The sequence below is a fragment of the Lynx canadensis genome, chromosome A2 (genome assembly GCF_007474595.2).
Source record: "Lynx canadensis isolate LIC74 chromosome A2, mLynCan4.pri.v2, whole genome shotgun sequence".
Taxonomy (NCBI): domain Eukaryota; kingdom Metazoa; phylum Chordata; class Mammalia; order Carnivora; family Felidae; genus Lynx; species Lynx canadensis.
In genome coordinates this window covers 13,541,946-13,766,234 of record NC_044304.2, presented here as the reverse complement: position 1 = coordinate 13,766,234, position 224,289 = coordinate 13,541,946, and the positions used below count along the sequence as shown (strand labels likewise).

At 55.1% G+C, this 224,289-nt stretch overlaps 11 protein-coding genes, 1 long non-coding RNA gene and 1 pseudogene across 30 annotated transcripts; 5 read left to right on the top strand and 8 right to left on the bottom strand.

Moving 5' to 3' along the window:
* Positions 1-13,114: 13,114 nt before the first annotated feature.
* On the bottom strand, positions 13,115-18,191 carry TMEM59L (transmembrane protein 59 like). Of its 2 annotated transcripts, XM_030304839.1 has the most exons (8): positions 18,000-18,188; positions 16,873-17,029; positions 16,662-16,771; positions 15,364-15,516; positions 14,680-14,782; positions 14,239-14,356; positions 14,020-14,137; positions 13,115-13,769 (listed from the first exon to the last, which is right to left on the bottom strand). In XM_030304839.1, the coding sequence occupies exons 1-8, from the start codon at positions 18,162-18,164 to the stop codon at positions 13,641-13,643; spliced, it is 1,053 nt and encodes a 350-aa protein (XP_030160699.1). In that variant the 5' UTR covers positions 18,165-18,188; the 3' UTR covers positions 13,115-13,640. The 2 variants fall into 2 exon arrangements, with proteins under 2 accessions (XP_030160699.1, XP_030160702.1); XM_030304842.1 differs by lacking the exon at positions 15,364-15,516 and having other exon boundaries at positions 18,000-18,191.
* Positions 18,192-29,001: 10,810 nt separating this feature from the next.
* CRLF1 (cytokine receptor like factor 1) lies at positions 29,002-34,827 on the top strand. The gene is made up of 8 exons (XM_032592484.1): positions 29,002-29,344; positions 29,642-29,771; positions 29,946-30,115; positions 31,147-31,304; positions 31,382-31,550; positions 33,655-33,842; positions 33,956-33,998; positions 34,540-34,827. Exons 1-8 carry the CDS (start codon positions 29,002-29,004, stop codon positions 34,551-34,553), a joined length of 1,215 nt encoding a protein of 404 aa, XP_032448375.1. The 3' UTR covers positions 34,554-34,827.
* Positions 34,828-35,178: 351 nt separating this feature from the next.
* Positions 35,179-37,922, bottom strand: REX1BD (required for excision 1-B domain containing). 6 transcript variants are annotated; one of them, XR_003966505.3, is made up of 6 exons: positions 37,788-37,922; positions 37,611-37,693; positions 37,023-37,251; positions 36,548-36,642; positions 36,031-36,110; positions 35,311-35,400 (listed from the first exon to the last, which is right to left on the bottom strand). XR_003966505.3 is itself a non-coding variant. In XM_030304824.1 (5 exons), the coding sequence occupies exons 1-5, from the start codon at positions 37,887-37,889 to the stop codon at positions 35,328-35,330; spliced, it is 567 nt and encodes a 188-aa protein (XP_030160684.1). In that variant the 5' UTR covers positions 37,890-37,922; the 3' UTR covers positions 35,179-35,327. The 6 variants fall into 6 exon arrangements, 3 of the variants coding, with proteins under 3 accessions (XP_030160684.1, XP_030160688.1, XP_030160695.1); XR_003966506.1 differs by having other exon boundaries at positions 35,341-35,419; XM_030304824.1 differs by lacking the exon at positions 36,548-36,642 and having other exon boundaries at positions 35,179-35,400.
* Positions 37,923-39,407: 1,485 nt separating this feature from the next.
* Positions 39,408-42,866, bottom strand: UBA52 (ubiquitin A-52 residue ribosomal protein fusion product 1). 2 transcript variants are annotated; one of them, XM_030304815.1, is made up of 5 exons: positions 42,761-42,866; positions 41,568-41,681; positions 41,244-41,330; positions 39,701-39,803; positions 39,408-39,604 (listed from the first exon to the last, which is right to left on the bottom strand). In XM_030304815.1, the coding sequence occupies exons 2-5, from the start codon at positions 41,668-41,670 to the stop codon at positions 39,511-39,513; spliced, it is 387 nt and encodes a 128-aa protein (XP_030160675.1). In that variant the 5' UTR covers positions 41,671-41,681; positions 42,761-42,866; the 3' UTR covers positions 39,408-39,510. The 2 variants fall into 2 exon arrangements, with proteins under 2 accessions (XP_030160675.1, XP_030160676.1); XM_030304816.1 differs by having other exon boundaries at positions 41,568-41,678; positions 42,761-42,825.
* Positions 42,867-43,545: 679 nt separating this feature from the next.
* Positions 43,546-51,311, bottom strand: KXD1 (KxDL motif containing 1). The gene is made up of 5 exons (XM_030304805.1): positions 51,220-51,311; positions 48,563-48,684; positions 47,452-47,604; positions 45,824-45,870; positions 43,546-44,888 (listed from the first exon to the last, which is right to left on the bottom strand). The coding sequence occupies exons 2-5, from the start codon at positions 48,661-48,663 to the stop codon at positions 44,659-44,661; spliced, it is 531 nt and encodes a 176-aa protein (XP_030160665.1). The 5' UTR covers positions 48,664-48,684; positions 51,220-51,311; the 3' UTR covers positions 43,546-44,658.
* Positions 51,312-58,050: 6,739 nt separating this feature from the next.
* Positions 58,051-67,251, top strand: FKBP8 (FKBP prolyl isomerase 8). 2 transcript variants are annotated; one of them, XM_030304802.1, is made up of 9 exons: positions 58,051-58,144; positions 59,522-59,847; positions 61,990-62,159; positions 62,347-62,435; positions 62,715-62,932; positions 63,593-63,765; positions 65,585-65,662; positions 66,171-66,302; positions 66,720-67,251. In XM_030304802.1, the coding sequence occupies exons 2-9, from the start codon at positions 59,547-59,549 to the stop codon at positions 66,804-66,806; spliced, it is 1,248 nt and encodes a 415-aa protein (XP_030160662.1). In that variant the 5' UTR covers positions 58,051-58,144; positions 59,522-59,546; the 3' UTR covers positions 66,807-67,251. The 2 variants fall into 2 exon arrangements, with proteins under 2 accessions (XP_030160662.1, XP_030160659.1); XM_030304799.1 differs by having other exon boundaries at positions 62,712-62,932.
* A 10,044-nt stretch (positions 67,252-77,295) lies between these two features.
* On the top strand, positions 77,296-154,473 carry ELL (elongation factor for RNA polymerase II). 2 transcript variants are annotated; one of them, XM_030304682.1, is made up of 12 exons: positions 77,296-77,451; positions 123,997-124,044; positions 130,946-131,067; positions 131,484-131,647; positions 133,757-134,031; positions 137,354-137,478; positions 144,922-145,018; positions 146,165-146,639; positions 149,674-149,740; positions 149,988-150,159; positions 151,457-151,501; positions 152,188-154,473. In XM_030304682.1, exons 1-12 carry the CDS (start codon positions 77,317-77,319, stop codon positions 152,302-152,304), a joined length of 1,842 nt encoding a protein of 613 aa, XP_030160542.1. In that variant the 5' UTR covers positions 77,296-77,316; the 3' UTR covers positions 152,305-154,473. The 2 variants fall into 2 exon arrangements, with proteins under 2 accessions (XP_030160542.1, XP_030160553.1); XM_030304693.1 differs by lacking the exon at positions 77,296-77,451 and adding an exon at positions 123,092-123,121.
* Positions 152,447-160,817, top strand: ISYNA1 (inositol-3-phosphate synthase 1). 3 transcript variants are annotated; one of them, XM_030304712.1, is made up of 12 exons: positions 152,447-152,529; positions 154,924-155,039; positions 157,813-157,941; positions 158,085-158,246; positions 158,524-158,656; positions 158,768-158,961; positions 159,155-159,304; positions 159,390-159,605; positions 159,716-159,880; positions 159,976-160,089; positions 160,164-160,381; positions 160,507-160,817. In XM_030304712.1, the coding sequence occupies exons 2-12, from the start codon at positions 154,953-154,955 to the stop codon at positions 160,706-160,708; spliced, it is 1,770 nt and encodes a 589-aa protein (XP_030160572.1). In that variant the 5' UTR covers positions 152,447-152,529; positions 154,924-154,952; the 3' UTR covers positions 160,709-160,817. The 3 variants fall into 3 exon arrangements, with proteins under 3 accessions (XP_030160572.1, XP_030160564.1, XP_030160583.1); XM_030304704.1 differs by lacking the exon at positions 152,447-152,529 and adding an exon at positions 154,407-154,495; XM_030304723.1 differs by lacking the exons at positions 152,447-152,529; positions 154,924-155,039 and adding an exon at positions 157,651-157,710.
* A 212-nt stretch (positions 160,818-161,029) lies between these two features.
* On the bottom strand, positions 161,030-176,157 carry SSBP4 (single stranded DNA binding protein 4). Of its 8 annotated transcripts, none has more exons than XM_030304753.1 (18): positions 175,777-176,153; positions 169,145-169,217; positions 168,723-168,784; positions 168,539-168,623; positions 164,854-164,943; positions 164,299-164,364; positions 164,009-164,068; positions 163,854-163,923; positions 163,620-163,687; positions 163,468-163,535; positions 163,101-163,146; positions 162,975-163,010; positions 162,799-162,853; positions 162,642-162,712; positions 162,468-162,546; positions 162,058-162,086; positions 161,673-161,896; positions 161,030-161,414 (listed from the first exon to the last, which is right to left on the bottom strand). In XM_030304753.1, exons 1-17 carry the CDS (start codon positions 175,833-175,835, stop codon positions 161,687-161,689), a joined length of 1,227 nt encoding a protein of 408 aa, XP_030160613.1. In that variant the 5' UTR covers positions 175,836-176,153; the 3' UTR covers positions 161,030-161,414; positions 161,673-161,686. The 8 variants fall into 8 exon arrangements, with proteins under 8 accessions (XP_030160613.1, XP_030160635.1, XP_030160643.1 ...); XM_030304775.1 differs by having other exon boundaries at positions 161,789-161,896; positions 175,777-176,151; XM_030304783.1 differs by having other exon boundaries at positions 161,789-161,896; positions 163,468-163,687; positions 168,539-168,597; positions 175,777-176,157.
* On the bottom strand, positions 171,683-175,366 carry LOC115506746 (annotated as a pseudogene).
* Positions 176,158-185,869: 9,712 nt separating the features above from the next.
* Positions 185,870-188,463, bottom strand: LOC115506689. The gene is made up of 3 exons (XR_003966490.1): positions 188,224-188,463; positions 186,757-187,229; positions 185,870-186,387 (listed from the first exon to the last, which is right to left on the bottom strand). It is a non-coding gene; the product is annotated as an uncharacterized LOC115506689 (long non-coding RNA).
* Positions 187,677-192,157, top strand: LRRC25 (leucine rich repeat containing 25). The gene is made up of 3 exons (XM_030304655.1): positions 187,677-187,882; positions 188,459-189,252; positions 191,718-192,157. The coding sequence occupies exons 2-3, from the start codon at positions 188,468-188,470 to the stop codon at positions 191,854-191,856; spliced, it is 924 nt and encodes a 307-aa protein (XP_030160515.1). The 5' UTR covers positions 187,677-187,882; positions 188,459-188,467; the 3' UTR covers positions 191,857-192,157.
* A 3,259-nt stretch (positions 192,158-195,416) lies between these two features.
* Positions 195,417-197,368, bottom strand: GDF15 (growth differentiation factor 15). Its single transcript, XM_030304665.1, has 2 exons — positions 197,095-197,368; positions 195,417-196,321 (listed from the first exon to the last, which is right to left on the bottom strand). Exons 1-2 carry the CDS (start codon positions 197,366-197,368, stop codon positions 195,675-195,677), a joined length of 921 nt encoding a protein of 306 aa, XP_030160525.1. The 3' UTR covers positions 195,417-195,674.
* Positions 197,369-224,289: the final 26,921 nt, after the last annotated feature.

Here is a 224,289-nt window from a genome sequence, read left to right as displayed (position 1 = left end):
GCCAATTCAACACAGGGGAGAGGGGCGGGGCCTGGGTGGGGGCGGAGTCTGTGGGAAGGGGTGGGGCGTGGTCTAGGTGGCGGGGCCTAGGCTGGGAAGGGGCGGGACAAAGGCGAAGAGTGAGGGGTGGGTGGGACCCGGGAGGGGGCTCGGAGAGTAGATGCTGGCCCGAAGGTGAAGTTCGGCTGGTCTGGGGCGGGGTCTGTTCCAAAAAGGGGGAGGGGCGGGGCCGAGATGGGGAGGAGCATGGAGAAACTGGTCCAAGAGCTCTGAGAACTTCCCCTCCCTTTCCAGGGTCACTCACTCCCCAAGACCTCCCTCAAACGTGGGAATTCATCCCCTGCCCCGGCCTGAGACTGCCAACCAGGCTTTGGGTCCTAACTCTCCTCTGACCCTCCCAGAGCCTCCACCCTCAAACCCAAGAACATCCACCTTCAGACTCCAGTCACCGGCCCTCATATCCCCAAACCTGCCTCACCCACATTTCCGGTTTTGACACCCCAAAACCCCTGTCCTCTACTCCAATCCTAACTCCCACTCCCCCAAATCCTTGCCCACAGACCCTTCAAAAGCACACTTATACCCCCAAAGTCCATTCCACCAGACCCAATGCCCTTGGACCCCAAAATTCCAACCCCCCCCCACAAATACCTAATCTTCAGCCAAGGCTTAAAGCTGTGCATCTGTGTCCCTCCTTTTTCTCTTTGTTCTCCTCCTTCCTTTCCTCCCCTCCCTTCTTCCATCAACTCCCACTGTAGACTCCATGGAGCCCAGGGCCAGCAAAGCCTTTGTAAAGCTTCCAGAGCCTTCAAGGACAGCCCCCAAAGTGTAGCCTAGAAAGCCTAGAATCTCCGCCCCTCCAATCCTCCCTTGTGCAGCCCCCAGCAGGGTCCAGGGATCCAAATGAAGTTCAGAGCTTTCCCTGCGATCAGCGCGGGGAGAAGGGGGTACACATGCAAACGGCAAGGAGGAAGCAAGGGGCCTGCTTGAGCAGGCTCCTGCAGATAGAACCACACTCTGATCCACCTGCAGCAGAGGATCGGGTGGGTACACAGTAGATACTCAGTCATTTGTGTTAAATGCTCAGGAGTTGACATTGTGCAAGTTGACAGATATCAGGTGCTGAGAGGTCCCGCTGACTTCTCTAGCACACAATAAGCGCTCAGTAAATGTTAAATATGTGCACGCATGACCAGCTCAAGTTCTGGCAAGCTCTGCACACGCACACACCCTTGCCCGCCTGAGGTCGGCCTGCCACTTGAGCCTTTGTTCCAGATGAACCACATGCAGGCATCAAACCCTGCTCAGCAGAGACCTACAGCTCGCACGCCCGCCACACATACGGCTGCAGTCAATGGCATCCATATGCACTCACACTTCATAAACACCAAGATCCGCCCCACATGTCAGACATACAGACATACAGCTGACGATAAGCGAGAAGAGGTTCACTGGGCCCCTGGCACACTACAGATGCATGGTACGATGGACATACCAGGCATTCCAAGATCGTGTGGCACCGGACAGCCAGTGCAACAGCCCCGAGGCAGGATCATGCTTGGAGTGTTTTCTGGCGAGGGAAAATTGAAGGAGACGGAGAGGGGAGGAGAAGGCGGGGTGGGAAGCAATGAGTGGTGCTTTAGGTCACAGAGAACCTTGTGGACCATATCTTGAATTAGGGACATTATTTAGGAGGCAAGTATTTAGTCCAAGTGATGGGACTCATCCCAGGGAGAGGTGGGAAATGGTCCTAGCTGGGATGTACTTTGCAGGTGGAGCCAACAGAAGATACAGCAGATAGAACGTGAGAGTGAGGCAGAGCGAGGCCAGGGACCTCCCCCAGGGTTCTTGACCTGAGTCTGATTGGCTGCTGTACCGGGGAGGGGACACAGGCAGGTGGAAAACCTGGCAGGTGGGGGAACTGGAGGGCCCGCGAAGGTTACCGCACACCCTCATCCAATAATGCTGACCTGTGGTCTGGCAGAGCTTGGAGGCAGGACACGGCAGACAGCGTCCACAGGCCTGGCCGCCATCTGGCCCACAGCTGGCATTGCTCTCCCAGAGGCGGGGGGCCTCACCACCTGCTCCCCTGCTCCGGACCAGCTGTGGGACTCGCGGCCCCAGGTCAGAGCTCTGAGGCCTCCTTGTAACCCCCAGGTGTTGCAGAGGAGGAACAGGAAGCCTGGAAGCCAGCCTCGTTTTCTTACAGCCTCGGGCTGGGGCCAGCGTCCACCCTGTCTGCCCTTCACCACTGAGTGGTCTCAGGAACAAGCTGCTGATGCTCCCAATGCCTCCTTTTGCTTCTCTGTAAACTAGACAGTCAACATCGAATAAATGTCACTAACCTTTGTTGTTACCCTTAGTTCTGCACCTACTTCTTATAAGCCTCAAGGCCTTGGGCGGGACGCTGCAGCACTTTATCCCTCAGTTCTCCCAAGTTTAAAGCGTCCCTGTGGGACAGAGCAAGGCCAGGATGAAATAAACAACACACAGCACTCAGGGCAGCTCAGGTAGTAGGCTTCAAGCCCAAGGCAGCTCCCAGCATTTTTCCTCCCCTACTCTGGGTGCCCAAGCCCTGCTTGATTTTTTTCCCCCTATTTTAACAAACTCTGTATGGTATTTCAGTTTTCCCCTGTTTAAAATTGAGACAAAGGGGCATCTGGGTGGCTCACTCTTGTGTCTGACTCTTGATTTCAGCTCAGGTCATGATCTCACGGTTCATGAGTTCGAGCCCTGTGTCGGGCTCTGTGCTGATAGTGTGGAACCTGCTTGGGATTCTCTCTCTCTCTGTCTCTCTCTCTCTGCCCCTCCCTTGCTCATTCTCTCTCTCTCTCAAACTAAATAAACTTTTTTTAATTTTTCTTAATGTTCATTTATTTTTGAGAGAGAGAGAGAGTGTGAGTGGGGGAGGGGCAGAGAGAGAGGGAGACACAGAATCCGAAGCAGGCTCCAGGCTCTGGGCTGTCAGCACAGAGCCCGACGCGGGGCTCGAACTCACAAGCTGTGAGATCATGACCTGAGCCGAACTCGGACGCTAACCGACTGGGCCACCCAGACGCCCCTAAATAAACTTTCAAAAAATATATTAAGAAAATAAAATTGAGATGTATTTCCCATACCATAAAGTTCACCATTTTATAGTGTACAACTCAATGGCATTTAGTGCATTCACAATGTCATACAACCATGACATTTGCCTAGTTCCAAAACAGTTCCATTGTCCCGAAAAGGAAACCCCATCCCCGTGAGCGGTCATTCCCCATCCCCTTCTCCCAGCCCCTGGCAACCACCCACCTTCTTTCTGTCTCTACGAATTTGCCTGTTTGGGACGTTTCATATAAATGGATCATACAATAGGTGTCCTTCTAGGTCAGGCTTATTTTACTTAGTATAATGCTTTCAAAGTTCCCCCACTTTGTAGCGAATATCAGTGCTTCATTCCTTTTAATGACTGAGTAATATTCTGTAGTGTGGATGGATTACATTGCATTTATTCATTCATCCATTGATGGACATTTGGGTTGTTCCCTTTTTGTGACTGTGACTAGCGCTACTGTGAACATGTGTATACAGATATCCTGTTTTCACTTCTCTTGGGCACATCTCTAGGCGTGGAATTGCTGGGCCAGAGGGTAGCTCTATGAGGAACTTTCTGGGAAATTGTCATCTATTTCCATCCTCCCCCTAGAATGCTGACTCCCCAAGGGGCAAAGACTCTCTTCTCTTCCTAGCTATGGTAGTTGCATAACATTGTGAATGCCACTGAATTGTCCACTTTATTTTTTTAGGTTTATTTATTTTTGAGAAAGAGAGAGAGAGAGACAGCAGGCAAGGGAGGGGCAGAGAGGGAGTGGGGGGCACAGAGGATCCGAAGCAGGCTCCGCGCTGACAGCAGCAAGCCCGAGGCGGGGCTCGAACTCACAAACCGTAAGCTCACGACCTGATCTGAAGTCGGACGCTCAACCGACTGAGCCACCCAGGTGCCCCTGAATTGTTCGCTTTAAAATGGTGGGATTTACATCACCTTTTACCCTTGGTCTCGTGATGACCTTGCAAAACAGGGAAGGTGGGGCCCAGACAGTGGAAGCAGCCTGCCAAGGCTCAGGATCAGGAAATGGGAACCCCGCTCTCCAATCTGAGTCTCAAGCCCTTTCCAGGGACCCATGCTGACTCCCTTTCTCCTTTCTTTTATTCAGGCATTCAGCGAGTACCTATTGACGGTCTGCTGTGCACCAAAGGCCATGGTGGGCATGGGACACACGCGCCAGACAAAACTAAGACAGCCCTGCCCCTGGGTGAACAGTCTCGCTGAAAAGGCATTGAACAAACTCTCAGGACGCTGGTTGAATGGTGTCCTCCCCAAAAGACATACCTAACCTGGAACCTCAAAATGACCTTCCTTTGGAATAAGAGTCTTGGCAGAAACAATTAAAGTGAGGATCTCACGCTGAGATCATCCTGGAGTAGGGTGGGCCCGAAATCCACTAAGTGGTGTCCTCATAAAGAGAGGAAAACTCTTGGGGTGCCTGGATGGCTCAGTCGGTTAAGCGTCCGACTCTCGATCTTGGCTCAGGTCACGATCTCACGGTCCATGAGTTCGAGCCCCGCGTCGGGCTCTGTGCTGACAGCTCCGAGCCTGGAGCCTGTTTTGGATTCTGTGTCTCCCTCTCTCTCTGCCCTCCCCTGCTCGTGCACTCTCTCTCAAAAATAAGTAAACATTAGGGGCGCCTGGGTGGCTCAGTCAGTTAAGCGTCCGACTCTCGACCTTGGCTCAGGTCACGATCTCGCGGTCCGTGAGTTCGAGCCCCGCGTCGGGCTCTGTGCTGACAGTTCCGAGCCTGGAGCCTGTTTCGGATTCTGTGTCTCCCTCTCTCTGACCCTCCTCCGTTCATGCTCTGTCTCTCTCTGTCTCAAAAATAAATAAACTTTTAAAAAATTAAAAAAACATAAGTAAACATTAAATAAATAAACAAACAAACGAACTCAGTCCCTTTGTCAAAAAAAAATAGATACATAAACTAAAAAAAAAGGGAGGGGAATCAGGGGTGCCTGGCTGGCTCAGTTGGTGGAGTGTACAACCCTTGATCTCAGAGTTGTAAGTTCAAGCCCCACATTGGGTATAAAGGTTACTTAAAAATAAAATATTTTAAAAAAAAGAAAAGGGAGATTCAAACAGAGAGAAGCCCGTGTGAAGACAGAGACAGAAATTGAGGTGAGGCTGTCACAAGCCAAGGAACACCTGCGGCGACCAGAGCTGGAAAGAGGCAAAGAAGCATTCTCCCCTAGAGCCTTCAGAGGTAGCCTGCCTGCCAACACTTTGATTTCAGACTTCCGGCCTCCAGGACGGTGAGGGAATAAATTTCTATCGCTTTAAGCCACCGGTCTGTGGTCGTCTGTTATGGCAGCCACAAGAAACTGTGCACTCAGGCATGACAGAGGGGAAGGTCAGAGGGGTCTCTGCACATCCTTCCACATTTTTCACGTCCGCTGCAGGTCTCCTCCTCCAGGAAGCCTTCCTGGCCGCCCAGCACTTAGGGTGATAGGATATTCTGCTATCTTGGTGATGGAACAACAGGGAGGTTTACGTTTGTCAAAACTCATAGAACTGGGTATTTCAGAATGGTTGTGTTATTGGATGGCGATTGTGCCTCATTAAAGCTGACTTACTAAAAAACAAACAAAACAGGAAACTGGTCAGATGGAGCCAAGGTGGTAGAGGTCAAACCTGGGGCTACCCCTAGGGGGTAACCAACTGGAAGGGGGCATGATGGGGTCCCCCTGGAGCTGGGGATGTTCTGTATTTCCATCACAGGAGAGTGTAAATGTTCATGGAGCTGTAGAGTGAAAATGGGCTCACCTTGCCATTTGTAAACTACACCTCAATTAGAAAGGAAGAGGGGCCGCTGGGTGGCTCAGTCATTTGAGTGTCCAACTCTTGATTCAGGCTCAGGTCATGACCCCAGGGTCATGAGATCGAGCCCCACATCGGGCCCCACGCTCAACATGGAGCCTGCTTAGGATTCTCTCTTTCCCTCTGCCCTACTCTCTCTCTCTCTCTCTCTCTCTCTTTCAAATTAAAAAATAAATAAATGGAAGAAAGACTCTGTGGCTCACGGAGATAAGTAACTCTACCAAGGTCCCAGCAGGACGGTGTCAGAGCTGTCCTACTTTGGAGCTCAGCACCAACCGCTGGTCTCATCCCTGACCCCCTCCATTCAATCAACACACGCTTATAATGCACCTCCTGTGTGCCAGGTACTGGGAATTCAACTGTATGCATACCAGACAAGATCCCTGCCCTCATGCTCCAAGATACTCTGCAATAACATATTCTTTTTTTTTTTTATGTTTATTTATTTTTGAGAGAGACAGAGATAGAGTGTGAGTGGAGGAGGGGCAGAGAGAGACAGAGACACAGAATCCGAGGTAGGCTCCAGGCTCTGAGCTGTCAGCACAGAGCCGGGCGCAGGGCTTGAACTCACGAACTACGTGATCATGACCTGAGCTGAAGTCGGACCCTCAACTGACTGAGCCACCCAGGTGCCCCTATAATGCATAAGACACACCTGAGACACGTGAAAGGATCAACGACCAAGGCCTTTCCAGATGATGGTAACTGTCATAAAGGCAACGGGCTGAGGGTGACCAGGTGAGGTAGACTGCTTTAGCCAGAAGGTTAGGGAGAGCCTCTTGGAGAAGGTGATGTGCCAGCTCTAATAAAAGCCGGGGACAAAATGTTCTAAGATGTTCTGGGACATTCCAGAACATTGTAGAAGGGCCCAGGATGTTTCAGAACATTCCAGGTGGAAGTGATGTGTAGGGCCCAAGCCTGGTGCCAGAAAGAGCCTGAGGGACAAAGATGAGACCACATTGTCTGGGGTGATGTGGGCAAGGCTTGGAGTGAGAGGGAGAGTGTCGACAATGATGTATTGAGAGCAGCCTCCTTGGTGTGTGGGACACAGCTGTGACTGAGGCTGCTAGCGCGTCGCATCTGGCAGGGGGAACATTTATTAAACCAATCATCACACAAGCAAAGAAGCAATAACTTAATTGTCAACATGATAGAGGCTTGATTTGGGGCGTAGTGACTTAGAGGGGCCAGGCTGAGCCAGGAGGTCAGAGACGATACTCAGCCTGAAGAGTTGGCCAGGAGGAGAGCAGAAACTTTAGGCAGAGGGAACAACGGATGTGGGGACCCTGAGGAGGGAGAGTGCCGTGAGCTGCACGGAGCCTGGCAGGACCCGGTGCGAAGGGATAGTGGGCAGTGTTACGTGACACAGGACTCCTGGAGGCCCCTCGGCTTCCCCACTGGGCTGGCGCTTGGCTCTGAGAAGGAACTTGGGCAACCCCTAACTGGGGCCTGCCCTGAACTCACACCACTACCCCTACCCCAAAGGGGAAAGACACGAGTCCCCATTCTTTCCTCCAAGTGTTTATAAATGTTGCCAGGGACACCTCCCTCCCTTCCTCCCTTCCTCTGCAGATTACCACTTCTGGGCCCAGAACTCAGGCCGTCACCAGGGAAGCAGGACCACCAGTTGCCATGGCAACACTGCACTCCCCAGACACATGGGTGCTCCTGCCTTTTGCCATGATGCCAGCCAGCCACCCACCCTCCATCAGGTCTGTATCAGTGCGGGAGGAAGGCAGAGGAAGGGGCAGAGGGGGCAGCTTCCCAGATGACTCACAGACCTGGGGGGGGCGGGGACAGACAAGGGAACTGAGGCCCAGAGAGCTATAGAGAGTCAGAGCTCTTCCACGAGGTCACTTCTGCGGGCCTGTACTCCTTGGACGAGCCCCGGACAGAGGCAACGGGCCCTCTCACTCCTGAGACTCCGAGAAGGGGACAGGGGTGACTTGGAAGAGGGGCCCAAAGGCGTTTGTCCGGCACTTGGCGTGTCTCCCCCAGCGATTCCAGGCGGCCCTGCTGGGGCATCCCTCAAGTCAGCCAGTAGGGATGCTGGGGCCACGGCAGACCCAATCATGCGTCTGAACAGAGCCTGGACTGGGGTGCCTGGGTGGCTCAGTCGGTTAGGCGTCCGACTTCGGCTCAGGTCACGATCTCGCGGTCCGCGAGTTCGAGCCCCGCGTCGGGCTCTGGGCTGATGATGGCCCAGAGCCTGGAGCCTGCTTCTGATTCTGTGTCTCCCTCTCTCTCTGCCCCTCCCCCGTTCATGCTCTGTCTCTCTCTGTCCCAAAAATAAATAAACGTTGAAAAAAAGAAAAGTTTGAACAGAGCCTGGACTGTTGCAGCATGTCCAGTTTGGGGTGGGGGAGGAGACAGATCATGAAGCCGTAAGCAAGTCAAGGAAGGAGAAAGACTCAGCAGGTGATGAGCTGAATAGGCGGTCTCAGGGAGGAAGTAATATCAGATTAAAAAAAAAAATGAATCCAGGGATAGGGCCAGATAATCTAGGGAAGAAGAATTCTAGATGGAGGGCACACCAGTGCAAAGGCCCTGAGGTGCATGTTGTAGCAAGGAGAGAGGAAAGTAGAGGGAGAAGCAGGGAGGAGGTGGCAGGGGCCAGGCCATGCAGGCTTTGCGGGTGGTGGACGAAGCCCTCCAAAGGGTAGGTGTATATAAGTGAACATCGCTTTTCTCTGCACATGCACACACTCACCCACCTCCCATATACACGCGCACACCCCTGGGACACCTCTAACACACCCACATATCCAGGACACCCTCCCTTCTCAGATTCCACCCATCCCTCAAAGCCCAAGTCAGCTGCCGCCTCTTCTGGGCAACCGCCGCTCGCCACATATTTGGAAGGGACTTCTCTCCCCACACCACACAGCACAGAACTCATAGTTTCTACCCACACCACCTGGCATTATTCATCCCACATCTCTGAGGCACCCACTCTGGGCCCAGCCCTAGGCTGGTCACCAGAGCTTCGAGAATTGACACACTAGACACATGGCATCGAAACATACCAAGAACCTCGAGCCCTCGGGGGCTCAGACTTGAGGGGGGGGAGGGAGGGCAAAGAGACTGGGACCAGTCACAACTTTGCAGTTCCAACGCAAACCGGCTTAAGGCAAACACGAAGGGACAGGGTGGACTTCAGGCACATTTGATCCAGGACTTCCCGCGATGGCGTGTAAAGACACGGTCTCTCTCTGTCCCTCTGGGCGGCTCTGTTGCTGTGGTAACAAATGGCCCTCGGCAGCTCCAGACCCACATCCTCCTCCCCGCTCAACAACCCCAGCTGACAGCGTGTGTGTGTGTGTGTGTGTGTGTGTGTGTGTGTGTGTGTATCTCCCAGTAAACCCCACCCGCGCCTGGGAAGGCTTGGGTCATGCTGCTCAGTTTGCCCGAAACCACATAATCTTGATCAAACCAAGCCGGGGCTCTGTTCAGAAGCAAGAAGGGGGCGACGTAGGGTGCCAGGTAGATTCCTACCAAATCCACAAAGGTGTTCCGAGCAGAAGGAGCAGCTCTAGCAAAGGCCCGGAGGTTAGACCGTTGACTGATGTTACTGCAGGGAACCGTGAGGGTAGGACCCATTTTGTCTTCAGACCCAAAGGTAGGAAATGGTGGCTGCCAGGCTGGCGAATATTGGAAGCCTTTGAAAGGTTAAGCAGAGGTAAGGGCGCCTGGCTGGTTCAGTCGGTGGAGCATGTGACTCTTAATCTCAGGGTTGCGAGTTCGAGCCCCGCGATGGGTGTAGAGATTACTTAAAAACAAAAATCTCAAAAAGAAGCAGATAAGGGCGCCCGGGTGGCTCAGTCGGTTGAGTGTCCAACTATTGATTTCAGCTCAGGTCATGAGCCCAGGGTTGAGGGATCGAGCCCTGTGTCGGGCTCCATGCTGAGCACAGAGCCTGCTTGAGATTCTCTCTCTTCCTCTGCCCCTCTGCCCCACCCCTCTCTAAAATTAAAATAAATAAATAAATAAATAAATAAATGATAAACAGAGGAAATCTGGTGATGCCTGAGGGCAATAACGACTCATGATGAGGGGGTGGTGATCAGCAAGGGAGGGAAAAGGTCTAACCCCATGCACAGAAGGGACTTGACCAGATGAGCCTGCTTCTAGGGTCTGAGAAATAGGGAGACATTCCAACAAAAATAATTAATACCTACTCCATGATGCCAGGTCACACACGAGCCCCTCAGGAGCTGCCTTCACTGAGTTTATGAAATTATGTTGAAGAAGGCCAACATTGAAATAAGTGATCATTCATCAACTATAAATGTGGTGAGCGCAGGTGCAGAAGCTGAACACAGGTGTAACAGGGGCTTCTGGAGGAGGAGTCTGAGGAGGCCAGGATGTCCTTCGCGGAGGAGTCCTTTTATTTTTTTAAACTTTTTTTTTCAACGTTTATTTATTTTTGGGACAGAGAGAGACAGAGCATGAACGGGGGAGGGGCAGAGAGAGAGGGAGACACAGAGTCGGAAACAGGCTCCAGGCTCTGAGCCATCAGCCCGGAGCCTGACGCGGGGCTCGAACTCCCGGACCGCGAGATCGTGACCTGGCTGAAGTCGGACGCTTAACCGACTGCGCCACCCAGGCGCCCAAGGAGGAGCCCTTTTAGATGAGGACTTGGGCAGAGCAGGGCCATGAGGGAGTTCCTGGCATAGGCACATGCAAATGCAAAGGCCCTGGGGCTGGAAGGAACAAGGTAGGCTCCAGGGATCCAGAGAGAAGCAGTGTGACTGGAGCATAGTGAGCGATGGGGAGAGCCTCCACGGAAGTGATGGGAGACGTGATTGGGGCCAGATGGTGGGTTGCCTCAATGGTACATGTGGCTGTTTGGACTCCTCGTGGCAGCAGGAAACCCCAGAAGCGGGTGATAGCTGGGATCGGATCGCTTGATCCTGGCAGCTCCAAGCTGCTGCATGGAGCTGGAGGGGGGCTGGAGGGGAAGCGGGGAGCCCCAAGGGGAAGCAGGTGCAGTGGTTGGTTGAGAAGTGGTAGCGGCTTAGACCTTGCTGGTTGCCATGGAGATAAAGAAAAGCATGTGGGTTGGAGGGGTGGGGGAGATAGGCTCTGCCGATGGGATAAGGTGGAGGGAGGACAGGGAAGACTCAAGATGCCACCCAGGTGTTTGGAGTCAATGAGACGGGAGGCCGTGGGCAAGGCGGAAAGGACCACTAGGGTCCCCTTTGCACTGGACTGAGCAGTTACGGCAGCCTTTTTTTTTTTTTAAGTTTATTTATTTATTTTGAGAGAGAAAGTGCAAGCAGGGGAAGGGCTGAGAGAGAGAGAGAGAGAGAGAGAGAGAGAGAGAATCTTAAGCAGGATCCGCATTGTCAGCGCAGAACCTGATTGCTACAGGGTTTGAACTCATAAAGCTGTGAGATCATGACCTGAGCTGAAATCAAGAGTCAGAAGCTGAACCGACTGAGTCCCCCAGGCGCCCCTACAGTAGCCACTTAAGTAGTGGTGATGGTCACACGACATTGTCGATGAACCTAATGCCACAGAATTGTACACTTAAAAACAGATTAAAATATGTGATATATATAGTTTACCACCACACAAAAATAGGGGGAAAGCCTTAAATGTACACTAACTCTAACTAAATGAGAAATGAAGTCTTCAGTCTCACTGGCCACATCGCAAGGGACCCATAATGTTATGTGGGTGGGGGTGTTGCAGACAGAACGTTTCCATCATTGCAGAAAGCTCTACTGGGCAGCACGGGCCTGCTGTTGCTTCTTACCTCTGCCCAGGTGTCATTTCTTGGCAACGTTCCAAGGGGCTGCCTTGAAACCCTACCAGGACCCAGAACAATCCCTTGGGGGCTAAATTGTCTCTATGTTGAGTCCTGATGTTCATGGTGTCAGGGAGGAAGGTGCAGGCAGGAGCCGCTCAGAATGGATGCTTCAGGAGTTGTAGTAAAGGGGCTATCTGCAGAGGTGTGGGCAGGGTTGGGTAACCGACAGGAGGTGGCGCAGCACCCTGGGAGAGCAACAGCGAGGAGTTGTGACCACGCACAGGCTGGAGGTTGGGGGATACAGGGACCGACACCAGAAGAGAAACACTCGGACTTCTCGCTCTTCCCTCCTCCCACCTCCTACCTGTGGTGACTCTAGCAAAAGGCAGAGAGCCCAAGTGGATCGCCACCTCCTGGGACACAAGGTAAGGTGAAGCATGGATGGGCTGATAATCAGCCCCACACCTTGTTCCCTCTAAAGCCCCTCCCCCAGCCCACTTGTCACCCATAGATGTCCATCAGCCCTGGGAAACCGCCACCCCATTGACCACCACCACACCCCTCGTCCCAAACTCTCCCCAGCAATCTCTGGTTGCCGGCAATAGAAACGACTCCAGTTGGCTCAAGCTAAAAGAGGATTTATTGGAAGAATCTCAGGGAGTCAGCAGAATGGACAGGAAGGATGGAGAGCCATGGCCGTGGCCTCATGGGGGGAGGCTGCTCTTGTCCTGCAAGCCTCCTGAAATGCAAAGTACGGGGTAAGCGTGCCAAGTATGGGGGCGCCTGGGTGGCTCAGTCAGTTAAGGGTCCAACTTCAGCTCAGGTCATGATCTCATGGTTCGTGAGTTTGAGCCTGGTGTCGGGCTCTGTGCTGACAGCTCGGAGCCTGGAGCCCGCTTCGGATTCTGTGTCTCCCTCTCGTTCTGTCACTCTGCCCCTCCCCAGCTCATCATGCTCTGTCTCTCTCTCTCTCTCTCTCTCTCTCTCTCTCTCTCTCTCTCTCAGAAATACATAAACATTAAACAAATTTTTTCATGCCAAGGATGGATCCCTTGGATAGGGAAGGGGATAAGACCCAAGGTCAGTGCCCTGAAGCTGCTCCCAGTGGAGCAGAACTCCGTCCCCAAAAGAAAGGGCAATGGAACCCTGATGGCCACAACAGTAACAAACATCCCCCCCTCAAGCCTCTACCTGTGCATCTCACAGAAGGGACCCTAAAAGGGAGGCAAGAAAGGGTACTGACCCATCCAGGCCAAGCAGGTAGCAAAGGCCACTTTTCTCGGGACATCCCTAGTCAGAAGTGTGATGTGGGCTGGGCAGCAGAGGGGCTGTCCTTCCTCAAGCCACAGGGAGTTGCCAGGGCTGTCCCCATCTCCAAGTGGACCGGGGTCCTGGCCATGCCCAGGCTATTCTTCCAAGGACAGATGGAAAGACAGACAGAAGCAGGCTCAGTCCAAAATATCTTTTATATACATGGTTTATTCCTCCCGACCCCCATGCTGCAACCCCAGTCTCAGCCGCCCTCCCAGCATGGAGCTGCCCACCACCTCCTCTCTCAGGGGCCTCCTCTCTTGGGACTGGATCTCCGGAGGTGAGGTGGGTAAAAGGAGGGGGCCCTAGCACAAGGTGGCTCCCCTGTGCCTTCAGCCCCCACCCTCCAAAAGGGGAGGAAAGAGGAAAGAGGAAGGCAGCACAGAACTGGGGCTCAAATACTCAAGAAGCTACAAGATAGAAGACAAAAGTAGCACACTCTGGGGAAGGGGGGGCAGGGAGGAACCAAGGCCAGATCCCACCCCCCTATTGGGGGCGTGGCAATCCCAGGGCCCGGAGGGGCAAGGAGTGGGACTGGGGAAAGAAGAAGGATCGGGGGTAGAGGAGCCCAAGGATGGTCCCACCCTGGCCTGGACTCCTGGGCACAGGGCAAGCGAGGCTCGCGGAGCCCCTGCACTTGGCAATGCATGGGTGGATGGACACCTACAGCTTGGTCAGGTCCAGCTTCAGCTTGTAGGGTGGGGGGCTGTCCCCAAAAGCATGCGACGGGGGAGGGTACAGGGGCCAGTCTGGCTCTACCATGAAGCCCTTGTGCTGCTCCAGGGTCAGGGGCTGCAGGGGGAGGAAGAGGGATGGAGGGAGGGCTAATGAGCTCCCACCCTGCCAAGGCTCCTTCCCACCCCTGATCTCAGGTCACCTCAACTATGGGTTGGCATCGTTCCCCCCATCTCATAAGGAAGTGAAGAAACTTGCCCAGTGTCACACAGCAAGTCAGGAGACCCTGCCTCCAGGGGAGAGTGGGTGGCCCGATTCAGGACCAGGCAGCAGTCCTTCTCCCACCCCTCCACTGGGCCCCGCCCACCTGAAACTTGAGGTGTTGGCCAGGGGCGGTCACCAGGGTGGAGCAGCTCAGCCACAGCATCACCAGCACAGAAAGGAAGAGGCAGCAGGCCAGGATCCAGCGAGGGAGCCCTGAGCGCCTGACCCACCCAGAAGGCACGCTCAGCGGTCCTAGTGGGGGTTTGGGAGACCCTCCCTTCCAGCTCCACTCCCATCCCACCCCCGGGGTCCTGTCACCCACCGGGACATGCAACTGAGGAAGTCGTTGTCCTGCAGCTCATCGGACTCCACCTTGGCCTTACTGCTGGTCTTGACTCGGATCTTGGCCTTCCTCACTTTGTCCAAGGGGCCTACAGGGTCTGAGACAGGTCTGCTCTTAGCAATTCCCAGACCTCCCCCAAGAGATCAAAGCAGCCATGGAGAGGAGAAAGGAAGCCAGGACCTAGGGCAATGGGTCATAGAGTCCTGGAATAGATCAGAACCCGGGAAAATGGACCATGGAACTCTAGGAGATGGAGCATGGAATCCTGGGAAACAGACTACAGAACCCTGAGAGATGGACCAAGCAATTCTAAGAGTTGAGAGACAGAAATCCCATTCCTAGAGGTTCATTTTCCAGGAGGATGCCTTATGGCAGTGGAGCTGCCTGTGGAAGGAGCATGCGTCTAGCCTCAGAACTTACCCACGTGTACCTCCAAGGCCTCAGGGTGGGATCCCCGCCAGGTCACCTCTACTCGCTGCAGACGGGCCCCTTCATGCCCCAGGTTCTCTACCACAGGCTGGGTCTGGGTCAAGAACAAGACAGCACAGAAGGGCCACTTAGAAAGTCACCACGTCAGCCCTGGGAAGCACATCTCTGGCCCATGAAGGCTACGTTGTCCCATGCCCAACTGGCACATCGTTCCACTGGGTGCAGGGAGGACACCCTTCTGTGGGGCTCTGGGCTGTGACATCAGGGATGTGGTTCCCTGCTATTGTGGGCATCTCAATGCATCTTGACCCCATCCTTTTTAGCTCCTGACCAAGCCAATAGAATCACAGGGATTGGCCGAGAGATGGTCACATGACCCAGCCAGGGCCAATCAAAGTAAGTCCCAATTTAGTTAAAACTTCAGAGAGGTTATAATCTAGAGCCTTGGGCATCTACCCAGCTATCAGGAGGGAAGAGCTTGCCTGGAAATGAAGCCACCACAGAAAAAAGCAGAGTCAAGGAGGCGAGTGAGACAGCGAACCCCTGAATCTAGCTGCGTCTGAACCTTGACCACCTGAGGACTTTGCATCCCATGAGCCAAGAACCAACGCATCCCACCTTCTTACCCTGATCACCCACCCACCGCGCTGGTGTGGCCCCTGCCAGACCCCTCACCTGGAACACCACCACCTTCCCATTGTCAGTCTGCAGGTAGTATGTCCAGGTGGAGGAGACGAAGCCCTGGGCCGAGTTGACAAGGTCATTGCAGAGGGTGGAAAACAAGTCCAGGAGCGAAAGGGCCCCACTTGGAGCTTCCAGGACCTTTCTCTGCCAAGGGAAGGCCCAAGGCACAGAAATGTCACCAAGGTAGGGCGTTCACCAATGGGAGGGGAGCTGGGAGAATTCACTATGATTGGAATTTGCTAAGTGGTTTGGGGCAACAGGGCTTCGTACAACGAACACAGGCCTTAGGAGCTGCATTTGGCCTCCTGTTGCCCTCGGAGAAGTGGATTGCCCTCTCTGAACCTTCAAATGGGGATCATTCTCTTCCCTCGTGGGGTTGTTATGAGAGTTCAGCTAGACAACGGTACAGCACAAGCGCCTAATGTGTAGTAGATGCTATTATTAAATTTGTCACCACCATCCTTCTTATTTTGACAGCATCAGCAGAGAATTCAGAATAGGAAGGAATCATAGTGCAGTGTGCTTTTATGAACAGTGAAGGCCTGGAGGGGGTGGAGGAAAATGGGTGAAGGGAGAAGAGCTTTCTGGGGAATCTCGGTCCATGGGTCTCTGGCTGTGATGAATGATGTCCTGTGCCTTAGTTTCCCCAGATATAGGGTTTCCTAGACTCACTTATGGACATGACAGGTGAGCAATTATTATTTCTCCCTGCAGTGGGGGTGGGGGGTTGCTCCTCCCTGAAACTCAGTTCTGAGCCCCCGCCCCCGTGACAGTGGCCACCTGTTCATCACAAGGAAGGTGCTCAGACCAGCACCTGGCATGTAGTAAGTGCTCGATAAAGTCAGCTCTAATAGCACAGAAGACGAGTGAGGGGAGAGGTGTTCATAAGCCTTGGTGGCACTGGCTTTAAATCCCATCTCGTACAGCCCTAACTGTATGAACTCGGGTAGTTGCTTCGCAGGCACGAAATGGGAGTGGCGCTGTCCCAGGTGCCTCTAGGTAGCCTGAGGAATTTGGGACAGGCTATGGCTGAGCCTGGATCAGGACAAATGACTGACACACCGTGGCTGTTTTCTTACTCCTCGTAAGGTGGTGGGAGGAGAGAGTACTTCCCATATCACAGAGGTGATAACTGAGGCTTGAGACCAGACTTGACTCCATCGAGGGCACCCGGTAAGCCCAGAATGGACTGCAGAGCCTGGGAGACTCTGGATATGAGTGCAGATTTGCAGGGAGGGGGCAGAGAAGAGTGGCGACAATCCCAGGGCCACAGGTGGGAGGGTGCCCACCTTCTGCTCTGGCTCAGGCTCGGGTTCAGGTTCCGGCTCCGGGTTCTGGCTCCAGCAACCCTCGCTGCAGGCCTGCTGCTCCGTCTCCTTCACATAGGCCTCCACACAGGCTGGGGGATGGGTTGGAGTGGGGAGGGGGCAGGAGGGGTGACTAAAGGCTGACCCTTCCCCCGCCACCCCTCCCCACCCTGGCCACCCAGCCAGGCCTCACCTGCTTCACACTCAGTCTGGGTGGCATTGGGCTTGGAGCTCCTGGCCACGAATCGGCAGATGGAGAAGAGGCGGCAGCCACGCTCACAAGCACTGATCAGGACAGCCCTGTCATACTCATATGGGGACTCCGTGGGGTCCTCCTCCTCAAGCTCTGCCTGGGAGAGGGGACACTGGGCTCAGGCCAGGGGGAGGGGCAGGAGGAGATCTGCACTGGAAGCACACGCTCAGAGCAGGAGATAGAAGATTTGTGGTCCTCTCCCTCCTCCTCCCCCCCCCCCAAATCCAGAGAGATTGAGGTGGGGAGAGGAAGGCTAAGAATATTAGTGGGGGTTCTTAGCTCTGAGGAAGAGAGAAGGGGAGGGAGCTTGAGAAGGGGGATGGACCGTGGAGGGCACTGGGTTTGGGCAATGGTTGTAAAATGCATAAGAGGGAGAGAAATGCCTTCCCCCCACCAAGGCTCCAGGGAGGAGGGCAGAGATTGAGGGGGATTCTCAGGCCTCAGGAAGGAGGGAGGAGGCTAAGAGGAGGAGGTTTTGTCGTATTTTCTGGCCTGGGAAAATGGAGATCCAGCTGGGCGGGGGGGGGGGGGGCGCCGAGGATGTGAATGAGGGCTGGTAGCTCTTGGGGGGGGGGAGGGGAGGGAGGAGGATGTGGAAGTCGCTTAGGTGGAGGAGGAGGAGGAGAAGAGGACCGTCAGGCCTGAGGGAGGTGGGGGATGGGCGCCCCGAGGGTCTTTGCGCAGCGGACTAAGACACCTCAGTCCCCCTCCCAGCCCCTCCTTTGGAGGGACCCCCCCCCAGCTCCGCATTCATCAGAGGGACTTGCATCTCCAAACCCTCCCTCATCAGAGGGACACCACCACCCCCCCCCAGCCCTTCCTCCGCGGGAGGTGCAACTCCCAAGCCCCATCGGAGGGACACCCGACCCCTGCGCTCGCCTCAACAGAAGAGACTCCAGCCCTTCCCTCACCAGAGGGACCCATCCCCATTGTGGAAGCCCCATTTCCGACTCCTTCCCCCTCCGAAGAACCCCCGTCTCGCGTTCCCGACGGTGGGAACCGCATCCCCAACCCCTCCCCCACCAGGGAGGTCTCGGGTCCTCCGGCCGGCGCCGCATGCGTTTCACCTGCGAGAGCTGCGGACCGGGATAGCGGTCGCGGCACCGCAGCTGGCAGCTCTGCGTGTCCCCGAGTTGCGGGGCGAAGGGGTCGCGGGCGGAAGGCGCGGGGGTGGCAGGTGGAGGCTGCAGCAGCAGCAGCAGCAGGAGCGGCATCAGCGCCACCGAAGCCATGGCCGTGCCGGGCGCGAGGGGCTCGGGGGACGCCGGCTCCTGGCAGGCACCGAGGATGCGGCGGCGGCGGCGGCGGCGGCGGCGGCGGCGGCGGGGACCGGGTCGCTGACGTCACCCGAGCGAGGCAGCCTGGGAAGGGGGGGCGGGGGATGCGGAGAACGGGCGGGGGGAGCTGCGCTGCGGCACCGTCGGGGAGCGGGTGGGGTGGGGCAGGTGGACCTCCTGTCCCATCTCGGGGGTGCCATGACACCTCCCTCGTATGCAGGCTGGAGAATCTCAGCCAGCGCTTTGGGGCCAAAAGGAAACAAACTGGGTGATGGGCTGGGGCGTCTCTGTTCGCCAGGGGATTCAGCGAGGGCCTCCCCAAGGAGGCAAAGTTTGAGCTGACCAAGCGGGGAGGGCAATCCAGGCAAAAGTAACTGAGAACCCGGAGGCGGGTAGGAGGGTGGTGGTGCTGAAGCCAGAGAGTGGAGGTGGAGGGACGTGAGGATCACAAGACTGGGTCGGTGAAGGCCTCGGGAAGGTCTGTGGCATCCAGTCCTTCGCCATCCAAGTGAGAGGGGTGGTAACTTTGTAACTGGTTTGCCTCTTGTAGGAAGCCTTTCCCGGCCCTTCAGGGTTCCCCCAGCCTCGCCCCCTCCTGGCCCAGCCCTGATCCACAGGCTTGGGGGATCTAGCACTCTCTCCCCCAGACTGGGAGCCTCTCGGCCCGGCGCTGAGTGAGAGGGGGGCACAGAGGTGCGTGTAGGTGCTGCTAAAATTCCTAATTCTTGTGGGGAAACTTGGGGCAAACAGGGACACTGCTGCCTTCCATAACTGCCACGCTCCAAGGTGACAGATTGAAACCCCCTGTATCTCGGTTTAAGAGGTCTCCCTAGCTCCCTAGCTCTCAGTCAGGCAGGGTAGTGTGGGCGCCCCTCTACGCTTCGGTCCCCTGCAAAGATGACCCCTCCGTCCCTCGCTAGCATGCCCGGTGCAGGTGCCTGCGGAGGTCGCGCAGCCGTCCACTTGGCTTCCATCAACGCTCCACCCCCACAGACGGGGCGGCAGCCACGCGGGGTCGGTGGGTCAAAGGGCGCCGCAGGTTCCGGCCGAGGAGGAAGGGACCCGGGGGGACCTGGCGCACCCCCTCCCCGGGCCGGCCGCGGCGCTTTCATCTCCGCGGCCTCGGCCGGCCCCCACGTGGCTTAATCAGGCGCGGCTGTGCCTGGCGGACCCTGAACATCTGGATCCCGGCGCGGCCCCTCCCCCGCCCCGCCCCTCCCGGGCTACGCCGCGGCGACCCTGCGGCAAGGGCCTCCAGCCCGCGGTTTCCGCGAAAGCGAGGGAACCCCGGGGCTAAACCCCCGCGCGTTGGGCCCTGTGCCTTGGGAAACAGCCATTGGTTAAGACTGATACTGTCCCCCGCCTCACAGGTGGGAAACTTGGGCCCCAGGACCCCTCGGCAGAGCTAGGATTCAAGCCCACACATGTCAATTCCAGAGCCCCGCGCGCTTAAACCTTCCACAGTTACTGTACTTCCATTCATTGCACACAAAGCCCCTCCCAGGTATGTTCTTGCAACAACCCTATAAGGAAGTGCCGGTAGCGTTGTCTAATTTACAGATGAGGAAACTGAGGCTCAGGGTGGGAAAAGGAGTGGGCCCAGATACAAGCGAGAGGAGCAAAGAGACGCGGGCCGAGGGTGGGGCATCAGGCAGAAGAGGCGTCACTTCAAGAGCAGCAGGAAAGAAGGACTCCCTGCATCCTTTTGGGGAAGGGGAAACTGAGGCCGGAGTGGTTGGGGAGCTGGCGTCGGTTGCCGGAGAAGAGCGAGAGGGCTTGGTTGCTGCCCACCCACCCCCCCTTTCCGCTCCACGAGGCCGCTGGGGGCGGGAGCGGAAGGAGGACTTGACCCTGGCCCCCCAGGTGAGCCCCCGCGCCCCTCCTGCCATTCCCGGGGGAGCAGGTCCAGGTGAGGGGCGGGAGGGCCGGCGGGCGGCCGGGGTCGGGTTTCAGGAAATCCGCCGACATTCCTTCGGGGCTTAAGAGGGAAAGTTGACTCGGCGCCGCCCCTCGCCCCCCCCCCACTTCCTACCCCCCGGGGCGGCCCGGCCGGGGGCGGCAGGCGCGGGGCGCTGCGGCGGGCCTGGGCGTGAATCAGCGGCGGGCCGGGCGTCCGGGAAGCGGCGGCCGAGGTCAGGGCGGGCATCGGACAAGCGCCCTTTGTCCCTTGCCGCCCTCACCACGACCCCGCTGACCCCCACCCCCAAGCTGGGTACAGGCTGAGGAGGAGGCACGGCACCGTGGCGCCGGCGCTTGCTGACGGTGGGGGGAGGAGGAGAAAGGGACCCAGCTGTCCGTCCCCCCCCCGCCCTCCCCCCCCCCCACACACACCGCAACTTTCTCCTCTTGGAACCCAGACATCCGAGGTTCTCCAGAGTGTCCAGGGGCCCTGACCTGGACCCAGGCAGCACTCCTGAGGCCCCACCTCCAATGCCTATGGGGTCTGAATTTTTAAAGTTCAGCGCACAAAGCTTTGAACCTAGGCATCCCAGCTACCCAGGCGCAAGCTCCAGGGTAGCAATGATAAAGCCCCGCCTTCTGCTGTCCCAACCTCCTATGTCCAGGTCCGGACCCTCACTGCCCCTGCCTCCTGGGAACACAGGCCTGGAACACAGGCTAATCCCATACTGAGGGCCCCTGAGCACTGGGGTCTCAGCGTGGGAGAAGCATCTCTGCTCTGCTCACTCCCACTGGCTCTGGGTTCCTCCGGGCCAGTGCTGTTACTGCTGCTTCCTCCCCAGTGTCCCCTCAATGCTCTTCAATTACATGGGGGGCTGGGGCTGGAGGGTCTTCCCCGACCTAATCCTTAGGTACAGAGTATGCAGACTAAGGAGGAGTCCTCCCCCGGCCCACGTGGGGCCCTCTCTCCATCTGCCCCCTCAGTACATTCCCAGACACCTTCAAGGACTTGGGTCAATATTTGCTAGAAGTGCCGTCAATGCTGGTTCCTCTTCCTTCGCAAAAGGCGGTGGATTGGGAAGGAAGGGGTTAAACCTCTGGGAGTGCCAGGGCTGGGAAGTGTGCACCCAGGGGTCAAGTCTCTTTCCTTAAAGTCAAAGGTAATGAAGTAAAAGTTACCCAGAGGGTAGAGGGCATGCTCCAGGGCAGGACTGGGCAGATGATCCCTACCCTTCTATTGGTAAGGACCAGAGAGGGATGGTACCAGTTTGGGTCACACAGCAAGTCAGGGTCCCAGCGTGGGACTCACTGAGACCCCAGGCATCATGATTCACTGGGACTGCGTTTTCTAGCCACTTAGAAGGACTGAAACTTCTCCATCCTTTCATTTTGCAAATATTCATTGAGCTCTTCTTCTGTGGCCCTCACTGGGCCCGGCATGAGGTCCTAATGGCTCTCAGGGCGTTCACAGTCTAAAGAAAATACGTCTCAAGAGAAAGACAATGTTCAAAGAGTTGTGTTACAAAGACAACTTGAAAAGGTGAAGGGGTAGAAGGGTGCCTTGTAAGGACGGGGGGGGGGGGGGGGGCGGATGCCCTCTGAGGTGACACTTGACCTGTGACCTGATGGAAGATAAGGTGCTAACTGTGTGTGTGTGGGGGGGGAGCTTTGGGAGGAATCGCATCCCTGTAGATGGAAGAGCAAATCTGTAAAGACCTGTGATAGCAACAAGCCTGATGTGTTTGGGGAAACAGGGCTGCAGTGGCTGGAGCGAAGTGAGGGAGAGGAAGGGGAAAAAGAGAGTGGAGGAGAGGAAGGGAGAGGAGGGGGGATAGGGTGGCTGGGCAGAGAAGACCTGCTTTGCTTCTTTTAAAAGCTCCTGCCTGCCGTGCAGACCAGGGCAGGAGGGTCACCGGGGAAGCCCAGGAGGAGGCCGAGCAGTATCCCAGAGGGAGATGGTGGGGCCTGGACCGGGATGGGGTGGGGAGAAGGGGTCAGAATCTCAGAATGGGGATGTGTTTTGGAATCAGAGCCAACAGGATTTGCTGATGGATTGGACGTGGGGGATGAGCGAAGGAGAGAGTTGTCACGCACGCCTCCAGGTCTCTGGCCTGAGCACCTGGGTGGATGGGGGAGCCTTTTCCCAAAACCCAGGAATGACTGGGGGAGGAGCAGAGATAGGGGGAGGGGATATCAAGATCTCACTCGAGAAGTCTTAAGTCCTCCTGGAGGGAGTCAAACTTTGCAGGGCAAAGATTGTGGGGGAGGGGTTGCGCCTATCCTGCAAACAATTCCAGTGACGAACTGCCAATGCCTCTTAACCATCTGGACCACCTGGCAGGTGGAACTCTGGCCCCTTTTTCAGAGGTGACAAACTGAGGCCTGGGGACCGTCTTTGCTACAAAAGAACATACCTCCAGTGCCAACGGCCGTGCCAAGGGCTTAGATTGTGGCACCTTCTGTAGCAATGCATTTTCTCACAGAAGACCTTAGGCTGTCTGAGAGCTACCCATTGTACAGAGGATAAAACTGAGGCCTGATTGCATCAGTGAACGGCAGTGTACTACTCCAGGGCTTTACTCTCTCATCAACCCACCCAGAATCCAGAATGTGCGTGTGCAGAGCCCCCAGGATCCTGTCCTCCAATCCTCTTTTCTGACAGTCTGGGGTCTGAGTTGGGGATCCAAGCAACAGGAGTGGAGGGTAGCTTTTGAGCAAACAAGGTGAGGACTCCTGAGCCACGCTCAGAAGCTTTTACCCCTCTGGATGGTTAGGGACATGGAGAGAGAAGGTCCAGGCCTCTAAGGGAACCCCTCTGTAAGGGAAGTTAGAGCCCTTTCTCTCTCTGGGCACACCGCTGGGGGCAGGGCTGAGACTCAAACCTCCGGGCTGGAGGTGTCCCTGGAACTCTCATCTCAAGCACCCCCTAAACCTCCGGAGAGGCCAGGAGCCCTTCTATCTTGGGCACTGCATCGGGTGCTGACCGACAGGAGGGGAGTGAGGCGCCCGGGCCAGGAGGGGTCCCGAAACCCAAGCAGTGGCCAAAAATAATAACACGGAGAAGGCGCAGAAAAAAAGGAAGACAAACTATGCGTCGCTCCGGGCAGCCGGCGTTACCTGGAGTCGGCGGGCGGCGGCCGCCGGAGCTATTACTCACTGCGTGGCGCACCCCACCCGCGGGCCGCTGAACTGATTTTTCCGTGGGGAGGGGTGTCAGTGAGTCGGGGTGGGCCTCCTCACCACTCTCCTCGTGGGTACCCTTCCCGTCCCGCTTGCGGGACCGGGGCAAATCCCCGTCCCCGCTCCCACCAGGTCCCATTTCTCCCAGTCTGTCCGCGCCGGAGCTCCCTCCTAAGGCCCCCAGAGCCCCCTGAGGAACCTCAGCCCTGTCCTGCGTGAAGGGGACAGCTGAGCCAGGGCAGGGCCGGGGACTCCGTCGGCTTCCAGCTTTTTCTCAGTCTTCCCTCCAGCAAAGCCTGGGACCGAGGCTGCGCGCGGAGGACCGAGGAGAGGCGGGATGAAGTGGGAGGCGGGGGGCACTGGGCCGAGAGCGGTGGGATCCGCGCGCCCAGGGCGTGGGGCCGGGGGGTACGACTCTTGGGCCCCTGGGGAAGAAGGAGGGGTGGAAATGGGAGCAGGCGGGGCTCAGGGACCACTCAGTGGGGGGGGCGGGGCTAAAAACCGGGGTGGGGGCCGAGGCAGGATGGGGGGGGAGGAGCGGGCCAGGGCTGGGGGCCGCAGGGGACACTTAAGGGGCAAAGGGCTGAGAGCAGGGTGCAGGGAAGTGGGCAGAGGTATGAAAACGGGGTTGGGGGCGCCAGGTCCCAGATTGGGGGTGGGGAGCCTGGAGCTGGCGGGGTTGGAAAGAGTTCTCAGGCTGGTAGGGGCTGAGCGGGGGCTTCCGGGCCGCGGGACAGGGCGCGCGCGGTGTGCGGCGGGGCGGAGGCCGGACGGGTGGGGCGCGCGGTGCCCGCGGGCGGGCGGGCGGGCGGCGGGGAGGCCGGTGCGGGGCCCGCCGCCCCCCCGGGGCCGGGCCGGGCCGGGGGCGGGGCCGGGCGGGGCCAGCGGCGCATTAGCGCCTTGTCAATTCGGCTGCTCAGACTTGCTCCGGCCTCCGCGCCCGCGCCCAGCGACGTGCGGGCTGCTTGGCCCGCGCCCTCCCGCGCCGGCCTCGAGCCCCGCGCCCGGCGCCCCGCGCCGCCGCCGCCGCCGCCCGCCGCCTCCTGCCGCGCGCCCCCGGCAGCGCCGGCCCCATGCCCGCCGGCCGCCCGGGCCCCGCCGCCCAATCCGCGCGGCGGCCGCCGCCGCTGCTGCCCCTACTGCTACTCTGCGTCCTCGGGGCGCCGAGAGCCGGATCAGGAGCCCGTGAGTACCCGGCGTCCTGTTCCCTTCTTCCCGCCTGGGCCGAGAGCGTGCGCCCCGGGGGCAGCTGCGGGGGGAGGGGGGCGCGGGCGCCACCTGGACGGCCCGGGAACAAAGGAAGGCGCCCCCGGCGCGGCCCTCGGGGCGCCCTCACCTGCGGGGCGCACGGCGCCGCAGCCCCCCGGCCAGAGGGTCTGGCTTCCACGCCCTAGGCCTTCTTACCTGGGCCGCCCGGCCGGGGACACCCGGCTCTGCCCTGGGGGTCGGGGGTGCCGCGGCCTGGGACTCGCTGAACTCCAGGACGCGGCGGGTGCACGCAACAGCGCCCGTGGACTCGGAGCCGTGGAGACCGAGGGGCACCGCTCCCAGTCAGGGGCGCACGCGGTAGGCGCGTTGGGTGCTGGCTCCGGGCGCCCCCCCCTCCCCGAGTGGAGGGATGAGCCCCGCGAGGAAGGCGGGGCGGCGGGAGGGGGGCCGCTCTGGCCGCCTGGCGCGCGGCCCGGGGTCCCCGGGGACGCGCCTCTCCGCGGGCCGGCGCCGCCGCCGCCGCCCTCCCCTAGCGGGACCCCGCGCTCGGGGGTCCGCGGAGTCCCAGCCACCGGCGGGCTCGGAACCATTCCTGGCCAGGCTGCGCGGGGCTGAGAGTCTCCACCGAGAGAAATCTTTGTGAGCGAGTGGGTGAGAGTGAGAGGGAGCGAGTCCGGGCACCAGTGGCCCAGCCTTGGTGGTGGTGGTGTTGGGGGGGGGGGGAGGGCAACAGGGAAGACCCCCGCCCTGTCAGGAGCTCCTGGCCCCCGGCACTCTCTGTCCCCCCCATCTAGAAGCACACCCCCTCCAGGACACCGTCTCTACATCCAGACCCTCTCTGGGACACACCCAGAGACACACAAAGACACACTGGCTTGTGGCCCGTCACCCTCGCCCTCAGATGAGCGCACACTGCAGCCCAGATGCACATTCGCACACCATCGGGGCGCGCACACACACATTCCATCCCTGACACACACACATTCGTGGTCACACACATTCCTCCGGGGGAGGCAACACAGGGGTATACACGCAGGCACAGCCTGCCCTGGACGTTCCCAGTCGTTCCATGCACCCCATCCAGGCGCGCGGGTCGCTGGGGGCCGCACACACTGCTCCCCAGGTCATCCCACGCTACACAGAGCCATTTGCAAGCTTCCTGTGGTGCTCTTCCAGAAAGGACGGGGTCTGGGCACCCCCTGGGGACACTTGCTGAAAGCCCCGCATGCCCAAGGTGCCTGGGCAGGTGAGGGGCTGACCCAGGCCCTCCCGGGTTCCCTGGCAACTCTGCTCTAGGCCGTGAGCAGTGCCTGTAAGTGCCACTGTTAGTGGCTGGCTTTGTTTCCCAGTCCGCAGAGCAGCAGGCAAAGGTGGTGGTGGTTGGGGGGATTGTTGTGCGTGTGTTTTTTCCTTTAAGAGGGAAGAAATTAAATAAAAGATTCTCACACCTCAGCAATATGTTTCTACTTACGGTGTGTCTTAGCACCTGACCAGCAGGCGGGTGGGTCGTAAAGTGTCTGCAGGTACCAGCGGGACAGGAGATGGGGACCCCTGTCGGGACCCCGGGATGGAGGCCACCCTCCTGCCTTGCTTGCAGAGAATCTCACACTTTTCCCTTTTAAAACACATGGTGTTCCTTTTTAATAACGGCAGTGGCTCCAGATTGGGAAGGGAGAAGGAAAAAACTTTTAAAGGCCCCAGCTCTGTGTGAAAGGCAGGGAGGCAGGGAGCAAGGGGAGGGGGGTGGTTGTCCAAAAGCTTAGCTCAGGGATATGCTTTGGGGAGCCTTCAAGGAGGCCCCCCAAACCAGGCAAGGGCCCCTACGACCTTCGTGGGCTGTTCCCAGCTGCTTTGCCTGGACTGAAATGTGTGCGTCCAGGTCCCAAGCGCCTTGGCCCATTGTTTGGGGAGACCTGAAGGGAGCTGGGAGCCAGCTGGGACCTCAGAACTGGGACGGGCTGTAATCCCCATAGTTCCTAGGTGCTGCAGTGTGCTGGGCCCTCTGGACATCATGATCTCATCTCATTAATCTCCCCAACAGGTAGAACGTATTTTCCTCCCATTTTATGGAGGAGGAAACTGAGAACAGGAGAGGGGAAGCCAATTGCTCAGGTGCTCCAGCTGGGATTGGCACCGACGTCCCAGGAGAAGTCCTCATTCTGACCTTTTCTGGTGGAACTTGGGGGGGGGGGGACTGGCCTGTCCAGGCCCGCCTGGCCTTGCCCTCTCGCCCTGTCCCCCGCCCAGCCCCAGGAGGGCAGCTGCAGCTGCTGGCAGGCAGGCCACGCCAGCCCAGGCCAGGCGGGTGTGGCAGAGGGGCAGTGCCCCCCAGCCAAGACCCCCCAGAGAGCCCCTTCCTGGCTAAGACGATGCTGGTGGGTGGGGGGCAGGAGGGGCGTGACCTACCCCCAAACGGTTGAGAGTGGGCCTGGGGTCCAGGCAGGCCTGGCCGTGCCTCCCACCCTGGTGGGGGGGCCCAGGCAGGAAGCGGTGGGTGGGCCGGGGCAGAGACGCTGGCACGCCCGAGTTCATGCCGAAGGAATTCCGAATTAGCGGGCGGCTGGCTGCCTGGGACCTCCGGGGCGGCCCCCTGGCCCCCGCCCCCGGCCGCCCCCGCCTCCTCGGCTCTGGCCCGCTCAGCCGGCTTCTTCGCACGGACGCTGAGACCTCCGGCGAGCCCTGGGCCAAGCCCCAAACGCAACTGTGATCCCAGGCTCCAGCAAGAAATGGCCCTCAAGCCAAGTTTGCCCCGGAAAACCGTCAGGGCCAGCAGGGAGAACCACGTCCACCCCACCTCGCCCATCTGAGGCAGTGAGGGCCAGCAAAGGGCAGCCGCTGGCATTCAGGGTGCCTCCCAAGGGGCCAGGATCACCCTGTCCTTGGCTGCCATCTTAGGGAAGCTGGGCTACCCCCACCCCGCTGCCCCCCTGCAGTCCCTTTTTACAGCTGCCTGGGAATCCTTTTAAAATGTAAATCTTCCCCTGTTAGGAACCCTGGAATAATCCCTCCCTGCAGGTCTGGCACTGCTGACCTCCCAGACCTCATTCCCCACCACTCCTGCCCCAGGACCTTTGCACTTGCTGCTCCCACTGCCTGGACACTCTCTCCCAGATGTTTTCTTGGTTACTTCAACTTTATTCAGGTCTCAGCTCAAATGCCTCATCAGATAGGTCTCCTGGGGGTGTGCTTCACTTTCTCCCTTATTTATTCTTAGATATCTATGTGTACTTTTTCCTGTTGCTCCCTTGGATTCAAGGCCCACAAGGGCAGGAATATTGAGTATCTTGGTCACCATTGTGCCCTCAGCTCCTGGCAAACTGTAGATGTTCCATGCATGCATGCATGCATGCATGAACAAATGAGTGAATGAGTCCTCACAACTGCTCTTGGTGGAGGGAGCGGCGCCTTCCCAGAGGCTCAAAGAAATAAAGTGAATGGGCCAAGCTTCCACAGTCAGCTGGGGGCATTTGAACCCAGGTCAGCCTGGCTTAAACATCCCGCAGGGTTGTCCTTTAAGACAATATTTTCACTCCTCTCAAACATGTGGTTTATACCACAATGCCCGTTTTCCAGATGGGGAGACTGAGGCTCAGAGAGGGGGATCAGGGTCTTGGACTGCGCAGCCTCTCACCCTTATCTGGACCTTGGTTTCTCCTTGGATAAAAACAGACTCTTCTTAGGTTCTAACCCCAGCAGTAGACAGGAGGGAGGACATCAACCATGGTATCCCCGAGACCCTTGTGCCCAGCACCCAGTTCCACACAATCCTGTTTAGGAAGTCACTTTCCATCTGATCTTCCCAATGGCCCTAGGGATCATGAGCTTTCTTGCTCCCGTCTTGCAGATTAGGAAAAATGAGTTGAAGGAAAGAACAATGAGAGCCAGTCCCTTTGGATGGGGGTTGGGGGCCTAGAGTTTGCCCCAGCCTCCTTCAGTTTCAGCAGCACGGAGCGACAAATCTGGGTTTCAGTAGCATGCTGTTCTCTCATTCAATGACTTTGGGCAAGAGCTGATGACTCAGAGCCTCAGTTTTTTCACCTGTAAGATTACCAGGATTCTAGTAGGAGTCAGTACACTTTTTTAGAAGTGTCTCCCTCCCCCCACCCCCAAAGACATACCTACTATGCGTGTGCCTGTAGGGATATCAATCTTTTACTTCTAATTGCCAAAAATGAAATAAAGAAAAGAAAAGTAAAGAAAAGGCGAGAAAAAGAATGTAATAGTTGTCAGAACTATGTGCGAAGCCAAATTTACTTGAGTCTGAATGGGCGTTTATGCCTGAGTTTTGTGACCGCTCCCAGAGCCTTGGGCACGTCCGTGAAGACGCGGCTTGGAAGGACCTGAGTTGTGGAATCACAACGGTCCTGAGGCTAAATCTTGGCTTTGCCGCCAACCTTGGGCTGGTCACTTGGCCTAACTGAACCTCAGTTTCCTTATCTGTGCAATGGGAGACAAAAATAAACAGCTCATTTGTAGGATTGCCATGAGTCCAGAAGTCCTAAGCATGGTGGGGGGCTCAGGGCAACTCCATCTCACGCCTGACGGGCACTCCTCTCTGACCCCAGACACGGCTGTCATCAGCCCCCAGGACCCCACGCTCCTCATCGGCTCCTCCCTGCAGGCCACATGCTCAGTGCACGGGGACCCGTCAGGCGCCACAGCTGAGGGCCTCTACTGGACCCTCAACGGACGCCGCCTAGCCCCCGAGCTCTCCCGTGTGCTCAACGCCTCCACCCTGGCCCTCGCCCTGGCCAACCTCAACGGATCCAGGCAGCAGTCAGGCGACAACCTCGTGTGCCACGCTCGTGACGGCAGCATCCTGGCTGGCTCCTGTCTCTATGTTGGCTGTAAGCGGGCCCCCAGGATATCCACGGGCAACTCCTGGGAGAGGGGCATGCATCACGGGCCCTCTGGCCCAGGACTGAACAGTGGGCATGCTGGCTGAGAGGCAGGGACTTCTGGGCGTGGGCATGAGAGCCTGGAACCCCCGAACCTGTCCCCAGGAGGTTCCAGGCGGACAGCCTTGCCAACAGCCACTCTGGTCACCCTCCTTCTACTCCAGGATGGGGGCCCAGCTGGTGGCTAGGAACCTCACCTATCCAGGGCTGGTCCAGACCCTCAGTCCCCTGCACCCCCTTCCCCAGTGCCCCCAGAGAAACCCTTCAACATCAGCTGCTGGTCCAAGAACATGAAGGACCTGACATGCCGCTGGACGCCGGGAGCCCATGGGGAAACCTTCCTCCACACCAACTACTCTCTCAAGTACAAGCTGAGGTTGGTGGTGGTGGTGGCCCTTGGGTGACGTGTGTTCCAGCCTGGCTGTGAGGTCTTGGCAAAGCCCACCCTCTCCAAGCCGGGTGTCCCTTCTGCCCTCCGGGGCTGCCATGGGGAGGTCTGGGGGGTCTGAAGAGACTCTCCTGTGTCCTCACACCCCCTCCTGCCCTGCAGGTGGTACGGGCAGGACAACACGTGTGAGGAGTACCACACGGTAGGGCCTCATTCCTGCCACATCCCCAAGGACCTGGCTCTCTTTACGCCCTATGAGATCTGGGTAGAGGCCACCAACCGGCTGGGCTCGGCCCGCTCCGATGTGCTCACCCTGGACATCCTGGATGTGGGTGAGCCCCCCCACCCTGGCTCCTAGGCCCACGAGGGAGCCTGCACCTCCTCTCTCTCGGCTCAGCTCATGGCTGAGGCTCCAGCTCCGACCCTGGCTGGGGCCGGGAGGAACCAGGCATCCACCCATCGGTCCCCAGTCCCCTAAAGCAGCCAGGATACCCCCACTCTGTGGAGAACACCTGGCCTGGCTGCCTCCCCCTCGGCAGCCCAGGTGTGCAGGAGGGGGCCCCGGGGGAGCTGGGAGGGGGCGCCCAGGTCGGGAGGCGCCCCAGGAAGCCTCAGCCTGGAGCTGGGGGGGGGGGTGCGCAGGCGGGAGGCAGGAAACGGATGATCTGCGAGCAGAATTGGGCCTAATCTAATTAGGGTGTTTCTCAGCCCCTAGCAGGCCTGTGCCTTAACCCTTTCAGACCCTCACTAAGGCCTCAGGGGGAGAGGCCAGACCTCTCTGCTGCCCACAGGGCTCCCAGAAGGATCCCCAGAAGGCTAGTAGCCATCCCCCACCCCAGTCGGCTTCCTGCCTTGCTTCCTCAAGTCCTGAAGGTGCAGTGGGCAGGTTCTGAGCCTCAGTCTTCCCTCTGCACCAGGAAGGCTGTCATTTGAAAACTTTTGTAAAGAAAGAAGGTCCAGAGGTGCAGGTGGGCAGTGGAGGGGGGGGGGGTGGGGTGAGGTCAGGAGGAGCTTCCCAGGGGTCTGGCAGCTCATGGCCCCCTGGCCTCCTGGGCATAATAATAACAATAGCATCAGCCAGGCAGCGTCTGCTTTTACATAGTTCCCTGAAGATAGGATTATGTTTCTCCTGTCACAGATAATAAGGGTGATAACAGCTAACATTAATTGAGTGCTTCTAGGTGCTGAGTGTTTCCCAAATATTATCTAATGTAATCCACCCGTCCTGAAAGGGCGAGGGGGGGTGGGGAGAGGGCAGAACCCAGGCAGGTGCCACCAAAGCCCTGTGCGCTGAGATTTGAGCCCACACGGGGCCAGCCCGGTTCTGGGACAGCTGAGTGATTAAGCCCCGCCCGCCCCACAGTGACCACCGACCCCCCACCCGATGTGCACGTGAGCCGAGTTGGGGGCCTGGAGGACCAGCTGAGCGTACGCTGGGTTTCCCCGCCGGCCCTCAAGGACTTCCTCTTCCAAGCCAAGTACCAAATCCGCTACCGAGTGGAGGACAGCGTGGATTGGAAGGTGCCTGACACCCCCACCCCACCCCCACCCCTTGCGCCTCCCCCGCCCCCGGCCTCTGACCCTGCCACTGCCGCCAGGTGGTGGACGATGTGAGCAACCAAACCTCCTGCCGCCTGGCCGGCCTGAAGCCAGGCACAGTCTACTTCGTACAAGTGCGCTGCAATCCCTTTGGCATCTACGGCTCCAAGAAGGCAGGGATCTGGAGCGAGTGGAGCCACCCCACGGCCGCCTCCACCCCTCGCAGTGGTGAGCACCCTAGCAGGGCTGGGTGGTCAGGAGACTTCTCCCAAAGCAGCGAGAGCCTCTGTTTCTTTGTTTCCTCCGAGAGAGCAGAGGTCTCAAGTTGGTGGCTCCTGGGGCCAAATGTGGCCCTTGGATCCATTTTCTTTGACCTGTCATTTGGGGTGGGGGTGGGGGTGGGGGAATTTGACCTACTTGCACACATTTAAAGACAGGAAGTTTTAACACCAATATCTTAGGTTTCCTGGACAGATTAATTGTCTAGGAAATGTTGGGGTGCCTGGCTGGCGGAGCTGGAAGAGCATGAGACTCTTGATCTCAGGGTTGTGAGTTCAAGCCCCACGTTGGGTTTAGAGAGTACTTAAAGATAAAATCTTGAAAAAAGAAAATGTAACAGGACACAGACAGAGTTGCCCCACAGCCCCCATCAGCAGAGGTGGCCCCTTCACTCAGGGCCCTCACTCTCTACTGGCCCCATCCCCACCAGGCCCATTTTGCCCATCTGTACCCCCTCCCTAATCCCTAAAGGCAAGTGAGTTTGAAACCTCTGCTTCTGAGGCTGATCAGCTACCAACTCTCCCTCTAAGGGGCCTTGGTTTCCCCTTCTGATCAAGGTAGGGGAATGGGGACCATCAGGGGCCCGAGTCTGACTTCCCTTGCCATCTGGGGCTTCTCTAAGCCCATGAGCCTCCATTCTCTTTGCGAAATGGTACGAAATATGTTACGTGAAATGTCTGCCCTCAGCTTTTCCATCTGGAAAGTGGGGACAATAATCATACCCACCTCAGGCTATTGTTAGGGTTAGATGAGGTAATCCAAGAAAGTGCACTCGCGTGGTGGGCGCCATCTAAGTGTTTGCAAGTGGTACTTACTATGGTTCCCGTCTCCTGCGCCCCCATCGTTTCACCCCAAGGGAGCCTCCTCTTCTCAGGTGAGGACACAGAGGCCCTAGGAGGTCCAGCCAGCCCCCAAGGTCACACAGGGATCTGAATTCAGTTTCCTTGAAGTCCAGGTCCATCCTCGTGGGATGATGGGAAAACTGAGGCCCAGAGGGTGTTTCAAAGCGGGGCTGGGGGTGGGGGGCAGAGCCAGGCTCCAGCCAGTTCCCCAGCCCCCATCCTGGGCCCCTCCAGGTTCTGGGGGTGGGCGGGAGTGAACACGGCCGGGAGGGGCCTGCGCCTTGGCCCCTGCTCGTGCCCAGCACCTGCGATTCTTGCACGGGAGCCAGCAGGCGGCTGCGTCCGCTGGAGAGGCTAGGGAGGCCGGGGGAGGCCAGCAGGGGCGGTGGGGGCCGTGGCCGTGCCAGGGCCTGTCAGCGGGTTCCCGGCGTTATTTATGACGTGAGGCCGATGTCCTTATCTGCCGGCCTGCTAGGGGCTGGCTGCGGCCGGCAGCTGGACAGACAGGCCGGCCTCCCACCTGGCCCTCCCAGCCCACTCCCCATCCCACTGGCTCCTTCTCTCAGGCCTGTCCTGGGGACCGTCCCTCCCCCTGGCCCCCTTGGGGTCTCGTCTCACTGTCTCCCTCCATCCCTCTGTCACTCTCTTCCCCTGTATCTCTCTGCATTTCTGCCTTTTTTGGTTTCCGTGTCCCTACATCCCCACATCCCCGTCTCTGCCCACTCCAGTCCTCTCTTGACCTTGCCCTTTTCTGTCCCTCTGCATTTGCTGTCCCCTGTTGCTCTGGCCCTCCCGACATCTCCCTGTCTCTCCTTGTCTCCATCTTTCCATCTCTGCCTCTCTTTCTCCAGCTGTCTCTCTCTCTCTCTCTCTCTTTCTCTGTCCCCTGCTCGGTGTCTGAGTCTCATCTCATCTGGCCCTGGCTTCGCTCCTTCTCCCCCTCCCTTCCACTCACACCTGGCTCAGGCCACGGGAATCAGTTTCCTGGAGGAGACATGAAGGAAGACCTTCTCCTTCCCCTGCCTCCTACCTCCTCGGGGGCTCAGCTGGGCTGCTGTGCTGGGTGGTAGACAGGACCCGGTCCCGGAGAAACCGGGAGGGAGGCGCCCAAGGGCAACACGGTCCCACCAAGGCGCGGAACCTCCCTCTGCTGCCCTCGCGCGCCCTCTGGCGGGCGCGTCGTGACGCTGCGGCTCCTCCCCCCACATCAGAGCGCCCGGGCCCGGGCGGCGGGGCGTGCGAGCCGCGGGGCGGCGAGCCGAGCTCGGGGCCGGTGCGGCGCGAGCTCAAGCAGTTCCTGGGCTGGCTCAAGAAGCACGCGTACTGCTCGAACCTGAGCTTCCGCCTCTACGACCAGTGGCGAGCCTGGATGCAGAAGTCACACAAGACCCGCAACCAGGTAGGAAGGAGGGACCCGCGGGCGAGGGATGGAGTGGTGGGGGCTGGGAGGGAATCGGGCTGGGGAGGTAGGTCCGCAGCCCCCAGACACTGCCTCCTTCCTTCCAAGCACAGGACGAGGGGATCCTGCCCTCGGGCAGACGGGGCACGACGAGAGGTAAGGGGGGCCCACCCCAGCTGCCTGGGTGGGTGGGCGGGCAAGGGAGGGAGACAAGGGCCCCTCCTGGTGGCCACAGGTCCGTGGGCCCCCCACCCTCAGCCTTAGAGTTGCTGAGATGGAATCCCTTCCTCCATGTCTTATTCATCGGCATTTACTTAACACCTAGTGATTACCTAGTCCTGTGGCCTTTAGCCTAGTAAAAGCATCTGACCCCGGAAAACGTCCAAAGTGGAATGTCATCTTCAAGAATGAACATACTCACCCCAGTTAGCAATATATGAGCACCTACTGCATGCTCGCCCTGTGCCAAGTGCTTTACCCACGGGACACCCTTTGGGACGAACAGATAGTCTTCTCAAATGGGGAAACCAAGGCCCTGAAAGGGGCAGTACCCTACTCAAGGTCACCAAGCTGAAAGTGGCAGGGCCCCGACCTGAACTGGGGCCTCCTCAACTGCTCTGTAATTGGCAGAGTACCCTTGGAGGGTACTGGCCCCTCCCAGGCTCCCTGCTTAGCTTGGCTTCCCCTCTGCCTGCAGGTCCTGCCAGATAAGCTCTAGGGACTGGGGCCACCCTCCCTGCTGCGTGGAGACCTGGGGGCTGCACCCAGACTGGGGGCTAACTCTGTACCCTCACCTCAGGGCACCGAGCACCCTCAGCAGGAGCTGGGGTGGGTGTTCTGAGGGTCACAACATCCTTGACCTCCATGTGAGGCCACTCTTGGGTGCAACTCCAGTGGGGGTGTGTGTGAGGATTGGCTAAGCTGCCCAGAACCCCTGCCAGGGCTGGGGGTGAAGAGGGGTCATTATTCCCCCACCCCCACCTCATCCAGGACCCCTGCAAAGAATCTTTTTAAATAAACAAGCTATTTAGGTGCCCTGATTGTGAAGATGTTTGGGGCTCGATTGGCCCAGGGTAGGGGCTGTGGGGTTTAGGGGAAGCACGAGGAATCCTAATGACCCACCCTATGGGCTTGGAATCTTTGCCTCCCAGAATTTCAGACTCTGTCTCCAGGATGTGAAATATCTGGTTTTAAACTCACTGGAGGGTGTGATCCAAAACACCAACCCTACTGTCCAGGAGCAGGGGGAGTCATACCTGCCATCCCTGGCCTTGCGGGGCCTCCTCCCCAGGGACACCCACTCCAGCACCCCAGGACACAGAGACAGTGGAGCAGCTACAGACGAAGGGTTCTTTATTGTGGGAGGTGCAGCAAACTCAAGGGCAGTCGGCGACCTGGTGGAGCGTGACCCCAGCCAGCTGACAGTCAAGGGGTAGGCTTGGGGACATTTCCCATATCCCTTGGTGTGTCACTGGGGAGCCACCATCACTCGGCAGATTCTGCATCAAACCTAAGGTCCTGAAGAACCTCGCTGATCGCTTCCATGGTTTTAATTACCCTACAAGAGTGGATGGGAACTATAAATAAAACCCAGATGGGGCGAATTAGCTGCCACTGCGAAGCTCCTAGGGGGCCGTGGCAAGCCCCGGGCCCTCCTGCCCGCCGCCAGAGTTCCAGGCAGAACTAGTGGCCGAGAGAACCATTTGGGTGCCTGGGAGAAGGGGTGGTCCTGTGGGTGAGAGTGGGCAGGGAGAAAAAGCCATCTTGAGCAGGTGCCATCAGAAGGTTGTGCTATGTCACATAGCAGATATTGAGTGGGTGTGCACTCGTGGGTGCTTGCAGGGGCTGGAGGTAGGAATGTGCAGGCCCGTGTCCTGTGGGCAACCGTGTCCAAGCTCTAAGTCCAGCCATGTGAGCAAGATGGGCATGTATGAGGTGCCCAACTGTGTCCCAGAAACGTGAGAGTCTGGTGTGAAATTGTAGGGTGTGTGCACCGGGACAATGTGTGCTGTATGTCTGGGAACCACCAGGTAAGACTCCAGTGTGCACACCCTAAGGGTTGTGTGCAGGTCCAAAGGGTCAGCCCAGTATGACTGTGCCAGCCTTGGGGCACACCTGGCTGAGAGTGGGCGCCTGAAGGTGCACGTGCAAATCTAACACCTCCAGCCCACTGGGAGTAAGTGCTCACTTCATCTTCAGCTGGTGCGTCTCCAGGGTGTCTTCCTGCCCAGTCAGCTCTGGCGTCCCCATCAGCTGCAGCAGGGCCACCTGATGTGGGCAACGGGAAGGATGTCACAGCTGGCAGGACCCCCCCCCCCTCCCACACAGATCAGGCAGAGAGACACTGAAGCACCCAGAAAGGCAGCACAGGATGGGGGCATGGCAGGGTTTCGCGAGGGGTGGTGCTTCGCACGCACGGAGTCTGCGAGTCAGTTTCAAGGCCCCCCCCCCCCCCCCCCAAGGATCGAGTGGGCAGGCCCTAGATTAGTGTGTGGCGCAATGTGGGTGTGGTCGCGTGAAGGCGTGGCATGGGCATAGCGGCACAGGCTCAGCCAGGAATTGGTGACAGGGGTGGAGTAGGTAGGACCTCATAGTCCCCAGGACGCGTGTGGAAGTGGGCCAAACACCTAGACTGGGATTGGGGTCTCCTAAAGCAGCGCGGCCTGGGAATCCCACTTTAGAGAGCGATGTGGGCGTGGCCTCACGTGGGCTCGGCCTGGGAAGTGCGTCTCGGTCGGGATTGGCTGTAGGGGTAGAGTAGGCGGGGTCTTGGAACCCAGGGGAGGAGTAGGGCCAGAACCTAGACGGGGATATATATATAGCGTTACCCAAGAGGGTGTCTGCTGTGGAAATTCACGCTCCCCAATATGCACCGGGTTGAGGACCAGACCTGAGGCTATGGGAATAGCCAAAGGGGTAGGAGCGTAGTGGGGGCGGGCACTGGGCACAGCATTGGGGCTCCGGGGAAGTGGGCGTGTCCTGGGACTACGAGGGGCCAGGGCGGGAGAATCCCAAGTGAAACCTTAGTGGAGGATTGAGGTGGGGCAGGGAGAGGTGGGGTCTGGGGCGCCGGGGCTGGGGTTTGGGTGGCCGGATTCTGGCTGTCGCCTATGAGGTGCACAGAGGGCCACGACAGACCAGGCGCGGCGAAGGGGACAGGGGCCGAGGATGGGGCCTCACCGTTGCCAGGCGCGTCTGCTCCAGCTGTTGCAGGCTTCGCACGTGGCTCGCGAGCAGCGGCTGCCCTCTGGGCCCAGACAGCTCGGCCTCCACCGCCAGCACCTCCCGCGAGGCGGCGGCGAAGGCCTGGGTCACCTCGTGCACCGTGCTCCGGTAGCGGGGGAAGTCGTAGGGCGGGCCGCTTCGCAGGTACTGGAGGTGGCCTCTGCGGCAGGTGGGGGTCCTGAGGCTACGCCCCCAGGCTCTCAGGCCCTGCACCCGCACTGACCACCTGAAAGTCCCCCAGGAAGGGTCCTTGGACCCCAGAGTGTGGAGGACACTCTCTGACTCCCGCAGGGTAAACGGAGATGGGCTCACTCCTGCGCTTGGGGAAGGGAGAGACGCCACGCGGAGTGGCCCATCGGGCAGTGGGGACGCGCCCTGGGTCCCAGCGGGGGAAAGCAAAGATCTGGTCCCCCAGCGAACCCCTCCCCACCTCTGACAACACAGCCGCTCAGGGACCCAGCTCCGCCCCCAGGCACGCCCATCCCCGGAGCTGGCTTGGGGCTGAACTCTGCGACCCCTACCCACCCCTGCGCCCGCACTTACTCCTCCAGCCGGCGGAAGGCCTGCGCGCGCTCAGCCTGCAACTGGTGGATGCGCTGCACCAGCGCCCGGATCGGGGCATCTTTCTACGGGGCGGGGGGCATGGCTGGGGCATGAGGCCGGCGCCCCCAAGCCTGCACCGCCCACCCCGCGCCTGCTCCTGCTCAGGCCCGGGCTCACCCAGGGCCACTCTGGCTCCTCGCGCTCCGGGACACCGGCGGCCACCGCAGTACCGTGCACCGAGGGGACGGCGGAGTCCGCCGAGGCCTTGGCAGTGATCATGACTGCGCAGCCCCGGCCCTGCCCAAGATTAGGGCGCCCCGCTGCACCAGGCGCCCCCTGCAGGCCCGGAGGTCTCCGCACCCCAACCCGTGGCCGGCCAAACCGGAAACCTGGAGATCCAGAGGAAGAATGGAGGAAAGACCAGAGTCTTAGGCCCTGTACCCCCAACCACCCCGTTTGTCTCCGTCGAGCTCCTGCTTCCGATCGTGTTTGTCCTAGAATGTACAGCTCTGTAGACAAGGCCATCCGTCGGTTTGTTTGTACACATTTATCTCAACATCTTTTCACACTCCCATCCCATTTCCCGTTCAAATAAAAAGAGCCCGAGAGGTGATCTTTTGCTATGATTGCTGTGACATGAGGATTTGATCAGAGGTTCCAATACTGGAGAGCCCAAAAGGCTGGAATGCAGCTTTTTAAAAAAAAATGCTTGAGAGGGAGAGAATCCCAAGTAGGCTCTGCTCTGTCAGCACAGAGCCCCATGTGGGGCTTGATCTCACCCGTGAGATCTTGACTTGAGTAGAAACCAAGAGTCGGATGCTTAACCAACGGACTCACCCAGGAGCCCCCAGCTGTTTAACAAATCTGGCAGGTACTGTGTGCACTCCTCAGAAAGGAGCTAGCTGAAGGGAGCCTGTGCAAAGGCCGAGTCTGGGGTAGGGGTGAGGCCAGCAGGGCTTCGTTTTAAGTGCACGGGAGGCATTGGAGCTTTCTGCTGGGGATACACTACCTTGTTTGAGCTTTGGGAAGCTTCTTCCTCCAGGGATAAGTAGATGTTGGTAGCCTAGCCTAGGAAGCAGGGGCCAGCAGTTAACAGGGTTGAAACCCATGAAACAAGAGACATTAGCCTTTACTGGTACTCAGATCTGAGTCACTGTCCAGGCCTGGGTTGTCACCGGACACAAAGCCCCAGTCATCTCAAGACAAATAAAAGCATGGCCTTACCGGGGCCAGTCCAGGGCACTCCGGAGCTCACCTGATTCTCAGGAGCATCAGCACAAGTTTTATAAACACCAAGGCCTGCCCCTCCAAGACTGAGGTTAGAGGGCTTAGGTGGGCCCAGGTGCTCCTCATATTCAGCCAACGGAGAACATGTTTTACACTAGGTGCAGTTTTTGTCTACCCACCCACACCTGGACACCTCCAGGGCACAGGCATGAAGTCATCCGAGTGTCTGAGTAGGGCCCAGGCAGTGACATGGCTGACCTGCAGTCTGGCAAGAGCCTGGGCTTGGGGGGGTTGGGGGAGTCTTCATTAAGGATGACAAAATGCAGACAGGCAGGTTCATGAGGGTATGTGGCAGAGGGCCGAGACTGAAACCTGTGTGCACTGTGGCTGTGAAAAACCCTGTTAGATGTGAAGGGCAGGGACCACGGCACATTTTATAGCTGAGACAATCAAAACCCAAAGGACACGGGACTCCCGAGGGCTGTGCAGAATCAAGTGATGGAGTCCCTCCGGGAGATGCCCACAGCTCAGCCAGCTCCTCCTTGGACACACCAGCCATGCAGACACCAGTTACTGCTCCAGTCAATGAAAGGGAAACTTTATTGAGGCCCCAGGGCCTTGGGGCTTGGGCAGGAGGCCGTCCTGCAGGCAAAGAAGAGCCGGTGGAGGGGCCTTATTTGACCTTCTTCTTGGGGCGCAGGTTGTTGGTGTGGCCGCACTTCTTCTTGCGGCAGTTGACTGCACGGGGGTGCAGGCGAGCATAACACCTGCAGAAGGATGAGAGAGACTGGTGAGGACACACCCCAACCCAAGCCCTCCCCACCGGGGCTAGCCACCCCCTGCCACCACCTGAGAGTACTCACTTGCGGCAGATCATCTTGTCGCAGTTGTATTTCTGGGCCAGCTGGCGGAGGGAAGGCTCAATGATGCCACCCCGCAGGCGAAGCACCAAGTGCAGGGTGGACTCTAGGAGAGGAAGGTCAAAGAGAGACAGTGACCAAGCCTGGCCCCAGCACCTCAGGTGCAGGGTAGGGCCCTCCAGAACTTCCTCAAATGAGAATCCCTTGGGTACTCTAGACGTAGATGGACATACTGGCCCAGACCACCCCACACAACCTCCATCTCACTTCCCACCAGCCCAGGCTTTGGGCAGTCTGAGACTAATATATGCTAACCATAATGTGCATTGGGGTTCTCAACAGACAAGGTAATTTCTGAGGGATGTAAAGATGATCTTTCATTTTGCTGAGAAATTGAATCTAGTTGCTACAGAAAGTGACAAGGATTTCCTTTACGATAGTGACAAAATTTCTCTTATCACATTTTTATACATATTTTTAAAGATTTTATTTTTGGGGGGGCGCCTGGGTGGCTCAGTCGGTTAAGCGGCCAACTTTGGCCCAGGTCATGATCTCACGGTTCGTGGGTTCAAGCCCCACATCGGTCTCTGTGCTGACAGCTCGGAGCCTGAAGCCTGCTTCTGATTCTGTGTCTCCCTCTCTCTCTGCCCCTCCCCTGCTCATGCTCTGTCTCTCAAAAATAAAAAATAAAAAAATAAAAAATAGAAAAAAAGATTTTATTTTTGGGCTGCCTGGGTGGCTCAGTTAAGCAACCGACTTTGACTCAGGTCATGATCTCACAGTTCATGAGTTCAAACCCCATGTTGGGCTCTGTGTGGACAGCTCAGAGCCTGGAACCTGCTTCAGATTCTATGTCTCCCTCTCTGCCCTTTGCCTGCTCACACGGTCTCTCTCTCCAATATAAACGTTAAAAAAAAAAATGTTATCTTTAAGTAATCTCAACACCCAATGTGGGGTTTGAACTCACAACCCAAAGATCAAGAGTTGCGTGCTCTACTGACTGAGCCAGACTGGTGTCCCTCTTAACACATTTTTAAACAAAACAGTCTTTTAAAGAAAAAAAGGTGAGCAAGAACAAGAGAAACCACTGCCACACTTGGAAACAAGTGGCGACCAGGAGATGCTTCCCCCAATGAAAACATTATTTTATAAAAGACTCCTCGGGGCGCCTGGGTGGCGCAGTCGGTTAAGCGTCCGACTTCAACCAGGTCACGATCTCGCGGTGCGTGAGTTCGAGCCCCGCGTCAGGCTCGGGGCCGATGGCTCAGAGTCTGGAGCCTGTTTCCGATTCTGTGTCTCCCTCTCTCTCTGCCCCTCCCCCGTTCATGCTCTGTCTCTCTCTCTCTCTCCCAAAAATAAATAAACGTTGAAAAAAATAAATAAATAAAAATAAATAAATAAATAAAAGACTCCTCTAGCCCCATCTGATCACCTCCCCCACCCTCCCCAATGCTGCCAATGAGATCATCAAAGCCTCATCCTTGCAAAGCCTCTTCCTTGGCTCTAGGCCTCACGGGCCTCTGTCCAGCCACTCAACTCCCAGTACCTTTCTGGATATTGTAGTCTGACAGAGTGCGGCCGTCTTCCAGCTGTTTGCCCGCGAAAATCAGACGCTGCTGGTCAGGAGGGATGCCTGGGAAGAGGAAAGCTCAGACTAAGACTCTGGCAAGCACATTGCTGGCAGCTTCCCTTCTCCCCGCAGGGGTGTTCTGGCATAGCCTCCAACCTATCAAAGGGGAAACTGAGGTGGAGAGAACAAGCTGTCCTCTTAAGATCACACAAGGGAAGCACTGGCCAAGGCTGAGGTCTACACAAGCCCAGCACCCATCCTGCACATGACAGTGTCTCCTCTGGACTCCGCTCAACTCACCCTCCTTGTCTTGGATTTTGGCTTTGACATTCTCAATGGTGTCACTGGGCTCAACCTCGAGGGTGATGGTCTTGCCCGTTAGGGTCTTCACAAAGATCTGCATCTCTGCGACTGCTGGAGGGTGGGGAGGAGTAGGATGAAGAGGTTAAGAACCGCAGGTCTGAGCAGCTTGAGCTCAGGGGCTGGCCAGCCCCCGTGCCAGTATCAACCACAAGTACAGGCCCATCCCAGCGCCTGTTTCCTTCCACCTCTCTGAGGCTACAGCCCAAATATCCTATAATCAAGGATTGTGCTTTCCGCACCTTACCCCTGGACCCCTGTGGCAAAGTGTGCTTCATGGGAGCAAAGATAGTGGTTATCCTCCTGGGGCCCAGCAAATGAAATTCTGGCAACTTTGAAGACGGAATGAGAAGTACGTAGCCGGGGCACCATTTGGTCAGGCACATTTTCTTCGAGGGTGGCCGGGAGGTCCCATCCTCCCTCCCTTCCCTACCCCTCTGTAAGCCGCATTTGCTCCACAAGCAGCCCTTCCTGCAACCTGAATGGGAATCCCGTTATTGGCAGCCGCTCCTCCCACACATTTTCCTCGGTGGCAGTTCTCTCCAACTCCAAGCTCAGACATCCGACACCCTGGCTTCCCTCTAAGTTATACCCAAACTCGCCCACACTTCTTGCCTTTACGCCAACCCATAAACAGTGCCTGCCAAGCACGTGTCAGGTGCTTGTTTACACATATTTCATCTCCCCCCCCCCCCAAAAAAACCTTATAAGGTGGATGCTACCACCCTCTCCTTACAGATATGAGAGAAGGCAAGTATTGAATCACCCTGTGGGAGGGGAAGAGGACTTAATATTTTCTAAAGGTTTGGCGCATTGTAGGTCACCAAAAAAAAAAAAAAAAAAAAAAATTTGCGCTTAGTACCCCCTCCCCCTTGCCCAGAAAGTTCATCCACGCCCCCAGGCCTCCTGGGATAGCTTGGGCCGGAGGAGCGCATAGGCTCCTCTCCCAAAGACCCGTTCGCCACCCGGGGCCCAGTCCCGGCTGGGGAACCTCGGCTCCACGCGCCCAACTTAGCCGACCGGGCCGCCCTGCCGAACCTGGCCCGCGTGGACGGGTTCCGGGCTGTCCCTTCCGCCACCGGGACGCCCGCGGCCTCCCACAGCCTCCCGCCCGACCCCGGTCTGGACCGAACCCGCAACGCCGCTGCCACCAAACCGCTCGGGAACCTCGTTGAAGAGAAAGAGGGCGACGGACCGGAAACCGCCGATTTGCCGCCGAGAGCGCCTGCGCACCGAGCACGCTGCGCGCTTGCGTCACAATCCGCGCCGCGCATCGTACCCCACCCCCGGCCCCGCCCCGCCGCCGTATTGGGTGCTGGCTAACGAAGCCGCAGCCCCCGTGGGTGAGTGTCACCAACCCGCTTCCGGGTGCATTCCCCTGTCCTCCAGGGCACGTGAGGGGACGGCCTCACCTTTCCAGGTTGTCTCTCAGTTGGCTAAAAACTCCACGTAACGGTCACTCGGGGAATGCTTGTTGACAAGAGTAGAGGAGACAATTTGTGCTAAAGCGAAGGAATTAAGCAGAGGGTCAACGGGTCCGGGACTCAGGGCTCAGGACGGGAAGGTGGTAGGCGGCACAGGGGTGGGACGTGCCGAAACCCTCGGGATCCACCTATCACCAAGGAGTTAGATATTTGAACACTTTCTAGCCACTGTGCCTGGAGGAATTTCAAGGCGGCGCCTATAAGAGCAGTGAGGGAAGGTGAAGCTGATGTACTCACTCAAAATGGGGTGCCACCCAGGGTCAGTTTGGGGCCAAAGAGGACTTCTGTTAGGGCCAAGGAGTCGTGGATGGCTAAACAGTACCAGGAACGGGAAGGGTGAGGACTGAGAAGTTACGTGTAGGTTTGGCAGGGTTCCTCTTTATTTCCTTGAACACTTACCAGCGCCCCCTATTAACAGGCAAAAGCACACACTCTTGGATCTAGGAAGATGTCTTTAATAACGTAATTTTTAAGTGCTTAAAAGAACTCTACAGGGAACTCTACACAGTGTCTAATGGGGAAAGGGACCCGGCCTGCCTCCCTGAGGAGTCCATCCTGAGACCGATCCGGAGAAGTTACTCAGAGATAAGGGAACCGGCACGTGTGAGTACATAGGTAGTGATAGGAACTTGGGTTATTACGGTTGCTACCACTGGACACTGCCACCAAGAGCAGCCACGTCTCTACCTCAGTGGTGCCTGGCCGTCCATATACCCCTCCTGTCTCACGTCCTGCACTTATCCCCCTTACGGCATCCTGGGCCCAAGGATGGAAGGAAGCCACCGCTAAGTACACCCTTCCCTTTTTAGTAACAGAGTCTTTTTATTGATAACTTCCCAACAGCATCTGTAAACATCGGGTACAAAAATATTCCGTTTAACTCTGTTTTCTAAGGTGGCTCAGCTTGCTCCATGGAGGTCCTGGGAGAGGCCTGCTGGGCCCTGAGGGTTCACACCTCTGGCCAGAGAAACACAGACCTCATCAGGCTTGCAGCTGAATGGCCCGCCTCCATCTTGAGCCTTCTACAACTGTCTCAGAAGCCTCCTTGACATACCAACTGGAGACAGCATTCAATACTTTTGTTGGAGGAAAGGGCAGGGAGACCAGAATTAGTAGGTACAGGGATGGGTTGGGGTGAACTCAGACATGACAGTGCTGATCCACTTTGAGGTGGTCTTGACCAGGGCATCGGGGCAGGGGCCTTCTGGCTCTGGTCTCTGGGAGCCTTTAGATGTTTAGAGCAGACCTCAAGCCTGGCTCTGGAAAAGCTCCCTTATGCCCAGCCCATAACTCCAGCTGAGCTGGTCATCCCCTGGCCTGGCAGAGGGGTCTGCAGAAGACAGATGTTCTCAGTGAGGAGGAATTGGGAATGATAGACCCCCCAGGAACTCCACACCCCTGGAGGGAGTCTTGTCCCCCAGGAGCCCTGGGTGACAGAACAGGGTGGCAAAGCTGTTGATCTCCAGGCAGGGCTACGTACTGCCACCTCAGACACCTGGGGAGAGCTGCCACTTCCCTGAGACCCCTCGGGGCGCCAGGGAGTAGGGTTACTCCCCCGGTGTCTCCTCATCGTCCGTCTGGCTGCGGCCATTGATGGCAGGAGAGCTGGACCGGACATGGGAAAGGTCCTCGAAGCCAGGACTGAGGGAGGGTGAGACAGTGTCAGGGCTGGTGTCACATGAGCCCGTGCTCTGTTCTGAGGTGGCAATGGTGGTCGTGGTGCTGGGTGGTATGGGATCTTCATCCTCGTCCTCCAGGAGGGATGCTTCTGGGATGTCTGGGGGAAGGAGGCCAGGAGTTGGCTTAGTCACTGTGGCGGGCACCGTGATGAGGGATTCACTGGGCCTATGACCCCTAACAGCTCCCCTGCCACCCCGTGGGGCCTAACTTGGCCCATTTTACAGAGGAGGAAACTGAGGCCCAGGCAGAGGAGAGGTTTCCCTTCAGGGTATGAGGACCCAGGTTCTCGGGAGTCAGGCCAACACAGGCCTGAGCCTAGCTCTGCCCTCCTGTGTTGCCAGGGCCAAGCCTCTCACTACCCTTGCCTCAGCATTCTGCTCTATAAACAAAGCCTGATGATAGCATTGCCTTGTTTGGTTTTTGCTGTTTTTGAAGTAAGCACTACATTCAACAGGGGGCTTGAATTCAAACCCCAAGATCAAGAGCCGCATGCTCTACTGACTGAGGCAATCTACTGACAGCACTGCCTTTGTGCCTATGGTCGTTAGCAGCCCTGAGGTAGGGAGATGTTGGCCCGTTTGGCAGAGAGGGTAAACTGAGAGTCAGCATAGGGGGTGCTGCACTTCCTCTGAAAAGTCACTGCTCCTTAGGGCTACAGTTTCCCCCTGTATGAAATGGGATACTCACAGTCCCCACTCTCATGGGTGGTTGCAGGTAAGAGCCTAGCTCATAGAGCTACACTACATCCACTTGGGCAAGGACTGTCATTGTTCTTATCCACATTCCCCTGTGTAACCTCCCCCAGGGAGGGGATCCTAGTCCCAGCACCTGCTCTACAGATTGCCAAGACCGGCCAAGCACCCATGCCCCTGCCCCCTGCTCCAAGTCTCTCTAGATCTACAGCCCACCAGGACCTGGGCTCAGTGTCAGCCCCTGAGGTGACCTTCCAGAAGCCAGACCTGGGGTGAGGGTGCTGGCATCCGTGGGTGCAGAGGCCAGACGTGGGGCACAGGAGCCCTGGGTGACACTTACGGCTGAAGGCCTCCGGGTGCTGCCTGGCCAGCTTCCCTTTCAGCGTCCTGCAGGGGAAGGGAAGGCATACAGGGCTGAACCTGCCAAGCAGACAGGCTGGGCCTGGTGCACGCCAGGAACCCTTGCAGTTCCAGGTGGGTGGGGGATGGGAACTCCCCCCAACTCTTTACTGCTTGTCACTCTGCTCCTGGGCTGGAAGGAGGCCCATGTGATCAGCCCTGCGGACCTCCCAGCCCTAGGATAGATGGCAGCTGCTCAGCTGTCAAGAGCTTGTGCGTGTCCTCCGTGCTGGGTCTGGCTAGGCCCTCTATCTGCAATGCCTTTCTTAGGTCTAATCCTTCCCTGCCCAGATAACCCTCCAGGAGGCTTCCTCACCCCTTCCTCAGCTGTCGCTCCTCTGGGTGACTTGTCCCATCCTGTCCCCCACCACTAGGATGACAGTGTCTGTGTGGGGGCCAGGAGTGATTATGCACACCCCAGACACTGAGTACTTGCATACATTGAACTGACGTTCACAGAGAAACGCCTCCTTCATTTTTAATCAGCTGTTTTTCCTTTCTTCCTAAAGTAATGAAGTCACCGGGGCGCCTGGGTGGCTCAGTCGGTTGAGAGCCCAGCTTCGGCTCAGGTCATGATCTCACGGTTCGTGGGTTCGAGCCCCGCATGGGGCTCTGTGCTGACAGCTCAGAGCCTGGAGCCTGCTTCGGATTCTGTGCCTCCCTCTCTCTCTCTGCCCCTCCCCCGCTCATGCTCTGTCTGTCAAAAATAAATAAGCATTAAAAAAAAAAAAAGTAATGAAGTCACCTTTACAAAGAATAACAAAGGGGTCTTCGGGGGGTGGAGTCTCATCCTTGACTGTGGTGACCCAGTCCCCACCAGAAGCACCACCGTTGCTGGGTCCCCACCCACGAGGCAACTGGGCAGACACAACTATCCCCTTCCTGGGTGATACAGATATGCACAAAAGATGCCAACACTTGGGGTTCCTGCTCACCCCCAAAACCACGCCTGGGCAACCAGCCTGATGAGACACCTCAGAAAATATGTGTTTTTATACGGGATTTAATTGGCCTGTCTCATGATGTTCTGTTCCTGAGTCTGCCAGTGGGTGGGGCTGCCCCCAGGACAGAGTAAGTGGTGCTGTCAGCTGGAAATACAGCTGCAGCTCTGGCTAGTTCCAGGCCCAGGCATGTGGCCACGGTGATGCAGGCTCTGGGTGCTGCGCTGAGCATTCTACGTGCTTAGGGACCTGAACGTCATTCTTCTCTGTCCTCACAGAAAACAGCTCAGAAAAGACCCACCAAAACTGGCAATCTCAGATGCCTTTTGAGAGAAGACCTGGGCCGGGGGCTGGAGGACCAGAGACTTGCCTTTCACTGTCTGCACTTGCCTGCCTTTTGCATCCTGCATCTGGTACTACGTTGCAGTTATTGAAAGATAAATAAAATCTAAATCCCGAAACTTCAAGATTTTTTTATCCCAAACTTCAGATCTTCTCAGACGCTAAGTGAGCGATGAAGCCTCAAAGAACAAATTAGCAGAATCTCTGTTTTGCAGAGTGGATGATCCTCACTGAAGAGGGGAGAAACCTGAGGGGGAGGCAGAAGCTGGAGAGGCTGGGGACCCACCTGATCCTGCGGAAGATGCTGTCCAGGTCCCGCTTCATCTCCACCAGGGTCCTTGTGTGGTGCAGGAAGCGCTCGCTCATTTGCTGCAGGCGGGCGCTTGACAGGTTGTTGAAATTCAACAGCATCTCATTGGTCTTCTCAAAGCGGTCCAGCCTGGCAGCAAAGAGAAGGCACCAGCCCTGCAAACCATGCCCTACAAACTGATCGTGCTAGGCCCTTTCCTGCTTCATGACCTTTGCATGTGTTGTTTCCTTGCCATGTAGAACTCTACCTGCTGTTTGAGCCATCTAACGAACTCCTACTCAACCTTCAACACCCTACCCAAGTACATCCTTCTCATGCATAAACCCTCCCTCAAGCAGACTCTGACTCCCCTGAGTCCCTAGACCCAGGTTATTCCCCTGGCCCAGCCCTGACACCATGGGGCCATGGTGTGTGTCTGGTTTTGTCTCCCCTCATTCTGGGAGTTCACCAGGCCAGGCCTAAATCTGACCCAGACAAACCCAGTACCCCTGTCACAGGTGGAGAGAAATGGAAGGGTATCAGGTCGCTGCTGTGTCATAAATGGAAGGAAGAGCCTTTGGCTTAAATACACAAAAATAAAGCCACAGGAGGCTGTGCTTCCATCCCAAGATTGTGTAAGCCTCTCTTCCCCACAGAGCAGGCTGGAATCGGTCACAGTGCCAAGCCCTTAAGGAGGGCAAAGGTGTTGACAACCCCTCCGAAAGACCACAGGTCCTCTGCAGAGACAGCCTGGGCTGCGAGAGACTAGATTCCCAACAGGAGATTAGCTCACTGGCTTCCTTAAATCCCCTCCCGCAGCCCCTTCCTATTCCCCCAACAGCCCACCCCGGGCCTTGGGATAGGAGCTGCTACAGCCCCTGCCAAGCCATCCACAGCTGCGAAACCATCCCAAAGCCCTGCTTCCTGTGCCAAGGCCTCGCCTCCAGGCCAGGAAGGAATTTACTTTGGAGCCAGCCGGCAGATTTGCTCATTTCCTTCATTTTATCACCAGTGTGGGCCCAGGGTAAGGGCAGACAGGGCAAGAATGCTGGCCAGCGAGTGGATTCCTTCCCACGCCTGGGGCCCACAGCCCTTGGCTACCACTCACATGTTCTTCTGAGCCAGGATGATAGCATTGACGTCGTCTGTATTCACCATGCTTAGGATGCGGCTGCAGAAGACCCTCGAGGCCGAGTCCGGGGGGTCCATCTCTTCCTCCTCCTCCGCTGCCTAAAACAGGCAAGGCAAAAGAGTCTTCAGTCTGCACTAGGCAGTGGGGTTGCTGGGACAGAAAGGAGGGGCTGGGAACGCGGGCCATGAGTTGGTCATGCCACCTGAGCCTCAGCTTTGTCATCCTGAGAATCCAGGGGTGTTGGGAGGACATATTTGTAAATTGCACCCAAGCACATCAGAATCCCATGACCCACCGACCTCTGTGGCCCCCACTCTCCATGTGCCCAAGGCCACGGCCACCTTCCACCTGCACAGATTTGCCAGCCTCTTCCTACATCCCCCCAACTTTGCTCATCCCACCATAGGGCTTTTGCACCTGCCGTCCTCACATACATGACTGCCCCCTCAAATCATCACCACCTGCAGTATCTTTTCTCCTGTGATGACTGCCCCTCCTCTCGACTCTGATCACTTTTATAAGCACTTCGCCTTATTTTATTCATCGACTCATCTATTCCTGAAGTTATCTTAGTAATCATTTGACTTTTTTGTCCGTCACTACCAAAGCAATGTCAGCTTCAAGAGAGCAAAGGCCTCCAGAGCCCAGCCCAGAAACCGGTTCACAGCAAGGGGTCACCAGAACTTAGCTTGGTGGAGGCAACCAGAGGCTTTCAAACTCCGCTCTGACTCTAGGGTTTTATTAGCAAATTAAAGCCAAGAATTTCAGCCAGGCTACGGGCCCCAGCAACCCAGACGGCTGTGTGGCTAGGTAGATGACCATCATGGCAGGTGGGGGGCCTCCTGGACCCTGCCAGGGCAGGAAGGGCCACAGGTTCGGCACTCACCCTCAGGGGCGGGGGTGTCAGGTAAAACCCAGAATCTTGACATAGCTTGGCTCTGGGGTCCACGTATTTAACTGCTGACAGAAAGGCCCATTTGCAATTGGTTGAGATTCACATGCAGAATCACAAAGGGCTTTCAGAGCCCTTAATCCACTCTCCTCTTTATTGAGCACTTACTGTATGCTAACCAATGCACTAACTTTATACACCGGGAACTGTTACCCTTACTTACATATTAGGAAAACGGAGACTCAGAAACTGAGAAACTGGACCATTGTCACATACTCAGTAAACCTGAGTCACAACTCAAATGCCCAGTCTGCAGGACCCACGAGTGTGAATCTGAACGGGTGTTCAGTATCCACCTCTGCCAGGACAGCGGCTTCTTACAGTAACTGACTACTACCAGACTTCTGAATTTTTCCAGGAAAAAAAAAAAAAAAACCCTCAGAAATGTGGACTTTTATGTGTGTGTAAAATTACCTCATTTACAAATATTAACAGCTAATACTTTTCTTCCCTCAAACACCATGGAGGCCAAGACTTATCTATTTGCAGCCCCTACATGCCTTCTGGAAATAAGCTGCCACACCTGGTGAAATCCGCCCCCCCCCACCAGATAATCACTAGGTTTATTGAATTCCTACTATGTGCCAGGTACCAACACCCACAGTATCCACTATCCACGTTTCCAAAGAAGCATAATCATGTATAATGAGGACACTTGGGCCCAAAGGGCAGAGTCGTGTGGCAGGAAGCACACAGCTAGTGCTTGGCAGGGCACAAGATTTGGACCTGTGTAAAATGGTTCTGCTTCAAGGGGCTCTTTCCAGTCTCTGGCTCCCAGATGTGAGGGCTGATTCAAGGCACGCTCCCCTGCCTCAGGAAAACTTCCCTAACAGCTAGTCTGGCCCACAAACAGAGTAGAAATGACCTAGCACGGGCTCTGGTCTCTGCTCCAAATATTACTTATGAGGGAAACACGCAGAAAAGGAGGCTGTGTGACCTTGGGAGGGTCACCGCACCTCCCTGAGTTTTCTCATCCAGACAATGGGAGTAATAAAGAATCAGAATCTCACAGCGCTGTCTGTGATAGTGATAACGAGCTGGGTTCGGAGCAGTCTGCTTCTCCATGGGGAGTATGAAGTCCTAGGGCGGGGCCAGGGAATCAGCATTGTAGCAAGGGGCTCCCTGGTCCTTCCAAGAACAGGAGCCAACACTTGTACAGCACTTCATTTTATCCCCAATCATCCCTATGAAGCAAACACTATCATCTCCAAGGGCAACTAAGGCTCACAGGGGTTGGTTCAGTTACCCAAGGTCACACGGCAAGGCGGAGGAGCCACGATTCCACCCAGTATTTAACAGAATTTAATTTGGCGGCCCAAGCTTAGCAAAACCCGCGAGAGAGGAGGGACTCGCCTATCCCCTCACGCCCCGCCCCTGCAAAGCGGGGAAACTGAGGCCCAAAGACTGCAACGCCCGGTTCCGGGTGACACTGCAGACTGCACACAAGCAGCCCCGGCTCCGGCGCCCTGGCTCCGGAATCGGCCCGTGGCGCCGCCGGCGCACACATTGCGCAGACGGGGAAACTGAGGCCTGTAGGCAGGGGGAGTGCCCAGATGTGGCCAGCGGCGCGCCCCACCCCGCAACAGCCCGGGGGCCGCGCCCGACCCGGCCCGGCTCCCCAGCGGCCCCGGCATTCCCAGCCCCACCCCGAACTCGGCCCCGGCGTCGGTGGCAGCAGCACCTGCACATCTGGCGGCCTTGCTCGCGCTTCCGGGATGGCGCCCGTGCCGCCACGACGTCACCACGCAACACGCGTGCAACCGCGCGTATAGGCGACGTGCCCGGAGCCGATATGCGTGCTAGGAGTTGCGGCAGGAAGGGGTGGGGCTTGGGCGCTGCTACAGTTAGCAAGTGCGTCACAACGAATAGCCAATCAAGCCGTCCCTCTGACGCCTGCGTAGTTTCCAAGGCCCGAGATGCCCAGCAGCCGGAAGGGGTTGGGGGTGTCTAAAAGGCGTCCTACTTTGTAGGTGTTGAGACTGAAGTTGAGCGGCAGGGACGCCCTCAAAGTCATGCGATGCTCAAGTGGCCTGTAGTTGACCCAGACCCAGGCATCCTGCTTCCTAGGTGGGAAATCAGATTCATCCAGTTCAAAAATCCCTGCTCTGCTTTTGGTGACCTTTTTCTGGTCCAGGATCCCACATTATGTTTAAGTGTATCTCCTTAGTCTCCACTCTGGGACAGTTCCTCAGTCTTTCCTAATCATTTATGACCTTAGTATTTTTGAAGAGTGCTGGTTTTCTAGACTACTCATCAGTATGGGTTTGTCCAATATTTCCTCATAATTAGACTGAAGTTTCTCACTTTGGGCAGGATTCCCGCAGAAGCGATGTTATAGCCGTCTCGATGCGTCATGTCTGGCGTCACAGGATATTGATGTGTCTCACTACTGGTGATGTTGACTTTGCTTACTTGCTTAAGCAATGTCTGTCAGTTTCTAAACTGTTAAGTTACCATTTTTCTCTTTGCAATAAGTATCTTACGGGGAGATACATAGCGCAAATACCCTAGCGCTTTTTTTTTGTTAATATATTTTCACCCACTAGTTTTTGCACCCATCCATGGCTCTTGCCAGCAACAATTACTATGGTTATTTTCTACTTACTAGTTTAATTATTATTTGGAATTCTATTGTAAACAAGAGCTGTCCATTCTTCACTAGTTATGCACTTATTCAAGTATTTATTTATTATTGGGGGGGGGGGGGGCGGCGCCTGGGTGGCTCAGTTGGTTAGGCATCTGACTCTTGACTTCAGCTTGGGTCATGATCTTGCAGTTGGTGAGTTCAATCCCCGCATAGGGCTCTGCCCTGACAGTGCACAGCCTGCTTGGGATTGATTCTCTCTCTCCTCTCTCTGCCTCTCTTTCTCTCTCAAGGTAAATAACTAAACTTTAAAAAAAAAAAAAAAGATTTTAGGGGCGCCTGGGTTGCTCACTAGGTTGTGTCCGACTTCAGCTCAGGTTATGATCTCAGGGCTCATGAGTTCGAGCCTAGCATCAGGCTATGTGCTGACAGCTCAGAGCCTGGAGCCTGCTTCAAATTCTGTGTCTTCCTCTCTCTCTGCCCCTCCCCCTGCTCAGGCTCTCTCTAAAATGAATAAATGTTTAAAAAAAAATTTTTTTTAAGATTTTATTTTTAAGTAATCTCCACACCCAACACAGGGCTTGAACTTACAACCCCAAGCTCAAGAGTCACATGCTCCACCAACTGAGCCAACCAGGCACCCCATTTATTCATGTATTTATATCACCATGAACTCATGACTATTTATTCTATTCTGTGGGTTACAATTAATTTCTTTTTTCTTTCTTTTTTTTTTTTTTAAGTAGGCACACACCCAATGTGGGACTTGAACTCATGACCTTGAAATCAAGAGTCACATGCTTCACTGACTGAGCCAGCCAGGTGCCCCAATAATTAATTTCTATTATTTACTTTGCTGCTCCTTTGTAACTTCTATGTTCTTTTAATGTCTCCATCTTTCTCTGAGCACTTCCTTACTTTAGTACTACAAGATGTTCCATGCCATTTCTCTAGGGATCCTGGTTCCTTTTCTTGGAGAATGGTATTGAGAAACCACGATCTGGGTGCTAGGTGTGTGCTCACTGCTATTGGAGTATCATTGCTCAAAGACCCCCTCAGCAATAAGAGTTAGGAGATATATATGCTAACCAATGCATATACATTTATATTTCCTTCTATATCTGTCTCCTTTTTAATATACTGAAAACCATGAATTCACTCACACTGATACAAAGATGCACTTTAAGTGAGATAATTCAAGTTAAATGCATGAACAAAACAGGGCAAATAGTACTGGCTCAATAAACGTTAGCAATTAATTATCGCTAATTACTGCAGTCTTATGTGTATTGTTACACATTATAGATCTAATTTTTCTAGGTCTCAGTTTGTTAACTGAGTGATCATAGCATCTGCCTCTTAAGGTTGTTGAAACCTTGGAAGATACATACATGCCTTTGGGTACATAGAGGACTCTTTTAGAGCCCTGAATTTGGACATATCTGAGTTCTAATTCCAGCTCTGTCACATCCTAGCCGAGTGGATTTGGGCAAATGGCTTAGCCTTGTAAAATCATACAGATTACTTCCTTACAATAAGGCTGGGCCCACTATAAGCCCTCAGTAAACTGACGGCAAACTTTTTACTCCCACATTCTGCTGCCTTCATTCCCTGAAAAGTTAATGAGGATCAAGATTCTTATATATTTAGTTCAGCAGTTTTAAAAATTGTTCAGTAAACCCTCTAGGCACTTCCTCTGGGTGTGGCCCATATTCTGGAGATCCAAAGAGTATTCAATCCCTGCCTAGCCCTGGAGGATGAAAGGAGACAGTATCTGACACAGACAATGCCAATACCAAGGAGAATAATGCAGGACTATAGAGAGGAGAGACTTAAACTTGGAGGAACCTGAGGAGTGCGGTATGAGGACTCATTCGGAGGCAAGGAAGCAGGTACATCTGGATGGGGTTTTGAGATAGGATTAGGAGTTTTCTAGGTGTTGACAATCGTTCAGGGCTGAGAGAATCACAGAGTGTAGATTTGATTTCTCTAAGAACTGTGGAGTTCTGTGAGCCAGGCAGCAACCAGTACTAAGAGAAGAGCCTGGGTTGGGGTTGCTGAGAACCATGGCTCTGTCTGCAGGCTGCAGCAGAAAAGGCCCAGGCTGGAGAAACCAACCTTTTTAATGGGTATCTTGGGCTCTGTTGGAAGCCAGGAAACCTTTATGAGGGTACTGGCAGGGATAGAAGCTACAAGTCAAGGCTAAAAGGGACTTGGTTGGCCCCAAATGTTTGGTGCACAGTGGATCAGAGACAAGAAAATATTTAACCCCTGTGTGTGTCCAAGGGAGAGGGTGAAAAGTGATGAGAACAGTCAATCCAGTGATGGGGACATTGTTGAGGGGACGCCACAGTCTAGGGACTGGAAGCGTCTCTCTGCCACTTTTTTAGTTTTATTTCCTACTTCGTGCTTATCACAGCTGCAATTAGATACTTACTTGCATCATTGTGCAATATCCACCTCCGGAGGTGGAATAGAAACTCAACAGGGGAAGAGACCTGGCTTATATTGTTTTTCATCCCTGTGACCTTGAACAAGGTAATTACTGTCTCTGTGCCTCAGTTTCCCCATCTGTAAGACGAAGATAGTCTTACCAAAAAAACATGAATCCAATCCTAAGAAAGGCCATAAAGGAAAGAGAAAAGAAGCACGGAGCAGGTGGGTCAGAGAGAAAACACACAGGAAGTCAAATTTAAGTCCAAAAAGGTCTATAATTACATTGAATGTAAATAGGCCAAATGCCCCAGTTAAAAGACAAAGACAGGCAGACTAGATCAAAAAGCAAAACCCAATTCTGTGCTGCTTATAAGAGACACATGTACAACATAAGGATACAGAAAGGTGAAAGGTAAAGGTTGCAAAAGGATGGAGCATTTAAAAACTGAGCCAATGGAGTGCCTGGGTGGCTCAGTTGGTTAAGTGTCTGACTTCAGGCTCAGGTCATGATCTCAGGGTTCGTGGGTTTGAGCCCTGCATTGGGCTCTGTGTCTCCCTTTCTCTCTCTGCCCCTCCCCTGCTTGTGCTCTGTCTCTCTCTCAAAAATAAATAAACATTAAAAAAAAATTTTAATGAGCCAATAAAAAAAAAAAAAAAGAGGGGCTCTGGGTGGCTCAAACAGTTAAGCATCTGACTCTTGATCTCTGCTCCGGTCACAATCTCACAGTTCTTGAGATCAAGTCCTGCATCGGTCTCTGTGCTGACAGCATGGAGACTGTTTGGGTTTCTCTCTCTCTCTCTCTCTCTCTCTCTCTTCCTCTCTCTCTGTCCCTACCCTCCCACTTCTCTCTCTCTCTCAAAATAAATAAATAACCTTAAAAAAAAAAAAAAGAGCTGGAGGCACCCAGGTGCCTTAGTCAGTTAAGAGTCCGACTACTGATGTCAGCTTAGGTCTTGATCTCAGGGTCATGAGTTCAAGCCTTGCATTGAGCTCCACGCTGGGTGTGAAGCCTACTTTAAACAAACAAACAAAAATTAAAAGTGAACCAAAAGAGAACAAGCATGCCATCTTAATATCAGACAAAGCCCACCCTAAGGCAAGAAGCATTGAGATAAAGAGGGGCACATCATAACAATAAAAAGTCCAGTTCACCAGGGAACTGACATTGCAACATGATGCAGTACATGACACGGCCTCCAAATATCAGGGTATGTATTTGTCTCATAAGGCTGATGTGAGGATTAAATACATGTAAAGTGTTTCCCTTCACCTGTGCTGTCAGCCATTATTATTGTTATTGTATCAGTTGCTGTTCTCAGTTTATATTTAACTTAGCATGAACGGGGGAGGGGCAGAGAGAGAGGGAGACACAGAATCCGAAACAGGCTCCAGGCTCTGAGCTGTCAGCACAGAGCCCGACGCGGGGCTCAAACTCATGGACCGCGAGATCATGACCTGAGCCGAAGTCGGATGCCTAACTGACTGAGCCACCCAGGCGCCCCTGTGTTTTTTAAAATTTGAGACAGAGTGTGTGCTCACAGGAGAGGGGCAGAGAGAGAGAGAGGGAGAGAGAGAATCCCTAGCAGGCTCCACACTGTTAGCGCAGAGCCTGATGTGGGGCTCGATGTCATGAACCGTGAGATTATGACCTGAGTGGAAATCAAGAGTTGGTTGATTAACTCACTGAGCCACCCAGGCACCCCTCGTTGTTTATTTATTTATTAAAAAAAAAAAATTTTTTTTTAATGTTTATTTTTAAGAGAGAAACAGAAACAGAGTGTGAGCAGGGGAGGGGCAGAGAGGGAGACACAGAATCCAAAGCAGGCTCCAGGCTCTGAGCCGTCAACACACAGCCGGAGGCAGGGCTGGAACTTGTGAACTTCGAGAGATCATGACCTGAGCTAGTCAGACGCTCAACCGATTGAACCACCCAGGTGCCCCACCCCTCATTGTTTATTACAGTTCTTCCAGCCTTTATAACAGAGGTGAAGCTGGATGGGTAAGAGACTCCATTGGGCAGATGAAAACACTGAGGTTTAGAGGTGGACAGGGAAAAGTCCAAGTCCCTCAAAACCACCACTGGCCCAGAGTTTATTTGATGTTCTTTCCCAGGAAATTTCTTACATATCCTCACTAGCCTAGCACCTCTGAGGCTGGCTAGCCTGCCTTCCTCCCAACCACAATGATTTTCCTGAATTCCCCTCACCCCCTCTCCTTTTGTGCCAGTCACTGTGTAGGCCCCAGCGCTAAAACAATGGCAAACAGTAGACAATTCCAAGGCTTTGAGAGTTTTCTAATATAGTGGGCAAGGCAGAGGTAAGTCAGATAATGGCACAGACATAAAATCAGTTCGGAAGCAGAGGTTCATCATGCTAAGAGGACAGCCAACCAGCCCTTGCCTTGGGGAGGTCAGGGAAAGCTTCCTGTAGGAGGTGACCTCGCAAGGAGCTACAATCTGACCTTAGTTACCTACAAAAGCCAGTTACCTCCTCCAGTGTTAGCTACCTCCAATAGCCAGTGATTCATTCATTCATCCATTCATTCATTCAATTATTCATTCATCAATTGAACTCCCATAGGTTCTAGGTATTCATGGATGCGGTGGGGACAAAACAGGCAAAATTCTTTCCAGAACGGAGCAAAACAGGATAAGAGGAGGGAAGCAAAAGATGTAAGATCGTTCTGTAAATGAGTAAACCCCGGGAAGGAAATAAAATAGAGCGAAGGAAGAGTAAGCGCCCCCCCCCCCAAAAAAAAAACAAGATCCATAAAAATCCATCTAATCGACACTGCCACCTTCTCCCAAAGCCATGGGTACCTTATCACCCTCTAGCAGAGGGTGCAGGGAGGAGAAACTCCTTCCAGCGGACCTGGTTGCTCAGTCGCTCACCTAGCCACTAATTGAATTCCTTCTGTATGCAAAAGGCAACCTTCAGGGGATTACACAGACCACGCGAGGGTGAGGCGGGGATTCTGTGTGCTCTTGGGTGATCGCTCCCCTTCAGGACCTTGGGACCACGTTCGTAACTAGGGCTACAGGGTGGGTTATCCAGCAGTCCCAGAGCTGCCCTGATGCTCAAGACTGAGCTTTTTAAGGCAATACCTTTTAAGGCTGTCCTCCCCAAATCCCCCAAGGTGAGAGTGCGCGGATGGGGGTGTTTATCCCCATTTTGCAGATGAGCAAGACGAAGCTCAGACGGGAGCAGATTCCCGCTAGGCAACCCGGCGCGTATTGGCGAACAGACTTGGGTCTGTAGACCCTCCGCCTGCTACCCCCGCCCCTGCCCCCGCCCCGGCCCTCTTCCCCGTCCTGGTTCTCGCCCCCGCCCCCGCCCCCGTCCGGGGTGGCGCGGCAGTCTCTGCCCCTTTAAGAACGCCCCGCGGAAACAAGCAGGAAGAGGGTGGTGTTTGCTCCCAAGACGGATGTGTGCTGGAGCCAATGGGTGCTGCAGTCGCAGCAGCGGCGACCAATGGGCGTGGTGGGGGCGGGGCCGGGCGCCCGAGCCTGGTTCCCGAGGCGCGGCAGCCGCGGCTGGGGGCGGGGAGGGGGGCGCAGGACCCCAGGCGGGGGTCCCGGAGCCGGAGGCACGTGTCCCGGGGCGCCGGCAGGGTTGCCCCGGCTGGGGGCGCTACCCAGGCCTGGGCTGGTCTGGGTGCTGGGGCGGCGGGGGCTGGGGCCGATGGGCGGGGCCAAAGGCCGCGGGGGGAGGCGAACCGGTTGCGGGGGGAGCGGAGGGTCGGAGTGCTAGAGGGGGCGCGGCCGAGCGGGGGCAACCGGGGGTGGGGACCGAATGGGGCTGAAGGGAGTGGGTGGGGGCGCTGCTGCCAGAGAAGTGCAGGGCCTGGGCCCCCGAGGGGTGCGAGGGGTCGGGGGCCCCAGACTGGTGGCGTCAAAGAGGCATGAAGCGTTGGGGCCCTGGGTGGGAGGTTGACGAAGAACCAGGCCTGGGCCGGGGGCGTCTAGAGGGCGTAGAGTGTTATGCGATCCGGAGAGGGGCGTCTGGGGACATCAGGGTGTTTACGGGTCGACTGAGTGGCTGTGGGGGTAGCTGGCCCGGGCTGGGGGCGGTGGTTGGGGGGGGGGGGCTGAGGGCGAGCTATGCGGGCGCAGGGGATTGTGGGGGTAGGGGCTGGGAGGGTCTCAGAATATGGGGCCAAAGACCGGAAGGAGCAGGCAGGTGAGGGTTAGGGAGAGGATGCTGTGGGTTAGAATGATGGCTAGGCTCTACCAGCTCCGAGCTTGGGGCCTGAGGGAAGGGGACAGTTGATGGCCCAAGGAAGAGGCTGTAGAATGCCACGGGGGTCTTGATCACTCTTGTAAAGGAGGCTACTTTGAGAATGGTCTGGAGGCTTGAGAAGAGGAGAAAGGGCTCCCAGGGAAGAGTTTGGGCCAGGGTCTTTGGTGTTGGGGGAGTGGTATTAGGTTCAGGTTATGGAAAGAGAAGGCTTGGGATTTCTAGGTGGCTCCCCATAGGAGAAGGGGCAGCTGAAGGTAGGGAGCCCTGGTGAAGACTCAATTCCCTTTGGGCTCTAAAAATAGACTTCCTGAGACTTCAGTCGCCCTAAAAAAATCCCAGCACCCCCTTTGGGCATTTAATCAGATAAGCCCCAGGTTCAAATTCTGCCCCTGCAGTTGCCTTGCTCTGTGACCTTGGGTAAATGACTTTGCCCCTCTGGGCCTCAATTTCCTTTTCTGCAAAATATGGGGGAGGGGAATGTTTCCTACTTCTCTGGGTATTTATAAAGACTAAAAGATAATTAGCTGTAATAATAGCTAACATTGTTTGGGACTGATTGATGTCCACGGCTTGGTGGTTCTTTCCCCACTAGTATAGATGAGGAAATTGAGGCCTGGAGCCCCTGAGTCACACAGCAAGTGTTTGGCAGCGTGGCGAATGGATGCAGAGGAGAATTTGAGGGGCTGGGTGGTGGGATTCTTACCCCATCCATTCCCCCCACCAGGGCCAATTCCCGTCCCCCCAGCAGCATGGCATCCTGTGCTGAGCCCTCTGCCGCGGGTCCTGAGCCCGCTGCCCCACCGCCTGCTGGGGTCCCACCACTTGAGGACTTCGAGGTGCTGGATGGGGTGGAAGACGCAGAGGGCGAGGAGGAGGAGGAGGAGGAGGAGGAGGAGGAAGATCTGAGTGAGCTGCCACCACTTGAAGACGTGGGGCAGCCTCCACTGGAGGAGGCTGAGCAGCCTGGGGCCCTGGCCCGAGAATTCCTGGCCGCCATGGAGCCTGAGCCCGAGCCCGCCCCAGCCCCTGATGAGTGGCTGGACATCCTGGGTAAGGAGCAGGGGTGGCTTGGGTTGACCCACAGGGCTTGGACAGCTCAGGTTCAGAAGTGACCTTGGCCTAGGCCCCCTTCTCCCCTGAGCCTCATTTTTCCTTCTCTGCTATGAAGTAGGTTTGAAATAAAACACGTAACCACGGTGATTGCCAGCCACAGGCAACTGGTTGAGATACTTCATGTTTAAGAATCCCTTTCGTTGTCACATGCACACACGCACATCCACCTGGTGTTATGTCCCTGTTTCCCAGAGCTGCTAACAGAGGCTCAGAGGGGCTGAGTCACCTGCCCGGAGCCACACAGCCAGCACACCAGGCGCTGGCAGCTCCCAACCCCCACTGCTTCTTTTTTTGGCATTTGTCTGGCAAGTGCCTGTCTCCTGAAAATGTGTCCATGGGTCAGATGGATCTGCGGAACGTCCCATTTTGTTCATGCTTCTGTCTGGCTCATAGCATGCATTAGCATTGTAGCTGCTCAGAGAAGTCCTGCAAGAAAGAAACTAGGGGAACCCACCCATATGCCCCACCTCATGATAACAACTCTGGAAACTAGAAAACCTTTTGCTACTGGTACTGATATCTAGCGTTATTCAATAATGTCGGTGTCCGCTAATAAATACGTTAGTCAAACATCATTTTTACACTGTTGATACTAACGTTAAAATAAGAGTGTTAAATAACACTGATACCGATAATACAGAATTGTCACTGATACTATCTTTATTGCTGATAAAAACACTGTTACTTCTAAAAATAACACCAGGTAATATTTACTGAGCACTGGTTCTGTGCCAGGCCTGTGCATCGTATTTTATCCTCACGACAACCCTGTGATGTAATTCCTACCATATCCCCATTTTGCAAATGAGGAAACTGAGGCTCAGAGAAGTGGCGGTGCTTGCCCAAGGTCACACAGCCCCCTTGGCCATATTAGAATTTGGGAAGCTCTTTACTGATATTAAGAGCTGCCCTGCTGTCCTTCTGCACGCAAACCTGATTTTGTCCTTTTATATTTGAGCCAGCCACTTTCTGAGGTCAGTATTTGGGCTTCTATACAAGGAAACTGAGACCCTCAGAGGGTACTTGATTTCCCCAGAGTCTACCCCGATGAGAGGCAGTGCCTGGTTGTAACCCTTCCAGGACACCCACCATTAGTGCCCAGAAACTTCTAGACACAGGGATCCCTAGGGATCCCCTAGGTCATTGGTTCTGAGACTGGATGTAGGGCATGTACAAGTCAAGGAGCAGCACAGAAATTTGGAACATTCTAGAATATTGCAGAATATCAATCGATAACTTTCTTGTCCTTAACTTTTAGTCTAAGGTACATTTCGAGTTATGTTATATTCCAGACTGGTTGGAATATTATGGAATGCAGATAAATGTCAGAATATGGGTGACTGTAGGTAGTATCAGTATGACAAGGCCCCACAGGTGTAAGCCCTCGATTGCCTGTGGTTGTCTTGGGATGTCAGTGGGTGTCTTCATTGCGGTTTGTAAGGGTGCTCGGCCTCATGCCTGCTTAGTAGCTGTTGGCTGTGACCATTTGGCCATTCCTGTGATTGCTTGGGGCATGGAGAAAAACATGAGCTCTGGGGCCATCACAGGCACTTTTGCATGTAGGCCCTCTGGCTCTGTTTAACTTTTAAATTTAGCGATGTGGCGCTTTGGTAGGAACACACGCCTGGCGTCACAGGCACTCTGCTAACCAAGCAAACTGCTCACTGGGTGTCTCCAGGGGTCCCCCCGACTACCTCATTTCATGGTGAGGTAAATTGAGGCCCAAATATCAAGGGCTGGATTGGAACCAGGGGAGGAAGATGGGGGTGGCTCCAGAGTCTGGATATCCCTGCCAGCCTGACAATGCTGGGCAGGACAACTTTTCTCAGCCCTTTGCCCTGGACGAGTCTTAATTTTCTTAAGATGATGGTCAGACAGGCCATTATCATCACCCCTTAAGTTAATCCTTTAATGCCCAGTGTCCAGCCAGGGACAGTTCCAGAGGCATGGGATCACCTGCCCAGTAAGTGGCAGAGCAGCTGTTTGAGGCTCAGCTGAGTGCTGGGGGAGGGGTGCTCAGGGAGCAGGCACCCATCTAAGCCGCCTAGTGACAGGTTGCTCGTCCCTGGTCCCCGGCAGGCAATGGGCTGTTAAGGAAGAAGACGCTGGTCCCGGGCCCACCCGGCTCAAGTCGCCCAGCTAAAGGCCAGGTAGTCACTGTGCAGCTGCAGACTTCGCTGGAGAATGGCACTCGGGTGCAGGAAGAGCCAGAGCTGGTGTTCACGCTGGGCGACTGCGATGTCATCCAGGTGGGAAGGGGCGAGGGGACTGGCAGCTGCCCTGGGGTTGAGCAGAGGAGGCAAGGCGGGATGGAGGGGAGGTGGTGGTGGCTGGCAGGGGCTGGGCTTGGGGGCCGGAAGATGGGGGGGCCGGAGCAAACATGGCATTGCTACTCTGCACCTGAGCCTGCCTGACCCCTTGCCCTTACACACCCAGGCCCTGGATCTCAGCGTTCCGCTCATGGATGTCGGGGAGACAGCTATGGTCACTGCTGATTCCAAGTACTGCTATGGCCCCCAGGGCAGGTGAGAACCTGTCACCAGCAGGGTCCCCATGGGGGACCCCTTTGCCTGCCAATTTTATATAAAAGAAACAGACTTAGGGAAGGGAAGTTACTCTCCAAGTCAGGTAGCTCATGGGTGGTAAGTTACTTCCCTTTCGGTGTACTGAGGAGGGGGTGACAGTGGGGCCAGCTCCAAGACTTGAACCCTTTCCCCCCTGCTCCCTAGCTAAACCAGCATGTCTGAGGTTCGTTCATAGTGGCCGCTGGGTCTGAGTGCTGCTCTTGCCCCATCCCCCAGCAGGAGCCCATATATCCCCCCCCACGCGGCCCTGTGCCTGGAAGTGACCCTGAAGACTGCCGTGGATGGACCCGACCTGGAAATGCTCACGGGGCAGGAGCGTGTGGCTCTGGCCAACCGGAAGCGGGAGTGTGGCAATGCCCACTACCAGCGGGCCGACTTCGTGTTGGCTGCCAATTCCTATGACCTCGCCATCAAGGCCATCACCTCTAGCGCCAAAGGTGACTGCCAGGTCAAATCTTGCCATTCCCCTGCAGAGGCATCCACTAGTGTGCCAGAAACTTCCCTCTGCCACAGAGGGCCTCAGACTCCGAGTGTTCTAGAATATTCCAGAATATGGATAGATGTTCAGCTATTCCTAATCTTTAGGTTAGGGTCCACTCCGGAGTTGCAGCGTATCCCTGATCAGTGGAATGTTATAGACGCAGGTGTATGTAGGAACGTGGGTGGCTGTAGACCGTGTCAATCCATGTGCCCTGTGGTTAGGCCTTTGCGTTGCCTAGCCTCCATCTTACAGACTCCTTGATAGCGCCCTAAGGTTGGCGCTGGCCTTGGCGTATGTTAGAAATAGGGAAACTGAGACCAGAGGACTCATGGAACAGATGGCAGGGGCTGGGCTTGGGGGATCAGATGATGGAGGCCCCACCACTGGGAACTCAGAGCCCCCTTTCCCCGTCTCCTGTGACGGGGATACTCAGAGGCCCTCCCCACCCAGGCTCCTCTGCCGTGAGGTACAGAAGGAGTGGGCCTTGGCCTGAGTCACACAGCATACGGGGCGCATTTCCCCGAAGTAGAAGGCGGCCGTCGCTCCGCAGACGGGCAGTGGTGGGGGCCTGGCAGTGTGGTAACCACTGCCGTGGCTGAGCACCGTCCTCCCACAGTGGACATGACATTCGAGGAGGAGGAGCAGCTCCTGCAGCTGAAGGTGAAATGTCTGAACAACCTGGCAGCCTCCCAGCTGAAGCTGGACCACTATCGTGCAGCACTGCGCTCCTGCAGCCTCGTGCTTGAGCACCAGCCCGACAACATCAAGGCGCTCTTCCGCAAGGGCAAGGTGAGCTGTGGGCTGCAGATGGATGGACCGCCAGCCACGGGCAGATGGGCATAGGCTGCAGGTGGGCAGGCTGGTTCCCCCGCCCAGAACAGTGGGGCTGGTTCCAGACTCTGGATTTGAGACGGGCATAAGCATCAACCAGCCAAGCTCTCTGGGGTACAAGTGGGGAACCTGAGTCCTAGACAGGTGCTTTGGTATGGCCTGAATCCCAGTAATTCATTGACCGAGGCCAGACTTGAATCCTAGGTCCTATTATCCCTGACACTGCGGGGTAGCCTATTGGTGACTGCTCCTTGCATGTAATCATCCGTGGTTCCCATCTTTGTCGGAATAAAAGCCAAGTCCTCATTGCAGCCCTTGGGGCTCTGAGTCATCTGGTCCCCTGCCATCACCTTCTGCCTCTCTTCTTCATCCTGCTCAGCTTCCTCGCTGTTCCTGCCCAGGCCAGGTCTACTCCCACCCTAGTGACTTTGCACAGCCTATGCCCTCTGCCTGAGACATGCATACCCCAGATCCCCCCCTGCCCCCCCATGGGCCCCTCTCTGATCCCTTCAGGTCTTTGCTCTGATGTCATCTCCTCAGGAAGCTCTCCCGGCCACACACCCCTGCCCCCTGCCCTGTCTTCATGTTTTCCATGTTGTCGTCAGCATTGACAGGTGTCATTATGGCTGTTACCTCCCTTACGAGAAGCTGGAGATTTTGTCTGGCTCACTTGGTGTGAAATCTCTAGCCCTGCAAACAGGGCCAGGTACACAGGGGGTACCCAGTAAGTGCTGTGGAACGTAGGGATGAATTTGGCCTGTGAAGATTTGACCGTAATTGCTTTCGCCCCCATTTTTGTTGATCCTTGCCCTTGTGTATATGTGTGTGTGTGTGGTGTGTGTGTGTGTGTGTGTGTGTGTGTGTGTGTCTGTGTGTGTGTCTGTGTCTGCGTATGTGTCTGTGCGTGTGTGTGTGTTGACAGGGAGTTCAGCACCTTTTATCAGTGAATGGAGGAAATTGAGATACAAGCAAATGGTGGATCACCCAGCCTGTTTATGAGAGGCATGAACAGGGCCTTTCTCCACCCAGCATTTTTAAAGCACTTGTGTGTAGAGTTCTGTGTAGAAACTTGGGAAGAAAATGCTGCCCCTATTTTCCAAAGGTTTAAAATCCTCTTGGGGGCAGTGGGATTGTCTGCTAATGTGGTCTCATGCATGTTTGTGTCTGCTGGTTGTAGTGACAGGAACGTTCTCAAACTGATTCAAGCAAGAGGAGGAATTAATAGCTTGTGGAACTGCCAGGGTGCTTGGCTTCAGGCATGGCTGGATCCAGGCATTAGCAATGTTGTGAGGATGCTGTGCCTGTCTGCTACGGGTTTCCCTCTCAACGTGACCGAGATGCTGCTTCTTACCCCCTCAAAAGACCAAGGCTTCCATCCTCCCCACTTAGCATCTGGTCTCTGAGTGACACCAGCATTGTTCAGGCTGGATCTCATTGGCTGGCTCTGAATCATCCACTGTAGCCAAAGCTTCGGAAACATTCACCTGGCTTCTTAAACCAGCCAGGGTGGCGAGGGAGGAGGTGAGGCCACACCCAGGTCTCCTGCAGAGGCTGAGACTGACATGTAGGGGTGGGAGCAGATTGGGATGACACCGCCTAGTGGGGCACTCGTGTAGTCTGAGGGCTCGGGAGTGAAGGTGGCTGGAACCCTGGGGTGGTTGTTGGTGATAGATTTGGGACTAGTCAGGGTGGCCAGGAGCCTGGCAGGGCTGGGTCTTTTGAAGAAGATCACGGTCCGTTGTGGTTCTGGAGTGATGCCATCCATTTCCTCCCACAGGTGCTGGCCCAGCAAGGGGAGTACAGTGAGGCCATCCCCATTCTGAGGGCAGCCCTGAAGCTGGAACCTTCCAACAAGGTGAGCAGACAGGAGATGCCCTTGGGACTTGTCCTGCCAGCCTATCTGGGAAGTCATCCTGGAGTCTTCTTGTTCTTGCTGTGGTTTTCCCTATGGTGTTCCAGCCTGGGGAGTGACAGGGGATCGGTGGCTGAAGAGCCACAGCCAGCTGGCTGAGACCGTCACGACTCCTGCATAGGTGGTCTGGGCTCAGCCCTCCCCCACGGGGATCCCAGAGGCCAAGGGTGCCACTAACCGGGGCCGTGTCAATGTCTTCAGCTTTTCTCCCGGAATCTTCCTCTCTCCTGGCCACCTTGTGCTCTGCCTCCTCCGCTGGTTACCTAGGGGGATAGAGATGCCGGCCCCTACTTTGCTGAGGCCCAGAGAGGGGCAGGTGGAACTTCCATGTCCCAGTGGACCCAGTCCAAAGTGACCAGGGGCCACAGAAAGGCAGAGCATCAGAGATGATGGTCCAGTTTAGATGGTCAGGTTGCATGTTCTTCGCCCAATTGACACCCACCTCTTGCAGACGATCCACGCAGAGCTCTCGAAACTGGTGAAGAAGCACGCAGCCCAGCGGAGCACAGAGACCGCCCTGTACCGGAAAATGCTGGGCAACCCCAGCCGGCTGCCTGCCAAGTGTCCTGGCAAGGGTGCCTGGGTGAGCTGGGGCTGGCAGGCACAGGGATGCTCCCAGAGGAGGGGTAGGGGCTAAGGGTGGGGCACACCATGCAGAAGGAGTTTCTTCATTTTGCCAGCATTGATGTCCTTGTCAACCGGGCTGGACCATGCTGGAGACACAGAGAAGCCCCAGCCCTGTGTGGCCAGGGCTGGAGCAGGAGATGGAACACAATTTCGAGGGCTCAGGGCAGGGAATGATAGCTCTTCCAGAGGGGAAGGGGTAGTGTTCTAGGACAGGGGAGTTTCGATGCTTGAGTAGGAGTTTGCCAGAAGGCAGGAAAGGCATTGTCCAGCAATGGTTTGCTGGGAGGCCTCTTTCGGCCATGTTGGTAGGTGAAGACCAGGGTATCTGTCTTGACCACCCTCCAGCCTTCTCTTCCCTCCCCTTTATCCACAGTCCATCCCATGGAAGTGGCTGTTTGGGGCGACTGCTGTTGCCCTGGGGGGCGTGGCTCTCTCTGTGGTCATCGCTGCCAGGAACTGACCACCCAGGTGGCCACCACCCCTTCGCACACCGTGGACCCCACCCCGCGCTCCCTGACTTCCCCAGGCTCCCTGTCAACTGCCCTGTCTGATCTAGCCCCCTCCTCTGGGGCGGGAGCAGTGAGGTTTGGGGGCCACGTGGCCCTAGTGAGCCAGGAGGGACTATGGCCCTATAGGAGGAAATTGAGGCAGGGCCCGGGCTCCATATCCATCCCGGAGGGAGGGGGCCCTCATTCCTCCAGACCCAATTTCCACTCCCACCCCCAACCCCTTGGGTTTGGTCTCAGCAGAGGCCGGCTTCAGTTTCTCCTTCCCAACAGGCCTGGGGGCAGCCCTTTCCTGACCCAGTCCCTCTCCAAGCACCACCACCCACCCACCCCGCCTGCTGCCCTCTGTCCAGGTTCTCCCTCCTACCCCTTCTGTGAAATAAAGCCTCCTACCCCGCACTCTGCTGGCTCCAGTACCTTCTTCCGCTGTCACTTGGGGCGGGGCCAGAGACAGCCTGTGTCACATCCAGGGTCATGCAGGACTAGAGCGGGGGGTGTCTCCTCTCAGACCACAGCAGACCTGCTTTACACAGGGGGAAATGGAGGCCTGGAGAAGTGGGGCAATGTGTTCCGGGTACCCAGCTGGACTCCGCAGGAGTTCACACCCAGCTGTGGTGGTTACGCCACTGCTGTCCTCTCTGTTGCCCCATCTGAAGATGGGGATCCTGGCAGGATCTAACTGGGTGCTGGGCTGAGACTTCAGTGGCCACAGGGGTCTGGCTGTGCTGCACGCTGACAGCCCCGTGTCTGGGTAGCAGCGTGGCCAGTGCAGAGGCCCTGGAGCAGGGGTGAGCCTGATGTGTTCAAGGTTGAGCAGAGTGTGTGGTCAGCAGAACTGGACCCTGCAGGGCCTCAGGGACTATGGAGAGGGGTTGGGGTTGATTCCAGGAGCTCCTCTTGGTTTTGTTTAGTTTTTCTCCCAATCTGAGGCTGTAGGATCATCTCCTTTAAATGCTGTGTACCATCACAGCCAGAACAGGTAGAGCCAGTGTTCAGGCCTCTGTCAGTGCAGCACCTGAGACCCTTCTCAAGGCTTCATCCTGCCTCCAGGAAAGGAGATCTCTGGGAATAGATCACCGTTAAGGATCTGTCCTGCACCTGTCCCCTTACAGCCCAGGAGGGAAAGCCATTGGCCACAGCCACTCAGCAGAAGGTAGCAATCAGGCCTTGAACTTGCCTGCACCAGGCCCTTGCTCTATAAGCCTGTGGACACAGATCTGTGGACACCGATCTGTTGGTGGCTTGAACCCTCCTTTCCGCCATTCAGCCCTCTTAGGCTTCTACTTTGTACTCAGACAGGAGGGGGGCTCTGTGAGTGGTGCTGGGGTAAGGGCTGTGGGTTGGCCAGGCTCGGGGGACTGGAGTCCCAGGTAGGACACCCCCCCTTTCCTCAGACTTGCTGACCTCAGGCTGGGAAGCTGGCCTGAGGGGTGGCCAGTGGGATGGTGGGCTGGCTAGGGTGACTTCCTGGCCGAGGTTGTGAGAGTAACCACTGCCATCATTCCCAAGTGGCGATCACGTCTGTCATGGCACTCGTCCACCGAGTACCCACGGCGGCCTCATGCTGTGTCCATTTTCCGCACATTCTGGAGGCAAGTTCTTTGTCAGGTAGTATATTGTGAATATTTTCCCCATTCTGTGGCTCACTTTTCATTTTCTTAGAGCAGATATTTTTAATGAAGTCCAATTTATCAGCTTTTTCTACCTTTCTGTGTGCTTTTTGTCAATATTCGCTAAATCGAGTTTGTAGGGATTTTTTTAGGCTTTTTTTTTTTCTGTTTAACGTCTATTTATTTATTTATTTTGAGAGAGAGAGAATCCCAAGCAGGCTCTGTCCTGTCAGCACAGAGCCCAACGTGGGGCTTGATCTCACAAACTGTGAGATCATGACCTAAGCTGAAATTAAGAGTCGGATGTTTAACTCACTGAGCCACTCAGGCGCTCCTAGGCTTTCTTTTAAATGGTTTATGGCTTGGGGCGCCTGGGTGGCGCAGTCGGTTAAGCGTCCAACTTCAGCCAGGTCACGATCTCGCGGTCCGTGAGTTCGAGCCCCGCGTCAGGCTCTGGGCTGATGGCTCGGAGCCTGGAGCCTGGAGCCTGTTTCCGATTCTGTGTCTCCCTCTCTCTCTGCCCCTCCCCCGTTCATGCTCTGTCTCTCTCTGTCCCAAAAATAAATAAACGTTGAAAAAAAAAAAATTAAATGGTTTATGGCTTCAACTTTTCTATGGAGACTACAATTCACTTTCAGTGAACGTTCGTATATAGTGTAAGGTTGGAGTTAAGGTTCATTTTTTCCCCTATAGCTATCCAGTTGTTCCAGAAACATCTGTGGGGAAGACTTTCTCTTCCCTAGTGAGTTACTGCGGCAGCTTTGTAAAAAATCAGTTGACCACACACGCGAGTCTTCTGGCCCCTACTCCATGCTGAGGGTCTCTGTGTCCTCTTTGTGGGTCCCACACTGGGTCCCATGCTGTCTTGAAGACTAGTTTTTTAGTAACAGTGGAGTCCGGCTGAGTGTGTCTGCTCCCTTTGCTCCAAGGATTTTTTGGTTGTGCCCATTATTAGCTGAGCAGATTGAGGCTCAGAAAAGAGTCAGCTCTTGTCCAGGAGCTGGCCCATCACCAAGAAACAATAGGCAGGATTAGGCCCAGGTCAGCCTGCCTCCAGAGCCCATGCTCTGACCCCCAGCCAATTCTACACCTCTCTGCAAGTTATGGCCAGAAATGAGAGAGGCTTTGAATGCCATCACCAGAAGTGTGACGTTTAGAATATTCATTCCTTTGGTCATTTTAGCCTCAATTGTGTGAATGGGGTGGGCGGGGTAGGGTGTCCAGGACGAGGGGCATTGAAGTGTCGCTGAAGACGCAGGAGTCCTTTAGCAGGCATAAAGAGTGCTCCCAGGACTGGCATGGCATGTCAAAGGTGTGCCGGCTGGGCAGTACATGATACATTCAGAGGACAGCTAGGATGGATATTCTTTCATATGAAAACAGGTATCAGTGCCTCCTGTGTACTTGGTCTTAGGCAATGACTCAGCCTTGCCTTGCCCTTGAAGGGTACAGCTCACAGTGGGCTGTGAATTGGAAGTGAGCATGATAGAATGAGCTCTGTGTGTGTGTGTGTGTGTGTGTGTGTGTGTGTGTGTGTGTGTGTGTGTGTGTATGGGGGGGCGGGGGGAGAGGGAGGCACTCACATCTCCTGAGCACTTTGATGAAGCATCCTTTGCATGCCTCCATCACATGTCGTCCTTAAAGGACGAGCTCCTGGGGCGTGGGTGAGGGCTGGCTGGAGTCACCCAGCGTGGTACCATTAGGTCCCTGAATGCCTGTCCTCTGTTTTTCCTCCTGGTTGAACTCACCTTCACTCCTTTCCATGCAGATAGGGCTGGTTCCCCACCAGCCTTCAGGGATGGATCTGCAACCCAGGCCTGACCAATCAGAGCGTTCTAGCACCCTGGCCACAGTGATTGGCTCCACACTGTGACCCACAACGAGCCAATCAAAGCCTTCCCTGAAACTTCTGGACCCAGAGGAAGTAGATACTCTTCTACTCTAGAGGATGCTGAGTTGGGGCTGATGGCCTGGTACTGCTGTGGTTATCTTTGTCTCTATGAAGAGGGTCCTGAGAGTGAAGGCCATCCAGAGAGCAGAGCTGAGAGAGAGACTGAGTCACGGTGATCCTATTCAGCTCCTGGAGCTAGCTGTGCCCCGCCCCAGGTCTATCATTTCTTCACTCTTTTGAGCCAATAATTGTTTTTGCCTGAGTCAGCCTGGATTTTCTGTTGCATGTGGGCATTTAGAGGAGGGAAGTCTGCTGGGTTGTATCAGTTTTGTTCTGTGGCCTGTTGTGTCCTCCTCAGGGAGCCTCCCTGACTGGGCAGAGGACAGAAAGGAGTAATCATAAATGCTTGTGGACAGATGGATGGGTGAAAGGAAGAAAATTACCATGGAGGGGATCGGCTGTGGCGCCATCAGAGTCACCTAAGCATGAAAGTGTTTTAACTGACTTTGAACATTTTCCAGAAGGTATAGCCAGCACACAGGCCACCTTTGAGGAAGAGTCTGCATGGTCATCACTATAAACTCTTTCCAGATAATGCTAGGCCGTACCTTCTTCATTGCTCACGGTGAGGATAATACAGCTGATCGATGAAGCAAAATGGTGGTTTGGGGACACTTGGAGCCCCACCTGATACAGATCAGTAAGGAAGTAACTCAGCAGACCTAGGCTGTCCAAACCCTGTACGTTCCCAAGAAAGGACTGGCCCTCGGTCTGCTCCTGGCAGGTCACATCTACGTCTAAGTTCTTGGGATGTCCTGACCGATAAAAGTGTCTGTTTACCTAAGACCTTGGGCCACACCAGAGAGTCTATGCTAATAATATACTTTAGGGTGGGGCTTTTAAGCAAATGGTATCAACTTGACCTCTGGAGGGGCTGGAGACTGAGGTCAAGCACATGGGTGGTCAGCCTTCCTCCCCAGTAGAAACTCTGGATAATGAGGCTCGGGTGAGCTTCCCTGGTTGGCAGTACTGTGTGTGTGTTGTCGCAAAGGTTGTGACAGGTCTGCACCTGGACGCTCGTGCCTGGTTTCTCCAGGGCTCTGCCTCACGTATTCTTCTCCTTGAGGACTTTAGACTGTCCTTTCACTGTGATCAACCATAGCCATGAACAGAACAGCTTTTCTGAGTTCTGTGGGTCCTTCTAGTCAATCATCAAACCTGAGCATAGTCTTGGGGATCCCCAACAACAGATGTCTTTACTCCCTGTCCCAAGAAGGACTGTTAGCCTCCCCGATGCACAGATGAGGCCTGAGGACCTACAAGCTAGACTTGCTGGCTCTGAGATGCCCAGCTGAGGGGGCAGGGAAGCAGGCATTGGACCCTGAGGCTGCATGCTGGCTGCCCCACCACGTAGAGGGGCTCTCTCCAAAGTGAGTTCCCTAATGAGTCCGTGCATTATGTCTGCTGCAAACTAGTGTGTTTCAGAATCCCTGAGGCTCATTTGCTGACTGAACAACTGAGTTTGTAGGAGGCTGTGGGACAGGTGTGCAGAGATGTGGCTCCTAGGGCTATGGGCTGCAGAAATTTTAAGGTGTTCCCGAGATTTCTTATTCTATATCATCCCAGGACTAGAAGTGGGACAGATCTCATTCCTGTGATTATGTTATTGGGCCAGTTGACTTTAAGACATGGGGATAATCTGAGTGGGCCTGACTCACTGGTTGCAGATGAGGAAATCAGAGGGATTTGAACCATGAGAGGGGTTCAGCATTCAACACTCAGAATTCTCCCTCTCGATAGAGGGAGGCTTTCTCTTACTGAGATGGAGGAGGCCATGTGGCTAGCACCTGAGAGTGGCCCCCAGCTGACAGAAAGGAAATGGGGACTATAGTCCTACAACCACCAGGAAATGAGTTCTGCCAACAGGCTCAAGAAGCTTGGATATGGATCCTTCTCCAGTTGAGCCTCCGGATGAGGATGCAGTCCAGCCAACACCTCCATTGCAGCTTCATGAGACCTTGAGCAGAGGACCAGTTAAAACATATCACTCCCAGGCACTGTGAGATAATTTCTGACTCCCAGGCACTGTGAGATAATAAATGTTTATTGTTTTAAGCCACTAAGTTTGAAGTATTTTGTTATATAGCAGTATATAACTAATACATATATTAGTAATAGCTATTAGCAATAGCTGACTAATAGTGGGTGTTCATCCCAGTGTGGTTTAAAATTTTTTTTTTTAACGTTTATTTTATTTTTGAGACAGAGAGAGACAGAGCATGAACGGGGGAGGGTCAGAGAGAGAGGGAGACACAGAATCTGAAACAGGCTCCAGGCTCTGAGTGGTCAGCACAGAGTCCGACGCGGGGCTTGAACTCACGGACCGCGAGATCATGACCTGAGCCGAAGTCGGCCGCTTAACCGACTGAGCCACACAGGCGCCCCCCAGTGTGGTTTAAAAACACATAAACTGCAAACAACCTAAAGATGTGACAGAAAGGGATTATATAGATACACTGTTGTAAACTCATTAGTAATGATTTCCAGGGGTGCCTGGGTGGCTCAGTTGGTTAAGCGTACGACTTTTGGCTCAGGTCTTAATCTCGCGGTTCATGAGTTCAAGACCTGCATCGGGCTCTGGGCTGACAGCTCAGAGCCTGGAGCCTGCTTCAGATTCTGTGTCTCCCTTTTTCTCTCTCTCTCAGAACTAAACATTAAAAAAAATAATAATAATTACTTCCATGATGATGCTATTTGCCATTGGTCCAGGGCCCGGCTTTTGTGTAAATGCCATTATTATCCCTGTTTTATGATGTGAGCACACTGAGAAGGGTAAGACATGTCCAAAGCCATATAGGGGATGAGGAGTAGACTAGAGTCACTGTTCCCATCATAGAGCTAGACCTTCTGCAATGAGCTGGCCAGGTGGAGTGCACACCCAGGGGCCATCCCATTGGACCAACCAGCTTCAAATTCCTTGGGTAAAGTAGTTTTTTTTTTTTTTTTTAAATAAAAGATTTTTAATGTTTATTTATTTTTGAAAGAGAAAGATCGAGTGTGAGTGGGGAAGGGGCAGAGAGAGAGGGAGACACGGAATCTGAAGCAGGCTCCAGGCTCTGAGCTGTCAGCACAGAGCCTGATGCTGGGCTCAAACTCGTGAACTGTGAGATCACGACCCGAGCCAAAGTCAGACGCTTAACCAACTGAGCCTCCCAGCACCCCTGGGTGACGTAGTTCTTAGAGATTTTGGAGAGCATGCCAATGGCTGATGGTTCCTCCATTATTGTTCCTGGGGTTCCATTGGGAGCCACTGGAGCATTAAGGGTAAAGTGGAGAAGTGCTTGGTGCTAAGCAGCACAGCCCATGGTTGTTGCTGTGTTCTTAATTCTCTTGACTTCTCCAAGTCTTGGTTTCCTCATCTGGCAGATGAGTCCAAACCACTGTATTCACTCCCAAAGGCAGTCGTGGATGCCAAGCACAGAACCTGGTGTATTTTAAGCACTCAATAGTCCTACTGTTGTCTATTTCTCAGATAAATCCACAGAGGCTCAGAAAGGGGTCATGCCTTTCCCACTGTCACACAGGGAGCTGGTCAGCCTTCAAAGCTGGCTCCTCCTGCGTTCTCCATTCAGCAGTCCACCTGTCTCTACCCTCCCCATCCTCTACTCTGACTAACCACTCCTCACCTGCCTTATTCCTGCCCTTCCGTGATCCCTCTAGGCAGTGAGCCCTGCCTACTCCAATATTTACCTGGCCCAGCTCCTGGATAAACAGCTAGGCACAGACAGTGGGCAGAGGGGTCAGTGTGTGTGAGCAAGTGCTGGCATCTTCCCTGTAGGATGGACTGACCCCAGGTGAAGGGGTAGAGGATTCCAGAGTTTTAACCCTTAAGCCTTAGGCAGGCTGCAGTTGGAATCTCTGTGGCAGCCTGTGAAAACTTTCTGAGCCTTATTCTCATCTACAAAACTGGCTGGTAGTTGTGTTGTGAGAATTAAATGAGATCATTTATTCATTCAACACTCATTTCCTGAGCAGCTACTCCATGCTAGGCCCTGGGCTGAGGGTGTTCAATGAAGAAATATAGAGAAAGGGACCCAGGTTTTAGAGGCAGGGTGAAGGGTAATCAGGAGGGCTCTGGGTCAGAAAGATCTTAAGTTCAAGTTCTAGCCAGCCCACTCATTGGCAGGGCCAATACCCTTGAGTGCTTGCCTCATGCCTCTGAGCCTTAGTTTCTCCATTTGTAAATGGAGATGTTAATGGCAGTGACAGGAAAAGGTTTCAAGGAGTCTAGCATGGCCTTGGGGTCAGCAGTTCATGGTCAGATGATAGTGCCAACTTGGCAGCGGTGGGCAGATCTAAGGAGATCACCTGAGTAGAGATAGACAGAAGGCCCCTGAACTTCACCTTCCTCTCTCACCTTAAAATCTTCATCCTATGACTACTGTCTGTAATTATATTGAAGGGAAAAAGAAAACAAATCAAGAACTTTCCACAGGTTAGGATACCCAGGAGCCCAGGAGAAGCTTGCCTGGACAAGCCAGACCTGGTCTCCAGCCTCAGTTTCCCCACCTGTAAAATGAGAGATTGATAAAATGGCAGTTCCTGTGAAAAAACAGTCTGGCAGGTCCTTGAAAGGTTAAACAATTACCATAGAACCTAATAATTTCACTCTTAGGTTTAGACCCAACAGAGGGGGAAATATTTGTCCACACGAAAGCTTGTACACTGAGTGTTCACAGCAGCACTACTTATAATAGTCAAATGGTGGAAACAACCTAAATGTCCATCAGTGGATGAATGAGTAAACAAAATGTGGCCCATCCACACAATGGAATGTTAGTCATAAAAGTGAATGAATTATTGATACATGCTACAATGGGACCAGCCTTGAATATATTAACCTTGAAAACGAAACAGCCAGTTATTTTACCAATGAAATGGGTTTATTCAGGAATAGCAGAAGAATTGCAACTCAGGACATGCAAGCTAGGGTATCGGCAAAACCAAACAAAAGAGATGAAACATTACCTCCTAGAGAAAAGAGAGGAAGTTGGGAGGGGCTGCCTTGAATGAAAGTCCATTGGAGGAAAGTCAAGGTAGTGAGTTTCTCATTGGGTGAGTTGTGGCAGTGTCTTATTGGCTGGGCTATTGCTGGGTGAGGAGAAAATCATCCTTTGTCCTGCTGGGGTATAGTAAAGTAGACGTCTTCCTGTTGGGGTCTGCAATTAACAATGAGTCAGTAGGGCACAGAGCTCCTTCTTCTGACCTCCTGACTCTATTTTAAATGAGGTTGCCTTCATTCACTTTCACAAAAACATCATGCTGAGTCTTTCACTGAGTGCCAGTCACAGAAGTTCACATATGGTATGATTCCATTGATATGAAATGTTCAGAATAAGTAAAACCATAGACACAGAAAGTAGGTTACTGGTTGCAGGGGCTGGGGAGGGGGGATGGGGAGTGACTAGTGGGTAGGGGTTTTCTTTTATAAAGATTTTAATTTGGGGGGCACCTGGGTGGCTCAGTTGGTTAAGCATCTGACTCAATTCTGGCTCAGGTCATGATCTCATGGTTCATGGGTTCCAGCCCTGTGTCCTGCTTCGCGCTGGATGTGGAACCTGCTTAGGATTCCCTCTCTCCCCCTCTTTCTGCTCCTCCTCCCCTCAAAAAATTAATTGAAATATTTTATTTATTTTTAAATGTTTTTTTTATTATTTTTTTATTTTTGAGAGAGAGAGATCACGAGCGGGGAAGGTCCAGAGAGAGAGGGGAACAGAGGACCGGAAGCAGTTTCCGTGATGAACCGCACACTTCATGGGCTGAGCCAGCCAGGTGCCTGGTGTACGGGTTTTCTTTAGAGATGACGAAAATTTCCCCAGATGAGATAATTGTGGCTGCACAGCATTGTGAATGTATTAAACGCCACTGAATAGCACACTTTAAATGGGTTAATCTTATGATACATAAAATTTTTGTTTATGTTAACCTTTTTTAATGTTTATTTTTGAGAGAGAGAGAGAGACAGTGTGAGCAGGAGAGGGGCAGAGAGAGAAGCAGACTCCAGGCTCTGAGCTGTCAGCACAGAGACCGGTGCGGAGCTGGAACTTACGAACCTTGAGATCATGACGTGAGCCAAAGTCCAAGGCTTAACCTACTGAGCCATCCATCCAGGTGCCCCCATAAAGTGTTTTCTTAAAATGGGAAAGCTGCACAACCACCGTATTTCAGGAACCTTGGGGATGTAGAATTTTATTCTAATAAAAGTCTACTTTTATCATGAGCAAAATTTCCTGCTTCCCCATCACCCCCAATTCCCTAACAGCCCGGGCCAGGGAATCCCATCTACTTACCTTAAGGGAAGCCCCACTAGCCCAACCCAGCGTCCAACGCGCGCTCGGTTTGCATAGTCACGCCCATTCACCGGGCCAATAGCCAGCCCCGCCCCCCACGTGTTTTGCACCGGCCCCGCCCCCTTCACGCACAGGCTACCGCTCTCAACAGAAACCAAAGGCGGTAGGTTTGGTGCGACTTCATAAATAATGCATCACGTCAGCGGCCAGTGAGGCGTGGCTTCGGCCGGCCTGGCTGAGTCAGGGCCATGAATAATGTATATTGAGGCGGGGCCTGGAGGGGTGCGCGTGTCGGGGCGGAGTCCGGGCACGGAAGTGACCCTCTCCGGGGCCTTGAGAGGTGGGGCCATCCACACTTCATGAATATACAGCACCTGGGGCGGTGACTGTGAGCTTCGCCAGGCCCACAGGGGGCGCGACCAGCTGCGTTCATGAATAATGCAGCAGTCGGCCGGCCGTGCAGAGGCTACTGTGGGCCTCGCTAGATCCAGAGGGGGTGTGGCCAGCCGCGTCTCATGAATAATGCAGCGCGTCAGCGGGCGGCGGGGCGGGGCGTGGCCGGCGCTCCGGCGCTGGAACCGGGAAGGGGGGGCGGGGGAGCGATGGTCGCAAGATGGCGGCGCTGAAGGAGGATCGGAGCTACGGGCTGTCCTGCGGGCGGGTGAGCGACGGCAGCAAGGTGTCTGTGTTCCACGTGAAGCTTACCGACAGTGCCCTGAGGGCCTTCGAGAGCTACCGCTCCAGCCAGGTGAGCGGCGTGGAGCCCGGCGCGGCCGTCGGAGAAGTCGAAGCGCAGGCCGGCCTCACGCGCCCCTCGCGGAGGCGTCCTGGCCTGGGGGCGCGGGGTCCGGCGTCCCGGGTGCTGTTCTCGGGTCCCTGGGCCGACAGGTCGCGGGGTGGGCACCTGTCCAGCTTGGAGCGCGGGGAACTGCGTTCCTTTACGGCGCTGGGAGGTGACACTGGCGGGCGGCCCGAGGCGGCCGAGGGACCCGGAGCTCGCGCGTCTGGTCCGGGGGTGGGGGTGGGCGACTAAGTCGGCACCCGGAGGCTCCAGAGCCTTTCCCGGCTCACCTAGCACCTGGGCAGGAACTGAGCTGTTCACCTGGCCGGAGGACAGGGTGGAGGGGAAGCTTGGGGCTTCTCCGTCTGGGTGCCAGGCAGGGTGGATCAGTGGGGCACCGCTGTCGGGGCACCTGTGGAGATCCTGTTCCGTTTGTGTGGGGAAGCTGTGTTTTCATTGGGAGGGCCGGCTTTGACACCAATGGAGCCCTTGGAATTGGGCTCACTGTTGGTTTTTGGGAAGGGGCGTTTGGGCAGAAACTGACAGCTTGTTTCCAACTCCCCTACTCCTCGCAGGTGACCCTGCCTTACTGGACATTTTTAGAGAGTGGGAATGTTTTGGGGGGAAGAAGGTGTGTATGTGGGGGGTCGCTGGCATGGTGCCTTTCCCAGGCTGGGAGCCCTTTGTGGGCACCTAGCTGCTGACTCTCAAACTTCTCAGGGGCTGATTTGGGCCCATCTGGGGAAGTTAGAGGCGTTTCACTTCTGCCACCTGGCTCAGTGTGCGTGGGTTGGGGGGAGGCTGCAGTACACCTTCTTTCAGGCCCGATTTGGGGGCACATCTGGGACCCTGATCAGAAACTTGCTTCTTCCCATTTCTGTTTGCGTCATGGCGCCCTCCGTCTGTGTTGGGACAGAAGTTGCAGGTGCCCGGAGTGGTCAGGACCTGAGGAGAAGAAGTGGCTTGGGAGCCCTTTTCCTTGTTGCCTGGAAAGTGGGGACTTTGCAGTCATAAAGTGGCTGGGGAGGGGTCTGGTGTCCGGCTCGTGGAGGCCCTGCTCCATGTGTGCATGTGTGTGTGTGTGTGTGTTTGTGTATACTGGGAATGGGGGGGCCGAGGGCGGGTGAGGAGAGAGACTAACTAGGAAGGAATGTGGCTTTCTTCCTGCCCCAGACTTGTTCAGCACCATTAGCTAAGCCGGGAATTTCTTCCCCTGTTAACGTTCCCACCACTTTCCTGGTGCCCACCCTTCCCGTGCTTCTTCCCACTTTTTTTTTTTTTTTTTTTTTTTTTGGGCAGTTTCCTTCCTGTCCTGGTGTCACAGTTTCCCATTCACAGAAGAGGTCTCTTTTTTTTAGAAGAGCGAGTTCTCCCCTTGTCAAAAGGATTCCTCAAGATGAGGCTAAGGTGCCCTTGCAGGTGAGGAGGAGGTGGTGGGGACACTGTGTCCAGCTTAAGTCTCCTTTCCTTGTGGCATTCCAGTCTGGAGTCTTTTCCCTAGGCAGTTCTGACTTGTCCTGCAGGAAGGCGGGCTTTCCTCGAAACAGCTGGGGGAGAGCTCATGAGTCATGTAAATAAGGTGAACTTGGTACCTGGTCACTTAAGAGCCCCGCCTTCCCTGCCATGCTGCCCTTGCTTGATCTAGTTGTCCGGAAGGTCTGCCTATGTGTCCACCTCATGCTGTCATACTGCTATTTTTAATTTAGGGTGTTGGTTACATCCCCTAAGCAAGCTGGATCTTCCTCATGTGAGGGTGAAGGTAACTACAGACTCCAGCTCATCCCCCTCGAAGCACAGCTTCGAAGCACACTGTGTATGACAGTGTTGATCAGCCAGGAGGGGCTCCCTCAAAGAACTTCTCCAAGCCAGTTGGGGCATCTAGGCCAGCTGGACTAAACTTTGAGGGTGACCCAAATTTGAGTTTTTCTCGGAAGCTGACTGATAATTTAAGTTACTTGGCAATTTCATATTTAATATTACTTGTTGGGCATTGTAGAGGATTGAGCTAAAATCAGGGCGGCTTGGGTGCTTTTGGGTGGTGGGCATGGGGACGGTGACTTGAAGAACTGGTCTGTGCGGCCAGAGAAGTGTAGGGGTTACTAACAAAACCTCTTATGTGCAGTTGTCAATCGTGTCTGGAGTTTTCTATTCTGTAGCACTGTGGTTATTATATGGTTTGTCAGTAGCAACTTGTGGAGAGGGTTTTTATTTTTACTTTTAATTGCAAAGAGACTTTCACAGACTCAGATGTGGCAGGGGACTGGAGAGGAAGTTACTGCGAAATTTTCTCTGTGGCCGAAGAGAGCCTGTAATCCTAGCTGTTGGAGGAGCCTGAGTAGAAGTCCCCCATGGTTTCTCTCTCCAGAGGGGTGTGGAGTGTGAGCTGCCTTTGTGTAGACCTAGTGGCCAGTCTGGAATGTAGCAGAAGGTAATATACACAGCTGCCACCGTCTAGACTTAGGCTTCGTGAAGCTTCTTCTTGAATATAAAAACTCGAGTGAGTCCCGAGGCAGCTATGCCTGTAGATCTCCCATTTCACTGTGGGCTACTTCTGGGAGAGAAGTGGGCGGAGGTATAGATCCATCCTTCCAAGATAGCATCATGCACCTGCTTAGAGAAGTGTTCCCTGGCCACTCTGAGGAAGTGACCCTCCTTGGGGCACCTGCCTCAACCACCTGGGTATTTCTGTTGCTGGGTGACCTTCTCTCCTGGTTTATAAGCTCCTCGGTGGAGAGGAGCATATTGTCGTTAAGGAAAAATTGAGGACCCAAGGAGGGGCTCAAGATGCCTGAAGATTGTAGTCTATCTGAGTTTGAATCTTGGTTCTACCTGCTTGAGGCCTTGGGCTAGTGAGTGACCCCTCCCAGTCAAGATTCCTCCCCTTTGGGGCTATGAGGATTCCGGTGCCTGATCCTCTCCCAGCTCTGGATCCTTCTTGTCCTCAGGACTGTGCATATTCCAGTATCTGACCCTTCCCAGCTCTGACTCTTTCTTCTTGCAGGGTTGCAAGGTCCTACTGCCCGACCCTTTTTTGAGCTCTGGATTCTTCTTCTCTTAGCTGGGAGGTTCCTAGTGTCTGGCCATGTCTGAGCTCTAGATCTTTCTCCTCAAGACTGTGAGGGTCCCAGTACCCAACCCCTCCCAGTTCCAGATCCTTCTGTCAGGGCTGTGAGGGTCCCAGTGCCCTGCCCTCTCTCAGCTCTGGCTCCTTCTTCTCTTAAGGCTGTGAGGATTCTGTTGACATGTGTGTGGCCATCAGTGCAGCCCTAACACCCCCAACCTCCCTCCTCCCTTGTTCTCAGCACTTGGTACTTGTACCCAGAACTGGTTCCCACCTGGAGGTTTGAATAGACTTTGTGGGAGGCAGGGAGCCTGGGTTCCTGCATCCACCCAAATCTGATCGAGCAGCTGGTTTGCACAGGGCTACTGCTCAGGGGCTGTATGTTCAGAAGTGACCGAGATGGGCCTCTAGTGTCATGAGCTGACATTCTGGAGGCAGGAGGCATATAATAATGAACAAGACAGCACAGAAATGGGCACAAAGAACTTGACAGCCGCCAGCAGCAGGAAGGAAATAAAATGGGATGATGTGATGCTGTGGGGTGGTGTAAAAGGGTGCTGATTGAGAGAGGTGCTTCGAGGTGATGCCAGGGCTGAGGTCTCTGGGTGAGGGATCCTGTGTAGGGAGGGGTGGGGGTTCCAGGCATGCTGCCTTCAAGCCTTGAGACACAAGAGACTGGGGGAGGGTGTTGGGGCATGGAGGACAGCTGCCAGGGCTCTGTCCTGGGGAAGGGTGTGTGGGGAGAGGACATGCAGGAGGCCTGCCGCAAATACTCCATGACTGTTCTAGAGCTGTGCTGGGGGCTGCTCGCCTGCTGCTAAGGGGGCGGCTGTGTGGATGTCAGCTCGGGCACTGGTGGCAGGAGGAGCCTTAATTTAGCCTCTGTTCCCCTCCCACAGCGAGGCCCCGGGAAGTAAGCTTGTCTCCCCTTTCTGGGGGTGCCCACCTAGCCCTAAGCAGGACAGCTTCTTGCCAGCTCTGTCTGCTTTTCAGACCAGCCGTCTTCAGAAATAGCTGGTGCTGCCCCTCTTGGCTATGGGCCAGGCCCCTCGAAGTCCTTTGTCCAGGCTCCTGTCATCTTCTTGACAACCTTGGCTGGAAGGCTAGCTGATTGTTCCCGCTATGCCTTTGAGGGCAGTTGGCACCCAGAGGGTCATCGGCCACCTGCCCAAGATCACTTGGATTGTCCTCTGGCCCAGGCTGCCTCGAGTTGGGAGGGAGTTTGAGCCACTGGGATGCAACTATGAAAGGGGGATCCCACCACGGTCTCCAGTTCTAGTTAAATGCCAGCGCTCTGGACTCCTGCAAGCACGGGTGACATGAATGGCCATGCAAATTCCTGAGGTTGTCACTGTGACTGTACTGTGCCCCCTGCCCTGAGAAAGCCTAAAGATGGTGACAACCAACACCTGTGGCTCACCGGCCACACGCCAGCGCTGGCCCGAGCTGCACACGTTACTTTATCTCACCCCCATCTGTCAGGCCTGTGGCGGGGAGTGGTTCCCACTTGTCAGGTGAGGAAATGGGAAGAGACTCTGGGAGGTCAAGTCACCGGAAGGAATTTCCCAACGGAAGGGATGGGGCTGAGAACCAGCTTGGGATGGCTCCAAGCTCTGCCCCCTCTGAAGGGAGGTGGCCTGGCAGGCCGGGCCAGGTGGATCGGGCCGGCCTGTTGGTGTCCAGAGCACCGCTTCCTGTCTCCTGCCCTCTGGCTGTAGGGGTTCAGTTTCCTTGTGTATTTCAAAGTACGCTCTTGATAGTTGTGGGTGGGGTGAATCCTTCCTAGAAGGCTCTTGTCTCATAGGTGCTGTGACAGGATGTGTGAATGACCCAGGGTGTGGGGGCAAGGGATAGAAGTTTCTGCGGGCGGCCAGTGAGATTGTGGGGAGGGGCCGGGCCCCGCCTCGGCCACTGTGACCCTTGACTAGGCTTCTGGCTTGCGCGCTGTTCCTGCCACCACCGCCACGGTGACTGTGGTGATTGTGTGTAAACAGCAGGCTGCTTGGCAGAAACCCACCCTCTGTTGACTCATCGCAAGGCCAGAGTTCATCACCCTTGAAGTAGTTTTGACATCATAGCCAGATTGTGACATCTCTGGAGTGTCTTTGACAATAACACTGCTTCCCCTGTTCCGAGTAACTGGTTCTGGAGCAGACACTGGTTTCAGGAAGTCTCCTTCTCATGTGGCAGCAGCCCTGCCTGATGCAGCCTGGCCAGGCCCAGGCTGCCAATCCATGCCTGTGGGGTTTGGCCTCCTTTGAGTCCTTCATTTTTAGGGCCTTGCTCCCCTGCCCCTGTCTTTATGAGTCTCTCTTGGGTCTGTGACGAACACAACCTGGAGTTGTCTGAGATCTTACCTCCGGTGATATGTGGCCGCTCCACAGTCAACCAAGTGCCCAAAGGGATGCTTTTGAGAACAGTCCCCCCAAGTGACCTCTGACCTGTAGGTGCAGTGAGTGACAGACAACTATAGTATGTAGTTGTTTTGTCACTTTACTTTTTAACAAAAAAGCTGGTGTCCAAATTAACCATCCAGCGAGAGACCTCCTGTCCCCACACCAAGTGGCTGCATTGGAGTCTGATGCTAATTATATTCTCTGGTCTAGGTCCCTCCCTGGCCATTGTGATGCAGCTCTTTCTTGGCTGAGTCACCAGGTCAGGGCATGTTGGTGACTCCCTGCAGCCCTTCTGGAGGGGAGGGGGCCTCTCATGTTTGTCAAGTTCATGGGGTCATGGAACTCCTATTTAAAAGTAACACGAGTTGAGGGACACCTGGATGGCTCAGTTGGTTGAGCGGCCGACTTCGACGCAAGTCATGATCTCGAGGTTTGTGAGTTCAAGCCCCATACTGAGCTCGCTGCTGTCAGTGCAGAGCCCGCTTTGGATCCTCTGACCCCTTCTCTCTCTCGGCCCCCCTTTCTCCCCTGCTCACACGTGTGCCCTCTCTTTGTCTCTCTTTCAAAAATAAATACAACATTAAAAAAAAAAAGTAACACAAGTTGAAAAGTTCACTATAAAAGGAGTATAGCTCAGCATAGAAAACTTGCAAAATATCTGAACGGAGCGACTTCCTGTTCCCATGGGCCAAGGCCATCTCTGTTGTTGACACCTTGGTGCCTTCCTCTGTCTTGCGTCTGGGCACCTCATCATCATAGTGATGTCCTCTTAAGATATTAGATCTTGTTTCTTCCCGACACTATATTAGCTGTGTTATTCAACGTGGCTGTAGGCTTTACTTTGTAGTGACTGCATCTCCCTTGCTGTGTGCACCCTAACGGATCAGTATTCCTCGGGTACCGTGTTTGGGGCACCACACCGATCCTGGGGATTCCTGTGTGCTGGGAGCCCTGTCTGCTCTCCCCTGCTGAGGGCTGTGCAGAAGCGCTGAAGTGCAGTGAGGGGCACCCCTGGTGCGCCTGCACAGCAGAGTGGAGCCTGAGGCTGCGTGTGGCTGAGTGGTACAACTTCTGCATGTTGAAATCGAGGCTTGGGAGAGATGTGGTCTGGGCTGTGGGAGTGGATGGTCAGGGACGGCAGGGCTAGAGGCGAGAGGCCGGGGATGGAATGGAGGTTCTAAGGGCCTGAGCCGGGGTGGCACAGGGGAATGGGCAACAGGACAGGTGTGGGAAGTATTTGGGCAGCCAGCCGTGGCTAGCTGGGGAGGTGGACATTTCTAACGTTTCCCGATTTCTGCCGTGTGGCAGAAACATCGTCATGCGCTCAGCTTTATTGTCTTGCCTGCGCTGGGTTTGTGAGAGTCAGGTTATGTGTGGCTTGAAAAGATGTTGACGGTCGCCTCTGGAGTGATTCTGGGCCGGAGGAAGGATAAGGGTGGCTGATCCGAGGGCTGCTGCAGGTCTGTGGTGGGTGCATATCATTGTCATTAACGTTGAGGGCTAAGGTGGTAGATGTATATACGCTGCCCTGTTGGTGTTGGCTGCAGAGCCTACATCTTTCTGGGTTGCTTTTAAAGAGAGAACGAGGAGCTATTGTGCTTTGTTTGTTTTTTTTAATGTTTATTTATTAGAGAGAGAGAGAGAGAGAGAGAGAGAGAATGAGCAGGGGAGGGTGAGAGAGAGAGGGAGACAGAGGATTCAAAGTGGAGTCTGCACTGACAGCAGAGAGCCCAATGCAGGGCTTGAACTCACCAACTGTGAGATGGTGACCTGAGCTGAAGTTGGATGCTTAACCGATTGAGCCACGCAGGTGCCCCTGGGTTGACGCTTTTGTACCCAGATGTGGATGTCACGTGATTCTTTTTAAATGTCCTGAGTGTGATTGGAAGGTGTGGAAGGTGTTTTGAACTGATGTGGCAGCTCTGGAAGCCAGCAGCCTTTTTTTTTGGTTTTGGGTTTTTTTCGGTCCCAGTTCTTGGATTATGTTCTTTGCTCAGGGGTAGCTGCATGCCAGGTTTCCCTTATTGTGCTGGTGTTGACCAGTTTCTGGAGAGTGGGTGCTCTGGGATACTGGGGGAGCCAAGGCTGGATGGAGGGCAGGTGATGCTGTCTAAAGCATAGAGAAAGTTGGCTCAAGGGCCTTGTGCCCACTTTTCACTTCCCAGCATTCTCAAATGTGCTGTGGAACAGGTAGCCTTGGATTACCCCGTCTTTGAGGAGTTAATGAACTGCCCTGACTGGGGGCTGTGGTTAATCTACTGCGCCTTTGGGTTGTTTCGAGTGTTCTCACTGTTCCTCAGACGGGGAAAATGAGGCTCAACTCGGGGACACCTTCTTTGAATGTGTGCCCTTCCAGCTAACTCTGCTCCTACCTCAGGCTGTCAGTGGGTGTCAGCGCCTCACTGTTTGCCTTGCTGTCCCCGTGTCCATCTTAGACATGTAGGGAAGGTGTCTTAATAAGAAGGTGCCTCCCTCAAAGGATGCTGAGGAGCGGGAGTTGGGGTCAGGTGGACTGGCTCTAGCTAGCTCCTGTTAACAGCCTGGGAATCCAGGCTTCCTCTTGAGCCTCAGTTTCCCTGGGTTGAAGCGTCACCTGAGATAGTAGTGAGCAGCTGGGTCAGATGGTCCTGTCATTCCATTGTGTCCAGTCCATTCCGCCCCCTGTGTATATGCATGTGTCAGTGTACCGCAAATGACCTGAGAATGTGAGGCCTTTAAGAATTTAAAATATCCACTCGTTTGTCTCTATCGTTAAGGGTTTCTTTTTTAAATAAGGAAATGACTTTCCCCAGATTTTTTAGCAATTTTCCTGCCACGGAGCCGACCCCACTGTGTTGAGGGAGCTGGGCCCCTCTGCGTGTCCCTCTTCTCCATCCCGCCTTGGGCAGCTTCAGCAGGTGGTGATGGTGGAGCGGGCAGTGGGCAGGGGCCGCACAGCAGAGGAGAGGCATGAGGTGCTGGCTGAGCTTCTGGAGAGACTTCCGACCAGGCCCAAGGGTGCCTGCTGAGCCCACCAGGCTGGCGGCCTCTGCCAACGGAGTATGAGGAGTCGGGCCCAGAGCTCTGGGTGCGGTGGCCCCATCTTTGCCTTCAGGTTGCATGCGGGCTCATGGCTGTTGGGGAGTGACATGAGGGCAGTCTCAAGGGGCCAAGCCCCCTCTCCCCAGGAGAATGCTGTTCCCCAGGGGTGGGAGGTGCGGGCAGGCCCTGTTTCCTCCATCATCCAGTCTGGGCAAGTGGAGCCCCAGTGTGTAAAGGCCGAATAACAAGGGGCTTCCCCTTACTTTTCCCTGTGCCCCTTGACCTCTTTCTGGTGGGGGGACCGGCCCACCACAACCCTCACTTGGACAGGTGCATGTGGCTTTGATGTTCTTTTTATCAGACTGACTTGGGATCTGCTGGTGGGCCGAGGCAGGCCAGGTGCCATTCTGGGCTCGGGGGCTTCGTGGTGGGCAGACTAGCCAGGCATGCCCCAAGGCCCTCACATCTCTATGGGGGAGGCCCACTGAGAGCATGGTAGTGGTGCCCATGGGCGACGACTACTGGGAGGGAGAAACACAGCGGGCTGTGGGCAGGAGGTGCCGTGGGAAGTGGAGCAGTTGGAACCATACGGGAAGAGGCTGAGATTGCTGAAGTCTGCGTGAGATCTAAGAGGTTGGCCACAGGAGGGAGGCTGGGGTGACGGGGCAGCCGGAGGGTGTGGGGGTAAGGGATGCCCCGGCAGGAAGTTGGGGTTAATTTCATCATCTAGCCTACTAAGCAGTTGTGACTGCAGTGGCCTGTGTGGGTGTAGACGAGCTCTAGCCCCTGTCTAGGGTCAGTGTGGGGGGACTGACTCCACGCTGATTTCACTCCACTCCGTAGACAAGCGTTTTCTCTGGGGGATTCCATCCTGTGACAGGCCATGGTCAAGGGAGGCCTTGGGAGTGCTCCAGCCAATCAACGAGAGTCTTTATCTGGGACCTCTTGGAGCCTTTTAAAAAGAAATTGTGGTGAGGGGTACCTGGGTGGTTCAGTCAGTTGAGCATCTGATCTTGGCTCAGGTCATCATCTCGTGATTCGTGAGTTCAAGCCCCACATCGGGCTCACTGCTGTCAGTGCAGAGCCAGCTTGGGATCTTCTGTCCCTTCTCTCTGCCCCTCCCCTGCTTGTGCTCTCTCAAAAATAAGTAAACGTTTTTAAAAAGTTGTGGTGAGATGCACGTAACATAAAATTACCATCTTAACCATTTTTTTCCCTTTTTAACCATTTTTTGAGTGTACAGATTAGTGATATCAAGTGTGTGTGCAGCCATCATCACCATCCAGCTCCAGAACTTTCCCATCTTCCCAAATTGAAACTCTGTCCCCATTAAAAACTAATTCCCCTCCCTTAGCCCCTGGCACCCACCATTCTAGTTTCTGTCTCTATGAATTTGATAACTTTTGTGATCGCATGTAAGTGAGATCATATGGCATTTGTCCTTTTAGATTTTTTTTAAAGTTTGTTTGTTTATGTAAGTAAGTAATCTTTGCACCCAACATGGGGCTTGAACTCATGACCCCACGATCAAGAGTTGCATGCTCTTGCAACTGAGCCAGCTGGACGCCCTGGTATTTGTCCTTTTATGACTCATTTCTTTCATGGTGTTCAAGGTTCATTTATGTTGTAGCCTGTGCCAGTTTCCTTCCCTTTTAAGGCTGAATAATATTCCATCGTATGGATATACCACATTTTGTTTATCCAGTTGTCTGTTGATGGATACTGGGTTGTTTATACCTCTTGGCTGCTGTAAATAGTGCTGCTGTGAACATTGGTGTACAAACATCTGTTTGAGGCTCTGCTTCCCCCCCCCCCTTTTTCCTCCCAGTTTTATTGAGATATAATTGACATCTGGCGCCGTATACGATTAAGGTGTACAGAATAGTAACATGACTGACCCATATCGTGAGATGATGACCACAGCAAATTGAGTTCACATTTCTCATCTCATATGGATACAAAAAAAAAAAAGAGTTGTTTCTTATGATAAGAAATCTTAAGATCTACTCTCCTAGCAACTTCTCTGTATATCATAACAGCACTGTTAGCTGTAGTCCCCATGTCATAGATTACATCTCTAGTGCTCATTTATTTTATAACTGGAAGTTTGCACCTTTTGACCCCCCCCTTCCGCCAGTTTTTCTCCCCCCACTCCCTGCCTCTGGTGACCACAAGTCTGATCTCTTTTTGCGTGTTTGTCTTTTTTCTTTTCTTTTTTAGGATCCCGCATATAAATGAGATCTTACAGTATTTATCTTTCTCTGATTTATTTCACTTGAGTTCCTGTTTTTAGTTCTTTTGAGTATATATCCAGAAGTTGAGTTGCTGGATCATATGGTAATTCTATGTTTAACTTTTTGAAAAACTGCCAAGCTGTTTTCCACAGCGACTGCACTATTTCACATTCCCACCAGCAGTGTATAAGAGTTCCAATTTCTTCAGCCAACCATCCTCACCAACACTTGGTATTTTCTGGATTGTGTGTGTGTGTGTGTGTGTGTGTGTGTGTGTGTTTGTTTTGATAGTAGCTATACTGATGGGTCTCCAACGAGAGTTTGGGTCTATGGGGCTTCTGACGCCTGCTGGACCACTGATGGGCTCAGGAGTCCCCTTATCGCAGGTGACAGAGAACCTGACCCCAAGGAATTGGGTCATGTTGGCTCTCACACTTGAGGTGGGCTTGGGCTAGCCTAGGGTCCTGCCTGAGGATCTTGATCAGGGTCACCTGGGTGTAGATGGCAGCGAGGCCAAGGAAACTGTCACCACCTCCCAGCCCTCCCAGTGGCACGACTTCTGTGTTCCGGTCCCCAAACCAAACAGAGGCCCTGAGGGACATTGGCAAGGTTGGGCTCCACCCTGTGGCACCTGAGGCTGCCGGGCCCTTCCCTGGCCATGAGCTCAGATGGGGCAGAATCTCTCCTTTGGTGAATTTAGTTCTTTCAGTTCCACGTTGAATCAAAAAGTGACTTGTGGAAAATGGGCTTTCTTCCAGGTAGGAAATGGCCTGGAGGCCCCTCGGGTTGGGTGTTCCCTGCCCTCTGGGGGGTGGTGGACAGGTAGGGGACTATGCTGCTGCCTTTGCTCCTGCCTTTGGCTTGGCCTCAGGGCTGGGGCCTGTGCCAGTAGTGCTTAAGGAGGAGCGGTGTTTTCTCTGACCCTGTGGGCAGGTGCAGTCCACTTGCCTCAGGGCTTCCAACTGTGGAGGCGGGACTCCCTGCCCCTGTCCTGCTGGCGCCTCCCCTTCTGCTTACGGGATGTGCACATGGGCCTAGGGCCCCACACTTGCTTTCAGGCCCTACAGTTAAGCATAGGCTGATCAGAGGGGGGGCGAGGGGCTGGGCTGAGACAGCCACCCTTCATGCTGCTCTTCCTTGTGGGGAGTGGTACCGCTGGGACCCAGAGAGCTTAGACTAGCCTCGCCTCATGCCATTGGCCTGAGGATAAGTGGGTTGGAAGGTTCCTCCCCCCCCCCCCCCTTTTTTTCCTGGACAGTGACTTTTTGGAGGAAAATCAGCTTCCTGATATGGACCTTGTGGTTCTCCCCGCATCTGGAGGGGATGATTTAAGGGACCTAGAGCAACACTTACAGCAAGGAGAATGCCCACTGAATGAAGTCAGGACAGCTCAGTGTGCAGTAGCTGGGGGTGGGGCATTAGCTTAGCATGGCCTTCTCCTTGACAGTGGGCACCTCCTGCCTGTAACCTCCCCGCTACATTGTTCTCCAGGTCCTGACAGGAATCCCATGCCTTGTCCCCATCCTGGCTGCTCTGTTTTCGTACCATTAGTGGTAGAGCTTTCCCTCTACCATTAGTGATAGTGGGCCTCTTGTCCTCAAGGAAGCTGAGGTCTGCTGTGCCCAGTGTTGCTGTTGTAGCTGCTAGCCTCCAAAACCAAGGCCTCTGGCATATTTGCTGCCATATGAGGTGAACAGAATTGGATAAGGATGCCAACGAAGTAGACCGTTGCGGCATTTTTTTTAAAGTTTGTTTGAGAGAGAGAAAGAGAGAGGGCACATGTGCGCAAGTGGGGAGGGGCAAAGAGAGAGGGACAGAGAGAGAATTCCAAGCAGGCGCCACGCTGTCAGCACAGAGCCCGACACAGGGCTCGCTCTCACGAACTGTGTGATCATGACTTGAGCCACAATCAAGAGTTGGACGCTTAACCAACTGAGCCTCCTAGGGGCCCCTATGGCATGTTCTTCTTTCAGTGCTATCCTTAGAGTCTGAAAGAAGTTAGTAAGCCATGACCCAAGGGGCAAATGCAACCTGCCAGCTGTGTTTCTAAAGTTTTTTTGGAACAGAGCATCATTTAAGGCTGCTTTTGCCGTACGATAGCAGTTGAGTCTTTGTGATGGGGATTGTCTAGTTCTCAAAACCTAAGAGATTGATTCTCTGGCCCTTTACAGACAAAGCTTGAGAGCTGCTGGTCTGAAGTGTTGGCACGGGCGTGTGACGTGAGGACTACCTGTGCTAGTAGAATGTGCTGACCGGGCTCACACCTTGGACCCCTGTGCTGTGGCATGCCGCCCCTGTGGGCTGTGGCTTCCTGTCACGTCTCAGGGCTGGACTGAGATCTTGGAGTGTCCTTTCGGTCTGGCCCCTTCATTTCACTGAAGGGACACCTGGACGATGGTGACTGACCTGAGGATACACGGTCAGCATAGATTAAATCGAACCTCAAACCTGAGGGTGTCTGCCCTAGGACTGTCTGCACCCTCCCTCCCACCCCAGTTTCATGCAGACTTGGAATGCTTCCCATTCCACGTGCAAATCCCTGGGTTGCCCAGGAGCTTTTCTCGGGCACAGCTCCAGACTGGCACAGCCTCTGGTGGGCCTGTCCTTTTTACTTGTGACCTGCTAGTGAACTCTGGAAACACAATTCATGCGCAGCCTGGGCAGGAAGGGCCAAGCACGGGTGTTCCTGGCAGAGGTGGGAGGGCGGGCATCTGCCTCCCGTTGGAGTCCGGCTGTGGCTGCAGCATCCCTCTCCCCTCCCTGTCTCCTCAGCCTTAGGTCCCTGGGGATACAGTGGGACTAGTGTCATCTTCCAGGGGAGGATTGTACTCAGGGATTGGTTGTTCATTGGGGTGTCTTTCGAACGTGTGCTTCGTGGCATGAGGAGCAACTAGATGACAGGAGACAGTGAGCAGCAGGCATCTCCTGTCCTCTAGGAGTGAGCTTTCCACAGGCGGTGGGGGGCCTCAGTGAATCTTCCAGAGCTTTCTCAGCTCAGAATGAGTATCATCTATAGATGGATTCTGAATTAGGTACCAGCAGCCCTAAAGACCTGGAGAACGGGGGTGCCCGGGTGGCTCAGTCGGTTGAGCATCCGACTCCGGCTCAGGTCAGGATCTCACGGTCCGTGAGTTCGAGCCCCATGCCAGGCTCTGTGCTGACAGCTCGGAGTCTGGAGCCTGCTTCGGATTCTGTGTCTCCCTCTCTCTCTCTCTGTCCCTCCCCCACTCATGCTCTGTCTCTCTCTCTCTCTCTCTCTCAAAAATAAACATTAAAAAAAAAAAACGACTTGGAGAAGGGCAGTCAGGCCTCTCTGCCAAGGGCCTGCGGTATCTGGGTTCTTGGCTTCTATCAGTAGAAATGGCATGATCTTGCTCTTATCTTTCAGTGTCGTCTCTCCTTTTTCAGAATCGGTGGGACTGTTGAACTGCTGCAGGGCTGGACAGAGGTGCTATGCGGTGGGGAGACCCGAGGGCAGGATCGTGTGGGGAACATCCCAGTGTGGAGAGACTGCGGGGAGATATGTGAGGCAGAGGCAGGTCACAGCTAGAAGAGTGTGTTCCTTCCTCCCTGGTCACACTATTTTTGGTGTTGGACGCTCACAGATGTCTGCTTGCTCAGCTCTCAGCGCATCTGGCAAGTGGGATGAGGACAGCCAGCACTGGTCGCCTGTGTTCAGCGTGCCTCCGGCTTGCTCTGGTGTCGGGACGAGGCCTGGCTGGCTCCCTTACCTGTGCGCAGGGTCCTGCTGGTGGGGAGCCTTGTGCACAGAGCCACATGACCCAGTGATCTGTGCCAGTTCCTCCTGACAGGAAGTGGAGCTGTGTTAAGGATTCTTAGACGGGTTTTGGCTTAGAGTGTAGGATTGATGCTATGTGGCCCCCGGTCCTTCCTGCCTTTGGCTCTGCTGGCTAGTATCTCTGTGGGGAAGGTCCTGTCTCTGAGCAGATGAGGTTAATACCCTCCCCTTCCCCACCCCTTGCCCCCGCTCCCCCACCACCGTGAACCTGGGCTGTGAGAATGTGGCCAGTGAATGGGTTTCACTGGTGCCCAAGCATGCAGGGCAAGGCTCCCAGGCTGTCAGCAGAAGTTGGGCTGATGCTGGACCGCTTTCTCCTCAGGGATGGAGGGCAACTCACCAGGGTCTGTGCCCCACCCGGAACAGTGGCTCTAATCGCGCTTTGTTCTGGGATCTTCACGTGGCTCCTGTGACCTGCCTCTCCTCTTTCTTGTCTTGGTCTCTTGTGTAAATTCATTGAGTCCAGATGCTTTCGGGTGACAGGAATTGATTGCCAAGTGTGGGATCTGCTAGGCACAGCTCAGCTTTGGTGAGTGGCTGGTCTGAATAGATGTGGTACCACCTCTGTGTTCTCTTCTTGGGGCTCTTGGTGCTATTCCTGGGGCTCAGCTATTTAAGAGCAAGCACACCACGTGTTGCAGGTGTGGGCGTCCCTCTGCTGTTGTGAAGCTCAGGGCGGACGAGCTTGGGGGTGTTGCAGGGAGGTCACTGGAGGATGCGGGATGCAAGGCCCAGGCCTGGGGTGGTGGAACAGGATACCTCATATTGGCCGAATCGGGGCTGAATCAGGCTGCAGACCCAGGATGTTGCCCCTGCCTGGCGTTCATGTGTGTGCCCCGTGGGCCTGGATACAGGTTCTGGCTATCTGAGCTGCTGTCCCTTGAACAGCCGATGGCCAGGGTGGGGGACAGCTTGTATTGCTTCCAAACCTTCACTGATATTGATATGGTTGGGTGGCTGCCAAGTTCAGAGCAGGACACGGGGCTGGGAGGAGCAGGGTAGAAGGGGCTGGCTGTCCATGCCATAGCCCCAGCTATCCAGGAGAATAATTAAGGCCTGAGGTGTCTTGGAAAGTCAGGAGTTTGCCACTCCATTGGAACTCTGGGTGGAGGGTCTCCTGGGTTACAGGCATCATAGACTCCTGGCCAACCGACTCCTTGGCTGCTCAAGGCTACAGGGTCTGTGTGAGTCCCCAGGACCTATTGACAACTTGGTGGCAGGACTCAGTGGTGATTGTGGAAGGCTTCCCACAGTGGATGGTTTCTGGAGGCAGTAGCATTTCTCAGAAGAACCCCGCAGGGTGTGTTAGAGAGGGGAGTGGGGACACAGCTCACACGCACTCAAGGCTGGGCCTTAGCCAGGATGCAGCCTGGAAAGCTTTGTTTGTTTAAAGTTGGGGCTAGTGTTTCTCGTTACTTTTTAACCTATCGATTCACCCTGTGGGTGGTGCTGAGCTCACCTTAAGCTTGACAGGTGGCGTCAGGGGGCCCAGAATCCGAGCTCTGCAAGCTGGCCAGTTCTGGGGAGATGAGCATTGCTGTTCTGAAAGCCAGGTTCCAGGCTTGAGGGTTCTGGAGCCTCTAGCTGCTTCCCCTTTCCCTGCCCCAGCCACAGATGAGCACAGCAGAAATCAGATGTGCATGGCAGTTTTACATCGGAGTCCAGGAAGAATCCTGAAGTCTATGGAAAATTTAGGGGAAATTTAGAAAAGTGAGCCTCATGTCATCATTTCCACTCAGGATGTGTGCGGAGATTTTGGTAACCCGAAGAGTCAGAAGATTGTGTTTAAAAAAACAGAACAGGAGTGGCAGCAGTCAGCCCATACAGGCAGGTTGTTTAACAGAGCAGCCAGCCTCCTGTCCTGTGCTCACTTATGGGGCCAGCCTTCCTCAGCCCCTGTGCCAGCCTGCCCTGTCTGCACAGCGGATGAGCACCCATCATGCAGGGCCTGAAATAAAGCAGTCTGTGCATACCTTCCACGAGCTGTGGCCACCTGGCAAGTCCTCCCCAGACTCTGCAGGCCAGGTGAAGCCTGGGCAGTGGGGAGTGAGTGAGTGGGATGTCTACATGTGGGGTCCCAGTCAGACCTAGGCATCTGATGGCCCAGAGTGTGTGTCCTTAACTTTGCCCAGACTCCAGCCAGGTCCCAGGTATAACAGCAAGGTAAGCAAATAGTCCTCCAGTGCTTGACCCTGTGCTGGGCATTGATGGTTCCAAGTGAAGAGGGATAGTCCCATGGGCTTTAATCCTACCTACCAGCCAGGAGAGGTCCCTGGAGAAGGGATATTTGGCAGGACCTGAAGGAAAAGTGGCATTCCTGGGCCCCAGGCAGGTGGTGGGGAAGAGCCTGTACCCTGGGGAGTCATGGGAGGATGTGCTGAGGGAGCGGCCGGGACCTCTTCCTTGAGCATCACGGTCAGGGTGACAGGTCAGAGAGGACGGGGAGGGTGGCCGGGGCATGCTGCACCACAGGGCACCACACGCTTCTGGGCTTCAGGACACGGTGCCCTGTGCCCACACCTGGAATGCTTTACCTCCATGTCTTCCCGACCCTACACCCTGCCCCTTCCTTTGTCATCTCGGGTCAGAGGGTCCCCGCTCCGTGTGCCCTCCAGCACTCAACATGTCCCTAGAGGTCTGCCTGCTTCTGTCCCAGCCGTAGCTGGCTGCTGTAGCACACAGGAGCATAGTGAACCATTATCAGATGAACGTGTGGTGGGACCATGTCAAGAGGGACGCAGGTCCTGTGCGGTCTCCTGGTCTAACTCTAGCCTTGTGCAGTCTGCTCTGTTGCTCCAAGGGCGGGTGTCTTGCACCGGGTCTGGATACTGGCAGCTCGGCTCCCGTGGTAGCTCCCTAGCCTGGTGGCTGTAACTCCTTGGGGGGGGGGGGGGCTCTCCATGCTTATATATCTGATTTACTCGCTGTTCTCTGGCTCTGCCAGACTCCTTTTCCATAAAGAAAGCCCTTCCATGTCCTTCTCGCTTGCGTTGCCCCGGATCTTAGCCCAGGATGGTGGTGTTCCCTCACAGAGCGCACCATAAAGGCACCTCTGAAGCTGCCTGGAGCCTCAGCGTGGGCCCACAGGTGGACAGTCTGGTTGGACCCAGTCTGGAATGGCTGGCTCGTAGCACCTTCCCTGTGGTAGGCCTAGGCCTGTCGTGCTACCTTTTCCCTTTTTTATCAAATAAAACCAGGTATAAAGTGGCACTTTATTAAGTAGGTGATGGGAGTAGGGGCCAGGGAGTCCTACAGTGTGGCCTGATTCTGCCCAGGAGCTGGTGGCCAGTGGCAAGTTCTTGGCCTCGTGTGGTCACGGGGCAGTGCCTTCCCCTGCAGGGTGCTCCCCGCCCCTGCAGCCTGCTTGTGATGGGGGTGCCGTGGACAGCAGCATCAGGGCCATTTGCTTGGGGCCCTGGCCTATCTGTTACCAGTGACCGGGCTCATGCCTGGGCATTGGCAAACCTTGCCAGGCTGCCGAGTGCTTTCCCCAGGCAGGGGCTTTTGGATTCTGCATTTGTGGGCCTAAAACTCCTTCCCTAAGTTGGTTCAGAAGCAGAAAGATGAAGGTGATCCGTTTTCCTCACAGAACACTGACCGTGCTGCATGCCCCATGTCCTGGCACTCTGATTTAACAAGTGGCAAATGTCATCACTGAGGTTTGTCTTCCTTCAAAGATGGGGTTTTTGGGAGCTCCTATGTTTAGGGTACCGGAAGGTCCTCGGTGGGGACATTTAACCTTTCAGCTGTAAACATTTGCTCCTAATTTGGCTGGTCACAGATTTTCTGTGGTGGCGGGGGTGGTGGTCCTTGCTTGCAGGATTGACTAAAGCCAGCTCAGTCTGGCTTCTGGCTGCCCTGTCTATGGCACTGTCATTGCAGCACACGTCGAGGTGGGTGCCTGCTGCTTGCTGGTCATTCTGCCTGGGTCAAAGGCTGTAGTCAGAGCACCTCTCCCTCCTCAGGGGCCCGTGCCCCTCGCCCCACTCACCTGCGATCCCTCCATCTCCTCCTGGCTCACTCCTGTCATGCCTGTGGCCCATATAGAAAGTGCTCTGTCAGCATAGATAGCTCTGTGGTCATGGCTCCCGGAAGCCTCTCTCTAGCTCTGTTCTTGTGGCCCGTCACCCCCGGGTGGCTGTGCCTGTTCCCAGGGTCCCCTGCTGTCCCAGAGCCCTCATTCAGCTCCGGCCGGACTGAGAGTGTGCGCTCTTAATGGAGAATATTGAGCCACAGTGATAGGGGCCACTCCTGGGGCCTTCGTATCCCACAGAGCTCTGGGACATTTGGTGACCTAACACAGGGCTCCTTCTGCCGGTTATGAACCCCTTGTCTCGGCCAGCTGGGCAGCAGTGCGACTCGGTGCCACTGGGGGATGCTTACAGTGGCGGTGAGTGATTGCGATCATGTGTCTCCCATGCCCAAACCACCCACACAGGGCACCTGGAACTCTGTTGTCCAGACCTCGGTGTGCTCTCCTCCTTGACTGCCGAGGGCCTTTCTTTGGAAGTCTTCTCTCCAGTATCAGGGCCCTCACTGCCTCCCCACTCTCTCACCCATCGAGAGGTACATTCCCAGAGCCCAGGACTCTCCCCAGGACGGAGTGTGTGTGGGAGGGCCGCACGCACCAGGCCTTTGCTGTGAGCCCGTGGATTCGATTGGACCTTCCTTTTCTGGATCAGTGGCTTCCGCCTTCATTTTGCTTTTACTGCTGTGACCGCTCTTGGGCACCAGCCAGACCTGCAGGATTGTGCTCGTCATGCACATCCTGTTGAGGCTCGTGGGTCCCACCCCGTGACTCCTGTCCATCCTCGTCTGAACAAGTGGCCCCTGGCATGAGCCACTAGCCCAGCCTGACCATACAAACCCAGGGGAGGGCCCAGCTCTGAGCTGCTGCCCCGCGGGTTGTGCTTATTCCATCCCCCACCCCCAGCCCCACCATGCCTTTCCCACTTCCTCTTGCACACCAGATTATCTGATTCTTCCTAATTTTGTGGTGGTGCTGGGCAAAAATGATTATCTCACTCTCATTTTTGTCTTCCTGATGGTGTCTCGTGTTTTAGCTACCTGCAACTATCTTTTCGGTCTATGCTGTGTTCATTGCCGTTTCCCATTGGCTGGTCTTTTAACTGGGATTTCTCCAGCGTGGCTTGATCCCGGTTTTCTCTCTGGGTGCCAGCTGAGTGCTGTCTGCCAGTCCAGAGGGTGAGGATGGCATCGTCACATGTTTGTTCCTTCTCCCAGGTGGGACCCACCGTGCTCCTCGTGGGACAAGATCACCTCTCCTGCTGTGACTTTTGGCCTCCGTTGGCGGCTGGAAGTTGTCCTGGCGGGTCCCCATAAGTGATGCTCACTCCCAGGTTCTGCTCTGGTGAATTAAATGTGTGAAGTTGGCGCCCAGCCAGCCATTTGTCATTTTCTTGAGCATGACCATGGACCCAGCTGGCTGGTGACTTTGAAGCACTCAGACTGTGTTCTCAGGCTATCTTCCAGGGTCTTGTGTTTACTTCAGCTTGTCTCAGTGACACATTAGTGAAAAAGCTAAAGCAACATTTGTGAATTGGAAAATACTAACAGATTCGGGATGGCCCCGATGATTCCCAAAGTCCGTTCATACACATGTCACGTTCAGACTCACAGCTGGTGACTCTTGGAAGCAGGGATAGCCAGTGAGGGCCACTGTGTGCAGGGCCACATGAAATGCTTCCTGTTCCTGGGGCAAGAGCAAAGGGCTCGTCAAGAGGTAAGGGCACCTGTGCCATGCTGACCTCTGCAGGGACAAGGGTACACTGTCAGCATGGACACACAACTGCTTCCTTGAAGGAAGCCCATGGTTCTTCCTCTGTCCCTCTGTCCCTTCCTCCTGCAAGGACACTTCCCATTTCTGCCTTTGTCAGGGGAGGCAGTTAAAGGAGGAAGGTACCAACAGGTCCTGCTTGGAGAAAACCAGATTCGGTGTGCAGGATTTCAAAGTCATGACTGGAGGGTTGGTGGGGCAGCTGTCAAAGTAATACACGACAGACATCCACACAGTGAGTTCTCAGCATCATCTCAGGGGTTCACTCAAATGTTTAACATGCACCAGAGTCATTGTGGTATACCTACCACATACATGACAGATGTGGGAACGTGAGCATGGCCAGTAGTCCTGTTTTACTTAAATGACCACTTATTAATTGCTTGTTATTACTTTGCTGAATATTGTTTGAAGTTGTCGATGCAGTTTTGGGAAAGGTTCTGTGTTTTTTTTAATTTGTTTTTATTTATTTATTTAAAAAATTTTTAATGTTTATTGTTGAGAGACAGGGGCAGAGCACGAGGTGGGGGACAGAGAGAGAGGGAGACACAGAATCTAAAGCAGGCTCCAGGCTCTGAGTTGTTAGTACAGAGCCCGACACGGAGCTAGAACCCATGAATCGTGAGATCATGACCTGAGCCGAAGTTGGATGCTTAACCAACTGAGCCACCCAGGCGCCCCATGGTTTGTTTGTTTGTTTATATTATTTATTTATATTATTTATTTATTTATTTTAAAAAAGGAGTGGTTTTTTTTTAAATTTATTTTTTTAACGTTTATTTATTTTTGAGACAGAGAGAGACAGAGCACGAATGGGGGAGGGTCAGAGAGAGGGAGACACAGAATCTGAAACAGGCTCCAGGCTCTGAGCGGTCAGCACAGAGCCCGACGCAGGGCTCGAACTCACGGACCGTGAGATCGTGACCTGAGCCGAAGTCGGCCGCTTAACCGACTGAGCCACCCAGGTGCCCCTATTTATTTATTTTTAACGTTTATATTTTTGAGTCAGCAAGTGGAGACGGGGCAGAGAGGGAGACACAGAATCCAAAGCAGGCTCCAGGCTCTGAACTGTCAGCATAGAGCCCGACATGGGGCTCCAACCCACAAGCAGTGAGATCGTGACCTGAGCCAAAGTCAGACACTTAACCCACTGAGCCCCCAGGTGCCACTGTTTTTGTTTGTTTTTGTTTTTGTTTTCTTATTTTTGAGAGAGAGAGACAGACAGACAGAGCATGAGTGAAAGAGGAGCGGAGAGAGAGGAGACACAGAATCTGCAGCAGGCTCCAAGCTGTCAGCGTAGAGCCTGATGGTGGGACTTGAACCCACGAGACACGAGATCATGACTGGAGCTGCAGTCAGGCGCTCAACTGGCTGAGCCACCCAGACGCCCCAGGTTCTGTGGTTCTGATGGCTCTCTTTGTTTGGGGGGAAGGGGCCCTGCCTCTGTCAGGGTCGGTCCCATTGGCCGTCCGTGGTAGCGCCTCCTGGTGCACCCAGAGCATCTGGGTGTCCTTTTGCTCGGCCCTTGTCCCCTTTGACCTGGCAGGAGAACCGATGCAGTGAGGTCACATGGCCGTTGTTGTGTCTGCATTGCCTCTCAAGGTTGAGGGTGTAAACTTGCCAGGTTCCGACTGCAGCCCATGAAAGTCAAGAATGGGGTCATTCTCATTTCACAGATGAGAAAACTGATGAGCACAGGCATGATGTCCATCACCACCTGAGGTTACATGGCCAGTGAAGGGTGGTCTCCCTGACCCTAGTGGCCTTGCCCCCTTACTTTTGTCAGGGTGGTTTTTTGTTTCTTGGCCTTTTTTTTTTTTTTTTTTTCCCCCTTCCCCAAAGAATGTTGCAATGCTTTATTTTATAGCATTCAGAAACTTGGAAATGGGAGCTGGAGGCCGTGTGTGTGGCAGAGCTGGTTTGTGCTGTTTGATACCTTGTCTCAGCAGCCTCGTGAGTCAGATCACCAGCCCTGTGAGACAAGCCAGAGAGGTTAAGTACCTTACTCAGGTCACACAGCTTTTAAATGGCAGATCCTGAAGCAGAAGTGAATCTTCTGATCTCAGCTTCTGGGCACTGAGACAGTTTCGCTTTCAATTCCCAGTAGCTGCCGGTGGCCTAGTGATCATTCCTGCTCATGAGCCCTTGGTTCCCTGTCCCTGCTAGGACTGGTTGATTGATGTGGACGCTGGGCAGGTGCGCTGCTCAGATCTAGATCTCCTGTAAGGGAAGGATATGACGCCTTCAGGCACTGCCTCCGCTTTCAAGGGAGGTCGGGCCCTCTCCCTCCAGCCCTGGGTTGGGTTTGAGAGGCCAGGGGTGGTGTGGAAGAGGGAGCTCAGGACCCAGTGCGGGGGGCGGGGGGGGGAGTGCTTTTTACTTTGTCAGTACCTGCCTCATCCGTGAGTTCCATCTTGAGTTCTTTGTCACCCAGGCCCCTGGCTGTGTGACATTTGCTCACCAGTACGGTGGGCAGCATGGTGCTGGAGTGAAGCCAGACCAGCCTCAGGCCCTGAGGGGGCTGTTAAAGGGCCTCCGGAGTTAACCAGACCTCTTGTCCGGGTCAGTTGCGGGTCCCTAGCCTAGAAGTCCAGAAAGGGTTTGGGCCGCACAGTCTCACCGCTGATACACGCGACTGTCCAGTGCCAGCAAGACGGTTCCGTTTTCCTTTCCTAAGTAGACCTTCTGGCCCCTCTCCAGTGGAGGCGGCGGCTCTGGAGTCCTGCCAGGTTCTGCTTTCGTGATGGCGCACATCATGAGCTGCTCCCAAAATTTAATTTCAGGCCTGAAATGAAACGATTACAATGACCTTATTTTGACGAGTAGGAAGGCTTGATCTTTCCTTCTAGCTGTTTCTTGTCACGGATGTGATGTTTGCTCCCTCGGAACACTTGATATTACACCGCAGTGAGAGGCCACTCTGCTCCTCCAGACACTGGGGCTCGCCTTGCTGTTCCTCCTACCCAAACTACCTTTCTAGTAAGTTGTTTCTTGCGTCTGACTTGCTCTTGTTTCTTTTTGAGTCCAGGAAATGCTCTGGTGTGGCTTGTAGCCAGGTCTGGGCTGGCCTGACCCTGTGAACAACTGAGTGATCACAATGGCACTTTCCTGGGGCACCCCTTGGGGTGTGTGCTGCTGGTTCCTGAGCTTGGTGGTTGCTCTACCTCTGTTGTGCACGGAGATCGCAAAATGCTCTGGGAGGCTCCCGCCTCATTCGGCATTTTGGCCAGCATCGTCTCGGAGTCCACGCGTGAGCCCCTCCTGCAGGCTGAGAAGGTTTCTGGATAAGGCAGGGACCCACTGTGCCCCCAGGGGCTTACACGTAGCTCCCCTTGCCTCAGACACGCCACATGTCACACGCTCACGATGATGAGCTGTCTTGGCTCGTGATGTCACACGTTTGGCTTCGGTGGTACCTGTAAGTGTCTGCGTGGGAACCCAGTGGGTCTGAGTTGAGTCCCTCTTCCCTTGTTCTGGGGCACCTCTGTGGCTGTCCTGCCTGCCCTCCCCATCGGGTCACCCAGGCAGGTTAGAGATGGAAAAATAGAATAGCCACGTTGATGTCATTCCATCCTCCTGAGTGGGGCATCTTGCTCCCATTTAATGATCTCTGTTTTCCACCCAAGATGAAGGCCCCATGCTGTGTGTTTAGGGGTGTCCAGCCCTCTCTGGCCAGCAGTCTCTGTCTTGGGAGGGACAAAGTGTCATTATGCTGCCTGGAGCCCAGGGCAGGCTCTGTGGAGCCATGGTACAGAGAGGGTCTTCTCTGGAAGGTGCGTGGCAGAGCTTCCCAGCACGGCCTGGTAGGCAGCTCTGGTGACAGTGGCCCCTTCTTGTCATTCCGGTCTCTCAGCCACCTCTCCCTGTCTCCTGCCTTTTCCCTTTTGAATTTCTCGGAGAAATCCCTGGGCTTGTAGAAATGCTTTGCCTTGATTGGTGTAAGCCCTCACTTTCCTTCTCGGTTATCCTAGTGGTCTGATCTTGATGCAGTATATGAAGGCAGCCGTGCTTGCCTCTGCTTGTCCCTGTTGGTGTTAGAAACCACACTGGATCAGGGGCAGCAGCGCGGTGAGGTCACCGCATGGCCCGGCCTGCTCTGGGAGGTGCTCAGAGCCACACTTTTCATTTTGGGGGCCAGAAGGGGGTCTTAGCAAGAGGAATCATGATGTTGGGGGTGGGGTACATACTTGTCCCAGCCTTTCCTGGGGTCCTCTCAGCCTAGACAGTTGGTCTTCATGGTCCTGTTTCCAGAAGAGGAAACCAAGGCTCAAGGAAGCTTGCTCATTTGTCCAAGGCCACGAGGATAGGAGAGCAGGGGACTAGGTGTGTGGCCTGACCGCTCCACTCAGAGCCCTGCTCTCTGCTCCAAGCTGCCTTCCCCAGCTTCGGCTTCTGCCTGTTGTCACCTCCCTCCTTTGGTCATTGAAGGGTCTGGGGACACCTTGGGCAGAGAGGGCACGGAGGCACCTGTGTGCTTTAGGCCCAAATGGCCATGCAAAGTAGCACCTCATTTGGTCAAAATGCTCGGGGTTGGCAATCAGAAGCTGTCATGCTCCTTGCTGAATGATTGCTGAGTTTATAAGTAGGTCACTGAGTTTACAAGATACCTGGGCTCCCTCTGGTCAGGACTCGGTGGGACCCAGGGGTGAAGAGAATGATGTGCTTTCATACTGCAGAGTACCTGAGTTTGGGCAGGGCCTCTCACGGCCTGGTGTGCTAATGGAGGTTGAGCTGAGGGCAGTGCATAGGTGCTCCCTGCCAGGGGCTGCAGGCAGGACAGGAGGGACAGCCACTCCAGGGAGCAGAGTTTGTGCCAACCTAGAAACCTGTGGGAGGTGGCCACATGCTGGGGAAAGGTGCCAGGAGTAAGAAGGGGAGGTTCAAGAAAGGCCAGGTAGGGGGTAGGGAGGGGCTCCCAACAGGGCCTGGGGTTGGGGGGGGGCATTCACGTCTAGGTGTCCTCTCACTCATGTGACGTCTTGTGCCCAGGTGCACCTGTGTTCATGATATAATTAATGGCATTTGTAGTAACTTGAACCAAATGCTCTTGAACTTGCCCATGTGTTCCCTGCTGCATGGAGCCCCCCAGCCCCCAGCCCTGTGGCACCAGGAAACACTGGGGGTGTCATTCCCCCATTAGCACTGGTGTAGAGGTTGGGGCACTGATGTTCCTTGCCTGAGCTGGCACTTTACCTGGCTTATCTGGTGAGTGCTCACTGACTTTCTGTGGCGAGGAGTATGGTTTAGAAACAGCAGATTAGTGAAGCTGATATATATATATATATATATATATATATATATATATATATATATGATTTTTTCTTTTTCTAAACTCCAGTTCACTTCATAAGTACCTTCCCAGTGAAGCCATCCATGGCTGAACCTCAGTTGGGGCAGGTCCTGTTAAGTCAGCGAATCACGGAGAGGGGCCTTACTTAGTCTTTTCTGGGCATGGATCCCTTTCAGACAACCAAAATACGTAGAATTATCAAGGCAGCGTTCTACATGGAGAGTGAGTAAAGCATTCAAAAGAAATGTGTGACCTAGTAACAAATTTATTGTTAACGTGTTAATGATGAGATACAGCAGATTCAGTTGCTATTACGTATCTTGAATTTAGAAATCAGAGTTGATACTGTGCGTGTTGCTGCACAGTTGACCCTTGACCAATGTGGGGGTTGGTGACTCCGCCAAAACTCAAATAATGCTTTACCGATAACATGGTCAATTAACATATAGCTTGTATGCTGTACATATTATGGACTGTATTCTCACAATAAAGCAAGCTAGAGAGCTAGAGAAAAAAGTATTAGGAAGAAAATCATGAGGAGAAAATATATTTAAAGTACTGTATCAAAAAAACCTGTGTATAAGGGGACTCCTATAGTTGAAGTCAGTGTTGTTCAAGATCAGCTGCATAGTTTGGTGCTTGTGTTTGTAACTGAAAGAAACGCCAAGGTCCAGTTGGTAGAAATAGATGTGTTTTTGTCTTCCCATTCAAATTCAAGAACACCCGTGTCCTGTCGACTTCCTCTGTTGCAGTGCTCTCTCTCACGAGCTATCCCGGTGGGGGCCTCTGTATTGAGGAAGCTTCCAGGTCTCAGTCTTGGAACCAGGGCTCCTCACAGAGATAGGTGATGCCTCTGCTGTGCCTGGAGCAAGCCAAGTGGAGCCCAGAGCTTCTCGCGGTGCCAGGACTTTAGAGAGGACTCCGAGGAGGGCAGAGATGGGTCAGGAGCCACCACCAAGGGCTCCAGGGCCAGCCTGGGACAATCTGAGCATCAAGATGATTAATGACTGCGATGCGTTTGAGACCACTGCAAATGGCACTCCGTGAATCTGTATTAGGGTTCTCCAGAGAAACAGAATCACTAGAGAGTGAGACGGACAGAGACTTTTTTTTTTTTTTTTAACACTTATTTATTTTTGAGAGACAGAGACAGAGTGCGAGTGGGAAGGGGCAGAGAGAGATTGAGACACAAAATCTGAAGCAGGTTCCAGGCTCTGAGCTGTCAGCACAGAGCCCGATGTGGGGCTCAAACTCATGGACCGCGAGATCATGACTTGAGCTGAAGTTGGATGCTTAACCGACTGAGCCACCCAGATGCCCCAAGAGAGACTTATTTTCAAGGAACCAGCTCATGAGATCATGGGGCCTAGTAGGTCTAAAATTTGCAGGGCAGACCCGGGAGGCTGGAGACCCAGGGAAGCTAATGATGTATCTTGAGTCCAAAGGCAGAAATCCTTCTTTCTCGGAGGGGCCTCAGTTTTTTGGGCTCTTAAGGCCTTCAACTGATTAGATGAGGCCCACCCACACCATAGAGGGTAATTTATTCAAAGTCTACTGATTTAAATGTTTTTCTCATCTAAAAAAAGCCTTTGCTGCAATATCTAGACTGGTATTTGACCAAACAACTGGCCTTGTCAAGTTGGCACATAAATTTAACCATTACACTGCTGATGGTAAGCATGTAAATAAATGAATAAGGAGAAGAGAGGGCTCCTGCTGACCATGGGCTGCTGAGGCCAATGAGACAGGAACTTGGTTTTATGGCCACAACTGTGAAGCTGTATGTGGCAGGGTTGGACCTGGACTGTTTGTGGGGAGAGGGTGTCTGCTGTGAGCTGCACGGGGAGAAGGTAGACCGAGCAGGGCTGCCCTGCCTGGGTGATCAGTGTTCACAGCCATGAGGGCAGACAGACTTCATATGCTGAAGGTGGGGTGCCTTGGAGGGCCACTGTCACCTCGAGGCCTGGGGATGGAGCACACAATGAGTTTTATTCTGGGTTGCATCAGGCAGACTTGAAGTGTGGCACGCTCTAGTAGGAAAAGGGGTGGTGTCCTGTATTACCCCAAAATGCCAGTGCCTAAACGTCAAAGAACTGCTGAGAAACTTCCAGATTGAAGCTGGCTTTCGAGGGGCGCCTGGGTGGCTCAGTCGGTTAAGCGTCTGACTCTTGGTTTCGGCTCAGGTCATGATCTCACAGTTCGTGGGTGTGAGCCCCCCCTCGGGCCCTGTGCTGGCAGTGCAGAGCCTGCTTGGGATGCTCTCTCTCTCTCCCTCTCTCTCTGCCCCTCCCCCACTCGGACGGTCTCTGTCACTCTCAAAATAAATAAATAAACTTAAAAAAAAAAAAAAGCTGACTTTCGAGATGGGGTGGCTCAGCGCGGTATGCCAGTCTCCTTGCCAGAGGGAGAGTAAGTGAGGGCACCACTGAGCCAGGTGGCAACGCGGAAGGTGGACCGTGGTGGGAGATGTCCTGTTAATAACGAGCATGACAAGGCTGGCAGCTGCCATGTGGTTATGGGAGAGAATACCTCTACTTTTAAGAAGCGTGCCAAGTGTTTAGGGGTGAAACGTGGTGATGTGTGAAGCTTGCTCTCAGGTGATTCAAGAAAGCCAGTGCGTGTACCTAAATTGGTATGTGACGGTGTGCCGGGCGGGGTGGGCAGGGAGGAAACCCACGTACTTGTGTGGGCAGGTTGGGAAGCAACAGCAGGTCAGTGCGGGGTTTAAATGTACTTGGGTGTTCTTTGCACTGTTGCAGCTTTTCTATGAGTTTGGGATTATTTCCAGATCGTGTCTAGGAGAGAGAGCTGAGCGGTGGCGCTTATTCCCTGCTTTTGGAAGCGGCATGTCTCTCCTGCCCCGCAGCCTAGCTGGGGCTGCCCCGAGCCTCTGTCAGCCTGGTGCCAGGCTGTTGGCCCTGGAGATCAGCCATGATGGGACGTACTCTCCTCCTAGGACTCCCCTTCTGGCCGGGAGAGACCACTCTAGCACGTTGGTCAGAGAGATGCCCTCAGCTGGTGGCAGGGGTCAGAGTGAGTGTGCCTGGCGGGAAGTCCGAGGAGCTCTCCATTGAGAAGTCAGTGGGGTGGATCCCAGGAGCAATGCCCTAGACAGTGGCATGAGGTTCACAGCATCATAAGTGCTGGGTTTGAGAACCATAAAGGGGGCAGTGTGGTCCTTTGGGGCTGCAGGGCAAGAATTGATGGATGCTTGTGTAAGATCGGAGGCCCCCTCCTGAGCTGGAGGAGCTGGCTGGGAAGGGGCACAAGGCCTGGGTGTCAGCAGGTGAGAAGGTCTACTTAGGAGGGAGCATGGCAGGGGTGAGCATTCATCGATGCAGCAGGGAGGTGGCCAGCCTGGAGTCCACCTGGGCTTGCCCTGCTCTCCCCAGACCTCGCCATGGCAGTGAGATTGTCTGATTTTACATACTTTAAGAAATACTCTTGGGGCACCTAAGTGGCTCAGTCGGTTAAGTGTCTGACTTCACCTCAGGTCATGATTTCATGGTTCATGGGTTTGAGCCCTGCATCGGGCTCTGTGCTGACAGCTCAGAGCCTGGAGCCTGCTTCAGATTCTGTGTCTCCCTCTTTCTCTCTTGTCCCTCCCCCGCTCATGCTCTGTTTCTCTCCGTCTCTCAAAAATGAGTAAACGTTAAAAAAAATTTTTTTTAAATACTTTTGGGGTGCTTGGGGTGGCTCAGTCGGTTAAGCATCCGACTTCGGCTTGGGTCATGATCTCACGGTCCTTGGGTTCGAGCCCCACGTTGGGCTCTGTGCTGACAGCTCAGAGCCTGGAGCCTGCTTTGGATTCTGTGTCTCCCTCTCTTTCTGCACCCCACCCCAAAAAAACCAAATAAACATTTAAAAATTTTTTAAAAATGAGAGAGAACCAAGAAAGGTTCTTGTGAGTTTAAAAAAAATAAAAAAGGAAAGAAAGGAAGAAAGAAAGAAAGAAAGAAAGAAAGAAAGAAAGAAAGAAAGAAAGAAAGAAAGAAAGAAGAAACAGAAAAGAAAGAAAAGCAAAACAAGCTTCAGCTTCTTCTAAGCTCCTAGGATTGTGCTGCAGCTCCTGGAAGGGACTCCTCGTGCACACCTGCACTGCTCTTACCTGGGTCTGCAGTTCACTCAGCAGAACTTGAGCTGCCTCCTGGTTTCTGGGACGCATCAGCTCTTGGCAAATACATGATGCTCATCTTGTCACTTTGAGCTGAGATCAGTCGCTTTTGTTTTTAGGCAGGTGACAAAACGTTCTGTAAAAAGGCCTATGACAGTTTCAGACTTTTGGCTGAACATGAATGTGTTTTCAGAGCAAGACTCTTCCCCAGCAGGCGGGTTAAGGAAAGCAGACCTGCAGAAATGGGGAGCACTCCGCATAGCTCCAGCTGAGGATGCTGGTCAGCCGGTTTGGGAGGGAAGCAGGCACGTCCAGAGTAGCATGACCCTGCTGATGTGGAAGAAAGGCGACCAGGAGAAAAGACACATCCCACATAGTAGAGGGCCTGCTCCCTCCTTATTTGAGGGAGTCCTGGGTTCGAGTGCTGCGTGCTTTGCTGCTTACTGAGCGGGTGACCTCGAGCAAGTTGGTTGGCTTCCCTGAGCCTCAGTTTCCTCATCTGCCTGAAGTTGGCCCCGGAAAGGCGTGACCGTGTACACAGGGGGTCCCCGCGGTCAGGCTTCGGAGGGTAGGTGGGCACTAGACACCTGGCAGAGCACATGCTGCCCTCTGCCTTCACCACACGAGAGATGGACGGGCACCGCTGCCCCGTCTGCTTTGCAGGATGAGCCCGGTTTGGCACCGTTTTTCATGGGCAGTGTGCTCTAAGGGATGGTCATCTCTCTAGGGAGTACTCAGTTGGTGGATCTTGGGGGATGCTTCTGCATGACTTAACCCAGCAACAGGGCTGATCCTTTTGTGTCATGGGAGCCAGGTGGCAGCTGACGTGCAGAGAGAAGCAGGGTGGGACAGACTTCACTCACTGCTCATCTGCCAGGTGCCCTCAGATGGAGGGTAGCTGAGGATGCCTGCTCCTTCAGCCAGACTGTCAGTGCTTAGAGAGGGCCATACTTAGCATCAGGTGGGAGTAGCAGGCAGAGGGCCTTTCTTGGAATAGGTCTGAAGCCAGTGGCTGAGAGTATAGCCGGAGGGGTAGATGGGCTCTGTCCCCCTGGGCTCCACAGCCCCTGGGCATCCAGAGTCTGAAAGTCCAGATTATTCCAGGAAGGTCCATTCTGTTTATCTAGGTGATAGAGGATCTTGTTGTCCCAAAGACTAACAATTGGGCCCGTTGGAAGCCAAGCCAGGATCTGAAGGGACTGATCTGTTCTTGGCTCTAATAGTGATGAAACCTGAGTGCCTGGCAACCACAGGGGACCTCATTGAGGAGACTTGGTGACGCTCTGTGGGTGCAGGACACAGGGTGTCGTTTGGTCCTGGAGCCTCCCTGCGGGACCTAGCCTGGCACGACCTTGGCCAGGTCAGATCTGCTTCTCCAAAGTTAGAAATACATGGATTTCATGCAGCATGCTTTGCGTCAGACCTAGTGAGGGTGAGAGCTTTCCTGAGATGTGCAGCTAGTAACTGAGAGCCTATATCTGAGCTAGTTGGCTGCTGTGAGCCTGACTCCGGAACCCCAAGCCTGGTTCCCTGCATGGTGCCTGCACACTCCTCCAGAAGAAGGAAGACATGGGCTCAAGGCAGCCGGGTCGGCCTTCTGCAGCTTCACTGCCCAGTGTAACCACCTCACACACGTTGATCACATCCACTCTGCTCTCCTCCTGTCTGCACATTAGAGAGTAGCCCTGGCCGAGCCCTGGGCCCGGTGCCCTCCCTCTGATGTCAGCAAGAGCATGTTGCCAGTGACTGAGGGACTCAGAACTGCCGTGTGGGTGGGCCCTGAGCCCCAGACAATTTTGACACCTCTTTGAGATGTTGGAATGTTCTGGCTCAAAATATTAGAGCTTCTAGAATGAGAGAGGGTGACTGAGCTCTCTGGAGAGGTTGGCTTGTCCACACGTTTCCCCTAAAGCCTTCAGGCCGTCTCTTGAGCTCTTGGAAGGGGTTTCCCAGGTGAACTTCTCCCTGTGGTCCCAGGTCAAGTGTCTGAACCAGCCTTATGGCAGAGGCAGCCTCCTTGGCCCAGTTGCATACAGGCTGGCTCTGCTCAGAGGCAGCCCCTGTTCCCAGCGCCCCAGGTGGCAGATGGCAGGGTTGGCCTTCTCTGTGTTCCTGAGCAGTTAGGATTTACTCTGGTATCCTGATAAAGGGGGCAGAGGGTGCTGAGCACGGCCTGGAGCTGATACTCAGGCTGGTTGGAGGCTGGCGTCACCCAGAGGCTTACTGGGGATGGAGGGGGTGGAGGGGCTGTGGATTCAGAACGCGTGCCCAGGTGACGAGGCTGGATCCACACTGAGCGCTGAGGCTGGGTAAGGTCCCTGACCTGGTAGCTCCCAGCTGCAGGTCATGTGTGTGTGACAGGGATGTAGGAGGGTGATGTTTCAGTGGGCACTGGCCAGAGGCTGTGGGGTACCATTGCACCCCAAAGGGAAGAAAGGTCTGAGTTTGCAGCCAGGGCTTTAGTCTGTCTGTGATTTGGGCCTGCGTCTCCAGAGGCAAGTTGGTGGCACTTCGCAGGGGGCAGTGATGAGACGGGAGACAAGCAAGCCGAGCCCACCGTGAGATGTGGAGCATTGGGCAGCCCGAATCCCAGGCTGTGCCCCAGAGGACCCCGTGACCTAGGTCAGGCCCTCAGCTTCCTCCACTGTCACTTGATCCTCTCTCAGCTGTGTGGGGAGTGGAGCTGTCATGCTCCCTACTCCTGCCCACCGGCTCTGGGCGGAGTGAAGTTCGACACGGAGTTCAGTGCCTGGTATGATGAGTGTTAGTCGAGTTAGAAAAACAGAAGAAGCCCACTCGGCACTCAGGCTCCTCATGAGGCTGTGGCAGAAGAGCCTTGGTGCAAAGTGCTCTGTGTGTTTTCTTGCTCGTTTATCTGCGTTTCCTGTGTTCCTGGACTGAGGCGAGAAAGAGAGAGAGAGAGAGAAGAGGGCAAGGACGTACCTCCCCGAGGTTGGCTCCTGCCCAGACAGAGGAGTCTCAGGTCCCAGGAGCGATGAGATTGGAGGTTCGGCCCTTGGCCACCGTGGGGACAGAGGGGTCGGGTCCGGTGTGTGGGCCTGGCCCCTGCACAGGCTGTGCTCAGCACTGTGGGCTGTGTGTCCTGGGGGCGTGCAGCAAGGATCGAGGCAGGGCGGCTTCTTACTTTTTCTCATTGAGGAAAGACAGATGGGAAAGATGAAATAATGAGACAGAGGTGTTGAAAAGAGGGCCAGGCCCAGGCCCAGGCGCGGGTTGCACAGCTCAGAGAACCCCAGCCCCACCTGTGACCTCCAGTAGCCGTGTCTTCTCTCTCTGCCTCATTTTCCTCAGTTGTAACAGTGGGAACCTTGATGTCTGGATAGTTGAAGAAGGGGCTTCATGATGGCTGCCAGCCGAGATACCACAAGTTGTTGTGTTCGATTTGGCTGCAGTTTCTGTGCAGAGCCTGTGCCCAGCGAGCCCATGCAGTACCCGCTCTGGTCAGGGTTCAGATGCTGCCCACCCTCATCTGAGCGGAGCATGCGCCCGACCATGCCCCATGGGTCCTTCTGCACTTCCTGTGTCCTGATGTCCCCTATGTGCTGATTCACTCAGTGTCCCGTCTGTAGGGCCACCGCTTTGGGCACCTAAGGGTGGTTTTGTTGGCCGATACACGAGGGGACGCAGGGAACCCCGCGGGGGAATGATCTTGGCCCCGTGTGGCCCAGGCCCAACTTGGCTGTACCAGTATGGAGGCCTTGAAGTAGTGAGAGCTGTACTTCAGGGCAAAGGGCGGGTGTGGTGGGAGGACGGTACCTGGCCCAACCCGCCAGGGTCATAAGGCCGAAACCGGATGGTGTCCAAGTGGTCAGCATCCAGGGAGCATCCAGGGTCATGATCCAGGGAGTGTGCAGACACGAGCATCTGAGAGAAACACTTCAGCGGGGACTGGGCCGAGGGGGCTGGACCTGGCAGTTCCCTAGAGCTTCCTTTTTGGGAAAGGAAGGGAACGTTGGTAAGAATGGCGATTTAGATTTTCATAAAACAGGACTATTTCAGAAAAGCCAAGGGGTAGCTATAACCCCAAAGAACAAGTCCCATAAAAGAAAAAATTGGTAAGTGCCCCTTCATCAGAGTGAAGAACTTCTCTTTGAAGGACACTGGTAAGAGAATAAAAAGGCCATGGACTGGGAGAGATTTTGCAAAACTCGCGTGATAAAACTCTTGTATCCAGACATATAAAGAGCTCTCAAAATGCAATACTAAGAAAACGACCCAGTTTTTAAAAATGCATTGCAGCTTTGTACCGCTTCACCACGAAGATGAAAGAATGGCAAGTTAGTCCATGAAACATGCTCCACGTCATTAGTCAATAAGGAAATGCGAACGGAAACCACAATGAGCTGCCACTTCCTACCTATGAGAGTGGCTAAAGTAGAACAGCCGAGGATGCCAAATGCTGGTGTGGATAGGGAGCCCCTGGACTCCCCTCATTGCTGGTGGGAATGTGGCCACTCTGGGAGACAATTTGGCAATTTCTCATAAGGTTAAACAGACACTTGCCATAGGACCCCCAGTTGTGCTCCTGGGTGAAACAAAAACTCATGTCCGTACAAAATCCCATATGTGAATGTTTATAGCAGCTTTATGCATTAGTCCTTCAAATAGGAGATGAGCCTCGTGTCCTTTAGTCGGCAAACGGATGAACACGCTGGCATAATACAGTAGGTTAACAACGGTAAAAAGGAATGGACTTTGGAGACAGCAGCATGGGTGAATCTCAGAGGCATTCTGCGAAGTGTGTGCGGTCAGCTGGATAGGGGTCTGATCAGTGTCCAAGACTCAACCCCTAGAGCTTGTGAATGGGATTTTAGATGGAAAAAAGGATTTTGCAGATGGGATTAAGGTAGGGATCTTTAGGTGGGGAGATCATCCTGAATTATCTGGGTGGGCTCTAAACGTAATCACGAGTAACCCTGTAAGAAAGAGGCAGAAAGATTTGACGCAGAGGAAAAGGCGGTGTGACCACAGAGGCAGAGATTGGGGTGATGTGGCCACAAGCTGAGGAATGCCTAGAGACCCAAGAAGCTGGACGAAGCGAGAAGGGCTCACTGCCTAGAGCCTCTGGACAGAGTGTGGCCCTGCACACCCCTGGATTTCAGCCTGTGGAATACTGATTTCAGACTTCTGGGCTCCAGGACACAGAGGGAATACATTTTTCTTGTTTTCAGCCACCAAGTTTGTGGTGATTTGTTATAGTGGTCACAGGAAACTCATACAGCATGATTCCATATACATAACCTGGAAAAGGAGAAAACAGATTGGCGATCGCCAGGGACCGGGCGTGGTGGGGAGTTGGAGTATGGATGGGCACATGGGAATCTCCTCGGAAAGAAGGTGGCCCTTCTGGTCTGCCTTTATTTGCTGACCCAAGAAGATCAAGCAAAACACACGGGAGTGGGGGGGGGGGGGGGGTTGTCCAGGTCACAGTTTCAGGTGATTTGCATCTTTTTTTCTAATCCTCGAACTTTCTGTGCACATCCATGAATTTAGGTAGAAATATTTGCCGGGCTGGCTACTGTGTGGGTCCTGATTTACACCTGGCTCTTGGCTGCTTGGAATATCTTCTTGCTTTTACGTGTCCCTCCACGCAGTGATGAATGTGCCGCCATTCTCCCTGTTTGTACTTCATGGAAATGGCCCCTCACGGCCACAGACACTGTCTAAACTTTCCACAGCCTCGGCATCCTGCTCAGAATCTGCCGGGAAGTTGCAGGGAGGATTCCTTGAAAAGAGTTTCCCAATTGTTTGTGCTTTACTGGAAAGAGGCGGGGGGGGGGGGGCAGGTGGGAACGGTTGCCAGGAGGTCTGCAGCCAGGCCTTTTCTCAGGACTTAACTGCCCCCTTTCTTGGCCACATACTGCTCAGGAGAGGATTGATTGATCACAGCCCCAAAGAAATGCTGGTGCACTTCACTTGTGTTTGCAGAGTCCTACAGACAGAGGCTTTAGGGAGAACAGATGCCTTCTTTTTGGTCATTTTCCACAGGTGGCTCTACGTCACGAGGGTCAGGCCATGTGGATTACAGGGAGCGTTTCCCCAGGAAGAGTTGGCACTCCGGAACTGGGAGGGGCGGCGTTGGGTGCTGCCGCTTATGCAAGGCCAGTGGCAGACATCCTGGGGCCGTGTCCAGGTCAGACCAGTCCTCACTTGTCTTACCTCTGCTGGCCCTGCCCCTCTTCCCCAGATGACGTGCAGACTTGGTGCTTGTCCGTTTTGCTGGCCTTGCCCCGTGTCCATTCTGTGTGGTGTGGGAGGGCTTGTACGTGTGCACTTTTTGTTTTAAATCTTTCACATGGGGGTGCCGGGTGGCTCAGTCAGATACGCGTCCAACTCTTGATTTCAGTTCAGGTCATGATCTCACAGTTCGCGGTATCGAGACCCGCGTGGGGCTCTGTGCTGACAGCGTGGAGCCTGCTTGGGATTCTCCCCCTCCCCTCTGCCCCTCTCCCACTTGCACTCCCTCTTTCTCTCGAAATAAATAAACTTAAAATTAAAAATAACAGACCTTTCACATGGGAATGTTAATGTGAAGAAATGACAGAGATGAGAACAACGATTGGCCCCATGCCATCTCCCGACCTTGCCCTCTGTGAGTGCCTGACCCTTCTCGTTTCAACTCTTCCCCAAGACACCCCTCCCCGACTTTGTTTAGTTTTGCTGGAGTTTTTGTGAAATAATCCTGGTCATATTTTCATCGCACCCTTGGCTTTTTCAGTGACTGAGTTGAATGTTTACAGAAAGGAACTGGTTTTTTCAGACAGTCTTTATGCAGCTCAGTGAGAGCACCCGAGGCACAGCCCCAGGCACCCTTGCAGGCTGCCTTCACGTGGCTGGGTCCACGCAGACCCACACGTGATGTGTGTGTCAAGTCTGGTAATTTATAGCACTCCATCCTTCTTCCTTTTGTGCCATCCATCTGTTGAAGAAACCAGGTCATTTGTCCCGTGGAATAGCCCACGTTATGGCCCACGTTCTGCTCTGACAATTGCTTTCCCCTTTGCTTTCCTCATGACAGCAGTTAGCTCAGGGCTTCTCTGCCTCGGCACCGCTGACGTCTGGGGCCAGATCACTCTGGAGTTAGCCTGTTGTGGGCCTTGTGGGGTGTTGAACAGCATCCCTGGCCTCCATGCTCCAGAGACCAGGAGGGCCCTCCTCCCCAGCCAAGTATGTCTCTGGACGTTGCCCATGTCCCCCGGGGCAGAATCACTTGGTTAAGAACCCTGAATGTAACTCAGTGCCTACGTAGTGTGCTTCCTGGCTGGACCTGGAGGTGGATTCCGTAAACACTTCCTGTTGCTTTACCCAAGAAGTGCTCTTCTCCATGGGGAGAAAAAGGGGGATTCTGGCCATGGTGAAGTTCTGACTCTCCCTGTCCCGGTCCTGGCGTGAAGGGGCCTGCCGTGGGCAGCATCCGTGCCTCCTCCTGCGGGGCTGCCTGTTGCCCTGCCCTGCATGCTGCCTGTTTCTTCCTACCTGCATCACCATCTTTATCACACCCGCAGGAGCTGCCTGGGGCCGGAAGACTGCAGTGTGCTCTGTAGTGAGGCCTCCTCGCTGCCCACCCCTGCCAGGCCTCCTGATTCACCCTGGGCTCCTGGCCGAAGCACAGCGACACTTGTCCCAACGAACTCCTGGTTTCAAACCCCGCACATGCCTAATAGGAGATGGTGTTCTGCTACGCTGGGTCCTGATAGGGCCACAGCTGGGGTGGGGCTCTCAAGGGCCCAGACCCCCCTCCATGCCTGCTGCAGTCACTGGGCTGCTCAGCCTTGGGGAAGGGTATGACCTCTGAGCCTGTGGTGCGAATGACGTGACCCCTCAGAGGGTCTGCAGAGACTGGAGGTGTTGTGTGTGGCATTGCTGGCCTGAAGTGCAGCCCATACACTTACTGAGCGCGATGCGTGCGGACAGGTGTGTCCTAGAGACTGTCATAGGAAGTCGTGTTACCTGATAACTTGCTAATCACAGTCTGGGGAATGACCCAAAAGCTGCCAAGGCAACAGGGAAATGGGCAGCACCCGGGCTAGTCTGTTGGCCCTTCCCTGGCACGTCCGCCTTCTGTTCTGCTGAGTAGGCCAGGTAATAGGGTGACAGGGCTCCCCTCACAAATGGTGTGTCCCTGGCCCCATGTTGTCCCCTGCAGGGAGCAGCCAGCCAGAAGGCAGTGACGGGCCATGGTAGCATGGTGAGCCCATGCACTGCCAGGGTGTTCCAGCTGCTGGCGGCCGGGCCAGGTGGGTCCAGAGGGTGACCGCTGGTCCTGCTGTGAAGGCATCTCTGACGGGGCTCCGGCCGCTTGCTCCGCACTGTCGGTGCCACACCTTGTCGGGGGTCCACAAGCCCCGGGGAAGCCCTGTGCCCATCACACCGCCGCGGACTTCCATTTGCGCCACGTCTTCTTACCCAGGGCCGCTCTTGTGCTGCTCAGGATCTCCGCGCCAGCCTCTGCCACCCTGGTTCAGGTCTGCCCTCTTGCCGTGTGCACTGGTTCCCTCACTGGATCCTTCTGTGTGTAATCGTGGCCCCATGGTGGGTGGCCTGTGTCCAGTTGTCCTGCCCTGCATGCCATGCTCTGTGAGGCATGGCCTGGGACTCGAGGGACTCGGGAAATGCCCCTTGAGTGCATAGAGGGGTAAGTGGTCAGCCGGGCTGGAGGTGCACGGCCAGCGTGTCCAGCAGGCAAAGGTGCAGAGTCTGGCTACTCCATTCCCCCAAGGCCTGGGCTCAAGGGAGGTCAGGGTTAGCTTGGCACTGAGAGCGCGGCCCTCCAGTTAACCTTGTGCCTCAGGTTTGCTTCCATCTTCCCCACCCCAGTCCTTGTGCCTCGTGGCCACCTTTTTTTTTTTTTTAATTTTTTTTTAATGCTTATTTAGTTGAGAGAGAGCGAGCGAGCATGTGCGCACAATCAGGGGAAGGGCAGAGAGGGAGGCACAGAATCCAAAGCAGGCTCCAGGCTCTGAGCTGTCAGCACAGAGCCCGATGCAGGGCTCGAACTCACAGGCGACGAGATCATGACCTGAGCTGAAGTCAGAAGCTTAACCGACTGAGCCATCCAGGTGCCCTTCATTGCCACCCTTTTAAGGCTACACTTCCAAATTCTGTGCTTCATTATCATTATTTGTGCCTTGAGCCGTCAATTGTCTTCTTTTTTTTTTGTTTAAGCCAGTTTTAAAAAAAATGTTTATTTTGAGAGAGAGAGAGTGCATATGCGCACATATGCTCTCTCACGTGGGGGGAGGGTCAGAGAGAGAGAGAGAGAGAGAGAGAGAGAGAGAGAGAGAATCCCAAGGAGGCTCTGCACTGAGAGTGCACGGCTCCATCACACGAACCATGAGATCATGACCTGAGCTGAAACCAAGAGTCTGATGCTCAACTGACTGAGCCAGCCAGGTGCCCCCCCGCCCCCCCCCCCCGTTGTCTTCTCTGGAAATATCACAATGAGAACAAGTCTTTCATGTTCATACACACATTCCCTGTAACCCGGTGCTTTTTACCCTCTGTGCAGAGCCACGGGCCCATCTGGTGTCATTCTCCTGCCTCCTGAAGGACTTTCAGAATCTTCCTTGCAGTACAGATCTACTGCAAAGATTCTCTCAGCCTTTGTCTGCACAAGTTTTCGTTTCCCCTTCTCTTTTCACTGGATAAGGAATTCTGGGTTGGCATTATTCTTCCTCAGTATTTTACAGATGTCTTTCCCTGGTCTCCAGGCTTGTTTTTTTTTGATACTGGGCCTTGTGAGTCTTATCTTTGCTTCTTGGTTCATAGCATGTCAGTCAGCAGTCATGCTCATTTGCTTATGGTATGCTGTGACATGGTTCTTTGTTTTCCGTCTGGAGCTTCTTGGATCTATTGAATTATTGTGCTCCTCACATCTGGGCCATTATTTCTTCAGATACCATGCTCTTGGGATACCAGTTATGCATATGTTGGAACTCTTGGTACCATTGTCCCGAAGTTCACCAAGGCTGTATTCACTTTTCCATAGACTTTTTTTCCTGTGTGTGATTCATTTTGGATAGTGTTTGTTAGTTTGTCATCAGGTTCATAACTTTTTTCTTCCACATTGCCTAATAGTAATCCTTCCTAGTGAGTTTTTCTTTCCAGATATTGCATTTCTCAGCCCTAGAAGTTCCATGTGGCTCTCTTCTTATGCGTCATCTTTCTCTTCTCACCAGTTCAAGTTTCTTTTAAGTCCTTAAACATTCTTTTAATTAAAACATGTTTTTAATGTTTATTCATTTTTGAGTGGTGGAGGGGCAGAGAGAGAGAGGGAGACACGAAATACGAAGCAGGCTCCAGGCTCTGAGCTGTCAGCACAGAGCCCCATGCAGGGCTCGAACCCACAAACTGTGAGATCACGGCCTGAGCCGAAGTCAGACGCTCAACCAACTGGGCCACCCAGGAACCCCAGCCCTTGAACACTTTCAATATATAATGGTTGCTCTAAAGTAAAGCCTTTATCAGTTCCATCATCTCTGGCCTTTCTGAGTCTGTTCCCATTGGCTGCATTTTCTCCTGTGTTAGGGGGTCACATTCTCCTATAGCCTCAACATGTCTGGAGGCTTTGGTTTTGGATACTGAGTGTTGTGAATTCCATGGGGTTGTGTGCTGGGTTTCGTTGTCTTTCTTGAAGCGTGTTGGTTCTGCTGTGGCCTCTGACAGGCACTTTGGTTAGTGGTGGATCAGCTGATCCCACGGAAGCTTGTTTCTGAGATTTTTTTAGTAAGGGGAATTGAGAGAAGAGGATTAGTTGAGCTCCACTGCCTAGCGGGGTGCAGCGAGGACTCCCCTGGACTGGCCACATATGGCATGTCCCAGGCCACATCCTGGGGGCCCTGCCTTGGGAAGTGCCCCTGAGCCTTTGTGGGCAGCAGCTCAGGGCCCTGTGCAGGCTCCAGGAGAATCCTTCCACGCTGCCCCCTCCTCCATGGGCCTCTGTCTACACATCCAGCCCCTTCAGCCTCCCCCGCCTGTGATCTGGAAAGTTTCTTGAGGCAGTGAGCTGGGCAGTCAGAGACTCCCTTAGCTGTTTCCCTTCTCTTGCACATCTCTGGCTAGTGCTGCCCGTGCCCCTATCCGAAAATTGTTGTTGGATGTTTTTTGTCCACCACCCTTGTTGTTGCCAGTAGGTGGCATGTCTGGACCCAGATAGTCTATCTGCCTCTTCTGTAAGTGTCTGCTTGTGAAGGGCTGAGAGGGTTTGATGAGATTGCCGTCTGTTCATTTGCCCTTCTGTTCATCCAGCAAATGTTCCCTGGACTTGGGTGGCCAACCATGGCCTCCCAAAGAGGAAAGGCCAACCTCCTGTCAGTGGAGTGGAGGGCATGAATCACTGGCCTGAACCCCAGAATCCCTAGACAGAAGGCCAGAGGTGACTGCAGCAGACCTGGCTGGGTCCTTTCGTGGTCAGCCTGCGTGCCCCTAAAGGGCTCGGAAAAAAGGAGATTGCAGCTGTGTATCACCCACCGCGGAGAACGTGGGCCTTCGTGGTGGCAGGCAGGGTTGAATCCTGCCCTTGTGGGTGTGGGCAAGTCATTTGACCCTCCCTGTGACTTGAGGTTTGTCGTGGAGTTTAGGGATGACAAGCCCAAAGTGCAGCTAGCTCTCTGCCTGTGACCTGTAGGACATGCTTTGGTGTGCGTGTGCCCTCGTCCCCCGCTGCTCCACCTCCGGATGGCACTGAGTTCTGTGCCTTCACCAGCCATGGAGGCTGCTAAGTGAGGGGAAGTGCAGGCATGCTGTTCTCAGGTGTTGGATCTTCGGCTTCGGGTGTGTGTTGTTGCCTGTAGGAATTTGGAAGTTGCTAGCCTAGGGCCTTGGGGCTGCCCGGCCCGTGTTTCCCTGGGAGCCCTTGGGAACAGCCAGCTTCAGACCAGCAGGCCTTTCTGTTGCGCGCGGCATGCGGCACTGCTGGTGCGAACAAAGCTGTGGCTGCTTCTGCTACCACTGGCCGTCGGCCACCCACGGGGGTCAGGCGCAGCAGGCCTTTGCTGGGTCTTGTGTCCCCAGTGTACCCAGCAGACACCCAGGGACCTCCAAGTGGGGGTCCACGTTGGTGTCTGCTGCAGCTTGCTGGTTGGAGCGGGAAGAAGCCCAGATGGTTGCACCTCTTTGTTAGACGGCAGAGGGAGGAAGCTGGGGCGATGCCCCACATGCTGAAAGCCACTTCTGTCAATGTGACTTGACCCAGTGGTTGGGGTTTCCACAGGGGTGCACAGCATTTGGGGTTCCCCTCAGCCTACCTGCCCCACCCTGAACCTGACTCAGAGGGAGGGTTAAGAACTGCTGAATGATGCAGCCAGCTTGATTCTAGTAGGTTCTTGGAGGTGACAGGCTAGACGTGCTTTGAGTCATTCAAATTAAGTGTATTTGCTTTACAGTAAGTAGTTGAGAACTTCCTTTTAGAAGAATAAAACCCATACTTTGATCTAAAAACAGATTTCCATTGCAAGTATCACCCCCCCCCCTCCCCGGGCAAAATAATGTGTGCCAAAGGCCACGCTCGTGTGTGGAGACACACACGAGGTTTCAGTACAGTTTAGAACCCTTTACAAAATTCCGTAAAATTAAAACCTTCTTGCAACAATTTTCATTTTGTTGTGCTTCATTAAAATGTTGCTGGGTCTCTGAGCTGGGAGTTTGTGGCAGGTGGGATGGTCACATGCCAGTATAGAGGACACTCCAAAACCGAATTCCTGCAGCCCGTGGAGAGGTGGCCCGGCTGGCACCTAGGTTTCTTCCTGGAAATCTTAAGGCGGAGGGGTGGGGTGCACAGTGGCCAGCAGGTGCCCCGTGTAGAAAGTCTGCACAAAAGGTCAAGGTAGGAGCACCTGGGTGGCTCAGTCAGTTAAAAGTCCAACTCTTGATTTCAGCTCCGGTCATGATCTCATGGTTCATGAGATCGAGCCCCCCCACGTCAGACTCTGCGTTGACAGCGTGGAGCCTGCTTGGGATTCTCTCTTTCCCTTTCTCTGTCCCTCCCCTGCATGCATGCGGGTGCTCTCCCCCTCTCAAAATAAATAAAAAACAAAAACAAAAACAGTCAAGGTAGTTTGCCCTGGGGTGGAGGAGCTGATGGGTAAGAGCCGCAGTGGCTCGGGGAGCCTTATTAACCCAGATTACCAAGGGTGGGCCCTACCAGGCCCTAAGTGTGGCTGTGGCTGTGACTGGCTGTCCAGTGTTGGATGGTGTGGCCTGAGTGCCGTTAGAATACACTTTGTCATCTAGTGAATGTGAGGGCACTGAGGTGCCGCTTCTCCCTTTGTTCTAATGTCTTACCAGGTGGGGCCCCTTTCCCCTGCCTGCACGGGGCGGGCGGAACTCTGGTGGGTCTTGTCCTGGAGCCTCTTTTTGTTAGTGGCTCTAGACAGGGCCTGTGGGGAGTCACCCAAGTGTGTATGCGATAGCGTGAGTGCATTGCTCTGCTATTGACAAGAAGGGTCTGGTGCTCCTGCTGGAGGGAGGAGACACCATGAGAGCCCGTATAGCCAGGAGTCTGGTTCTGTGGTGACAGCCTCGTCGCATGGGGGCATGCACTTGGCATTGTCAAGAAAGCCTGGGTTTTTAGGCCTCTCTGCCAGCGTCTCCAATGGGTGAAGCCACTGCCCTTGGGAAATGAGTGACTGCAAGAAAGGAGTCTTCCGGATAACTTGCTTGACCACAACCAGGCCGGTTAAATGCTTCACTAAATGGCCCACGGGGAGCATGTGGTCCAGGGGGAGGGTGGCCCACCACACCAGCTGGCGTGGGTGCTGGTTGTCAGCCAGGAACTTCTGGGGCCGCCCTGGTGGAATTCTTTCCAGGGAGGTGCACTCTTTCTAGTTCCTCCCCACTGTTACTGTATATCCAGACTCCTAGCATCACCGTTGTCATGTCCCCTGTCCCCCAAGCCCCTGGAGGACACAGACCTTGCCCTGTGTTGATAACAGACACACACGGTACTAGAGTTCGTCCCTGGCTGACTCCTGTGTGGGGGTCTGGACTAACAGACCGGGGGGTGCACCGCGGCGTCCCACACCTCTGCTCTGGGCTTTGCATCTGCTGTTCCCTCTGCCAGGAACAGCCTGCTTTCCTGTCTTTGATGATCCGGTGATGGTGGTAGAGAGCTCTGTAGGACTGCTCGGTCTTAACATCGCCTTTGCTGTGCTGCTCTTGTGTTTTCTGCCGTTTACTTCCATCTCCTTTATATCACTCCTGCACTGCAAACGATTATCAGACCACAGTATCTCCCCTGGGTGTTCAGGAATCTTCTGTGTTCGGGTGATGTTGCTCAAAGCCCAGGAGTCTTCAGAGAGAGACCCTCCGTGAGCCTGAGGACAGGTCACAGCTATCATGGAGGTGTGTCGACAGCACACAGAATGTACCCATTTTAGGTGTGGAGTCCATGAGAGTGACTACACCACCTGAGAAGTTGCCTCCGACATCCGCAGCCACTGCCGCTCCCACCCCTAGCCCAGGCACTCACTGATCGACTTTCTGTCTCTTTAGTTTTGGAAATTTATATGAGCAGATTCATACCTGCAGGATGTCATATGTTGAGGTACTCTCACTTAGCCAGTGGCTTTGGGGTTTGTCCATGTTGTGTCCATCGGGAATTTGTCCACCAGTTGATGGATGTTTGGATTGTTGCTGCCTTTTGGATATTAGGAGTAATTCTGTGCACATTTGTAGATAAGATTTTGTGTAGATCTGTGTTTTCATTTCTCTTGGGTCTGTGCCTTGAAGTGGAAATTCGGGGTCATGTGGTAACTGTGTTTAACCTTTTGAGAAACTACCAGACTGTTTTCCACAGTGGCTGTGCTTTGTATGCTCCCACCAGCAAGAGATGAACGTCTGGGGTATCATCCTTTTTGTTTTAGCCATTCTGATAGGTGCACGGTATCTCCCTACAAAGCCTGCGCCTCACTGATGAGTCTTAGCTTCTCACATGCTCATTGGCCGCCTGTAGGTTTTCTTTTTGGTCTCTTTCTTTAACCCAATTCCAAGCAAAGGCTGCCTAAGTGTCGTGTCTTCAAGAGCCCAGCCAGGCCGGGGACCCCACAGGGGCTGTGTTTCTCATTCTCTGAACATCAGCCCAGGCAGGGGTCAGGTTGTGGTTTGTAGGATGGGGCAGCTGGTCCTGAGCCTGCTTTGGGGGAAGCCTGGCTCCTTTCTCCAAAGCACAGTGGGCCTTGTGCCTGCAGGGGCTAGTTTCTAGTCCTGGAGCAGAACAAGGGGCTGGTGGACGTCCCATATCTGATGGCCTGGCAGTGAGAGGTGATGTGCTTTGGAAGTATAGGGTAGCTTCTAGGGTGTCCGATCCCATGGAGGTAAGTGCTGGTGCTCGGTGTGATCTCTCAGGACGTTTGGAAATTCTGCTGCACCACACTCAGTGACAAATTGCTCCCGATGACAGAATCCTTGAGATTTTTGGGTAAAGAAGGGGCTTCTGGTAAACAAAAAGGGCAGGGGTACATGCGTGGCTTGCGTGGTCCATGCTGGCTGAGCCATGTCTGCGACACAACCGCAGCCCTCACCCCAGCGGCTAATGGGTCCATGGGCACCGAGAGGCCAGCATGCCCGTTGGTTGTTTTTTTTTTTTTTAATTTTGTGTTATTAGTGGGGTTTTTTAAGTGTTTATTTTTTGAGAGTGAGAGAGAAAGAGAGCGAGGGAGAGCATAGACGGGGAGAAGTAAAGAGAGAAGGAGAGAATCCCAAGCAGGCTCCATGCTGTCAGTCCAGAGCCCAGTGTGGAGCTCAGTCTCAGGAACCATGATCATGACCTTGAGCCAAACTCAAGATTTGGACGCTTAACCTACTGAGCCACGTAGGTGCCCTGTTGGCTGGTTCTTTCCACAAATCTGGAGAGCTCCTTCACCCCAGGGCCTGCGGTGGCCTGACATGCTGGATGGGGAGCAGACAGGTAGCCACTCCAGACCCCTGGTGTCTGGGAGTGTGGGGGCCAGGTGGGAGGGCCTCGCCTCACTGCAGGTGGGGCTCGACTGGAGGTGGGAGAGCCCAGACCCTGCCTGCCGTCTGAAGAAGGCTGGAGAGGACAGTGGGCACAGAGGCCAGGTGGGTTTGGGGGCTGAGGGAGAGGGTTGTGGTGACAAACTAGGACCACACGGTGGGGCGGTATCTGCTGTGCAGAAGGTGGGTGCTTGGGGCCCAAGATGGGTGAGAAAGAGAGGTGCGACCCTCCATCTGGACCCATGTTCTTTCTGAAATTCTGACAGAAGGCTGATCTCTGAATAGCTGAAGCTTCAAGTATTTTGAGTTTTTAAGTATATTTTTTCTTGTGACATTTGGAAATTCCGCCGTCCCAAGCTCGGTGACAAATTGCTCTGAAGCTGTGACGTGGGAACTGAGCAGGCATTGGGCCCTGTCTTGGCAGGGTGTTTGGTGGTGGGGGGGGTGGGGGGTGGGGGGTGAGGACATCACCTCATCAGCCTGCCTTCTGGGCAGTGGTGCTTGTCCATGGTGGTTCCCTTCTGAGAGGGTGTCTCTGGGTCAGGACAGCCTGGGCTGACGTTGGTTTGGGGAGGACAGTGAGGGACTGCCCACTGCTTGTGTCTCCACTCTTACTTCTTATATACCTGGCCCCCACAGCATCCGAGAACTCCTGCCGATCTTTTAAAATTCTGTTTCAGTGACCTTTCCTGGCATTTTCAGCGTGTGTGTGTTTTCTCTTGCCTCTCCTGAAAGCACTGTCCTTACACTACTCTTTCTACAACTGGGAAGTAAATCCCTGGATTTAGAGATATCTTAATGACACTTTCCTGTTTTTCTTTTTTGCAGGATTCTGTTTCACTGAGACCGTCAATCCGATTCCAGGGAAGTCAAGGGGTGAGTCTTTTTTGTCTTAATCGTATTTGGAATTGTGACCAGTGTGCTGTCTTGCCTGTCATGGCTTGCTGGGCACAGAGGCAGGCTGGGGGCAGCATTTTGGCCCCATCCGGCTCTGTGTCAGGCCAGGGCCTGTGCCAAGCTGAGGCCTGCCAGGTTGGTCCCACAGCCAGGGCCACACCAAGAGGCTGTCTGGGGCGAATGCAGCTTCTCTGTCCAGTGGCCCCTCAGAGTCTCCCCTTCCTTCCTGTAGCCAATGACTCCTGGGCCCCCCGTACTGATCTGATCTCTGTGCTGATTCAAAACGGAGGTGTCCTAGGGGCGCCTGGGTGGCTCAGTCGGTTGGGCGTCCGACTTCAGCTCAGGTCACGATCTCACGGTTTGTGAGTTCAAGCCCCACATCGGGCTCTTGTGCTGACACCTCGGAGCCTGGAGCCTGCTTCGGATTCTGTGTCTCATTCTCTCTCTGCCCCTCCCCCACTTGTGCTCTGTCTCTCAAAAGTAAATAAATGTAAAAAAATTTAAAAACAAAAAACAAAAAACCTGAGGTGTCCCAGAGGCCAAGTGGGACTGGAGCTGTAGCCTCCCTGGAAGCTGGTCTCTGTTGTTGGACCTGGGACCGTGGGTGTCTGATTTTGGTACTGGGCTGCTGGCCCAGGGGGTAGGTATAGAAACTCAGCACTCCCATTTTTTGTGAAATGTGTTTATTTCATTCTAAATGACCACCTTACAGAAAAAAATTGGAGAATAAAAGAAAGGATTAGTTGTCCACAATCCTTGCCTCCCAAGGCTTAGGACTTACCCCTGCCCCCTCCCCCGCCCCCCCCACAAATCCCTCACCCACCAAACATACCTTGATACACTGGTTTTTCTTGTGGTCTTTATTGCAAGTCTGTCTGTCTGTCTGTCTCTCTCTTTTTCTCTTTTTAATCTGAAGGGTTGCCACAAGTGTCTAAATCAGTTAGTTTCCACCTGACAGCTGGCCGGCTGCCTCCTTAAGAAGATCTGCGCACCTGCCAGGGTGCTCCAGAGAGACAGAGCCTCTAGAACATCCACGTGTCTGTGTGTACAGATACAAAGATACAAGGAGATGTATTGCAAGGCATTGGCTCACATAGTTGTGGGGCTGGTGAGGCTGAAAGTCATCCATGGGGAAGGCAGGAGTGGGCACTGTGGTCCATAGGCGACCTTCTTTCTCCTCAGGGAAACCTCAGTTTCCTTAAGGCCTTCAGCCGTTTGGGTGAGGCCCACTCAGACCATTGAGGGTCACTTTCTTAAAGTCAGCTGGTTGTGGATGCCACCACATCTACAGAATACCCCCATCCGGATTAGCATTCATGATGCCCCTGGGGACTGAGGCCTGGCCAGGTGCACACGTGAACTGAACTGAACTGACATTATTGCGAAGACCAGTTAAAGTCAGCAAGACCTCTTGAAAGGCCCCAGACTCCTCGCTCCCCCAGTTCCTCCTCTGGAACTTCTGCACCTCTCTTTGGTCCCATCAGTCTTGTGGCAGCCTTCCCTTTATTGTCCCTGGGACATTTCCCCAGTGGCAGAGGTCAGTGTTGGGGGGCGGGGCTCCCTCGGCTTGCTGCCAGACCGGTCCCATGGTGCCCTCTGGTGGCCAATAGTCATGCTGTACCCTCTGTAGTCGGGAAGATGCGGAAGCAGATGCCTGGAAAGGGCCACTAAAAGCCATGGCTTATCCTGTGAGCAGCATTTTCTGGTCAGCAGGACACCACACGGCCGCTCACGGAAGCACCATGAGGTTCTCCTGGGCCATGTTTTGTGTCACCCAAATTTCTGTGCAAAGCCTGAGAGCCACATCCATTCGAGTCAGGGGTCCTGCCACCTTAGAGTCAGAATCATGCTTTGCCCACTTTCCTTCCTTCTGGATTTTCTCATGTGTAACAGAGTTTCTAGAAGGTTCTGAGGGTACAGAGGCCCTGTGCCGCAGCTTTGGGCAAGTCAGGCCACAGTTCTCCACTCTTCCCTTTGTGAGCCTGGGGAGGGCTGTGCCAGGTAGAGACGAGGGGTGCTGTTCTTTCCCTGCTTGCTGTGAAGGGTCAGGCACTAGGTCTGCCCTCCGTGTCTGGACGTCATCCTTCTCTTCCTGGGCAGTGATGGGATGCATCCCCTACTCCCTGCCAGGTGTGAGGGGCCTGGCCTGGTGCTGGACACACAGCAGACGCTTTCCTGGCCGGGCCGCATCTGCATAGTCACCATGCTGCCAGAGGAGGCAGGGTGCCTGGGCTCTCCCCTCCCACCTCTCCTGGTCGCTGAGCTGCTTGTGTATAGCTGAGGGTGGGGATGGGGCCAGTGAGGTAGGCTGGGTACAGAGAGGAACGGGAGGCCAGAGGGGCGGGGCTGGGCAGGCCCATTCAGTGTTCGTGGTCCATGGGCTGAGTCCACGTTCCAGGCTCTGCATAGCGTGACAAGGACCGTCTTTCCCAGAGGCCCATGAAGCTGACAGACTGAAGGTCTGTAGGCTCTTGGCTCAGGGGCCTTTGCCAGTTCTTTTCACTGTCCCTCAGCCTCCTCGCCCAGGTGATGGGCTCTCTGCCTTGGGGGTTGTGTGTGTGGGGGGGTAATAAGGACTTAAGAAAACCAGTGTCCTTGCAGCCCACAGCAAGCTCACTCAGCCCCTAGTGCATGTCCCCCTTGGTGTGCACAGCCAGCATAGGACCTCAGTGTTGAGCGCTGCCTGGGGGCGAGGTGGTGGGAGTCCGATCTGGCCTGGTCGCCTCCCTGCCTATGCTTGTAAGCACCATGGGAGCCAGGCCTGCCCGAGGAGGTTGTGGTGTGTGGCCGGGCCCTGGCATTGGCTAGTTCCTTGGGGTGACTAATGGCATTTGCCAGTCTCTCACTTGTAGCGTGTTGGCCTCTAGGGTGTCATGCGCCAGAGCAAAGTGTTCATCTCTGTTTCATTGCCACGTACATGTTTGTGTTTGCATTCCCTGCCCTCTCCCAGACACTGAGCTGGCTGACCTGGGCCCCTCTGCTGTCTGGGGCTCACTTTTTTTTTTTCTTTTAAGTTTATTTTACTTATTTTGAGGGAGAGAGGGAGAGAGAGAGAATCCCAAGCAGGCTCCGCCAGCACGAAGCCCCGTGTAGGGCTTGAACTCACAAACTGTGAGATCATGACCTGAGCCAAAATCAGGAGTCGGACGCTTAACCGACTTAGCCACCCAGGTGCCCCTGGGGTTCACTTCTGAGTTGTGAACGTCTGACAGCTGGTGAAAAGTCAGCCTCCAGAGGGGAAAAGAAACCTCCACCTGGCCAGCCCCACCCCAAAACTCTTCAGTTGACGAAAAAAGAGAAGTAGGGGTGGTATCCAGGGCAGTTTAGCGTTGCGGCATTTGCCTGAGCTGCAGTTTCTAGAATGAAGTTTGGCAGGGCTGGTCGAAAGCCTTTGACCAATTTCTGTCTGTGTGTCCAGGAGCCAACTCTGAAGGAGCAGTCCGGGATGTGCACATGATTGAGGCACGAGGGTGCTTGTTGCCGTGTTGTCACAGGGACAATTTGAAAACAGTCTAAAAAATTTCTAAAATGGGGTGTTGCAGAGTCGGGAACCATCTGTGTGCCAAGGTTGAGCAGAGGGCAGGGGCGTGCACTCCCTCTTCTGAGCATCCTCGGTGAGTGAGGGCTTGAGAGCGGGTCTTGGAATGCAGGGAGGTGCTTAGAATGCACCCTGGTGTTGGGGTTGAGGGAGTGCCCCTGGGCCGAAGTGGCTGCTTTGCTCTTGGAAGTCAAGTTCAGCTGGACAACCGTGGTTCTCTTTACCCAGAACATGTTTTATTCTGAGGCTTCTTTAGGAAGCGAAAATAACTAAGAAAGCAAGTGTTGCCTGGAACCTTCTCTGGCCAGAGAGAACCTGGTCAGTTGGAGTTTGGGTTCCTGTGCGTACCTGTTTGTCTTGTTCTTACCGGAACGGAATATCGAGCCCTTCCCCCGTCAGTTTTTGCCACCAGGACTTGATGTGCCTTTTCACAGCTCCCGCCTGCACCTGCAGATCGGGGGGGGGGGGGGGGGGGGAGGGGAGGCAGGTCCCACTTAGGATGGATTTCAAAAGGAGGAGGAGGTGAGGGGCACCTGAGTGGCTCAGTCAGTTAAGTGTCCGACTCTTGATTTCAGGTCAGGTCATGATCTCGCTGTTCGTGAGATTGAGCCCTGCCTCGGGGTCCACACTGACGGTGCGGAGCCTGCTTGGGATTCTCTCCCCCTCCCCTGGTTACATGTGCACATTCTCAATCTCTCTCTCTCTCTCTCTCTCTCTCTCTCTCTCAAAATAAATAAATAAAAAGGAGGAGGTGAAAGGGCTCTGGCAGGGACCTGTGCCCCTCACAGGTCTCAGAGGCACTCAGGGCCGCCCAGGAAGGACAAGCCTGTTTGCTGCTCTGGGTCTGTGTACACAGACACTCGATTAGGTTTAAAGTGACTCCCCCTGCCCCCATAACCTGGAGTCAGGGCTGACCTTAGAGGCACCCAGACCTGCATGCCCAGGCCAGCTGAGGGCCACATGGTGGCCCCCGTGGGGCAGCCGAGACTCGGTCCAAGAGGCACATACTGCAGCTGAGCAGGGCTGACTGTCAGGCCACATCCTGGTACATGTGCCAAGCTCTTCGCTGGCACAGAGAAAGCCATGCATTCCTGGTCTATTCATGCCTAGATGGGGAATTTCCTTGCTCGGTGCCCACCGACTGGTAACCGATAACCAGCGTCACTGAGGAGCAGCAAAGCCGCCCGTTAACCAAAGGAGTCCTCAGGCCGTGGTAGTGCTGGGTGGCGATGGGGCCGAGAGACCTGGCCACAACAGGCTCCCAGCAAACTTCCCCTCTGCCTTCCTCCTTCCCCCGCTCGGGTGTCCCCGCCTTTGTCCTGAAGGATACTGGAGACCTCTGTGTGTGTCTCCCCTGTCCCCAGCAGCATCACGTTCTCCCATGCATCAGTTTCAAGCCCCGGGTTTCCCACCATCCTGTGGCCCCAGTGGCTACACAAACCCACCTCCGGGCTCTGTGTTGGGACCCCCACGTCCAGGACGAATTTTGGAGGTGGGCGCGCACACCTGTGTGGAAAAGGTTTAGATGGCATAAAAGGGTCACGGCGAAGAGTCCCCACGGCTCCCACCCAGAGAGAAGCACAATCACTTTGGGACTGAGACCTGACCTCCTGCCCTCCTCTCAGGGGTGACAGCCCAATGAGGACCATTGCCCTTGAGGCAGCCACTATCCTCTGAGCAGACTGAGATGGAAAGTGGCGCCTGGGGAGGCTATGTCTCCATCAGAGCCAGGATGAGATGAGGAGGAGGTTCAAGGATCGGGTGGAGGAAGAGCCACCCGATGGCAGGGGTGTCAGCTTCCACCGGAAGCTACTGTTGACTTGCTGACTTTGGGGTGCATGAGCTTCTGGCTGCATTCTGGGCAACGGCATCAGTGCGTATCTGGCTCTGGGTGCGTCTCCTGCAGTGACCCTCAGCAGCCTGAGCCTCAACATCTGGGCGGCGTGTTCCGGCTGCTTCTGTGATGGAGAACAAACGTCACATCCAAGAAGGGATGGGCCGGCAGCACAAGATGGCCACAAGTGTGAGACAAGGAGATGTCGCATACAGGCAGGACAGGGCTGAACTGCCTTATCTGGGAGCCAGTCTGTGCCACGTTGGCTCTCACTGTGCACGTCTGGGGCAGGGACTGACTGCAAGCTGGGCAGGCCACTCAGTATTTTGGGGCTAACTCTAGGCCAGGTGCACGTGCAGGTTCCCTTATGGGTCCACACACCACCCTGAGGAGCGGTGAAGGGAGGGAGGCTGTGAAGAGGGCAGCGGCCCTCCTTGTGACCTGAGCCACCGTGTCCTCAGTCTCAGGCTGAACTGCCCTTATTTACATATGACAGCTGGGCAAGGCTGGAATTCAGTTGGGGCCATGTTTGGTCCAGTGCTGATGAGGGAGGCATGGTGGTCTCACATCAGTGGAGAAGAAATAGGGCCTGGGCATACTGAGGTGGTTTAGCAGCCCAAGGATAAGGCCTGAATGGGGCCTGCCCACCCCCTCAACCTCCGTTTACCACTTCTGCCCCCCCTTGTTTGTGTGCCTAGCTGTGTTGAGTTCCTGCACTCAAAACCCAGGGATTACTTTATGAGGAGTCCCCACTGGTAACAGAGGGTTCTGGAGGCCCATCTTGTGCCCCAAATATGGGCCAGCAACCGGAGCATGGATCTTCCCACCAGCTTCCTCCACAGCCCCCAGGACTTCAACCCAGTGAGGGTTGGCCTGGAATGCAGCCCCGGCCCGTGGGTGCAATGCTATCCCACCTGCACCGAGCCCTGCACCTTGGCCGGGACCTTTGCTGTCTGTCTATCTGCCGGTCAGGCTGTCCCACCCTTCTGCAGAGGCACTGTCCGAAGTCAGGGTTCTATTAACCAAGACATTCATCCTTTGTCACATGTAACCGTGTCACGGTTTGTTGGGGGAGGGTGCGGCCGGTCTGTGAGCCCCTCGGGGCCTGCACCCGCCTTGGTCTTGGCTGCAGGACAGCGAATGGACATCCAGGTGGAGTGTGTATCCCACAGGGGAGCAAGGGTTGGAGCATATCGGCTGCTCAGTGTGCACTGGTAGCTACTGCTGCCCGTCTTGTCTCGCGTCACCTTCACACATGTCCCAGGCCAGATCTGCCCCATTTGCTGGGTGGGAAATTGGCTCATGGCCCAGATCAGGGTGGGCTCCCTGGCTCCGGGCGTGTGCTAAGTGCTCTGTGCTCCTCAGACCAACGTGCCATGCTTAGAAAGCACTGGCACTTCCTCCTTGTGTCAAGCTGTGGGGGACGGTCTGGGGTCCAGTGGATGGCCCATCCCACGGTCCCCTCCGTGATGTGGACCTCCCAATGATGTTTCTCCCTCTCCATGCAGCACATCTCCATCCCCCAGCCTGACTGCCCCACGGAGGCGCGGACCTTCTCCTTCTACCTCTCCAACATTGGCCGTGACAGCCCCCAGGGCAGCTTTGACTGCATCCAGCAATACGTATCCAGGTAAGGCCCCATCTGGGCACAGTGCCCCCTTCTTCTTCTTCTCTTTTTTTGAGGGGGGGTATTTATTTAAGTCATCTCTATACCCAATGTTGGGCTTGAACTCACGACCTCAAGATCAAGACCCGCGTGCTCTACTGACTGAGCCAGCCAGGCCATTCCAGATCCCCCTCCTCATACCCGAGCCTTGCTGCTGCATTCAGTGTGTCCAGGGCACAGGTGCAGGCCTGCTACCTCTGCCCAGGGGCCCGGGTTCCCTTGTCTTTTCCAGGTTAAGATACGCTGTGTGGAAACGATGCTGCTCAAGTTAGCGCTGGCCCCATTTCCAGCTGGGGGGTAACGGGGGAACACGGGCGCCCAGACCGTGTCTCCCTGTCATCCCAGGAGTTCACCTTAGCTTCTGGCCCCGTGTTTTGCAGCCACGGGGATGTTCACCTGGACTGCCTGGGCAGCATCCAGGACAAAATCACGGTGTGTGCCACCGATGACTCCTACCAGAAAGCACGACAGAGCATGGCACAAGCTGAGGAGGAGACACGGAGCCGTGGTGCCATCGTCATCAAGCCTGGAGGCCGCTACCTGGGTGAGGATGAGGCCTGCGACTCCGCCTGTGGGGGAGCTCATGCCTGCTGGGCAGCTGTGGTGGGGAGCAGGAGGGACTGAGGGCTTGTCCTGGCCAGGAGTGGGAATGGTGGGTTGACAGAGGTGCGGCCCCAAGCAAGGGGAGCCATCTCTCATTGTCAGGTCAGAAAAGGTCCTGTTGTACTGGCCAAGTCTATTGGGGGCTGTGGCATCTGCTGATTCCCCAGTTTGAATATGAGCCCCAAGAACTCCAGGAATTCCGAATCCACGAGCCCTTCTCTCAGGTTCTGACCTCGGGAATCCCTACCCATCAGGGAGATAGACACGCTCCTCGATGGCAGGGCTGGGGTCTGTCCTCCTTCAGCTGCCACCCCTGCCCTCACCCGCCTGGCTGGCTCTTCCCCAGGCCTGACACGGCCAGCGGCAAGGTGCCGATTGTGAGATGTGCCCTATGGCAAATAGTCTGCTGCTGGGTTGGGGCCGGCAAGGGCCTGTCAGGTCACAACTGGGAAGGAAATGTGTTGATTTCCTGCTGGACGAGAAGGCTCTGGCAGCTCATCATCTGCTTGGAAACGGTTTTGGTGAAGTTGAGACACCAGCAGCATGAAAAGTGTTTACTTTTAGGAAGCTCCATTCTTGCTTTAGTCTTCCCAGCACCTAGACCCAGACAGGTTCAAGAGTCATCAGGATTCAAGGCCAAGAGGAAGGGCGTTAGGCCCGAGAAAGGCACAAAATGGCTTACAGCAAACAGGACCTTAGTGGCTTTTGGGGTTTTTTGTTTTTTAAGAAAAGGTGGGAGGATTTCAAAGGCCCCCAAAGGAGTATGTGATTTCACTGGCGTGGCAGTGGGGTTGGCTCTGAGCGAAACCCTAGGCAGGAGGAGTAGGAGTCCATGCTACCAGTGAACGCTGCATCCTGCTGGATGTGGCCGTGCATGCCGAGGGAGCCCATGCCCTGGGCTGTGAGCTGCTGCTGGGGACAGAGCCGCCCGAGAGCAGCAGCCAGAAGCCAGAAATGCTTCCCCTGCCTGCTCTCGCCTCAGCGTGCAAATGTGGACATTCATATACATCTTAGTAAGTTTCTGGGTCCTTCAGCCAAAAACTTGGTCAAAAGTGTGGCTTGTTGTACCACTTTGGGGACGGCGAGAGTTCTTGGTTTCGGTTCTGGTGGCAGCACTTGTCTCCTGGCCTCTGAAAGCGTAGTCATGTATGTCCCACTGCGTCAGGCCTCTCCTCTACCCTGCGTCAGCCCATCAGCTGGGTCCTCTGGGAACAAAGTCTGGCCCTAAGGATTTTGACAGCACTCCTTCCCGTATTAATTTGACAAATGAGATTTAAGGGATGAGAGCAAAACAAAAAGTTCTTGTGGAGAGCTTTCTGGCCCAAGGACGTGAGGCACGCGCTGACCTCACTTGGCCGTGCACGTTCCCTCAGTGGCCGTGCTGCCGTCCAGGGTGGAGTTAACAAATTCTGAGCAGAGGCCCCTCCCTCAAGAGCAGTGCTGGAGTCTGTTCGCACTAGGGGGGTGGGGGATCGGGCCGCTGCCCCCCTCCCCCGGGACTCTGGGTCTGTCCAAGAAGCACTTGACGGGGCTGCAGCCTGGGGAGCTGCTCCTACCCCGGGGTCTCCAGAGAAGCTGCCCAAGCGGCCCCATACCTTTATCCACTCCTCCTTTATCATAAAAGAGAATGGCGGATCCTGTGGCTGGAGAGTGCTGCGATGTGTGGGCTCTGGGGGCGCCTGCCTCTGGCCGTTCAGGAACCCCACCCTTTTCATCAGCCGCCCTCTCCGTATAGCGGTCGGCCTGCCCTTGATGAAATCCATTAAAACTCTGAACATACCTCTGTTTCCTGCAGCTCCCGCTTCTGACACTTGGGGCCCTGCAAGGGCCTGGTAGCTGTGTGTGGTCAGTAGATGGTGTACTCAGCTCTCCAAGTCCCCACGGAGCAGGCCAGGCTGGATGGGGCTCCAGCTGCCTTCCCCTTGGGCTGTCAGCCGTCAGCGGGCGTCCACGCACTCGCTCAGAGTTCGGCATCAGCCCCAGGCAGAGGGACACAGAGGCCGTACCCCCTCACCCCCTTAAATCCCTAATGCCTTGGCTCTCGTTGCAGGCAAGAAGGTTCAGTTTCGGAAACCAGCCCCGGGGGCCACGGACGCCGTGCCCTCCCGGAAGCGGGCGACGCCGATCAACCTGGCGAGTGCCATCAAGAAGAGCAGTGTCGGTGGCATTAGTGGGGGCAGTGGGGTGTCTCAGAGGCCCTTCCGTGACCGAGTGCTGCACCTCCTGGCGCTGAGGCCCTATCGGAAGGCTGAGCTGTTGCTACGGCTGCAGAAGGACGGCCTGGCCCAGGCGGACAAGGATGCGCTGGACGGCCTCCTCCAGCAGGTTCGTGCTTGCCCGGGGCCAGGTGGAGGGTTCAGTCAACCTTGAGTGGCCTCGGCAGAGGGTCTGGACACAGGGGTGCTGGGAAGAGCCCTTCCTGGGATCTCCTCCAAGATTCGCAGCCTGCCTCAGAGCCTCAGCCTCCCGGGTTAGGACCGGCTTAAGGGTGTCACGGACACGTTGCTGGCCATGGTGCTTGTTGTCCAGTGGCTCCGAGGTTGGCTCGGAGGGAGGTCAGCATGCTCCTCCTTCGCTGTCTGCTACCACACAGGCAGCGGGCACAGCACAGAGGATCCAACAAAGACTTCGCCGCCTGAGGCTTTTAGAATTTAAAGAAGCCTGGGTGACCGCATATGTGAGTTAACAAGAGCACAGGCTCCACGGTCAGTGGGCGTCCCTACCACACCAGCCGTGGCTCTGGGCAAGGGGCTTCACGTGGAGACCCTCAGGCTTCCGTGTGTGGCTGCAGCTTGCCCGCAGCGCCTCTTGAGGGGTTGAACGTGATGTCAGCAGATGAAGCCTGCTATTAGGGCACAGCTCAGGCTTTGGAGCAGGAGGGGGGGGCCTGTCTCCCAAAGCCCCCGGAGGGAGTCTGAGGACCCCTGGGAAGGTGAACGGCTCGCTCTGGCTTCGCCACATCAGCCAGACCACGCAGATGCCTCCTTGCTGTGAAGTGGGGATGGGCCACCGTGGAGCCCTGCTGTGAGGTCCACGTGGCTGGCATGACAGTCGCATCCCGCGGAGGAGGTGTGGCCGAGCCTCCAGGGATTCTGTCCGCCAACTCACCTGCGTCCCACCTCAGACGCTCCTGGCAGCAGTGCAGAACTCACATGCTGTGACAGTTGGTAGCTGTGTCTGAGGATGAGCCACGGGGTTCGCGGCCCCTCACGTCACCAGGACCCTGGCCTCAGGGGCTCTACTTGGCAGGAACCCCTGTGTGGATGTGGCCTCTTGAGCCACTGTCCCCCACTCAGAGGCTGTGCAGGCGAGGACCAAGCTTTAAGGTTTCTCCCTCTGAGCTCACGAGTTGGCTCCTGGCCTATTAGAAGGTAGATATGTAGCTTGATGGCTCAGAAGTTTTCTTTGGCAGAGGGGCTTGCCAAAGCATCCAGAAAGCTCCAGAACAGGAATGATGTTCTTAGGGGGCTTGTTTCCTTGGGAAGTCGCAGGTGTCAGCCTTATCCTTGGGAACTCAAGGGAAGCACAGTGGAGGCCCTTCCCCTGGGCTGGAGCTCAGAATGAGGCAGGGCTGGCAGATTGCCAGGTCTTCAGATGTGAGCCAGGACTGAAGACGCAGGTGGGACCTGTGCCCACCTGGACATGCCTGTAGTCCACACCGCTTCCCAGTCAGGCCTCCATTGGCCCCTACTGTGGTGTTCTTGGGAACGCCCATGCTCCCACCTTCCTCTCTTGCCCTGTTTGTGCCCAGAGTAAAGAAGAAGCACTTGAACCCCTCAAACCAGAACGTGAAACTTAACTGACCGTGCACACAGTTACACCTGAGATTTACCCTCTGAGCAGTCCTCCGATGCAGCAAGAATGCCAGCGGGCTCAGTTTTCCAAAGAGAAAGGGGATCTGTCGGGGCTGATGTCGTTGTGCCAGGGGTTCCTGCTGCTTTTTTAACCTCTGAGATGCTCTCATTGCTCCCAGGACCAGAGAGGTACCCTGCTGGGCTCTGGCTTCTTAGGTTGATTTGGAGTCAGCAGCCTCCCGTGGTGTCGGTGGCAGAGGGTGCTCCCCATGTCTACTGTGATTTCTTCTAAATGGCCCCATCTGCCTTGTGCTTCTGTATTTACTACCCAGCTTGTTCTCCCTGGTGGTCGTGGGCAGTAGCAGGACCCCGTCAGCTTGAGGAAGGGGAAGGTCTCTGGGAACACTGTGGGCCGGGCCTTGCCCCGGCTGGTCATTTCCAGCCGCCCCCAAGTGATCAGGGATTCCGATGAGCAACACACACGAAACCACACTCCTCAGAGGAACCTTCCCTCTTCCTTCTGTGAAAACATCCAAAGCAAAGATTTAAAGCATCTGTCTCCGGTGCTGGCGGGGCCTCAGAGAAACCCACAGGCTCGCCCCCCATGGGTGGGAGTGTTGACGGGTGGGTGGCTCTTCTGGAGAGCGTTTTAGCAAAACGCATCAAGAGCCATAAAAATGTTCAGAGCCTTTGACCCATTAATCCCACTTCTGGGAAGCTGGCCGAAGGAAAACGTCGCCAGCATGGAAAAACCTGCACACAGCGGTGTCTGTTTATATGCTACAGAGAAACTGGAAATGGCGTCAGCATCCAACAAAGGAGAAACCTTTGAGTAAATCACAGTGCAGATGTTTGGTGGAATATTACTCAACCATTAAAAAATGTTCCCTGTAGAAACCGCTGTGACACAGAGTCCTCTCAGAAGAGCCCGTGAGAGTGAAAAACAGCCGCCGCGCCAGCTCCCTGCGGCCGTGCGCTAAAGGCCAGCGAGATAGTCCCGGAAGTACCCGCTTTGGGGTGGGGCCCGAACTTCTATAAGCATCCTCAGGGTCAACGTTTTGAGTCTGCCTTCACAGTCTTGGAGACCAGCTCAGCCTTTGCTACCCCGCCTGAGCAGGGCTGGCTGGTTGCGGGGAAGGTGGACTTAGCCTGGCCCCTGGAGGCCCCGGCTGCCCCAGCCTCCGCCACGTGTGTCCGGGGAGTGTGTATTCGAGAGCGGGCGTCGGTCTGTTCAGACTGCTGTTGAGAGAATAACATAAACTGGTGGCGTATAAACAACAGACGTTTACTTCCCGCAGTTCTGGAGGCTGGGAGGTCTAAGATCGAGGCGCCAGCAGATTGGGGGTTTGGTGAGGGCCCTCTTCCCAGTTCACAGAGTGGGTCTTCTCACTGTGTCATCACGTGGCAGGAGTGGCGAGGGCCCTCTGGAGTCTCTTATAGGGGGCACTGCTCCCGTTCATGAGGGCTCTAAACCCTCATGACCTCATCACCTCCCAAAGGCCCCACCTCCTAACACCATCATTTTGGGTGTTAAGATTTAACTTGAATTTGGTGAAGATGAAACGTTCAGTCGGGAGGCTGGTGATGGGGTCCTGCGAGTATAGATGGCAGCACCGCCCCTTTAGGAGCCAACCTGTCTTCCGGCAGCTGTAAGACACGTGTGTCAGGACCTGGTGTTCTGACCCCTCTGCATCCCAAGGCTTGCTGCCCCGGTAGGCAGGGGATTTGGCGGGGGGGGGGGGGTTCTGTCCTCTTTCCCCTCCTGTGTGTCTGCCCCCACCTTCCATCAAATGCTTTCAGTAGCTCCTGCTTCCCCTGGGCTTCCCGCAAGGTGATTCTGGTTCTTCTTACAGGTGGCCAACGTGAATGCCAAGGATGGCACATGCACGCTGAAGGACTGTGTGTATAAGGATGTGCAGAAGGACTGGCCTGGCTACTCGGAAGGGGACCAGCAGCTGCTGAAGCGGATGCTGGTCCGGTAATGCCGCCTCCCATCTCTGGGCCTGTCCCCACACCTTGGTTCTGGGGCAGATCTCCTCCTGAGGATGCTGGGGTGGCCTTGTGTGGTTCTGAAGGCCACAGGGCCCTTGAGCAGGATGGAAGGATCCATGGAGACTCTCTGGCAGTCTTTCCCCGCTGCCTGGGACGCCACAGTGCCCGGGCAGCCCACCGTGGCCCCTTGTCGGGGGAAAGGCCAGCCCCTGCTGGGTGGAGTGGAGGGCACAAGTCACTGTCCTGAACACCAGAATGCCCAGACAGAAGGATTCAGTCCACCCAGCTTATCCCAGTGCCTCCTTTCCTTTCCCATCAGGCTCCCTTCCCAAACCTGCACACCCCCACAGGCTTCTGCTGTAGGCCACTTCCTTCTTAAGAAGAACCTCTCGAGATCTTGAAGCAGAGAGAAACAAAGCAAAACAAAACTCCCCACAGACATGATTAAGTAGCATTAATTAAACACATTCCCTCTCAGATTAATTGGGACCTGAGGTCAGGAGTGGCCTTGGTGGCCCAGGGGAGGAGTGGTTAAGAAGGCCCCTGCCTGGCTCAGGCAAGCAATTAATGATTTCCTTCTCAATTGATGCCTGACTTGGGAGCCGGGCTGTGAAGCGGCTTTCAGAGCAGGCTGATACACTAATTAGTCCTTAAGTGATTTCTCAGGGACTTGGAGTTATTTATGAGGTGTGTGTGTGTGTGTGTGTGTGTTTTGAAGTTCAGCTGTTTAAAGCACTAATTGCGTGTAGAAAGCAGAGCCGATTTGGGGCCGCTCTAGGTGAACCCGGAGTTTCTCATCAGCCCTGCAGGGCACTCCTCCCCAAGCCAGTACCTGTTTCTAGGCCAGCCTAGGGTCACGGCTCCGGCTGTCCAGAGGTCTTGGGGAGACTGAGAGGAGAGGTTTTCAGCAGAAGACCCCCCCCCGCCCCCATCCCCTCTCTGGGGTCTGCTGTTGCCCCAGCTAAATATGTCTTGAGTTGAAATGGTCAAGTTTACCTACCCAAGTGCTTGGAGGTGGCAAGGGGCACACGAGGGACACTCACTGCAAGACTGTACCTGTCCTCCCGTCCTTCAGAGCCTCTCACTAACTGGCTGCTTGTTCTCAGACCCTGAGGGCATTGGCCACACTGAGCTCCCCAGAAGGGGAATGGCCAGGAGTGTGTGTGTGTGTGTGTGTGTGTGTGTGTGTGTGTGTGTGTAGGTGGGGTCAGGAGGAATCTCGGCTCTGGAGCTTTGTGCTGTTCCGGGCTCGTATTCCCTGCTCTGCTGAGTGAGCTGCCGGGACTCGTGTAAACCCAAGGCACTTGGCTTCCGCCCGGGCCAGCTCTTCCCTCTGCATGGGCCAGCTTAGGGATCAGCCTCGCCAGGACACACTCGACTTACCAGCAGCACCTACCGTCCTTGGAAGCTTGAACTGGTTGGTGTGCAGAAGTCAGGGTCAGCATCTTCGATGCCCGTGACCACGCTGAAGGTGACCCCAGCCACCTGTCTGCTCAGTTCTTTTTTAGGTTGTTCACGCCCCGAAGAAAACCCCATGCATAGCAGTTCTTGAAGCCATGGCCCCATCGCAGGAAGGAAAACTGGGCCTCGGGGTATTTCTGCTGGTGGGGAGTAGGGACGCGTGTCACCCCGGAAGCTGGGCCATCTCCTTTTCCTACAGCTTGTTCAAAATCCATACCTGAGTTAAGCACGCTTCTGCTTGCAGAGTCTACCTGGGCCCCTGAGGCTTTGCTCTACACGGACACCCACTTCCTGCATCCTTTCGATTCTTTCTCTGTGCTTCTGTTCCCCATGTGTGTAGCTGCTGGGGCCCGTCCTGCCCCAGGTGTTCCCAGTGCAGGATGAGACTTTGGCAACGTTGCCTGGCCTTACACTCACTCCCCTCAACCCTGCCACCACCTGCACTTGTCCTGGCCTCGCTTCCCTGAGGGCAGGCATCTGGACCACACGCCAAACCACAGTCACCATCCCATCACATATGCTCTTTGTGGACTTGGTAACCTGCTTGGCTGCCCTGTCACTTACTCTGCTCATTCGCGTTGTCCTTCACAACCCAAGCTTCCCCTGGTTGTCCCATGGCCTTTTGTCACTTTCAGCAGATCAGAGGTCCTGCCGGTTCCCCCAGGAGACCGCTCCACTCCTGTTCCCCTCTCACTCTCCTCTCGCTCTCCTCACTCCTCTCCCTCTCCCTGTGCAAGCTCTCCCACTCCTGGGTCTGCGATTCTGCCCTGGTGCTGAAGGGATACAGCTCCTGAGGAAAGGGCTTTGATTGGCCCCTCTGCCATAGCTCAGTCAGATTGGATTGGCAGTTGCCCAAGTCTGGGCCTTCAGATCCCGAGGACTTTTGCCTCCATGTTGAAGGCCTGGCCCACAAGGGTTGGAGGTTCCCCACCCAGCCATTTACACGTCTGCGTGATCACGGCGTGGCCTGGCAGGTGCTCTGGGGCGAGTGTCTCTGCTCTCACAGCCTGAAAACTCCCTTCATCCTTCTTCCCACCCTGTGTGTGCTCCTGGAAAGGCTTCCTATGCCCCTCCGGCAACCTCCCTTTATGTGAGGCAGGGGGCAGAGAGGGGGAGGGGAGTGGAGGTGTCAGAGGTACGGGGGGAGGGTTGTGCTCCATAAACTGTCCACTTTCGCATCTTCCCCATTGCACGTCGCTCTCTCTTTTCAGCTTCTCCCATCCCATCCCTTTTGCCAATTGTTTCTAGCTCCCACTGGTCTTTGGTCTGGTTTTTTGTGGCATCACATTCTCATTCCGTGGGAGTGATGTTTTTATTTTAAAATTTTTCATTGTTGAAATATGGTTGACATACGGTGTTACATTAGATTCAAGTCTACAGCATAATGATATGACAGTTCTGTACATTTTTCAGTGCTCACCAGTAAGTGCAGTGTGGTCACCATCTGTAACCCTGTGAGACTGTTACAGTGTTACTGACTGTATTCCCCATGCGGTACTTTTTGTGCCTGTTCCGGTGACTTAATTATTTTATAACTGGAAGTTTGTATCTCTTAATTCCCTTCGCCTCTTTCTCCCCCCCCTCCATGCCCCTCCCCTCTGGCAGCCACCAGTTTGTTCTCTGCATTTATGAGTCTGTTTCTCTTTTCATTTGTGTGTTCATTTTATTTATTTATTTATTTCATCTTATGTTTTAGATTCCACATATAAGTGAAATAATATGGTATTTGTCTAACTTATTTCACATAGCATAATACCTTCTCGGTCCATCCACATTGTTGCAGACAGTGAGGCCCCATCCTTTTTTATGGCTGAGTAATATTCCGTTGTTTTTATATTCCACATTCTTTTTTATCTTGTTCATCTATTCGCGGCCACTTAGGTTGCTTTCATATCTTGGCTATTGTAAGTAATGCTTCAGTCAACTTAGGGGAGCTTGTATATTTTTGATTCGTTTGTTTGTTTCCTCTGTATAAGTACCCAGTAGTGCTATTGCTAATTGCCTGGTAGTTCTGTTTTTAAATTTGGGGGGGGGGACCTCCATACTGTTTTCCACAGTGGCTGTACCAGTTGGCATTACTCCCAACAGTGCAGGAGGGTTCCCTTTTCTCCCCATCCTCACCAGCACTCGTTTCTTTTCTTTTCGATACTAGCCGTTCCGACAGGTGTGAAGTGATATCTCATGGTTTTGATTTGCATTTCCCTGATGACTAGTGATGTTGAATATCTTTTCCTGTAGCTGTTGGCCATCTGTAGGTCTGTGGGAAAATATCTGTTCAGATTTTCTGCCCTTTTTAAAGTCAGATTATTTGTGGGGTGTTTTTGGTTTTTTGGTTTTTTTTTTTTTGGGTGTTGAGTTGTGTAAGTTCTTTATATGTTTTGGGTATTAATCCCCTAGCAGATGTATAATTTGCAAGTATCTTTTCCTGTTCAGTAGGTTGTCGTTTTGTTTTGTCGATGTTCCCTTGCCGTGCAAAAGCTTTTTATTTTGATGAAGTCCCAATTGTTTGTGCTTTTTTTCCCCCTGCCTGAGGACATGCATCCAACAGATATGTTGCTAAACTCAGTGTACAAGAGATTACTGTCTGTGTTTTCTTTTTAGAAGTTTTATGGTTTCAGGTCTCACATTTAGGTCTTTAATCCATTTTGAGTTTATTTTTGTGTATGGTGTAAGCAGGTGGTCTGGTTTCATCCTTTGGCATATAGGTGTCCAGTTTCCCAACAGCATTTATTGAAGAGGCTGTCTTTTCCCTGTTGGATATTCTTGCCTCCTTTGTCCTGGATTAATTGACCATATAAGCGTGAGTTTACTTATGGGCTCTCTATTCTGTTCCATTGATCTATGTGTCTATTTTTTTGTGCTAGTATTATGCTGTTTTGATTATTATAGCTTTATATTGTGTCTTTTTTTAAAATTTTTTAAATGTTTATTTATTTTTGAGAGGCATACAAGGTGTGAGTGGGGGAGAGGCAGAGAGAGAGACACAGAATCTGAAGCAGGCTCCAGGCTCTGAGCTGTCAGCACAGAGCCCGGCGCGGGGCTCAAACCCGCGAACTGTGGGATCATGACCTGAGCCGAAGTCGGACGTTCAACCGACTGAGCCACCCAGGCGCCCCTGTACTGTATCTTGGAACACGGGATTGATGCCTCCAGCTTTGTTCTTTCTCACAATTCAGTGGCATTAATTATATCCACAGCATTGTACAACTACTACCTCTAGCTGGTTCCAGAACATGTCCCCAAAGATGGAACCCCACATTAGCAGATACTCCCATCGCCCTCCCCCAGCCCCTGGTAACCACCAATCTGCTTTCTGTGTCTGGACGTTTCGTATAAACGGGATCATACACCACGTGGCCTTGTCTGACTGGCTTCTTTTACTCTGTAACGTTTTTTAAGGTTCCTGTAGATTGTAACACGTGGCAGAGCCTTGTTCCTTTTTGTGGCTCAGTAATATTCTCTCGTGTGTGGTTACACACCACAGTTGTCTATTCATTCATCTGCTGCTGGACCCTCGGGTCATTTCTTTCTCTTGGTGATCGTGGGTAGCGCTCCTGTGAACATTTGTGTCAGAGGATGTGTATGGACATAGAGTCTCAGTCCTCTCAGGTGAGGAAGGAGGAGTGGAGTTGAGGTTTTCGAAAAACTGCCAGACTTTTCTACACAACAGCTGCACCATTTTACGTTCCCACCAACAATGCACAGAAAGGTTCCAGTTTCTTCACATCCTCACCAGTACTTGCTTTCCCCCCCACCCATTTTCTGGTTTTTGTTCTGTTTGGTTTTTTGTTTTTAATTCTAGCCCTCTTATGGATATGAGGTAATATCTCATTGTGGTTTTGATTTGCATTTTCGTGACGACTAATGGTGTTGAGCGCTTTTTCATGTGCTTCTTGGCCATTTGTGTATCTTCTTTGGAGAAATGTCTATTCTCATTTGGAGAATGACCAATGTCTATTCTCATTTGGAGAAATGTCTATTTGGAGTCCTTTGTCTTTCTGAGGATACTAAGGCTGGTGTTTCTGTTGTGGATTTAAAATTTTCATCTGCTTATAGAGTCTCTCTTCCCTTTCAAATGCATTTTCTTGTCTCTCTCACATTTGTTACCTGGAGGCCCAGGGGCAGGCCTTCAAGACTTTCCTCCGAGCGGCTTCACCTCCTCAGGAGGGCTGCTGAGGTTTCTCTGAAGCCCCACGGGCCCCTCCCTTTCCTCCTCTCCTGAGGCCACACGTCTGTCCATCTTGTTGTCCGGGTGTGGCTGGAGCAGCCTCCTGGCCTCCCAGAGAAGGCCTGGGCTCCTTCACTCCTCAGCCCCGCATCCAGAGCAGAGAGCGCACAGCCCTGCAGGAGCCCCTTCTCTGCGGTCTCTGAGGCTCTGACCCCCAGGCCCATGGGGTCCTGTGGCCTGGGCCGGTTTCTTGGCTCCTATAAGATAGTCAACACTTCTGCTTTCTGCGTTAGACCATGCTGCTGTCTTTCCCCTCTTCCGTGCCTTTTTAACGGAGGCTGGAAAGAGTGCATGTGAATGCCTCCGGTTGCTTCCTTGTGCCCCGGACGGCAGACTGGCAGTACCCCTTGTGGCCACACGGACTGTTTTACCCTGGTGCGTGCTTGCGTGTTGCAGGCCCTTTTCCTGTGGCTCTCCTTGCATTTGGGGCCACCGTGGAGGGGACAGCAGCAGTGGTCTGTAATGTGGCCATCGGTCAAGGAGCTGTGCTCTGCTTGTCAGTGCTCAAGAGCAGTGCAGACGACATGGTCCCCGTGGCAGACATTTGCAGGGCACTTGGAGGGCCTGCGGCACCACGCACAGCACCGGGCTGGCGGCTGGGCTCCTGTGAGACTCGTAACCTCCGGGAATATGAGAGGCGGATTAGAGAGGGGCCTCAGGCCAGGGTCACTAGTAGGCCTTCTGTTTGCCCATTGAGTGTCAGAGTGTCTCTTGTTTGGTCCCTGGCTGCACACTGTTATGCTCAGGTACCCCTCCTGTGGATCGCTGGCTGCCCCTGTTGCCCTTGAGGAGATATTGTAATGTGGCTCCCAGGAAAGTGAGTCCTGAATCCGGGAGGACTTCCTGTCATGCCAGGTCATCTCAGTCCCCTTCTGCATTTTCTAAAGTTTCTGCAGTAAGTAGCATTATTAGGACGAATGATTTTTTTTTTTTAATGTTTATTTTTGAGAGAGAGAGAGAGAGAGAGAGACACAGAATTTGAAGTAGGTTCCAGGCTCTGAGCTGTCAGCATAGAGCCCAACGCAGGGCTCGAACTCACAGACGGTGAGATCATGACCAGAGCCGAAGTCAGACGCTCAACTGACTGAGCCACCCAGACGCCCTGAATGATTGTTTTTAAAATTTTTTTTTTTCAACGTTTATTTATTTTTGGGACAGAGAGAGAGACAGAGCATGAACGGGGGAGGGCCAGAGAGAGAGGGAGACACAGAATGGGAAACAGGCTCCAGGCTCTGAGCCATCAGCCCAGAGCCTGACGCGGGGCTCGAACTCACGGACCGCAAGATCGTGACCTGGCTGAAGTCGGACGCTTAACCGACTGCGCCACCCAGGCGCCCCTTGAATGATTGTTTTTAAAAGGAGGGGGCCGGTGCTCCAGTTTACCCAGCTTCCACAGGGACGTGACACAGACCTTGAATATCCAGTCAATTTTACTTGGGTCCCTGGTCTCCACAGTAACGGGTGTCTAGATGAGGGGGTGTCCACTGACTCTTCTGGGCGCAGCAGGACACTGAGCGGGGTGGTCCTCTGGGCTATGGATGAACCCAGGGTGGACATGCTCAGGCTGCTCTCTGCCTACCATGCCCTGATGTTCCCGGGTACTCAACCCCGTTCTGGTTCGCCAGGGCAGCTGGCCCCTCCCCAAATCACTGGGTGAGGGTGGGACAGCATGGTGTCCGTGGAAAGGCAGGTGGGCCTGGGTGTGCGGGGCCTTTCAGCTACCCCACTTCTCCTTCATAGGAAGCTGTGCCAGCCACAGAGTGCAGGTGGCCTCCCCGGAGACCCTGCTGCCTCCAGTCCTCCCAGGGAACATGGAAGCTCCGCCTCGCCCCCTCAGGTAGGAGTGGCAGGCATGGGTGTGACCGCAGGTGGTGGTGGCAGTGGTGAGGGGGGAGGGCGGGGTAGGAGCCAGGGGGCCAGGCCGGACCTCAGTGTTCGGGTAGCCTGTTGGGCCCTTGGCTCAGGGCCGGGTATGTTCTGCAGTGAGTGAGCAGCTGCCTGGCTTCCCCCAGTCTGGGGCCCCGGGCCTGGGCCCTTGGCGCAGTTCCCTCGAGTACTTGTGGGTGGATGGAGAGCAGGCACCGCGTTGCCCTGAGCCAGCAGGCATGGCAGGTGCACTTGCTTCTCAAAGCTGTCGCGAACATTCTGTAAAATGGAGTGTGCTGGCTGCGGGCACAGGGCCCTGTGAGTGGTGGCCGCTGCTGATTTAATCAGTAGTCAGCAAGGGCACTCACATGTCCCTACCCGCATGCTCTGGCCCGTGAGTCCCTTGTCCCAGGTCCCTTATTTATCTCCCTTCTCTCCTTTGCCTTGGAGACTCCCAGCCCGTGTCCAAGGCTCTGAAGCCTGCTTGTGGCGAGGTCAGGTCTCTGCGTGCCCTGGCTTTGGGGCCAAAATAGAGGGCTGAGGGCCCATTGCACTGCTTCCCCCTGATCGCGGGCCTGCTGTCCACCATCTTTCTGTCTAGCTGCTTCCCTGGGTCTGGGCTGTCTGTGGTCCATCCCTGCCTCACGCGCCTCAGCCTTCTCACTTGTGAAATGGGGATGAGGCCTGCACACGTAACAGGGTTGCCATGGGGATCCAAGGAATCCTGGGTCTAGAGGGGTGGATATCCCAGCCGGTGGGGCTGCCCTGATCCTTCAGACTTGGTTCTGTCACCATCCCCCTCATCTAGGGAAGATGCTGGAAGCAGGGACATTTCAGACCAGTCCCCAGAGGTGGCCTTTTTGAGTGCTTCAGCTGGCCAGTTCTGCTGATGCTGCTTCTCTACTCCTACTCAGGGTGGGCTGAGCCTGCCTCAGCAAGGGCCTGGCTGTTTCTGTGTGCCCCCTTGTGGCCAGAGTGGACCTTGCAGGTGGGCACCGGGTTTCTTAGGGCCTCGCTGCTGAGCTCAGGGTCAGCCTGTTGCTCCCCAGCCACTTCTTAAGGGACACCAGTGGTTCCAGACACAGTCTCCCTTTTAAAAGTTTCCCTTCCTTTGTAGAAACGACCACAGCCTCCTGATTTCATCGGTCCCCTGGCCAACAAGAAACTCAGGATATCACATTTCACCCAGAGAGCTCAGCCTGCCGTCAATGGGAAGCTGAGTGCACCCCATGGCCGCGAGGCCCTATTGCCTACCCCAGGCCCGCTGGCTGGCACGGATGCCCACCTGCCCCCGCGGTTGGAGCCCCCGAGGGCCCATGACCCCTTGGCTGACGTCAGCAATGACCTGGGCCACAGCGGCCGGGACTGTGATCACGGAGAAGTGGCCACCCCGGCCCCGACTACGCGCCTCGGTTTGCCCCTGCTGACGGACTGTGCCCAGCCCAGCAGGCCCCATGGCGGCTCATCGCGCAGCAAATCCAAGAAGAAGTCCAAGAAGCACAAAGACAAGGAGAGGGCAGTTGAGGACAGGCACCAGGCCCGGTTGCCAGACCACTTACCCAGCCCCCTTGGAGCCCCACCAGATGCCCCGGGTAGGTACCAGGAGACAGGCCTGTGGTGGGAGACTGCAGGAGGACGTTGCCAGGAGCCTGAGCTCCCCACACCCGCCACTGCTCAGAGGGGGCTGTACCACCCCATGGGCCCCCATATTGGCACGCCCTGCACATTCAACCCCTTTGCACCCTGTGTTCTTGTACGAGGTCATGAGTGCCCCAGTGGTCTTGGCCTTGGAGGCTTCTGCAGTCCTGCTGTGTGCCAGGCTGGTGCTGGGTGCACAGAACCCGACCGAGCTGAGGCCCGTGGAGGCAAACAACGCCCCCGGAGAGGAGCTAGTTCCAGGCGACAGCCCTGGCTGCAGGGAGGTCCCAGACACTGAAAGGGGAGCAGGGTGGGGCTGGGGTTCAGGGAAGGCAGTGGGGTGGCACGTGGGCCGCCGCAGGCGTTGTGTAGCCTGCTGACTAGTGAATATTTCAGCCTGTGGAGACTGGGTTTGGGAAGCTGTCCATAGAACAGCAGGCAGTAGGAGTCAGAATGAGGTCATGTAGCAGGTGAGGAAGCCGAAGTCGAGAAAGCTGGGATCACAGCAGCAGGTACAAGGCTGGCTGGAGAGAGAGCAGGAGAACCTTTGTGGGGCCCAGAGTTACTGGGAAGGTGTATGGACAGGCCAGGCTTGGGGTGGGAGTGGGGGTCTTCACCCCCGGAGCTTGGGTCACCTTGAGTTCACGGCCCTAGGCGCCCGAGCTGAGCACCCCACGTGGCTGTTAACAGAATCAGCATGATGTGGCCACAGAGATGCAGCTGCACCTGCCTCCTGCAGGCAGTCTCACGCTGTGTGACTTTCTGCCGCTCTCAGATTATGTGTCCAGAAAGGATCCGAGCAGGAGGCATTCCTGGGTCAAGGGTGGAGCTGCATTCTCCTTATTTTTAATGAGTTGTTCAACTGCTCTCTAGAAAGGCCTTTGCCGGCCCCTCCCTTGAGGTGAGGCCTAGGTCCCTTGAGCCTGTCCTGCCTGGGGAGATAAACCCTGAGCGGGCGCAGCCAGTCAGCACGACCTGTCCCAAAGGGTGAACGCAAGACCCCATGTGCCCCTGGAAGGGCCCTGGGAAGGAGGAATACCATGGGGTGGGCCCCACACATGAGGCTCAGGTGGCTTCAGGTCCTGCCCAGGACACAGTGTCCTAGGTAGCTTGTCCCCGGATTAAAGTGAGAAAGTGAGGTTTGGAATCGGGCAAACCAGGGAGTAAGATGGCCCGAGGGAAGGCATGAGGACAGCTGAGGCACTGGGAGCTGTGCCTTAGGCTGGGTGACTGTCTTCATCTGCGTCTCGCAGGTGCCTCGAATGGTAACAAAACGGTTGGGCACAGAGGCCCCCCGTCCTGCTCCGAGGCTCCTTCTGGGATAGAGTATGTGCTCTGCCTGTGCAGGCAGCCGTACAAGCAGGAAACACCCACCTTGGTTCTTTGTGCACCCTGCCTCTGCTTCAGACGCACTGGAGAAGGTTCCAGGTCAGCATGTGAGGACGCTTTCTTGTTCTCGTGTTCCACACGGGAGGCACAGGCATTGATTTAACCCACTCCTCTGTGCCGTACTGTCCCAGCCCTGCGCCATGATTGCCTCTGACCCCGACAGATGCAGCATCTGCCGGGCAGATGGCTCTTCTTAGCCACCCCTGTCCTGATGCCACCTTGGGCCCATAGCCCCAACTCGTGCCTGTGCTGCAGGTGCACTCCTGGGTCCTACGCCCATCCTTGTGTCTGCCCCCCACTCTTGCTCGGTCCCTGGACCCCTCCTGTTGCTTCAGGGTACCTTCCTGGGCAGGCTGGTGTACTGGGTGGGGGGGTTGGGCACAGCCAGGCCGAACTCAGGAGGCCCACTGACCTCTGAGGGGTCGGATGGGGAGTCCCTCTCACAGTGGGACCCAGGCATGGGGGAGGCATAGGAGAAGCTGGTAGAAGGGACAATGGAGGGGGCAGCTGTGGGGGGTTCCCTGTAGGCCCGGGCCACATGGTGGGAATCAGCTCGGCTAGTGAAGGGGTGGGGTGGCTGAGTGAGGACGATGCACAGAGAGTGCTCCGGTAGGAGTAGGGCCTCTAAGTTTTGCTCAGGCCGACCCCCAGAGGTGTCTCAGGTGGTAGGTGAATCTGACCCTGAGCCTTGGTTTCTCCATTTGTTCTCTCACCTGAAGATCTCAGGAAGGCTAAATGAGGCAATGCTGACTGGGCCCACGCATGGCAGAACACTCTGGAAGGCGTACCTTATGCAAAGCGTGGGTCGCGGAAGCACGGACTAAACTTACATGTGTGTTCATCGGGCCACGGCCCCGAGGGAGGGGAGAGGTGTGCTCCATGGTGGGAATCATTCCCTGCAGCCCAGGGATTCCCAGGTGGGCTGCTTTCCAGTCAGAGGGACACACAGTGGGTACCGAGGATATACTGCACGGTGACAGATGTCTTCCGTGCTGAGAAAAAAGGCCGTCTGAAAGAAGCCCCCCGCCGCCCCCCCCCCGCCCCCCCCCCCCCCCCCCCCCGGAAATCTGCTAGATGGTAGTTTTGGTCTACTCTGCCCCCAAGCGCCGCGGACAGTCCCGTGTCCTCCAGCTCCTCCTAGTGGACGGCCTGGGATGCGGGCAGGAACCAGGTGGCCATCTTTCTTCGTCCGGCAGGGCCAGAGACCTTGGACAAGGGCGTTGCTTGTTTTCAGAGTAGCGGTCTTTTACATGCAGTCAGCAGAGGTGGCAAGGTCTCTGGATCGGTCAAGCTCTGAACAAGTGGCCCATGCGTCGGCCCTGTCGTTCACGTGTCCTTTCTGCTGCTTGCCGGAAACGTGCACGCGGCACGCCAGGGCTCCCTGCACTTTACACGACTGTGGTGCAGGGACGCACACTTGGCTCGGCTGCGGCGCTTCTGGGTCCAGTGAGGCCCCCGAGGTGTCGCTTGCCCAGCCCTCACACTCCCTCTGCCCTTCCTGACCCCCCTTCTGCTATCCTTCCACGTCCTCCGGACAACAGAGCTTGGTGCGGGTCTCGGTGTGGACTCAGAAGGTACGCATTTGCTCTTCCTTTGTAGGTTTAAACGGGGCCTGCAACAGCTCGAGCGTCCCCACGTCAACCTCAGAGACCCCCGACTACTTGCTGTGAGTACTTCCCTGGTTGGCCCCCCTCTCCCCGCCCCACACTCTCCCCCGCACCGCGAGTTAGCAGAGGTAGGATCCGACTGCGTGTTGCTGTGTGGGAGTTCTAGGACCAGGCTCCCGCTCAAGCCAGGAAATCACCCACGAGGTGGGGGCTGGTGGGGGGCGGGGCACGGGCGACCACGGGCACCCCAGCCTCTCTCTGCAGCAGCCCCCTGGGCCCTGCTGGCCCCTCTCTCCCTCTCCCCAGGAAATATGCCACCATTTCCTCCTCGGAGCAGCGCCAGAGCTACAAGAACGACTTTAACGCGGAGTACAGCGAGTACCGCGACCTGCACGCGCGCATTGAGCAGATCACACGGCGCTTCACGCAGCTGGACGCCCAGCTCCGGCAGTTGTCCCAGGGCTCCGAGGAATACGAGGTGGACACCCCCCTCCCCCGCCACTGTCCACCGCACTCACAGACATACTCTGGGCTGGGGGCCCGGCCCACCCCGGGCGCTGCACACTTGCCCCCCGTGCTCTGCACCCGACCTGGTGAGACGGGCCTGTTTCTCATGGGTGCAGCCAAACCCGAGGCCTCCAGCCCTAGCCATGGCCCCCGAGCCTGGCCTCTACCCCTCCCAGGTGAGGAGGGCCGCCGCGTCTGCCGGTGTTTCTCCCTGTCACGCCTGGCAGTCAGCTGTCCCTTGCTGCTGATGTGATTCAGGCCCATCCCCAGGGCTCGGCCGTAGAAGTCCGCGGGCTGTCAGGCCAAGTTTGGCCTCCTCTGCAATGGGGACGGTGGAGGCTGACTCCACAGGTGGGAGATGACTTGTTAGGGCAGGGGTGGCATCTGGAGCAACTGAAACAGCCAGGCCCCGCGCAGAGCGGTGGGTCGGATTACTGGGTCCCCCCTGCAAGAGCACCTGGGGTCCTCTCTGCGGCTCACAGCCCATCCGTGCTCTCAGAGCCACAGGGGGAGGGGCTGGAGGGTTCCTGTGGCCCCCTGCCCGTTTTAGGACTCCCTCGCCCTCTGATCAAAGGCGTGCGGGCTCCCCGAGCTGACCGTGTTGGAGCTCACCGGTGGGGGGTCGGGCGGGGGCTCTACCCTTGGTCAGCAGCCCTGGGACTCCAGCCTCCCCTCATGCCACCTTTCGGAGCTAGTTATCTGATTGATCGGGTGTTGAGGTCCGTCTCCCCTCGTGGGAGCCACCTTGGTTTCCAGACGAAACCAGCTCGTAATTGGAGGCACGATCGGGGTTCTGAGGGTCTGGGATACATGAGTCCCTGGGGTCTCTCTCTCTCTTCCCTCCTGCAGCCCCCACGTGGACATCCCCCACTAGCTCCCTGCACCCTCAGATGGTTGGCCTTGAACAGAGGACAGGCCAACTGGGTGTGAGGGAAGGAGGCCACCCAACCTGCTCTTTGCTTCCTCCCTCCCACGGTTCTGACCGGCCCCTCCCGCTGTGCTGCCCATCGTGCTGGTCCCTGAGGCTGGGCCCCTGCCTCTCTCTCCCCTGGCCCAACATCCTCCCCCCACCTCCTGCCTTGTTCATCTCCCCTCCCCACCCCTCCGCCTGCCTCTCTTTACTTTGGTCAGCTTCCCTCACGCCATGCTGAGGCTATTGTCTCAAGGCAGGTGGTGACTGTGCAGGTCACAGGTTATCAGGGAGAAGGGGTCACTCAGTTGGGGTTTCCTGCAGCCAGGGTCATTGTTCGCTTTCTTTTGTTTTCCAGACTACTCGCGGGCAGATTTTGCAGGAATATCGAAAAATCAAAAAGGTAAGTATCTACCCTTTGTGGGCTTGGGGAGGGGGTCAGACGAAGCTGGCTTAAGGTGAGCAGCACTAGAGTCCGGGAGAGGACGGAAGGGGGATGGGCCTTGGGTAGGCTGGAGTCTTGGGTCCTCAGGGCAGTCCCTGCCCCCATTGACAGCTAAGAAGCTCAGCCCGTCCCTCCCTGGGCACCCCAGCACCCTCCAGCTCTCCCACTGCTTCGTGGGTGCAGCCCCCAGGCTCTTTCCGGCTCCCTCCAAGGTCAAGGGAGGAGCCTAAGCTTCCCGCCCCCAGCTGCTAGTCTGGCAGGAATGCCTAGTCAGGGCTCTGTCAGTTCTTGCTCCTCAAGGCCACGAGCTGTGGGTTCACCACGTGTGTGCCCCCGTGTGCCAGGGTGTTTCTCTGCCAGCCAGGTCCCAGCCCAGGAAGGAGACTTTGTGACAGTCTTGCCTCTGACCCTCATCCTGGCAGTGACCGTGTTTCCCAGGATGGGACTCGGGGGTGGGGGGACACCAGCCCAGGGCTCTGGCCCAAGGTAGAGCAAGGGTCCCTGTCATTGCTTGGTGGGCACTGGCCTGCAAGTAGGGGGAGTGGGAGCCCGAGGCGACCAGCAGGCTGGCCTGCTTCACACAGGGCACGCTCTGGGGTGGCGGCTGCAGGATGTGGCTCAGCCCTGCCGCTGCTGTCTTGCAGACCAACACCAACTACAGCCAGGAGAAGCACCGCTGCGAGTACCTGCACAGCAAGCTGGCCCACATCAAGAGGCTCATCGCCGAGTACGACCAGCGACAGCTGCAGGCCTGGCCCTAGCCTGAGGCCACGGGGCTGGTGGTCCAGGCCAGCTCCCCACGCCGGGCCAACCCTCCTGGATGGTGGGGGAGCTGGGGGCGGGTGGGGGGGGTGGGGAGTTCCAGAGCGGAAAAAAAGAGATTTATTTAAACAAATAAACACGAGGAAGACACATTCATCTGAGCCAGCAACGCCGGCTTTCGGGGGAGCCCCTGCAGACCTGGTGCCCACAGGTCACAGATCCAGGTGCGGGGGCCGGCGTCTCATCCCACTCCCCCGGCCCCCCCCCCACCTCCTGAGGAGCCCCCACCTCGTCTCCGGCCCACAGCCCAAGGGGCTTGAGCTTCCCCCTCCCCGAAAGACTCCAAGGCCAGCCTGCCTGCCTTTTCTAGTTTTATACAAAGACAGCCACTTTTAGCTACTGCTTATGAGACTTCAGTCTATTTTTGTATGAGAGAGAAAGCATCTTTTCTAAACCTGTGCCTCCCCTCCTTGGACACCAGGGTCTAGATGCCGCCCTGTGTCCTTTCTGCAGTATTACAGATGCCATCTGAAAGTCTTGCTCCTGAGGGCTGAGAGAACCAAGGAGGGGGCGGTGGGCAGGGGCGGGGGTGCAGCTGATGCCCACGTTTGGCTGTGCTCCTGCCCCGGGCCCTCCCTACAGCCCCGGGCCTCTCCCGACCCAGGCCGGGACGGGGTCTCTGCTCTAAGGGGGGTAGAGGCCCGCCCAGGTCTATTTCGAGAACTCCAGCTGGCCCCAGAGCAGCTGCTGAGAGCCAGAGGGGCAGAGCGGCTCTCGGCCCACCAGGCCTGCCCTGCTATTTCAGGCCCTCAGCTGTAGGGGGTCACTGGGGGTTTTCTGTGCTACGAGCTCACACTGCAACAACAGTGTCGGATTTTCTTTTATTACGTTCTCCATTTCCCCCTTTGCTGCTGCTTTTCTTTTCGCGCTGAGACCGTGTGGTCTCCATGCTGTTGACCTCACTCCATCCCTCGGTCCACTTGTGGGTCTTGGGGTCATCTTAGCAGAGTCACCGCAGGGTTTACACTCAGGGAGGGGCTGGGGGGGGGTTGATGGGGTCAGGGGACCCCCTGAGAGTGAGCTCAGAAAACGTGCCTCGTCCGCCCACTCTGGGCGGGGGGCGTGGGATCCATGGACACCATCATTGCTGCTTAGTAGCTGTGCCTAGTCTAGTGTCCCCCAGTGTTGGGGGACCACATGTATGTGTGTGTACGTGTGTGTGAGGGCCCCGCCGGGGTGCAGTGGGGACGGAGGCGTGTGTTCACATTCAGGGCCGCATTCAGCGAAGCCACAACCAGGGAAGGCAGACGGAGAGGCTGCAACCTGGAGCCTGGGGTCATGCGCTGGGTGGGTGGGGGGTGCTGTCGCCAACAGTAGTGAGGCAGGGAGAGCAGAAATGCTCACGCAGAAAAATGTCTATTTTTCCAAGCCATGGGGACGTCTCCTAACGGTTTCCCAAAGAGCAGGCGCCCTCACGGAGGCACCGGCAGTGTGCCTGCCCCACCCAAGGCTCCTTTCTTGGGACCCCTGGGATGCCCCGAGCACCGAGGGAACTGACCCCTCATGTTTCAGTGGTTGTTTTGTTTTTTTTCATTTGGGATGGAGTGGGATAAGGGTTGAGCAGACTCCAGGGACCCCCCCGAGTTCTGCAGACAGCCGCGTTGTACGCGTAGACTGTCCTCAGCCGGACGCGCGGACCCGGGTGAAAAGGGATTATTTAAGGAGGCTGCAGCCCGCGGGGCTGACCCGGCCCTCTGCCCTGGGAACCGGTTCAAGGGACTCTCAGTTGAATTTCCTTTTTGTTGTTGGCTTTTTGTTGTTTTTTGTTGTTGTTGTTGTTTTTCTCCTTTTAAGGAATTATGAAGCTAAGAAAAAGTTTTGTGCTTTGGGGGTTGATGGACAAAAGTTCTGGCTGATTAAATATGGTCTAACTTATTGATACTGTGTTTTGCACCCCCTTTTTAATATTGTACTGTGGAGAAAAACTATTTTGAGCCATGGAGTTGGTGTTTACAAGAACTTTTCACTTTTGCCAAAATGTTACGATTGAAAGGCATCCGCGTCTTCAGTTTCCTAATATTTTCTTAAAAGATCTAGTGTCCTTTTTGTACACTAAACAGGTGAATGCTGATTTTTTTTCAACCTACAATAAATTTCACTGAACCGAACCTAGCAGCCCGGAGTGCCTGGGTGCGTTTGTGTCTGTCACAGCCAGGGGCCTCCTGGGCCCCTGTGGGGGAGGGCTGGGGTCAGGACTAGACTTGGCCGGCCCCGGAGTAGCCATGGTGATGAGCACACGTGGGGGTGAGGCCGGCAGGTGGAGGCTGACCCAGGCGAGGTGATGGGCCCTGCAGGTGCCAAGGCACGAGGCCAGACCACTTGGTCACAGGCAGGAGAGGAATGGACACTGGGGATGTGGGGGCAGCGGGGAGCCAGGGTGGGTGTATGAGCAGGGCCGTGTCCCCGGGTGTGGACAGGGTAGACCAGGGCCAGCAGAGGCCTCCCGAAGTGCCAGAGCCCCCAGGAGCAGGGAACGCGTGGGGCCAGGGGAGCCCCCATGTTTGGGGAAATGATGAAAACGGCGGTGACGGCACTATTTTATTGTTTCTCCCAACTAGGCCGGCTCGCTGAGGCCGCCCCTGTGCCCATGATGGGGATGGGGACGCTGAGGCCCAGTGGAATCCCACAGGCCCAGGATGCCAGCAGGGATGGCTGTCCTTGTCCCATGTTCCAGGTGAGGAGCTGAAGGCAAGGCAGGGGTCAGGGTCCTGTTCTTGAAGGACGTGGTGCGGGTGGGTGTTTATCTTAGGAAGGAAAAATAGATAAAGAGTAAGACTGGGATTAAAGGGGTCCAGGGGTCAGGGGCTGTGGGCCTTAGCCTCTGGGACAGCCCTGCTGGCCAGCAGCCTTGGTCCGAGTTCTAAGGTGGCCTGGGAATCCAAGGGGCGCAGGAGACAAGGTCAAGCAGGCCCTGTAGGGCAGAGTGTACCCTGCTCCCCGGGCGGCCTGCCCGTACCGTTCTTCTCGGGGATAACATCTCTCTCCCCCACGGTCCGGAGTCCAGGGCCAGCGTCTGCCTCCTTCAACCCCGTCACGCCTCAGCTTCGCCTTGCCCACCCGACTCCCTAGGCCCTCCACCAGACTCCCCTGCAGCCCCCGTGCCTCCCAGGGTGGCCGTCACCCCCGGCACCTCAGCGGCAGGCAGTCCCGTGACCATCCTTCCCGAGCCAAGGACGTCACAAGTCCAGCCCCCCAGCCCCAGAAGGGTCTTCCCAAGCTCACAATCTGTACCATGGCCGAGGGGCTAGGGGCCGCCCACCATTCCGGCCACTTGTTGGACGACATCCCCAGGTGTCATCTTGCCGGCACTCCGATCCCACAGTCCCTCCTGTGCGCCAGGCTCCACCTGGGCACTGGCACTCGGTGGCTGAGACAGCCCTGCCCCTGCCCTCGAGAGCCCCACCGGGGTCCCCAGGTGGTCCCTGCGATCACTGTACGGTGCCCATTTGTCTGCCAGGATTAGAAGCAGCCCGAGGCCACGTCCCTCCCAGCCCCCCACCCAGCCACCCCACTGCCCTTCCGGGGAGCCTGTCTGGGTCAGCTCTGCCCCCACCATCTTCCTGGCACCTCCTGCAGGCTGCCCAGTGAATGCTAGGGCTCCCCAGGCCTGGGGCTGGGGACCTCTCTGGTCTCTGCACACATTCCCAGGTCACTTGTCACTTGGAGGCACAAGCTCCCTCCAGCCTTCTGGCACCTACTGGATTTCAATTCTTGGAGCTGGCATCAGACCCCACAGGTGAAGGGCTCAGTCCCACACAAGACCGCCCCGACTTCAGACACCTGCCACAAGTCTCGGGCCACCCAAACTTCTGACCCACTGGCTATACATCAGGGGTTCCCTCGGCTCCCCGCCTTGGTTTGCCAGAATGGTTCACAGTGCTCAGGAAAACACTCCCAACAGCCGGAGGAGGTAGATGGTGAAGGCAGGGAGCGAAGAATGGCACCGGGCTTCCATGCCTTCTCCAGATGTGCCACCGCCCATCATGTGGGCAGCACCGTCATATGCTTCCTGAGCCCTCCTTGTTGGGTTTTTGCAGAGGCTCCGTTATGTACATATGATGAAATCAGTGGCCGTTGGTGACTGGACTCAATCTCCAGCCAGGAACTGGGGACGAAACCCAAATATTATACAATACTCCCTCCCTCCAGCCTCGAGGGTCTGCCCTTGTCCCCAGACCGCTTCTCTTCCCCCCCACCTGGCCACCTTTCCATCTGCCCCTGAACCCACCCCCCCCAGGTTTTTGCCTGGGCAGTCCTTCATATCTCCCCATAAGAGATGTCCTCTTGTCTCAAGAACCTTGCAGCAACCACCTCCTCCAGGCAGCCTGCCCTTGCCAGACCCTATCTGTGAGTTGCCTCTGGCCAGGTAGGGGTGCCCCAGTGTACTTCGGACGCCCCTACACTGGAGCCCCTTGAGGGCAAAGCCTGGAGCCAGAGTCTCGGAGCCCACAACCCCCAAGGCCAGGCCCTGACCATGTTTCCTGCGAACGTTCCCAACTATCCACCTTTTGGGTCAGCTCCAGTGGTGGAAACTTTCCAGCCGGAGGAGGCCGCTTGTTTTGGAAAGTTCCTGGGGGAGCCGCCCCCGCCCGCCCGCCGGGTTCCCACGCTCCCTTATCACTGGGTGCTAGGGGGGCGCCGTGCTGTGCCTGCCTAGCTCCTCCCCAGCTGACCTCGTTGGTCCTGCCCACCCCCTCCCTTCCGCTGCCCTCTCACCAAACACCGGCCCCCTCCAGCCTGGCCCTGCCAAGCCCTCCTGCCACAGGTAGGGAAATCGAGGCCTCGCAGCGCCCCCTACACGCACCATGTGAGCCCTGTCGGGAGTGTCTTCTGCTCAGGAAGGGGGAGGCCGAGGCGGCCTAGGCTGAAGCAGTGTTTGGCTTGGGAGTCAGAGTTCTGGCCTTAGTTTCCACTGCAGTATCTCGGACCCAGGTGCCCAGCCCCCCTGCCCTGCTCCAGCTCCACCTTTTGCCTTGTGGCTGGGCCTGGCGCGCTCTTGCAACCATTATTGTCCTCTTTTGCAAAATGAGGCAAAGTGGCCGAGCGCCTTAAGCGACTGTGGTGCGAAGTGAATCCACGCGCTCCGTGCTCGGGCCGGGGTCTGGAGCCCACGTGGATGTCCTGCCGCGCCAGGCAGGGCGGGATCCCAAGGGCGGTGATGGCTAAGGTCTCCGGGGCCTTGAACCCGAATCTTAGGCAGACGCGCCCCTCCTCCCCGCGCGCCCCTCCTCCCTGGCGCGGGTGGGGTGAGGGGCGGGGCGTGGGCGGGGCCGCGGCTCTTTTCTCTGGAGTTCGCGCGCCCCGAGCCCTCGCCGTCCGCCACTGTCCGAGTTGACTCCGCGCCGGTGAGTGCGTCCCCGGGTTTGGTGCGGGCTCTCCGGGGACCGCAGTCGCCTCGGTCCGCCGGCTCCCGTGTCCCCGCTGACCTGCCCACCCTCCGCCCCTAGCTCTCCGCGATGGAGGCCACAACCGAGTTCGTGGTCGAAAGCCCCGACGTGGTCTACGGCCCTGACGCCATCGAGGCTCAGTACGAGTACCGGACAACGTGCGTCAGCCGCGAGGGCGGTGTCCTCAAGGTAGGCAGGGGACCAGGAGTTGTGGGGTGGGAATGGGGGAACTAGGGAGCCAGGAGGGGACGGGAATGACCCAACGTCTGTGGGCCTGTCCCTGCGGTAAGAGGGGGGTGTGGCCCCAGACTCACTGAACCGCCCGTCCCCAGGTATACCCCACGTCCACGCGCTTCACCTTCCGGACCGTCCGGCAGGTGCCCCGGCTCGGGGTCATGCTCGTCGGCTGGGGTGGGAACAACGGCTCCACGCTCACCGCTGCCGTGCTGGCCAACCGGCTGCGCCTGTCCTGGCCCACGCGCACCGGCCGCAAGGTGGGGGGTCGGGTGGGGCTTGGCCTTGGCCGGAGTCGGTGCGGGAGGGAGAAGGGCCTCTAGGGGGCGGAGCTCTACGAAGGAGGGGGGCCCTCAGGGGGAGGAGCCTAAGGTGCCGGCCGGCTCCCGTGGTGGGGGGAACCTCCAAACGGGGAGCCGCTTCTGCGGCTGAGGCGTCCAAAAGTAAGGCGGAGCTTGAGGATGCCGGGCGGGGCCCTGGCCGGCCAGCGGCCCACGCCACGCCCCACCTCACTCCGCCCCGCCTGCCGCCCCCCAGGAGGCCAACTACTACGGCTCGCTGACGCAGGCCGGCACCGTTAGCCTGGGCTTGGACGCCGAGGGCCAGGAGGTGTTCGTGCCCTTCAGCGCACTGCTGCCCATGGTGGCACCCGACGACCTCGTGTTCGACGGTGGGCGGGGCCCTAGGCAGGGGCGGGTGGGAGGCGGGGCCTGGAGGGGCCTAGGTTCCGGGCTGGGCTGAGCTTGGGGGTGTTAGCCTCCCACCCCGCACCCCGCCGCAGGCTGGGACATATCATCCGTGAACCTGGCTGAGGCCATGCGGCGCGCGCAAGTATTGGATTGGGGACTGCAGGAGCAACTGTGGCCACACATGGAGTCCCTCCGCCCCCGGCCCTCTGTCTACATCCCCGAGTTCATCGCCGCTAACCAGAGTGCGCGTGCGGACAACCTCATACTTGGCACTCGCGCCCAGCAGGTGCAGCCCCGCCCCAAGTCCTTTATCCCTTGCCACTTGTTGCTCCCGCCGTTTGCCCCCACGTTCTCTATCCGTCTTTTGTCTTCACGCTCCCATCCTGAGGGTCCACACCTCACTCTGCACTTGGGCAACTGAGTCGCCCAGACCTCTCCAGATCGAGGGGCCTGTACGACCTCTTTCCCTCCCCGCCCAGTTGGAGCAGATCCGCAGGGACATCCGTGACTTCCGGTCCAGCGCTGGGCTAGACAAAGTCATCGTCCTGTGGACAGCGAACACGGAGCGCTTCTGCGAAGTGGTCCCAGGCCTCAATGACACTGCTGAGAACTTGCTGCGTACCATCCAGGTGGGGGTGCACACGGGGTTGGAGAGGGGTCAGGGCCAGAGCCCCAAAGAACCCCTCCGTGCTGACTGCCCGCCTACGTCCGCAGCTGGGCCTGGAGGTGTCGCCCTCCACTCTCTTCGCTGTGGCCAGCATCTTGGAGGGCTGTGCCTTCCTCAACGGGTCCCCGCAGAACACGCTGGTACCCGGGGCCCTCGAGCTTGCACGTCAGCGACGCGTCTTCGTGGGTGGAGACGACTTCAAGTCAGGACAGACCAAGGTCAAGTCCGTACTGGTGGACTTCCTTATTGGCTCCGGCCTCAAGGTGCGTGGGCCCCGGGGGTGCACGGCGCAGGAGGGGGTGCTTGGACCCTAAGCGCCGGGGTTGTGCGCTGTGGGGCCTGCAGCTGCCGCGGGGCCCCTTTTTCCCCGCAGACCATGTCCATCGTGAGCTACAACCACCTGGGCAACAACGACGGGCAGAACCTGTCGGCGCCGCCACAGTTCCGCTCCAAGGAGGTGTCCAAGAGCAGCGTGGTGGATGACATGGTGCAGAGCAACCCGGTGCTCTACGCACCCGGCGAGGAGCCCGACCACTGCGTGCGTGGGCCGTGGGCCGCTGTGGGGGTGGGGTGGGGGTGGGGGCTCCCGGCCGAGGAGGGCGGGAACCCCTGTGACCTCGTGCTGCCCTCCAGGTGGTCATCAAGTACGTGCCGTACGTGGGCGACAGCAAGCGTGCGTTGGATGAGTACACGTCGGAGCTGATGCTGGGCGGCACCAACACGCTGGTGCTGCACAACACGTGCGAGGTGCGGGGCCCGCCGGGGCGGGAGGGGGGCTGCCCGCCGGCCCCCCCTACCTTCTGACCCCCCGGCCCCCACAGGACTCGCTTCTGGCCGCGCCCATCATGCTAGACCTGGTGCTGCTGACCGAACTGTGCCAGCGAGTGAGCTTCTGCACCGACGCCGACCCCGAGCCGCAGAGCTTCCACTCGGTGCTGTCGCTGCTCGGCTTCCTCTTCAAGGCGCCGCTAGTGCCCCCGGGCAGCCCGGTGGTCAATGCGCTCTTCCGCCAGCGCAGCTGCATCGAGAATATCCTCAGGTGCGCCCTGGCCTCGGGGCTCCCCGTCGCAGGCCCAAGTGGCCACAGGGACTCTAGGGATGGGAGGCCGCGGGGTCCACCGGCTGCGGAGTCCGGCCCCCGCTAACCCCCAGCCTTTTCCCCAGGGCCTGTGTGGGGCTCCCGCCACAGAACCACATGCTTCTGGAGCACAAGATGGAGCGCCCGGGCCTCACGCGAGGGGGGCCCGTGGTCGCTGCCTGCCCCGTGCCTTGCAAGAAGGGACCAGCGCCAACTGCCCCCAACGGCTGTACGGGTGATGCCAACGGGCACTCGCAGGTTGACGCACCCCAGATGCCCACCACTTAAGGCCATGGTCATTCTTCTGCCCCCAAACTCCGGCCTCCATTGCCCCTCAGGACCCAACCTTTCCAAGACCCCTAAAGACAATAAAGCCAGTGCCACTACGGCCACAGCATCACCTGTGGGTTCTTGGCGCCTGCGACCTAATCCTAATCACCCCACCCCCCCACTCTAGACCCCATTTCCCGTTTCTCACGTGGTAGACTCCAACCTACCCTTCAAAAACTGATGTCCCAAATCTTGAGACTTCCAGAACCCTGAAGCCTCTGCCTAACCCCATGATGGAGGATGTGGCTGCAAGCCAAAGTGAAGAAATCTGAGACCAGATACCAAAAACCAAAACCAAGTTACATTTATTGATGGGGCCCACCCCCTGCTGTCCAGGGGAAAAGAGGTCCCCAGGGAGCCCCCTTGGACAAAATAGAAATGGCAGGAAGGTCCTATACATGAAAGAACGTCTCTGAGGTCCTTGCGTTTTTTGTTTTTTGTTTTGTTTTTTTATAAAATGAGAGTCCTTCGTGCGGGGCCTCCCAGCTGTCCAATCCTTGAACTGGAGTACAGTCGCCCGAGGTGTGACCTCAGACCCTCACCCAGCAGACTGCCCGAGCCCCTGGACCTTGGTCCCAGGCAGGGGCACTGGGCAGAAGCCGAGGCCGGCAGTGGGCAAGGGGCTACTGCCCCATCACACGCTCATGGTCATCCCCGGCGAGTACTGCGGAGAGACGAGGGGGTGGCGCGCGGAGGCGGGCTCAGCTCCGGCCTAGGCTGGGACCCGCCCCCCCGGGGAGAAGAGGGGACGGGGCGGGGCGGACGTAGGGAGGGGGGGGAGACAGGTGGCGAAGCGTGGGGAAGCCGCCCTGGGGTGCGGGTCCCAGGGTGGGGTTGGGACGGGGGCGGGCCGGTGAGATAAGGGCGGGAGTGAGGGAAGGGGGGAGAGGGGAGGGGAAGGATGACGCGGCCGCCCCCCCACCTGGCCCGCCGCGGTCACGGTCTTGCTCTGGCCCCCCGGCCGCCCCGCCGGGGCCTGCCCGCCAGGCCCCTCCGGCCCGACGCCGCCGCGGGGGGGGAGTCGACGCAGTCGCTTACGCTTTCGCTCGGGAACGGGTGCAGGAAGGTCCCGGCGGCCGCCATCTCGCCGTCGTCCCGCGGGGTGCCCGGGGCGTTGCTCAGGCCGGCCACGGCGCCGGGGGAGCTCTGGGGGCGGCCGCGGTCAGCGCGGTACTCCCCGCCCCGCGGGCCAGGCCCTGCCCACCGCTCGTCCCGACCTGGACTAGGCCTCACCGCCCTGGTCAAGCCCGCATCCCCGCGCCCCGGGAGCCCCAGGCCCCACCCCACGCAGGAGCGCGGCCCCTCACCTTCGGCAACCCGTCCATATCGCCCGAGCCTGTGGACCGACAGACGGCGGACCGCGGCTCAGACGCGCCTGCGCCAGGCCCGACTTCCCCGCCCCCGGGGAGCCCAGGGTCAATCGACCCCCTCCTCGAACTCCCAGGCCCAGGCCCCCGCTCCCAGGCCCAGCCTGCTGGGGATCTCGGACGGAGGGTCCGGGCAGGGGTCAGTGATGGCACTCATGGTTTAGTTACAGGAATCCTCCCCCCAACGCAACCCCTGCCACTGGGCCGCCTGCGGAAGCTCGGGGCACAACTGGGTCGCCAGAGGAGAAACGGGGTTGGAGGGGCGGGAGCATCCGCCAGGGGGCGCAAAAGGCTTGTGAAGCAGCCTGGTTGGGGAGTGGGGCGGGGGTGGTCTCCGGACGCCCACTCACCCAGGGATCCGTTCACGTGATGAGGCTCCATCGCACTCATGGCCGCCATGGGGCCCTCCGGACCAGGGCCAAGTGGGAACTGCGGGCAGCGGGGCAGCGTGGGACTAGGGCCACCAGACCCCCAGTGGGGCCACTACTTTCTGCAGCCCCCACCCTGGAGTCCCCTCCACTCACATTAGCCCTGCCGGCGCCCGGCCCAATGGGGTTCATGATAGTGTACATGTTCTCGCTGGAGTTGGTGGAGTCTGGGGGAGATATTGGTGCATGAGGGCAAGAAGTGTGACGACTTCTCCAGGAACACCCTCCCTGTACCCCACCCGGGCTGTACCACCTCCAGGGCTGGGCATGATGGGTGTTCCAGGGGGCCCGCCTCCTCCTGGGGGTCCCTGCACAAGGAGGGAGACAGAGAAGGTGAGAAAGACCCCCCCACACACACACATCTGCCACCCACAACCCCTCCCCCCAGGCTTGAGCGGCACAGCCACGGCCCCGCTGGGCCCCACTCACCGTGTAGCTGCCGGGGGAGGAGGAGGAATAGGGGATCTGGGGAGAAGGGCAGCTATGAGCAGTCGGCCCGCTCTACCCCTCACAGACCGCCACCATCTTCCCCCGGCCCTCCGGGCCACCACTCACCGAGTTTCCGCTGGGGCTGGCCCATGGGCCTCGCACTCCAGGGCCCCTAGAAGAGACAGTGGTGGACCCTGGGGTGAGGCCGGGTGGTACACGGCCCCCCACTACGCACTGTCACCCACCCCCCCACCCCACTCCCCGCTGCCCCATGTGCCCCCAAACAGGCCCTCAGCGCAGCAGACATTGGCTGGGTCAGCCTTCATCCCTCACCAGCCTTTGGGCCTCAGTTTCCCCACCTGACAGCAGAATAAACGATATCCAGAGCATTAACAATGGCCAGTGCAGATTGAGCCTGCCCCGGCCCACCCAGCCCGTGAAGCTGGGTGATGGCCCACGTGGGCACACTCCAGGGGTTCTCCCAGGGCCTTACATGTTCATGGTGGGCAGGCCCGGGCCGGCGAGAGAGTTGGGTGGGGGCCGCATGCCACCTCCATAGCTCTGGGGAAGCAGAAGGGCTGTGAGTGGCCAAGGTATGGGGGGAAGGCCCCGAGGCGTACCCCCTCTCCCGGACCCTGCCCTCACCTGGGGTCCAACGCCGGCCATGCCCCGTGGAGGTGTCACCCTCTGCATCGGGCCCATGCTCGGATGCCCTGAGGTGGGGACAGAAGGAGGGGGGCTCAGGCCGGTAACACTCCCCGGGGTGGACATGGGCTGGATGGGGGTGGTTCTGCACCGTGAGACAGCAGGGACCAGGCATTCCGAGCCGGGGTCCCGATGAGTGGAGGGGGAGGCAGCAGCTGGAGCTTCCCTACTCACCCTGAGCACGCGGGGAGGGTTCCATGGCGCCAGGGAGGAGGGGCTGGGAGCCGGGGAGGCCCACCGGAGGCTGCGGAGGGGGCGTGGCAGCAGTGAGCGAGGGCACCACCACCCTGGCCCAACTCCTGCCCCCCCTCCCCTCATCCCTCTCTCACCTGACTCGGCATCCGCAGGGCGGGCCGGGGGCCCCCTGGGAACCGCGGTGACATGAAGGGCTGGAAGAGGTGGGCCGGGGATCAGCACCTCCCACCGCCCGTTCGCCCCCCCCCCCCGAAGCTACCCCGTTCCTGCGGCGCCCCGGCCCCCAGCCTGGACAGCCCCCTCTTCCAGGACCAGTCAGCAGACCGCAGCCAGCCAGTGCCCGGAGCGTGAGTGCGGTGGGGCCGGGGGCTCGAGTTGCTGGGACGTGCGTGTGGTGAAGGGGCGGGGCGTCACAGGTCCTTACCTGAACGTGAGGCCCCATCATGGGGGCGTTGGGGTTGTGGGGGGGCTGCTGGGAGTCGGGGGGGCCCTAGGAGGACAGAACCAGGTGGGTTGGGAAGAGCGAGGTCCACCGAAGCTTCACTGCTTTCTGTGGCCTTGCTGGGCGTGGCCAGGGAGGGGGGAGGGGATGCCATGGAGGCGGGAGGGTGGGCCAGTCCTGCACTCCCCCTAAGGCAAGACGGGGTTTGGGGTGAGGGGCTCTACGGAAACAGTCAGGGGCAAGACCCACGGCTCAGAGAGCCATGCTCCAAGACTCTTAGCAACCTGGCGCGCACAGACCAACTGCACAGAGACCCCGCCTTCTCCTGGCCTGGGACCCAGCTCAAGCGGCCCCTCCCCCGCTGGCTACACCAAAACCCAGATGCAAAAACCCACGCACTGACCACCCTCCCACCCAATTCCAGCCTGCCGGGGCCTCTCCCCACATGAGACCCCCAACCCCATCAGTGCCCGCACCTGTCACCCTGACATAACCACTCAAGAGTTGCAGAACAGGGGGCACCAGCCCTGGCTGTACCTGGAAGAAGCCGGGTGCCATGGGGCCCGCTGCCATTGCGTCGTTGGGGGCCATGCTCCCCATCACTGGACTAGGGGCCGCTACAGAGCTCTGCAGGGGTGGGGAATACCATGAAAACCAGGTCAGGTCACTTCCTGCTTGAGTGTCCTCTCCTTTCCAAAAGCAGCCCACTCCACTGCACAAGGAACCTGGACCATCTGACCTTCTACCCATGCAGGTGAGGATGCCTGGAGGGTCCTCTAGGTGACGAGCAGCTGCCCCTGTCCCCACCCACGATTAGCAACCCTGACTTGGCCTCCTCCTCAGATGCGCTTTGTGGCCCTCAGGATGGGCTTTGCCTCTTTGCTGCACCCAAGACGCTGGAGGTGATCAGGGCCCTGCCAGGCTGAACCCACAGCCCAGGAAGGAGGCCAGGATTCCCAGTTCCTAAGGAGTCAGTCCCAAGCCCGAGGATCTGGGGGTCTGAAAATGCCAACAACCCAGGGCTCCAGTGGGCATGTGCCTCATCCATTGGCACAGGCCTGTTCCTTCCATCTGAATCTAACCTCAGACTAGTAGGGGCACAGTCCCCAACTCTAGGCCCATCCCGGTAGGCTGGTGAGGCAGATAAGCTAGACCCCCAGCTCTATCCAAGACACCTAAAAACCAACTGGCAGCTTCAAGATGAACCTCCCTTCCAGAAGGCTCCTCCCTGAAGCTGCTGCACACACCAATCCCCCTCCTCCTCCAATAGGGAGGGAAATGAAGAGGAGGACTACTGGGGTGGGGTCTTCAGGCTCCTGACTTCAGATGGAGGAGAGGAGATGACAGGGTGCCAGAGAGGGGAGTTCCCATGTCAGCCAAGGGCGGAGATGCTGGTGGCAGGCCAGAGCTGGCAGGGGGCAGGCTGACAGGCCACTTCCTCTGGTCGGTTCCAAGTCCCAGGCCTGTCTGCCTTTGGGGCCCACAGAGCAGGGAGGAGAAGGGGAAATGGAGGCCTAGTTTACAGGGCAGAGGGGACACATCAAAGGATAGGGAAGGAGGAGGACTCTGCAGGGACTGAGCAGAGAAGAGAGGAGTAGTTCTCTGGGGGCCCCTTGACTCTGGTCTGTCTGGATCATCTGCCCCCACTCCAGGCCTGACAGGACCCAAGAGGAAGGGTCTGGTCTTTGCGGGTCACTGCCGTCCCTGGGGCTAGCACAAGCCATCACACAAGGGATGCTCAGGAATTTGTAGAACTGCAGCCACTTGGGTTCAGAGGAGTTAAGCATTTTGCCCACGGTCACACAGCATTTCCTGCCCTACAGAAGTGGGGAGAGGGCCCCTTGGCTGGGTCAGGGCAGGGCCCCTGGAGACATACCCTTCCGCCTGGGGAATGCAAGCTGCCCCCCTTCCTGTCCCTTCTCAAAGGTCAGCCTCTGAAGGACTCCAGGCCTCAAACTGGGGAGGTATGGGTGGGAGCCTCCCCAGGCCTATGGTGACTGAAAGCACTCCCAGGGCCCATTGCAAATCTTTTGAAAGCCCAAGAGACCCTAGGAGTGAGGGGGGATAAAGCTTTCAGCCCCCCCTCCAAACTGCCACCCCCCTCCTTCCTCCACCTCATGCCCTCCCACAGATACAGCCTTACAGCTGAACAGCTATTCTCGAAGGCGCCTGCCTCAGTGGCTGAACAGGGGCACCTCTGAACCTTAGGTCTATCCACCCCCGCTCCCCCCCCCACCTACCCCACAGGGAGGGTGGGAGAGCAGTCCCCCTCCTTTTGAGCCACAACAGGCGCCAGATCATTTCCTGGTCGGGAGGGCGGAGGTGGGGGCAGCTGCTTTCTGGGCTGCGGACCACGAGATGTGGGGGCAGGGAAAAGATGGGGCACCCCTCACCCCCTTGTAGCTTCCCGATTCTAGGCCCAGAAGGGTTAATATGGGGCGGTCCACTCTCCCTGGCGGGTGGCCCAGCTAGACCCCCCCCCACGTCCATCATCCGCCAGGAGACGCCCTGGCCCAACCTGCGTTGCTATGACGACGGGTTGGGCGCGCTAGCGTTTCCTGGAGATGCCGAGGTCGGCAGCAGAGCCGGGAGGGGCGAACTGAGTCCCCACTCGGAGGCCCCCCCACACACACCGACCACGTAGAGGAGGCAAGCAGGGCGCTAGAGCAGCGGCCTGGCAGGATGTGCGCCCGCAGCAACAGAGAACCCGCCACCCCGGGGCCAGGTCGCTACCCACCGCGGGCGGGGTGGGGGGGGGTCCCCATCCCCCCACCCACGTCCGCTGTGCCCGTGCCATCTCCCCCCACCCCCCACGCCACGCGCGCTCCGCTGCCATGGTAACCGGCGCGCTCCCGGGAAGCGCGTACCCCTCCGTGTGAAGAACCAAACACTCCGCCCTCCTTGCCCTCCCTGGAGGCGCCCTGAGAGGCCGCTGGAGTCGCGGGCAGAGGCAAAGCCGGGGCGGAGAGGGAAGGGGCGCTGAGCAGGCCGGGAGGGGGCGCCCTCAAGGAGTCAGGCACGCACACAACTCCAGACACCCCTGGAGCCCCAGTTCTGGCAGGAGAGGGACAGGGGGGCAGCACACGAGCAGTGGGACCCAGTAGGGATCAACAGTATGACCCCAGCTCCCAAGCACAGCGTAAGGCGCGTGAGGAGCGTCTTCAGGGACAAGACGAAGCCTTACCCCTCTGGGGCTGCACTCCCGCCCTACGAAGGCCTGCACTGGGCAGGGGAGGGGATGCGTTATGCGGGGAGGCGGTGCACAACCTTGACCAATTGCAGAGCGAGATGGGGACCGCCACGCCCTGGGAGGCCCGAGGGGGCACAGCGGGGAGGTTTGCTCAGGATGCGAGGGCGGCTGTCGGAGTGTGGGCGCACAACGCGGAGGAGGGTGGGAGGGGGGAACTCGCCTAGAGCTGCCCGCCCCTGGACGCCAGTTGCGCTGCTGCTTCCCCCTTGAGTGGGCCCGGAGCCCCCAAGCCTTTCCTGGCCAGCCAGAGACCTCTTGGAGAAGCCGGGTGGCCAAGCCCCACACCCAAGGCCAAGAAGATAAAGGCAGGGGCTGCCATCTGCCCATGACAAAATGCCACCAGCCCTTTCATGTCACGCCCTTTCCTCTTCAGACAGGCCTCTGACCCCCACTCAACCCAGAAGGAAACTGAGGCCAAAGAGGTGGAGTCAACAGCCTCAGCCACCAAGCAAAGTTAGGAAGTGTGCCCACTGCTGGGCCTCTGCTGCTCAAGGGTGCACCTGCCAGTTAGCCAACCCCCACCCCCACTCCCGCCTGCACTCAGAAAGGCTGGGGCGGGAGGGGACATGCAGTAGTGGCCCCAACCCTGTCCCCCGCCACACATGTAGACACACACACACAAACTACACATACACAGCTAGGCAGATGGGGAGGCAGGAGCTCCTGGCTCCACGGGGGATTCAGATGATGGAGAAGAGAGGCGGGGCCCGCCTCAGGAAGGTATGGGGGGGCTGTGGGGGCCCTCAGGAGCTGAGCGCAGTGGAAGGACCTCCCCCATCTTGTGAGTATCCCTATACTGAGTAGAGGGAATAGGGACTCCCCAGAAGTGGCCAGATCCCAGATCAATCCCCACAGCCAGACCCACTTGGCCACCCAAGCCAGCCTCAGGCCACACAGGACCCCAAGGCCACAGGCCCAGAAACCTGCCCATGCCCACGAGCCCTGGTCCCAGTCCCCGGGGCAGGGACTCACGTAGTCCTGGAAGGCCTTGGCCTCATTTGAGTGCTCACACGCCTCTCTGCGGTCAGGTGCTGCACAGTACAAGTCCCAGAACACGCTGTGGGCGGCAGGGAGGGGGGGGGGGGGGACGATGGTTTCCCCACACGTCCCCACCCAGTCCCCCTCCGTGGCCCACCCTGGCCAGCCTCACACGCACCACCACCAGGAATGCAGGAACCCTGGGGGCTCCCCCAGCGTAATGTTCTTCTCCCATCGGATCTGCAGGGGGAAGGCAAGACAGTGAGAGGGCCCTGCCTGACCCCTTCCAACCTGGGGCAGCCCTAGCCCAGCCTGGTGCCTGGGGAATGCTGGGGCAGGGGACCAGCAGCCCAGAGCAAGGGAGCTGGGAGGGGGGCAACTACGTGAGGGGCAGATAAGTGGGCACAGATCGTCAGATGGCCAGGCAGATGCCTGGACACCAGTCCACGGGCCCTGATCCACCCCAGCCCTCAGTTCCCAGGGCCAGCAGAGGGGCACCCCAACCCATCTGGAAAGGAGATGGAGAGGACCCCAGGGTATGGGTGGTAAGGAAGGGCCCAGCTTAGGGGGGGGAATCTCTGCCTGGCCAGGCTGGCTTACCTCGGACAGAAAGGTCTGGGCTGACTTCTGGGCACCAACGTGCAACAGGTACTCGTATACATAGAGTGCCAACCTGCAGGCAGGCAGAGGGGAGGCTGGCTCAGGCCTGGGGCGAGCCCCACAGTCCCAAGGATCCCTGAGAGAGGCCCTCAGTGAGCCCCTCATGACGCCACGCCCGGCCTCACTCGCTGCCCCCTACTGGTTCCCCAATCACCCACATCTCCCCCACCCTGACAGGTGATGACTTCAGTTGCTCAGACCAGCCAACTCCTACATATCCATCAATACCCAGCCTGCAGGCCCTTCTTCTAGGCAACGCTCTCAGCAGTCCATACCCCCCACTTGCAAACCAAACTCTGCTCTGTTAAACACCAAGTCCCGGCCCCATCCTGCCAACGCTGAGACCCCAGAACAGCCTTGGTCCCAGGGAGGTTTTCTGCCCAGGAGAAAGGGCTCCCGGATGTCACTCCAGACTATGCCCTGGGTAGGGTCTCCCAGCCAGTACCCTAGGCCATGTGGCCAGGGCCCAGCACCTAATTCCCTCCCAGCCTTGCCTGCTAGGGGCCCTCTTCCAGGTGTCCCTGGACCCGCGTTCTCTTTCTCAGGATCAGCGCCCATCCACCAGTGGTGGCCATGACCCATCTATACCAGCCCTCCAGGGAGAGTCTGGAGAAGTGAGGGTAGCGAGGGGCAGTGGGGCCAGCAGTGCCACTTGGCTGCCACGGCACCTTGTCAAAACACAGTGCCGGGTAACCTTAGACACACCAGTCTGGCCACTGCCCACCCCAAGAACAGGCCACCTTCCATCCGGCAGTGTCCTCCACGGACCACATAGGAAGGCCGGCCCTTCCACGCCACCTTCCAAGCCTCTCCATCCTCAGCCTCCACGCCCCCTCATCAGTCCTCCACACCAGCAAGCAGAGAAACAACTTCCTGGCCCCTGGGGTCACCCATTTCCCAACCATCCACTCCACGGTTACTGGCCCCTCCCAGTGCTCCCAGGGACCTTACTGCCCGTCCAGGTCCCATGTGAGCTGGGGGGTATAGGGTCCAGATCCAAGACTGGGGACTCCTCAAGGGCTGGCCTGAGCTGGAAGGCCTTCTAGAACGCCTCCCCACTCGGCTGGCCGCCCTTCCCTGGCTGAGGGCCCCATCCTAAAATAACCCTGCTTTGTCTCATGTTCCTGCTCTCTCCCCACCTTCCCAGCCAGGCTTCTTGATCCTCACATACCCGCCCCCCATCAGATCACTCCCCCTTCCTCAGACCTCACAGAGGCAGTTCTGGCCATTCTGTCCTGGCCCCCAGTCCCTGCCCCACCCCATGGGTTCTGTCCTTGGCCTGGATCCTCTTCCTTCATCCAGCGCCTCCCTGTGCAATGAACGCAACAGACACCTGTACCTCTGCAAGCTACCTGCTCGTGGGCAGACAGGGACACAAGAATACATAGGAGAAGCTAAGTTATATGGTGGGCCGGAAGGTTGTGCGTGCTAGGGAAGGGCAAAAGGGGGACGTTAAGGGGTTGGGGTGGGCAGCTGTCCCAGGGTGAGGTGGGCCCCTGGCTCACACCACACCAAATGAGCTGTGACAGCCACCTACAGGGACAGGGCATAGAGGGGTAGAGTTCACGGTGCTCACGCAACTCCAAGCGTGGGTTCTCCTCAAGACTGGCCGCGGATTCCCCCACATCATCGCACCCCTCTCAGCCTTCCTGGCCCCATGGCCCCATGTCCAGGTTTACCTGTCCAATTCACTCCTGTGACTCTTCCTTTCTGGAGGCTTCCTGAGCCTTCAAGGGGCCTGCATCTGCCAGCCCTGTGTCCATTAGTGAAGCAACAAATGTGAAAAGCCAATGGCCTGAAGCAGAGCCAACCAGCCCAGGCCTACCAGCTACCCCACCTTCCAGGTAAGGAGAGGCTGAGAGAGGTCTGGTCAGTCCCTCACCCATTTCGGGGGTTGCTGCAAGGAGCAGGAAAGTCTGGGGTGAGACGTCCAGAGACAAGGAAGCAAAATGAGGTGGGGGAATCCAGGTAGATGGGGTAAGGGTAGGGGTGGTGGGGGGCTGCGGTCTTGCCCTGGGGGAATTCTAGCTCAGTAAGCCCCCTGAAGAAATACCCTTGGCTCCCACCACATCCACCAAGGGGTCTACACTGCCAGCCATTGGGTCCTCCTATACCTCCCTTTGGCCTTGACTGTTCAGCAGTGACATGTGACCCAGAATGCAGGTTCAGGAGCCCGCCTCTGCCTGCCCCCCACGCCCCTGTGATCTGGCTTGGGTGGTCTGGCCTTGACTCACAAAGGTACAAGGGTGCACACACGTGCACAAATAACATCCACCCAACCACAGCCCTGAGATCACTGCACTTACTGAATTTAGGGGGAAAAGACTTAAGGAAAAAGCTCTCTCTCCTGATTCGGAGCCTTCTTCCTGCCTCCTCTAGCACACGCTTGGCCCAGGCCACTAGGATCTCTTACCTAGATTTCGACAGCCCCCCCCCCACCCCCTTCCAGGGGCTGCGCTCTCCCCAGCCCCTAGTGTCTACACACACACATCCCGTAACACTCCCCCTTCACTGCCCCAACACACATACACTGGCCATCTTCCACCTCAGGGCCTTTACCCAGGGTGTTCACCCACCTCCAACGCTTCTACCTAGAGACCGGTGTAGCTCAAATGTCACCTGTCACAGTCTTTCCTATCACACCTAACACCACCTGCCCCATCCGCCGCCCCCCCCCCCATCACCTTATTTATCCCCTTCTGACACATAGGTCTCTGCTCTCTGCCTGCAGCTCCTTCTGGAATGTAGCTTCGGAGGGGGCCGGGGGTGGAGGCAGGGACTTGCTCTCTTTCACTCGCTACTGAACTTAAAACAGAGCCCGGCGCATCTTGGGCCCCCAGCTACCCCAAAGGAATGAACAAACCAACACCAGGACTCCCTGTGACTTCGGTGGGGGGTGGGGGGGATTAACACAAGTAGTCTGGTAAGCACCCATACAAGTTGGCTGAGTATTTCGATGTTAAGGATTTGGGTGGGGTTTTATCCCCAAAGCAGAGAAACCAGACACAGTTTTCAGTTTTGCAGATTTCTCTTACATGTTGGTACTTTAATTTTTACTACGATGGAGTCTGAGGGAAGAATTGTGAGCTGTTTTGTTTTGGGTGAAAAGTGTTTTTATTGTTGTTGCTTGTGTGTGCATCGTAACTTTATTGCCGATACGGGAGATTCCTTCCATCCCCAAAATGAAACACATGGGCGCCCTGGAGAAATCTAGGAGATTCTTCCCACTCCACGGAAGGAGTGAGAAGGACAGATGCTGGGGACAAGGCAGGCTTTGCAGTTCCTCAGCCTACTTATCCTCCCCTCAACAGAGGAGAGCTGCTCCCCACTATTATTTCCTCTCATCCACTCATCCCTGAAGTAATTAAAAAAAAAAAAAAAAAAAAGGCTCCACTATTAAAAAAAAAAAAAAAAAGACAGAAAACCCTCAAGTATGGGAGCCAGGGGTCCCGGCTGGGACTTGAGGTTAAAGGTCACCAGTAGAAGAGGGACAGCGCGGGGAGGAGGAACCACCACTGTTTCTGCTGCAGGGCCTCCTTCCTTGCTGCGTCCTGTAGCTGCTGCGGCGGCCTCATCTGCCGGCAACCGCACAGGGCGGACCACTGAGCCCCGGATGAAGCAGCCCTTCACTGATAACGTGTGAGGCTATTTCTCAGGGTCTGTGACACTGACGTCAGTTAGTTTGATGTTGAGATACCGATCCACACGCTGGAGGGTTCCACAGATGCTCAGGTCATTCTTGAGTTCCACGACCACATCCTTGCCCACGAGGGACTTGAAAAAGGAGTGGAAGAGCAAGGTGGTCCAGCCACTGCCGGAGGGAAAGCGAGGGCCGGAACCGCCAGCCTGGGGCCTGACGGCGAGCATGTTGGCGGCGGGGGACGGGGGGGGGGGGGGGGGTGTGAAAATTTTTGAAGCCTGGACATGGGCTATGTTGTTCAGGGCCCTTCAGAGACCCCAAGCAGGGCTTCTAGTTTGACGGTCACTGACCAAGCCCTGGGCTCGCTCATGGGGAAGGGCCTGGGCTCTGGATCCAAATCCTGGCATCCCCACCCCTAACCAGGTTGGCAAATGACCTGCAGAATGACTGCACTCATGGGGGCGCTTCTGCGGTAAGAGGGCAGGTGGATGGAAGGAGCGAGTGACCTAGAGGATCTGGCGTGCCCAGACCCCAAGTATTCATAGGAAGAAATGCACACGGTGACCTAATAGGATGTTAGAGCCCTGCAGGCTACAATGCGGCACCACCACCGTAATCAAGAATTATGGTAGGTAAACGGATGCTCCCCGCATGGTGTCCTCCTCCCCCCTAAAGCCCCTGGACTTGCTGCTGGGGGCTGGGAGATGCCCTCTACCCAGGGGCTTGTATCACTCATCAAAGGGACTCTCCAAGCCACACACTTCCTCCCTCCCCACGGCTGCCTTCAAGGCCAGGCCTTCAGGCATCTCTTGCCAGGGTGGTGACCACCCTCCTCACCATCCGCCTGGCACAGCCTCCACACTTGCCCCTCACAGCCCTTCTCCCAGACGGTGGCCAGAGTGACGACCCCCACTCACAAATTCCACCTCTGTCTTCCTCCTCCTCCTGTTCCCTCCCAGACGCTACCTCTTCTCAAGTCCTTCCTTGGAGGCTCCCCTGTGTCCAGCGGCTCTGCTTAGCCTCCAAGACTCAGTTCAGGGGCTCCTTTCTTAAGGACCTCTTACTCATCTGCTCTCCAAACAAGGATGCCCACAGCCATACTTGGAAGCCCAGCAAGAAACAGAGCAAACGCAAGGTGATTCCCGCACCTGCTGAGCTAAGGAACAAACTTCACCTGTGGTCATGTGCCCTGTCTCAAAACCCACCCCAGGAGAAAAAAACACAAGGAACCCAGTGACACCAACCATGGTTGTCGTTTATGGAATGATTTAAACCAACCTAGCACCGCTTCACAATGGCAGAGCCTCTGGAGCCATAGGAGGAGGGATACAAAGGGGACAAAGGGGCCTGCAGCTACCCCTGCTACCTTCGTACTCTTATTTAAAAAGCCCTAAATCCAATGACCAAATGCAAGTGCTAGTTAGGTCTGGGTGGTAGGTGCCCTCCAGGCTGCCCTGTAGGTTGGGAGTGTTTATTATTGGACGCACCCAGCAGGTATTCAGTCCTTTCTGGGGCAGGCTGTCCCAGACCCAGTGTTGAGATGGGGAGCCAGAGGCGGGCCCAGGACAGGGACCTGAGAGGGAAGAAGGGCAGGAGGAGGCAGGAGGGTGAGCAGGGAGAAAAACATAGTGCCAGGGGCTGAGGACCTGAGCAGTGTAACCCCCCCCACACACACACACACCCCATTTCACAGAGGAGGAAACCGAGGCCCAGACACAGGAAATGGCTGGGCTGGTGGCTGCCTGCGTGGGGTGCTCCACCTGCAGCCTTTCACCAGTCCTTGTAGTCCTTGTGAGAATCCTACAAGGCCGGTCGTCCTTATTTCAGAAAGGAAGGCTCAACAGCAACCAGCCGGCTTCCCGGGTGCGGTGTCGCCCTCCCCCCTTCCGAGAGCTCTCGCTCTCTCGTGCCCCAGACGCTGAGACCTCAGCAGATCGCTTCCTCCCCAGGGCCCCCGCAGCCCTACGGATGAAAGAGGGGGTGCGACCATCTGGTGTTTTCCAAACTTTCTTTAGCAGCAGAACCCGATCTCCAAACCAACGCTTACATGGGAGCCCCTACAAGAAACGGACGAACGCAGGGCAGCTCTGGGCACCAAGGGGCCTGGAGAATAGGCACGATGGCACCTTTAGCCTCCGCATGAGGGGTTTTTGCAGATCCCAGTGTCCCCCCCCCCCCCCACTGGGAGCCGTGTGGCCTCCCCAGGGGATCCACCCAGCTGCCCACGCGGGGCTGGGGCCAGCACCCCTCAGGCCCTCTCCTCTCTCAAGCTCTTCCTGAGGTGCAGGGGTTCCCCCCTCCCCGACTGAGGTCAGTCTCGTCGGCCGCGGAAACTTCCCTGCAGAATGTGGGAGAGGGCTCGGCTCGCGACCTCGCGCGCACGCAGGTCTCGACTGTTGGAGGTCTCGCGACCTTCGAGTCCGGCTCGGATCTGTCGCGCCCTCAAGTATGGGGCCACGTCGCGACCCCTCGCGCCACTCGGGTCGCTCAAGCCCTCGGGTTTCACGCGCCCCCTCAAATCTCGCGAACCTCGGGTCTCCAGCACCCCTTCAGCCCTCCCGACCTCTGGGATCTCGCGCACCCCCTCCAGCCACACGACCCCTTGCGTCCCTCGCGCCGCCCGAGTCCCACGCGCCCGTCAAATCTCGCGAACCCCGCAGCTCCCCACGCCCCTTAGATCTAGCGCACTCCCACGAATCTCGCGGCCCCGCGCGCCCCTCGGGTCTCGCGCGCCCCCCTCAAATCTCGCGCCCCTCGGGTCTCGCGCGCCCCCGCAAATCTCGCGACCCCTTCGAGCCGCGCTGGGGCCCCGCACGCCCTGCCCCCGCGCCCACGTGCCCCGCGCGGTGCCCGCCGGCATTGGGGCCCACGGAAGCCTGCGCGGCGGCCGAGTCCCGCCCCCGGCGCCCACGGCCCCGGCCCACCGACTCACTTCTCGCGGGCCTGGCTGTCGGAGGGCACGGCCGAGCCCTTGCCCCCCTTGGCGTACATGCTGCTCCGAGCCGCCGCCGCCGCCGCCGCCTCCGGGGCCCACACCTGTCAGGCGGCACCGCGGGCCGCGCTAGCGGTCGCCATAGCTACCCCGCGCCCTGGGCCTCACAGCCCCGAGCCCCGCGCGGGCACCGCGGGCATCGTCCGCGCGGGGGAGCTCCAGACGGCCAAGGCGGCGGTGGCGGCGGCGGCGGCAGCTCCAGCTTCAGCTCCAGCCACGGGTTTTATTTTCTTCCTCTCTTCCCTCAGCGCGGGCTGTTCCGGGAAGCGCGCGCCCCCTCCTCCCGCCGCGCGCGCCCCCGCCCGCCGCCTCCCTGCCGCCCGCGGGCGCCGCTCTTAAAGGGGCGATGGCGGGCGCGCGGATGGGTCCCGCTGTGGGGACCGTGGGCCGGGCGCGCACGCGCAGTGCCCAACGCAGTGGGGTGGGGGGGGGAGCGCGGGGACACACACGCAGGCACGGGTGGGGGCGGCCACCTGGGGACACACAGCAGGATACAGTTGATCACGGCTCCACACACGGTCTACAAATAGGACCAGCCACCCAAATTGTACACCCAGGAGCACAGCCACACACAGGACCCTACACACACAAATCCACAGAGCCACTGGAACGACGAGTGAGAGTTCCCTAAAGCGACAGGCCGTCACGCTGGGTGTCCTCCCCACAGATATGTCCCCCCACATCCTGAGAGGAACCCGCCACACGTACAGTTCACCCAGGGACACGCCGTCCCACACACGGTGGTATACACAGTGGCCACCAGGACAGCAAAGCACACAGGCCACTGCTCACAGGGACGCACAGGCACACGTCGGCTCCGTTGTGCTACAGCTCCCAACGGGCCGTGGCAAAAACGCGGCTGCTTGTCGGAACTCCTACCCAGGGCTCCACACGTAGCCCTGGGGTCTCACAGTGCCACAGACGACAGCGTCACACGGTCCCGGGGCCTGTGGCCACTCACAGACACACGACGCAGACACATGCAACCCGAAGACCACCACACAGCGCCGCCCCGTAGCCACACCCCGTGTCAATAGCAGTTGCTGGGTGATTGTCGCCTGGGTCATTCCTGCGGCTGCTGCTCAGCCTGGGTATCGGCCGGCTGTAAACGGGGCGCATCCCACTTTTCATTGTCTCCTCTGCAGGAGTCAGGACTGCAGGCGGGGGGTGGGGGGGACCCCATTCCCCCTCCAGGGGCCCTTCTCCTCCCTCCAGAGGGCGTGAGATGGGGGCAGACACCGAAGTAAGGACAAGGGTGCCTGCGAGGGGTGGAGGCCTGTGCGCGGGACCTGCTTGCGCCCGGTGGAGGGAGGCAGAGTCCGGTTGTGTCTCCAGGTCTGGATGTTTCTGTGAATGTCCGCCATAGGGGTCCCCCCCCCGCTCCCCCCCCCCCCATGCACGACTGCGAGCGTGTGTGTCTGTGTCTGGGTGTGAACCCGCAGTTCCTGTGTGAGTGCACATGTGCATCATGCCTGCCTGGAGTTTGGTAGGTATCCAGGGAAAGGCTGCTGTCTGGTCAACTGGCCCTGGCTCTGCGGCAGCGGTTGTGTGTCCTTGGCGGTTGTGTGAGGCCGAGTGACGCCCTTAGGCTGTGTGCACAAGTGTGTGTGTTTGCGTGTGCCTCCGCGCGGAGGTTGATTACTGGCTCCCCGGGACCTGTGTTGTGTGGTTGTGTGCTCAGGATTCCTGCGTCGTGTGTGTGTGTGTGTGTGTGTGTGTGTGTGTGTGTGTGTCTTGATGGGAGCAACCGCCCCCGCCCCTGCCAGCTGACCCCCTGTTATACCTCCCTCTAAGAGGCCGTGCTCCCCAGTAGGGATCCCCACCCCTCAAGCCTGGCGGTCGGGAAGTCGGGAGCCGCTGGGGTTCCAGACAGGCGGAGAGGAAGGGAAGGGCCAGGCAGGCCCCAGCCCCGCCTCCATCCCGAGGGGCCCCGGCCGGGGTTGGAGGGGGACGCCAGCCCTTCCCACTTCCTGTCCAGCCGGTCGTCCCCTCCCCCAGCTTCCTCTCCCGCGGGGCCCCCGAGGCCCGGGCAGGCGTAGAGGAGGGGCCTGCGTTGCGAGCTAATGGGGGCGCGGCCGGCAAGCTTCTATAGGGGCCTCGAGCTGGCGGCTGCCCAGCGCCCCGGAGGCCACCGGCGGACGTGGGAGCCAAGGGCACCCTCGTCGTAATACCCGCTCCCACCACCGGTCTCCGGCGCCTACTTCCAACGAGGCACAGAGAAAGTGGCTCCCCCTCGTCGCACAGCGTATATGTGACAACTGTGACACTCCGGCCCCGAGGACGCTCCTCCTGCCATCCCAGGCACCCCCTATTTATCTCCCAGCGCTCGGTGGCTCCCCGGGATTCTGTGTGTCCTGCGCGGGTCCCTCGGCCTTTCTGAGCCACGGTTCCTTGAGTCGTGATCTCCAGCCTCCCCACAAACATTTATTGAGCATCTGCTGTGCGCAGGGCTCTTGTGGGGGCTCTGGGGACCCAGCCAGCACGCTTTGCTACTGCTTGTGGAACTGAGATTTTGATGGGGAGGGCTGACCGTCAAACGCTGGCGTGTCCGTAGGATAATTTCAAGGAGTACCACATGCTGGGCAGAGGGAGGGGTTCCCAGTGGAGAGGATCCAGCGATGGCCAAAAGGGCCGGGCTCCCAGGCAGGGTGGAGGCGGGCGGGCGGGCGGGCGGGGGGGGTGGGGTGGGGGGTGGGGGGTGGGGGGGGGGGGGAGGATGGAGAGAAGGAGGGAAACGCAGCGCGAGCTGCGAAGGGGGAGGTGCGGCGGGCTGAAGCGACAAGCGCGGTTCTCATGGCAACCGGGACGGATCTCCAAACACAGCCTCGGTGCCCGCGGAAAAGTCCGAGAAAAGGGAGATCGGCCCCACGCGGCGTCAGGGAAGCGGAGCCGCTCGCACATCCAAGCAGGGCGCCCTCCTTACAAGAGCAGAACCCACAGAAGGGCCTTACCCCCACCGCACCCAGAAGAGGGAGGGGCTTGGGGGGGAGGGGAGGAAAGTTTTCGTGGTTTTTTTTGTTTGTTATTTTATTAAGGGAGGGGTGGATCTGAAAGATCTGAAAGCAAAATGTTCAGACTGCAGCACAGAAGTGCAAAGGCCCTGAGGTGGGTACACGGTTAAGGTGCTGGAGGCAGAACGAGGAGGGCAGTGTGGCTGGAACAGGAAGAGGAACCGGATCGCTCCCGAGGGGACGGGTTGGGATTCGTTCTAAGCAATAAGGAGCCACGGGAAAGTGTGTAGCCTTGAACGGCAATCCGCAACAGGATTTTAAGAAGCTCCATGGGGCTGCTGGGTACATTGAGATAGCATGGAGGATGCAGAAGGTTGCCCGCGTAAGAAGCCCAGGTAGACAGGGGCCCTGGGCCAATGGCAGACCCGGGAATTGATTGGGGTCCCGGTGGGGACCCGAAGCAGAGACTTATTAAAGTCTGGTCGGAATCCTAGACCCGCCATTCCTTCATCGGCTCCCGACTGCCCCTGTGTGGCTGTGCGGGGACTGCAGCCTTGAGCCAGTTCTCTGCCTCGGGATCACCACCGGGTTGGAGGCGGTGCCTGGGCAAGCCCGTAGCGGACTGTGCTCCTAGGGCTGGGGCGGGGTGGGAGTGGGGGGTTGAATGGAGGAAAGTCTGCCCCTCCCCACTCCCTGCCAGCCCTTCCATTCTTCATACCCGCCCTTCACAGGCCCACCTCCCGGCCTTTGCACGGGCTGTTCCTGCTGCTGCCTGGAGGGCTCTTTGGCTCCTGGCCCTGCCTATTCTAGTTCCTTCTTCCCGCCACCCCCCTCGTCTCCTTCCTTCCCCTCTTTCTCCTCCCCTCCCTCTTCCTTGCCTTCCCTGGCCATCTCCCCCAGATTACTGGTTCAGCACTGGTCTTGGTTGAATTTGTCACTGTTACGATAAAATGATGCATCAAATACTCTGTTGACAGCCTCTGCCTCCCCCCGGATCTGTCCTCCCTGCGGACACAGCCCTGGCGGCCGGTGAATATGTTGCAGAAGTCGCTGGGAAGCGTGGTTTGGGTTTTCCTGATGATGGTTTTTCCTCTCCACTGGAGATGGAAGGAGCACCCCCCCCCCCACTTCTCATTAAAGTGGCAGGCCTTGGGAGGGGCCCGGATTCGGGATGGGGGCTCCTCCCCAGCCGTGCGTGGGAGGCGGGCCACAGCTGGGAGCAGGGTCTGGGCCCTGAGATGTTTCCTCTCAGAAGCTGTAATTATGGGTAATTTTCTAACTGCAACACAAAAATTAAAACCCAAACAACATCGGGAGGGGAGAAGCCACAGCAGCTGGCCCGAGTGCTAGAGCAGGGGTGGGAGTTCTAGCCTAGACCTGGTGGGAGGAGCAAGGCCCCCAACCTGAGCGCTGGGGGTGGAGGGGAGGCAAAGTCTCCCGGAAGAGGCAGAAACCCCTTGGAGTCTCAGGTTTCCTGTACTCCAAGACTGATCACCTGGAGATAGAAGTCCCCGGATGGATGGAGATTGGGCCTGGGTTTGAATCCTGGCTGCGCAGGTCCACTGAGAGTCTTGGAACCGGAGGCGACTGAACCCCCCAGCTTGCAGAGCTGCTGCTGAACTCTAGGCAACCGAGGGGACCCAGGATGACTAGGAGGAAGAGCCTCAAGCAATTCTACAGCTCCACCCATCAGCACCATCAACAAAGCTCTGCCTGAGCCAGTACGCTGAGCTACCTCCAGTGCCTTCCGTGGGCTCCAGTGCCCATAAATTAAGTGCCTGTTCCTTCTCGTTGCATTTGAACTCCAGGGCCAAACCAATCGTAAGGAATTGGTGGGCTCAGCCCGGATCAGATCATCCCTGGAAAATTCGCCCAGCAGCCTCATTCCCATGTTATAGACTAGAACAGGGCTCTCTGAGCCCAGAGAGCTACTAAAAAAGTCACACGGGTGACGCAGAGGCAGCACCTCACCCACTGGCATGCCTGCCCTGTCTGGGTCTGGGATACTCACTCTGAGAAACTGGAGGCATTCTGCGGAAACTTCAGGCCTGGGGGGAGGAGCAGGGAAGAGAGGAATGAAGGAGGGAAGAGCCTGTAGCAGGTACAGAAAGAGTTCCACAGATAAAATTGAGGCTCAGTACAGGGAAGCAACTTACCTGAAGACACACAGCAGAGAGTGGAGAACCAGGTATCTCTTTGGGCAGTAAAGGGGAGGGGTCTTCCCTCCCCCCCCCCATTTGGGAGTCCATCACTTAATAATAACACTGGGGAATGGATGCTTGCTAAGCACCAGAAGCTGGGTACTTTGTGTCCACGGTCCTGTTGTATGCATCCAGCTTATCCCCACCCCAGGGCCTTTGCATGGCAGTGCTCTCTGCCTGGGATACCTTGCCCCCAGCCCTTCCCCATGGCCTGCTACTCTTCATCCTTAAGGCCTCAGCTCCCACATGTCTTCTCAGAGAGGCCCTCCAACCCGGGTCACATTGCCCCGTTGGATTTTCCTGAAAACCTTGTTTTTGCACGTTGATTTCCCACATTTGCAGTAGTCCATGAGTTCCACGAGGGCAGGGAGTTTGAATGTTTTGCTCAGTGCTTAGAACAAGTCTTGGCACACAGCAGGAGCTCAATAAATACCTGCTGCCACACACACATGAATTAAAAATGATCATTGTCCCCTCTGCGCTGGGATCTGAGGCCTTCAGTGTCCTCAGTGGTCTTAGCCTGATTGTGACACAGACCATCATTACCATCCTCCCTGGCCAGGGTGGAGTCCAGGGTTCAAAAGGGCCAGGGACCAATTTTCTGCCTCTGCCCAGGCCACCGAGGACTTACAATCCCAAGTATGGCCACACGAGGGCAGCAGAGACTGGCAGCACCAGCTCCTAAGGGTCTTCCTCCCCCGCCCCCCTCCCCCCCTCAAGCCTCACCTTGGTGCACCTTTGGAACAGCACTTGAGATCTCAAGCTTCAGGCTTGGAACGTAGTCAGCTCCTCTTGACCTTGCCCATGCCCCCAAGTCGGCTTCCAGATATATATTTACATATTTATGTGTTGAATTATTTCATAGCAAAAAAAAGAAGAAAAATACAGAAAAAAATCACCCGGTTCCTCCACCCACCGCCCCCAAAACTTCCCATTTTGAACTCTGCCCTGCATATCTTTTTTTCCCCCTCACTTTATTTTCTCCAGAGGTCTTTCACCAACTTTTCCAAGCCATGAACCAAACCCCTCTACACTCTGTTTAACTTTTTCTCCACTGCACTCCTACTTCCTAATCATTGCACCTTCCCCACTGGAATATCAGCTCCTCAAGGAAGGGCAGGAGTTTTGCTGCATTCAGGAGGCACTCAGTAAATATTTGAGGGATGAATGTAACCTTCATAAAAAATTAAACAATTAGGGGCGTCTGGCTGGTTCAGTCGGTACAGCATGCCACTCGTGATCTCAGAGTGTGGGTTCAAGCCTCACGTTGGGGGTAGCAGTTACTTAAAAATAAAATCTTTAAAAAGAAAAAGAAAAGAAAACCTAACAAATAAAACGAAATACCCTCCTTAGCCCACAGCCCCAGGCAATCGCTATCATGAACTCAAGTTCAAATCCATGCATCCAGGAGTGACCTGGAGACCTGCAGACCCCGCCAGGTAGACGTACGCGAATGCATCTTGTGTTTGAGCACCGTGCAGCCTCATGGTCAACAACACGGATTCTCGGCTGACCCTCAGTTGCTCTTGAGCCTTGGGCAAGCTACTCAAACACACCATGCCTCAGTTTCCCTGTCTGTAAAATGGAGCAGGGGTCTTTTCAGTTCCTATGAAGCGTAATGACAGTTCCTATCCCGAGGGGCTATCGTGAAGATTGCATCCTTTTTTTTTAAGCGTATTTTTATTTAAGTAATCTCTACACCCAATGTGGGGCTTGAACTCATGACCCCAAGGTCAAGAGTCAACATGCTCTACTGAGTCAGCCAGGTGTCCCAATCACTCCACCTATCTTAATTTGGGGTCCCTAAGAAGCAGGTTCTAAGAACAGAATTCAAGAGCATGGACTGTTTAGGTGGTCATTCCGAGAAGCCCTGGTCGAGGAAGAGACAGAGGTCAAGGTGAGGAGAGAGAAGGAGCCCTTCAGGGGGGTACCAACCAGGGGGTTCCCAGGGGCTGGTTTCCCAGGGGGCCCTCAGGGACACAGCCCAGAGCGTGCCTCAGAGATGTCCTAAGTGAGGTAGGAGGAATCTGAGGCATTTATAATCAACGCTCCTCCTTCTGTGGCGGAGGGCTATTCCCAGGGGAGCCCTGTGGCCCAGCAGCTTGGCCTCCCGCAGCCTCCCACAGCCAGACCAAACTTGGCTCTCGCAGGTGGAACGTGCTTGCTGACCGCAGCTGCCTCAGCGATATATTTTTGTTTGCCCCCCCCACCACCCACCTCACCCCCCCTTACAACAGCATTCACTGACTTCTAAAATTTCACCGTAACCAACATGGCCACGTGACTTCAGACTCGGTCTTTCTACTCATTCAAAATCAAGCTATACCTTCTGATTCAATCTTTGTCCATTCGATGGACCATCATTGACCCCCTCCCCCTCCCCCGTGGGACACTCAGCCAAGTGTCCCCGGTGCCGTAGGCAGGCTCGTGTTCACACCTGCTTCTCAGCCCTTCACAGCCACCCTCTAGGGTGGTTTTCGCTGTCCTTGTTTTACCCGAGAGGAAGCCGAGGCATAGACAGATTAAGGTACTGGCCTTGGGTCACACAGCGGTGAAGTGGCCAAAGAGACCTCAGTCATCGCTTGCTGGATTAACGCCTGGTCCGCGGCCGCCCACATCTACCCACAGTCCGGGCTTGCCCCTAAGTCAGCTTTGCTGCCCCAGTGCAAGCCTCTGCTTGTCACACCTGCCTCTCTGGTCCTGACCTGCTGGCTCCAGAGCCCCTCAGACACCTCAAGATCCAGGCCTCTAGATGGCCTCTGCTGCTGGGTTGGGCTGCCTGGCACCCTGCCCTCCACCCTCTGAGACTGGATCTTCAGGGCAGCCAGACCTGGAAGGAAAGGGGGGGGAAGTCTGGTGTTCAAAGGCTGCACTTTGAATACATGGAGATTGGAAATGGTAGGACAGGGGTTAGGGCAAGAGATCTGGGGGCCTGGACCCCAGGGGTGGAGAGAGGGGCAGATTCTGGGTAAGTGTGAGAACCCAGGAGCAGGATGAGGTGGATAATGGGAGAGAGCAAACCCTTGATCCACTTCAGCTCCCAGTCTCGGAAATATTGGGGGCAGGGCCCAGGCCGAGGCCTTACCCAGCATAGGTGGGTACATGGGGGTCAGAGGATGTCGGGCAAATATGGCTAAATTGTGGGGGCCACACATTGGTGGCCCTGGGTCTGGGTTTACCCCCAGGGAACTCTGTATATCTATCTTTGTCTTTAGTGGAGGGTCTTTTGAATTTTTCTGACTATTGTTGGGGGTGTCTGAAGGTCTGTAAAGGTCTCTGGGCATCCCTGGGGTCTTGGGGATGTCTGAGTTTCTCTGGGTATCTCTGGAAGTTTCTGTGGGTCTCTAGGTGTCCTTGAGTGTCTCTGGAATCTCTCTGTCTTGGGCTATCTGTGAGGGCCTATAGGTATTTCTGGGGTCTTGGGGATTCTGGGTTGTTTTAGGTATCTCTGGGGGTTTCTGAAGGTCTCTAGGTATCTCTAAGGATCTCTGAAAGTCTCTGTGCTGAGAGACTGGCCCCGCGTGGGACTCAGACCTGTTTCAGACTCAGTCTCGGGACATGTCAGCCTGGAAGGAGAGGGAGTGTGGAGATGTACCCTCTGGAAGCTTCTGGTCCCCCTCAGGCCGTGGAGCCAGAGCTGCCCTGCTCCCCATAGCCTGGCCATGACCTTCTGGGGCTGCAGCAAGCAGGTCCAGACCCCAAGTCCCACAGGCCCCAGACCTGTCAGACCCCTGCCATGCTCCAGAACCCAGGACCTCCCCAAATGCCGGGAACCTCCAGACTCCTAAGCCCCAGGACCTAGGCCTCCCAAACTCCAGACCCCTCTAAATGTTCCAGACTCCAGGACCCCCAGGTCCCCCTGACCCACCTCCAGAACCCACTATCCCAGGCCCCACGCCTGACCCTCCCCCCCCCAACACCCCCAGCCCTTGTGTCTGGTACTTCCTCATTTTCTCATTTCCTCCTATTCTAGGAGGACTTAGCCCTTAACTCTGCGGATTCCTCCCAGGGTGTGGGGCATAGGGGACATCCACCCCCACCCAGGCCCGAAGCTGGCTGGTGCCCCTCTGTCCCTCTTATCCCCAAAGCCAGCGTGTCTTACATGTGTTTGCTGGCTGATTTCTGTGTTTTGCATGAGAAACCTACGTGGTGAATTTCTCCCTCCCATCTGCCCGCTGCTTCGAGGTAACCACGGGTATTTGTTTTCCGTGTTTCATCCACGGTTTCTCTGGAAGAACGAAACGAAATCTAGAAGTTTACTTTTTTGGCTTGTTTCAGTTAATGTTTTCTCTTGGAGACATCTGCTCTCACCTAGGTCTGCTCCCACCCCCTCCACCCCTCCCCAGACCTTTGCCACAGTCTGTTCCATCCCCTGGAACAGGGGTGGGTGGGTTCCATCCCACCTCCTTACTCAATAAGTCCCCCTCATCCTTCTCCCTAAGGCCTCGGCACACAGTAGGAGCTTAATAAAGGTTTCTGGGAAAAATAAATGAGTCTTTGCTTCTCAGTCCATAGAGACCCGTCATTTTGTTTCTATGACTCTGTGGCACCCCCCCCCTCCAGGATGGATAAATCATTATTCATCTACCCAATCCCTTAGATTGCTTCCTTTTTTTCTCCCCCCCCCCCCATATAACAACATTGAGATGAATCATCCTTAACCGTGTCATCTCTTGGCCCTCCCTCTTTGTTAAAATTGTTCAAAACACACTTAACATAAAATTGACCATTTTCACCATCTGAGAGTGAACGATTGCGTGAGCTTTTTGTACATTTACAAAGTGTTTTGTGAGCACCACCTACCTCTGGCTCCAGAACATTTCCATTGCCCCCAAATGGAAACCCCATCCCCCCGCTTCGCCGCCCCACCCTCACCCCAGCCCCCTGGCGACCGCCAATCTGCTTTCTGTCCCTAGGGATTTGCCTGGTCCGGACGTCTCGTATCAATGGAGTCATAGGCTCCGTGGGCTTTTGTGACTCTGGCTTCTTTCACTCACCCTGATGTTTTCAAGGTTCATCCATGACCAAGGGAGCGTCAGCACTTCACCACTTTTTGCGGCTGAGTAACATTCCGCTGTCTGGAGGCACCACGTTTCATTTATCCACTCCTCAGTTAGTTCATGCCACTGCCGCCCTTGTCACTTTGTCCACATGAAATATTCAGGACAGTCCCAGCAGCGGATGCTGGGGCAGCAGGCACGAGTGTTTGGAACCCCCGTGGCCTCTGCCGGTCAGTGTGCCTTCCACTGGGACAGCGCCACATGTGATCCTGAAGCGTGGCACGGGCTTCCCTGTTTTCCCATAGCCCGGCCAGCGCAGAACATCGGCACACTTCTGAATCTTTGCCAGTCTCATAGGGGAAAACAAATGACGCCTCAGAGTTGTGATGTGCAATTTTTCTGTTAGGAAAAAGTACCTTTGGGTGCGCTGGAACGACAATTTCCAGCTCTTTCTAAAAGTCTCGGCTCAAAACCTTTGGCCATCCCTCTGAGTCTGAAGAGGGGAAGGGGCAGAGTTTGAGGAGAGGGGGAAGCATGGGGGGGGTGGGGTTCAGCTTCTCACCGTCAAGAAGGCTCTCAGAATTTATCCCACTTTACAGATGTGGAAACTGAGGCACAGGGGGGTTAAGATTGCACAGTGAGTCAGGGTCTGGAAGGGAGTTGAACTGGGTCTGCCTGACGCTAGGACCCCAGGGAGGCGGAAACCCTCTCCTAGCCCACCCTCCTTCATCTACTCTTGTCACTACGCTTTGGGTCTGACTCAGGTACCTGTCTCCTTCTGGAACGCTGGTCTCCTGCCCAGGTTCCCCACCTCCAGACAGCAGGCTCGCTCACTCTGGAGGAATCTTTGGACACAGCACTCCTCCACTGCTCACACATCTTCCTTGGCTCCCCACGGCCCTGGGAATAACGCCCCACTCCTCCGCCTGGCTTCTGAGGCCGGCACTGCCCACCGCCTGCCCACACCACCACTTCCTCCTCTTAGCCTGTCCATCTAGCCACTCCACTCCTAAATGCACAGTCCCAGCCCACCATGCTTTCTCAAGCTGCAGGGCCTCCACGCCTGTTGTGACTTCTGCCTGGAATCTGCTATGCATTTATTTCTGCCAGCTACTGTGACTCACCCCCAAGTCCTGAAATCAACGTCTCCTCTCCCAGGGAGCCCTCCTCGCAGCCCCCTCCACGGTGGAGGCATCACTGTACAGGAGCAGGAGCTCTGAGTCTGTAGGGGAGGCTAGCAGCTGGGAGAGTCAAAGGCAGGTTTTAGGAATTCTTGGCAAAACTCTACCCACGTGTTGAAGCCCCAATTCTAATGCTCCCTCCTCTAGGAACCCTTACCGGACTCTGTCCCTCCCTCTGACCCTGACCCGACTCCACTGGACTGGGTGTGTCTGTGGCTAGCTCTGTTCTCTCCAAAGACTGGGTTGCTCCACCAGAACCTGGCCATAGCCGAGGCCTTTTGGAAGTCCAGCATGGGTGATTGTTGAATGAATATGTGAATGCGTGGCTTGGGCGGCAACCGAGTTGAGACCAGGAAGCGAGTTGATGAGATAGCAGTCATTCGGGGTGTTAATGGGGGACATGTAGTCACTGGGTTCCAGCAAGAGAGAAGCAGGTCGCCCCTCCCCCTCCCGTGAGAATCCTGGGCCTGAGGTCTTGCAGGGGGGGCGTGTCTCTGTGTCTTCATTCTTCCCCTCAGCCTTGCACCCGGACACCAGTTCCTCTTCCCCTGAGTCTCTGGGTGCGGATCCTGAGGAGCGCCCGGGACCAGAGCGAATCCGCAGAGGGTGGTGACCGCTTGGGCCCTCTCGTGCAGGTCAGCCACCACGCAGCCGTCCCGCGCCAGAGCCTTCCAGCACCGCCGAGGCAAAAGCGTGGCGGTGGGACCACAAAGGTAGGACGGAGGCGCTAGAACTGGGGTCCGAGAAGGGGCCTCAAACCAAATTGTAGGGGGTTCCCTTCAGCAGCCCCACCCCAGATCAGCCCAAGACTCCCAACACTTCGCAGTTCCGGAAGAAACAATTAGTTGGGCCAGGGGCGGGCCGTTTCCGGGGCAACCGCTTATTTTGCATATGGTCCCGTCTTGGCCAATGAGGGCGCCCGAAATATTCGGGGTGGGGAGGGGAGGGGAAGGGAAACTTAATCCGAAGGGGCTCCACGGGGAGAAGGGGAGGGACCGATTGGGTCGGGTCTCCTCCTCGCCTTCCGAGACCTTTGGGCCCTGGAATTACGTACTCGGTTCCCAGAGGGGGCGACTGGGGCCAGACAGAGGCTAGAGCCGACCAGAGGCGAGGCACACTAGAGGCTGCGTTTAATCATGTCCGAAGGAGCCTGAGTCACTCTGAAATAATAATATTAATATTAACATTGACATTAATATTAACATTGACATTAATATTAATACACAGGCAGTGAGGGTGAAGTGTCCACAGGCTAAGGTCGGGGCTTGGATTCTGGTGTCTCTGCCTAGGTTGCTTGGATGGGGGGCGCCCTGGTGTGGATGCTGTTGTTGCCGCTGCTGCTGCAGGATCCCGGCAGCCAAGGATTGTCATGCAACGTGTCCTCGTGGGACGTGGACTGGACCACAGAGTTCACAGCCACATGCCTGAATTTCAGCGGCCAAGGCCTGAGCCTGCCCCGGAACCAGTCTCTGCAGGCCAGGAACGTGGTCCTTCTTGACCTGTCTGGGAATGGTCTTCAAGAGCTACCACTGCCCTTCTTTGCCCTCCTGGGAAAGCTGGAGGTCCTAGATGTGACAAACAACCCACTGGACCGAGTGGACAGGGCACTGGCCATGCGCTGTAAACTTGACCTGAAGGCTGACTGCAGCTGTGTCCTAGAATCCTGGCACCAGGTCAGACGGGACAACTGCTCTGGCCAGCTGCCTCTGCTGTGCCTGGACACAGCTACTGGCGCCTGGCACAATATCTCTACCTTCCTGGAGGTTGGCTGCCCCCCTGGCCTGTCCGTGATGACCATCGGGGCACTGGTGGCTGGTTGTAGCCTGCTCCTTGGGCTCACCATTGCTGGCCTAGTGCTGGCCTGGAGACTTCAGGGACGCTGGATGGTCAGCAGCCACGACCTGGACAAAACATGGGCTGCTCAGGATGGTTCCAGGTCTGGCTTGGGCAAGCAGCCGAGGTATAGTAGCCGAGGCCTCAGCCCTAAGCCCCCAGAGGCTGTCCTGCCCAGACCCTCCACACCCGACTATGAGAATGTGTTCGTGGGCCAGCCAGCTACGAGGCACCAGTGGGCCGAACAGGGGTGAGTGACTCACATCTGCCTGCAACACTCTGGAGGCAGATGGCGGGGATTCAAATCCCCGCACCGCCTCTCGTAGGCTGTGTGATTTTGGGCAAGTAGTTTCACCTCAGGGCCTCAGTTTTCTCATCTGTAAAATGGGGATAATAACAGCCCCCACCTCATGGAGTTGGGATAAGAATTGAGTTCCTGTATCTGAGACACGTTTCCCCCTTCGTGACCTGCAAACCCAGTTTCTGGCTATCAAGGATGGGGAGAGGGGATGCGCGTGCTGAGGCAGAGTAGGGGCTTTGCAGTAGCAGTCAGTGGCCTGGGCTCAGTTCCTGTGTGACCCAAGGGCTGTCTCTGAACCTCTGTTTCAGTCTCTGTAAAATGGGGACAGCTCCCCTTTCCCCATCTGCCTTTGGCACATGAGATGCTAAGAAAGCTGTGTCCCTCTCCCCCCCCCCCCCCAACAAAGCCCTGTCACCTTCAGATTTGGCTGGACTTAGATGGGTTCAACTTTTCCAGGTTGGCTGAGGGAATGAGGGAATTTTGGGCGGCAGCACCAGCAGGGGCAAAGACCTGGAGGTGGAAGAGAATAGAGAATCTTCCGTGAATCGGTTTTGCGAAAAGCAAGACATCAGAGCGGAGGCTGGAGGGGGCTGGGAGAACCCCAGCAGGAGTGGAACAGGATCATGGATGGGTTTGGGCAAGAGAATCCACAAAGTGGGGAGGCTGCTGGGAAGCTGCTGGTGAGAAATGAGAGAACATGTAAAGCAGATGCAAATTTGGCTCAAAAGCAGAAGTGGTCTGTGGTGGGGAGCTGAAAGGCACTGGACTCCATAAGGCAGCTCATGTTCTGATGCTTGCCTCTGCCTCACTGTCAGCAAAATCTCAGGGCCAGTCTCCGCCAAAAACATCGTGATGTGATCCAAATGATATCGGATGTGTCATTCCCACCCTACGTTTTAGTTGTACAGGCGGAGGCTCTGGGAGACAGGGGGATGACTTGCCCAAGGTCACACAGTGAGTCCAAAGCAGGGGCAGGAAACAAATCCTGGCTCTGAGTCCTGTCTATCCCACATAAGCATTTATGTATTTTGAGGGATTCATTCTTTTTTTTTTTTTTTTAAGCTTGTTTTGAGAGAGAGAGAGAGCAAGCAGGGTAGAGGCAGAGAGAGAGGAGAGAGAGAATGCCCAGCAGGCTCAACCCTGACAGCCCAGAGTCCAATGCAGGGCTTGAACCCACAAACCATGAGATCATGATCTGAGCCGAAACTGAGAGTTGGATGCTTAACTGACTGAGCCACCCCGGAGCCCCTGGAGTGATTCATTGTAAAGCATGAATGACTGATAGACACAACTTGCCCCAAATAGCTTTTGTTACAAGAGGTAACAAGGAAGTATCCCCCAGGGGCATCTGGGTGGCTCAGTTGGTTGAGCTTCAGACTTTGCCTCAGGTCATGATCTCATGGTTTATGAGTTCGAGTCCCGCATCAGGCTGTGTGCTGACAGCTGGGAGCCTGGAGCCTGCTTCGGATTCTATGTCTCCCTCTCTCTCTCTGCCCCTCCCCCGCCTGTGTGCATGCACACACACTCTCTCTCCCTCTCTCAAAAATAAATAAACGTTAAAAAAAAAAAGAGGTGCCCCCCCCCCCCAACCTGGGGTAGGGTTCTAGAAGCATGTTCCAGAGGCAGGAAAGTTCTTCTCTGCGGGTCTTGCCTACCATAGCTAGACATTGCCAAGAAACTGCCTCCTCCTCTATGGATCTGGGACTCAGAGATTTATTTCTGTACTGAGGCCACAAAGTCAGTTGCTTCAGGAAACCTAGTGAAAACATTTCCCATTTGAAGGGGCACTGGTTTGGCTTTAGCCACTTGTGTCCGTGTGGCTGGTGCAGCTGGAACTTCTGACTTTTCAAGAGGAAACTGAAGTCTAGGTTTAATGTAAAAAATGAGCAATGAGGGGCGCCTGGGTGGCGCAGTCGGTTAAGCGTCCGACTTCAGCCAGGTCACGATCTCGCGGTCCGTGAGTTCGAGCCCCGCGTCAGGCTCTGGGCTGATGGCTCGGACCCTGGAGCCTGTTTCCGATTCTGTGTCTCCCTCTCTCTCTGCCCCTCCCCCGTTCATGCTCTGTCTCTCTCTGTCCCAAAAATAAACGTTGAAAAAAAAAATTTTAAAAAAAATGAGCAATGATCTCAACTTTAAGGGGGAAGACGATTTGATCATGGGCTCGAGGTCCTTGTGCCACAGCATTACAATGCTAAATCCACGGAATCTTCCCTGAATCTCTGGCCCCCCCACCTCCTTTCCTCAGAGAAACTTGAGAGGCTGGGAGAACACTGCCCTGTGCCTCAGTTTCTTCACATGTAAATACTGGGCGGGGGGGGGGGGGAACTCAGCTGCCCAGAACTTTCTTTGCCTCTCAAAGCTGACGTGCCTGCACCCTGAGTCCTCCCTCCCCTCGCATCTGTTTGTCTCCACAGGGCTCACCCATCAGAGGATAGCGACTTCTACATGAATTATGAGGGCCTCGACCGTGCCTCCCAGCCTGTCTACTGCAATCTGCGGTCGCTGGACCGAGCCCCACTGGACGAAGAGGAGTATGTGATCCCCGGGCACTGAGTCTTTGGTGCCCTGAACTCACACCTGCTGCCTTCCAGCTGACTGGGAGCATTCTGGCTCTTCCCTGGCCTCCGTTTTCCCACCTGAGGAATGGGGACAGAGAAGGACCGTCCCTAAAGCCCCAGGGAGGCTCTGTAGCTCCCTCTCCAGCCCCCGCTCTGCTTCTCACCTCCCGCAGCTGCTGGAAGGGGAAGAGGAGAGGCCCTGGTATGGGGACAGGAGGGTCAATTTGTGAATGCCATTGTCACCCTCCTGGGAGAGTACTAGACGTGCTCAATAAATACTGCAGGGCTGACAAGGCTGCTGGCTCAGGGTGAGTGGGTTCCTTGAGGTGGGGATTTCCTTAAGCTACCCAAACCAGATCTCTGAGACTCCTGAATTGTTCCCCACCCTTGGTCTCTCCCCTCTGTCCCTCTTGGGCTGCCTTCCCGGGTACCTGATACCCAGGTTTAGCCCCCAGGGCAGCCCATACCAGCCCCAGAGGGATCATTATAACTTATGAATGGTACTGTGTTCCTCCCCTGCTCACATACCCTCCATGGATTCCCCAGGGCCCCCAGGACCTCAGCCTGGGGGTTGAGGCCTGCGTGATCCTGCCCTGCCCAGCTCACTGTCCCCTCCCATCCCTCTGTCCTTCTGGTATAGGCCTCCTCACCACCAACTCCACCTTGCTCCTGAAGTTGTCATTTGCCCATGCCATTCCTTTCGCCCAGGATGCCATCCCCTTTCACTTTGTCGCACTGTTAAATATCTTAATACAGATGCAGAACTCTGGTCTCTGGGTGTCAGGGGGCACGGGTCCAAGTCCTGACTCTGCCATTAACAGGACTTCAGTTCCCCCATCTGTACAAGGCAATTAGAATTAGTGTCTCTGCAGCTGTTTTAGCTTTAATATGCTGAGATATCTTAACTCACCCTTCAAGGTCAGGCTCAATGCCACTTCCTCTAAGAAGGCTTCCTTGGTTTCTTGTCAGGAACTGAGTCTCAGTGTCTTTTAAGAGTTTGTTCAAATTCTCATGCCTCAGCTGGGTGTCCTGTCAGCTGCTTCCAGCCTGGCTCCTGCCAACCCTCCAATCTAGGGGAGACAGCTGGACACAGGCACCCTCAGTCCTGAGAGGTCAAGCCTGGCCTGGAGGGAGGGATGGGGTCAAGGGCCCCAGAGGGAGATGAACGAAGGAGCTGAGAAAAGGCTGCATATAAGAAGGGAATCCAGAGTGGGTTTTGAAGAATGCGTTAAGTGTTTGAAAAGTGGAAAGGACACGCATATTGGGTAGGGGGACCAGCCTGACAAGCAGCAGCCTAGAGGGATAAAAAGGCCCATGGGCAACACAATGTTCAGCAAAGGCAACAGCTGTTATTTGGGGAGAGGCTCAATACGGCATCTGCTGGCTTTGGGTGACCTTGGTATTAATTTTGAGGCTCCCTTGGGTTCCCCAACACTTGGGAATGATCTGGGGCGGGAGAGGGAAACTATGAGGGTCTTTACTACCTTAATTCCCTGCATGCCCACCCTAGACACTGTTCAAGTGGCCACTCCTGTCCCCAGTCATCTTTCTTGCCTCTGGCATAAATCAGATCCCAGCCCTCCCCAGCTCCTATGTCTAATTCATGGCTCTCCAACTAGACCCACACCCTCACCATCACCCATGAGATTTGGTGGCTTCTGCCCCCCGCCCCCACCTCTCTGGCCCCATCTTCAACAGTTTTGCTGTTGAACACTGAGCTTGTTTCCACCCCAGGGCCTTTGCACCTGCTCTTATGCCACAAATGCTTATCCTCTGACTCTCCCGGGTCCTGTTCTTCCAGGTCTCAGTTCATATATCATTTCCTCAGGGAGCCCCCCCCCCCCCCGCCGACCATCTAAATCACCTCGGACTCCATTCATTAATAGATGGCCTGGATTGACTTCTCAGCACAATTCTTCCCACCGTCCACTACTTTCTCATTATTTTTCTTTGCACTCACCTATCTTCCTCACTCGACTGAGCTCAAATGGGATGCTTTTTTGCCTGTCTTGGTATTTCTGTGTCCTCAGTGCCCAATCAAGGCCTGACACAAAGTGGGCATTCACTGAATACATTCAGGGGCACCTACAGTCACTCAGGTCTGCCTCTGGGTGGCAGCACTCACAGGGGACACACCTCACTCACTGCTGGAAGTAGGCACTCTCTTCCCCAGGCCCCCGTAACATTTCCTATCAGAGATTCTCAGGATGGACAGGCAGTTGGGTGTGGGAGGGGCCTGGATTTGGCACATCTTGGGGATTCCAAGATCCTAAGTAGGAAGACTCATAACACTGGAGATGCAGTGTGCATGAAAATGTTCCTCACAATGTGTTTATTTCCCCATTTTCTGTTTTTAACTAGCTGCTTGGAGTAGATTTTCCACTTGGTGCAAGGCACACAATAACAGAGCGTCAGAAAGGCATGCCTGTGGCTTGGATAGTAGAGAGTGGGATTCTCTCAACTTCCTTTTTAGTGTTTTGCTGTTTTGATAGAAAAGAAACCACTGGTCTGCTTGCTGCAGCCTGCCTAGTCTACGGGGAGGGGAGGGATGGGCTCTGATGAGCCTACCGCCTCCTGAAGGCTGGTGCCTGGTGGTGCCCACTCAGGACTGGGGCCAGGCGTTAGCCTTGTCAGGCTGGCCACCAAGCTGCTTCCTCATAGAGCTTCCAGAGCCAAGTCACAGGTGATCCTGCCACTGGAGAGATTCTGAGGGTTCTGGGGACTCCAACACTGTGGCGGCGAATGGGAGAGTGGACTTCCCCAAAAAGCAGCTTGCCCATCAGTGACCCGGGTTAGTCTTGGGGAACTGGGGTGGTGAGGGATGGCTTCCCCAGGATACTCTGCCCTTCCGCAGGAGGTGTTACTGGAAGTGGAACCCAGGCGGTGCCAGTGATAGTCGAGGGTGGCCACGAGCAAGACGCTGCAGGGGATGGCTGCCATGCTGTTGTTTGTGGGCTGGTGGAAACCAAGTGCAGGCAGAGGCCTGGGACTCCCGGCCACCTCTGCCATGCAGGGTGCAGTCCTCCCCACCCCCCATTCCCCGCCCCCCACCCCGGCCCCCAGCTCAGCTCTTTTTATCTGAAAGAATAGAGGTACCGTTAACATAGAGTGATGTGCCACAAATAGAAGTGATGGGGTCCTTCGAGGTCAGGGGCGACATCACACACAATATGCCTGATTGCAGACGAATGGCTGCCTGTGTTTGGAAAGGGGACTCCAATGCAAGGAGGGCCAGCAGGACAGTGATAGAGAGAGGACTGTATCACCACAGAAGCAGGAATACTGAGAGATGAGATATGGAGGGAGAGGGACACCCAGAAGGGTCTCAGAAACAGAGGAACGAGACAGAGAAGCACAGAGACAGAGAGAAGGGTGTCTTTGAGGGGCACTGGCGTCATGAGCACCATCCAATTGCTTGGCATCCCAGAACGCCCCACCACCCGTTCCCTGAGCAGTTCCACTCACCCTAATACCAGGTCCCCTGTGAGAACTGAGCTCAGGGAGCGGAAGGTTCTTCCCAGGGTCACCAGCTCCATCCTGGACGACCATCGGGGCTCGGGTCAGACAACTTCATTTTTATTACCACGGTTTTAAATAAATGCACACCGTCAGACCAGCCCCTCCAGTCCCCAGGCAGATCACCCCAATAAGTTAATAATAAATACAAACATAAATACAGCGGTCTCCGCGGGACGGGGTAGATAGCAGTGGTGGGAAATCGGGTATCTGAGGACCCACAAGCCCCTTCGACAGGCAAGGACCTCTGAGGTCACTTCCACTGCGCACGAGCCGTAAGCGAAAGACTAGGACCGCTCATAGGCAGTGGCAGTCCTTGGCCACGAGGTCGTCGAAGGGCGTAAGCGACACCCGACCGTCGCTGTCTTGGTGCATGAGCACCACCGGCTCGTAGCGGGCGGGTACGCAGCACGGCGCCGGCGTCGCGTCGGGGTTCAGGCCGTGCAGGCGCGCCTGCATCTGCGCGTGCGTGTTGGCCGACCGGAACTGGCTTGGGCACGCGCCGATACACATGCGCACGTCCAGCTCGCGAGGCGCCACCACCCAGTTGGCCCATCCCAAGTCCTCGAGCGACGCGCGCAAGCTTTGCAGGCGGCAGCAGCGCCCCGCCCCCAGGGGGCAGTCGTCCTTGGAGCGCGCATGCGCGTTGCGGCGCCCTCTGGCCGCGCGTGGCCGCCAGTGCAGCTCAAGCTGGGGACGTGCAGAAGAAGGCAACGCCGCCGCCAAGCGGTCCCTCTGAGGCAACAGTCGCAGGTGGAGGGTGGGCGCCCCGGAACCTCCAAGGCTGAGCTGACGCCGCAGCGGCCGCGTCACGTCCCACGAGCTCAGCTCCGTCGGGGACAGCCTGAGCAGCGCGCGATGCAGGCGGAAGGATGCGGGGAGCCCCTTCGTCAGGTCAGCCCGGGCGATGCGCAGGTGCAGGTGGCCGCCCAGCCCAAGTCGCACTGAGGGAGAGAAGAGAGCCAGTCAGTCAGTGACGGGCCTGTGTGCACCAGGCGCAAGTGCCCATTTCCTCCCCCACACCAACCTGGATCCTACCTCAGGGCCTTTGCACTAGCTGCTTCCCCTTCCCGGCACACTAGTCCCCTGAATCTCAGCATGGCAGGCTACGTGTTCCTCCAGCTTGCCTAACATAGGCACTGCCCTATTTTCTTTCATTGTGTATCATTTCATCTCCCCTACTAGAATCTTAGTAGGAGTTTCAGTCTCCCCGGTCACCACCATGCCTGGTACACAGTGGGTGCTTGGTAAGACACTTGAGCAGTGGCTTGTCAAGGGATTGCATCAGACTGGCAGATCCAGCCTATCCCTGGGCTGCGCTCCTCTCGTCCCCGCCCCTGCATCCCTTCTCCTAGATTGCGTGCCCTCCCCCACCCCTAAACCCAAGGACAGGGACCCCACCCCCCACCCCGCGCCCGATTTTGTTTCTGGAAATTCCAGGCTCTGTGAGTTTTCAAGAGACTCGCTGGGCCTCAGTTTCCCCATCTGCGATCTTTAACATCTCACTTTGGCCACACCCCGCCTAGTCTTGGCATAAACCCGGCCACCACCTCCCCCCCACCCCCACCCCCCGAAGCCCCTAGGGGGGGATGTTCTTGTCCGGTTCACAGATAAGGAAACTGAGGCTCAGTGGCAGGTCTGGGTCCCTGTGTCTCAGAACCACTGGTTAGATGACGGTAGCTGCACAGGGGGCGCCGGTCTCCTAGATTTCACTCACGCTTTGGAGTGAGTATCCGGACTTGAGCTTCAGAGATGACTCGGTCAGGGTTTGAATCTTCCCAGCTTTGGTTCAACCGCAACCTGGTCTGCAAGTGTTCGTAGAGTTTCCGAAACTCCTCGAATCTGGAGACATCCGTACCGGAGCGAGCTTCTGAGGGTCCCGGAAAGGCCGGGAGGTGCTCCTGGGCCAAAGACAGGGCACCTCCCGAAGGCAGCCAGTAGAGCATCAGCAGCATCAGCAGCATTGGTGGTGTGGGTCCAGGCCCAGGCATGCCTGTGCTAGCTGAGCTCTGAACTGAGACACCGGACGCTGCTGGACTGGCCTTTATAATCCCCGGACTTTGTCCGCCCCCGCCTGCCTGGTCCCTTCCGCTCTGGGTGCAGAGTAAACACTCCAGGGACCATACATGGCTGAGTGTTGGGCTGCTTTTAAGGGGGAGGCCCTTCTGGGGAGTTCTCCTGGGGAAGTGGGGGGACGCCCTCCCCCCCCAGAAGCCTCTTTGAGCCTCAGTATCCTCTATGAAATGGGGACTTCCTTCCAGCTTGGTGGACTGGTGAAAAGAATGCTTTTGTCAGAAAAAGACTTATTTCTATGTGCTCAATTCCATAGCAAGCGCTTAAGAGGAGGCCTTCTCCCTCATGGGATTTTCTCTCTCCCTTCCTGGTTAGGGTCAAAGGCTCCAGATGTTGAAAACCAAAGGAAGCAGAGGAGAAAGGGCCAGGAGGTACAACCTTAGGCAAGTCATTCCCCTTCATCCCACTTCTGTTTCTTCATCTGGAAAACAAGAACTGAGACTTTCACTGGAGAGAAGTTCAAATGGGGCATAAACGACAGGGCCAGACCCATAGGAGGTTGTGTGATTGACTGAGTGTTTTTGCAGTCCCTGATCCTTAGGGGGAACTCCTGCTCGTTCTTCAAAACCCTACCCCAAAAGCTCCTCCTCCAGGAAGCCTTGCCTACCATGACCTTTCCAGGCTCAGCCGCATGCTCCCAACCCCCATCCTTTCCTTCAGCGCAGACCTGACCTCACAGCACTGGGAGTATCTGTGCTTGGCTCTGTCTGCCCCAGACTGGAGGCCCTTTGAAGACTTAGACAGAGATGAAGATACTCTGGGGCCCAGTCCAGAGTGGAGGGGGCAGGGAATTGGAGGGCTGTTATCAGGCCCGCCACCAGATGGTAGAAGGGCAAGGGGTGCCCTAGGAAGACCCAGGTGTGCAGGCAAGAGGTGACAAGGACTTGCTGCGGGTCACACAGCAAATCCCCACACTGCAGGAACACGGTCGGGCCTCCCCGCCACCCCCAACATGCACCCACTGGCTGTGTGAGCCCAGCCAAGGCTCAGCAACCCCCACCCCCTCCACCTCCGCCGAGTCTCAGTCTCAGCCTCTCTGCAGTGGGATTACCGCCCAGCTATGGGTCTCAAGTATCCCTCTGTGATGCCCGGGGCATTCAGGTGCTTAGTAAGCAGACCGGCTCCTGCCACTGTCACTACCATGTTGACAGGGGCTGTTGGGAAGATGGGCCTCTTGCCCCACCAGCTTGGCCCACACAGTAAGAGCTCAAAAAGGGTCCCGGACTGACTAGACAAGGAGCTGGGGCCACTGTGCGGCCGCACTGCTATGCCCTCCGCAGAGGCCAGGCGCCAAAGGTGAGCCAGAGTGCTGAGTAATCCCAACGTGGTAAGGGCAGGTCAGCAAGGGTCACCAGTGCCTAGGTCTGACCTCACCTGGGGTGGGTGGGGCAGAGGGGGCGCTTTCCTAGTAGGCATCCCTGCGAGATCAATCATGGTGAGATGCCAACTTTCACCAGAGTTCACGCTGCAGGCACCGTTCATACACTTTTCTCTTAAGGGAACCAAACCAGGAGGGGCAAGTAAGATTGTAGGGGGCAACTCCACACTGGAGACCAGCCTTTGGCTGACTGTTTTCCTGGCATTTCTAAGCCTGTGATAGGATTCTGAAGTTCCCTCTGTCTAGGACTGTTCCTTCCTTCCTTCCTTCCTTCCTTCCTTCCTTCCTTCCTTCCTTCCTTTCTCTCTCCCCCCCCCCCAAATTTAAAAGCCTCATAAAGAGTTTTTCCTGATCCAGGTCCCAACAGACTGGACATTTGTCAGCTCCAGAGAAGCTGGCCTGGGTTGACATTCTGGCCCACTTCTCCCTGGCCATGACATGTGGGACAAGGCATCAACCGGCAGGGCCTCGGTTTCCCCATCTGTAAAAAGTGGTAATGGCATTCTGAGTCAGGGCTGTGGAGAGAACACACAGGGAGTGGGAATTTTTGCACACGCTGTGGGTCAGCACAATCGTGATTCAAATCCTAGTGCCACCCACTTTGCTGTGTGACCATAGGCAAGTACTCAAACTCTCTGTGCATAGAACAAAAGCAGTGTGGGTTGTGAGGAAGGAGAACATTAAGTACAGAAATCTTACCATTCTTAACTCAGCAAACTCATAAGAGCCAACACAAACTGGGCACCAGGTCACACGCCAAGGACAGAGATCCTTGTGAATCAGGGCCCCCTCTGCCCACTGATGCCCCCAGGCAGAGGACAACCCTGGTGGAGGAGAAATCACCTATTTAAGCTGTTTTATTTGCCTTCCGGGGTGTCAAGTTTGGGCAAAGTCCAGCAGACCCTGGGGTCCCAGGCACAGGGGCTTCAGACAAGGCATTCACAGGAACTCTGGGCGTCAGGGAGAAGACGGCCAGAGGATGTAGGGCCTAAACCCTCCTTTGGGGACAAAAGACACAGTCACTTTCAGCAGGAACGGTTTGTCCTAAAGAGAGATTTCGAGCGGGATAGAAACCTGAGATGTGAAGGGAGCCCCAGAAGCATGCCAGGTACCCCCAGGGCAAGCAGAAAGCCACCTGTGCTCCCCCAAAGCCAGATGATGCCTCCTGTATTGTCCGGGGAAACTGCATGCCTTGGGAGCAGGGAGCCCAATTCCAAACTGACTTCCTCTGGGATTTCCTCAGGACAGAGTGTGTCGCCACAAAAGCCACTTGCCCCAGACCCCACCCCTTTTGAACCCTTGGATGACCCCAACCCAAGCACTGGGGAGCCAGCCCCCTCTCCGAGCCTGGGGTTGCTTCTCTCTTTCTCATCGTGTCCCCTTTCTCTGTGCCCCATGTGTACTCTGGAGGCAGGCACTTCTGTGGGTCTCTGGGTAGCTGAAGGTAGGTTTGATGAGGAGAGGAAGGAAGAGAAATGAATTTTGGGGAAGGAAGAGCAGCTAAAGGCTGGACTGTTTTCCCTCATGATCTGTGAGTTCTCAACCCCCAGCTTGTGATAAATGAGCTTCAGTTTCCCTGTCCGTAAAAGGTGGTAATGGCAACCCCCATCATCTCTTCAGAGGGATGTAAGGAGGACTCATAGGCAGGGAGGGAGTCAGAGGACAAGGTCTGTTGGAATGTGCACTCAGGATCTGTTAGGAATTAAGTTTCAAGATGTGGACATTAGCTAGTGCCTGCCTCACCCTAAGTGCTGCCATTCTGACCTGTGGGCTTAGAGGCAAAGTGGCAGCATTGTGGTTAAGCTATAAGACATATAAGACACCCAAATGGTGTATGTCCAGTCTTTTTGTGGATCTGGTGTTCCAGGGGCCTGGATGCTACCTCTGGGGTGACAAGGAGCTGACTCCCAGGCCCACGTGGTGCCTCGGGGACCATAAGACTCATAGTGGCCTTGGCAGTGGGAGCAGGATTTCTCATGGGCAGAAGAGATGCTAGGCTGGAAGTTTCCTGTGGAGAGAGAAAGAGAAACTGGTAACTCGTGGGACTCCTATGTGCTAGGCGCAAGGTGCCCATTTCTTCCCACACACCAAGCCGGACCCCACCTCAGGGCCTTTGCACAAGCTGCTTCCTCTTCCTGGCACACTAGTCCCCTGAATCTCAGCATGGCAGGCTACATATCCCTCCCGCCTGCCTAATATAGGCACTGCCCCATTTTATTTCATTATGTATCATTTCATCTCCCTTTCTGTCTGCCCAGTCACCACCATGTCTGGCACACAGTACGTGCTTAGTAAGTACTTGCAGGAATTCATGTATATCTGATATTTAGAGGGACTAAGAGCCAAACAGTGGTTCTGCCTCCTCTGGAAGGCAAAAACATTTTATTGAAGGCCTGCTAAGTCCCTGGGGCAATAACAACCAGCTACTGTGTTTTCAACTCTCTGGATCTTGGTTTCCATGTCTGAGCAATGAAGGGTACCAGACCACACAGGGTGCCTAACTTCCAGATTCCTTGGACCCTTAGGATCCTCAGACACACAGCCCCCCAAGCTGGTCCAGGTCTTGGGGACAACTGTGGAGTGGGCCTGAGATTCTAGGGCCCTCAACCTAGTTACTAGGTTCAGAGAAGACCCAAGTTTACTTGGAAAATATACAGCACAGGCAAGACCAGGGAGGGTTCAGAGCACTGTCCGGATCCTGACACCTTCCCCCACCAAACTCCTTCCAGAGGATCATATAGCCCAGTTCTTGAGGGCACCTTCTGCTGGCAACTTTAGCAGTGTTTGGCCCTCGATTGCCTCAAATCTGGAACCAACCTAAGCAGGTTCTGGCTACCTTCCCCTCACCCCTGCACATATCTCCCCCCTGACCCCCACCAACGGTAAGAACGATGCCCTCCTGGCACCTGCCTCTGGGTTCTGCAGGCCCTGTGCACTTTCAGGAGAGTTGCTGACCCCTCTGGGCCTCAGTTTCTCCATCTGTGATCAGGGCGGGGTTATAATAATCCCATGCTGACCGAGCCCCACCCTGTGTGGCTGGGCAGATGAGGCTGCTGGCTCCTTCTTCAGTCATGAGGGGAGATGGGCTATTCCTGCCCAGTTCACAGATGGGGAGTAACTGAGGTTCAGCAGTGGGTCTCTAGGACACGGAACCACTGGTTAGATGTGGGGACTGCCCCAAAGGGTCTCTGAGATTTCACTCACACTTTAGGATCTGGTTGGCGTTTGAGTCTTTCAAGTTCTTGTTCAACGGCAGCGTGGTCAGGGGTCTTTGAAAGGTTTCTGCAACTTCTGGAGTCTGGGGACATCCAGACTGGATCGCATCTCAGAGGGCCCGGTCAAAGGCTCCAGATGTTGAAAACCAAAGGAAGCAGAGGAGAAAGGGCCAGAAGGAGCCAGAAGGTACAACCTTAGGCAAGTCATTCCCCTTCATCCCACTTCTGTTTCTTCATCTGGAAAACAAGAACTGAGACTTTCACTGGAGAGAAGTTCAAATGGGGCATAAACGACAGGGCCAGACCCATAGGAGGTTGTGTGATTGACTGAGTGTTTTTGCAGTCCCTGATCCTTAGGGGGAACTCCTGCTCGTTCTTCAAAACCCTACCCCAAAAGCTCCTCCTCCAGGAAGCCTTGCCTACCATGACCTTTCCAGGCTCAGCCGCATGCTCCCAACCCCCATCCTTTCCTTCAGTGCAGACTTGACCTCACAGCCCTGGGAGTATCTGTGCTTGGCTCTGTCTGCCCCAGACTGGAGGCCCTTTGAAGACTTAGACAGAGATGAAGCTACTCTGGGGCCCAGGCCCTTGGCTGGGCCCAGAGTGGAGGGGGCAGGGAATTGGAGTGCTGGGGTTTAGGGCTGGTGTCAGGTCCAGCCACCAGATGGTGGAGGGCAAGGGGTGCCCCAGGAGGACCCAGGCCTTCCCCTCAGACCTTTCTCCACTGCTGAGGACCCCTGGCCCCAGGCACTGGCCCCTGTGCCTGTTCCTTGGCCACAGAGAAGATGGGCAGCTGTGTGAGGCCGACCGTGGGGATGTGTGAAGTGTGACAGTGTGTGCAGCAAAGGTACAAGGGCTTGCTGGGGATCACAAAGCAAGTCTCTGCTGGGGGAGCAGGGCCAGGCTTCCCCCAACGCCCAGCATGCACCCACTGGGGAGACTGGGTTTCCCCTGAGTCTGTCTCAGCTTCTGTGCCTTGGGATTACTGCCCGGCTTTGGGAGGGGCCCAAAGTGTCCTGGGTGACGTCCCCAGCCAGCAGGAGGTGCTTAAACTTGCTCCTGCCACCGTCATTTCCAGCCTGATTGCAGCTGGGCAGGAGGTTGGACCCAGCCTCTTTCCATTCAGACCCATTTGCTTTCTAAGATTAAGGAAACCAGGGTCGGGGTGCCTGGGTGGCTCAGTTGGTTAAGTGTCTGACTCTTGATTTCAGCTCAGGTCATGGTCTCACAGTTCGTGAGTTCAAGCCCCACATCAGGCTTGGTGCTGATGGCAGGGAGCCTGCTTAGGATTCTCTCTCTTCCTCTCTGTCTCTCTCTGTCCCTCCCCTCCCCTTCAAAATAGATAAGTAAACTTAAAAAAAAAAAGAGGGGCTCAGTCGGTTGAGCGTCTGACTTCAGCTCAGGTCATGATCTCGCGTTCCGTGAGTTCAAGCCCCGCATCGGGCTCTGTGCTGACAGCTCAGAGCCTGGAGCCTGCTTCGGATTCTGTGTCTCCCTCTCTCTCTGCCCCTTCCCCGCTCATGCTCTGTCTCTCTCTCTCTCTCTGTCAAAAATAAATAAACATTAAAAAAAAAAAAAAAAGAAAAGAAAAGAAAAAGAAATCCAGGGCCCCGGGGGCAAGTAAGGTAGATAGAGTAATAGGAAGCCATCCCACCATGGGATTTTTGCACATGTCCCCACCGGCCAGGTAAGACTTCCCTGTGTCTTGTTAGAATGCCTGGGTCCCCAGGGGCACAGAGGTTGGAGGCCTGGGAAGATTTCTTTGAAGACATCTCCACTCACCGCCTAGCTCTCTTGGGAGGCCGTATGAGGCTCCACGGAAAATTAACAGCTCAACATTTCCAAGCGAACAATTGAATGACGTAGCATTTGTGCCACCATCACCTCGGTCGGTTCCAGAACATTTCCATCACTACAAAAAGAGACCTCGTCCCCATGAGCAGTCGGTCGCTCCCCATGCCCCTCCCCCAGCCCCTGGCAACCACCAATCAGCTTTCTGTCTCCATGGATCTGCCTGTTCCGGACGGTTCATAACCCAATGTCCAATGTGATGGGGCGGGGCGGGTAGGGTTCCACACGCGGACAAGTCTCCAACACAGGTGGATGTCCTACAGGTCAACTTAATTCTGACACTGCCTACCTGTGGGAGATGCCACAGATTAAGGGTTCAGTCCTCCACTTCAGATGCCCCTAGCAAGGTTGTTAATCGTGGTCCTTCTAGACTGGCTATAAATCACAGGCTCCCAAGACCCCCTCCTTGGGTTCAGCTCCTTCGCTAGAGCAGCTCACAGAACTCAGAAACCCGTTTACTCACTAGATTACTGATTTACTATGGAGGATATAAAAGAATACAAATCAACAGCCAAATGGAGAGATGCATTAGGTGGGAAGGGGTGCCGTCTCCCTAAATCTCTATGTTGATCAACCCGGAAGCCCTCCAGGGAACCCTGCCCTTTGGGTTGTTATGGAGACTTCATGACGTAGGCATGGTTGATCAAATCATCGGCAGTTGGGGGCTGACTCAACAACTTCCAGCCCCTCTCCCCTCTCCTGAGGTCAGTGTGGATGGGACTGAAAGTTGAACTCTCTAATCACACGGTCAGGTGCCTTCTAAAAGGCACGCGTATAGCTCTTGAGGCACCTGGCTGGCTCAGTCAGTACAGCATGTGACTCTGAATCTCAGGGTCATGAGTTCAAGCCCTACATTGGGCATGGAGCGTTTAAAAAAAAAAAAAGACACGTTTATAGCCCTCATCACAGGAATTCCAAGAGTCAAAGACCAAACACATATTTCTTATTATAAGTGACAATGTCACATATATATGTGAAATCATACAACAGATGGATGGTCTTTGGTGTTTGGCTTCTTTCCTCAGCATGCCGTTTTCCAGGCTTATCCATTGGGCAGTGTGTGTCCTTCATTCCCTCTTATAGCTGAGTGATATTCTATTGTATGGATGGACCACGTTTTGTTCATCTACTCACCCATTCATGGTCATTGGGATTGTTTTCACCTTTCGACAGCTTTGAATAGGGCTGCTGTGAACAGCCCTACAAGGATATACAAGGATTCAAGGACCTGTTTTCTTTCCTTCTTTCTTTCTTTTCTTTCTTTCTTTCTTTCTTTCTTTCTTTCTTTCTTTCTTTCTTTTCTTTCGTTCTTTTGTTCTTTCATTCTTTCGTTCTTTCATTCTTTCTTTTTTTAAGTTTATTTATTTATTTTGGGAGAGAGCACACAAGCCGGGGAGGGGCAGAAAGAGAAGGAGAGAGAGAGGATCCTAAACAGGCTCCTCACTGACCGTGCAGAACCCAACGTGGGGCTCGAACCCACAAACCGTGAGATCATGACCTGAGCTGAAACCAAGAGTTGGATGCTTAACCGACTGAGCCACCCAGGCACCCCTTGAGGACCTGTTTTCAGTTCTCGTGGGGCTATGCCCAGAAGCGGAACTGCTGGGTCACATCGTTATTCTGTGTGTTAACTTTTTGAGGAGTGCCCGGAATATTTTCCACAGCCTCGGCCGTTTTCTTTTTAAACTTTTATTGAGATACGACTAACATGAAGCAGAAAAGAAGTCATCTTAGTGTTCAGCTCAGTGACACTTCCCATACAGTAGGCCTGCGGGGCGACTTCCCAGATGAGGTTCCAGAACATTCCCAGCCCCAGGAACACCCTGGATGACTGCGATGCCCACTTCTGTTACGATGGCTGAGTTTGCCTCTTTTCCAACCTGATATAACGGAACCAGCATTCTCTCTTCTGTCTGGCATCTTTCACCCAACATCACTTGTTCTTCATCTGTCAGAAGATAAAGACTCGTTCTCTATCTGGTTCACCCCTTTTCCTGGCTGCTTAGTAGCCCACTCCAGAAGGGAGTGGAGCTGCTGGCTCGTGAGTGGGCATCTTATCACTTTACAAGCAGAACCACTAATTGGTTTATTTATTCCTAGAACTTCCCAAGGGGACATAGCACCACCGAGGGCCTGGGGGATGCCCAGGGGCAGCGAAGGGGAACATTAGCTCCATGGCGTTTCCAGTTCACCAAACTCTGGAATGAAGGCATCCGGGCCATTCTGGCTCCCCTTCAGAAAATCGTTAGCTGATGACCTCATGGCCAGCCCCGTGGCCAAGCTGGGAGGGGCGGTGGGGCGGGAGGTAGGCAGGCGGCCATCAATGAGCTCAGTGGGCCAGGGCCCTGCATTCCTCTCTGGCAGCTTCCATGGGTCCCCAGGGGCCAATCCAAGGTAGAAGTAAACAGCGTGAAGGCCAGGGGTCAGGCCGTTCCCGCCACCTGGCTTGGCCCCAAACCTCCCAGAATTTTCCCTCGCCACCACCTACTTTTGGCCATGGCCGCCCTCATCAAACACACGCAACACACAAGAAAACACACACCCACTTGTATTATTTGTTTCTCATGACATGAAACAAACACAGTCACGGCAGGAGGTCCGGAAGAGGCCAAAAAAAAAAAAAAAAGTTATTTTAAAATTTCCTATGAGTTTGCAGGACAAGGAGAATTGCTATCCTATTACGTGAGCTTCCTTCCAGGCCAGTGGGTGCCTGTGTCATCTAGAGGGTCCTCCAGGCAGCCTGGGTTTAAATGCTGGCTCAGCCCTTGAGATGCCCAGCAGATTCTGAAGCATTGCTAATCTCTTCCAAACACTGCTTTCTCAGCACTACCCCCTTAAAGGGTAGCACTGAGTAGATGGGCCTTAATCTGAGCTATAATCCCAATGTTTTAGATTTAATGACCTCTGTTAGTAGAGGTGGTTGGGCAGCAATCTCTCCACTTCAGCCAGAGTTGGGTTGAAACACGCCCGGGCAAGTTTGCTCGGAAACAGTGTCTCCTTCTGACAAACTCCTATGTATCTGTTCAACCCCAGCTTTGATGTCCTTCCTCCCATGAAGCACTCCCTATGCTCTCCCCAGTTTCCCTGAGGCTGAGGGGCCTCCCTCTCAGGGTGCCATCCTGCCCACCGAAGACTAGGGTATCTGGTTCTGGCCCTGTGCCCCCCGCAGACCAGCACCTTTTCAAGGACCAGGCCCCACTATTACTATGCTGGTTTCCTAGGCTGCTGTAATCAAGGATCACAAACGGAGAGGCTTAAAACAACAGAAAATTATTCCCTCGCAGTTCTGCAGGCCAGAAGTTTGAAATCCTGGCCTCTCCCAGTGTTTGTGGCCCCAGATGTTCCTTATGGAGGGACCAAGGGCAGGCAGCCCCAAGATGAGCCGCTTTAGCATGAACCCTATTTTGAGTTAAAAGCAATCAGAACCCAGCAGATTCGGGAAAAGCTCTGTACCTCCCACTCAACTACCTGTTTGTGCTAGGAAGAGAGCTATTCCCCAAAATTCCTCTTTACCTAAGAAACGTATCTACATAACAGGGTGGTGTTTGTTTTATAAACACCTCCTCTTACCCTCCTGCTAACGGGTCTCTCTTCCCTTTTCTCCTCAGACCCCTACCCCTCTCCTGAGCTCATGCAAGCATCACGTTGCCTCACTGTCTTTGGAATTCCCATATCTGTGTGGATTCCCCAGACATATGCAGGCTATTACATTTCATTTTCTCCTGTTAATGTCTCATGTCAATTTGATTCTTAGTCCAGCTACGGGGACCTTGAAGGGCAGAGAGAATTCCTCCTCCCCAATACTTGGCTTGTGGCCGCATCGCTCCAATCTCTGCTTCTGTCTTTACATGGCCTTCTCTTCTCTCCTCCTCCCCCTCTAAGGACACCTGTAGAGTTAAGTCCCACTATAAATCCAGAATGGGCTCATTCCAGATCTTTAACTTAATCACATCTGCAAAGACCCTTTTTCCAAATCAAGGCACATTCACAGGGACTGAGGGATAGCTATCAGATCAGGCGTGGTCTGGGAAAGTCCCTGAGGGCCACCCACAGCAGTGAATGGGGGTGGCGAGGGGTTGGCATCTTCTCGCACCTTCAGATGGGAAAGATGCACACACATTCCGGGGTATATAATGGGCTTGCGGTACTCGGGCCATTGTAGGACAAACCCATGCTCAGGGAAGGGAGACTCAAGTTCAAATCCAGATTTTGCCACTTCCTGGCTGTGTGGTCTTAGGCAGGTGTCTTGGCCTCTCTGTGCCAGGCTCCTCCTCTAATGTCCTCAGCCCTGGACAGGCCACAGCTATGAGGATCCACAGGTCTTTCTCCTTGCTTCTGATAAGGGTAATTTGCATACCTGGACCCACAAAATAGAAGCCACCCCAGTGTGGGCCCTGCCCACATCATAAATCTAAACCTAAATCACCTTGGGGCGTCTGGGGGGGCTCAGTCGGTTAAGCGTCCGACTCTTGATCTCGGCTCAGGTCATGATCTCAGTTTGGTGAGTCCAAGCCCTACCTCGGGCTCTGTGCTGACAGCACGGAGCCTGCCTGGGATTCTCTCTCTCCTCTCTCTCTGCTCCTCCCCCACTCATGCTCGCTCTCTCGCTCTCTCTCAAAATAAATAAACATTAAAAAATAAATAAATAAACCTAAATCAGCCTGTCCTTATAGGAAACCTAACATACACCAATCACAATCTTCCCGTTCAGCATTAGCTAGCTTACCTTACCCTAGAAAATAAGACCTGCTAACCTTGTAAGGAAATCCCTGACCTCCTAGTCAGCCATGTCCTGCTTCTGAGTCACTTCTAAAGCTCTGTAAAATCCTACATTCCTCAGGGGGTATGCTACTCTGCCCATGAGACATGTAGTCTCCCACGGATTCGTGGATTGTTTTCCCTTGAAGAAGGGACATCAAACTCGTTGCTAAATTGTATTGCTTTTGCCATTTGACAGTGCTCACATGAGAGGTGCTTTACTGTTTATTTCTTTTTGAGAGAGAGAGACCGAGCATGAGTGGGGGAGGGGCAGAGAGAGAGGGAGACATAGAATCCGAAGCAGGTTCCAGGCTCCGAGCTGTCAGCACGGAGCTGGATGCAGGACTCGAACCCATGAACTGTGAGATTATGACCTGAGCCAAAGCCGGACGCTTAACCAACTGAGCCACCAGGCACCCCGAGAGGTGCTTTAGAGAAACCCATCTACTCATTCATTTGCTCATTCATCCCACAAATACTGCTTCAGCATCTGTCATGTGCCAGGGCCTCCTTTCAAGTGGAAAAAGAAGACTCTAGGTGTGATGGGAGTAGAGAAAAAACCGCTAGCAGGGGACACAGCCTATTCAAAGGCCCTGAGGTTAGAGACTCTCACACAGACAGTGTGAGAGTGAGAGTGAGACAGCTGGAGGTGACAGCCGGGCCCTGGAGGTTGTTCTCAGCGGATGAGCCTGTTTGAAATCCTGGTTTGGCTTCTCCGCATCTCTGTCACCTGGGCAAGTGAGCTCTTCACATCCCGGATTCTTTTTCTTTCTTGTCAAGTGCAGTTTTCCTCACCCGGAGAGGTTTATTTGCAGCTTTTCGGGATCAAGATCCGATTACAAATCTGTAAGCATGTAGATTCACCCCCAAAAAGTACCCGATCGATGGCAAAGGCCATTTCTTGAGCAAAGTCAGTTTTATTGTTAAAAAAAATTTTTTTATTGGGGCGCCTGGGTGGCTCAGTCGGTTGGGCGTCCGACTTCGGCTCAGGTCATGATCTTGCGGTCCGTGAGTTCGAGCCCAGCGTCGGGCTCTGTGCTGACAGCTCAGAGCCTGGAGCCTGTTTCGGATTCTGTGTCTCCCTCTCTCTCTGACCCTCCCCCATTCATGCTCTATCTCTCTCTGTCTCAAAAATAAATAAACGTTAAAAAAAAATTAAAAAAAATTTTTTTTATTGTGTAAAAGACACATTACATAAACATAACCATTTAAAAATGTGCGATTCAGTGGGTTTCATTCATTCACAGTGTTGTGTAACCATCATCGCTATCTAGTTCCGGAATTTTTTCATCACCCCAAAAGGAAACCCCGTCCCCATTAGCAGTCACTCCTCACCCCCCTTGCCCCTGCCCCTGACAACCACCAATCTACTTTCTGTCCCTATAATTTTGCCTGTTCTGAACATTTCATATGAGTGGAATCATAATATTTATATTTTAGCAACTGTGAATAGTGCTGCTATAAACACGCATGTACGCGTTTTGTTTGAACACCTGTTTCAGTTCCCTTGGGTCTATACCAAGGAGAGCAGTTGCTGGGTCGTGTGGTAATTTTACGTTGAACTTGTTGAGAAACTGCCAAGCCTTCTCATCTCAGTTTTACTTTTTGTTACAAAATATTTCAGGTCTACACAAAAATATCAATAATAAAGTAACAAACACCCACCTACCCACTACCCAGCTAAAGAAAGAAACATTCCCAAAAGAGTTGAACACCTTTTATACCCTCCATCGTCCATCCATTATGCTGTCCTTTCCAATCCCAGGGAAGTCTCTATCTAAAACTGGGATTTGGTCATCCCAATTCCTATTTTTATAATATTATATATATTTTGAAGGGGTAAGCATATTTAAAACTTTTTCAGCATGGGGCACCTGTCTGGCTCAGTCAATGGAGCGAGTGACTCTTGATCTTGAGGTTGTAGGTTCAAGCCCCACATTGGGTATAGAGATTACTTAAAAAAAAAAAAATCTTTAGGGGATGTCTGGGTGGCTCAGTCTGCTGAGCATCCAACTCTAGAATTTTGGCTCCAGTCATGACCTCACGGTTTGTGAGTTGGAGCCCCGCATTGGGCTCCACATTGGTGGCTCAGAGCCTGTTTGGGATTCTCTGTCTCCCTCTCTCTGCCCCTCCCCCACTTGCTCTCTCTCTATCTCAAAATAAAACATTTAAAATAAATAAATACATACACACATACATACAATCTTTAGGGGCACCTGGGTGGCTCAGTCAATTGAGTGTTGGGTTCTTGATTTTGACTCAGGTCATGATCCCTGGGTCATGGAATCAAGTCCCATGTCAGGCTCACACTGGACGTGGAGATTGCTTGGGATTCTTTCTCTCTCTCTCTCTCTCTGTCCCTTTCCCTCACTCATGCTCTCGCTCTCTCTAAAATAAAACAATAAATAAAATAAAATCTTTTTTCTTTTTTTTTTTTTTTTTTTTTTTACTTTTTTTCTTTTTGAGAGACAGAGAGAGATAGGGCATGAGCAGGGGAGGGACAGAGAGAGAGGGAGACACAGAATTCAAAGCAGGTTCCAGGCTCCGAGCTGTCAGCACAGAGCCCGATGTGGGGCTCAAACCCACGAACGTGAGATCATGACCTGAGGCCAAGTCCAACACTCAACTGACTGAGCCACCCAGGTGCCCCAATAAAATAAAATCTTAAAAAAAAAACCTACCAGCAAAATGGTGGAATGGACAGCTCCAACCTCTCCCAACCCCACAAGAACATCAAACAAACAGAAACTATCAGAGTTGATTTTGTCAGAACTCTGGAAAACCATCAAAGGTTTGCAGCAACTAAGCAAATGTTGAAGAAAAGAATTAAAGGGCAATTCGAAAATGGTGGGAAAGCTTGATGGTATTTTTACTTGCCCTTGTCCCATCCCCTCCTCAGCTCAGCAGTGATGGTTTAACAGAGACAACCTGTGTTACCAGTGCTGGACCCTGGTCTCTAATTCTGGAGGAGGCAGAGGAGATCTCGTTCACAAATTACTTTGTAGGTCTGTTCTAACCTACTCAGGGCTTCTTGAAGGACTCACACAAAATGCTCATCTCTGAATTGCCTAACTCAGAGCTCAGGCCAGAAAAGTGGCAGGCGTTGCTCAAAAACACTGCAAGATGAACTAACAAACTGCAAGCACCTAGGGTAAAAGATTGTGGTCAAAACGTATTTATCAATCATCTAAACCCCAGGAGGAAAAGTTGGGGGAGATTCTTTGGGGAATTAGGACATTCAGAGCCTCCTTTTATATGGAGGGGATTTGGAAAACTATGTGTATGGTCCAGGGCTAGTCTCATGCTCAGAAAAGACCTGAGGAGACCCTAAGCTTTCATCTCAGGCTGATCCCCAGACTCAGTACAAACCCAGCTTAATGTTGAAGCAATGCCCTAGCACAGAACCAATCTGAAAATACTAGGAGAGGTGGATTCTTTTGTTGTTTGGTTGGTTGTTTGGTTGGTTTTGGGTTTGTTTTTGTTGTTGTTGTTGTTTTTATCTCCTGGCATTAGAAGAAATCTCTGTCAAGATATTAACTGAGCCTTGGGAATGTAAGCTGGTGCAGCCACTGGAAAACAGAATGGAGGTTCCTCAAAAAACTAAAAATGGAACTACCCTATGACCCAGCAATGGCACTACCAGGCATTTATCCAAGGGATACAGGTATGCCGTTTCGAAGGGACACGTGCACCCCCATGTTTATAGCAGCACTAGCAACAATAGCCAAAGTATGGAAGGAGCCCAACTGTCCATCGATGGATGAATGGATAAAGAAGATGCGGTATATATATACAATGGAGTATTACTCGGCAATCAAGAAGAATGAAATCTTGCCATTTGCAACAACGTGGATGGAACTGGAGGGTATTATGCTGAGTGAAATTAGTCAGAGAAAGACAAAAATCATATGACTTCACTCATACGAGGACTTTAAGAGACAAAACAGATGAACATAAGGGAAGGGACACAAAAATAATATAAAAACAAGGAGGGGGACAAAACAGAAGAGACTCTTAAATAGGGAGAACAAACTGAGAGTTACTGGAGGGGTTGTGGGAGGGGGGATGGGCTAAATGGGTAAGGGACATTAAGGAATCTACTCCTGAAATCATTGTTGCACTAGATGCTAACTAATTTGGATGTAAATTTAAAAAAATAAAAAATAAAACAAGTTAAAAGAAAAAGAAAAAAGATATTAACTGAGCTTGAGCTAAACGAACAGAGAACTCAGGACTACACACAACAAAGAATACAGTCCTTGCTTAATATAGTTTGGAAAAGTGCCTAAACAAATGAAACAAGACAACCTTCAACAATTTAAAGACAAAAACAAAAACAGCAAGCCCTCAGGAAGAGGAGAATCTGGTTTCTACAGTTACCACATTATAATGTTCAAATGCCTAGTTTTCAACAAAAAGATCACAAGGCATAAAAGGAAACCTAAAACTATGGCCTACTCAAAGGAGAAAAATAAATTAATTTTCAAAATTTTATCTTATTTCATGTTTAAAATTTTTTTAACATTTTATTTTTTGAGAGACAGAGAAAGAGACAGAGCATGAGCAGGGGAGGGGAAGAGAAAGACGGAGACACAGAAACCAAAGCAGGCTCCAGGATCTGAGCTGTCAGCACAGAGCCCGACGCAGGGCTCAAACCAAACTCACGAACCATGAGATCATGATTTGAGCCAAAACCAAGACTCAGACGCTTAAGCGATTGAGCTGCCCAGGTGCCCCTTTAAATTTTATTTTTAAGTAATCTCTACACCCACTGTGGGGATCGAACTCACAACCCCAAGGCCAAGAGTCACATGCTCCACTGTCTGAGCCAGCAAGGTGGCCCTCAAAGGGACAGAATAAATTGACAGGAATGAAGTCACCTCTAAGGAAGCCCAGACATCTGACTTACTAGACAATAACTATAAAACAACTATCTTAAACATGCTCAAAGACCTAAGGGAAACATGGAAAGAGAAGTAAAGGAAGTCAGGGAAATAGAGTATGAACAAACTAAGATCATCAATAAAGAGATAGACATTATGAAAAGAAACCCAACAGAAGCTCTGGATCTGAAAAGGACAATAACCGAAATGCAAAATTCACTAGAGGTCTTAACAGAAGATTTGAACAAGCAGAAGAAAGAATCAACAGACCTGAAGATAGGATAATTGAATTTATTACGTCTGCAGAGCAGAAAGAAAAGAGAACAAAGAGTGAACGGTTTAAAGGATCTGTGGGACACCATCAAGAGAATCAACATAAGCATTATAGGAGGCCCAGAAGGGGGAGAGTGTGTGTGTAGAGAGAGAGTAAAGGGCAGAAAGAATGCCTGAAGAAATGATGGCCAAAAACTTCCCAGATTTGATGGCAGATACCAATCTACACATCTAAGAAGCCCACATTGACACATTGTAATGAAACTGTTGCAAGCCAAAGAGAAAGAGCAAAATCTGAAAGAACCAAGAAAAAGCTACTCATCATGTACATGCTCAGTACATCCTCAGTAAGATTGATAGCCTGACCAAGAATTCTGTAGCCAACAGGGCACCTGGATGATTGAGCATCTGTCTTCGGCTCAGGGTATGATCCTGTGGTTCGTGAGTTAGAGCCCTGCGTCGGGCTCTCTGCTGTCAGCACAGAGCCTGCTTCGGATCCTCTGTCACCCCCCTCTGCCCTCGCCCACTCGCACACGCACACGCTCTCTCTGTCTCTCTCAAAAATAAACAAGCATTTTATTTTATTTTATTTTATTTTTTAACGTTTATTTATTTTTGAGACAGAGAGAGACAGAGCATGAACGGGGGAGGGGCAGAGAGAGAGGGAGACACAGAATCGGAAGCAGGCTCCAGGCTCTGAGCCATCAGCCCAGAGCCCGACGCGGGGCTCGAACTCACGGACAGCGAGATCGTGACCTGAGCCGAAGTCGGATGCTCAACCGACTGAGCCACCCAGGCGCCCCAACAAGCATTTTAAAAAATGCTAAAGTTGAAATAAAAGGACAGTAGACGGTAATTCAAAGCCATATCTAAACATATATACATCAAACAACAGAGTTCCAAATTATAAGAAGCAAACATCGACAGAATCCAAAGGAAAAACAAGTCGTTCTACAAAAGCGATGGGAGACTTCAATACTCCACTTTTAATAACATCTAGAACATCTAGACAGAAGATTAAGGACATAGAGGGTTAAACAACACTGTAAACCAGCTAGACTGAAGAGACATCCATAGAAAATTCCATGAAAGAACAGCAGAGTTACACATTCCTGTCAAATGTATATGCAATATCTTCCCATATAGGCCAGATGCTAGGGGGAAAGGTCTTAAAAGATTTTAAAAATCGAAGTCCTACAAAGTGTCTTCTCCAACTACAATGGAATGGAGCTAGAAATTAATAATAGGAGGAACACTGGAATGTTTGCAAATATATAGATATTAAACAACACAATTTTATTTTTTTTTCAACGTTTATTTATTTTTGGGACAGAGAGAGACAGAGCATGAACGGGGGAGGGGCAGAGAGAGAGGGAGACACAGAATCGGAAACAGGCTCCAGGCTCCGAGCCATCAGCCCAGAGCCCGACGCGGGGCTCGAACTCACGGACCGCGAGATCGTGACCTGAGCTGAAGTCGGACGCTTAACCGACTGCGCCACCCAGGCGCCCCAAACAACACAATTTTAAAGAAACTGTGGATCAAAGAAGAAGTCACAAAGGAAGTTGGAAAATATCTGGAAACAAATGAAAACCAAGCATACTAAAAGTCATGGGATGCAGCAAAGGCAGGGCACATGTGAAACTGACAGCTATAAATGCCTACATTGAAAAAGAAAAAAAGATCTCAAATGAATAACCTAACTTTACACTTTGAGGAAGTAGAAGAAGAGTAAATTTAAATCAAAGCTAGTGTGAGGAAGGAAGGAAGATTACAGCAAAGATAAAGACTGAATAGAGAAAATAGCATCACTGGGAATCAATGAAACCGAAAGTTGCATCTTTGAAAATATCAACAAAATCAACACATTTTTAGCTAGATTGACAAAGGAAAAAGAGAGAAGATGCAAATCATTAAAATCAGAAATAAAAGTGGGGACATTACCACTGACTCATAGAAATAAAAAAGAGGGGCACCTGGGTGGCTCAGTTGGTTAAGTGTCAGACTTCGGCTCAGGTCATGATCTCATGGTTCATGAGTTCAAGCCCTGCACCAGGCTCTGCACTGACAATGGGGAGCCTGCTTGGGATAGTCTCTCTCTCCCTCTCTCTGTGCCCCTCCCCTACTTGTACTCTCTCTGTCTCTCAAAATAAATGAGCTTTAAAAAAAAGAAATAAAAAAGATAAGAGAACGCTAAAAAAAATATGCCAACAAATTAGATAACCTAGATGAAACGGACAAATTCCTCGAAACACACAAATTACCTAAACTGACTTAAGAAGAAATGGAAAATCTCAACAGACCTATAAATAAAGAGATAGAATCAGTAGTCAAAAAATTTCCAACGAAGAAAGGTGCAGGACTAGAGGGCTTCCCTGGTGAATTCTACCAATCATTCATTAGTTACCCTTGATCCACATGGGGGTTAGGGACATTGACCCCCCCCCCATCATGGAGTCAAAATTCAGCATATAACTTGTTTTGAAATTTTTAAAATTTAAAAAATTCTTTTAAGTTTATTCATTTTGAGAAAGACAGAGAGAGTGAGTGGGGGAGGGACAGAGAAAGGGAGAGAGAGAGAGACTCCCAAGCAGGTTCTGCACTGTCAGCACGGAGCCCGATGAGGGGCTGGAACTCCCAGAAGGCAAGATCAGGACCTGAGCCGAAACTAAGAGTCAGCCGTTTAACCGACTGAGCTACCCAGGCGCCCCAGGTATAACTTTTGAGTCCCCACAAATGCAACCACTAGTAGCCTACTGTGGCCCAGAAGCCTTACCTATAACATAAGCAGTCGACTAAAACTATTTTGTTCATTATATGTATTATTTTATATTTTGTATATGTATTAAATACTGTGTTCTTACAATTAAGTAAACTAGAGAAAAACGCATTAAGAAAATCATAAGGAGGAGAAAATACATTTACAGTCCCACACTGTATTTATCAAAAAAAAAATCCATGTATACACCTGTGCAGTTCAAATCCATGTTGTTCAAGGTTCAACCATAACACCAATTCTTATCTAACTCTTCCAAAAAATGGAAGAGGAAGCAACACTTACAATGAAACCTGCATTACCCTGATAATAAAGACTGATAAATACGTTATAAGAAAAAATTACAGACTGCGAGGGAATAGAAAAAATACGTATTGGTCTCTGCCCTGGTTCCTGGCATAGAGCCCCTGAAGCCTTTGTAATTTCCTAAGTGATAAAAACATGAGGAGCATCTTTTGTTATAATATTTGGTCTTTGACCCTAATTCCTGGCACAGGGCTCCTAAAACCCTTGGAATTTCCTGGGCAATAGGAGTGTCTTTTGTTGTAATGAGGCAACTCTGGGTGGGCTCTTGGATGGGGACTGGTCACCAGAAAGGCCAAGCCATGATTAGAAGTTTGGAATTTTCAGCCACACCCCCTATTCTTCAGAAAGGGGAGAGGGGCTGTAAATAGAGTTAATGATTTATCATGCCTACGTGATGAAGCCTCCATAAAAATCCCAAAAGTACGGGGTTCAGAGAGCTTCCGGGTTGGTGAACATGTGGAAATGCTGGGAAAGTGGTGTACCCAGAGAAGGCATGGAAACTCCTTGCCTCTTCCCACATACTTACCCTACAGATCTTGTCCATCTGAATGTTCACCTGTATCCTTATCATATCCTTTTATAATAAACAGGTAAACAGTAAGTAAACTGTTGTCCTGAGTTGTGTGGGTCATGGGAACCTCTGATTTGTAGCCCGTCTATGAACTTGGACTTGCTATGGGCATCTGAAGTATTGGGCAGTCTTATAGGGCCAAACCCTTAACCAGAAGGATCTGACACTATCTGCAGGTAGATAGTGTCAGAACTGAGTTAAACTGTCAGATACCCGGCTGAAAATTGCTTATTGTGGCGTTGCAGAAATTGTGTGAGTATGGTGGTAGTCGTGTGAGAGTGAAAGAGAAACAAAGAAGGAGGACTGAAGTATTTCCTTAAACACAGATCAATATCCCTTAAGAATATAGTTGTAAAATTCCTAAACCAAAAGCTAGCAAACTAAATCCAAAAGGATATTAAGGAATGCCTGGGTGGCTTAGTCGGTTAAGCATCTGCCTCTTGATTTCAGCTCTGGTCACGATCTCACGGTCATGAGATTGAGCCCTGCGTTGAGCTCCAGGCTGGGCACAGAGCCTCCTTGAGATTCTCTCCCTCTCTATCTGCTCTGCCTCTCCCCAACTTACATGTGGGTGCTCTCTCTCTCTTTCTCAAAAACAAAAAAAACAAAAACAAAAACAAACAAGCATATTAAAAGGATTACACACCATAACCAAGTAGGATTGATCTGAAGAATGCAAGGATGGTTCAACATAACAAAATCAATCAACATAATACATCATATTAATGGAACAACAGAAAAAAATCACACAATCATCTTTTAAAAAAATTTTTAGTGTTTATTTTTGCTTTTTTTAAAGTATAATTTATTGTCAAATTGGCTCACATACAGTGTGTACAATGTGCTCTTGGTTTTGGGGGTAGATTCCCGTGGTTCATCGCTTACATATAACACCCAGTGCTCATCCCAACAAGTGCCCTCCTCAATGCTCATCACTCATTTTACCCTCCCCCCACACCGCCCCCCCATCTACCCTCAGTTTGTTGTCTGTATTTAAGAGTCTCTTATGGTTTGCCTCCTTCCCTCTTTGTTTGTAACTATTTTTTCCCCATCCCCTTCCCCCATGGTCTTCAGTTAAGTTTCTCAAGTTCCACATATGAGTGAAAACATATGATCTCTATCTTTCTGTGACTGACATTTCACTTAGCGTAATACCTTCCAGTTCCATCCATGTTGCTGCAAAAGGGAAGATTTTATTCTTTCTCATTGCCAAGTAGTATTCCATTGTATATATAAATCACATCTTTATCCATTCATCAGTTGGTGGACATAATGTTTGTTTATTTTTGAAGGAGAGAGAGAGAGACAGAGATTGAGTGGCAGAGGGGCAGAGAGAGAGAGAGAGGGAGACACAGAATCTGAAGCAGGTTCCAGGCTCTGAGCTGTCAGCACAGAGCCTGATGCGGGACTCAGACTCACAATCTGTGAGATCATGACCTGAGCCAAAGTCAGATGCTTAAACGACAAAGCCACCCAGGCGCCCCCACACGATCATCTTAATTAATGCCAAAAGGCATTTGGCAAAATCTAGTACCTTTTTGTGATAAAAACTCTCAGAAAACTAGGGATAGAACTTCATGCACATCATAAAGGACATTTATGAAAAACCCATAGCTAACTTCCTTCTCAATGGTGAGAGGCGAAAACTTTCCCCTTAAGACAAGGAACAAGACAAGAAAGTCTACCTTCACCACTGCTACTCAATGTCATGCTGAAAGTTCTAACCAGAGCAGTTAGACAAGAAAAATAAATGAAAGGCATCTAAATTTTAAAGGAAGAGATAAAACTACTTCTATTCACCAATGATGTGACCCTTATATATAGAAAATCCCAAGGAATCCATGAGAGAGGTAGAAAATATTTGCAAATTATATCTCATGAGGGTTTAATATCCAAAACATACCAAGAACTCCTACAACTCACTAACAAAAAGACAATCTAATTTAGAAGTGGGCAAAGGACATGAATAGGTATTCCTCCAAGAAAGATATACAAATGGACAATAAATGCCTAAAAAGATGCTCAACATCAACGGTCATTAGGAAAATGCAAGTGAAAACTACAGTGAGATACAATTTCCCACTCAGTAGCGTGGCTAATATCAGAATAATGGGTGGGTGTGGAGAAACTGGAACCCTCTTGTGCCACTGGTGGGAATGCGAAATGGTGCAACTTCTGTGGAAAACAATTTGGTGGTTCTTCAAAAAGCTAAACATAGGGGCACCTGGGTGGCTCAGTTGATTCAGTGTCTGACTCTTATTTTTTTTAATGTTATTTTTTTTTTTTTGAGAGGTGGGGGCGGGGGGCAGAGGGAGATAGGCAATTCAAAATGGATTCCTCAGACAGCAGCGAGCCTGATGCAGGGCTCAAACTCACAAACTGTGAGATCATGACCTGAGCCAAAGTTGGCTGATCAACTGACTGAACCACCCAGGTGCCCCCAAGTGTCTGACTCTTGATCTCAGCTCAGGTCTTGAACTCAGGGTCGTGAGTTGCCCTCCATCTTGGGCATGGAGACTACTTAATAAATAAATAAAAGGCTAAACAGAGAATTACCATATGATCCAGAAATTCCACTTCTGGGTATATACCCAAAAGAATTGAAAGCGGGGGGTGCACCTGGGTGGCTCAGTCCATTAAGCATCCGACTTTGGCTCAGGTCATAATCTCACGGTTCATGAGTTCGAGCCCCACACTGGGTGAGCTTGAGCCCTGCTCCGGGCTCTGCACTCTCCCTCTCTCTCCCTCTCTCTCTGCCCCTCGCTCACTCGTGCTCTCTCCGTCTCTCAAAGATGAATTAATTTTTTTTAAATTTTTTTTTCAACGTTTTTATTTATTTTTGGGACAGACAGAGACAGAGCATGAACGGGGGAGGGGCAGAGAGAGAGGGAGACACAGAACCGGAAACAGGCTCCAGGCTCCGAGCCATCAGCCCAGAGCCCGACGTGGGGCTCGAACTCACGGACCGCGAGATCGTGACCTGGCTGAAGTCGGACGCTTAACCGACTGCGCCACCCAGGCGCCCCAAAGATGAATTAATTTTTTAAGAAGAATTGAAAGCAGGGATTGGAACCAATCCTGCACACCGATGTTCACTGCAGCCCTATTCACAATAGCCAAAAGGCGGAAGCAACTCAAGTATCCTTCACTGGCTGAAAGGATCAATAAAATGTGGTATAGCTACACAATGGAATATTACTCAGCCATAAAAAAGAATGGAGTTCTGATCCATGATACAACTTGGATGAACTTTGAAAACATGCTGAGTGAAATAAGTTAGACAGAGACAGACAAGCATTATATGATTACACTCACATGCAATATCTGTAATATGTGCGTTCGTAGAGACCGAAAGTAGATTAGAGGTTATTACCAGGGGCTAAAGGAAGAGGGACGGGCATGAGGAATTATTGTTACAGAGTTTTTGTCTGGGGCTGATGGAAAAGTTTTGGAATTAAGTAGAGGTCGTGTGTGGTGCGTATGCAACCTTGTAAATGGACCACTGACCAGTACACTTAGGAATGGTTAAAATAGCACATTTTACGCTCTCTATATTTGACCACAATACAAAAATGCAAATAAAAAAAAAAAACCCTTTATTAACATTGGTATCACAACTGTTTATCCCCCTTTGCAACCTGCTCATTTTCATTCCATGTTCAGGAGATTTGGAAGTCTGGCTCATCCTTTTTTGGTGCTTATAGTGCTCCACGGTATTATGCCCCAGCGTTTTTCTGGGCTCCCACTCCTCGTTATGATAAGCCAGGCCGCTGGGAAGACATGCGCTTCAGGTTTTTCTGGGATGCACACCAGCAGCAGAATGGCCAGGTCGGAGGGTCCAGCCATCCCCAACTGCACTAGCCAAATTACTCTTTAACGTGGCCAGACGGATTCCCACGCCCATCACCAGTGCACTCCCAGCGACCTCTGCCCATTGTCTCTAGAGCCTGCGTGCGAGTCTCCCTAGGGGTGAGGAGAGGTCTCCGAGTGATTTTTGCTCCCAACTAAGGTTGGGCTTCTATGTTTGGTTGTCCTGGTTCACCTTCCCTGAACTGCCCGTTCATGTCTGTACTTCATTGAGTATTGTGTCCCCAAATGCACATCCACCTGAACCTCAGATTGTGACTTTTAGGGTCTTTGCAGATGTAATTATTTACATTAAAATGAGGTCGCGTTGGAGTAGGATGGTCCCTAAATCCAATGACTGATGGCCTTATAAGAAGGCCACGTAAAGACAGAGGCAGAGATCCGAGTGATGTGGCCACCAGCCAAGGGCCATCAGGGAGTGCTGGAAGCTGGCAGAAGCCAGAAGAGGGGGTCTGGGACTAATTCTCCCTCACGGCCTCCTGCTGACATTTTGAGTTGGGTCTTCTGGCCTCCAGACAATAAAAGAATAAATTTCTGCTGCTTTAAACCACCCAGTTTGTGGTAACTGTTATGGCCGCCCCATGAAACAATGAATGTCATCCGCCCATCTTAGTGTCTGGTGGCTTGGGGAGCACCTGGGTGGCTCAGTCGGTTAAGCATCTGACTCTTGGTTTTGGCTCGAGTCATGATCTCACAGTTTGTGAGTTCGAGCCCCACGTCAGGCTCTGTGCTGGAGCCCGCTTGGGATTCTCACTCCCTTACTCACTGCCCTTTCCCTGCTCGATCTCTCTCTCTCTCTCTCTCTTTCAAATTAAATAAACATTTAAAAAACATGTCTTTTTTTTCCCTTCCATCAGCGTGTCTTCATATGTTCTGGAAGGTATTCTCGGCCAGTGAAATGCATGGCAGGTATCTTCTCTCAGTCCCTGGCTTGTCTTTTCCATTTCTTTATGGATTTTTTTGATGTCCAAAAGCACGAAATTGTGATTGACTCTAATGTACCCAAAACCCTCCATTTATTCCTTTTTTTTTTTTTTCCCCCTTGTCAAGGTCAGGTTTTCATTTGTCAGGAAGTTGACTGGTGAATGATTCTCCTCTGTGATGCTTCCAGCCTGACCTCTCTTATTCTGGGTTTGGGCCTCTGCCAGCCCCTCCCCCTTGCCCCCCGTTAACTCTCCCTCCGTGGGTTAGGAGTGGTGAGGACAGCTGAGCGTGAGTCAGCCCGGCCAAGCTGCCTGGGGCGGAAGTGGTTAGCTCAGCCCCTGGGACCGGCTGTGCGGGTTCCTGGCCGAGGGGTGGGGGGGGGGGGGGTGTGGGTGTGGACAGCCTGAGCTGGGCAGGAAGTGGGTCAGCTGAGGCAGCGGGCTTCGGGACCCCACGTGCTCACTGCCCGGAACGTTTGGCCCGGGGAACCCCGAGCCTGCCCTCCCTTCCCCGCGCTCCAGCGCCCAGGTTGGCACGTGCGCTGGCTCCTGTCATGGTTCTGGGAGCTACGATGGGCATTAATGGGGCACCCACTCGGTGCCAGGCCCTGGCTGAGCACAGACACACAGTCCTGCCACATGAAGGTGGGTGAATGTTAGCACGGGGGAAACCGAAGCCCAGAGCAGGGCACCCTGTGCCTGGCTGGGACACACAGCACCCAGCCAGGTCACCCAACACCTCAAATCCTTTTCCTTGGCTGGCTCGGGACCCCCTCTGCCCCTTGAGCGTCCTCACAGGAGTTTGGAAGAGAAAATGTCTAGGGACTTCCCGTATTTTCTCTGCCTGTTTCTGAATCTTTCCCTTGCTCTCTCTCCATTTCTGCTTTTCAGTCTCTCAGAGTCTCTATCTTGGCCTCCCCACCTTCCCCATCAGGACCACAGTGTGTGTGGGGGGGGGTGGGGGTGGGGGTGGTTGTGGTGGGGCAGCCTGAGCCTGCCCCTCCCCCTTTCCAGGGACCTGGACATGTCAGGGCAGGTCTGAGACACTCCTTGTAGAAACTGCTGAACGCGTAATGGCAAGCTGCCAGTGTAGAAAGGAAGGGGTAGGAAAGTTAAAGAGGGTGTGGGGGAAGGACTTTGGGATATCCGGCTCAGCACTTCACCCTCCCCCCTTACCCCTACCCAGGACTTTCACATACAACGTGTCCCAAGATGACCTTGGGTTTTGAGGGATGCATAGGAGTTCTCCAGGTATAAATGGGGGCAGGAGGGCTTCCAGGCAGAGGGGAGAGCTTGGGATTGGTAGTAACCAGAGAACAGAGGTTCAAATGCCCAGCAGAGGAGTCAGGCTTTCTCCTGGAAGAACAAGAGAGCCACGGAGGGCATGAGAGATGGGGAGGGGCCCCCAGCAGATCCCCAGAATCAGGTGGACGAGAAGGACGAGACTGGTGTCCAATGGTGAGGGAGCATAATGCAAGCCAAGGGCAAAGTACAGGCTAGCAACCCCCCTTGCTCTGGTGGGACATGTGTGATATTCCTTGGACACTCCCGGCTACCCAAGAACAAAGGAAAGGGGTTTATGTGCTTGCCGTGGTGATGTGGGAAACTAAGGCAAACTAAGGAAAAATGAAATTCCCTTACTGCCTACAGCCCATTGACGAGTCCTTGAAACAGGCAGGGCGACCTTCCTCTAGGAGCTCAGCTGCCTCGACGATGACACTTTGCTGGGGGCAAAAGACAATCTTGGCTTAACATTATCCTGACCCCCCCCCCGGATCCTGTGAGTCTGCTTTAACATATAAAAATTCCTTTGGAAACTTCCTTTATCTCAACTCCCCCAAGATATATGCTGGCAATCATACTCCAAGCATAGGGCCCTCTGATATACATCTGAAGGGTCTCATGACTGAGGTTTTACTAATCGGTAACAAATGACGTTTTCCAAACAACACTGAGGCCCGCCAGGCCCCGGAAACCTTGCTTCCAAAATACCTTAGAGATTTGCTCTATCCCTAACCCCCTCCCAACCCGAAGGTCT

Coding starts and splice junctions, on each gene's coding strand:
- ISYNA1 (XM_030304712.1), top strand. CDS start 154,953: ATGATGGGGATGGGGACGCTGAGGCCCAGTGGAATCCCACAGGCCCAG. Junction 158,247..158,523: donor CCACGCGCACCGGCCGCAAG/GTGGGGGGTCGG, acceptor GCCGCCCCCCAG/GAGGCCAACTACTACGGCTC. Junction 159,305..159,389: donor ACTTGCTGCGTACCATCCAG/GTGGGGGTGCAC, acceptor CTACGTCCGCAG/CTGGGCCTGGAGGTGTCGCC.
- TMEM59L (XM_030304839.1), bottom strand. CDS start 18,164: ATGGCTTCGGTGGCGCTGATGCCGCTCCTGCTGCTGCTGCTGCTGCAG. Junction 14,357..14,679: donor GGCCTTGGAGGTACACGTGG/GTAAGTTCTGAG, acceptor GACCTGTCTCAG/ACCCTGTAGGCCCCTTGGAC. Junction 14,138..14,238: donor TTCCTCAGTTGCATGTCCCG/GTGGGTGACAGG, acceptor TGGGTGGGTCAG/GCGCTCAGGGCTCCCTCGCT.
- CRLF1 (XM_032592484.1), top strand. CDS start 29,002: ATGGTGGGGGGCTCAGGGCAACTCCATCTCACGCCTGACGGGCACTCC. Junction 29,345..29,641: donor CTCCTGTCTCTATGTTGGCT/GTAAGCGGGCCC, acceptor CCCCTTCCCCAG/TGCCCCCAGAGAAACCCTTC. Junction 33,843..33,955: donor CACACAAGACCCGCAACCAG/GTAGGAAGGAGG, acceptor TTCCAAGCACAG/GACGAGGGGATCCTGCCCTC.
- UBA52 (XM_030304815.1), bottom strand. CDS start 41,670: ATGCAGATCTTTGTGAAGACCCTAACGGGCAAGACCATCACCCTCGAG. Junction 41,331..41,567: donor CAAAATCCAAGACAAGGAGG/GTGAGTTGAGCG, acceptor TCCTCTTCCCAG/GCATCCCTCCTGACCAGCAG. Junction 39,605..39,700: donor GACAAGATGATCTGCCGCAA/GTGAGTACTCTC, acceptor ATCCTTCTGCAG/GTGTTATGCTCGCCTGCACC.
- ELL (XM_030304682.1), top strand. CDS start 77,317: ATGGCGGCGCTGAAGGAGGATCGGAGCTACGGGCTGTCCTGCGGGCGG. Junction 124,045..130,945: donor GATTCCAGGGAAGTCAAGGG/GTGAGTCTTTTT, acceptor CTCTCCATGCAG/CACATCTCCATCCCCCAGCC. Junction 134,032..137,353: donor TGGACGGCCTCCTCCAGCAG/GTTCGTGCTTGC, acceptor TTCTTCTTACAG/GTGGCCAACGTGAATGCCAA.
- LRRC25 (XM_030304655.1), top strand. CDS start 188,468: ATGGGGGGCGCCCTGGTGTGGATGCTGTTGTTGCCGCTGCTGCTGCAG. Junction 189,253..191,717: donor CACCAGTGGGCCGAACAGGG/GTGAGTGACTCA, acceptor TTGTCTCCACAG/GGCTCACCCATCAGAGGATA.
- SSBP4 (XM_030304735.1), bottom strand. CDS start 175,835: ATGTACGCCAAGGGGGGCAAGGGCTCGGCCGTGCCCTCCGACAGCCAG. Junction 169,218..175,776: donor GACAGCCAGGCCCGCGAGAA/GTGAGTCGGTGG, acceptor GCCTGCCTGCAG/GTTGGCACTCTATGTATACG. Junction 163,924..164,008: donor CCCTGCGGATGCCGAGTCAG/GTGAGAGAGGGA, acceptor CCCCCTCCGCAG/CCTCCGGTGGGCCTCCCCGG.
- REX1BD (XM_030304824.1), bottom strand. CDS start 37,889: ATGATCACTGCCAAGGCCTCGGCGGACTCCGCCGTCCCCTCGGTGCAC. Junction 36,111..37,022: donor AGCAGACGCGCCTGGCAACG/GTGAGGCCCCAT, acceptor TGCCCACATCAG/GTGGCCCTGCTGCAGCTGAT. Junction 35,401..36,030: donor ACGCACCAGCTGAAGATGAA/GTGAGCACTTAC, acceptor CCACTCTTGTAG/GGTAATTAAAACCATGGAAG.
- KXD1 (XM_030304805.1), bottom strand. CDS start 48,663: ATGGACCCCCCGGACTCGGCCTCGAGGGTCTTCTGCAGCCGCATCCTA. Junction 47,605..48,562: donor ATCCTGGCTCAGAAGAACAT/GTGAGTGGTAGC, acceptor CTTTGCTGCCAG/GCTGGACCGCTTTGAGAAGA. Junction 44,889..45,823: donor GCACCCGGAGGCCTTCAGCC/GTAAGTGTCACC, acceptor TCCTTCCCCCAG/ACATCCCAGAAGCATCCCTC.
- FKBP8 (XM_030304799.1), top strand. CDS start 59,547: ATGGCATCCTGTGCTGAGCCCTCTGCCGCGGGTCCTGAGCCCGCTGCC. Junction 62,160..62,346: donor GCGACTGCGATGTCATCCAG/GTGGGAAGGGGC, acceptor TTACACACCCAG/GCCCTGGATCTCAGCGTTCC. Junction 66,303..66,719: donor GTCCTGGCAAGGGTGCCTGG/GTGAGCTGGGGC, acceptor CTTTATCCACAG/TCCATCCCATGGAAGTGGCT.
- GDF15 (XM_030304665.1), bottom strand. CDS start 197,368: ATGCCTGGGCCTGGACCCACACCACCAATGCTGCTGATGCTGCTGATG. Junction 196,322..197,094: donor CCGGATACTCACTCCAAAGC/GTGAGTGAAATC, acceptor TCTCTCCCTCAG/TGCGACTTGGGCTGGGCGGC.